The sequence below is a fragment of the Sorex araneus genome, chromosome 6 (genome assembly GCF_027595985.1).
Source record: "Sorex araneus isolate mSorAra2 chromosome 6, mSorAra2.pri, whole genome shotgun sequence".
NCBI classification, from domain to species: domain Eukaryota; kingdom Metazoa; phylum Chordata; class Mammalia; order Eulipotyphla; family Soricidae; genus Sorex; species Sorex araneus.
Window position 1 is genome coordinate 24,766,315 of NC_073307.1, and position 288,358 is coordinate 25,054,672.

Here is a 288,358-nt window from a genome sequence, read left to right on the forward strand (position 1 = left end):
TGAGAGAGCAGTTTCAGCTCTGTTAGTTCTCTAATTTGAGGAACTGAAAAGAATATGGGAAAGAGTTTGCAACATGATGTATTCTTTGGGAGAGATGACACCCATCCACCCTCCTTCCCTACTCAGTCCTAACACTGGCAGAATCAGTAATCCAAAAGGCTTACTGTTGTCTCACATCTCCTAGCTGAGCAAACTCCTTTTTCTTTTTATTGAATTACCATTGGTTTAAACTATTATAAAATTTCAGAACCTTGGCTCCATATCTCAATGTCTACATTGTACCATTGTCAGTACTTTTACCAGAGAAGCTTTGTTGCTATCCCATGACCAAAAAGACCCCTCTGCTGAATCCTCAGACCACCAGCCTCTCCCTTGAGCCCCCCATAACCACCACAGTTTCATCAAGTCTGATTTAGTCTCACTATTTCTTTTTTTATAATTTATTGAATCACCATGAGAATAATTACAAAGCTTTCATGTTTGTTTCAGTCATACAATGATCAAACACCCATCCCTTCACCAGTGCACATTATCCACCACCAAATACCCCAGTATACCCTCCACCCCACCCCTATCCCTGTCTGTGTGGCAGATAATTTCCACATTAATCTCTCTCTACTTTGATTACATTCAATATTTCGACACCAATCCCACTATTATTATTTGGAATTTCCCCTCAACACTCAAACCTGCTGAAAAGGCAATGTTAGGCAATTTGCTTTGTATTGCTTGTTATGAGTAGCATATGATGTTGCATGGCTACGGGAGCAGAAGCATGGTTTTGAAATTCTAAAATTTTAATAATTAGGGTTTGGAGGAAATGGAGCGATATCACAACAGGTAAGGTGTTTGCCTTGCATGTCGATTCCTCCACCCCTCTTAGAGAGCCTGGCAAGCTACTGAGAGTATCTCGCCCACACAGCAGAGCCTGGCAAGCTACCTGTGGCGTATTCGATATGCAAAAAACAGTAACAACAAGTCTCACAATAGAGATGTTACTGGTGTCCGCTCGAGCAAATCGATGAGCAGCAGGATGACAGTGATACAGTGACAGGGTCTGGAGAGATTTCTACCAAGAGCTGCTCAGTTTTGAGATTCATTTGTGTGTATCTGGGATCATGGCCATTAAGGAGCTTAATAAGTAGCGGGCAGCCATTCGTGAGCATGATCTCAGGGTTCCTTTGGGGCAGAGGAGGAGAAAGATCGACTGACTCCTCCCCTCTCCTGTGAGACATGGTATGTGCCGTCACTGCTGGCTCGTACCTCATTTTTCAATGAGGTCTGGAAGATGATGGCCACCAGGATTCCCAGGGAACAGGTGGAGAAACAGCACCTGCTCCTGTCTGGAGTAGCCCAGAGAGGGTGGCCTAATGCAAAGTCCAGAGGCATTTCTGCCAAGTAGTCTATTTCTTGCAAATTTCCTTGTTCCACTAATACATATTCCAAAGAAGAGTAAAACCAGCAAATATTTGTCTTTCACTTATTTATTTCACTTGCAGTCCAAGCACCCCAAGTTCTATTTTTTCTTAAAAAATTGCAACTGCATTTTTAAAAATAACACCCCAAAAGTAGAGAGATAGTATGGGAATATTGTCTGCTATGGAGGCAGGGGGAGGGTGGTAAATGGAGGGTATACCGGGCATATCAGTGGTGGGGAATGTGCACTGGTGGAGGGTTGGATGTCTGATCATTGTGAGATTGTAACCCAAACATGAAAGCTTGTAACTTTCCGACAGTGATTCAATAAAATAAAAAAATTAAAAATTAAAAAAATTAAATTTTTTTCTAAAAATCAAAAAAATAATAACAACACAATGGTATTCCATAGAGTACATACACTGCAGCTTCTTTATCCAGTCACCTGTTGGTGGGTGTTTAGGTTGTTTCCAAGCTCTGGTCATTGTGAATGTTGGTACTATGAACAAAGAGGTGAAATTATCCTTTCAGATGGATGTTTTAATATCCATTGGCTAAATGAACTAACTCTTTGGAAATCCTAGTGTGCCAAACCTCCCTTTCTTAAGGAGAGTACAATATTTCCCAGGGAGAGTAAGGTCTGCAAAGTCCCATCTGAGGATTGTTGGTACTATAAGTCATCCAGAGTTCTCTCAAGCATAAGCTGCTATGAAATATGGTCAGGTATATTTCAAATCATTTAACACAATAAGCGGCTTAAGTAAGAGTCAATATAGTAGATGAAAATTCATCATTGAGAATAAGCATGTTCTGGAATTAGGCTGACTTTTATTCCAGGTTTCCAATGATCTGTTGCATGACTTCAGGAAAGCTTAAGCTCTTTGAGCTTCACTTTCCACATTTTAAAAAATATGTTGATTAAAAGCTGTCTCTTGGGCAAAAGAGACTGTACATCAGGTAAGTTGCTTACCTTGCCTACGCTAAACCTAGGTTTGATCCCTAGTACCCCACATGATCTCCTGAGCCCGGCCAGAAGTGATAGCTGAAACCAGAGCCTGAAATAAGCACTGAGCACATCCAGGTGCTCATCCAAAAATAAATAGCTGCATTTTGGACAGAGAATGGACCACTATGAAATGATAGTTGCAAATGACCACTCTGGACAAGAAATGAGTGCAGAAAGGAGGTAAAGTGATATACATGATAACCTTTCGGTGCCTGTATTGCAAACCATAAATGCCTAAAAGGAGAGAGTGACAGAGAGATAGACACGTGGATAGACAGAGACAGAGAGAGGAGAGAGAGATGGAAAGTGTCTGCCAATGAGGAGGACCAGTGTGAAGCAGGAGGAGAGAAACTGAGGACACTGGTGGTGGGAAATGTACACTGGTGAAGGAATGGCTGTTTGAACATTATATGACCAAAACCCAATTATGAACAACTTTGTAACTGTATATCTCATGGTGATTCAATTTTTAAAATGATAAAAACTAAATAAATAAGAATAAATAAAATCTGCCTCTTAAGGGATTTTGAGGGTTAAAAGGGCAATGTATATAAAATGCTCACAAATAATCTGGCACTCAATAAACATCAGCTATTATTTTTAAGTACGTTTATATATGATGATTTGTTTTTTATGAAGTTCAATTACTAAAGCCTCACTCTCACTAACCCACATTTTAACATTTAAAAATTAAATCACCATTGAATAACAGGGGACAGTTAAGAGTGTAGTTATGCTAATTGTGAGCAAGGGAAATTGCTGACAACTCAGGAATTTTGAATAGAATGCTGTGTATACACACACATCATTTGTCATGTGTCGGGGAGGAAGGCAGGTTCAGGCATGATCCCTAAGTAAGAGACAGAGGTAGTTTTTCATGAGTGGAATTACCAAGGCTGATAATTCTTTCTTTCTGTATAAGGATTCAGATCCTATCTAGAGCCTAAAGCACTTCAAGATGCTCAGCGCTAAAAAGACAGCATTGGAAACAGAGAAATATGAGTATACAAATGAGCTTAACCCCAAATTATGCTCTCAGAGTCAAGTGACTTAAATTCTACCACCTCACTTTTTTATTCTGTAAATGGGGACACTAATACACACTTCTTTGGATCTTTATAATAACTGATTCAACATTATAAAGCACTTAAGTTGGAAGCACTATGCAAGCTAACAAAGAACGAAAATTTCCTCATGAATAAAGCATGGATTCAATTAATCTCTCAGGAAGACTCACAAATAAACCTTGAAAGAGGAAGAGAGCAACACACCGCTGAGATACCACCAGACCCTGCACCAGGCTATTTCAGCTGGGGCAACCCATAGCGGGGCAGGTGAGTCCCTCCACCCACCCCAAAAGAGCCCTGGCAGCTGAAAACCTCAGAACTCAATCACTGCCATGCCCATGGCTGACCTCCGCTGGCTCAGACGAGCTTCATCCATGAGAAAATCTGCTGAAAACCTAGATATGCAACCAGATATGTGACCGAAATCTCCAGGTTCTCATGGAGTCAAAAATGGATGATCTCCCTCCATCTCCATCTCCCTGTGCTTCTAGTAGCCTTATAGTCACGCCCACGAATTGTCTCTGGCGCCTAATAAACTCATGAACAGCCATGACCCAAAGACTCAGAAATAACCCGCGAAAGAGGAAGACAGCAGCAGAGATGCCACCAGACCCCAAAGTTGCCATCCAGTTAAAAATTTAACTCCAGCTGTATCATCCTATTTAAAATTTTAGAATTCTTGAAGCATACAGCCGCATTGGTGGCTGCACAACATCTCATCCTATACAAGTTAGAAGAGTTTAATGGCTCCAGGGTGATACAACAACCTTCACACACTTTCCTCTAAGGAAACTCTTTTTGGATCACCTGGATTATTTATAACAAGCCATATAAAATAAACAATTTAGTTTCTGCTTTGGGGCAGGATTTGGGGATCAGGGTGGAATAATTTGAACTATGACGGTGGGAAGACATAATGGTGGTGTAATTGATGTTGGAATATTGAAGGTGATCAATTATTATGAAAAACTTTATAAAAATTAAATTGAATTTTAAAAATAAATAATTTCTTGGGTTTTTAATTGTCATCATTAATTTACAATTTACAATATCTAACTTCTAAAGAACAAATTTTCTGAAATGTTTGTAACATTTTTCCTTCCTATCAATGTGAGAGTTCCAGTTCCTCCATCCTCACCAACATTTAAGATGCTCAGTCATGGAATTAACAATAACTATAATCAGTATAGAAGCTGCTCACGGTCATCATTATTTGTATTTCCCCAGTGATCAATCATTTTGATCAGCTTTTCAGGTTTTTATTCCCTTTTGCCTCCATAAAGATTCTTCATCAAACATATGGTCAAATACTTTGCCCACTTTTTATTAAGGACACTTGTTTTCTTATTTTTAGATTTTAAGTATTCTTTATATTCTGGATAGAATTTATTAGATATGAGTTCTGCAGATAATTTCCTCAGATTTGGGTTTATCACATGCCATTCTCTAGAATTTTTCAAACAACAGCAATATTAACTTTAATGAAGCCGATTTTGCTATATTTTGTCTTTAATGAATTATATTTTGTGTCATTTCCAAGCCAGGTTTGTTTAACCCAATATTACAAAGACTTTCTTCTATATTTTATCCTACAGTATTCACAGACTTAGGTTTTACATTTAGGTCTATGATGGATTTTGAAATAATTTTTGTATATGGTTTGAAGTAGGGTCTAAGTTCTTTTGTTTCATATATAGATCCAAGTTTCACGACTATTTAAAAAGACTATTTGGGCAGGTAAGGTGTGTGCTCAGCACAGAGTCAGCCTGGGTTCAATTCCTGGCACTTCATATGGTCCTCTGACCACCCTCTGCCCCACTCCCAGGACTTATCCCTGAGCGCAAAGCCAGGAGTAAATATTAGTGATCACTATACTTGATCTTGTGAATTTGCAACATTAATCTCACTTTGTTCTAGTAATTTTTGTATATTCCCTGTATTTTCTATAAATACAATAATATAATTTGTAGATATAACTGTCTTATTTCTTTTTTTTCTAATATGAGTGCTTTAGTTTCTCTTTTCTTGTCTGCTTGCTCTGTTGAGCACATACAGTACAATTTTGTCAAGGCATTGTAAGAGTGGGCATCCTTGTCTTGTTCCTAGTGTTAATGAAAGACTTTCAGTCTCCTGCCACCAAGTAGCTTTTGTACATATTCTATGTAATTAATTTTGGTTTAAATAGTTGTACTCTACTCTGATGAAAATATTTCTATCAAAGATAAATTTTAGAAAATGTGTTTTGCTTTATTATTGAATGAATTACATGACTTCAACTTTTATTTGTTGATACAATATCATTGATTTATTTTTAAATGCTGAACCAATTTTGAATTTCTGAAATAAACCAATTTAGTCTTTTTGTTTACTTGTTTGTTTGTTTTGAGTTTTGAGATCAGACCCAGAAGTGCTCCTGGCTCTGTTCAGGGATTTCTCTTGGTAGGGCTGGGGGTACCCAGTCTGGTGCTAAGAACCAAACCTGGGTCTTTGAAACACTTTGGAGTTCTTTGTGGGTGAGCGCGTAGCTGGGGACACCTTGAATGGTGATGAGCCATGAATTGGGTAAGAAATCCTGCCGTGGCTCATACAGCCTACGTGTGACCCTGTGTAATATGAAAAGTCCCTTTCAACCAGTGACTTGGTAAGCACAACTGGCAAACAAATTGAACTTAAAATGCTATTTCCATACACTGGCTCATATAATTTGCTTCTCTTCTCCCTCTCTGGCCCTCAGGGGCTATTCCACTGCGTGGGTGCCTTTGTACTCCATTTTAGATCACCAAAATGGAAAAAAAGAGAAAAAGAAAAGGCACTATATTGAAGTTCAGAAAGTTGTGATAAGTACTGTATAAAAAAATAATGGAAGTCAAAGATAAAGGATTTGAGGGACTTGAAAGTGCACAGAGATCATTGAATGTGCCATGGGACTTTTGAGACTACTCTGATAATAATGCCAAAGAAATGTGGGTGGTAATGGGTATAAAAGTTCCAAAACAGATGCCACATAATAAAATAGTATAATAGCACAAGATATCCATTTACATCCTTGTAAGCTATGATGCATAGATAAAAATAAATTTTAAAACAGGGTCTTGGTGAAGAAGTCTAACCCTCTTGTAGGTGGGCGGCCACGCGGTCTTTTGACATCCCGTGGAATCCAGTCGGTAATAGCTCTAGTCCAGTGGTCGTCTCTGAATCTCATTATGTGTCTGGCCCATCTGATTTTTGATTGCTTGGCAAATGAGACAGCATTGCTGATTCTTGATTGTTGCTTGACGTCGGAACTCCGGATTCCTTCTCTTACTTGGGTGGAACGTGATACCCCAAGCATAGCTCTTCCGATTCCTCTTTGGGATACCTGAATAGTGTACTCATCCTGTTTTCATATGGCCAAGGTCTCTGAGCCATATGTTAGTGCAGGAAGAACGGTAGAGTTCAAAAGATGTGCCCACATGGATCATTTTCCAAAATAGATCACGTTCTGGGTCACAAATTATACCTTAATAGAATCGAGAAGATAGAAATTGTATCAACTATCTTCTCAGGCCATGATGCACTGAAGATGGAAGTTAATGATGCACAGACGCGAATAACCAAATCAAACAATTGGAAATTAAACAACTCACTATTGAACAATGAGTGGGTCACGCAGGAAATCAAGGAAGAAATCAAGAGATACCTCAAAACAAATGAAAATGAAGACACAAGCTACCAGAACCTATGGGACGCAGCTAAAGCTGTGTTAAGGGGAAAATTTATAGCTCTGCAAGCTTTCCTCAGAAAGGAAGAAAGGGCCTATATAGATAGCTTGACTTCACAGCTCAAGATCTTAGAAGAGGACCAGCAAAAGGAACCGAAACCAGATCGAAGGAAAGAAATAATAAAACTTACAGCAGAAATTAACGATATGGAAACCCAAAAAACAATCCGAAAGATCAATGAAACAAAGAGCTGGTTCTTCAAGAAAATAAATAAGATTGATAAACTGCTAGCAAGACTCACAAAGAAAGAAAGAGAAAAAACCCTAATAAACCGAATCAGAAATGAAAAGGGGGACATCACAACAGAAACCAAGGAGATTCAAAAGATCATCAGAGACTACTTTGAAAGTCTGTATGCCACGAAACAAGAGAACCTAAAAGAAATGAACGAATTCCTTGATTCCTACAATCTCCCAAGACTGAACCAAGAAGACTTGAAATACATGAATAGGCCCATAAATATCAAGGAAATCGAAACTGTAATCAAAAGTCTCCCCCAAAACAAAAGCCCAGGTCCAGACGGATTCACTGGCGAATTCTTCCAAACATTTAAAGGAGACTTGTTGCCAGTTCTCCTCAAGCTTTTCCAGGAAATTGAAAAGACAGGAACCCTTCCGAACAGTTTCTACGAGGCACATATCTCCCTAATACCAAAAGCAAACAAAGACACCACTAACAAAGAAAACTATAGACCAATACCCTTGATGAACACTGATTCGAAGATCCTCAACAAAATACTAGCAAATAGAATCCAACAACTCATCAAAAAGATCATACACCACGACCAAGTGGGATTCATCTCGGGGATGCAAGGATAGTTTAACATTCGGAAATCAATCAACATAATCCATCATATCAACAAAAGTAAAGATAAAAACCAAATGATCATATCAATAGATGCAGAGAAAGCATTTGACTAGATCCAACACCCATTCATGATAAAAGCTCTCACCAAAATGTGTTTTGGAGGAACTTTCCTCAAGATAGTCAAAGCCATTTACCATGAACCTATGGCAAGCATTATCATCAATGGATAAAAACTAAGGGCCTTACCTCTAAAATCGGGGACAAGACAAGGATGCCCACTCTCACCACTTCTCTTTAATATAGTACTGGGCCGAGGGGCGAGTGCACTCGCGGGCTCTCCGGGCAGCTCTGTCTCACCACCCGCGTTTGGTGCTCTGGAACCGCAGTGTGTGGACTGGATCGGGACAGCCGGTGGCCAAGGACAGGCGAAGGAAGAACGAGGACCAAGCTGGTTGCTGATTAGTTACAGTTTATTCAATCTTCAAACTTTCTCATCTCCCGCACTCCCAGCTCCGGCCTCTCTCTGGATCTACTGCTCAACTCTGCTTCTCTCTGGCTTCTCTCTCTCCTCCTCCTTGTCTCCCGATCTCTCTCTCAGTCGGTCTGGCCCTCTGAAACAAGATACAAAACCAAAACCGAAGCCTTCTTTGGGCTGAAAGCACTCAGATTTACATCCCAAAGACCAGGCTGGGCTGCAGCAAGAAATCTACATGTTAATTACAAAATAGAAGGCACCTGAAATTTACATCCCAAAGACTAGGCTAGCACCTTAGATCTGCAGGTCAAAGATCAGCTAGGTTTCTGTGACAAAACTCCAGAAGGCAGCTGGAAAAGGGGAAATATTCCAACACTGGAAGTATTAGCAATAGCCATTAGGCAAGAAAAAGATATTAAGGGGATTCAGATCTCGGAAAGGAAGAAATCAAGCTCTCACTATTTGCAGATGATATGATAGTATACCTAGAGAAGCCTAAAAGCTCTAGTAAGAAACTCTTAGAAACAATTGACCTGTACAGTAAAGTTGCAGGCTATAAAATCAATACCCAAAAATCCATGACCTTCCTATATGTAAACAATGAGACAGAGGAAAGGGACATGAAAAAAGCAATCCCATTCACAATCGTGCCCCAGAAAAATCAAATACCTTGGAATCAGCTTAACTAAAGAAGTAAAGGACCTCTACAAAGAAAACTATAAAACACTACTCCATGAAATAAAAGAGGACATGAGGAAATGGAAACATATCCCCTGCTCATGGATAGGGAAAATAAACATTGTCAAAATGGCAATACTCCCCAAAGCATTATACAGATTTAACGCGATCCCTATAAGGATACCCATGTCATTCTTCAAAGAAACGGATCAAGCAATCCTGAAATTCATATGGAACAACAAACGCCTACGGATAGCTAAAACAATTCTTGGGAAAAAGATGATGGGAGGCATCACCCTCCCCAACCTTAAACTCTACTACAAAGCGGTACAATTAAAACAGCATGGTACTGGAACAAAGGCAGAGCCGAAGACCAATGGAACAGGGTGGAATATCCCTACCCACAACCTCAAATGTATGATCATCTAATCTTTGAAAAGAGAGCAAGAGATGTGAAGTGGAGCAAGGAAAGCCTCTTTAACAAATGGTGCTGGCACAACTGGACAACCACATGCAAAAGAATGGGCTTAGACCTCGACCTGACACCATGCACAAAAGTCAGATCAAAATGGATTAAAGACCTCAACATCAGACCACAAACCATAAGGTACATTGAAGACAAGGTCGGCAAAACCCTCCACGATATTGAAGATAATGGTATCTTCAAAGATGACACGCAACTGGCAAACCAAGTGGAAACAGATCAACAAATGGGACTACATTAAACTAAAAAGCTTCTGCACCGCAAAAGATACAGTGACCAGAATACAAAGACTATCTACAGAATGGGAAAGGGTATTTACACAATACCCATCAGATAAGGGGTTGATAACAATGGTATATAAAGCACTGGTTGAACTCTACAAGAAGAAAACATCCAACCTCATCAGAAAATGGGGCGAAGAAATGAACAGAAACTTTCCCAAGGAAGAGATACGAATGGCCAAAGGGCACATGAAAAAGTGCTCTACATCACTAATCATCAGAGAGATGCAGATCAAAACAAACATGAGATACCACCTCACACCACAGAGACTAGCACACATCCAAAAGAACAAAAGCAACCACTGTTGGAGAGGATGTGGGGAGAAAGGGACCCTTCTACACTGCTGGTGGGAATGCCGACTAGCTCAGCCCTTTTGGAAAACAATATGGACGATTCTCAAAAAACTAGAGTTTGAGCTCCCATTTGACCCAGCAATACCACTGCTGGGAATATATCCCAGAGGAGCAAAAAAGTATAGTCGAAATGACATCTACACTTATATGTTCATCGCAGCACTGTTTACAATAGCCAGAATCTGGAAAAAACCCCAGTGCCCTAGAACAGATGACTGGTTGAAGAAACTTTGGTACATCCATACAATGGAATACTATGCAGCTGTTAGAAAAAAAATGAGGTCATGAAGTTTGCATATAAGTGGATCAGCCTGGAAAGTATCATGCTAAGTGAAATGAGTCAGAAAGAGAGAGACAGACATAGAAAGATTGCACTCATCTGTGGAATATAGAATAATAGACTAGGAGACTAACACCCAAGAATAGTAGAAATAAGTACTAGGAGGTTGACTCCATGGCTTAGAGGCTGGTCTCTCATTCTGGGCAACTCAGAGAAGGGAACACCAAGTAAAATGTAGTCAGAGGTCATGTGGGGGAAGGGTGATGCGTGCCGAATGTAGACTAGAGACTGAACACAATGCCACTCAATACCTTTATTGCAAACCACAACACCTAATCAGAGAGAGAGAACAAAAGGGAATACCCTGCCATATTGGCAGTGTAGGGTGGGGGGAGACGGGACTGGGGGTGGTGGGAGGGATGCTGGGTTTACTGGTGGTAGATAATGGGCACTGGTGAAGGGGTGGGTTCTCGAACTTTGTATGGGGGAAACATGAGCACAAAAATGTATAAATCTGTAACTGTACCCTCACGGTGATTCACTAATTAAAAATAAATAAATTATATAAAAAAAAGATGTGCCCAGAGCCGGAGGTTCTTCTTCCTCTTAACCACTTCTTTGATGCTCTTGAAACTGTTCCATGCTGCTCTCTTCCTCCTGTGCTGTTCTGGTGCCAAGTCGTTCCTCATGTTGAGTTCTCGACCCAGGTACACATAGCTGCTTGCATTCGGAGATGTTCATTCCATTGAGAGTAAATGGAACGTCAGGGACTAGTTCATTTTTTATGAACATTGTCTTGGTGAGATTCAGCTGCAGTCCAACCCTTCCATACACGCGGTCGAATTCAGTCTAATGTTTGGTGTTATGAGAACGATGTCAGCAGCAAAGCGGAGGTGGTGTAGTTGCCAACCATCTATCTTCACTCCAATTCCTTCCCATTCCAGTCATCACATGACATTCTCGAGGGTGGAACTGAAGAGTTTTGGTAAAATGGTGTCGCCCTGTTGAACCCCTCTCTTTATGTCGATGAACACTTCTTTGTAGAATGGTGAGATCCTGGTGGTGAATCCGTAATACAGCTTGCAGAGGATCTTGATGTACTGAGTTTGAATGCCCTTTTTGGCTAGGGCTTCGATGACCGCTTCAGTCTCAACAGAATCTAAGGCCTTCTTTAAATCAATGAACATTAGAGAGAGTGGTATCTTTTTTTTTATATTCTAATCCATAGGTTTTATTAAGATTTTAAAACAGAGTAGGATACTAATAGGTTCAAACAATAACATCAATGGACACTTGATTTGTACATAATGCAAGTATTTTCCAATATTTCACTGAGACAAACTAACATTAAAATTAATTGATAGAACAATTAATCAACACGTTCTCATCTTTAAAATTTTAAACACAAAAATAAATTCTGATAAGGCTGTAGAGTGACAGCAACTTCTTTATTCTTAGTACTAATAAGTAGATAGAGAACAAAAAAACAAATTAGTGTGAAACTGTCCTCTTTGATACAACAAAGGAGGATATATATAAATATGAATTTATTAAAATTATAAATTTATATAATGCACATTGTGATTATATAATTTAAATTATAAGCATACCTAGATCTGATGAAGAACCATAGTAAGCTATCACACTTATGTTAATTTTTAAAAAAATTTTTAACTTTTATTGAATCACCGTGAGAGAGTTACAAGCTTTCATGTTTGAGTTACAATCTCACAATGATCAAACACCCATCCCTCCACCAGTGCACATTCCCCACCACCAATATCCCGAGTATACCCCCCCTTTCCCACCCTCCACCTGCCTCCATGGCAGACAATATTCCCCATACTCTCTCTCTACTTTTGGGCATTATATCTTGCAACACAAACAGTGAGAGGTCATCATGTTTGGTCCATTTATCTACTTTCAGCATGCATCTCCCATCCCAAATGGTTCCTCCAGCCATCATTTTCTTAGTGATCCCTCTCTATTCCATCTGCCTTCCCCCTCCACTCATGAAGCAGTCTTCCAGCTATGGGGCAATCCCCCTGGCCCTCATATCTACCGCCCTTGTGTGTCAGCCTCATGTGATGCTACCCTAAACTCCACAAAGGAGCAAGAAATGCAAAGTGGAACAAGGAAAGCCTCTTCAACAAGTGGTGCTGGAAAAACTGGATAGCTACCTGTAAAAAAATGAACTCTGACCTCTGTCTAATACCAGGCATAAAAGTCAGATCAAAGTGGATTAAAGATTTCAATATCAGACATGAATATATAAGGTTCACAGAAGAAAATGTAGGCAGAACTCTCCATGACATTGAAGCTAAAAGCATCTTTAAGGACGAAATAGCACTGAGCATGCAAGTGGAAGCAAACAAAGAAAGGGGACTATATCGAACTAAGAAGCTTCTGCACTTCAAAAAAAACAGTGACCAAAATACAGAAAGAGCCCACAGAATGGGAAAGAATATTTACCCAATACCCATCTGATAATGAATTAATATCTAGGATATACAAGATACTTGTGAAATTGTATAAGAAAAAAGCCTCCAACCCCATCAAAAATGGGGAGAAGAAATGATCAGAAGTTTCCTCAAAAAAGAAATACAAATGGCTAAAAGGCACATGAAAAAATGCCCCACATCCCTAGTCATCAGGGAGATGCAAATCAAAACAACAATGAGATATCATCTCACAGAGACCACAGAGACTGGCACACATTCAAAAGAACAAAAGCAACCAGTGCTGGTGTGGATGTGGGGGACAAGGGATGCTCCTTCACTGTTGGTGGGAATGCCTACTGGTCTACTGTAAAATACTATTATTTTCTGGAAAACAATACGGGCAGTCCTTCAAAAACTAGAAATTAAGCTTCCATATGACTTTGCAATACCACTTCTGGGAATATATCTCGAGGATGCAAAAGAGCACAGTGGAAATGACATATGTACCTACATATTCACTGCAGCACTGTTCACAATAGCCAAAATATGGAAACAACCCAAGTGCCCTAAAACAGATGACTGGTAAAAGAAACTTTGGTACATCTACACAATGGAATACTATGCAGCTGTTAGGAGAGATGAAGTCATGAAATTTGCTTATAAATGGATAGACATGGAGAGTATCATGCTAAGTGAAATGAGTCAGAAAGAGAGGGACAGACATAGAAGGACTGCACTCATTTGTGCAGTGCAGAGTGGTATCTTGAACTCTTGTGAGATCTCAGTGAGCTTGATCACCATGTGGATATGGTCAATTGTGCTGAATCCTTTTCAGAACCCAGCTTGCTCGTATGGTTGTCCTTCATCTAGTGTTCTGTCAATCCTATTCAGGATGAGTCGAGTGAATAACTTGTAGACAATGGACAAGAGGCAGATTGGGCGATAGTTGCCTTCTTGTGTAACAGGATGGTCCTGCTGTTTTTCCATTGGGACAGAACTTTGCATTCAGACAGGTGGCATATGAAGAGCTGAGCTAATGTGTTGATGAGTACTGGTGGCGAATTCTTCAGATGTTCAGGTCTGATCTTGTCTGGACTGGGTGCTGTACGTGTCTTTACCAACGAAAAGGCATGTCAAATTTCGGAAGGGAGAATGCTGAGAATGACATATCCATCCTGCAGAATTTGGAATATGGGCAGGTGGACATGGCTATCAAAGAGATCCGAGTAGAAGTCACGATAACCTTTTCCACTGCCCTTCTGGAAGATGTAATAGACCCATCAGGACATCAGAGGGCAGTGATCTTGGTCTTATAGTTGGTGAAGGACAGCCGGGTGTTGTGAATACTTTTTCCAACTTCTGCCTCATTGGTCAACACTGCTGCTCTTCTCTCTTTGAGGTCTTCCTTTATTGCTTCTCTGCAGAGCTCTGTGGGCTCAGACATTAATTAGCTTATGATTCCTGAGACTCACGCCAGACCATCGTTGGCGAATAAGCTCGAGAGTTTCTGAAGACAGGTGACTTTTTGTGGCTTTCTCTCTCTTTACATTCCTCGCAAAATCATGGAGGTGTTGAATCAGCCAATCATATTCCTCGTCGATGTTGTCAACAATAGCATCTTCCCATATTGCTGCAGTAATGCTAAGGAGCTCCCAGTTGGTGGTCATTATGGGAGTTCTCTTCTTAAACTTTGCAGTCCTTCCTCTTTGCTCTGTGAAGTAGAATTTTACATGAAATTTTGTGCAAAATATATGTATACATCCACTTAATCACCAGTACAACTGAGATAATCAGCATTTCAAGTATCCCTAGAGGTCTTCATCTCGCACTCCTTTGACAGGTTTTGAGATGAAGTTCTGTACATAGGTTCGTCTACATGCTCTGGAGAACAATTCCACAGCAGTCCCTGCCCAACTCCTGACCTCTCCTCCAACCCTACCTCACATATACACACACCTGGAGTCCCTCCAAACAGTCTCACACTAAGAGAAGAGCCTTCTTTTGTAGCCACACTCAGCGGGTACTGGATCTGACCTCCCCAGAAATCCCAGAAGTCCCTGGTGGAAGGACTGAGCTGTGAGCTTCAGCAGGCAATACTCATAGCAGTTACGGGACAAAGAACTGCATCCTGGAGGATCCAGGTGGCTCCCCACAACAAATACCTCCAATGGGTCAAAGGAAAGGAACTCTCTGGGAGACATGATACATCATTTCTATTCTATAAGGCAAATCTAGTTCAATCAAACCAAATATTTTGCCTGCATTGTGCCATGTACTACTTTAAACACTCTATATCTATATCTCATTACCACAATCTGGTAGAGTCAATGTGGTACCTTGGAGCACGGAGGAAACACGCAATTCTGCAACAGTGCATTATCAAGGAGCTCCAGGCTGGAGATCAGAAATCTGGGCAGCAGTGGGCGTTCCTAGTCTCCATTTCTAACTACTACAATCTGCTGCGTCTTTGCGCCTACAAACCCACTTGGGTTTTTATTGTATTTTATAGTGCATATCTTATCTTTTTAAAGGTACTATTTCTGCATGTTTTGTACCAACGTGAAAATTGGCAGTTTGGCACACACTAATTCTATAAATCATTCAATGCCTGTATTAGAAATTACCAAAGTAACATTTCAAAGTTATGTGATATTTTGTCACCACATTAGAAAAGGCTATTATTAGAGCTTATAATAGTTGATAGAATGAAAATACCACCCTAGAATTATTCTGATTCAAAGGAGCAAAAGCTGGAAAACACACGCGCGCGCGCGCGCACACACACACACACTCACACACACACACACACACACACACTACAAAGAGAAATCTAAGAGCCCAAGCTCACAGCCTCATTTCTTGCTCCCCGAAAAATGCTGATCTTTCACTGAAATATCCTAGCGGGTGAGAGGACAGGTGCGATCCATGAGGCTACTCTGAGGAAACAAATGATGCAGTTTAATGAGAAAAAAGAAAACCACTGCAACAGATGAGAGGCAGAAGGAGAACAAATCCTTTGAGGAGGAAACCTGGAACACTGGTCAGGAAATGGCACCAGCCAAGAAAGAAACATCGATCTCCAGCCAGTAATGGTCCACAAAGTCACTCCCACTGGCTCCCTCTGACACCTGTTAGGGGCTTTCCTGGGAGCCTTCTGCTCCACATGACCTCCCTGGGTTTGGAGCCGCCCTCCCTTGCACTCTGCTTCACTGCACTCATAAAATCTTTACCTCTTCCATTTTCTGAATATGCAGGGAATGAAGAAACAGGACAGCTGGCCACACACATATGGAGATAACTGCCTCAACTGGCATTAACATCACCCCTGCCAGACTTCTTTCAGCCACTGAAAGACTCAGTGATAATCTCCTTGGAGAATCAGTGTGGGTCCTAAGCCCCGTGCTGCCTCCCCTTTGCACCATAAAAGTCATAAAAGTCCCTTTCAATATATTCTTCATTCCTACACTGCATTGGCTCTGTGATTTCTGGTGTCAGCAAATGTTAAGGACCAGAGAGAGAGAGAGAGAGAGAGAGAGAGAGAGAGAGAGAGAGAGAGAGAGAGAGAGAGAGAGAGAGAGAGAGAGAGAGAGAGAGAGAGAGAGAGAGAGAGAGAGAGAGAGAGAGAGAGAGAGAGAGAGAATAAGGACTATTACTTCAGCTGCAAAGCCTGCCCACTTCACTGCGCTTACTAACTCCAAAGGAAGCAGAAGCATAGCTCTGAGAAGAGAAGAGGGAGCATCAGGAAAGAGGAAACAGACTCAACCAGTTTGTGCCAAGATAAACCCCTAGGCTAGGCCTTTCCTTCGCTCAATTCAATACTAAAAGTAATAATCTGAGAATTAACATGCTAATGAGTCATGGGTCCCATCAAGGGGTTGGCTCTGTCCATTGTATCTGCCTGCCAATACCTTCCACCCCCACACACTTAGATACTGTCTTTTCCTGCTCTGCCCTGTTGAAATTTGCTCCTGCCTCTGCTGAGGGAGTCAACCAAGAAACTCTGTGCTGCCCTGTTTACATTGGGCTCAGAAGGAAACTACAATAAATACAGCTTGAATCTCTCCTTGGCCTCATGTCAATTTCTATTTAAGCTGAAGAAAGCCAGGGAACCTTGGTGTCTATAGCATTTCCTGTCAATCTTTGCTAGCCTTCACCTGTCTTCTATACATTTATGTGTTGCAGCAAATTCCCAATAGAATGAGATAAGGCTTGACTTTGGCAGACTTCCAGAGTGAGGTGGACCTAACAGAGACCATGTCCAGCCTGCCCAGTAGAAAAGTTTATGGACACAGGAGGACCAAATCTGCTCACCCTAGAGACTAGAAGGAAGTACCTTCTCTCTTGTTTTGACTTTGAATCAACATCAAACTGGATACCCCTTTTTTGTCATCTCTTCTGTACTCATTGTTTCTCCACTTTGTGCCCACATCTGAATATATGGTTCTCCACATGGCACACCAGACCTGTAAGGGCAATGGATTGCTATTCTTTGTTCTGTTGCCTCTTTAACTGAAGTCTTCACCTTGAAGAGTTCCATCATTGTCTTTGGTAAAGCTAGAATGTTATCACATGCTACCAGTCCTAACAAAGAATACCCCAAAAATGGGAAATGCTGATCTAAAAATACATTTTAGCACTCTGTGGAAACTCTGAAATCTGGTTAAAGTCCAGATGGAGACATTGTTGTGTTCAGGTCATCTGATTTAACTCATGAATGGAATGGCCGGAGCAAAGCTACAGCTCTGACAGTAAGGAATTGGAAAGCTAATGAGAATTTCATAGCTGGAAATCTTCCCCCCACCATATTCAACAGGAAGGACCTAGGAAGATTCCCATTACTTCAAAAAGTGGGAGAGAGAGAAAATTAATACAACTATAATCTTAAAAAAGAAAGTAAGAGATCTATTTTTGTATGTATGTCCATTTTTGTGTCACCTCCCATATGTTTTATTTTGCTTCAAAATGGCATCATTAGAATCACTGTCATCCCATTGCTCATCAATTTGCTCGAGCAAGCACTAGTAACGTCTCCATTGTGAGACTTGTTGTTACTGTTTTTGGCATATCAAACACATCACGGGTAGCTTTCCAGGCTCTGCCGTGTGGGCAAGATACTCTTGGTAGCTTGCTGGGTTCTCCAAGAGGGACAGAGGAATCAAATCCAGGTTGACCACATGCAAGGCAAATGCCCTTGTATATTTATTTATATATACATGTATACAGACACAGATATATAAATTTAATCACACAGGCTCAACTTTTAACAACATGTTAGTAATCTCTTATAGAAGAGCTTAATGGTTCCTGGGTGAAATACAACAATCTTCACACATGTGAAGATCATTAGAATAACTGAACAAATATATTTTCAAGAAACATTGAAGATAAAAATCTTGTAAGTAAACAACTGAAAATTTTAAGAATTCAATTAGAGGCATAAATCTTTAGAACTGTGACCTATGTTAATGCTTGTCTGACCTGTGTGTATTGGCTAGGAAGTTCTCTAACCTAGGTAACTATTTTAACAAAGCATAGTCATAAAAATTCATTAATTGAGTAATTGTGCTAAAATGTTACTGCACTTAAATTTTCTTTTGAAGCTTGGAATTTAGGTCTATGAGTAAAATGTGTCTATGCCACCTAGAAAATTACAATAAGGAAGCACAGTTCTAAAGACTATTCATAGATTTTGATAAGCTTTTTCTTTCTTTTTTTTAAATTGAATCACCATGAGATACAGCTACAAGTTTTCTTTATTTTAATTAAAATATTTTTTTATTTTTACATGAATTTCTGTGAGGTCCAGCTACATACTTACAAACTTTTGTACTTACATTTCAGCCATACACTGATTGAGTACCCATCCCTCCACCAGTACCCATTCTCTACCACCAATGATCTCAGTATCCTTCCCACCACCCCCACCCCTTCCCCCCAACCCCAACCCACCTCTGTGGCAGGGCATTCCCTTTTGCTCTGTCTCTCTTGGGTTGTTGTGGTTTGCAATATAGGTATTGAGTGGCCATCATGTTTGGTCTATAGTCTACTTTCAGCTCGCATCTCCCATCCCATGTGGGCCCTCAAGCACCCTTTACTTGGTGGTCCCTTGTCTATCTGAGCTGCCTTTTCCCCCAGCATGTAAGGCCAGTTTCCAAGCTGTGTAACAATTTTCTTGGTACACATCTCTACTATTCTTGGGTGTAAGTCTCACATTCTATTACTTTATATTCCACAAATGAGTGAAATCTTTCTATATCAGTCCCTCTCTTTCTGACTCATTTCGCTTAACATGATACTCTCCATGCTGATCCACTTATATGCAAATTTCATGACTTCATTCTTTCTAACAGCTGCATAGCATTCCATTGTGTAGGTGTACCAATGTTTCTTTAACAAGTCATCTGTCCTCAGGCATTTGGGTCTTTTTCAGATTCTGGCTATTGTAAACAGTGCTGCATACAAGTGCAGATGTCATTTCTACTATACTTTTTGCTTCTCCGGGATATATTCCCAGAAGTGTTATTGCTGGGTCAAATGGGAGCTCAATTTCTAATTTTTCACAAAGCGGTAATAATTAAAACAGCATGGAACTGGAACAAAGGCAGAGTCGCAGACCAATAGAACAGGGTGGAATATCCATACACACACCCTCAAATATGTGATCATCTAATCTTTGATAAGGGAGCAAGAAATGTAAAGTGGAGTAAGGAAAGCCTCTTTGATAATTTTTAAGATTAGAAAAACATGCAAGATCATTAGTTATCAAGAAAAAAACTTATCTGAAGTGATATATGTATTAAATAAATTATCATATATGATATTTTTGATGAGTTGTTGGATCCTATTTGCTAGTATTTTGTTGAGGATCTTCGCATCAGTGTTCATCAGGGATATTGGTCTGTAATTTTCTTTCTTAGTGGTGTCTTTGTTTGCTTTTGGTATTAGGGAGATATGTGCTTCATAGAAACTGTTTGGGAGAGTTCCTGTTTTTTCAATTTCCTGGAAAAGTTTGAGGAAAACAGGCAACAGGTCTTCTTTAAATGTTTGGAAGAATTCGCCAGTGAAACCATCTGGGCCTGGGCTTTTGGTTTTGGGGAGGTTTTTGATTACAGTTTCAATTTCCTTAACATTGATGGGTCTATTCAGGTATTCCAGGTCTTCTTTCTTCAGTCTTGGGAGATTGTAGGAATCAAGGAATCCATCCATTTCTTTTAGGTTCTCCTTTTTTGTGGCGTAAAGACCTTCAAAGTAGTCTCTAGTGATCTTTTGAATCTCACTGGTTTCTGTTATGATGTCCCCCTTTTCATTTCTGATTCGATTTATTAGAGTTTTCTCTCTTTCTTTCTTTGTGAGTCTTGCTAGTGGTTTATCAATCTTATTTATTTTCTCAAAGAACCAGCTCTTTGTTTCATTGATCTTTCAGATTGTTTTTTTGGTTTCGATGTCATTAATTTCTGCTCTAATTTTTATTATTTCTTTCCTTCGGTCTGGTTTGAGTTCCTTTTTCTGGTCCTTTTCTAAGGTCTTGAGTCGTGAAGTCAAGCTATCTATGTGGGCCCTTTCTTCCTTTCTGAGGAATGCTTGGAGAGCTATACATTTTCCCTTTAACATGGCTTTAGCTGCGTCCCATAGGTTTTGGTAGCTCGTGTCTTCATTCTCATTTGTTTCTAAGTATTTTTTGATTTCTTCCTTGATTTCCTTCCTGACCCACTCATTGTTCAACATTGAATTGTTTAATTTCCAGGTGTTTGATTTGATTTTCCGTATTTGTGAGTGGTTCGCTTCTATCTTCAGCGCATCGTGGTCTGAAAAGATGGTTGATACAATTTCTATTTTTCCGATTCTATTGAGGTATGTTATATCAAATTGTACACTTTAATGTTTACAATTCCTAAGAAAAAGCCTTTAAAAAATAAGTTTTTTAAGTAAATGCAAAAAATAAAAGTAACTTTAAGGAAAAAAATCTCTCTGCAGCCCCCTGATCTACACGATACTAAAATAATACTCTTTTTACCATTGCTTCTAACTTTACAACTATAAATATAAAATATTCATGCACTTATATATGCACTAAATAATTCTAAAAGTTCTATAAATTAAAGTCAGTAGGTATAAGGTGGGGCTGGAACGATAGCACAGCAGTTGGGCATTCGCCTTTCACGCGGCTGACCCGTGTTTGATTCCTCAGCCCCTCTCGGAGAGCCCGGCAAGCTACCAAGAGTATCTAGCCCTCGAGGCACCTGGCAAGCTACCTGTGAATATTGGATATGCCAAAAACAGTAACAATAAGTCTCTCAATGAGAGACGTTACTGGTGCACGCTTGAACAAATCGATGAGCAATGGGATGACAGTGACAGTGACAGGAATAAGGTGGGTGAACAACTCTAAGCACACACACATACAAAAACCAAAATGTGTATTTTAGTAAAGAAAGGCATAAAAACTGAAATATTCTGTTGAGAAAATACTTTCTCACAGTAAAACATTTTTTCTAATAGGATATTTGAAAATAATATTAAAAAGAGTTAAACTCTAAAATCCACTTCCCTGGGGCTGGAGAAATAGTACAGAGGAGAAGGCACTTGCCTTGCATGCAACCAACCTGGGTTTGATTCCCAGCACCGCATACGGTAGCAGAAGTGAACCCTGAGTGCAGAGACAAGAGTAAGCCTGAGCAACACCAGGTGAGGTCCCAAAACCAAAATAAAATAAATAATTAAAAAAAACACTTCCCCAAGAGACTGAATAGAAGAAAGTTATTTCAAAAAACATTTTGAGGGGCTGGAGCAATAGCACGGCGGGTAGGGCATTTGCCTTGCATGCAGCCAACCCGGGTTCTATTCCCAGAATCCCATATGGTCCCCGAGCACTGCCAGGAGTGATTCCTGAGTGTAAGAGCCAGGAGTGACCCCTGTGCATTGCCGGGTGTGACCCAAAAAGCAAAAAAAGAAAACAAAACAAAAAACATTTTGAAACAAACTGCCAGAAAAACTTTCTGTGACTTTGAATGTTCATTAGGAAATAAATATTTTAAAGGCCAAATGAAAATACATTAAATATAGAAGATACCATTTATAGGTAAAAAGAAACTAAAAGTATCTATTTTCTCAATAAGGGAAATGAGCTAAACTTCTGAAAGGTTATTTCAAAGCTAAATGACCAGCTCTCTGTCCTGCATAGGCTTGAAAGTCTGGGAGCAGGTCCAGGAGTGCTGACTCAGAGGTTGAGACCATTCTACTTCTCTCCAGACAGAGGCACCCGATGCTGAGGATTGGTCCGGTGATTTGATAAGAATGACTACCCCCATCCTCACCGGAGAAGAGACTTCCAAGCTGACTGAGGTCACCATATGGAGGTCATGTGGCCTCCAACCTACACAAACAACAGGCCCTGGCCATGCTGGAACCACAGTCGAGGATTCCCTCCCTGGTCTTTTCTGGCTCTTTGCCCTCCTGGGATCCTTATTTGTCATTCTGTTGCTACTACTATGTTTTAGTCCTTGTCTTCTAACTTCTCGGTAAAATCTCTTTCCTCAAGGCTACAACCATACCAATAAAATGAACTCAGCCCTTAGCGGTCAGCATCTGACCCACTCTCCCAGGACCTAATTCCACTGTCCTGCAATCCTTCATCACAGGTGTGCACATCCCTGAAGGATGTGGATTCTCTGTAGTAGCCCATCAGACTCACAGAACCCTGAACCACCAGCCTGTCAATAACCCTGCATAATGTGTGCTTCCAGGGGGAATATACACATCTCACCAAACAGGTCTCAGTGCCCAAAGACCAGGACAAGTCTCTGTTCCTCAGCAGCATTCCTGCACCGAAATGTTCTGGCCCCTTCTTTCAGCAAAGTAGAGTAAAGACTGACTCCAGGCCTTCTCTCTTATTGCAGTGAGAGCAATATTGCTATTTTTTCCAGTACAATATTTTGCAGTACAATTTCCCAATGTGGAAAATTGGAAAATTTTTTTTCAAATTCAAATCTCTTCACATGCTACCTGTCCGAATGCAAGGTTCTGTCCCAATGGAAAAACAGCAGGACTGTTCTGTTGAACAAGAAGGGAGACATCCACGACATCAGCAACTATCGCCCAATCTGCTTGTTGTCCATCGTCTACAAGTTGTTCACTCGAGTCATCCTGAATAGAATAGGCAGAACACTAGACATAGAATAGGCAGAACACTAGGCAAAGGACAACCATATGAGCAAGCCAGGTTCCAAAAAGGATTCAGCACCATCAACCAAATCTACACAGTGACCAAGCTCATTGAAGTTTCCTGAGAGTTCAGGATGCCTCTCTGTCTAACGTTTATCAACTTAAAGAAGGCCTTTGATTCTGTTGAGACTGAAGTGGTCATCGAAGCCCTAGCCAAACAGGGCATTCAAACTCAGTATATCAAGATTCTCCACAAGCTGTATTACGGATTCACCACCAGGATCTCACCATTCTACAAGAAAGTGATCATTGACGTAAAGAGAGGGGTTCAGCAGGGTGATACCATTTCATCGAAATTCTTCAGTGCCACACTCAAGAACATCATGCGATGACTGGAATGGGAAGGAATGGGAGTGAAGATAGACAGTCAGCAAGTATACCACCTCCGCTTCGCTGATGACATCGTTCTCATAACACCAAACATTAGCCAAACGGTACAAATGCTGGCAGACTTTGACCAGAAGTGTGGAAAGGTTTGGACTGCAGCTGAATCTCACCAAAACAATGTTCATGAAAAACGAACCAGTCCCTGATGTTCCATTTGCTCTCAACGGAACGAACATCTCCAAATGCAGCAGCTATGTGTACCTAGGTCAAGAACTCAACATGAGGAACGACTTGGCACCAGAACGGCGCAGGAGGAAGATGGCAGCATGGAACAGTTTCAAGAGTGTCAAAGAAGTGGTTAAGAGGACGAAGAACCTCCAGCTCTGGGCACATCTTTTCGACTCCACCATTCTTCCTGCACTAACATATGCCTCAGAGACCTGGGCCCTATGAAAACAGGATGAGGACGCTATTCAGGTATCCCAAAGAGGAATCGAAAGCTATGTTTGGTGGAGTATTACATTTCACTCAAATGACAGAAGGAATCGGGAGTTCCAACCTTCGTTGATGGTCAAGAATCAGGGATGCGGTCTCGTTTGCCAAGGCATCAAAAATCAGATGGGCCGGACACGTAATGCGATTCAGAGATGACCAGTGGATTAGAGCTGTTACCGACTGGATTCCATGGGATGTAAAAAGACTGTGTGGCCGCCTACCTATGAGATGGTCAGACTTCTTTGTCAAAACCCTGAATGAATGGTTTGAGGGTCTTCGTGTTCCTGGAGTGAGCAGGTACTATTGGGCTACATTAGCATGCGACAGGGACAGACGAATGGAGATGTTACTGGCACCTGCTCAAGCAAATCGAAGATCAATGAGATGACAAGTGATACAAGAAGTGATACAGTTTTCCAATACAATTTTTTCCAGTACAATTTTTGCCTTGATAGTCACAAGCCCAATTTTAAACCAGAAATTTAAACTTTTGGGAACAACACAGATTACAGCAACAACCAAAACTGAGGAAGGCAAGCACTAGGGACCAAACTGAAAAGACAGCAGAAAAACTTACAGCACAATTCCAGAACTTACCAAATGCAAGTGTAAATCCATAATTCACCTCTTATCACTCACCTGGGACTCGAGACATTACTCAACCCCGTGTCTCTCGATGGCACAGCAAACCAGTTATAAAAGTAATGTGTAGACTGTGGTGAAGATTAAGGTGACTGGGAATGGTCTGAATTATTTATACAGAGGAAATTTTTCCTTTCAACTAATTTTGAGATATTTTAGAACTTAGGAAATGTTCAAGAATAGTAAAATAAATAACCACATACACCAGTTGTTTCTGCTTTGCCTGCCTCTGCATCTGTCTCTCTGCTCTTCTCCACCCACTTATTCAACTGGCTAACTGGCAGACATTGTGGCTCGAGACTTCACCTCTAAATACATCTACATTCTCCAGAAAATAATGACACTTTTTTTACATAACTTAAACTTTAACTGCATTAATACACCTAAAAAGATTAAGCAGCAGCATCTGTTCTTCAGTCCCAAATCAAATTTCTTCAACTGTTCCCTCAATGACTTTTTACTTTCTGATGTAAGAGATCAGAAAGCAAGAATGGATATTGATAAGAACAGGGCCATGACTGCTTGGTTTAATCTAATATGCAACTGTCTCCCTAGTTCTATCCACATGCTGTAGACAGGCTCCAGGTTTTCTCGAAACCAGAGTGAAATAAAAACAGCCACGTAACCAGTGGAAACCATGTGGTACCTCTAGTCTTCTTAAATCTGGACAAGAACTGTATGTATGTATGTTATGGCCAGACAGATAGATAGTATAGCAGGAAGAGCACTTGACCTGCACAGGACTGACCCAGATTCTATTTTCTAATACCCCATAAGGTCCTCGAGCACCACCAGGTGTGATTCTGAGCATAGTCAGGTGTGGCCCCTCCCACCTCACACATACACACACACACACTCAAATACATCAAGCATTTGCACACAAGTCTGTTTCATCAATATTCACTTTTGCAAAGATATTAGGTCTGTTATCCCGCAGAATAACCAGTCCATGTATGACTGTATTTGGCATCCTTATTTGATTCAGATTTCCTAGCAGCTGCACAATATGCATTTTGTTAAGTATACAGGAAACATCTATAAAATAATGTGACAATTATGGGCACATATGATAATTATGGCCATAAAAAAGTCTCAACAATGACAAAGGACTCAACGCTTATACAATGTGTCCTTTGACCACATTAACATAGGATTAGTAGAGCAATACTTCTAAATAATTCATGAGACAAAAATAAAAAACATAATGAAAAAATAGAAAACCTGCAGGGTTAGAGTAATTAAGTCACTCCTTGCACATGGCTGACCCAGATTTAGTCCACATAACTGAGTATGGTTCCCCAATCACTGACAGGAGTGATCACTGAGCACAAAACCAGAAATAGTAAGACCTTAGAACTGCTAGGTGTAGCTCCCCACACACACACAAAAAAAAACTAGAAAAACTGAAATTGTAGGTGTTGAATAAGAATTGCTTAGAGGGAAATGTGTGGTCTTGAGAAAGTGAGAAAGATCTCAAATAAATAACCTTCAGTATAAGCTAAGCCCAAAAATAAATATAAACGAGGCAGTAATAAATACATTAAAATAAATAGATACAAATTCGTTACACTGTACCTCTATAAATAAGAGAAAATTAAGTTTAAACTTCTTTTAAAATTATAAATAAGCCCTGATAACAACTGTATCACTGTATCACTGTCATCCTGTTGCTCATTGATTTGCTTGAGTGGGCACCAATAACGTCTTCGTTATGAGATTTGTTGTTGCTGCTTTTAGCATATTGAATATGCCAAGGGTAGCTTGCCAGGCACTGCTGTGCGGGCAGAATACTCTCAGTAGCTTGCCGAGTTCTGCGAGAGAGACAGAGGAATCGAAGCAAAGCAAACACCCTACCCACTGTGCTATCGCTCCAGCCCTGATCACAGCCCTGATCACAAATAAACAATCAATATTATGAAGAGGAACTATTCCTAAAAACTCTACTGATATTAAAAGGACAATAAAGATTAGGAATAGTGTTATTACCAATAAATTTGACCACTTAAATGAAATGAGTAAATACTAAAGAATATAATTTATCAAAATTACCTGATTTAATTCAAATTTTTTTACAGTTAAAAAACTTTCATGTTTGAGTCTCAGTCGTACAATCGAGCACCCATCCCTCCACTAGTGTACATTTTCTACCATCAATGTCCCCAGTACCTCTTCCCCTATCCTGTTTTACCCCTCCCCCTGCCTCTATGGCAGAAAATTTCCCTCTTACCCTCTCTCTACTTATATGCATTATGGTTTGCAATAAAGATAATGAGAGGAAATCATGTTTAGTGCTTTATCTACTTTAAGCACACACCTTCCATCCTGAGTGATCCCTCCAAACATCATTGATTTAGTGATTCCTTCTCTATCCCAACTGTCTTTTTTTAACAAATAACCACCAAGATAATATTTTGTGCTTCTTATCCCATTACTTCAAGAGAGCATAGTGTTAGATTGCCACACTTTTAGGTGTGTCAGTTTTGGCTACTTGGTTAAGGAATGAAACATCAGCTCTGTCCATTGTTTAAGAACATTTTCCTTTTACACCAAATAACATATTTCTGAAGTAATACTTTGAGATCATATGAATATGCTGTTCTCTAAGAATCTTCCATCCAGTGATTTCAGTGTTCAGTAATAATCTTAATTTGAGTCAACTGTTACAAATGGGCAAGAAAATGCTGATTTTATAATTGAATTATTCCATTTACACTGCATTCATTCATTTCAAAAGATTTTCTTCTCTCCTTTCCCCTCATTACTATACTCATGATTTCACTGCTACTTTTTTAATTTTTGTATTTTTTAATGAAACTCTGGATGTTGGCTGTTGGTGGGATTACATGGCGCCAGGGACAGTCCCTGGGTATGACTTTTCAGATGTTCACACATTCACACGTTCAGACAAGCCTCATGAATGAAGGAACCGTCAGTGGAGCCCAGGTGTGTGGGACCTGGGGCTGAGACCTCCAAGCCTGCTCGGATAGGGACTAGGCCTCTTCTGCCCAGATTTCCCATTTTCCAGTAGCTAGGCAGTCACACCCAGGGACTGCCCCCGGCACCGTGTAATCCCACCAATGGCCAACATCCAGAGACTTAAAACCAAGCTCCCAGAAGCGACATCTTATAGCCCACTTCTCCCTCTGGGAGAACCTGGCAAGCTACTGAGAGTTTCCTGCCCACATGGGAGAGCCTCACAAACTCCCCATTGTGTATTCATATACCAAAACCAGTAACAATGCTGGGTCTCATTCCCCTGACCCTGAAAGAGCCTCCGATGCAGCATTGTTGGGAAGACGAGTAGAGAGAGGCTTCTAAAATCTCAGGGCTAGAACAAATGGAGATGTTACTTAGACCACTCGAGAAATTTGATGATCAATGGGATGATGATGATGATGATGATGATGATGATGATGATGATGATGATGATTAATGAAACACCAGAGACACAATTACAGACTTACACACTTTCATGATTATGTTTCAGTCATACAATGGTTGAGTACCCATCCCTTCTCCAGTGCCCATTCTCCACTACCAACATTCCCAGTATTCCTCCCACCACCCTTACCCCATTCCCCCACCCCCATCCCGCCTCTGTGGCAGGAACATTCCCTTTTACTCCCTCTCTCCTTTTGGGTGTTATTATTTGCGATATAGGTATTATCACTGCTAATATTTTAGTCAAAATGTTGCTATCATTACTATCATTCTCTCTGCCATGTAACTTGTCCAAGCCAAAGTTTGTACTTTTTCTATTTACTAACCATTTAACATTTGTGTACTTACTCGGTTTTTTTTGACATGAGATTTTTTTGGCTTATTTTGTAAATGCCTAGTTCTGGGCCTACGGTGGTGATTGATACTTAGTATGAGGGGCTTCACTCCTTGCAAAAGTTGATCTACTTAAAGACCTTTGAGTAAATGAAGCTAGGAAGTGTGCTATGTGACCACATTATCTATCAATTTATATGTGATGTGCTCAGACTCAAGTCTCATTAAAAATCCAAAACTATATCATTTGTGCCCACCTATAACTAGCTTTATTTAATCTTGTTTTATCCAAAATATCTACATGCAATATTTGTTCTATTAAACAAAAAAAAGGGTTCTGAATTACACCACCAATACACTTAACAGAAGAAGGAGACCCAAACAGCTAAATAAGTCAGCTCAAGCAAAAACATACTGGTGCTGAGAAGAATGAACTAAACAATAGTATTCAGGACATCATTAGTCATCATGGTTTTCTGCACACTGCATCTCCAATAAAAACCTTAGGCAAACACCCTTGACTATTTGTTTCCTGTGACTAATGCAAATCCACTGATCCAGAAACTAAGGAGTATGAGTGATAAACAATAAACCTGCTTAGGATAATGTGATTGATTATAATTCCATTTGAAATAAATGTGACAAATAGCAGTGTGCCATCTAGTTAACCAAGGAGCACAATTATAATTGTTAAGATTGTTCATTTTATTACACAGTGTCCTTTCTCAGAATTTTTTATTGATCACAAAAGGAAAAATTATTGTCACTTCACCTGAGGCACATGGTTTCCACTGGTTACTTGACATTTTTTTTAATTTCACTCTGGGTTCAAGAAAACCTGAATCCTGTCTAGAGCATGTCAATAGGACTAGGGAGAGAGTTGTATATTAGATTAAGCCAAGCAGTCATGGCCCCGTTCTTATAAATGTCCATTCTTACCCACCATCAATGTCCCCACAATTGCATGTTATATTTATAATTCCCTATACACTATATGCTGCAGGTTGCTTTCCCCAACAAGGATGTGAACTCAAATCAGATAGGGTTCTAGAATTAAGGCAGATGCTGAAGGAGCTGAAGTGTAGACTTTCTGCTGCTTGTAGCACTCAGCTGGGTGGAAGTCTTTACTGGATGGAGCTGCAAAGCTCATTCTGGGTATTTTTCAGTGCACATCTTGATCTGCTTAGAGTCCTTCCTCCATACAGGATGAAAAAGAAGCTCCTCTTAGTGTTACCCACTCATAAACTTACCACTTCCATTTTACAAGGAATAACTCCTGGGTCTAACTGACCTTATTACTGATGGATATGATCAAATTCAGCCCATAATGGGCAGCTCTGGACATATAAGTCACTAATTTTATCCTAATGTAATGATTCATCTCTGCAGAATCCCATAGAATACCAGAGTTGTTTTACAAAAGGTCTAATTCCCCACTGCAGACAATAATATTCTTCAGAATCCAGAGACTTCGATTTTGAGTCTCATGACAAAGTACACATGACATCTTTTCCCACAAAAAAACTACTAATGCTTTTTGATCTGTTGACAGTTTCAAGGACCTTCCACTTGGGATTCCCTACAGTGACAGTTCTTATGTCATATCAAAACCATGTAGTATGAGAAACTCATTTAACATCCTATCAGCAAAATGGCCGTCAAGCAGATTCATGAGCCCAAATGACTCCTTGTAAGCCTTCTTACCCAAGTCTCCATATTTACTTGCTCACTATATAGCACCACTGCAACCAGAAGTTTGTGAACAGGTTTTGGGTTTTTTGCATGTTAATAACAATTTAGACCCTGTGTCCAACAATCTCAAAATGCCTGGGGTTCCCTTCTTCTTTTTCAAGTTAAACAATAACCCACTTTTAAAAAATCAGAGTAAACTGGGAACAGACTAGAGGAATCATCACTATGTAAATAATCTAGGTGTTTTTTCACTTCAGAACAGGCCCACCTCTTGAATTAATGAGTTTTGAATTCAAGAGGCTTACCTCTTGAACCAATCAGGTCTGACAACAGGCTCAGGTTTAGAAACTTGGCACAAACTCATGACCTTTTACTTTTTAATTTTTTATTAGTGAATCATTATGAGGTACAGTTACAGGCTTACAGACTTTCATGCTTGCATTTCAGTCATACAATGATCGAGTACTCATCCCTCCACCAGTGCCCATTTTCCACCATCAATGGTCCCAGCATCCCTCCCACCTATCCCCATTCCTTCCACCTCACCCCACCTCTGTGACGAGGCATTCTCTTTTGCTCCCTCTCTCCTTTTGGGTGTTGTGGTTTGCGATAAAGGTATTGAGCGGCCATCATGTTTGGTCTATAGTCTACTTTTGGCATGCATCTTTCAACACAAATGGATCCTCCCAATAACCTTTACTTGGTATTCCCTTGTCTATCTGAGCTGCCTTTATCTCTAGCATGTGAGGCTGGTTTCCAAGCCATGGAGCAGACCTCCTGGTCCTTATCTCTACTACTCTTGGGTGTTAGTCTCCCATTCTGCTACTTTTTAGTCCACAGATGAGTGCAATCTTTCTATGCCTGTCCCCTTCTTTCTGACTCATTTCACCTAACATGTTGAGTGAACTTTCCATGTTGATCCACCTACATGCAAATTTCATGACTTCATCATTTCTAACAGCTGCATAGTATTTCATAATGTAGATGTACCAAAGTTTCTTCAACAAGTCATCTATTTTCGGGAACTTGGGTTTTTTCCATATTCTGGCTATTGTAAACAATGCTGCAATGAACATACAAGTGCAGATGTCATTCCGACTATACTTTTTTGACTTTCTGGGATATATTCCCAGGAGTGGTACTGCTGTGTCAAGTGGGAGCTCAATTTCTAATTTTTTGAGAATCGTCCATACTCTTTTCCAAAAGGGCTAAACCAGTTGGCATTCCCACCAGCAGTGAAGGAGAGTCTCTTTCTTTCCACATCAGCGCCAACACAGTTGCTTTTGTTCTTTTGGATATGGGCCATTCTCTGTGGTGTGAGATATCCCCTGCTCATGGATTGGGAGAATTAATATTGTCAAAATGGCAATACTCTCCAAAGCATTGTACAAATTCAATGTGATCCCTATAGGAATACCCATGACATTCTTCAAAGAAATGGAGCAAACACTCCTGAAATTCATATGGAACAATAAGTTCCACAAATAGCTAAAGCAATTCTTGGGAAAAAATAAAATGGGAGAAACAAACCTCCCCAACCTCAAACTCTACTACAAAGTGGTAGTAATTAAAACAGCATGGTACTGGAATAAAGGCAGAGCCACAGACCAATGGAACAGGGTTGAATATACTGACACCTTCCCCCAAATATATGATCATCTAATCTTTGATAAGGGAGCAAGAAATGTGAAGTGGAGCAAGGAAAGCCTCTTTAACAAATTGTGCTGGCAAAACTGGACAACTACATGCAAAAAAATGTACCTAACACCATGTATGAAAGTCAGATAAAAATGGATTAAAGACCTCAACATCAGACCAGAATCCATAAGGTACACTGAAGACAAGGTTGGCAAAACCCTCCACAACAATGAAGCTAAAGGTATCTTCAAAGATGACATGCCACTGGCCAAGCACAAGAAAACATAGATAAACAAATGGGACTATCTTAAACTAAGAAGCTTCTGCACCTCAAAAGAAACTGACCAAAATACAAAGACAGCCTACAGAATGAGAAAGGATATTTGCCCAATACCCATCCGATATGTGTGTGTGTAATCCCATCAATGGCCAATATCCAGAGACTATAAAACCAAGCTCCCGGAAGTGTGTGACCACGGTGTAGCCATGCAACATCTTATAGCCTAGTTCTCCCTCTCAGAGAACCTGGCAATTTACCAAGAGTTTCCTGTCCACTTGGGAGAGTCTGGCAAGCACCCCGTGGCATATTCATATGACAAAACCAGTAACAAAGATGGGTCTCTGTTCCCCTGACCCTTAAAGAGCCTCCAATGCGGCACTGTTGGGAAGGACAAGTAAAGAAAGGCTTCTGAAATTTCAGGGCTAGGACGAATAGAGACGTTACTGAGACCACTCAAGAAAATCAACAATCAACGGGATGATGATGATGATGAACCATCCGATAAGGGGTTGATCACTGTATCACTGTCACTGTCATCCCGTTGCTCATCGATTTGCTCATGCAGGCACCAGTAATGTCTCCATTGTGAGACTTGTTGTTACTGTTTTTGGCGTATCGAATAATATACCACCGGTAGCTTGCCAAGCTCTGCCGTGCAGGCGTGATACTCTCAGTAGCTTGCCGGGCTCTCCAAAAGGGGCGGAGGAATCAAACGTGGGTCTTCCGCATGCAAGGCAAACGCTTGTGGAGAGCCTCCATGGAACCGTGCTTCGTGAACACCTGTTTCTTGTTGGTTGCACCGTGCTTCGTGAACAACACCTGATGGGGAATCAGGATGTCTTGTCACGCTCACAAGTTATGGCTGGTTTATCAGCTGCAGACACTTGAGGGCAAACAGGCAGGGAGAAGTATATAAGGGGGGAAGTCACCTGGCTGGTCGGTTCTCCCTCATGCGTCCCCTTTTCCTCCTTACTCCACGTCCCCGTTCCTGATTTCTTCTCTAACGCATGAGTAAGTTCCTGAATAAATCGCAGCCAAAAGGATCTCCGAGTTGCGTGTTTCTTCGCTGGACGAAGCGGCGCGCGACAGCTGGTGGCCCGTACGGGGAACCCGACCTCCAGTACCCCCCCGGTGGATTCAGAACTTGCTGCGATTTATTCAGGACTAAGGTTCACAAGAAATCGTGACGATCCGGTTCCTGTGGTAAGTCAGGACGAGAAGTCGCGACGATGAAGGTTCCTGTGGTAAGTCAGGACTAAGGTTCACGAGAAGTCATGACAATCAAGTTCCTGTGGTGAGTCAGGACAATGGTATCCATGGATGTGTATGTTTCGTTTGTTGGTTGGATGTTTGTTTGTCTTTCCCTTTGTCTTTTCATTTTTGCTTTCTATGATTACTTTAAGGATCAGAAGTGCGATAAGGCCGTACGATCAGGACAAGTAGTGTTAGAAGACACAAAGGACAGAGGCAGCCGTCATGGCATTGTAGCCTCTGAGCCAGAGGAGGGTTCGGACGTGGAAAGCGAGGCCTCTAGGGGAACCCCGCTGATGGAGGGACGCGCCCCAAAAAAGAAAGGAAGGCCCCAAGAACCATCCATGACCCGTCCGGCTCTTTATCCCTCGCTACGTCAATTTCAGCAGGGACGGGCTAACGGGGATTCTGACCTCCCTATTAAAGAGGAAGCTGCGATACATGATAGTGACCGATACTTACCTCTAAAGGGCTCTGAGGATGATCCGCCCCCTTATCTTAACAAAGCGGGAGGCGGACTTTCTTTTGCAAAACCCGGGCTCTGGGCAGAAGTTAGGCGAGAGCTACAGTTAACTTATCCTGTTTTTGAAGATAATAATCAACAGCGATATCATGAGCCCCTAGATTTTAAAATAATTAAGACCTTGGCAGAATCAGTAAAGACTTATGGAGCCAACGCCGCATTTACTATAACTCAAATAGAAGGCTTATTCAGATACTGTATGACCCCAAATGATTGGCAACAGGTGGCTAGAGCGGTGTTGACTCCTGGACAATACTTGGACTTGCGCACCTTCTTAATGGAATTCGCAAATGAGCAAGCAGCAACCAATCTAGCCCAAGGAGGGGCACGAGCAGTCTGGGATAGGGACATGTTATTAGGACTTGGCAGATTCGCCAATCAGCAGACCGGGTACCCCCCAGAAGTTTATACGCAGGTGAACCAAATAGGATTGAAAGCGTGGAAAGCTCTACCCAACAGAGGGGAAGTCCGAGGCAACCTTACTAAAATAGTTCAAGGGCCCCTGGAACCGTTTTCCGAATTTGTTGCCCGTGTAGTCGAGGCTGCCGGAAAAATCTTTGGAGATTCGGACACTGCGATGCCTCTCATAAAGCAGTTGGTATTTGAACAATGCACTGCTGAGTGTCGCAAGGCTATCGCCCCCTATAAGAGTCTGGGACTGGAGTATTGGATGAAAATATGCCGAGAAATAGGGGGTCCCCTAACCGCCACAGGCTTAGCTGCGGCTGTCATGGATATTACCAAGAAAGTTACGGGACTCGCTGTAACCTGCTATACGTGTGGAAGGACAGGGCACCTGAGGAGACAGTGTCCTGTCAATAACCAAGTTGTAGGATCTAGACCCAGACTTTGCCCTAAGTGTAAAAAGGGAAGACATTGGGCAAGTGAGTGTAGGTCAGTGAGAGATGTCCACGGCCATAGGATATCTCAAAGCAATATAAGAAGGGATTCAAAAGAGGGCAAATCATTTATGGATTTGATTCAGTCTCTCTCCTGCAGAATAGGAGACCCGGAATTCTACATTTCCAGAGGCCAACTCCGGTCCTGCCTTAAGGTAGTTTATGAGGTTAACCCATGGTTCCCAGACGAAGGAACTCTAGATAGCAAGATATGGAAACAAGTTAGAAAAAATGTCTATAAGACATCTAAGAAAAGGACTAAGATCCCTGTGGAATTCTGGAATACATGGGAGATTGTTAATTCTATTCTCCTGTTTTTGAATAGTGCAATTGATATGGAGAACATTAGGAATAATACGGCCTCAGCTCCTCCCACAACTAAGTCTCGAAAGGGTTTTAATAGTAAAAATATTTCTGAAGCTGGTGAATATAGCTCTTCCAGTGCATTAGATGGAAGTGATGCAGGTTATGAGTCTGTTGCCACTTACTCAGATTCTGAGTCCAAGAGTGACTCAGCCAAACGGCCTCCAGACCGCTTGGGACATGCTCTCAATCGCCCAGTCCAGGCAGAGAAGAAGCAGCATCCATCTTATCGCAGGTTAAGGATGGATTCTCTCAGTCGTTTCAAACAGGCCTATGTCTCGTATGCCTTAGAGAGACAAGCTCAGAAAAGATGTTTTAGTTGTGGAAAACCAGGCCACTTTCGTAGAGATTGCAAAGCACCCCCAAGCAGTGCTATGAGAGCACGTCCTGGGCCCTGTCCCAGGTGTAAGAAGGGAAACCACTGGGCCAGAGACTGCAGAGCCAGACTTGCACCTCCCGGGCCCTGTCCCCGGTGTAAGAGGGGAAATCATTGGGCCAGAGATTGTCGCTTTAATTTTGATGCAGTGGGTAACCCCAATTCGGGAAACCTGCAAGGGGGACAGCCTCGGGCCTCGCCAAATCAGGGAATGTTCTCAGTTGCAGCCCCTTTTCCCAGTGTGGAGTTTCAGAGCTCCAATCAGTATAATCTCTGCAGCCAGGGACGGCAGGAAGCAGCCTATTTCCTGCCCCCTCCATGGGCATAAACCCTCGTGGTCTTGTGCCTTTGCGCATTTGGCAAATGGATGTTACACATTTCTCGGAATTTGGCAGGCTCAAATATCTCCATGTATCTGTGGACACGTGCTCTGGTATCATTCATGCCACTCCCCTTTCTGGAGAGCGGTCCACAAATGTTATCTCTCATTGCCTTGAAGCATGGGCAGCCTGGGGCATTCCAGCCCAACTGAAAACAGATAATGGTCCGGCATACACCTCTGGTAAATTCACCGCATTTTGTGCCCAGATGGGAGTCTCTTTATCTCATGGCCTCCCATATAACCCACAAGGACAGGGCATCGTTGAGCGTGCTCATTCCACCCTTAAAGCATGCCTAATAAAACAAAAAGGGGGAGTTGGCCTGGGACGGCCCCCTCGAGAAAGAATCTCTATTGCACTTTTTACTCTAAATTTTTTGATCATTGATGATAAGGGCACCTCCTCTGCAGACAGGCATTCTTCAAAGATTCCTGTGTGCCAAGGATATGTTAAATGGAAGGATATCCTTTCTGGTGAATGGCACGGCCCGGACCCCGTGTTAACCTGGGCCAGGGGTTCTGTTTGTGTTTTTCCACAGGACAGGGCAGAACCAGTGTGGATTCCTGAACGCCTGACACGAAAGACCGCACCTCCAGTAGACCAAGAGGTGGAAACTGGTGCTCCTGCTCAGCCTGGTTCCTGTGATGATACGAGCTGAAGAAGCAGCTTTTTGGGCCATTGCTACAACTTGGCCTGCTCTAATCCCTTCCGTTCCCACCTTATTAAGACCTGAGTAGAAGTCCCCTCTATTTTATCAAAGAGTGGGTGGAGGTGGGAGTAGTACTATCCTTATTGCTTCTCACTGCTTTGGTTTTTGCCTGGTGTCTATATAATATGCAGCAAGTACAACTATTTACAAGGGCGTGATATTTGCAGGTATCCCGGCCCTGGAGGCACAGCAATCCCCCAAGCTTTGGCTTGCAACTTTGAATCAATAATCTCGCTGAGAACAATCAAGTCTAGCTGGATGTAGCAAAGGTATTGTGCAGCTGAGAACCCTTAACTGCAGGGGACCTCCTGTAGTTGAGGAGTTTGAAAGGGTGCATTATACCCACCTGACCCTTGGACCAACCTAAGACAGGGACCTACAAGCGAGAGGGCTCCCAATGACGGGTAAGGCCAAGGGGGCCGAGGTCGCTACACAGACTTGTTGTTCTAAAACAAAAAGGGGGAACTGTGGAGAGCCTCCATGGAACCGTGCTTCGTGAACACCTGTTTCTTGTTGGTTGCACCGTGCTTCGTGAACAACACCTGATGGGGAATCAGGATGTCTTGTCACGCTCACAAGTTATGGCTGGTTTATCAGCTGCAGACACTTGAGGGCAAACAGGCAGGGAGAAGTATATAAGGGGGGAAGTCACCTGGCTGGTCGGTTCTCCCTCATGCGTCCCCTTTTCCTCCTTACTCCACGTCCCCGTTCCTGATTTCTTCTCTAACGCATGAGTAAGTTCCTGAATAAATCGCAGCCAAAAGGATCTCCGAGTTGCGTGTTTCTTCGCTGGACGAAGCGGCGCGCGACAAACGCTCTTCCCACTGGGCTATCGCTCCAGCCCTAATAGGCGGAGGGTTGATATCAAGTATATACAAGGCATTGGTTGAACTCCACAAGAAGAAAACATCCAACCCCATCAAAAAATGGGGTGATGAAATGAACAGAAACTTTCTAAAAGAAGAAATCTGAATGACTAACAAGCATATGAGAAAATGCTCTACATCCCTACATCCCATCAGGGAGATGCAGATCAAAACATCATGACTTTTTAAAAAATAGACTATAGTTTTAAGGAAATTTTAGGTTCACAGCAAAACTGAACAGAGTAGAAAGTTCCTGTGATTCACCTAGACCCACACATGCAAGTCTTTAACACTGGGTGTATACCTACAAGAGTGATACATTCATTATTCCTAATGAACCTAAACTAATATTTCATTACCACCCAAAAATCACAGTTTACCTCAGGAATCACTTAATTGTTTGTTCTATGGTTTTTGGCAACTGTTTAATGGCATGCATCTATCATTACAATATTCTGTATTACAATAAATAACTTCATTGTACTAAAAAGCTTTTACTTTTCCTATTCATGCTTCCCTCCCAGCTAACTCCTGGCAACTACTAATGCTTTTATTTCTTTTCAAGAATGTGATACAGTTGCAATTATGCAGAGCCTTTTCAGACTGGCTCCTTTTACTAAGTTATACACATTGAGGATGAAGACTATCTGTTCTTTATTTCACTACATGCACAAACTGAACAGTACCTTGTTAGCTATCCTTTTATTTTGCCCTTTGAGATGCCATTTTCTATTGAACAATTCCTGCTCTCTGGGTCATACCCTCTTGATTGCCTCTCCAGTCTTGCTTTTCATTATAATATTGCAACAGCCTGGTTTCAGAAATGTTAGTGCCACTAGGTGACCTCTGTAATTCAGGGTCATATCATGTCCACTGCTATCAGTGAGTCACATTTTATAACAGACTGTCATCTCATCAGCAGTGGTCTAAAGAGAACCACCACTGAAAAGTTTAGTGATTCTGAATCTTGCTAGCCAGGACATTTCGTATGCCTTTTGTAAAATACGTACTTTTTCTCTGGATCCAAGAACATACTCACCCCACACTTACCTCTTTTTGAAAAAAATAAATATAGTGATGCCAATACTACCACATGTCTAAGGTATGGGTACTCTCCCTCCATTTTCTATCACGGAAAGGCTATCATTTCAATTGTGTGGGAGAAAGGACTTTGCTTTTCAAATGTTCCTAGGAGCCATCCTAAGAGTAGGTTCACACCATCTATTGGAATCTTTGCCCAGACACTAAATATTAATACTCAAATGGGTTTCCAAGTCAATCTACAATCATTATTTCAGGCCTCCAAGTCATGAATATCCAGAGCTTTACCTCACACATCTTCCTCTGGTTCTTCCCAATCCAACTGGCTACCTCTTACAGTTCCTTTGGAACAATGCTCCTTGCCCATCATATTCTCTGTTGAATGATGGGTGTCTGGATTCTAATATTTCATATCCTGTACACAATTTAATCCTAACTATAATCCTTGTGGACAGGAGATCTATGATGCCTATTTAATGTCTTCCAGTGATGGTACTTAACAGGGTTTAGAGGACCCTATCTATAAGATAAAAAAAATAGAGATGTATGAGAAGTCAAAATCTTTAGAGACATTAATGCAGACATCCTCATACCTTCGGGCATGTATTTTCATAAGTAAGGTTTCATCTTAGCCCATCAGACCTATTCTCATCGGTTTGTTACCAGTGAAATTTAGTCCTTAGAATACTGGTTTCTAGACTTAGATGAATGAATTTACCTAGAGCAGAGACAGGTTAACCTAATTGGTTTATTGCCCTATATTTCAGAAAATAAATCTGTCAATACCCTTCCTGGAAACCTACTTTCTTTAAAGAAACAAACAAATCACCCCAAAACTATATCTAAGGCTATTACCACCCTCCCCCACTGTTCCAACACCCACTATGTGGGCTGGAGCACCCATTTTAGAAAAAAAAATCTAAAGCTTCTTTGTATGTAAACAAACGGTCTTGGATTTCAATTTCATGTTACAGACTCTCAGTAACTCATTATATTTCTGCTGAGGACCTATAACAATTTATAATCATCCAACACCATTGTGTGTCATTATTTCACTATAAATCTCAAGTGCATGATACATTATACCTGCTAATACATTTTCCTCCACCTACACAATGTTTAAGCTCAGCATAAGTGCAAGTTTGAACCCAGACCATGACCTCATTCCCTGGGCTGTGAGAAATCCACCTCTGACCAGTGATAAAGTTCTCATAGCCAGATGGATGAATGGTGATGTTGCTTTGCCTCCACTTCATCGGCCACTGTATCCAAGCACACCAGGTATTATCAATACTGTTGGAATGTCTAAAGAAAGATGCTGAGAAACAGTTTCAGGAGAGATAGTTCTTAGGGATTAACATTTATAAATGGAGAAAGAAAGTAATTGCAGCCAGAGAGAAAGAGAGAGAGAGAGAGAGAGAGAGAGAGAGAGAGAGATGAGAGTTTTCCTAAAATTGACTATACACTCCCACTATTCCCAGTTGCCACATATAAGATGTCCAAGAAAGATTGTGATCAAGTAAGGGGTTCTCTGTAGCTCTGGTAGACCCTACAGGTTATTTTTCCAGGAGACTCATAGATAATTACCACCCCTGCACAAGTCCTTGCTCAGAGGTTTCTATTTATACATAATTATTTCATAATACTTTGATTATAACAGATATATATCATGTAGAAGTACAACTATGAAATTCACAAATTCACAGCCAATACTGGAATACAGCAATTTTCCATAAAACTGAATGAGATTAAACCATTATTGTTTCATCACTTTGCTAGAGTCAGTTAGGTCACTCTCCACTTATTTGAGAACAGAGTAACATTTTTTTCATGACCTGATAACAGTCTAGAGCACCAGATTTTTACCAGCCTTGTGTTCCTTCTGGAGAACTTTAATGTGGTGTTGTGTTACCAAGATTAAGAGTCCTTTCACGTTTTTAAAAAATGAGCTCAACATAGGTACTTAAACAATTTTAACACGAATTATTTTTCTATGCAAACTGAATCGCATCACTTTCTGAAATCCAAAGTATAGGAAGTCTCCTCAGTACATCAGTGCTTTTTATCTAGGTAAAACATCCAGTAACCAAAGTACCAAGGACTATTAGGAACACTCTGAGAGGGGAGAGAAAGTGAGAAAAAGTGCCCCGAGGGACGTTTGAAAATGATTTTCAGATTCATACTCTCCATTTCTAAAATAACTTTTTAATTTTTCAGTAGATCCAAGCACTTTTCCCAAATGTGATTTATAAAAGACCTATGTCAGACTCACCAAAGACTCTTGGGGAAAGAAGTTTATATTTATATTTTATTGTTTGTTTTGTTGTATTTGTATTTTTAACAAGCTGACTAGGTGGCCGAGGCCACCAGCGTTACTTCTGGAGATGCTGGGTTAAGGAAGGTGTGAAGATTTGGGGATCTTCCTTCATATTCTAGGCATGTGTTCTTGAGTGATATTCTTGATTAAGCATTCTTTATATAAGGAAGATCACCAAATGTAGCCCAAATTCAGGTGAAAGACATTTGACTTCATTTCTCTATTTGAAGAGTAACAGAATTTTTGCAGTTATCTTTAACTTAATATATGGTAAGTATAATATATCACACAATACAGGATACATTTACATATAATTGATATACATATATTATAAATCATAGAGGGAAATATATATGTATGTATACATATTTTCAGGTATATATACCAAAGCTCACATCACCCAAACTTTAACAACATATTAGTGATATCCTATAGAATGTATTAACGCCTGCCAAAATAGAACAATCTTCACACTGTTTCCTATATGAACACTTTTTTGTAAGCATGTTAAGAAGTTCTTCATAACAGACAACACGAAATCTATTATTTTGGTTGTGTTTTGGGACAGAGCTTGGGGCTTGTGGTGGAATTTGTTTCCTACTGTCAGAAACCCATCAAATATGGTGTGGTACCTGAAAGTACCACAGGTTGAGTTTCCACCCCACCCCCCTGCCCCAAGCAGAGCTCTGGCAGCCAAAGATTTCCAGGAACCCAGCCACAGCCATGCTCAAGGCCCCTCTCCACATGTTTGGATGAGCCTCACATGTGAAGGAACCAGCAGAGGAACCCAGGTGTGCGGGACCTGGGGCTGGAATCTCCAAGCCTGCTCAGATCAGGACTGGGCCTCCTCCACCCAGACCCCCCCATTTTCCAGTACCTTGGCAGCCACACCCACAAACTGCCCCTGGTGCCGAGTAATCCCATCAATGGCCAAGATCCAGAGACTATAAAACAACACTCCCAGAAGCACTCAAACCCATTCGAGGCCGCACAACCTCTTATAACCTAGTTCTCCCTCTCAGAGAACCTGGCAAGGTACCAAGAGCATCCCGCCTGCATGCAGAGGTTGGCAAGCTCTCGTGGCATATTTGATATGCCAAATACAGTAACAATAATGGGTCTCATTCCCCTTACCCTGAAAGAGCCTTCAACACGGCACTGCTGGGTAGAACGAGTAAAGAGAGGCTGCTAAAATCTCAGGGCTAGGATGAATGGAGACATTACTGGTGCTCGCTCGAGAAAATCGTTGATCAACGAGATGACAGTGATACAGAGACTAGGTGGTCACAGAGAATTCAAAGTCTGAGACACACAAGCCAACACCATGGTCAGAGATGAGTCACGAGTGAGTTGGAAGCAAGTCTCTGCTTCTCAGCTGGTCTCTACTGAACCCCAACCATCAGCCCTGCACCCCATGAGCCCTTGTAGTGGGCTGACTCCTTCTATCCTTACTATCACTCTACCAGCAAGACACTGATATAACTTGCCCTTGATGAAGGATCAAATTGAGGAACACACTTGAGAAATGGAAAATAGGGAATTAGATCAGAAGAAATGAGGCTAGAGTAGGAGGCCAGAAGCTCTGCCTGTGTTTGGCAAGCATGCAAGCCCAATTCACCACAGGGACCTTACACATCTTCCAGCTGACAGCGAGGTGTCTCTGGAACTTCCACTATTGACAACAAGGTCCTAATTACTTCTGCAGTTTACACCTGCCAATATTTTATACACATGCAACCGTTTCAGAATATAACTCTTTACAGGTTGAATCATGTAATTTATGAGATCCTTAAGAACTGATGAGGCTCTCTAATAATGAAATGCTGAAGGTCAAAGTCACCACCACAGAACATATTGTCCTACCACTTTTGAAAAACTGTCAAAACTGATTCTGACCTGTTTTCAGTCAACATATCTATTAAATAATTATCTCATTTTCTTTAAAAAAAACTGTTGTCAGCTTGACATGCTTTTTTAAAGAAATGGTTTGGTTTGTTTGTTTTAATGAGCTCATCATTAGGGAAAATTTTTTAAATTTCATGTCAGAATTTCATGAAAATATTCTCTTAATTACTGGTAAACTATGAAATAGAACAAAACTTCTGCATCACTATCAATTAAAAGTCCCAACTCAATTAATTTTAAAATATTTTATAATTTGGGGTATCTCATTCTATACTCCTTTACTAATCATTACAATGAGGATCTTGATCAAAATGATATTACATGATCAGGAGCAATAGCACAGCATGTAGGGTATTTGCCTTGAACATGGCTGATCCAGGTTTGATCCCTGGCATCCTGTATCTCATATGGTCCCCCAAGCCCGCCAAGAGTTATCCCTGAGCACAGAGCCAGGAGTAATCCCTGAGAACCACCAGCTGTGGCCCCAAAACATTTATTTACACAAACACATATATATATATGTATATGTATATATGACTTTCTGGTTTTGTAATACATTATTGTTGGCTTCACAAAAATATTCTACATTTCAATTTAGTACTAAAGAGATCTTTCCCACTCCATAGATTATATTTTGGTCACTGTATCTTTTGCGGTGCAGAAGCTTCTTAGTTTAATATAGTCCCATTTGTTTATCTCTGTTTCCACATGTTTTCAGTGGCATGTCATCTTTGAATATACCGTTAGCTTCAATGTCGTGGAGAGTTTTGCCAACCTTGTCTTCAGTGTACCTTATGGATTCTGGTCTGATGTTGAGGTCTTTAATCCATTTTGGTCTGAATTTTGTGCATGGTGATAGGTCGAGATCTAAACACTTTTTTTGCAAGTAGTTGTTCAATTATGCCAGCACCATTTGTTGAAGAGGCTTTCTTTGCTCCACTTCACATTTCTTGATCCCTTATCAAAGATCAGATAAGAGGTTGATATCAAGGATATGCAAGGCACTGGTTGGAATCTACAAGAAGAAAACATCTAACCCCATCAAAAAATGGGGCAATGCAATTCCATTACTCCTGAATTGTGTTTTATGGCAAAGATTATCCTACAGGTATCCTGTAATAGAAAGAAAACTGGGAAAGTCAACTTGTTTACCCTGATCCCATCCCACCTAGGACCCCCAGGACCCCTGGTTTTGTTCCTGACCACGGACCCCTTGCAACTAGAACAAGCTAGTAGCATTTGTTAGGGATCTCATTAATGCAGTCCAACTGCTGGTTCTGAGACAGCAATACCAGCCGCTAACCCCCGCAGTGCCCAGGGAAGGGTATCCTTCAGTCTAGAGGCTGGGCATAGACAAAGATTCCTCAATATGTAGCAGGGAAAGGGAGGAATGTGAAGAACTGGCCCAGACCAGACCACAGGAATCAATTTAGCTTTCTCAAGACTCTTTTTTACAGGAGCCCGCATGGCAGAATAACTTGATTTTCTGCCCCTGAGCAAGGTCGCAAGAGGGGTGTTGGTCAGACCAGATAACCAGACCCATATCACAAGACCCATATCACAAGACCCATATCACAAGACTCAGGACTGCCCCCAGAACCGGGACATTCCTGAATATTGGCGCGAATACTGATCTTTAAAACCATATGCTAAGGAGTGATGTCCTTTTAAATGGATTGGTTAAGAAAGTTTGCAATATTACAAATCTATTGGCTATGAAATGCACGGGCTCTGCTGTAATGGCCGGGGAAGGCCTATATAAGATCTCCTTTGGGGAAGCTCGGGGTCTTTTGCCCAACCTGCTGGACCTGTGTGTCCGCGTAGGCGGCTGGACCCTGGCTAGCCAGTCTTACAATAAACCCTGCTTGCTGTTTGCAAAAAAAAAAAAAAAAAATGGGGCAATGAAATGAACAGAAATTTTCTCAAGGAAGAAATACAAATGGCAAAAAGGCACATGAAAAAATGCTCTTCATCACTAATCATCAGAGAGATGCAGATCAAAATAACCATGAGATACCACCTCACACCACAGAAACTGGCCCATATCCAAAAGAACAAAAGCAACTGCTGTTGGCGTGGATGTCGGGGAGAAAAGGACCCTCTTACACTGCTGGAGGTAATGCCGACTGGTTCGGCCCTTTTGGAAAACAGTATGGATGCTTCTCAAAAAATTAGAAATTGAGCTCCCATTTGACCCAGCAATACAACGCCTGAAAATATATCCCGGAGAGGCAAAAAAATACAGTCGAAATGACATCTGCAGTCGAATGTTCATTGCAGCACTGTTTACAATAGCCAGAATCTGAAAAAACCCCGACTGCCCTAGAACAGATGACTGGTTAAAGAAACTTTGGTACATCTACACAATGAAATACTAGGCAGCTGTTAGGAGATATGAAGTCATGAATTTTGCTTATAAATGGATAGACATGGAGAGTATCATGCTAAGTGAAATGAGTCAGAAAGAGAGAGACAGACATAGAAAGATTGCACTTATCTGTGGAATATAAAATAATAGAATAGGAGACTAACACCCAAGAATAGTAGAGATAAGTACCAGGAGGTTGGCTCCAAATCTTGGAAGCTGGCCTCACACGCTGGAGGAAGGGGCAGCTCACATAAAGAAGGGATCACCAGGTAAAGTGTGGTTTGAGGATCCACACGGGATGCTCACTGAAAATAGAACATAGACCAAACATGATGGCCACACAGTGCCTCTTTTGCAAACCACAGCACCCAAAAGGAGAGATATACCAAAAAAAGAAACAAAAATAAATAAAGAGATATTACTTCATTAACATTTTAGACCAATGAATTAAATGTATTTATTCCTTAATCTTTCTGATTAAAAACAAAATTCTCTACTCAATATCAGAGAAACAAACCTTCACATGGCAATAATGTATTATATCACACCAGGGAAGAAGAAGAAAGAAGAAAGAAGAAGGAGGAGGAAGAGGCAGAGGAGGAGGAAGAGGAAGAAGAAAAAGGAGGAGAAGGAGAAGAAGGAGGAGAAGAAGGAGGAGGAAAAGGAGGAAGAGGAGAAGGAGAAGAAGGAGGAGAAGAAGAAGGAGGAGGAGAGGAGGAGGATTAGGAGGAAGAGGAAGAAGAAGAAGAATAACAAGAACAAGAAGAAGAACAAGAAGAAGGAGGAGGAGGAGGAGGAGAAGGAGAAGGAGAAGAAGGAGAAGGAGAAGAAGAAGGAGGAAGGGAAGCAGGAGGAGTGGAAGCAGGAGGAGGGGAAGAGGAGGAAGAAGAAGAAGAAGAGGAGGAGGATGAGGAGGAGGAGGAGGAAGAAGAAGAAGAAGAAGAAGAAGAAGAAGAAGAAGAAGAAGAAGAAGAAGAAGAAGAAGAAGAAGAAGAAGAAGAAGGAAAAGAAGGAAAAGAAGAAGAAGAAGATGGAGAGAGAGAAGGAGAAGGAGGAGGAGAATGACCAGTATTGGTGAGAATAGGGTGGGAAAGAAAGCTCATTCACTATTGGTGGGAATGCTGCCTGGTCTAGCTGCCTCTTCTTCCTCCTCCTCCTCCTCTTCCTGCTCCTCCTCCTCCACCACCTTCCTGCTCCTCCTCCTCCACTACCTCCTCCTCCTTTTCTTCCTCCTCCTCCTCCTACCTCTGCCTTCTATTGAATCACAGTCAGATGCATAGTTACAAGGCTGTTCATGACTGGGTTTCCCTGATCTAGTTTCTATGAAAAACAATATGGCAATTTCCAAAATGGAGCTCTCATTTGACCCTGCTATCCCATCTACATATTGACACCCAAACACAAAATTATTAATTATAAAAGACATATGCATGCCTACGTTTGAGGCAATTCTAGTACAACAGCAAGGATATGAAAGCAAGTAAGATGCCTAAAAAAGGACAAATGGAAAAAGATGTTGCAGTATATACAAACAGTGAATGATATGCAGCCACACAGTAAATAAATAAATAAATATATAACTAAAGTCATGCAGTTCATAACTACTTGGGTAGAATTGGTGAGTACCATGTGGAGCAAAGTAAGTTAGAGGTAGAGCAAAGTAGGAGGAAGAGGAAGAAGAAAAAGTAAGTCAAGAGAACAAATACAAGATGTTTTCACTAATCTGCTGTAAATAAAGAAACAAACTGCGGGTATGGACAGTATTAAAAGTTAGTAAACCTTGAATACTATAAGACAGACCTAAGAGAGCCAGATTTGTGATGGAGGACAAAGAGGTTGACTGGAAGTAACATGGAAACATATGTGGAAGGTTTGGAACACATGGGTAGTGGCTAAGGGAGCTAACAGTATGTGCCAAACTGTAACTTTCAATCAATCACCAAAAAATTGGGAAATGTGTGGAAGGCAAAGCAGGTCAGACCAGAGGTGACATGGGGACTGGGTGGGGAGGCAGGGTGAAGGGTCATGAGCACTGCAGTCATGCACAGTAGACCAATACCATTAACTTGAACACTATTGTAACCCTGATACCTAAATTGAAGTTTAAAATTATATAAGTGAAATTAAATTCCTTTACTTTCAAGACCTGAAACATATAATGTTATCATGCAATGTTACCTCACTTTTAAAAACTCACATACAAAATTCTTAGATAGAAAATTGTAAATGTGGGGTCCAGTGAGATGTCTCAAAGGGCTAAGTAAGTACTCTGCAACATTCAGAGCCCCACCTGGCCCCCGGAACTCCACAGACTATGGCTACCCCAAAATAAATGGTTATGGTGCAAGGAGGTATATGATTTTCAAAACTATTGGAAGCTAGATGAGGGGAACTGAGTGAAAAACACAAGAACACTGACTTAAGCCAGGGAATCTGTCATCGAGCCTCTTCTACAGGATAGGGACAGAGAGAAGAAACTTCCTAGAATGAAGAGAGAGGTGTGGTAGCTCCTCAGGTAACCAGAGTCAGTGCACCTACTCTCCAATGCAGTCCCTGGCGAGGTCACGACTGCCTGTTGCCCAACTGACAGTTCATTTATCTCTGACAAGTGGGTAGGCTCAGGCTGGGGGCCTACCAGTGAAACAGGGAAACCTAGGTAAGGTCAAGGTTCCTAACATTTTATTTTCCAGGAATCTAAGAGCATAAGATCTTAGTATAATAAGTATAGATCTTAGTATATGATCTTAATATGATAATCCAAATTGGCACCATTCTCTCTGTTTTACCCACCTGCCATCACCTGCTACGTAAGGTGCATTGTTATGTTACCCAAAACTATGTATCTAAAAGCATTGTTTCTTTGGGGTGTCAGTTTTGCTGCCAAGTCTGTGCCAGAACTGTCTAATATGGTAGTTACTAGTCACCTGTAGTTACTTGCATTTGTTTTAAAATAAATATTTTATTAACATGAATTGCATATAAATGACCCACTTTCTTCTCTTTCACACTGCTCACGTTTCACATGCTCAGCAATTCCATGAGGTAGGCGACAACTGGCAAAGTCATCAGGCATTTTCCTTGTTGCAAATGCTCTAGATCAGTGTTTTGCAACTATCAGCACCCAGGGTATCCCAAGGAGGGCAGAAGTGAAAACTACATTAACAGGGGGTCACCAGAAGGAAACAAAGCCAGAAGGTGACCCCAGTCAAAGAACCATCGAGAAACACTAGTCTAGACTTCCACTGTGACAAACACCATCCTCATTTCTGGTGACTTTCCTTCCAGAAAACCTGTTTCTCATCCTTCAGATTCCAGTGTTCTCATCCTTAACCCCAGACTACCCAGCCTCCATTATGTTTTATAGATGACACAGGACGTCTGAATTTCACCTGATCCCAGGGTTCAAACTCCCTCCTGTGGGAACCCTAGGCACCACACAAATCAGGGGATGCAGCTAAACACAATTTAAAATAACTGAAATTTTTTATGTCAGTTTAGAGGTTTGTTTTTGTTTGTTTGTTTGTTTGTTTGTTTCTGAGCAAGGGCAGATTTTTAGGTAGCAAAGTCCAGCTCCATCTGCCTGCAAATCCCAATTTCAGATTATGATTCAGCAGGATGACCTGGGACACATTTAAGAGTTAATTTAGCAACAAAGATTGGGTGAGTGGAGGTTGTGACCGCCCTCAGTGTTGCTCAAGGCTATTCCTGGTTCTGTGCTCCAGGAATTATATGCGGTGCGATGGCTTGAACCAGAGTTTTCTGTATTCAAGGCAAATGCCTTCCCTCCTCTACTATTTCTCCTGTCTCAGGAACTATGAAATTAAAATGGAAAAAAGGCACCATCATAGTACACAAGATCACAGTGGACTAGAAACAATTATTTCATAACTGCAAAGTAATTTCAGGTGGTAAAGAGTTTGTGAGCCCAAAACAAACCTACCCCAATATGCATGCATCACTGAGAAATAAGCATGTGTAAGTGATCTATTATTTTCACCAGGTCCAACTCAGTCCTTCATAATCATTCATTCGTCCTCTTTCCCCTAATTTGTCTATCACCCTTCCTTTATCACTTCTAATAACCACTTTGTCTTGTAAAATTTTATAATAGGAACCTGGAGTTGCAATGTATGTTTATTTTTGTATATGGAAGGTAGAATCTGATCTAGTAGCAAGTTGATTACCATTATCTGTGTCTATTCCCCACGAAAATATCCCCTCAAGTGTTATCTTTTAAATTTATTGTTGTTATTATTATTATTATTATTATTATTATTAGTTGATCCCTGTTGACAAAGGGAATTCCTTCCTGCCAATGCTACTATGTGTGGAACCCAGAGCTTAAGGCAAAGAGAAAGATCAGTGCAGGATCACAAAAGGGGACTAGTGTAGCAAGTAACAGGTGCCCCAGCAGGCAATCATCACAGCGTACCAGAATGCATTTCCCAGATCACTGCAGAATTACTCCTGGCAAGGCTCAGGGGACCATCTAGGATGCTGGGAATTGAACCCAGGTTGGCCGCATACAAGACAAATGCCTTCCCTGCTGTGCTATTGCTCTGGCTCTGGGTTCTGCCTTTCTAACATGATTCTGCTTCATAAGATGAAACCACGGAACTCTGCACCAGGCTGTTTTCACTAGGGGCACCCCAGAGTGGGGCGGGAGAGGGACCTGGCCTGGCAGCCGATCTCCACTACCCAACCCTGCCATGCTCCAGGCCACTTTCTGGACACATTATAAGACACTTTCTACCCATTTTCCATAATTACCACATCATATTTGATGGAGTTCATACAGTAGGCAACAAATCATAGAAAGTAATATATATGTATACCTCTTGGAGAGCCCAGAAAGCTACCAAGAGTATCCCACCTGCACGGGCAGAGCCTGGCAAGCTACCCATGGTGTATTTGATATGCCAGTAATAGTAACGATAGGTCTCATTCTCCTGACCCTGAAAGAGCCTCCAATCGTTGGGAAAGACAAGTAAGGAGAGGCTGCTAAAATCTTAGGGCTGGGAGCAATAGAGACATTACTGGTGCCTGCTCGAGTAAATCAACAAACAACGGGATGACAATGACAGTGACAGTGACATTATTATTATTATTATTATTATTATTATGTGACTAACTCCGTGCCAGGCTGTTTTCACTTGTGGCTCCCCAGACAGGGGCAGGTGAGAACCCTCCCCACCCCAAGGGATCCAGCCCCAGCAGCCGACCTCCACTACACACACACACACACACATATACCTCTCAGAGAGCCGGGCAAGCTACTGAGAGTATCCCGCCCGCACTGGCAGAGCCTGGCAAGCTATCCATGATGTATTCAATATGCCAGAAACAGTAATGACAGGTCCCATTCCCCTAACCCTGAAAGAGCCTCCAATTATTGGGAAAGACAAGCTGCTAAAATTTCAGGGCTGGGAGGAATAGAGATGTTACTAGTGCCCACTCGAGTAAATCGACAAGCAACAGGATGACAGTGATACTTTTAATACCAAAAGACATTAAGAAGATTTTAATTTTAAGATTTCTTTTTTAAGAAGATGCTTCTTATCCAATAAAGCACAACTATTATCATTTTGATCACTTATATGGAGACTGAAAGAAGTAATGATTTTTTGTCAATCTTTGTGGAGTTTTAACCAAAGAATTACTTTAACTTCTCTCCAGCATGGAGGAGGAAAAAATATCCAAGCTTAACATGCACCTCTTAAATGCAAACTCTTTTTGATGTTTCATATACTATTTCAATTAACTATCACCACATAATTTAATAAGGATTATTATCCCCATTATTACCCACCCTTTACATAGATGGAGGCTTAAACTTCATAAGGTAAAGTACTGTCTAAGGTAGACATAGTAAGTAAATTAAAATTCTAGTGTTTTTCCCCAGACACCATAATAATGTTTCCAGAGAAAAATATTAGTAGTAAACTAATAAACCAAATGTAATCTGATTTTTATATAAACCAAGAACTCCTAGGATAGCAAAATGCATTTAAGACTACACATCATAAGTATTGCATTTTTACATGCAAATAGTCTTCACAGAATCAATGTTGTCAAAATGGCAATACTCCCTAAAGCATTATACAGATTCAATGCGATCCCTATAAGTATACCCATGACATTCTTCAAAGAAATGGATCAAGCAATCCTAAAATTCATATGGAATAACAAACGTCCAAGGATTGCTAAAACAATTCTTGGGAAAAAGATGATGGGAGGCATCACCATCCCCAACCTCAAACTTTACTACAAAGCAGTAACAATTAAAACAGCATGGTACTGGAACAAAGGCAGAGCCGTAGACCAATGGAACAGGGTGGAATATCCCTACACACAACCCCAAATGTATGACCATCTAATCTTTGATAAGGGAGCAAGAGATGTGAAGTGGAGCAAGGAAAGCCTCTTTAACAAATGGTGCTGGCACAACTGGACAACCACATGCAAAAAAATGGGTTTAGACCTTGACCTGACACCATGCACAAAAGTCAGATCAAAATGGATTAAAGACCTCAACATTAGACCACAAACCATAAGGTACATTGAAGACAAGGTCGGCGAAACCCTCCACGATATTGAAGATAAAGGTATCTTCAACGGTGACACGGAACTAAGCAATCTAGTAAAAACAGAAATCAACAAATGGGACTACATTAAACTAAAAAGCTTCTGCACCGCAAGAGATACAGTGACCAGAATCCAAAGACCATCCACAGAATGGGAAAGGATATTTACACAATACCCATCAGATAAGGGGTTGATATCAATGGTATATAAAGCACTGGTTGAACTCTACAAGAAGAAAACATCCAACCCCATCAAAAAATGGGGCGAAGAAATGAACAGAAACTTTACCAAGGAAGAAATACGAATGGCCAAAAGGCACATGAAAAAGTGCTCTGCATCACTAATCATCAGAGAGATGCAGATCAAAACAACCATGAGATACCACCTCACACCACAGAGACTAGCACACATCCAAAAGAACAAAAGCAACCGCTGTTAGAGAGGATGTGGGGAGAAAGGGACCCTTCTTCACTGCTGGTGGGAATGCCGACTGGTTCAGCCCTTCTGGAAAACAATTTGGACGACTCTCAAAAAATTAGATATTGAATTCCCATTTGACCCAGCAATACCACTGCTGTGAATATATCCCAGAGAGGCAAAAAAGTACAATCGAAACAACATCTGCACATGTATGTTCATCGCAGCACTGTTTACAATAGCCAGAATCTGGAAAAAACCCGAATGCCCCAGAACGGATGACTGGTTGAGGAAACTTTGGTACATCTATACAATGGAATACTATGCAGCTGTTAGAAAAAAGGAGGTCAAGAATTTTGTAGTTAAGTGGATGGGCATGAAAAGTTTCATGCTGAGTGAAATGAGTCAGAAAGAGAGAGACAGACATAGAAAGATTGCACTCATCTATGGTATATAGAATAACAGAGTGGGAGACTAACACCCAAGAACTGTAGAAATAAGTACCAGGAGGTTGACTCCATGGCTTCGAGGCTGGCCTCACGTTCCGGGGAAAGGGCAACTCAGAGAAGCGATCACCAACTACATTGTAGTCGAAGGCCATGTGGGGGAAGGGAGTTGCGGGCTGAATGAGGGCTAGAGACTGAGCACAGCGGCCACTCAACACCTTTATTGCAAACCACAACAGCTAATTAGAGAGAGAAAACAGAAGGGAATGCCTTGCCACAGTGGCAGGGTGGGGTGGGGGGGAGATGGGATTGGGGAGGGTGGGAGGGACACTGGGTTTACGGGTGGTGGAGAATGGGCACTGGTGAAGGGATGGGTTCCCAAACTTTGTATGAGGGAAGTATAAGCACAAAAGTGTATAAATCTGTAACTGTACCCTCACGGTGATTCTCTAATTAAAAATAAATAAATTTAAAAAAAATAGTCTTCACAGATCACAGTTATAAATCCATGAGTTGGCTTCAAAAAAAAGCACCAAGATTTACTGTTCAGTGACCCAGGTAGATCCAGGATATAATCCTGAACAGAATTTTTTCACACAGGCACTATTTCAATTATGGAGGTTTCTCTCCAATGAAGCCATCATTTATATAAGCCATTTGCCTTAGTATTTAAGCTTCATAGTCCATTTGTTAACACAGTAATTAGTGACAGTGGGGATTGTGAAGGAAATAGGTTCTTCATTAACAATCTCCTTTCAAAGTGGACAGCTACAAATAGAAATAAATCCTAAAATCTTCAATCTTTTTTGTTTTGTTTTGGGGGCACACCAAAACAAAGGGCTTACTACTCAGGGTTTACTGCTGACTCTGCACTCAAGGTGCACTTGGGGGACCATATGGCATGCTAGAAATTGAACCCAGATCAACCACGTGCAGACAAGAACCTAACCCTGCTGTACCATCTCTACTATCTCTCCAGACCCTTTACAATCTTTTAAAAAATCTTTTATACCTCTCCAATATCTTCCTAATCACAGACAATGTTAAGAGATCACAAAAAAGTAGAGTTAAAAGATATATCACTCACAGAAAACAAAGTTATCTATAACCTTTAAGGTTTATTTTTAAAAAAATACTTCAGTTACTTGTCTTCTCCCTCTCATTTTAGTTACCTCAAGTTCCTTCTCTAAATATGCAGAGATACAACAGGTTAAAAATAATTAGCTTGTGCCTCTTTCTTTTCATTTAACAGATGAATATTGTTTCCCCAAAGTTAGAAACTGCTAACTCTATATAAAAGAGAAAAGAGTAGGGTGTGTGTGTGTGTGTGTGTGTGTGTGTGTGTGTGTGTGTGTGTGTGAGAGAGAGAGAGAGAGAGAGAGAGAGAGAGAGAGAGAGAGAGATGCTGTTCAGGGGCAAGAAGAGGGCAGGTAGAAATCCTAAAGCGCTGTGGTAGGAAGGCAGAGTTGCCACCTCCCTTTCAAAGCTACTGTCTGAGAGAGGGGGTGGGGACTGTGTCAAACCAGCACCACGCTGCATGCCAGTCTCACACACGGCTTCTCCGTCATGTTCCCTGGGAAATTTCCCCAAGATTAGAAAAAGAACGGCAACGTGGGTCTTCCTGGGAAGGCGAGTTTCTACCATTGCAGCACAAAGGACGGAGCAGCGCGCTTTCACATCCTCGCAACTCCACGCACTCTCCCAGCTCTTTACTTCAGCACCACGGAGAGAGGCACCTCCTCGGCTACCACCCATGGGGAGCCAGATTCCAGAGGCTCAACACCGGATTCCAGTCATCTAGAGCCTGCGTATTTCGCCCTCAATGTAAGCAGCTACAATGATTCTTTCCTGATGATTTCTCCAGTCGGGGTTGTTTTCCCATTGAAATATGGAATTAAACTTTTATTTGTCCTCTCCCTCTAATGCATATTTGGATTTTTAGATTTAAATCTGGGTTTGGAATAGTTCTTATTTGTTGGGTCTGTAGGGATTTTTTCTTTTTGTTCCTTTCCACTAAAGTATAAGTTGACAGAGCCATTTAGAAAAAGGCAACTCAACCTGATAGTCCTATATTTCTTTTCCAGAGTGTAGTTTTATTCCTAGAAGAGAATGTGTGTTGTTTCTTTCCCTATGCCTCGGCTGTCTAATTTGATGTTTTTGTGGTTGTATTTATCTCAATATTCAGATGGGAAAGAGGGAGGGAAAGGGTTATATTCTGATAAGTAGTCACTATTAAAGAACTACAGGTGGAAAGAGATTTTTTTCCCTTTCTATTTGTTAAAAGTATGTCCTTTAGACATCCATTTCATACAATGAATATGCTTTTAATAACAGATGTAATCTGAACAGGATTCTGACACAACCTTTGAAACTCTGGATCACAGAATATCTCTCCTCTAAGTCTGAAGCTGTAAAATCACTTAAGTATGATTGAACAGACATAACCAGGATGCTATTGGCATTAATTGTAATTTAAAAGCTTAATGGATTCAGGGTAGATTTAAGAGGCAATAATGATTGACCCTATCTGGGAGAACTCAGTGAATTTTTGCCTCAGAATGCCACCTGCTGGTCGATCCTATTTCTGAAGCAAAGAACATTCTTCTCAGATTTATGAATGAGTTCATATTAAATTCAGGATATTTATTATGGATATGATTCAAACTCATGCTCTAAAGTCTTCTAAATGATGGTACTAGTTCAGTTACTTACCAACTTAGCAAAGTTCAATGTTACAATCATAATTTCACAGGCATTTATTTCCCAAATACTGTTTCCAATCTAGGGGCCTGTAGACTAGCTAACTCCTTTAAACAGTAATTAACCCAGAAAAGAAACCCCTAAACTGTGATGCCTCACCGAGGTTAATCACGGAGGCCTGTGGCATCCTAGGTGAGAACCGCCAGACCTCTCTCTGGAAAAAGCAAGCGAGCAGCATTTCTCCACCCAGATATTCAGCATGTTACTTTTTTTTTCAGGATTGTCATTTCACTAAGGGCCTCTCTTACTTTCTTCCTAGTACCTGTTAATTTCAGACATTTTTTGTCACAAAGGTTAATGAAACACTCAAGACATTACGTGTACTTATTTTCTACTTAATTCCAGGACAAATGTGTGGGAAATGGGGAAACTATATAACTGTCACAACAAATTGTTTTAGTTCTACCTGAATCTATGCATAGTAATACATTCAGCTATGTAATTCCCCCTTTGCAAATAGACAAAATAAATAGTTAAACAAGTAAGGTAAGATTAAAAGAAAAGATGCACACCAAAATTCCAGTTATATTTGGATGGCTAATGCATAGGATGGCTAATACTGACAATATCCTTTCGTCTAAATGATATTAACTGATGGCTTTGGTGAAAAAATGTTGATATTGTTTATGAACATTCAGGACCAATAAAAAATTATATTTTTAACTTAAGATATAATTTTAAAATTCCACATTGCAATTGTTTGAAAAAGTGTATCTCAATATAATGGAATATAAGGAGTAGCATAAGTTTTGCTTCCTAAGTAAGCTGATAAACTCATATGTTTGATGGGGTAGTTATGCTTTCTGTTTTATTCAAAATACATGTGTAGTACAAGTAAATTACTAACACTATCTTAGGTGGGAGTATGAATGATTTAGAGCAAAAATTATTACAGCTGCAAGAAACTGAAACATTTTATAAAATCCAATGTTATTAGTGAAGTTATAACTAATCTTAAAGTCAATAGAATTAGAGCTATTAGATATAAGCAGGATGTCTTTGGAAATATATGAAAATTTTCAGGACTATTTTTAAGAAATGGAATTCTCTCAATATTCTAACAGTCTCCCAAAGGACTTATTATAAGCTCCGATATTATCTATTCACTATTTCATCTAGCAATTTGTAGGCTACTCTTTCTGGTAAATTTTACTGGAAACTAACTTTGCTTTGAAATCCATGCCTTATTCTCAAACTTATTAGTGAAAGAAAAGAAAAAAAGGAAATAAGAGTTCCAGAACTATATGCTTCCTATATTTGTAAGGAGGACACTGAACAAATCATGTAACTGAGCAACAAAATGCCAGGAGTGCTGGGTTCTGCTACAAAAACCTGTACATAAGTAATTTGCTTGCCCTCAACGATCCTCTACTCTAATGGACCATTTTACAGATTACAGAGACTTTGCAAATGCAAAAAAGATGGTTGTTAGTGACATGCCAACAAAACATACAGGCTTTGAAATCAGACAAATTAGACTTCTACCATTCACAGTCTGTGACTCCTTGGCCTAAGTGGATGATTTATCTAAGCCTCATTTCATCACCTGTTTAATGGGAATGGCATAGCACGTGCACTGTGCAGCAGTTTATGGGAATTAAAAATGATAATACATGTAAAGTAGTCAGCATGGTGCCTGGCATGTGGTTAATGTGAAATAAATGCTAACTACTGAGATTAGTCATTGAGGAAAATACCGAAGTTTATCATATGAGACATAAGTGGGTTTTAAATGATTCATATATAGACGTAGCACAATATCTGGTGCAGGGCAAATGTGTAGTAACTATCATTTTTCACATAGTGAGGTGGATATATCAGTGCAGAGTACAATGTAAGAAAACTTAGGTAATCATTTAACATACTTTTAGATTTTGATCATTATTTTTATGGACATCATTTTCATGGACACTTGTGGACCAAGGCTTTACATATCCAGGGAGTTTGGTATACATTGCTGTATGTTCCTGTAGTCTGAATGGATGGAGGCTAAAATTTTTAATTCCTTTTCTATTGTGGAGAGATGTGAGGTTCAGTAAAAGATTCCAAATCACTGATGACTTTATCGCTGTTACTCAGGACAGAAACTTGAACCATATACATTAAGAGAGGATGCCCAGAGCAGAAATGGATTTTCCTGGGTGACAGTCCCAGCTCCTGAATTTTGTCTGGCAGCTGTGTGTTGAGTTGAGGCATGTTACAGGCTGAATCTTGTAGACAGAACAGGATAAATTTCCAGAGAACCCTGTGATGCTTGTGCAGTTTTATAAAAATAAGACCAAAAAAAATCTGTAAGTAACCATTTTGATTAAATGGTCTCTTCTTCATTGGTGATTAGCCCTAACCCTTGCCTCCAAAAGGCTTTGTGGTCATGTTCACTTGCAACTGGAGAGGAAAGAATTCATACTTCTTGTGGATCTCTGACATCTGGTTTCCTTTAGACTGGCTGCTGCATCTGTAAGAGCAGCCTGATAAAAATAGCAACTGAAGGGATCAAGAGGAATCTAATAATCAGTCCTCCTTTCCAACACAGTTTTTGCTCCACCGGAACCCTTCTCAATGACATCAAATGTCAATGTATGCACTGCTGAGAAATTAAAAGCACTATCTCAATTGAGATGTTTGATGAGTCTGATCACTCATTATCTTAATAATACATGCAAATAAAAATGCATTTGCATTCAAAGTTCATTTTTAAAGAAAAAGTAGAAAAGCAAGGGCCAACCAGATGTGAACTGTCTTTAGGAAGAATCAATTTTCTCATTCTTAGGTCTAAACTTAAGAAAAGATCCCAAGAGTCCAACAGGGAAACACAAACGAATCATGAGTTAAGCTCTGGCCAACAGTTATTATGGATGAAACAGATGGGAGGGAAAATAGGGACACTGGCGCTGGGAAATGTACACTGGTAGAGGGATGAGTGTTGGAACACTGTATGACTGAAACCTAATCATGAGCAGATTAGTAAGTGTCTATCTCACAATAATTTGATAAAAAATTAATAAAATAAATTTCTTTATTTTCTTATATATCATTATTGGTAAATTATTTTCAATTCATCTGAAAAGTGTAGCAGGAGCCAGATTATTTTGTCAAGATTAAATGGCAAGAACCAGGGGTCAAAACATATTCACAAATGTATAAATGTTTAAACTGGGGTACGGAAATAGAGGAGTCTGGAAGGGATTATGGACTTTCAGGTATAAGAAAAATCAGTTCTGAGGATCTAACAATTAACATATTAACTATCTGATAACATTATATTATAATAAAATTCACTGAGAGTAGAATTTCTTCTATGTTCTCACTGAAAAAGAAATAAATAGGGAAGGGAATGGAAATTAATTAATTAGATGATGGTAATCCTGTCAGTGTATTTACTTAAATCAATAAGATGAACAACTTTAAATAATAATTTTATTTCTCAGCTATACCTCAATTAATTGCAAAAAAGTAAAATAAGTATTTTAAAAGCTTCATTACAGAAAGATGATGGCAAAAGGGAATCAGAGCCAGTAAGAAGTCCCCAGTGAGGATAAAAAGCCTTCAACAGTATCTGAATCTATGCTAGAACACCACTTAGGTTGAAAGAAATCTTCCTGAGTAGTCTGTCTCACTAATATGTGGGTATGCACACGTGACTTGAAGCCTCATCAATGCCAAATCCTGCTTGGAAAGAAACAAAATTGACAATTTTGTGAGCATCTAAATTCATCTCAAAGCTGAGGTTTCAAAGGCAGGGAAAGAGATTTGTTTATTTCTCACTACATCTGGGTGTCTGCTTTCAAGGTCATTCAGAAAACTGCATGATAAATGGTGAAGAATTTTTACCTACTGACAAATACTAGCTATCCACAAACTGTAATAAAACATTACTATAAAAACATCAAAAATTACATAACTTGGCTTATTGTACAGGAACTATTTGCTCTAAGGTTAGTCTTTGTTTCACTTACTTTAGTTTCTCTACCTTAAAAATAAAATTACTACCCCGTTTTGCATGTCCATTTATGTTATTGTTTAATGAGGGAATTAAAAATGCATTAACATTCCTTATATTTGTAGCTGCAGCATCTACATGTTCATATAAAATCTGAATTTAGACTATTCCTTGTGAAGCATTTCTCTACTCTGACTTAGTGCAGCAGTTGTTATATTTCCTTTGAATTAATCTCTCCAGAGCTTGTTGCTGTGTAATAGTTCTTCTGTACCCTTGACCTTGGAGTCTGACCTCCTCTCTCTCTTCTTCCCTTTCCCTCTAATGGAAAAATAACATGGAATCAAGCTCAAGTGCTGACTCCTTCCATGACAGCTACTGCTACATCTCTAACACACTGCTCAGATGCTCTTGAGTGGAAACTTCCTTTTCTCTGGTTGAATTGTAAAGGCTAAAACCAGAAAAGAACTCCCAAGATGAGTAAAAGCTTCATCAGTGAGGCGGCCAAGAAATTCCATGAGCAAGATTATTAGTGTTTTGAGAGCACAACATCCACCCAGATGAGTCTTTGAAAATGAGTTCACAGCATCCACTGAAGCAAGGCTTAGTGTTCAACTCAGTCACCTCCGCTCCCTCCAAAATAGCCTATCTTAAAAAAAAATTGCCTGCATTGTACTTGCAATATAGCAGCGGTTCTCCTATAGCAGGGTCTGTAGGACTCTCAATCTGCATTAGGCCTTTGGCATCAGCAAGTTCTCTCTCTCTCTTTCTCTCTTTCTCTGTCTCTCTCCCCCTCCCTCCATATCTCTCCCTCTCTCCCTCACTCCCTCCTTCTCTCTCTTTCTCTTTCTCTCTCTGTGTTAATAGCACTGTTGGGTGAAATAGGCTCAGGAGGAGTCCAGGAACTTGAATCCCAAGAATCCTTTCCAGAGCAATCTTTTATCAAAGCACTTCTATAAAATACTGCAGAGCTATTAGGATTTATCACCCACAATTGCATTTTGAAGGAGTTGCCCATAATTACTCCTTCAACTTTTTGCAGATGAAGAAGCTGCTCCTGTGAACAGTTTAGCAGCTTTACCTAAGTGTGACTCAGACCATGATAGGATTACAATATCAAGCTCTGAATTCCCATCTTTGCTTTATACCAGGAGAGGCCCCCTAAAGAAGCCAAAACTAACAGGGCTTGAGAAAGTCAGAAGGTAAAAGAGGAAAAATAAATAGAGTTCAAAATTGAAAAAATTCTCACAGGATTGAGTAGTAATGCTGCCTTTGTAAAAAAAAATTATCATCCTATATTTAAGTCTTCTTCTGTGATTTTTTTTAACAAATGGCTGACATGTAACACTGAGTAGTCAGAATACATCAATCTCTAACTAACAATAAATGGTGCATTCATAAAAAAGTAGTTACAAGTATTTTCTACTGAAATTTGTGGCCTATTATTATATCTGATGGCAACCATCAAATAACAGGAGGTCAACTAGCAAAAAACATGTAACTGGGTAAGGCCACATGGAAAATCAGGAAAGTTTTAGATGCTGAATTTTTAGAGCATTAAGAAATAGTTGATCCCACCTCTCTATTTGCAGTTAAACTGTCTAAGGCCTACGAGGTCAGGAAGATGCTCAAGGTCATAAAGCTACTAGAGATGCAGTATCCAGGCTCAAGCTCAAACTGTACTACAGCTTCCATTCTCTCTAGTTTGTCCTTTTCCATCACAGCAAACTAAAGTCTATGTAAGTTTCCCATCACAAGGCTGGCAAATGTGGAGCCAAGTTCCTACTCTAGCCCTTTCTCTCAGCCCCACTGGAATCAGTATCTTCATCTTCTATAAGGATAAAAAGCATCTACACATAAGCAGATGCCAGAATAATACCAGTAACAAATGTGAAATATACTAGTTTCTTAGTACAGGTCCTGGCACATAATAGGTACTTAATGGTTGCTAACAGCCCTTACAGTAGTACCCATACTAAACTCCACTCGATGCCATGATGGAAAGTGACATCAGGAAGTGAGAAGTGAGTACAGCATGTAAGCTGATCTGATTGTGCATGTAAATCTCCAGGTTTGGTCTTACAAAACTGTGACTGCAGGGATGCTGCTTCCTGACCTATATCCAATCTTCTCCCAGGCCCACCATGTGGACCTCAAACTACATGGGACTCTGATGGGAGACACAGCCAACCAGCAGGCAGAGCACTCAATGTAGAAACAGAAATGCATAACCACGCATGTGTGGTGCTGCAGTGTTGTCAACAAAGAGTGTGGGTGCTCACTAGAGATGACACACACAACCAAAGACAGCAATATCTGTGATGGTCACTCATGGGGTCATTCCTTCCTCATTGGAAAATGGGAAATAACAATAGGGTAGGGACAGGGGGCAAAATGAAGCCAACTCTAGCAGTACATTCTACATGTGTGTTGCACTTGTTACTACATTTAGGCTTTGCTGGCATGCTACACAGTTGTGCATGCACATGCGCAAACACACACACACACAAATCCATGTTGTACAGGCAAAAGTGCAGAGAGGCACAGGGCTAAAGCACGGAAAAGCTCAGGAGCTTGCCCTGCTTTGCACAAACAGACATAAAACTGACAGCCCTCGCCAGCACTGACCAACACCAGGATCCCACACTCTCCAGTAGAGCCTGTGTTTCCACTTGCACTCCACCCGCACCTCACACCTCTGGGGGTTGTAGATGCTGGACCACAAAGTCAATATTCTTCCACTAAAACAAGATCAGTTTCAACGATCTAATTTATCAGAATCTCAGTGTCAGATAATGGTGTCTAATAAGATTTAACCTTTTTTTTTTTTTAACCTTCACGCTGCCCCCTGGGAGCCCACACACAGGGAAAGTAACCGAGCCTCTTTGCCTCGTACCCACAGGCTGGGGAACAGCACCTTCAAAAACATGCAGCGCAGACACACGACACTGCGGGAGAAGGGCCGCCGCCAGGCCATTCGGGGGCCTGCCTACATGTTCAATGAGAAGGGCACAAGCCTGACACCTGAGGAAGAGAGATTCCTGGACTCCGCGGAGTATGGCAACATCCCAGTGGTCAGGAAAATGCTGGAAGAGTCCAAGACCCTCAACTTCAACTGCGTGGACTACATGGGGCAGAACGCGCTGCAGCTGGCTGTGGGCAACGAGCACCTGGAGGTCACCGAGCTGCTGCTGAAGAAGGAGAACCTGGCGCGGGTGGGGGACGCGCTGCTGCTGGCCATCAGCAAGGGCTACGTGCGCATCGTGGAGGCCATCCTCAATCACCCGGCCTTTGCCCAGGGCCAGCGCCTGACGCTTAGTCCGCTGGAGCAGGAGCTGCGTGACGACGACTTCTATGCCTACGATGAGGACGGCACCCGCTTCTCCCATGACATCACACCCATCATCCTGGCGGCGCACTGCCAGGAGTACGAGATCGTGCACATCCTCCTGCTCAAGGGCGCCCGCATCGAGCGTCCCCACGATTACTTCTGCAAGTGCAATGAGTGCACGGAGAAGCAGCGGAAGGACTCTTTCAGCCACTCCCGCTCCCGCATGAACGCCTACAAGGGACTGGCAAGCGCCGCCTACCTATCCCTGTCCAGCGAAGACCCCGTCCTCACGGCACTGGAACTAAGCAACGAGCTAGCCAGACTCGCCAACATTGAAACTGAATTCAAGGTAATTTCCCCACTCACCACCTCAAGGGCCAGTTGTCTCTCAGGTGTGTCCCGTAGCCAAATGAGGTGTCTTCAGGTCCAGAAAGGCATGTGGGCCTCTGGGTCTAACTGGGAGGAAGGGAACTCCTCAACCAGAGTCAGATGTAGGCTGCAAGAAAAAATACCTCATTAGGTGAAATACTGGAAGCCACATAAATGTGGCGCAGAGGAAACATAAGCACAAATCTATAGAGTAAAGGACAAACAAAACTGTCTAACAAATAGGCAACACTATCCTGGGGTTCTAGTGTCACTGTTTCCGCCCAGCTCCAGGAAGCTCAGCAGTACCTTGGATATCTGAGATGGTTTCCAAGTCCAAGTGTTGTGATTTTTTAAATTTTCTCACCTGCATGATTTTGATTTGTCTGGTTCACATCTTAAGTCTATCTCCCTAGATTTGGTCTGATAACTATTGCTAGAAAGATCTGGTTACAATTGTCTCTGATTTAAGGTATTACTGTTGTTGTTATTGGACAGAAAAGGAACTACACTTAAATGAAATGTAAGACTCGGCAAAGTTGAGCTGATTATCCCAGCAGATGGAGTAAGAGAAGTTGAGGGCATAATTGTTTGACACAGTGTTTAATAATAAAGTGTGCAATTTATGGGCACTGACATGTCCTAAGAACTAGCTATCTTAGAGTTATAATGCTGTTTTAACCCCCTAAATTGTCATTGAAATGGGTATCATTTCTACCTTTGTTTTATATGAGGACACAAAGATGATATCGTAGTGCTAGTAAGTTGTAAAACCATTGACCTGATCTAGGCACCCAATCTTTGGCTACTTGTCACTCATTCTAAGAAACTGAGTCAGGAGCTGGAGCAAAAGCACAGTGGGTAGGACATTCATCTTGTATGCAGCAGACCCATGTTTGATCCCTGAATCCCATAAGATTCCCTGAGCACCTCCAGGGGTAATTTCTGAGTTCAGAACCAGGATTAACACCAACAGTTTGGGTGTTTCCCAAAAAACAAACAAACAAAAATATAACTGAGTCTGTAGGCTTGTTCTTATACTGGAGTTCTTCAGATTCCCATGGTCACCTCTCAGTCATTCTAGGAAATAGAGTTAGTGGTGTTGTTCATACATTGAAGTTCTCAGAGCCTGTTTTGTCTTTATCTGAAAGATGAAGGAATTATTCACAGTGGATGGTATGGATGCCAGAGTAAAAACTACAGCTGGGCTCCTAATTTCTCGTCGTACTGTTCAATCAAAACTTATGCCACCATGAGTGACAGAAAGAGGTGCTACATGCAAGACATAAAACATAGCTGGAAAAAAAGATGTCACCTCCTTCGTTTTCTAAAGTATCAGTACAATAACTGCCCTTGGATGGGACACAATTAAAAGTCCAAGGATGAGAGCCTACTCAAAGCAAGGAAGGCCCCAGAAACCACATTGTTCCAGGGAATCTCCAAGGGAGTATTGGAGCTGGGATGGGTGTTACTAGCAGGATTTATTGGGAAGAGAGAAGAGGTATTTATTTATATATTTTATTTTATTGAATCACCGTGAGATAGTTACAAGCTTTCATGTTTGGGTTACAGTCACACAATGATCAAACACCTATCCCTCCACCAGTGCACATTACCCACCACCAATATCCCTGGTATATCCCCCCTTTCCCACCCTCCCCCTGCCTCCATGACAAACAATATTCCCCATACTCTCTCTACTTTTGGGCACCATGGCCAAGGATGCAAAAAAGCACAGTAGAAATGACATCTGTACCTATATATTCATTGCAGCACTGTTCACAATAGCCAAAACCTGGAAACAACCCGGGTGCCCTAAAACAGATGACTGGTTAAAGAAACTTTGGTACATCTACACAGTGGAATACTATGCAGCTGTTAGGAGAGATGAAGTCATGAAATTTGCTTATAAATGGTTAGACATGGAGAGTATCATGCTAAATTAAATGAGTCAGAAAGAGAGGGACAGACATAGAAGGACTGCACTCATTTGTGGAGTATAGAATAATATCACATGAGGCTGACACCCAAGGACAGTAGATACAAGGTCCGGGAGGATTGCCCCATAGCTGGAAGAGAAGAGGTATTTAGATAAAGCAGGTTGATACACAGGCCCCTACCTACAGCCAAGGGAAGGCATGGGCCTGATGAAAAGCTCCATGTGTCATCTTGTTATAGAAGCAGACAGGAGAAATGCTGAAGAGATAAGTTGGGGACAGACCTCAGAGAGCACTGCATGCCAGGCTGAGAGCACTGATGGTGTTATCCTGTAGGAAATGGAAAGTCATTGAAGGTTTGTGATTAGGGAAATACAATGAGGAAGGGTAACATTTTGGAAATTTTCTTAACTCGTAGGTGAGATGAACTAGAGAACTTGCAGTATAAGGCCCTGTTAGTAAAGAGGATGACAATAAATTTGTGCATGCTTTGAGTCATACAGGCTTCTCTATAGGGATGGGATGTCCCCCGGGCAGAAATCAAAGGGCCAGATATACTGAATTAGACCCAGTCTCCCAAAGCCTACATTGTTCATAAGCTCACTCGAGAAACTGGTGGATGTAGACATCCAGATTACCCTAATGAGCTCCCCAAAATATCAATATCACTTTTTCTCTTCTTAATATTTAGTTCTGTAAATAAATCCCATCTACCTCAATTACAGATGCCCCAAGAATGTTGGGTGGAACTTTGACTAGTCTTTAAGTTTCATACTGAATTTTCACAGCTTTAAAAAATAAATAATAAAGCTAACTCAATTAAATGATAGATTTCTGGCTAAGAAAAATACAAATTAAAAATTAATTTTAGATTATATGAATAACTGCGGCTGGAATGATAGTACAGCGGTAGGGTTTGCCTTGCATGTGGCTGACCTGGGTTCAATTTCTCTACCCCTCTCGGAGAGCCCGGCAAGCTACTGAGAGTATCTTGCCCCCCCACAGCAGAGTCTGGCAAGCTACCCGTGCTGTATTCAATATGCCAAAAACAGTAACAACAAGTAGAGACATTACTGGTGCCCATTCGAGCAAATCGATGAGCAATGGGATGACAGTGTTACAGTATGAATAACTGCACAATTTTCTAGAACTTGGGGGCAGAAGAGCTATAATAATAAATAAAAATATGTTAACTTCCACTTGAAATTTTATCTGAGCCATTTGTCTCCTTTAATAAAACCTAAAGTCTGGCATGTTTAGTATAAATAATATCTAAAAGTACAGGTTCATTGAAAGTATCTACTACAATACTGTGATTTTAAAAGTAAATTATGAAAATTGTGGACAATTAGGCACCCTACTAATATGATGATGCATCCTTTCTACAATGCAATGATTTATTTACTTAGAATAGGAGTCAGTACAAATATATTCACTGGCTATTAACATCCCCTTACTTACCTGTGTTTGAAATAATGTCTTTCAGACTGTCAACAAATGGCATACTATAAATTACTACAAACGTTTCTTTAGAGCATTATTATTCAACTGTCCTTATACGTGCATTCCTGACATTATAAATCTTCTCAGATAAGAGCAGCTTAATAAGAGCAAATTTGAACTGTAATAAAAGAAGAAACCACAAATGTGTTAAAAAGGACACACACTTCTGCCTGAGAAAGACTCCAGTTGCTGTGTGTAGCCCCGTCTTTGGAGATGATCCTATCTGAGGAACTCTGCAGAAAAAAATACAGGATCTCATTGGAGATGTCACATGCCCTCTCCCAGATCCACTAAAACACCCATTCTGGACGTGACTCTTACTGACTAAGAAGCATCATTCACGAAGATCTGGATTCAGTTGCCCAGGGACTATTTGGGGGGAGTCATTTTAATTTATCACCAAGCAGAGTCTAGTCATTAGCAAGAAGTACAGTCAATGTCAAGGTCTCAGACAAATTGTGGTTGGAGTCCAATGCCAGCCAGTAAGCCATCATTCTTAGTGATGAAATTGTGGAGCTGTTCATAGATTTTTTGTTGTTGTTGTGTTTGGTTTTTATTTTGGAGTCACAACCAGCTGTGTTCAGAGATCACTCACTGTACTCTCCAGCCCCTGTTCATGGATTTTCTTATGTCGCTCTAATCTTCCTGGGTGTAGAAAAAAATATTAAAACTTGATGTGGGGGCCAAAGAGATAGTACAATGGGTAGGGTCCTTGCCTTGCTGACTTTGGGTTTGATCCCCAGCACCCCATATGGTCCCAAATTAGGAAGGATCCCTGAGAGCAGAGGCAGTAGTAAACCCTAAGAACTGCCAGGTGTCATCATCTTCCCCTATCCTCATAAAAAAAAACACTATATGACCACTGAAGCTCTCCCAACTGGTGCTACTGGTGCTTAGTAATCTAGTAAGCAGTGCATAGATAACTTGATGAAGAGAGTGAATAAATTTTTTAAAGAATCAGCTTTTCAACTGATGAAGCCAGGGATTAATTTTTATCTACAGTTAAAACTCTTCCTACCCCATATAGATTTAATGAATCCTTTGATACATATGGAGGAATGCGGAAACTCTAAGGAAGGCAGCAAGTTGGTTGAGAGGATAAAACCAACAGAAGTTAAAGAGCTGAAGATCAATCAGACACTGCAATGCCTGGGGCCAGTAATCATTAAACTACTAGAGTCTAGAGTGTGTCTTCTTGGTTAGTCCTGCCCACAGTAACTAATATGTGGAGTCTGGGAACACTGCCCACAGTGATATTTAATTGGTGGATCTATGCAGAAAAGTACAAAGACAGGTGTGAACTGGACTGCTGTAGGGTGTTTCCTACTGACAGAACAGCTCTCTCCATGTAGAGACACCTGAAGCAGCAGGGAATTTCAGGTAGGCTATGGGACCAAGAATACAATAAGCTGTCAGCAACTTAGGCCACCAAGAATACAAGAAGGTGTCTACATTTCTCTCAAATGTGTCCCCTCAATCAATTTCCCAAGCATTCTATATGCGCTACATAATCTGTGGAGCTTTGCTACCAGAAGGTTTGATCTTCCTTTTAACTTGGAGTTAGGGTATCGCAATTTCTGGTGGGGGTGGAGAGAAATGGGTACAAGTGTAGAAAAAAAACAAAAGCGAGGTTTGGGCTTCAGAAGGAAATAGAGAGCAGGCTAGAAATCAAGATACCCTCCCTTCTTCCTCTTTTATTTAAATTTAAATACCTCTGACATTCCCAAGTTGGGCAACTGTGGAAGCCCAACAAATACTTCGTCTTAGTTATTTAGTATTCCATTGTTCTGAATGATAACAGAACTACAACTAGAAAAGGTTTCCTACTGATGAAATTATCTGTGCTGAAGACTGATGACTGTGCTTCATCCCCAAGCTATTTATTCTATAAGACCGCAAAGGGGAAGGACCAGGGAGACAGGGAAAAAAAAGCCAAAAACTGTAACTTCAACCTATTTCAAGTGTTGATGATTTTCCTGTTTGTCAATGAGTTAACCATAAGTATTGGGAAAAATAGATAATGAATTATGTATCAATGTTTGTGCTGTCATTTTGAGACCCACTATAAAAAAAACCTCTCTGGGCCTAAAATATCTCAAATTAAAAATGCAAATAATGATAAATCAGATCAATTTGCCACCTGCTATGATCTCTGGTGAGAGCCCATTGTGAAAAGTAAAGATGTTGAGATGACAGTTTGTAATATGCTTGCAAACTTATCACAAGGAAAAGGAAAGAGGAGGAGAGGCTGAGATGGGACTTTCAATTCTCCTGAAAGAGCTCAGAAGACATTCAAACTCAGACCTTTGGGCATCTGGGGGACCTGAAGCTTGGTCACCCTGCACTGGGACAGCAGCCAAGGGTGAGGAAAAGCCCTTCAGGGCATCTGCATGCCTGTACATCACAGGCTTTTAATAGTTTCAGGATTTTTAAATTTTATAGACTAATGCCCTGAGAAAATACATTTCCCTGAAGTTTGAATGCTTAGCTGCTATTACAAACAACTGCCTGCTTAATGTGCAGGAAATGACCTGAAAACTGTTCCCCTGTCTTTGAAAAAAAATTTCTTAAACTGTGAAGGCTATCTTACAAACAAGTTTTGTGGCTAGGTTTGGTTGTTGTTGTTCTTCCTCTTTTGGTTTTTCAGTACCACACCTGGTGGTTTTCAGGGATTACTCCTACCTATGTGCTCAAGGATCAGTTCATGTAGGGGTGGGAGATCATACTTGGTGCAAGGGATTGAACCTAGGTCAGCTGCATGCAAGAAAAGTACCTAACCTTCTCTACTGTATCTCTGGCCCCACAGATTTTTATTTTTTAAACACAATCTGGGAAGGCAGTTCTAAAATATCCCTGGTCGGGGCTGGAGCAATAGCACAGTGGGTAGGGCATTTGCCTTGCACATGGCTGACCCAGGTTCGATTCCCAGCATCCCACCCCGAGCACCACTAGGAGTAATTCCTGAGTGCAGAGCCAGGAGTAACCCCTGAGCATTGCTGGGTATGACCCCCAAAAGAAGCAAAAAAAGAATTAAAATAACAAAAATTAAAATAAAATGTCCCTATTCACCCTAGGAATCTACATGTGTCACTAAGTCCTCTGCTTGACCATCTGATGCTGCAGAATGTAAGCCAAGAAGAGCCAGCAACAGATTCTAATGTTCCTTGTGAAATCATCTCCTAGGTCTCTGATTCACCTTAGAGCTATTTTTGAGGTCTTTTCAAATTGTTTGTTGTTGCCTGTAAAATTTCTGTTTGATTGATTGATTGATTCTGTTTTCAGCTGTAGCCATTCTACTGTTGAGGACACTAACTGAGTATTTTATTTCATCTACCAAAATTTTTTTTATTATTGTTATTTTTATTTAGTGAGTCACAATGAGGGTACAGTTACAGATTCATACATTTCGTGCTTGTTTTTCCCTCATGCAGTGTTCGGGAGCCCATCTCTCCACCAGTGTCCATTCTCCACCACCAATGAACCCAGTATCTCTCCCACCCCCCAGTCCCATCCCCCCAACCCCACCCCACCTCTGTGGCAGGGAATTCCAATTTGTTCTCTCTCTCCTTTTGGATGTTGTGGTCTGCAATAGGGGTATTGAGTGGCCATCATGTTCGACTACCGAAATTTTTATTAGTGACACTTCTGATTGTAGCTTTCTTAAACCTGAGTGCCAAGAACAGATGACTGGTTAAAAAAAACTTCGGTACATCTACACAATGGAATATTATGCAGCCATTAGAAAAGATAAAGTCATTAACTTTGCATATAAGTGGATCAACATGGAAAGTATCATGCTAAGTGAAAGAAAGAGAGAGAGAGAGGCAGCAAGAGAGAGAGACAGACAGACATAGAAAGATTGCACTCATCTGTGAAATATAAAGAACAGAATGGGAGACTAATGCCCAAGAATAATAGAGATAAGTACCAGGAGGTTTGCTCCATGACTTGGAAGGCATCCTCACATGCTGGGGGAAAAGGCAGCTCAGATAGAGAAGGGAAGACCAAGTAAAGGGTGTTTGGAGGGCCCACTCAGGATGGAAGATGCGTGCTGAAAGTAGATTATAGATCAAACACAGTGGCCACTCAATAGTTCTATTGGAAACCACAACATCCAAAAGGAGAGAGAGAACAAAATGGAATGCCCTGCCACAGAGGCAGGGTGGCAGAGGATGGGATGGGGGTGGTGGGAGGAATACTGGATTCTTTGGTGGTAAAGAATGGGCACTGGTGGAGGGATGAGTACTTGAGTATTGTATGACTAAAACACAAGCATGAACATTGGTAAGTCTGTAACTGTATCTCATGGTGATTCACTAATAAAAAAAAGAGCCAGCAACAGTGACAAGTTCCCGAAGGGTGCACGCCCAGAAGCATGCCCCCCTCACACCCCACCCACCCAGCTCCAGGGACTACTTTGCCTCTGAGCAGGTACATTGTGTCTGCTGCCGCCCCTCCCCACACCATCACCCCCTCCCTCATGTGTGTTTTGTCTGTTCCCATTTTTCAACCCTAGTCTCAAGGAACACTTTCACCCAAACCTTCATCAATAGGTCACCCCTGGAAAATGAGCTAATCCATGTGTCCTTCACGAGGTCACAGTGCCTAAAGTTAGATGATGAGTATGTCAGCCTCTTACGTGCAAGGAGCAGGTGATGAAGATTCCAGTTGGGTAATGGAGACCACTTTCTGGAGCTGGAGAGATAGTAACACAGGGTAAGGAGCTTGCCTTGCACACACTCAACTGGGATCGGATCACTAGTTTCCCATGTGGTCCTTTGAGCACTGCAAGGGGTGGTTGCTGAGTGCAGAGTCAGAAGTAACCCATGAGCATTGCAGGTGTGATCTAGAGAACCCCTTTTTCCAGAAGAAGATAGGGTGGGGCCAAACAAGCGATTATCCCACACAGTGGGTTTTGTTTTCTCAAGGCTGTGGTGTGGAGAGCATATAATCTGCCTCTACCTGGGTTCCAGCCCACAGACACTGCCAGGTATTACACTTCAGTAGATATTCGCCCAGTAAGAAAGTCAGGAGTGAATTAGTTGGCCCTGGAGGATACTGGTGAGGATTAAATGAGATGACAAGTATCAGATCCATTGCAGAGAACCTGATCCAAATAAACATTATCCACTTTCTCCCAAAAGCTTAGAGAGAACTTGTTCTTCTTTACAAATCCCACTGTAATTCTCACTATCCTCACTTTTCTTTCCAACAAAAACAGCCTAAGTTTTAGCACCTCTCTTATGCAGAGGGTTTCTTTCATTTCTTCTAAGCATTCTCCAAAAATCTTTCCAGAGCAGGAAACAGTCTCAGCTATCCATGTAAACACCACAGTGAAAATATAAGCCAAGGGAAGATCTTCAAATTGGGGAAATTCATATGACCAGAACTGAGTGATTTCATAGTGTTGCTAGAATATTGTCAAAGAAGAGAACTAACTGGGCAGAAAAGAGCAAAGGGCAGGAGGTGGACAGGCAGGACTCCTGCTAAATGCAGATATTTATTGAAAAAGAGATCTGTGGGAAAGATCCATCACTACACACAAAAAGAAACTGGGAAAAATCATTTTCTATTTAACACTAACTACCAGTCTGAAATATCAAGAGATATATAGAAAAGGGAAAACAGTTCTTAGAGAACACTAGTAAATGAGTGGTAGCACAAATTAAATCAAATCAAAATAATGAAAAGTCAGAATTTTTCCTTGGGGGAAATGAAGTTACAAGGTTATTTCAATCAAATTAACAGGGTGATATTCGTCAGGTATGCCGCACACACCACCAGCAGAATAGCATGCATGATATTAGCAGCAAACGCACACTCAAATGTGGAAAGCAGTGGGGAAACCCAGACTGTTGAACCTGGATGTACAGATTCCAGAGTTATCTGGTTTGGCTTGGTTTGGGGCCCACCTCTTATCAGTGCTCAGGGATCACTCCTGGCACATTTGGGTCACCAGTTGGGTCACACGCAAGACAAGAGTACCTGCAGTACTATTTCTCCAGCTCCTATAGAGCTATCTGAACATTCAGCATATATACAACAAAACCTCTATAATTTATACAATTAAACCTCTCTAATGAATTAGGATATGTGTTAGATGGCTGTGAAGAAATAATGAACAACAAAGCCCCTGCCTTCAGAGAGCTGAGTATCTTGTAAAAGAGACAGAAGCCGACCATATAACTATGCACATAAATACAGCATAGAAAACACAGAAAATGGTGCTGAGAAGTAATGGACAGGTTGAGAGAACTGCTCAAGTAAGACAGGAGAGAGAGAGAGAGAGAGAGACAGAGAGAGAGACAGAGAGAGACAGAGACAGAGAGACAGAGACAGAGAGAGCTCTCAAAGGAGACTATATTTAAAAACGTCTGAGGGTAAGGGTGAGAGAAACAGCAAGGAATGGTAAAGACAGCTTTTGACCACTGGTGGTCAGGGTTAAGATGTGTGATTTCATTTTAAGGCAGAAGGGAGCCAGTGGGAGGTTGGTCAACCTATAACTTTATAACTTTAGACTTTGCAGTGGGGGTATAAATGAGACACACAAATAAGACACACAAAAAACTAAATAAGACAATCTAGTTCCCTGAGATAGCTCCCTGGCTGCATTTGGTGCAAACGGAGTTCAGTACTCTCTGTGGGTGAGCTGCAACAAAATTTTGCTTTTTTTCCCTTTGATGAGTTCATTTCCCAGCATCACCAATTAAATTATCTTTTACCCTCTCTGAACTGTGATGCTAGCTCTGTTAACACCAGTTCCCAAAGACTCCTGTTTCCGCTTCTAGGCTTTATACCATACCAAGCTGATGATTCTTCAGCCCACTCCTCCTCAACCCACTCATTCTTAACACTCTGTTTATGACCAATTGCCAGGTAGGGAGGTTCAGTTTTTTCCATGCATAGATCTGTTTGGTTTTGTCTTTGCACAACTGGATCATTTTGGGCTTCGGTTTTCAGGCTGTATAAAGGTAAAATGTCAATAGTTCTGCTTTTCTTCTGTTAGTTCACAGAAGAGAAAAGTATTTTCTTTCCCTCTATCTTTCTGTGTTTCTCTAAATCTAGAACCCTATTATACTGACAAAAGACATGATAAGAAGAAAAATAGAAGTTCACTAACATTTCCGCTGCACAAGTCCATGGGGGAACTCAGGGATAACCAAGTCAAAGCAGTGGTTAGAGATTAGGCTTACAACTCCTTGATAGAAGAGAGCATAGAACTGAAGCACAGCACATTACAGGGACATTTTTAGGGACTTTTAAAGAAGTGACAAGGAATAGGAGTATGAGTTTGTAGAGGAAGAAAACTATAGCAAGATAAATCTAGAGGAAAGCTAACAATAGAGCCAGTTTGCCGAAGACTGCCCTACAAATTCCTATAGTGCTGTTTCTTGGCTGAAAAAGTTTAGAGTTGTCACAGGTCATGAACTTCAGTACACCTTGGCAGAGATGGGTTTCAGGGGGTACCCTTTACAATGATGTGTCCTGCATTTAGAGGGAGGACAGAGACCTCTTACATCTGCTTCCTTGCAATTGCCTTTAGCTGTGAATCATGCTGAAGTGACATATTTTGGTGTGGTACAGTCTGCTACTCTTCAAGTTCATAAATTAGAAGAAGCTGACAAATGCACTTGCAAGTCCAGGATGCAGGCTAGAGTTCCATTTAGTACCAATCAAGAAAATTGAGAGAACTGCCTGTGATTGCAAAGTGGGGGGCAGGGGAGAAGAGAGAAGAGACACCATTATTCAGAAATCTCACTTGGCATTAATGAACTAAATGCCCCGTGTATTTCTATTCCTTTTATTAACTATATAATGGAACCTACCATGAGTCTTATATACTCACATACTGTAGGGATAGACAATGTCCAACGAGGGGCTGGAGACCTAGTACAGCAGGCAGGGTGCTTGCCTTGCACACAGCTGACCCGGATTCAATCCCTGGCATCCACATAGTTCCCCTTGCACTGCCAGGAGTGATTCCTGAGAACAGAGTCAGGAGTAACTCCCAAACATTACTGAGTTTAGCCCCAAAACAACAATAATCCAAGGAGTTATGTTCATGACAGAGGCATGAACACTGTTCATGACAGAACAGTGTTATAAGACTCAAACAATGTAAGAAATTTAAAAGCTAACTGGTCTACAGAGCTGAATTAACTATGGTAGAGGACAGCCTGGGGGTGTGGGGGGGGGAGTACTCTGGTGGATGTGGTGTTGGAACACTAGGCATAAAAATGTATCATTAGCGGGGCTGGAGTGACAGCACAGCAGGTAGGGCGTTTGCCTTGCATGCAGCCAACCCGAGTTTGATTCCCAGCATCCTATATGGTCGCCCGAGCATCGCCAGGAGTAATTCCCAAGTTCAGAGCCAGGAATAACCCTTGAGCATCCCTGGGTGTGACCCAAAAAGCAAAAAAAAATGTATAATTAGTAATATTATAAATCATGGTGCCTAAAATTTAAAAATAATTTTTAAGTAAAATAAAAACATAAAAAAATTCAAAAGAAATCCAAAACTATATACTATTCCTAATGTTAAAATGGTGTAAGAACAATTACGTGTAAGTAGGTCCTTTGGAAATGATGTGCTATAACTTTGTATACTATATTATAAACTCAAATACTATTGTAAACATATTATCAAACTATTAATTTAAAAAAAATCAAGTCTAAAATTTTCTAAATACCAGAAATTCTAAGAGAGATAAGGCTCCCCAAGTATGCTACCACGCTTGTAGCATAACTGCCTTTCATGTTATGACTTTTTTACACCTACAGTGTGAAATTGGAAATTATGAGATGCTTATCTGGATTCCGTGGCAGACTTGTTTACTATGAATTGATAAATTCTCTCAAGATGCAGAAGAATCATCCTAAAAATCTAAGCAGCATTTTTCCCTCCCTTGCTTTCCCCCAACTGTCCCTCTCCCCCCACACAAATATATTTTAGAAATATTACACCTTTCATATTGACTGAAAACACAGTTCCTTGGCTCAGGGATCTGCTAAGAGGAGCAACAGTACACAGCTGCCAGCCCACTGCAGGAAGATGACCAGAGCTGGGCCTGTTGCATTAACAGCTTTACTACCTCCTCAAGCAATATTTTTTAAACAGTGGTTCAAGATCTTTATAATGATAATTTCTCTTCCACAGAGACCTTGAATTTTTAATTTTTTTTAAATTTTAATTGTTTTAATTTTTAAAATTTTTTGTTGAGGTAATGTGATTTACAATGCTGTTAATGGTGGTTTCATGTGTATCCCATTCCAGTACCACACCCATCACCAGACTGACAACTTCCCTCCACCAAAGTCACAAAAGTCTCTCCCTTTCAAACCCCATGTCCCTGCAAACTCAGTTCTACGAACCAACTCTCCAGTTCCGTTACCTCGGGTCCTTTGCTGCCACCTCACTGTGTGTCATTCAATCTCAAATATGAGAAAGATCATTCTGTATACATCCCTCTACTTCTGACTGGTTTCACATACTTTCAGTTCCATCTATGTTGCAGCAAATTCATGACTTTTGTCCTTTCTTACAATGACAGTGTCGTATTGTGAATATACACAACTCCTTGACCCATCAGGGGTAGATCAGCATTTGAGTTGTTTCTACATCTTCGTTATTATACTGAGCGCTGTGATAAATACAGGTGTGCATATATCCTTTACAATGAATGTTTTTGTGTTGAGGGGACAGATGTCATGAAGTGGTATCCCTGGGACATGTGGGAGATCTGTTTCTACTTTTTCAGAGATGTTCAAATTACTAACCATAGGGGTTGAACCAGACCACATTTTCACCAACAGTGAATGAGGGTTCCTTTTTCACCACAACCTGTCAACATTGAAAGTCTATTTCCAGACTTTTTTTATATATGCCATTCTCAATGGTCTGAGATAATATCTCATTGTTTTGATCTGCATTTTCCTAATCACAGTGATGATGAGCATTTTTTCATGTTTCTATTGGTGATTTTGTATGTCTTCTTTGGGGAAGTGTCTGTTCATTTCCTCCCCTCATTTTTGTATGGGATTGTAGGGTTTTTGTTGTTGTTGCTGTTGTTGCTTTGCTAGTGCTTTATATGCTTTGTACACCATGGATATTGGTCCTTTATCCAATGAACTGTGTGCAAATATTTCCTACCATTTGGTAGGGTGCCTATATTTTAGCTTGAGTTTATTTTATTGTGCAGAAGCTTTTTGATTTGATGCAGTACCATTTCCCTCCCCCCCGCAATGTTTATACTCTGTGTGTTCAAAAATAATTGCAGTGCTCTCACTGAGTGCATTGGATGGTCGGGAGGCACTTCCCTCACCCTGGAGGGCCAATGTCAATGGGCGGACAAAGGAGGAAATGAGGGCCAGGCTGGTTGGTGATCAGTTGCAGTTTATTCCAACTTAGTCTCTACCTCCTTCCAGTCTTATTCGCTGCCCAGATTTCTTCTCCCCCAGCCGACTCTCACAGCCTTAGCTATAGAGAACAAACACCAAGGGTTGAGGGTAGCAATTACACAAAGGTAAGATAGCACAATCAACACATGTAAATCCCTTCCTTCAGAGAAGCTCTTCTAAGACAAAGATATCCTCCTGCTCAGAGATCCACTCAAGGGTGGAATTTCACTTAAGGGCATACTTCTCCTTTCTTTAGTCCATAAAAGAAATCACCTTAGAAGTACTTTTTAATAATCTTTCTAGTCATTTTGTATGGACAAGTAAGAGACATATTAAGCTTAAAGGATGGCTCCCCTGGGGACATCTCACTACAGATCCCAGACTACAGTCCAAAAGTCAGATTAATCCTTCCTAATCCCTGCAGGGTCCTTGTCCAGTCACTTCTCTTTGGGTCATAACAGAATTTGTCCACGATTGTGCTCTTAATTTATTATAAGTTTTATGGCGCTTGACCTATTCCATTTCGATGCCAGGGTAGCTTATAGCTTGCCCTGGGTCCATTCAGTCCCTCTGTTGGGCCCCTGCTTTTGGGGTGCTAGGCACTAAGGCAACTGAGGCTTAAGCCAAGTAAATATGACAGATGCCCAGGAGTGAATATTATTTAGGATCAATTAACTTAAAAGTTACAAAAGCATAGCATTAACTGTCTTCCTGTGTCTATACAAAAAACGACATGACTCTAAAGTAAACTATACAAAGGACATAAGGGAGAAAGAGAAACATTATTTCACTTACAAATACAAAATCCAGAGATCTTAGCAGGAGCTGACCTTACAGGTCACAGGATCTGATTTAGGGATATAGGTGATTAACAAATTGGGGAAGCAGAGTAGAGGAGAGGTTAAAGATAAACACAGAGGAATGGGAGTGCCTTGGGAGCACTGTAATGGGTGTAACCCAATAAACCTAAGCTACCTGCAGCAAGTGAGAAAGCACAAATCAATATTATCCTACAACACTCTACATAATTTTCCCAATATCTTCCAAAAGCACACTGGAAACTCTTTACTAAATGATGAGCTCCAGGAGACATGCAAGAAAATGAAAAAATATTTCAATTATGCAAAAAAATTTAGGAGTAAGAATTTATTTCCTGGAGTGGTGTAACCTCTAAGGTTGCAATTTTTTAAATTATATTTTTAACACAAGAATAGGGTCTTTCCTTCACCTGAAGCAAATGTTCAAGGAGTGCTTTCATTATAGTTAAATTATGAATATTAGTTGAAAGAAACAAATAATTTGGATCTTGTAGTTATGACCTGCCAAGGTCACAGCAGGTCACTGATTATCAGAAAAGTATCAGAAAAGAAGAACATTTGGGGAAGTGTTAGGCTTATTCATTGGTAGGTTAGTCTTCAAAAGCAGAGGAGGAAGAAAGAGGTCTCAAGTAAAGAGACACAGCCTCCACCATGAATTACACGTAACATTAGCTCAGTTATTTCACCACTCTGAGCTCAAATTCTCTAGTCATAAAGCCAGGTTTTGAACTAATAATCTGTACATCCCCTATATACACACACACTCACCACATACATAAACACACACACACACTTCTTTAGTCCTGGCTGCTTCTCATTTCTATGAGCATTTTCATAAATAATACCCATATTGAGATTTCAGAAGTTCATTATTCTCATTTTATAAATGAGGAAACCGACTGGGGGAGATTTATCAGAAAAGAGTAGTCTGTGCACAGGTACTGTGCTAGCTATTAAGACTCCAAACGTGAATGAGACCTGGATCCCAAGAGTTAAGATCAGCGCAGTAAGGGATAATTGACAGTGCAGCAGAGTAGAAGTGAAATGCTGTAAGAAGAAAGAGAAGAGAGCAAAGAATTACATAGAAATGTGAGAGAACAGCTTCCTGGAAGACCTGGTATTTCTGAAGTGGTTCCTGAAGGAGTTTAGCAAAGAAATAAAGGCACGAGTGTGAGGAGTAAGCATATGAAGCTCTATTGGGAGCTGGGTTTGTGAGAAAGAAGATAATATTAGTAAGGTATACTAAGATATGTTATAAGGATGTTTGGATTTTTATTCTAAAGCTTTTAAAACAAGGAGATGATGGTTCAGAATTTGGGTAAAATAAGGAACTCTTGTTGATAAACAGACCAATTAAGAGGCTAATTCAAAAGTCTAGACACTGAATCAGAAGGATATTAATTAAGACCATAAGGGGTCAGGCTAAGAAATACTTTAGTAGGGAAAGCAGAAAGATAGTGCAACGTGTAAGGCACTTGATCCTCCAAGAACCACCAGGAATGATCCCCGAGCATCTTATTAAACTGCAGGCCATTTTAATTTCCCCAAAGAAGAAATTGTTTGGGGGAACCAGAGAGACAATATAGGAGTTAAGGTGCTTGCCTTGCTCATGGTTGACCTAGGGTTTAATCCCACAGCACCATATAGAGTCCCCTGAGCACCAGCAAGAATGATCCCTAAGCATAGAGCCACAGTATGCCCTGAACACCACTGGGTGTGGTCCAAAAACAGTAAATAAATAAAATAAATAAGAGAGACAAGAAGAGAGAGAGGGAGGCAGGGAAGGAGAGACAGAAAGAGAAAGAGAGAAAGAGAGAGAAAGAGGGAAAGAGAGGGAGAGAGAGAGAGGAGAGTGAGAGAAACACTGGCTCAGAATCCACTGACCCTGGTAACTACTGGGAAAGACAAAGATTAGCACAGGGAATGTAGCTCAGCTGGCTGAGAGCTTGGGGACTTATTTCCTCAACAGAAGATCAGGTCTGAATGTTAGACGGGAGACTCATATGATCAATTTGGGGCATGAAGCATTTAAAGCATCTGTGGGATTCATCAATGTGCATGACTGCTTGGCAGTTGAATATTTAAATCAGCTCCTTAAAATACAGGCAGGGGCAAGTTCTAAAGACCTGAGCTTCATCAGCATATCAGTGGCAGTGGAAGTCCTCCTTCCAAGTGTTATTCATCCATTCACTGGGTAAATCAGTATAAAGCAAAAAACTGGAATCTCATTCTCTGATTAAATTTGAACTTATTTAAATGCAATTACCTACTCATCTTTTACCCGAGTCTTCCGGGACTTTTCGAAAGTCACTGCAGTTTCCTGTGCAAAAGATAATGAGCCTTTAACAGTCAGCTTGGCTCCAAGACTATCTCTTAGCTGAATATGCCCTTCAATGGTCTGAGATCAATTCCCTGGTAGCCACTCACTGGCACTTACTCAACTTCCTAGAAATAAGATTCATGAATCAGAAGTAGAGGTAGTAAAGTCACGTTATTCAACTTTTATTGAGTCCTGAAATGTGGCATGCTCTGGGATAAAATACATGTGTGAATAAAGTTCACTGGTTAAAGATGAAAATATCTAAAACACTGAGCTCACCTGACAGAGTCTTAGGAACATAAGAATACAATACAGTAGATGACCACACATGAAACATTGGGATTTCCTGGGACTTATCTTAGAGCTGATCTGGAGGAAGAGGAGGAGCAGGGTTCTTAGAGGAAGTGAAGAGGAGCATCTGGCCAGGCTGAGAACACAACAGACACAGCCACTGAAGAGAAAAGAACAGATTTCTCTTGATCTGAGAAATCACAAGTACTGATTGGATTAAACTGGCTTTGAGATTTAGGGTGATTTTTGTTCTGCTTTGTTTTTTGCAATTACCAGGGGCTCGACATCTTAAAAACTGGCTACTTTATCAACTATTTATTAGTTCCTCTTAATAGAATTTTCAGCAATCACAAGCAAATGTTAAAGAATTACTTCTATACACATGCTGATTTAATTAATCTTCAAACCAAGCCTTGCGTATATTTACTATTCTGAATCTATAATCAGATGAGTCATAACACAATCTTCTGGAAGGGTATGTGTATGAAGACTGATGATGTCAAGACTAAATGAAGAGTTTCTCTGAAATGTTTTCACAATATAGTTAGTACAAACAAGATACATGTATCACATTTGCTCTGAATCTGGTTTGGGATCTTCTTTTAATATGATATTTTAGAAAACAAAAGATTGTCAAACATAAAGCAGAGATTACAGCCCTGGCCAATCCAGCATAAAGCGTGAGGTTCCTCTTTCCAAAATTCAGATTGAAGGGAAGACAAACTTGGGTCAAAAGAAGGAAGGCAGGTTTACACACTATTAGAGCACATTCCCAATACTTTTCTGAACATCCCAGCCAGAATGATCAGATTGGGGACTTTATTTCCTCAGCAGAAGATCAGGTCTGGATGTTAGATGGGAAACTCATGTGATCAATTTGGGGCATGAAGCATTTAAAGCATCTGTGGGATTTATCAATGTGCATGACTGCTTGGCAGTTGAATATTTAAATCAGCTTCTTAAAATACAGGCAGGGGCAAGTTCTAAAGACCTGAGCTTCCTCAACATATCAGTGGCAGTGGAAGTAATTAATTAATGTAGAAACTAAATTTGTATAGAAGAAGAGAGACTATCAATAACTCTATCAGTTAATAATATATCAGGGATTTTTCCCTTAAGTTTGATGTCTCAAGCATGCCTCAGACTGAGCTCTTCTTTTTTCTGGTCTTAAGTCCTGGTATTTATTTGTTTTTCAAGCAAACTTAAATGTTATTTTGTTTTTTTATTCTTTAATTAGTGAATCACCATGAGGGTACAGAAACAGATTTACACATTTTTGAGCTTGTTTTTCCCTAATACAATGTTCGCAGACACATCCCTCCACCAGTGCCCATTCTCCACCACCAATAAACCCAGTATCCCTCCCACCCCTCAATTCCATCTCCCCCCCCACCCCACCCTGCCTCTGTGGCAGGGTATTCCCTTTTGATCTCTCTACCTCCAATTGGGTGTTGTGGCTTGCAATAGGGTATCCTGGTATTTAAACTTAAACATTTCCCCAATTCTTTTCCATCTCTATACTTTTACCACCACTGCCCTTGACCAGATGATTACAATAGCTTCCTACTCAACACTACCCCTAGACCACAGTGTCACTCATTGCTGTCCTCCAAAGAGATCCAGGAGTCCAACAAGGTGCCATGTCAATCTAACAATGTTATTCTCCTTCTCTCATTTAAAAATCTTGTTTTATTGGGGGAATTAGGTTATTTGGAGGGATCGGGTCACACCCACTGATGATCAGTGATCAGGGATCATTCCTTCCTGGTGATGCTCAGGGGACCATATGGGATGCTGGAGACTGAACCCGAATCAGCTATGTGCAAGGCAAGCATATGGCCTACTGTGCTATTGCTCTGGCGCATAGAAACCTTTTTTTTTGAATAAGCTAAGTTTGGGTTACAAAAGTGTAAATGTTTATATGTTTCAGGGTACAATGTTCATAGTTGACATACCACAGCCACCAACATCCCTCCACCACAGTCCACAGTATTGTTGGGGACAGGGCTATGGTTCAAATGTATGTCCAGCATATGCAAAGTCCTGAGCTCCATCTCCAGCACTGTGTGAACTCCCTAAATACTTCTGGCTGTGTCCCTGGTGAGCACTGCATACCAGGCCCAAGCACTGAATCATCAGGCCTAGACAAGCAGCCCGAGCATTGTTGGAAGTGGTGATCCTCAAATCCTCAAATCACTGTTGAGTGTGGTCCCCATGAAAATAATAACAAGAAACTTTTGATGGCTTCCCAGGCTTCCCAACACCTATGAAGAAAGTCTTCCTTGTCAGAGAATAAAAACCCTTCATGATGCACTCCCACTCCTTATAGGTTCACATAACATGGTTCTTGTGCCTCTATGCCTTTGCTTATGCCGTTTCCTCAGCTTGAAATGTTCTTACTCCATCTGCTAAATATCTACCCCCTCATTATTCAGCTGTGGATTCTGGGTAGATTAATACAACAGGCAAGTTGCTTGTTTCACAAGAGGCCAATCCGAGTTTAATCTCCAACACCGCATTTGATTTCCCTGAGCCCAATCAGGAATGATCCCTGAGCACAGAGCCAGGAGTGAGGCCTGAGCACTTTCTGAGTGTGGCCCCAAAACAAACTAAAAATCAGTTGAGACTTATTTTTAACTTTTCTGAGAACTCAGGAAAAGCTAAGAACCAGTCTTTGATGTTGACGTCTCAAAGTACTGAGTCCAATTTGGCACTTTTATCAGTCAGCTACTTTGACCAAGATGTTGGCTCATAAGCACCCAAACTTAAACGTCTAACACATTCTCATGTCTGTGGGACAGGAGAGAGGCTGCCCTTCACAGCTTACTCTGGGACATGGTGGACAGGTAGAGGTAATCTAGAGGACATTTCTCTCAAAAGTCAGAACTCACAGGGAATAAAGGGAGAATGCATCTCCTCACAGAAATTTCAAGCACCGACGCTGTTGTTTCATGAGCTAATGTAAGCCCCGGGCCTAAGGCTTACTTCAAAATGCACTTAGCTCAAGGAGGACCAAGACAAAGTGCTGGGATGAGCTGACAGTACTCATCTTCATTTCTGAGTCATTCAAAACTGGCATCCTTACCTCCTTTGTTTTCTTTTTCAAAAAATCAATTTAGCAATAAACCCTCTTGACTCTATCTTTCAAAGACATCTAGAATTCTAAGCTTCTCACCCTCATCGCTCCCCTGGGAAACTACAACAGCCTCTTAATTGGTCTTAGTGCCTTTGTTCTTGCCCCTTAAAACATAACCCTCCTCAGCAGCCAGCATGACCCCCTTGAGCGTAAATCAGACGCTGTCAGCACCACTACTTGAAACTCGCCACTAACTCCCCATCTCCCCAGAGTAAAACCAACAGTCCCACAAGTGCCCCCGAAAGCCCTGGCCATCTCTCGATCTCTCTTTTGGACTATCTTCACCCACCTTGGTCTAGTCCCTGGTCTCCTCATGATTCCTTGTGCACCCACAAGCCCCACCTCTTCTGGCTTTGCACTTTTCTCATTGCACTGGGGAGTCTTTGTCTAGACCATTCTTTACCCACAGTCTATAGCTCTCCTCCTCATCAACTCCAGCACTCTCCTGAAAATCATCTCCTCGGGGGTCCCTGCCAACTCAGCTCTAGGAAACAGCCTCTTGCCTCTGGAGCCCCACATCCTCTGCAAGGCACAGGCTCTACCAGGCCAGGGCTTCAGTGACTGTGCTTGTGGGTGCATCTCAGAGCACCGTAGGAAGAGCGCCTGACAAAGACTGGTACTCAGTGAATGCCAGAGGTGGTGGGGAGGGGGGAATGGCTGGGACTGCTGTGGGATATCTTAGGTATGCAGGGCCCTGTTGTCTCCCGGGCTGGCGGGAGGAGACTGCAGCTCTTCCTTGCGTCTCCAGCTGCAGACACAGCTGCTCTAACAAAGCTAGCACATGCTGCACTGCTGGAACATCTCTGCAGGGCAAGATTATCGGAAACACTCAAGTCTACCAAGCGAACACTCATCCTGTTTCTATTGCTCACCAAATGAGCTTACTTGGAAGGAAACATTTTCCCAGGAATTACTATGTTACAAGAAAGAAACTCAGGCTGAACTGGCACAGAAAGGAGGACGCCTCGTCTCACTTCACCGCAGACCATCCCTGTCCCTGTTCCCGTGACTGGCCAACTCTGCCTCCCATGCTCATCATTATCTCTAGGTGCCTGGGCCCTGGCACAGTGCCCAGCACCGGCAGAGCTCAACACCTTCTTGGTGACTAACTGAATAATTGAATGAATGCAGGAGCCAATCCAAGGCCCCAACTGGCGTAGGTGTAATTATAGAGGAAAGGTTTGGAAGGATGGTTAACATAACCACAACTCTTCAGCTATACTGAAAGCTTCCACCCCACTACTTTCAGGACAAATTGACCCCAGAATGTCCCTGCTAAAAGTCAGTGCTCTATGAAGAGAGCCATCAAGCTGAACAGGCGCAGCACTGCTTTCTCGTACCCAGTGTTCTATTTCTCCTCTGACCTGAGGAGAGAGAGCAAGCTGTCTGTCACCACACAGAGATCTGCAAGTCTTCTACTTCTAGCCAATACCCATATTTCTCACCTTGAAGACAGAGATCCTGGACCCATCCCTGGTTGGAGTCATAGACTCGAAAGGCCATTGACAAGTAGGCAGACTGGTACTCTGGCCAGAGGAGTGGGATCCTGGAAGCAAGATAAACACCCTGATGCCATAGGAAAGATGTTTACCCTCACTTCCAGAAACACCACAGCTAGTGTCTGAAGAGCATGGGACACTCAACTCCCCGAGCTCAGCCAGCCTCGGCTTCCTCACCTTCCCTCAATGTGGCTATGCTGGGTACTGTCTTACTCTGTTGCACTATCTTTGCCTATAGGAACTTGTTTTACTCTCTCTTCACTCTATCTTTGCCTATAGGAACTTGTTTTACTCTCTCTTCACTCTATCTTTGCCTATAGGAACTTGTTTTACTCTCTCTTCACTCTCTCTTTGCCTATAGGAACTTGTTTTACTTCTCTCTTCTTCCGCTAGATTCTTCTGCTAGATTTAGGAAGAATCTGGAATGCACCCACAGGGCAGGGTCCTCGAGCACAGAGGAGGGCAGGCCTGGTTTTATCCTGAAATACTTCCTCATGTCAGCATTACAGAGTCAGAGGCTAGGCATACCCAAATACGAGATGCCTCTCAAGTTTTCTGAGCTCTGCAGCCCATAAAAGAGGAATTTCTGCATCTTATATTTGTCAGAGTCCAGTGATCTAAGTAAGGAAAGTGCTTGGTCCGGGAACCTAGTAAGAATTCAGTAAATAACAACCTAAGCCATAGCTAAGACTGTCAAACCCTTGAATGTGATCTCCCAATAGTGGATGGAGGGATCAGGCGCTCCCTGAGCACACACAAGCGGGGCAGGGAAGGACCACAGGAGCAAAGTGGGACTACCTCTCAGTCAGCGACACTCTCAGTCTTCATGCATCTCCCTCTTTCTCTCACCACTCAGCTTGGACAGTCCCCTGACCTCTGAGTGCCCAAGGGATGAGTGTGAGACAGGCAGACACAGAGAAGACAGAACATGAGAGAGGGGAGAGCATCTAAGACCCAAGCAGGGAGGTGATATATCCCTGAGGGACAAGTGTGGGGTCTGGGAGGAGCCGACACTGGCACACCTGCCTTCCTGGCTTGACCGGGCCACCCACTAGGCACTGCCACCTCCAGCAGGGCCTTTGCATCAGCCAGACCCCTCTTACAGGACCCTCCACTCCCCATCTCCCTCCTCCCACCCACACCACCCTATGAGCTCCTTCCCCTCCTCAGGTCTCTGCCTTCTCCTGGAAGTTCTCCAGGTCTGTAGACTGGGTGAACTGTCCAGCTGTCCCCAAGGTACTGTGACACACTGTGGTCTTACCTGGTTCCTTATCATTCTACTAGCAAGAGCTTAAGTTCCTCCATGCCAGGGCTGTACGATTGAAGTCCACAGGGTGCCCCCAGTGCATGGCATATGCAATATACTTGCTGAATACTTTAGGTGCTGAAAGACAGTTGTCATTGCCCTCAGGGGAGTCTCTGATTCCACCAGGGATAAGCTGTTAAATCAACAAGCTGTCACTTCACAAAAGTACAGGGGGCTGGAGAGCCCAGGACCGTGTCAGTAGCTAACAATAAAGTAAAGCAAAAGCCAGGTCAGAAACCAAAGTACCAACAAAGGCATAGCCAACTGAAGGATAGGGCAGCCCCTGTCGTTCCAGCCACAGCACCCAGAGGACTGCTCCCAAGCTGGAATGAAGGCTCTGCCCTGGGCTTTCTGTGGCCTTCCACCACTGCGGGGTGAAGTTTGGGCACTAAATTCAACAGTGTGCAGCTTTGTTACAAGGGGCACTTCAACATCAGAACCTCACATACACACACACACAAAAACCCAGCCCTTTGTTCTCTCTGCTCAGAACCTGCAGGTCATGAGTCATCAGAACTGGCTATCACTCATCACACATCACAGCAATGCATGTGGATGACATGTACCAACCTATGAAGTAGAAAGCATTGTCATCCCCACTCTACAGGTTAAATCAGAGCACACAGGGACACTCAGAATCTCTCGGCAAAACTGGGGTCTGCATCCAGAAACTCTGATTGTAGTTCCTAGGTGTTCTACTCCTGCAGACTGATCAGGCCAGAGCCAAAGGCCCAGCAGCTTGCACACAATCAGCATCTTCAAATCCTGCAACACTTAGGACACAGCCATCTCTTTGTGAACTGCAGGGTGCAAGCTTGAGAGGAGAAGAGGAAGGACTCTGACAGAGAGCAAATGACCTGAAGGAAGCAGCGGGGGCTGGGAGAGTTAGAGTCAGGACAGAGTCAGGGTCCTGGGGAAGTCCACCCTTAATCCAGAGGACCCAGGGGCTGTTTAAAGCCCCCTCAGAAAGCTGAAGCAAGAGGTTGCAGCCCTCAGACCTTCGTGCAGAGCTTAAAGCACCTTCCCAGAATCCCTGCTTCTGCACGCAGGCTAAATGCTGATGGAGACTTGCCTTCTCTGACGTTTCAGTGCCTGGGCTTACTGATCGGTGAAGGTTAATGAAACAATTAAGCATATGCATGAGAGCTAAACATGGAGTGAAGCTTTTCAATTTTCATCTGCAGTAATGAGCACCAGGTTCAGACTCTTACCAAGCATTGCATATCCATTAATTATTTCAACAATTCTGGTTACAATTAATAAGGTTTCAGCCATGTGTGTTAAATCTTAACATTCACAATCTTCTCGTTCATCACCCAAGGGGGTTATGTGCAGGAGGAGGAGCAGCTCTCAAATCCCCGCATTGCCTGATAACCCTGAGTTATGTGCCCAGTACTTGCTTCTGGTCTGAGCCCACACTCAAGGCACTATTAACTGGAAAATAACAGAGTTCCCAAGATACTATTTCTGGAACAATATGTCAACAACTTTTTGTTGACTTTCAACGTAAGAAAATGAGAGTAGGTGATGAATGAGAATAGACAACTCTATTGAGTAGAATTGCTTTCTGCTACAAAGTGGAACCAAAAAATTGAGTAGTAATTTGACAAGGAAGTAAATTTAAAAAAAAAAACTGAGACTGTCAGCATGTTTACATATATATATGCATGTGTATGTGTAGATATATATATGGAAGATGAAACTGGCAAGATCTGCTAAGTTGTATATGAAGTATGAGAGGAAGAGAGAAATAAAGAAAAAAATCAGTATTTCATTTTCTCCTAAGCAACTAAGAAAATGAAAGTGACAAAAGTGAAAAAGCTAAAAATGAACAGAAACTTTCTCAAGGAAGAAATCCAAATGGCTAAAAGACACATGAAAAAATGCTCCTCATCACTAATCATCAGGGATATGCAGATCAAAACAACAATGAGATACCATCTCACACCACAAAGACTGGCCCACATCCAAAAGAACAAAAGTGACCGGTGTTGGCGCGGATGTGGGGAGAAAGGGACTCTTCTTCACTGCTGGTGGGAATACCGACTGATTCAGCCCTTTTGGAAAACAGTATGGATGCTTCTCAAAAAATAAGAAATTGAGCTCCCATTTGACCCAGCAATACCACTACTGGGAATATATCCCAGAGAGGCAAAAAAGTATAGTAAAAGTGACATCTGCACCTATATGTTCATTGCAGCACTGTTCACAATAGCCAGAATCTGGAAAAAACCCGAGTGCCTGAGAACAGCTAAAGAAACTTTGGTACATCTACACAATGGAATACTATGCAGCTGTTAGAAAAGATAAAGTCATGAAATTTGCATATAGGTGGATCAACATGGAAAGTATGTTAAGTGGAATGAGTCAGAAAGAGAGGGAATTTCTTTCTGAATCATTCCAGATATAGAAAGATTGTGGAATATAAAGTAACAGAATGGGAGACTAACACCCAAGAATAGTAGAGATAAGTATCAAGAGGAGTACTCCACAGCTTGGAAGCTGACATCACATGCTAGGTGAAGAAGCAGCTCTGATAGAGAAGGGATCACCAAGCAAAGGGTGCTAGGCGGGTCCATTAGGGATGGGAGATACAGGCTTAAAATAGACTATAGACCAAACAAGATGCCTACTTAATACCTCTATAACAAACTACAACACCCCAAAAAGAGAGAGTGAGCAAATGGGAATGCCCTGCCACAGAAGCAGGGTGGGGTAAAGGAGACAGGGTGGGGGTGGTGGGAGGGATGCTGGGACCATTGGTGGTGGAAAATGGGCACTGGTGGAGGGATGGGCACTTGATCATTGTATGACTGACACGTAAGCATGAAAACCTGTAAGTCCGTAACTTTGTCTCACGGTGATTCACTAATAAAATAAAATTTAAAAGAATAAAATAAAATAAAACAATTTAGTCTTTGGGCCACACCCAAAATATGCTCAGCACTTCCTCTTGGCTCTGGACTTAGGAATCATTCCTGATGGGTTCAAGGAACTGTCTGGGGTGCTGAGGATCAAACCTGGGTAAGTCACTTGCAGAGCAAGTGCCCTACCTACTATACTATTTCTCTGGCCCTCAGAATTAATTAATTAAATCTCAAGTGTCTTTCAACCATCCAAGTGGATAGAGAAAATTGGCAATTCAATATGAGATAAGTTCAAGAGAGAAGACTAGGCTACAGGTATAGATTTTGTAGTTATCAGCCTATGCATGATAACTAATGATCTTATACAAAAACTCTAAAACTCTAAAAACATAAGATCTTTATGCTGGAAACAGACAAAATGAGAATTCAAATAACATTCAGAAAATTTTCTGAAAGGGCACTCTAAAGTTAACATATCAAGGAGAATCACAAAGAATATAAAAAAAAAACAGTCATAGAGAGAAAAACATGGAGGATTATGTTAATCCTGGAATCCAAATAAAGAATATGTGTCAAGAAGGAAAAAGTGAGCAGTTATGTCAACACATTTCTTAGTAGACCACATAAGACAAGGGACCAAGACTCAACTATTAGGTTTTGAAACATGAAAGTCATGTGTGACTTTGACAAGAAGAGTTGAGGTAAAGGTATTGCATACAAACCCCTTAGTAACTGAGATAATAAATGAAACAAAGGTGGCAACTGGAAATGATGAGAGTACACAACTCTATTGAGTAGAATCGCTTTCTGCTACAAAAAGGAACCAAAAATTTGAGTACTAATTTGACAAGGAAGTAAATTTTAAAAAAAATAATAAGCTGAGAATATCAGCATTTTTACATAAAATAACAGGAGTGAAATAAATTGACAATTCAGATTCAGAATGGAAGACTACAGGATCTGTGTCCTTGAGCAGGAGAACAGGATGGGAAGACTACACCAGTGGAAGAATTGGTCTTAGCAATTCAAGGGCAGTTCATCCACAGTAAGAAGGGAGGAGACAGTATTCACGAGCACAGATGCCCAATAGTAGAATGTGAGATCGTGTGCACATGTGGAACTTCTCTCCTGATGACGTTTTCCCAGTAAAATAGGAAACAAAATGAGAATGGGATGAGGGTGTGTGTGTGTGTGTGTGTGTGTGTGTGTGTGTGTGTGTGTATGTGTTTTAAAAAAAGAAGAAGAAGAGTGGAGAAAGCATGAAATTCTTATTTAGCAGAGTGAGAGAGTGAATTCCCCAGCAGCATTAAGGAGAATTTGGGGTCAGTTGGTGAGTAGCCAGCATGCCACATCTAGATAATTCTGTGTTCTCCAGCCTCGTTTACTGTGCACAAGCAAGAGCATGGTATGAAATGTTAGACTCTAACTGAGGTCAGATTTTTTGCCCACTGAGCACGATGAAAAGGAGGACTTCAGGAGAACTGAAGGTGTGAGCAGGGATCGATATGGCTTACCATGAAATAGAGCTCTACAAGAAGAGAGGCAGAGGCCAGGGGGCACAAAAGCCTGTGAAAAGATGGTACATTCAATGACATATAGATATAATAAAATCAAAGGACTATGGGATTTGGTCTCCAAGGGAAGTGAGTTAGACATAGAGAAGGTCAGAGAAAATCTGAAGCTGAGGTCATGGAGGAGCTGCAGTTATTGGCAAAATCTAAGAGAAAAAGAGGCTGAGGATAAGGCCACTGGACAACATGTCAAAGAAATGAGAGGGCTGGGATATGGAGGTTAATTTTCTTAAACACTGAAACCACCAGAATAACAACAGAAATAATGTGAGCATGACAGTGAAAGAAGAAACAAAATATTCAAGGAAAGTGAGAGACTGACCCAGAGATGGGTAAATTACTAATATAAGGGAAATTGGACTCAACCTATTAGTTTCTCTCTAGGAACCTGTTTCATTGGGTGTCAATTATAATATTGATGATCATGAAGTTAATAAAATTGAGTGTGATGATGCAGGATGAATATCTGATACCTACTGAGATTAGCAGACCTTGGTGTGCAAGAATATTACATTTTTCTAAACATGTTTTTTTAAGTCTTGGGTATGTCTCATGTAATTATAACTCAAATTGAGAAGTATGACTTTAAAGTTTCACTGGGTCCAGCTTGATCCATAGGACATAATTGTCAGATTTCCACAGAGATGTTCATGTAGGGCTTGGAGTAAGCTTGTACCTAGTCATGATCCCCCATATACATCTACCCTTGTCCAGGCCAGCTCTCCTCCTTCCCAGCTAACCCAAATATTATTGCCTTCTTGTCTGTGTGCCTAACACAGCAGACAAAATACAAATTACCTGATTTGACTTCTCTAATGTGTCTCCCCCTTAAATGGTCAGGCTAGCTAAAAGAGCCCAGGGATGTAAATCTTTTTTTTTTTTTGGCTTTTTGGGTTACACCTGGCGGTACACAAGGGTTACTCCTGGATCTGCACTCAGGAATCACCCCTGTCGGTGCTCAGGGGACCATATGGGATGCTGGGAATCGAACCCAGGTCGGCCGCGTGCAAGGCAAACGCCCTACCCGCTGTGCTGTCGCTTTGGCCCTAGAAGTAAGTCTTAATGAGACAGTATCCTGTCTTTTGAACTCTACTGAATCTAGAAATGTATAGTGGCTCTGTGGAAATACAATTTGACTTGATTCTAGCATGGAGACCACAGACCCAGAGCTGGCTGGATAGAGTCCTTTCAAATTCCTTTCTCCATCCATTCCTGCATTCTTCTAGGCAAGAGATTCCACGAAGAGAGGAGGTCTTATTCAGCCAATGATGCAGTAACTGTTTTACCAGAACTAGGCTTTAAACCTCAATATTCTTTTCCTGAAAAAAGAAACAATGAAGTTGATTCAGTAGCAAGACTACCAATATTAAATGGCTCTGGGTGAGGTGAACTTAAGACCAGCATGCACTGAGCCTCCCACCTCTGTCTTGAGGGGGAGGGATGCTCTGGAGGACATCTTAGCTGTAAGTTAACATTGTTCTTAAAGAGACAAGAGTGGGTCCCCAGCCTCATCCATTATCCCTTATTCAGATATCACATTTGCTTTGTCCGCTGTTAATTTTTCATTCTTTGTACACAGTCCTCAATAAGAAATAGATAAATGAATTTTGATAGGTAGGATATGGGATAGGAGAGTCACAGAGCACATCTATGCATGTCATCAACTCCATTCAGCACAAAGCACTGAAACCAACAACACTCCAAGTATCTTACTAGAATTTTCTTCCATGACAATCTGCCTAGCTGAGCCAGCACTGGTCTAACTAGGATTTCCAAAACTCCTTTTCTACCCAAATTACATATAGAAGAGAAAGGCAGCCATGCTAATCTAAAAATGTTTTCTTCACCTTTTCCTACCAAACAATTGTTTCCTTCTGCAGCACAATGGATATATTGATGAAGCAGCCAGAAAGGATCACTGTATCACTGTCATCTCATTGCTCATCGATTTGCTCGAGTGGGCACCAGTAACATCTCCATTGTGAGACTTGTTGTTACTGTTTTTGGCATATTGAGTATGCCACAGGTAGCTTGCCAGGCTTTGCCGTGCATGTGGGATACTCTCGGTAGCTTGCCAGGCTCTCCAAGAGGGGCAGAGGAATTGAACCTGGGTTGGCAAGGTAAACGCCCTACCTGCTGTGCTATCTCTCCAGGAAGGATACAAGAATCAATGCAGGAAAAGAGCTGCAGTTTGGTGGGCTTCCATATGTTTGCTGAGGGAATCCAGGTTCTGAAAAAGCAAAATTGCCCTCCTATCTCCCAACTATTAAATAATAAACCAGTCTAAGGCTCTTGGCATTGATTAACACTGAAAGTGATACTTGGTTCTTAGGTCACTCTAGAATAGATTTGTTTCAAACGGGAAACCAATAAAGAAGCCTCTGAGGGAACTACATATGGGGAGTAGCAATGTGAGGGTTCCATGAACATTATTTTGTCTGACATTTTGGATCATTATCAGGTTAAGCAGTCTATTTGGAGGAAAGAGGCATTGGCATGTCAGTAGGAAATAAAGGCAGATTCCTAGGGATCATTTAGAAAGGTATACCTAGGGAAGAAAAGCAATAACTACAGAGGAAACACATTAGAAACAAAACCAAATAAGGTCAAGGCCCAAAAATATTTTTTCAAGGGATAAGAAGGAAAGAGAGTGATGGGGAAGGGGAGGAGAGACAGATGAGAAGCAATGGGGGCAGGTGTCAATGGGAATTCAGGTACATTGGTGGTGTTGAGGAATAATAGAGCTAAATATCCAAACCATAAAGTCTACAGCACTGAAACTGCAAGACCCAAACTTTTACAGTCAAATTTAAAAGGTGCTTGTCCAGATGGTGGGCTGGAGCTAAAGTGGGGGTGTAAGAGCAGGAACCTTGAAAGCCCTCGGAGGGAAGTTGACACTGGTGGTGGGATTGGTGATGAAACATTAGATGCCAAAAAACCCAACTACGAATAACTTTACAATTCATGGAGCTTTAATAAACTAAAATTTGAGGGGTTGATAATCATTTTCCCTGGGTCCTGCAAAAAGGTTTGAGGTGCATCTCTCTGTGGAGCACAGTGTCCAACAGGATAGCAGTCTGCAAGGTTAATGCTAAGGAGAAGAGTCACACTTCTTCCAGAAACAGCTTCATTCCTTCTCTAATGAAGGGAATCCTTTTTTGGGTGTAAAGGCAGTGCTTGAGTAAAAACAGAAGGTTTCTATGAGGAGACATTTAGAAAGTAAAAAGAACATATTTTGGGCCAGGGAGACAGTACAATGGTTAAGGGGCTCAACTAACATGCAATGACCCCATGTTTGATTTCCATCATCCCAGATGATCCGCCAAATACTACACAGAGCGATTTCTGAGCAGAGAGCCAGGAATAAGCCCTGAGCTTTGCTGGGTGTACCCCCCACCAAAAAAAAATCTTAATCAAAAAAATTAAGCCCTCTGTTAATCTCTAAAGCAATACTAACAGAAAAATTAAAATGCTTACTCCAAAAGCAAGCAATTTAAGGAGTCGCGATTTGCCATATGAAAAGACCTGTGGTAAGAAAGAACTGTGTTCAATTTAGATTATATTAGATTTTTTAATTTATCACTTAAAAAGCAGATTTTCCAACACATAACAAGGAAGACACCAATGTTGATTTTTTTCCTGATTTTTATCTTATCAGTCAGAGGTTTCTAGTAAGTTTCCTGTGTAGAGTAGTCACCATTATAAACTGATTTTATAATGGCAGCATAACTGGTAGCAAAGGAGGGAAGTGTAATTTCCACCAGCCTTAAAAGTTCATTTCCTAACTACTCCTCCCTCATAACAGGACAAGAAGATGCTCTGCTTTGAAATAGTCCAGGGGGCTGGAGAAATAGAACAGCCAGTAAGATGCTTGCCTTGCATGCAGCCAACCTGGATCTGAATCCCTAGCACCACATATGGTCCTCCGAGCATCATCAGGGGTTATCCCTGAGCACAGAGCCAGGAGTAAGTCCTGGGCACAGCTGGGTGTGGGAAAGAAAAGAAAAGAAAAGAAAGGAAGAAAGAAAGAAAGAAGGAAGGAAGGAAGGAAGGAAGGAAGGAAGGAAGGAAGGAAGGAAGGAAGGAAGGAAGGAAGGAAGGAAGGAAGGAAGGAAGGAGAAAGAAAGAGTGAGGAGGGAAGGGGGGATGGAAAAAGGAAGGGAGGAAGAGAGAGAGAGAAAGAAAGAGAACAAGCCCTAAAAGAACTTAGCAGGCAACACTTAAAAGAACAAGATTGAAAGATTCCTGCGCCTCATCCCCAATCATTCTGACTCAGAAAGTCTGCAACTGGGCCCCAATCTATAGTCAGCAATTATCCCAGGAGGCGCCGCCATATGTTGTGGGAAGCACACCCTGATAAGTCCTGGCTTAGGTCGCTGTGGTCCCAGCACGTCCTCCTGTCCCAATGCACCCCGTAAACTCACACCTAGGGAAGAGCTGTGGAACCACACTGCTGTGCTAGATGGGCCAGTCTGGGGGAGGAGGGGGAGCTACGGCTGGGGGTCAAAGGTCAAATTGACACGCCACCGATTTCTCTCTATTCTGTTAGAATGATTACAGGAAGTTGTCTATGCAATGCAAGGACTTCGTGGTGGGCGTGCTGGACCTGTGCCGAGACACAGAAGAGGTCGAAGCGATTTTAAATGGGGACGTGAACTTCCAAGTCTGGTCGGACCACCATCGTCCAAGCCTGAGCCGAATCAAACTCGCCATTAAGTATGAAGTCAAAAAGGTAAGTGTCCCCCTTTTCCTGACCTTCTGCCGGGCTCGGCTGCAGGAAGAGCTGAGCTCCTGCATATTTTATGTCAGTGCTTAGGACAGGCTAATGGTAACAACGCCATCACTAGGTTCCTCGGTAGACAGGAAACTGCCAGCCTTTCAGGGCTCCCCAAGACTCACATGCACCCCCTCCTACCCGAGCCCACTAGGAGACAGACAAAGATGTTGGGGGAGAGGGCTAGGGAAGGGAGACAGACTCCTACGAGTAGGCCTCGAGTCTAGAGAAAAGATTTTCAACTTCCAAGCCACTGACAAGAGCAATGTCACAGTGAATGCTCCCAGAAGTTATCAGGCCAATCCACAGGTCTTCATAAGAATTAAATGACTTGTAGCTTTCGAGACTGTTTATTGAATGCAAGGGGCTGACTGTGTAGAAAATGCTTTACTATTTCTATGACACCTATGGCTCAGGAACACTTACAGAACTGCATCCCTCGGGCTTACATCCTTGGTAGCATGTGCAAGGAGACTTTCACAAAAGCAAGCTCGTCCCTCCTCCTCGGTGACCACAGCTGTCTTTAATGGCCACTGGGCACCAGCAGCCTTTAGATGCACAGCAGCCAGCAAACTGGAAGTCTAAGGAATCAAAACTCAATCATGTTCCTATTCTGAAAATGCTTTGAATTCTTTAGAATCCGTCCTTAAAGTAGATGATGTTATTCATCCTGATAAAAACTGTAGCACTCCCAAACTCCATATGTTTAAATATCAATGTGCTTTCCACACAGGCAGGGTTTCTGATTAGTCTTTGAGGGGTTTTGTTTGTTTGTTTCTAGCAATTTCATAGGGTCAAAACTGAATCATATTTTCAATGCTCCCAAATTGACCTCTGTATATTTCTTCTCTTATCTGATTACTTTAATGTGTGTGGGGTGAACCATTCTTTAACAAACCACATGGAACTGGAATTCATCTAGAGAGGTCTTCCGATTTATTTTCTTTTAAATCTTCCCCACCTTTTGGTTTTGACAATACTCAAAGCTTGTAAGAAAATAGCTTATTTTTCCCCCAAGATTCTGAAGTCCAAATATCAAACTGCTAAGACATGGGAAAGGTGGCCTTATTTCAATGTTAGCAAGCTGAGTTGTTGAGCGTGGAAAAGTCAGGCTAAGTTTCAAGTCTGGCAGTATTTTCTTAGTGCAGGGAAATGCATTTTGTTAGCCTATCCCAAGAGCTCATCACAGCACATCACAGCCCTTCCTGAAGCTGCTGAGATCTCCATTATTGTGGGGTTCAAACTATCTCCGCTGAGCTTGGGTTTACCGAATGACAAGCATTTCCTTCCTTCCCCAAGCCAGAGCAGCCCCATCTCCCAGCACAGGGGACAAAGACATATTCAAAAGCCCAGAAAGGAGATAGTTGGCCCATTGACAGTCACAGTTTTAGCTATTGATTTCCATGGCCCCATGAAATGCAAGCACTTACCACTTTTCTGTCACATAATTTCAAATTTCTTAGCAAAATCATTCTTGGGAGTAGATCATTCAGCTAGTCCAGAAGTCTGACCATAACTCAGGCCTACATATTCCCTCTTTTTTTCAATATTTCTGACTACCAAGTACTAAAGGAGACTTGCATCATAGATACAGTCATAAATGAGAAGAAAAAGTGTCATAAACATGGTAGATAAGGTCAGAATAAAAAGGCCTTGAGGTGGACCTAGGAGCATGCAGAGGACGAGAATGCACATACTGCATGCTCTCCCCCAGCACTGCATGGTCTCTCAAAGGACCCCCAACCACCAAGCAAGGGATAGTCCAAAGCACAACTGAGTGTGCCCCCTAAAATATTTTAATAAAAACATTTAACAAAATTTTTTGAGGAAACTATTTATTCAAGTGGGATTTGCTAATTCCAATCATGGCAATCAAAAAGGTCTCAGGAAATATCCATCAAGAATGCCAAGTGCTGGGCACAATCCACAGGTAGAAAGATCATCAAGGGCCTGCATCAAATGTCAGCCTTGCTCATTTCAAAGACCTGCGGTGGATAAATTTTCTCAGACCACACATGCCATCACACAACTGCAGACAGACTCAGCATTTTCCCTGACATTTATTCTATCATAAATTATCAGTGAAGATACCTACTATTTTAAAAGGTTTATTAATATTATAAGGCGATTTCATTTTTAATTCATGAACTTTATCATGCTTGCAAGGGCACACTGAACACTGCGTCTTTGAGTTATAAAATGACTGGCACTAAAGCCTATTTAAAATTACAGTGCCTTTAAGTCCAGATAGATATAGCTATAGATAGATATGGAAATGATAGGAGTCTTTAGACTGGAATATAAAAACCACAAAATTTTCTAATCAAGGGGCAAGAGATGTATCTCACTGTCAGAATATTTGCCTTACATATTTGAGACCCTGGTGAGGTCCTGGGTTTTTTTTCCCTAGCACTGGAAAAAAATTCCTAATCGTCTTCCCATCTGACAGCAAATTTAACCTAATGCCACTATTAACCAATTTGTTCTTGACAGCTTATGGGATGCTAATAGGGGTTCCTTTAAAGATGTTTCACGGGGGCTGAAGACATAGTACAAGAGGTAAGGCCCTGCATGCAGCTACAGTGGTGGGGACTCTGGCTGGAATCCCCAGCACCACATATAGACTCCTGAACATTGCTCACTCCTAAGCACAGAGCTGAGGATAGCCTCTGAGAATTATACACATATATACACATATATGTGTGTAGTTTTCAAATACATTTGAATGCCTTGGACTAAGCAGTCAAGAAGACTTCTTTTCTGAAAGATAGCTGAGTCATTAGTATGCAGTTACTCTAAAAGAAAAAAGTATCGTGTGTATTATCCAACTCAGAACTCTATTTCCCATGGAACATCTGATGAAACTGGAGTTCAGTCTAACACTCTTGAGAGTTCTCACAGAGAAGCTTCTATGTACCCATTCAGTGGATGTGTCTATGGGGGGTACTGCACCCTAGTTCAGGTCCTTCATCAACTTCTCTGCCTCCCTTCCATCTTCCATCAACTTCCACCACCCTAATTTCAGCCTTTCTACAACCATGGCCCCCTCCTGACCTTGCTTCCTTCCTGGGATCTCTCGTCCTACCAGTTGGCTCCCTTCTCTCATGGCATGGTCCCCCACTTATGCTATTTTTACTGATGGCCCTCGTGGAATATCCTGGGCATCCACAGGAGTCATGTGGCTCTGGTTGAAAACTGATGCTTTAGATTCTGAATCCTAATATCAGGCCCCACTGGCTGGAGACAATCATGCCCCTATGGTCTAAGACCATCAGGAAAAGGGTAAAGAATCAATAATGAGTGTCACGAGACTGTCTTTCTAGTCTGAGTCTTATATTTACTAGCCATTTGGTCTTAGTCAAGTCATTGAAGCCTCCTGAGCCTTATTCCCCATCTTCATAATGTGCATATTACCCTTTGCATATTACCCTTCAGCTTTCAAATGAACTGATGTGAGAGGAAATGCTCTGGAATTTTCAAGTTCTTGGCAACTGTACAAAGGGCTGCCTCACTGCTGTCACTCAGTGGCATCACCTGCCTTGGGACTCTCGGGGTCCATCGATCCTCACCAATACTCCTGAGCTTCTACCTAGACAGTTCTTCCCCCAGAGAATTCTAGAATTCTCCCTAGGTAAAGACATCATTCTTAGAGCCTAAATTTCTTCCTGGAAAGAATAAAGGTCTTGTGAAGATAAGGTTGTTCACCATGACTCCGACCTGAAAAGGGTAAATAAGTCTCCCCAATTGATTTGGATGATGTGTCATCCAAAATGTTAAATAGGGTGGGGAGAGAGCTCAAAGGAGCAGACCTCAAGAGGCCCTGAGCCCAAACCCCAGCACTGCCTGGCCTCAGTCCCTACCCTTTACCAGTATAAAAACCCATGAGTGCTGCCTGGTGTGACTCTGGTGGAAACTGAGTACCAGCTGGATACCCCTGATGGCTCCTAACACCAGTGTGCCCAAGCCGACCACAACACCAGGCCAGCACTGAATGGTTAGTTAGCTGGCCAGCTATCACCAAGAGTGATTCCTAAGCCCCCTGATCACTGCTGAAGAGGTCTCTTCCCCCATAAATTTCAAACATCATGCTGGAAAGGCTATGTTGAATATGTAGAGAAGAGAATATGTTAGTTAATACAAATAATCGTGGCACTAGTTGCCTTCTCGTTCAACTGATGAGACTCCCCACTCTCCCAAGCAGCCTGCAGACCCTGGGACTCTAAAGACACCCTTGCCTGGTGCTGCCTGGTTCCCGGGTGACTTTGGGTTCAGAAATCCAGCTTCGCATGAGCATAGACCTGGGACTGTGGCAGTGGGAGAGGGTCACACTGTTGTAGTTAGGGAGTAATACTATTGTGACTGTCATTTATTCACTCACTTATCATTTAATAAAACATTCACCTATGTCTATCGTACTGCCAGCTCAGTGCTGAGCCATAGGGAGGCCAACACCAACTCCACCCCCAGTCTTGTCCTGGAGGGGTTCAGAGTAGATGTGTGAACAAAACCTGCAACCAGCAGACTGCACAGGGGCACAAAGGGAGCAGCAGGGGAGGATAGAAAAGCACCGACCAGCTCCATCACATCAGGAAAAGGTTCCCAGAGGTAACTCATGTAGGAGGGCTTCAGAGTGAGAGGTACTGGACCAAATTTAAGCAGAGAGGTAGGAGAAAGTTTGACTTAGACAGGGAGAGGTGATAGTTGAAGGTCATTGGCACCAGAGAGATGGGCAAGTCATGGACACTATTTAGAGGGTGTGAAAGCTCCCCTGCAATGCGTCACTGTGGGAAAACACAGCCAGAAAGCAAGCTTGTCAAGAAGATTCCCATAGACATTCCAGGTCATGCACGGAGCCTGGACTGCACTGCCTGCCCTACCCAATCCAATTTTCTACCATGCTTGAACTCTTCTATTTTCTTCTGTCCACCCACTCTCCTCAATGGCTAATTAGCAAGTGAAATGTGGCAAATCTAATATTATTTTTAAAAAAGATTGCTGTGTATTTTAAATAATTGATTTAAAGTTCAGTAAGTGACTTATGGTCAATGATTACCAACTTGGGCAGCGTGGCTGTTCAGCTTCTTTCCTGCCTTCAGAAGATTTCAAGTGGCTTCAAAGTGGCTGTGCTCATCACTGAGTGTGCGGTGGAGGATAATAATGGCATAACGTCAGCACCTTGAAGAAGACAGGTAGCAACTAATACATCACACTAATGAACCGTTATGCCATGATCAAAGTAAGAGTTCTAAGACAGAAGAACATGGGGCTAGAGAGGTTGTACAGAGATCGAGGGAACTCCCTTGCATGAGGCCGACCTGGTTTGATCCCTGGCATTGCCTATGGTCCCCTGAGCACCACCAGGAGCGATCCCTAAGGGCTACCATGTGTGATCCAAATATCAAAAATAAAAATGGGGAAGGGAGAGGAAGAGAGAACATAAACCAAAAACATGGCTGTTTTATTGAGCAAAATAGATAAGATTTTGCCTAGGATAAGCCAAGTAAGGTTGTACTGACCATCAGAACAGAAACTGTGGTGGACTTTAACAAAAAGAGATTTCTTGAGTGCTCATCCTGTTTCCACCCTGGAACAACATTCACTCTGGAATCCAGGTCCACTTTTCCAGAGGGCAATGAGAGTCCCATGCCATCCATAAATGTTTTTATCTGGAAGTGACATGTCTTCCTTATGGCCACTCTCTGTCAACAGTAAGTCACACCACCTACTCCTACCAACCAAAAGCGACTCAGAGGAATAAGCCCACTGTGCCCTTGAAAGAAGAGAGGTGGCACCCTCTGGCAGAGAATGGCCACCACAGGAGAGAGTTCCTAGTAACTCAGTGATTGGCAAACAGAAGCCCAAGTGCCCCCTGAGGCAGAAGCAGACAGGAAAGTTAAACCTGCTCGCGGAACTCTCTGCTGGGAGACAGACCACAAGTCAGGATGTAACGTGGCAACAAACAGCCTTCTCAGGAAAATGAAAAATCTCCACAACAATCAGTAGTAGCAGGCCAACTTCCCCCACAAACCTCTGCTCTCTGCTGTCAATTCCACGTCTGGAATTTCTTAGAGACATGGGGTTCAGAATGTAGCTGGTGGGCGGTCCCCAACCCAGGGCATGGTCCGCCAGAACTCCCCTCAGAGAAAAATGCCCAGGATGACAGCGCAGACAGATCCAGGTGTGGATGGGGGCCCATGGCACCCACAGAGTCACTCTGGAGTGTGTGGAAGCCTCTCTCTCTCACCCTAGTACTGACTGACCCTGTCTGCTCTCTCCCCCACGGTCTCCATTCTCTGCACACACTTTACAGTTTGGCTTTAAAGCATGAGGCCATTGTCCCACCTGGAAAAACTCCCAGAAAAATCAGAACCTGCTGGGCAGCAAGAAAGAGGGTTCTGTGGCTGGGAGGCTGCCTGCACCCTCACATGTTAACTCCTGCTAGCCTGCAGGAGCCCCAGACCAGGGGACACCCCTGCACCTCTCACAGGCCTCCTGGATCAGTCTGTGCTGAGTGACAGGGTCGCCCAGCAGAAAATGCTCCACGGCCGACAAAACCCCTCGTCCCAGAGCAGCAATGCTGGGGTATCCCTCTACACAGGCAGGCAGGTCCAACTACAGGGATCAAGGAGCCAGCGAGCAAAGGGGATCTGGGGACAGCGGGGCTTTCTAGAGGACGGCTGAGAGGCCCGCAGACGCTCAGGTGCAGACAGGAGCAGACATCCCCCCACTGCGCTTTCCCACTGAGGCATCTCTTTTAGCAGATGCTCAGGGTTAAGGGCAGCAGAGTTGTCACAGACACGGTCTGGCTAGCCAGGCACTGCCCCAAACCGTGCCCCAGGGGTCGGCTGGAAAGGAGAGGAAATCAGCCATCAGTCTCCTCTCTGGGGGTGCTTCTCGCACCTGGGGGTGGGGGGCAGCTGAATCACAGAGCATGGAAATTATCAACAGCCACCAGTCTCCCAGCTTGGATAGGAAAGCTGGGGGCTTGTTTTCTGTTTGGGGAGGGTACTGGTTTGGGGTCACACCTGGTGGTGCTCAGGGACTAGTCGTGGCTCTCCCTGGGTCATCCTGGGCAGTGTTCAGGAGACCATATGTGAACCAGGGTCAGCCACATGCAAGGCAAATGCTTTATCTCCTTCACTGACTCTCCTGTCCAGGGAAGGTTTTTGTCAGGTAGCAAATAAGCAAAGGACAGATCCAGGTGTGGGTGTATCCCTTTTCTGCCTGGAAAAATTCTCAGGAGAATAGAATCTGCAGAGTCACAAATTTAGTGTTCTGACTGGAATGTTCAAGTCCCCAAGTCCACATTAACTCCTTATGTGGCTCTGGACAACTTATTTAATTCCTGAGTAACAGGAGTAAATAACGGCACCCAATAAACAATGATTAATGCTAAGAACACAGTGAGTATATAATAAATATTAACTAATAAACACCGTCTGCCATATTGGCTAAATAAGTTAGAACTACTCCTGAGACTAAACCAGGGCTTCTTAACCTCATGATTAATGATATTTTAGGTCACATAATTCTTTGCTGGGAGTAAGATCTTGGAATGATAGGAAGATTTAGTACCATCCCTCCTCAGAGATGCTAGCAACCCTGCCCCCACAAACTGTCGGCTAAAAATGCCTGCAGAGATGGTGTCTTCCCTGGAGGAAGACATGACATGAGGACAGAGTTCTCCCTGGGGATACTCTCAGGACTGTAACCTGGAACTGGGAACTCCTGAGGGCAGCACCAACCCAGAATCCAGGTTAGATCAAACTCAAGCTCACTGTGTCATTGCAACAAAGTTGGCAGCATGAAAGAATCATTGGAAGATTTGTAAAAGTAATTCAATTAAATCTCTCAGTACCTATGCCCTCCCCCATTTCCTTTGATACTTTTATGGGGGAGACTAGGGACTCTGCTTGGAATTTTGGTTTCTAGTTTTAGTTTGGGGCTGGAGCAAGAGCACAGCAGTTGGGTGTTCACCTTTCACGCAGCCAACCCAAGTTCGATTCCTCCGCCACTCTCGGAGAGCCCGGCAAGCTACGAGAGTATCAAGCCCACACGGTAGAGCCTGGCAAGCTACCCGTGCATATTGGATATGCCAAAAACAGTAACAATAAGTCTCTCAATGAGAGATGTTACTGGTGCCTGCTCGAACAAATCGATGAGCAACGGGATGACAGTGACAGTGATTTTAGTTTGGGGGCCACTCCCAGCAGTCCTGGTGTTGGGGGGAGGAAGGGGGTGCCATGAGGACAGTAGTGTCCCAGCTCCATTCTTGGGGATTGCTACTGGTAGTGCTTGGATGACCATAAAGAACCAGAGGCCTCACCAGGGTCAGCTGCATACAGCACATGTGCCTTGCCCCCATCCTCTCACTCTGTTCCTGGATTCTGCTTCTTAAAAGCAGATGATTTTTAAATTTTGTAAATACTGAGCTCCTGGCACCAGAGATAGTTCAATGGGCTGAACATGCTTTGCATGCACAGACCTGGGGCTTGATCCCTCGTACCACAGGTCCCCTAAGCACCATCAGGAGCAAGCTCCAAGCACAGAACCAGGAGGAAGTCCAGAGTAGAACCAGGTGTGATCCAAAATCACTTGTATCATTTGTCATCCCACTGCTCGTCAATTTGCTCAAGCAGGCACCAGTAACATCTCCATTCGACCCTGTCACATGCTAGTGTAGCCCAATGGCATCTGCTTGCTCCAGGAACATGAAGAGCATCAAACTATTCATTCAGGATCTTGACAAAGTCATATGACCATCTCTTAGGTGGGCAGCCAGGCATTCTTTTGACATGCTGTGGAATGCAGTCAGTAATGGCTCTAGTCCAGTGGTCATCTCCAAATCGCATTATGTGTCCAGCCCATCTGATTTTCGACGCCTTGGCAAACAAGACAGTGTCCCTGATCTTCGATCATCGACAGAGGTTGGAACTCCAGATTCTTTCTCTCACTTGAGTGAAACATGATATTCCAAGCATGGCTCTTTTGATTCCTCTTTGGGAGACCCAAATTGTGTTCTTATCCTGTGTTTGTAGGGCCCAGGTCTCTGAGGCATATGTTAGTACAGGAAGAACAGTGGAGTCGAAAAATGTGCCCAGAGCCAGAGGTTCTTCATCCTCTTAACAACTTATTTGATGCTCTTGAAGGCGTTCCATGCCACTGTCTTCCTCCTACACAGCTCAGGTGCCAGGTCATTTGTCATGTAGAGTTCTCGACCTAGGTACACATAACTGCTGCATTCACAGATGTTCATTCCATTGAGAGCAAATGGAACATGATACTCCAAGCATAACTCTTTCGATTCCTCTTTGGGAGACCTTAATAGCATTCTTATCCTGTTTTCATAGGGCCCAGGTCTCTGAGGCATATGTTAGTGCAGGAAGAATGGTGGAGTTGAAAAGATGTACCCAGATCCAAAATAAATAAATAAGCAAACAAACAAATAAGCAAAAAGAAAAAGAAATAGTGAGTTTCTGGACTATGCACTCTTCCTTCATTTATCTTGGTCTCTGAAGACAAGAGAACAATACTACCCTGCACAGAATGGACAAGTTTTGTGGTGAATCAATGAATGAATGGGTGGAGAGTACCAATCATAGGCTTCAAGGCCTTTCCAAATACCCATAACTCCCCTCTGGTGATTATAAACCCAGGTAACAACACTCAAATGATGTTCCAAGTTGGCTAAGGGACCGGGCCCTCCACTTCACTCCCTCTGTAGCTCACAGGTCCCTTTTGGGTCTCTCCTCCCTACAGAAGAACTCTTATTGCCCAGAGAACCTCGTCACTGATTGGCGAGGATGAAGCAGAGAAGCGGGTGGCCTCCAGGTGACCCACCAGACCCACCAGCTATCCAGGGCGAGGCAATGGGGCTCTGTCTGTAGAAGGGAGTCCAAAACACTAGGCGTCGGCAGTACGGCAGTAGGTCTCTGCAGGCTCCCTCTTCTCACTGGCATGCCTTGCTGGGCAATGCCCACACTGTGCCTGGCTCAGTTTGAAGGGGGGAAAGTAGAGCATCTGACACTCCTCTCTGCCCTTCCTCATGCCTGCTGTGAATCAGCTGACACACTTGCTCTAAAAAGCAGATACTGTTGCATGTTTACAGACTTTTCAACTCCTTAAAGTCTGAGTTATCACAGCAACACAGAACACTGTTGCCTTTCTGGCTCTTTTGCTGTCTTTTGTTCAGCTCTGTCAATCTGTAAATATTTGCCTGGAAGAATGAACCTTTAGAGAATTTTTCATCTTCTTGGTTAACATGTTTTCTAAACCACATAATCTTATCTTGTTTAACTATCATTATATTCTTCATGAGCTGCATTTGTTAAAATAATCTGATTATTATTACATCCTGATTTTAGGGGGTGGAGAGGTTAACAAGAAGAGAGGAATTTGAGGAGCATCCAGGGGAGAAACATAGATCCCCAGTGCCCACAAAATAGATGCAAAGCAGATGCATTTACAAGTAGAAAGAACAAGAGCAATTTCAAAATTGTCACTTTAATACCAGAGTCAAACAGATTTTAGAAATTACAGTTTCCCCCAAGGACCCAAGACTAGCATCAGTAATTAAACTAAAGACCAACAACACATTTCTTTTTCATTATTTTTGTACTAAAAGCTCATATATGGATCCAATATTAATGAGCATTTGCTCTTTTATATATTTCTCCTGTTGTATTCCCACAACACATTATTCTTTCATTAACATTCATCTGCCTAAGGTCACTTGCGAATTTCTAGGTAGAAGAGGAATTTTGTAAGTATAATTATGGATTATACTTTGTGGAAAATCTTCGCTTAATGAACTTTAATTTAGGCAGTCCAATCCCAACTCTAGAGTTTACTGACCTATGCCCTCTCCCTACACACACACATACACACACACACATACACACACATGCACACATGCGTACACACATGCACATGTATGCGAACATATATGCATGCCCCAGAAATGTTTTATCAGAATGTGTCCTGTCCCCACTAACATCCATCTAAAAGTGAACACAGCAGGGAAATTCCATGCTCTCAGTATAATCAAGGGAGAGAGGCAGAAAGGGGTAGAAGAAACAGCTAAGATTTGAAGTCTTAAATTCAGCCTGATCAGGAGCAGCGGGGAGCAAGCACTACAGAAGTGCCCCATAATGGGGTACGGGGACCTAGGCTTCCATGCACGTGGCTCACTGGTCACAGCTGCCTCCAAAGGGCTTTCTGGGCAGCACAGCTATGGGGAGGAAAGTCACCTTCCCAGGTGATCCCAGGTTACCTGTGTGTCCTCAGCACACCACCCCCCTCTGGGTTATGTGCACAGCGAACAAGCAGAAGGATCTCGCCAGGTCACCACCAGCATCTTTGTATCCCGACAGCACTTAAAATTCAAACACCTAACCAGAGCCTGTGCAGGACAGCCTAGCCTAGCCTCTGCCACCCTCACCACACTTCACCTCCTCCTGCTCCCTGGCTTCGGACACACCATCTATCTCTCTGTCCCTTAAAATCCCCTACTTCCTACTCCAGAAAGATCACTGAGCTCTTGCTGTCAGGATCCCTTTCATCAATCAAAGTTCAGATCTAACCTCCTCGGGAAACCCTTCTGACCATTATTGGAACATGGATCCCATGTGGTTCCCTCCCTCATCAGACCCCTCAATCCCAGAGTCCTCTTCTGCAGGAAACATCATGAATTTGTTTGCTGCCTGTTTCCCACAATAGTAAACTCGATGGCAGCTCACCACTGATTCCTAGGCTAGGGCAGACCCAGGCAAGCAGAAAATTCTCAAGTGTGCTTCCAAAAGTGGCTGGATGCACTGTACCCAAGTTTTTGCCAGTTTTAATTTTCCTGGGATATAACAAAAATCCCACACTCAAGATGAGATGCAATCCTAAACACTATGAGGGGAAGACTCTCTGGGGAGAAGTTAAAGATCAAATAAGAGGAGCAGGAAGGCAGCCCAGGGTAAACAACTAGGTACTGGGTTTGACCGTCTCCCTCTCAACCCCTGATGACACTGACTTCACAGAAACACAAACCATCATTTATTCTATGTCATTCAGCCCTCCAGAGTAGCTCGTGTTCTTCAAACATGGAACTCTCTCCTCCCCCTGACCCCTTATATCTCTCTAAGTAAATTTCTCTAAATGAAGCTATTTTATTTCATTTAAAAACATATATGTAAATGCAAAATGCCATTGTTTGATTAATAAAACTAAGGATGATTTGATCATCAAATTGCATCCTGAAGAAATCACAACTCATCTTTCTGTGATTATAATTCCCTAATAATCCCCTCTACTATCTCGTCGTGAGAATGCACTTCCTACTCCCCTTCTGATTTATAGGTGACAGCTTCTGAACAAGAAGCTGGAAGGAGGAGGAAACAATCATAGTATAGCTGTAGCTAAATCGATGGATATTAGAGAGAGAACAGAAGACAGCCCTGTCTTCAGAAGTTTTCATCCTGAGGGGCTGCACAGATGTGAATCATGCCCTTTTTGCAACAAAAGAAAGATTAATTTTGGCAAGAATGATGCGGGAAACCTTCACAGAGAAAACGGAGAGACCAAGTCAGACTCTGAAAGGTGGCCAGAGCTCCAAAAGAAGGGGAACTGAAGGCATTTCGGGTGAAGAGTCAGCAGGCGGAAGCCCAAGGTTGGCTCATCTTCCTGTGCTAAATGCTCAGTGTGGACTCAGAGTTAGAGATGTAGATGCTCAGCGTGCAGGCAGATGAGAGAAGCAACATGGGGCTGGAGGAGATACTGGCAGCTGAGGAAGCAGGGTATGTGGGGGGCTCTGGGGGACTGAGAGGACAGCTGAAGCCTGTGACCTTCTTTCCCTAATGGGAAGGGACTGTCTTGAAGACAGCCTCGTGGCTGTCTGCACAGCGTGCCTTCATAACTGAGCTTATTTTATCTGTGGCTCAAAGTGTATCCTAAGGATGATCTTGATAAGGAGAGGAATCTGCAGTCATGTACTCCACATGTCAACTCATTTCACTTGTTTACAGTCTTCCAATTCTTCTCTGTATGTGTCATGTATTTACATACTCAGAGCTACAGGATGAGTAATGTAGCCATCTGATACACCTAGTACTAAGAGGTGAATATTTTTCTCTTTTATTCTGTATCATTATTTTTATGCCAACACAAGACTAGCGTGCCATTTGCTTCTACACCACTGAATATCACTTCTATGTATTTTTCATATTATCTTTATAGCTCTTTTCTGTTATTTCCTAAAATTGAATTTCTGAGTCAGGCTACAGGCTCAAAGGATACAGGTATTTGCAAATCATGTGCAAAGCTGTTTTCCTCTAGAGCTATCCTAATTTTTTAAATGTCAACCACGTTACCCAACCAAGTCAATTTCTTTAGCACTTTTGCAAGTATCATAAGGGTTTTGTCCTTCAATTATAAAATGCGGGTCAGTGCGTACTTTTAACACTTGTCTCTGGTGACTCAATCAGGTGAATTCTTTCTCTGTGGGCCCTCACCCACAACTCAGCATGTCCACACTGGGAAGGCCATGTCAAGCCATATGGCTCTTGTGCAGACAACACTTTGTAAATACATAGGTCATCCTAAGTTAGTGTGATGTTGTGACCGTAGGTGACCTAGTTTCCACAAACCAGTTCTAGGAGCAAGGTTTCAGGGTGTATAAGAAAATGGCCATTAGCTGAGATACAATGGGTGGGATTCTCTGGGAGATGATGAGCACCTAAAGCAAGGCCATAGTGTATTAGAAGGAATCCGTGCATTATTTTGTGGGGAAAACAGGATTTCACCACTGGGGGCACAAGCTCAATCCAGAAGCCTCTGTTAAGAGTCTGCCCTCCCAACCAGAGGATTATCTGCTCTGTGAGTGTCCGAGTTGCCCAAAGAGATCTCATTTAGATGAAGGAAAGCTTCTGGCTCCATCTAGAAGCTTTGGAGGACTCTGTGGCAGAATGTGGCAGCACGGATTCCAGGCATGCAATGTGTGTGGGTATGTTTGTGCTAGGTGGCAGGATTGGGTAGTGGGCAAGGAGGGACACACACACAAAAAATCAGCAGGCACTCTATCCCCCCCACACACACACACCATGCTCACTCCTCATGTTCACGCCACTGTTGTGAACAGCTCCCTTCCTATTTACTCCATGCTACGGATGATGGAGCCAAGGACAAAAGAGGGAAAACGAGTCACCAGCACAGAGGCAGATGGCAAGAAGTGGATGCAAACACGTTGGTGGTGCACAAAGCCTCTGCTTCACTGCCACACTGTGCTGGTGCTGCCCATAGGATTCCACCAACGAAGCAGGGGCGGGCACGAGTCTTTCTAGGCCTGTGAGGGAAGACTGAAGTCACAGAAGGGTCCCTCAGAGATACACAACCTCTCAGATTATTTTTAGTCGACACAAAATACTGATTCTCTAAGGACCCTCATTCTATGGCAAATTTTCCCATAATGGGCAGGGGGCACTACAAAAATCCAGGAAGCAGTGGGAGTAGTCAAGGGTTTAACTGGGAAAGGGAAGCATTCTGTCTGTTCCCTTAAAGATGGCAGATATCCAAGGGGGGATGCTGAGTGACTTCTAAAAAGGGAACTGTAGGGCAAATATGTCTGGGGAGCTCTGCTCTTCTCGTTCAAAAGAGATAAGAAAATCACACTGCTTTCAGCAAGTTTTATCAAGCCAAAACTCAGTGAAATTAAGAGATAGAACAGAGGCTAAGGCACTTGACAAGGATGCGGCTGACCCTGGGTCAATCCCCGGCACCACAGGACCCCACATCCAGGGCCACACACTGAACTGCTGACCCAGATGGCTAAGTATATTATAGGAAGGGATCCCCAGGGTCTCTGGAGCACTGATTTGGAGCATTTCCACCCAGCCCCCCTCCCAGAAAAAGGTCCACTAGATAGACTTACAAAGTTCCATGGATTCTTTTTTTTCTTCAATATAATATTCTTTAATATTCAGATTCTTCCCCCCACCCTAGTATTCAGATTCTTGACATAATCACATGAAAGCTAACTAAATATTACTAGCAAAAAATAAGTTTATATTATGACATCTACTGCTATATGAGTGTTAAACTGAAATGACAGAATAATTTATAAACTACCAAAATTCTGACTACTCATTTATTCAGTAATTATGTGCTTTATAGTTTCTACAAAACACTTGGTTAGGTACTTGATATACAAAATAAACCAGACCTAAAAACTACTCTGTAAGCTTACAGTTTTTTCTGAATACATTATACTTGTATAAATCCATGTTTTTAAATATACAGCTATGTATTTTAATGAATGAATATGTGTAAAATGTGGATATATGAAGTATAAACATTTGCATGATGTTATATATATACATTATATGTTACCATTATTTTGATACACAAAACCTGTTTCCTATGCTTAATGTATGTAGTAAATATCACTAAAACTAAATTTTCCTCCTGTAACAATTCATTAAGTTAATTTCTAAAAAGACAATTGATAGATGGAGTCATTTTTATGTTTTAGCTTATTAGTAAACTTCAAAGTATAGAGGCTAGAATGACATTACAATGGGTAAGGTCCTTACACAAGTTTCATGGATTCTTAACTGATGAATGAGCCTTGCTCAGAAACAGCTGATGGGACATTAAGTGGATGAGCGCCTGCATTGCCAGATAATGCCCTATCCTGACCTTCTGTTATTACATTAACAACCAGCGCACACATCCCACATCCTGCAGGCTACTCACAGGGCTGCTGAGACTCCCTCACAAATAGTCAAAGAATGCATGTTTCTGCTCAAAATCAGACTTTGCAACAAGAGGTGAGAAAAGGCTTCCTGCAGAGGTGCTAGAACCTGGCACCTAGAGCATCTGAGGGCCACACCTCACCTGGCTTCTCCTCTTGACCCTGCTCTAGGGAGGAGACTGACACACCTGCTTTCACATCCCAGACACAGTACTGCTAGCACTTTACCAATGCCTCCTGCCAGCAGCTACTCTGACCCACACCCGCCACCTGGACCAGTCTGGCATGTGCCAGCACAGTCCTTGCTGTGTTGGGATACTCCAGCCCTAAACCGCTATTTCTAATCTGAATCTGGTATGGAAATAATGATCTTAATATATATATAAATGTATATTATAGATTAATATATATTATATATGTTAATATATAATATATATAAGTTATGAGTGTCGGGTTTTATATATATAAATATATAAATTATATATATAAATATATATATAAAACCTGACACTCATAATTTAAAATATACATTTAGTGGAAAAACGTGGTTTCCATGTATGAATGTGCTCTGTGGCTCTCAGGGATAAGAAATCTCATAAGTAAACTACTTAGTACAGGTTAAACACTGAAGTGAGAGTCTGGGTGATTCATGTTCTTGCTCTATGACGCTAGACAAGTTCTCTGTGCCAAGGTATCCTCGTTGGTTGTTTTTAAATTAAAGGTTGGAGCCCTGGTTCGAATACCCAACACATAGATGGTCCCCCTAGCAATATCGAGGGTCACTCCTGCACACAGAGCCTATAATAGTCCCGATCACCACTGCCTGTGGCCCCAAGCAAGCCCACCCACAATAATATTGTTTGTATGTCATTAAGTTATTTTGATTAAATTAAAACATCACTGGAGGGTGGGGGGACTGGAGCGATAGCACAGTGGGTAGGGCGCTTGCCTTGCATGTGGCCGACCCAGGTTCAATTCCCAGCATCCCATATGGTCCCTTGAGCACTGCCAGGAGTAATTTTTGCGGCTGCTCACTAGCACTCTGGTCCAAGCTGGGGCTCTCCCCTAGTGATGTGACATTCTGGGGCTGGTTCTGTCTGTCTGTCTCGAGCAGTCACTGTGTCCTACATACAACAAAGTTCTGGGAGTTTGATAATAGCAAAACAGAAGATGGGCACAGGGACCCTGCACTGTACTTCCCCAAATGAAACAGTGGCACCGGTCAATGCCCCGCACTCCTAAATTACCCCAGAACTTGGGGGCAGAGAGTTCACGTGGACTTTGATGTCTAGAAGCCACAGGAGACCCCCAAATACCATATCCCTCTCACAACCCTGGGGAGCATCTCCACCACACCTCCCCGTCACTGGGACTTGAACCCCCATAATGCTAGCAGGTCCCAAAGACTCCCAGAAACTTCCTCCTGAGCCCAAACTCTCTGTCCCCTCAGAGCCGTCCTGGTCACCTCCCCCTCCGAGGAGGAGCCTCTGGACAGCAGCACAGGCTCCTTCCCCAGCGGGGAGTCACTCACACTGCAGAAGCCGAGCAGGTGGTGGAGGCGGCATCTGTGCTCAGCAGGCAGCAGGCTGGGCTGAGAGCTGTTGGGAGGAAAGGAGGCACCGAGCTGACTCGGGCCCAACACGGGGAGGAAATGAGCAGCCTCGTGAGAGCAATTTGAGTTCAGGGACCGGATTTCAGAAGGCAGTTGCTGTCGGGAAGAGCAGGAGGCACAGGTGACGGCAGATGCGAGTGGACAGATGCTGCGGCTTCTGCAAAGGGGGGCTGCTGGGGAGGAGCGTCACAGGGGGAAGGAGCAGGGAGAGATGAGGACTAAGAGGGAGCACTGGCCGACAACTCCACCAAGGATGAGTCAAGACAGAGGCAAGGGGGATGGAGAGCCGGCGGGGGGGGGGGGGGGTGGCGCTGTGAACCTCTCTGGTGCTGCATAAACCTTAATGACTTCTAAAGCAAAACAATAATTTTTGTTTATAATTTTTATGTCAGGAAATTAGGCAGGGTTCAAGTGGAAAGTTTGATGTGTTCATCATCTGGCGGCACTTTCTGAGCTGTATTTAACTAGGACAGAGAATTTCTCTCCTACCTCCTGGCTGTGTCAGGCTTCTGAGGAGTCTGGTGGCCTCGGGGAGATGGTCCTTACATTAGCATTTCTCAACTGGGGGCCACAGAGTGAAAACTGTGAAAAGGTGGAGGTGGGGGGCATGGCCCGAGACTAGGGAACCAATGGGTAAAACAGGGAGGTTGCAGGAAGAACACAAGATCAGAAGGGGGCCACAGTCAGAAAAGAGGCTGAGCAACTACTGGGTGTGTGCCAGCTGCTTTCTGTGAGAAAGGCTTCCCAGGAGCGGAGGGAGATGCTGAAGGCCTCTCGGGACCAATCTTGAATGCTCTGCAGCCTCACTTCTGCCACGATCTAGTCCTCCAGCAGAGCATGAAAGCCAGCTCAGCTTCAAGGCAAGAGGAAACAGACTCCCACCCTTGATAGGGGGAAAGTCGCAGGGAAATGGCATAGCATATGAATTAGGAGGAGGGGTGCAGGCGGGGGGGGGGGAGGAAAGGAAGATGTATTAGTCCCACTATCCTTGGAAATAACCACCATTTATCATAGGAAGAAAACTCAGAGTTGCTATTTTTGATGCACATTGTAAAGTTAAGGAGATGAACTGGAAGTTTCACTCAACAATACTTACTGAGAATCAGCTATAGATAAGTAGTATGGATATAATGTAATTTTTTTAATTAAAAAGTCCAATTCCCATACAGGGCTTACTCAGTCAAGTAGTGATGGGTCATATATACCATAATGTCTGGTGATTCCAAAGGGTGTTTGTTTTTTTGGGGGGAGGGGTCACACCAGGCAATGCTCAGGGGTTACTCCTGGCTCTGCACTCAGGAATTGCTCCTGGTGGTGCTCAGGGAACCATATGGGACACAGGGAATTGACTCCGGTTGGCTGCATGCAAGGTAGATGCCCTACCCCCTGTGCTACTGCTCCACCCCCATGATCGCCAAGTGATGTAAAAGGAAGAGGACAGGATAAAACTGAGTGACGAACACAAGGAAGCCTGCCTCCTGGGTGGAGAGGTCCAGGAGAGCCTGAGGCACACTAAGAAGTCCAGAGCACGAGATACAGAGTAGACAAGAGCCAGATAGTCCAGCCTTCCAGACTTGGAAATAACGCCCGTTTTCTAAACATTGTTGGCAGCCTTCGGTCTGGCATCCTGTGTGGCCGAAGGAGACCCAGTTCTTAGCAGTGATCCACCCTCATGTGCCAGACGGGGCCTCCTGCCTGCTCTCGTGGAGGCGAGGGAGGGCCGGTGGCAGGCGCTGCTACCAGCCTTGTGCCCTCCGACATTCCCAACTCACTGGGATTCCCGTCTGAATCCTCGGAGCTCGGGCACTGTCTCTGCTGTATTGTTGATATAACAGTGGCCAGAAGCAATCCAAATCCAGTTTGGAAAAATATGTAAGAAAGGACTCTGCGTAGTGCCAGATGGCTCTGTTAATTAAATTAAACCCGCAACTGGCCCAGGAACTTACCCCAACATAATGACATTATTGATCATTAACTTTTCAAGAGGTTGCAAACAGAAACCGAGACACTATAATAAATGATGGTTGTCTACTGTATAGGGCCCCTGGGGCAGGTGCCCCTGGAGCCATGTGAGATTGCCAGGCGGCGAGATTTCAGTCAGGCTGTTTTCTTTGGTAAATGAGAGGCTGGCACGGGTGGGAGTGGGGGCAAGTGTGTGCACACAGCCCACAGCACAAGTGTCTGACGCACACACTGGAAAGCAGAGCTCTACTTCAGAATCCTCTAGCTTCCAAGGCTCGCTGCACAAGGCCTCCCAGTGTGCCGGCTCCCAGCACCCCCCCGCCCACCAGGCCTGGCCCCCTGGAGCTGCCCGCACCTCTCCTGACACACCAAGCTCCAAGGCGCTCTGCGTGCACTCACTCAGTGTGCCAGCAACACTGCTGTCACTCTGTGACAGCTGGAGCCTTGGGCTCAGAGGCAGAGTCAGGATGCAGGTCCTGACCTGACTCTCAGGCCCCAGCGTCTCTTCAGCATGCCTTTCTCGACTTCCCGTGGTGCCATAATGGCCGACACAGCTCAACTCAAGAGCCCACTCCTGGGGCTCTTGGAAACGCTCCGTGGCAGAGTGCATGCCACGTACGTGCCAGGCCCGAGTTTGAGCCCCAGCATGGATCCCTAAGCACCACCGGCTATGGCTCCTATTTAAATATTTTAGTATCTTCCTCACCATTCCTCAAACTCCTTCTTAGTTTGGATGTCTCTGTTCTACTGTTTCACATCATTTTGGGCTAACCCCGACTATGGCACTGGTTGAGTTACAGTGAATTTTCCTGTCTGTCTTTATAACTGGATTCTGAGAGCCATGAAAGTCAGAAATCTTTTTCTTTTTTCCTATGGTTTGGAGGCCACATCTGATGGTGCTCAGGGTTTTCTCCTGACTGGGTGATGCTAGAAATCAAACCAAGGTTGGCCATGTGAAGGCAAGGGCCCTCACCACTGTACTCTCTCTCTCTGGCCTCAAAACAGCATTAGGAAGGGAGGGAGGGAGAAAAAGAGAGAGGGGGAAGGAAGGAAGGAGGGAAGGAAGGAGGGAGGGAAGGAAGGAGGGAAGGAAGGAAGGAAGGAAGGAAGGAAGGAAGGAAGGAAGGAAGGAAGGAAGGAAGGAAGGAGGGAGGGAGGGAGGGAGGGAGGGAGGGAGGGAGGGAGGGAGGGAGGGAGGGAGGGAGGAAAGAAAGGAAAGAAGGAAGGAAGGAAGGAAGGAAGGAAAGAAGGAAGGAAGGAAGGAAGGAAGGAAAGAAGGAAGGAAGGAAGGAAGGAAGGAAGGAAGGAAGGAAGGAAGGAAGGAAGGAAGGAAGGAAGGAAGGAAAGAAGGAAGGAAGGAAGGAAGGAAGGAAGGAAGGAAGGAAGGAAGGAGAGAGGGAGGGAGGGAAAGAAAAAGATACAACCTTAAATAACTTAGAGGACTCAAGTTTTCATTTCCAAAGAGTATGAACCTGCTGAGAGATTTTATTTGCCACAAACTGTAGCACTGTCATCCCATTGTTCATCGATTTGCTTGAGTAGGCACCAGTAAAGTCTCCACTGTGAGACTTGTTACTGTTTTTGGCATAACAAATACGCCACAGGTAGCTTGCCAGGCTCTGCCATGCAGTCTGGATATTCTTGGTCACTTGTTGGGTTTTCTGAGAGAGATAGAGGAATCGAACCTGGGTTGGCCATGTGCAAGGCAAACGCCCTACTACTGTGCTATTGCTCCAGTCCTAGCCACAGACGAATAAAACAAAACAGCAAAGTATGACCAAAATTGACTTCACCATCAAGAAATTTTCTATGCGTACCATGAATTGGAAATTGTCCCCTGAATGACTATTTCCTCTTCAAATACTAGGGAGACCTTAGCATTAGCTGCTGAATGCCCACTGCCTTCATCTGACAAATAAGAACAGGGAGCCACCAGTCAGTGTTCAGGGTGGGATGAATTTCACAGGGAAGGAAAGGACTTTAAATGCCCAGGTCTGAATGCTTGGAAGACAAAACAGGAGGAATAACAAAACAGGAATCATTCAAAAGGGAAAATATTTTTACTAAGTTTGTAGCTAAATAAGGTGCTGTGTTCTTGTTTTGATTTTTCGTTGGTTGGTTTTTGGTTTTAGGGGCACAGCAAGTAGTGCTCAGGGCTTACTCCTGGCTCTGTGCTCAAGGATCATTCCTAAAGTGTGATGATAAGGGGCTCCAAGAACTAGCGGGAGCTACGTGCAAGGCAAGGCCCTCCCCACTGTCCTATTTCTCCAGCCTAGTGCCATGCTCTTTGTCTGAGCAACAACATCCCTAAAAGTATCGGAGGGTGAAAATGAGCAGTGCAACATTTGGAAATAAAATTCTCCCTATGTTCTGGAAGTGAGGAATTGTGGCAATTGTTGTGTGCGATTGCATACACACACTGTAAGGTTGGTATAGAACCCAGACCCACATGGACAAGGACCTGAACACTATCTACATGGCGTATAATAACTTGGCGAGTCATAGAGGTGTTAGGAGATAAAGAGTAGGAAGAGTGATATTTAAGGGAATACTGAGAGAAAAATTCCCAGAAGTGGGGGGGAAAGGAGGCCAAGATAAGAGTCAAGGGGATGAGTAGAGCTCTGAGCACAGCATACAGGAGCCCTCGGAAACTTCCTGACTTCCCCACAATCATGGAGAACTGTGCGTAGACAGCCAAGATCACTGGCTCTGGACTCCGGCTTTTGAAAGGCTAACTCATGTCATCAAAGAGAGGTAAACTGAGGGGCTGGAGAGATAGCACAGCGGGTAGGGCGTTTGCCTTGCACGCGGCCGACCCGGGTTCAAATCCCAGCATCCCATATGGTCCCCTGAGCATGGCCAGGGGTAATTCCTGAGTGCAGAGCCAGGAGTAACCCCTGTGCATCGCCGGGTGTGACCCAAAAAGCAAAAAAAAAAAAAAGGCAAAAGAGAGGTAAACTGAGAGCCAGGACACATGGACACATTCAAAGCAGAGACATGAACCAAGGGATGAGAAACCTCTGTGTGTGTGTGTGGGGGGGGGGGTAAAGAGACAGGGTGCAGGCAGGGTCCAGGAGACATTCTAGAAGAATCTACATGGGTGCCTAACAGCCTGCTGCAGAACTGCAGGAGACAGTCCTGAGAGAAGAACATGAGACACCCGATGGAGACAAAGGCATGAACCCGCACAGGAGGCGTCCATGCATGAGGACCAGACCAGGCAGCTGGAGGAGGCACAGCCAGAGCGGGACACAGAGAAACAGCATTGGCTGAACCTGAGCCCCGGACCAGCCTGCCTGCACACAGTTCACAGCCCCTTTAGTGACCTGTCTGGGTGTTGAAACCAAGTAGAAACGCAGAGGAGGATGGAGACCATCACCTGAAAGATCCCAGCATCCAGCCGGCTAGAATGCAAACCATCAGCCTTGGGGAATTAGCAAGTTTCCCCAAGGTGAAGGCCCTGACCTTTTGTTCACAGTTGGAGCCTCCACACCTAAAGGTGCTTAATGCACAGCCTCAATAGACCCAATACTTACCTGGTGGAGGGTGATGGGATGAGTCTGCCTGGAACTGGAACTTTGTTTTGGCCAAGCACCATGACTGGAGCATTTAATCACACACATGGTATTTCTAAATCATGAACCACAATATTTGCTTACCCAAATAATAAAAATAGTTAAGTTTAATAAAAGTTGAGGACTCAAAGAATTTTAATTTTAATGTGACTGAATCTCAGTATTTTTCAAAGTAAAACTGCTTACATAAAATCACAAGTGAAAATAAAATATAGACAAATCTTTTGTTGTTTGGTTTTGGGGTCACACCCAGAAATGCTCAAGGCTTACTCCTGGCTCTGTAATTCAGGGATCACTCCTGGTGGTGCCAGAAATAGAACCTGGATCAGTCACACTCAAGGCAAGCACCCTCCCACTACACTATCTCCGCCCCTAGACAAAACATTTTATATATAAGTATAATAAAAATTAGTAAAAAATAAAATTAATTTTAGGGTGCTACTTTAAAATAATTTCATAAAAGTAAACTACAGGTTGGACTGGAGCGATAGCACAGCAGGTAAGGTGTTTGCCTTGCATGCAGCCAACCTGGGTTCTATTCCTCCGTCCCTCTAGGAGAGCCCGGCAAATACCAAGAGTATACTGCCTGCATGGCAGAGCCTGGCAAGCTACCCATGGTGTTTTGATATGTCAAAAACAGTAACAACAAGTCTCACAATGGAGGCATTACTGGTGCTGGCTCAAGCAAATCGATGAGCAACAGGATGACAGTGCTACGGTGCAAACTACAGGATGTGATTTTTTTAATAAAGTATATTAACATATCACTGCTAAGTTCCAAGTATAATTCTCCATAAAAGAAAACTTGGAAAATCTGATATCATAAAGAGATACTTATAAGCTCATTCCAGATTCCTCATGATTCCTTCATCTATCCTGATCTAAGTATTTCACTTGATAATTTGAAAAAATATATGACCATGCCACCCTACCACATCAAAGCTCAGACTACAAATTTTATACTACTGCTAACTTTGTCTCACATTTTTTTTTTTGCTTTTTGGGTCACACCCGGTGATGCACAGGGTTACTCCTGGCTTTACACTCAGGAATCACCCTTGGCGGTGCTCAGGAGGCCATATGGGATGCTGGGAATCGAACCCGGGTCGGCCGCGTGCAAGGCAAACGCCCCACACGCTGTGCTATCACTCCAGCCCCTGTCTCACATTTTAAGAAAAAGTACCTTTATTCTTTTATCTAATTAAAATATATGAAGGAGCCAGGGAGAAAGCTCAAGGATTTCTGCATGTCATGAATGTGGGAGGGCTGGGTTCAATGCAGTAATGACCACACAGTTGGCCTCCTGAAAGCTGCCAGGAGTGACCACCCAGCACCAAGCCAGGAGCAGTCCTAAGTTTTTCCAGATGTAAACCAAAAGCCAAATATATGTGTGTATGTATGTATATATATATATGTATACATGTGCGTATATATTCATATACACACACATAAAGATTCCACACATCAAAATCTTTGGATTCATGTTTTCCTTTTAAAGTCTCTGAACAAAAGCTAAGATTTACTCTTGGAAGATATACTTTGTAGCTGTGTGACAATTAAACTTCTTTCTCTATGTTAGAACTACAGAAAGTACAGACAGATACTCTGTTACTGACCATATTATTCCTTAAAATGTTTAAAGATACAATGAAACTCTTTGGAGAAACTGTCTGAAGCCACTGAGGCGGGTGGGAGAGTTGGAGCGAGTGCCCTGCATGCATGAAATGGGAGTTCAACGCCCAGCAAACAGCCCCCCAGGCACCAATGGGTATGCTGGAAATGGGTATGCTTGGCACTGCTGGGAGCATCACCAGTCAGGGGCACTGAACTGTCCTGCCATATAGGCTATCACTGAGAGAGAACTGCAGACCCCAAGTATTGTTTGGGAGGACCCTCAAAAAAAAGACACAACTTTTTTTCATTTTGGAGGCCATACCAGCAACGCTAGGGCTCACTCCTGGCTCTGCGCTCAGGGATCACTGAGAATGATGGTTTTCAGAATGCTTGGAAACTTCTTTCAGTCTGTTGTCACTGGTTATTTTATAGGCAGAGAAACTGAGGCCTGAGAATCAAGCTAGCAGGTCCCTCACTACAGTGGCAGGGCCAGGACTGGCACCAAGAACTGACCCCAGAGCCTGTACATACTCTGCAACCCCACGATACTCAGCACTCACCTGACAGCACAGCCATCAGAAGGCTGCGGGTCCGGCTCTAATTTGGGAATGTAATCCAGCATCCAGATACAGGAGAACTGTCTGGGATTGCAGACCTTCCTAGGGAGATGTCACTAGCAGGCAAGATTTGACAAAGGGCCCAAACTCCTAATGAGGCTGCTTTGTTGCTAAGGTTCAAGGCAAGAAATCTGGTTTTAGGTAGTGTCTACACTGACCCAGCCTCTGACACCCTGGTGACGAGGCATTGAGCCAACTGCCCGGCCAGTTGCTGCTCCTCTTGTCTGCATACAGAAGAGAGGGCCCAGGACTTCATCCTGCGTATGGTGACTCACTTCTTTGAGAAAGATGAAGTTGTCGAGGAAATTGGCTTTGAGCCCTTCCCCTTGTACATCCCTGATGTTTATCTGCCTTGGGATTTGGCTGGTCAGCTGACAGCAGGATGGAGAGATGAGAGTCCTCACAGAATCTTGACTCATGAGGGCTCCTGACCTTCAAGAGCTAAGAGAAACCACCAGGAGCCCTCAAGCATGGGCCTGTCTACCTTATCTTAAATCTACCTTTTGGAAATATAGGACAGCACGTCAAAAGACTGTCTCTGAAGTCATACAGCCCAGGGTCCAAATCGAGACCCTGTTCTATTCATCTTCATGATTCTAAATAAATTACTTCAACTCTCTGTGCCTCACACCCCCACATTTAAAATAGAAATGCACAAGCAATCAATGTGAGGGTTAAAATAATGACTGTCAAATAGAGAGCCTGACCCAGACTAGATATTTGATATTTTCTTAATAATTATGATGATGATGTAAGTGCTTTCTGGATTGATGTCAGTGTGCAAAGGTCCATGGCATACACAGAAACTGAACAATCCTCAGTCAATCCAAAAATTAATCTCCAAAATGTAATTTAGCTGCACATTTCAATTTTCCCTTGACAAGAAGTTGAGAGTCTGGATTGGTTTTCATCCTCTCTCTCTCTCTCTCTCTCTCTCTCTCTCTCTCTCTCTCTCTCTCTCTCTCTCTCTCTCTCTCTCTCTCTCTCTGTCTGCCCTCTAGTAAAGATGTGAAGACAGTTAACTGTTCATCAGACACTGAGTATAGAGGATTTGTTTTATTTAGAAATTACTCTGGGGTGATGAGTCACAGAAAATCGTGGAACAAACCTGGGAGGCTTCAGGAGACTATGCAATTTATCAAATCAATCAGGAGCTGTTTATTCAAGCACCTAGTACATGCGAGACATAAGTCTGCACACTGGGGGCACCAAAGCTGTTGGTTTCCTCGAAGAGTTCAAAAAAAGAACAGATGAGATTTAAACATGGGAGTAAAGCTATTGAAGAATAAAGGAGCTGAGACTGCCAAGGAAGTGGACCACAAAATGAGATCCAGCAGAGTCAAGACATCTCAGGGGACTGAGGGCCTCTGGAGAACTGGGAAAGGGATAGAAGGCTGCGTCTCAAAGGCTGACTTGGGAGGGAAGCAGAGTGGAGCAGAAGGATTTTCCCTGATACACACAGGTGGAAGACAGAGACCCATGCTCGGGAATGGGACAAGGAGAGTCACTTGGCACCAGCAGAGAAAGGACAGTATCTGAAGATAACCCAAGGAACTGTGTGAGCGGGTACTTGCATTTCTCCTCGGATTTCAGGCTAGGGCTTGGCCCTACGTGGGGCAGAGAGACTCGCAACCCAGCTAAGGCAAGTGGCCTCTCTGACACTGGGGAGCGAAGCCAGTCATCAGGAGCCACCTGGAAGAACTGAGCCTGTGTTAGGACTGAGGCAACATAGCAAAACAGCATCCTGTGGCTCGCTGCTAGGACTGGTGGGCAGGGAGGATCCCAGCCCTCAGCATCTTCCTCTAGGGGAGCCAGACAAGAACCCTGCCATGGCACCCACACTCAGGAATGGCTTGCCCAGGGGTCGGGAAGCAGTTCAGAACCATGTGTTTGGGTCCCTCCATCCCAAATTGTGAAGCATGGGCTGGGTTCGTGCAAACTGGCAACAGAGACCATTGCCCTCTTCTGCAAAAGAGAAGCTGCAGGGTCACTGGAACAGTTCACAAAGCCAGCCACCAATCTGGGCCATGTGTGTTAAGGAATCCTGGAATGCTGGTCTGGAAGGGTAGAGATTCGTGTGACTAAAGTGAGACAGAGTTTTTCCTGTCCCCTTGTCCTGTGGGAACAGGACAGAAATCGGTCTCTGAGAATATAGTAGTAAGCTCTCAACTGAATAGATAATATCAAACTCCAAGGGAGTAGAGAGCCTCCGGAAGTGTCTATCTCTTCTTGCCGTCCTGGTCAACTTTCACTGCCAGACTGGGCTCTCACTCAGCTCTGCAAACAGCCAAGATGATTGCCAAAGAGTGGTCGGGGCTGGCTGCAGGGGAGGAGAATTGAGAAAGACACATATAGAGAGGCACTCTAAAACTGAAATCTGGCAATGAAGGTGGCATCTGGAAAATGTTCCAGTAATCAGCAAAAAAAAAAAAGAGAGAATTTTTGATGATGGTGCTATAGAGTTGAGAGCAGTGTGCCAGGGAAGTGCTCACAGAAACACCCAGACCCCCTGCATCACCCAAACCCAAGCTCCAATTCCATGCCTCACTTCCTGGCCACCCACTCTAGGAGTTGGCATTTTCTTGTTAAGCTCCTCAAACTCCTGGCTCAATTGCCAGAGAATGAAGCTGATGTTGCTATAGCCGAGGTTTCCCAATTCCTTGTCCCATCTAGAGTGAAAATAAATTGAGTCAGTTGGCAGATGCAGGAATTCAGTTATAGTTATACCTCATTTTAGGGCAATTCTTGACTGAGCTTTCCAGATACTGAAAAGGTTTATAGCAACTCTGCATTCAGCAAATCTACTGTTGCTATTTTTCCGAAATGTGCTGCTGTTTCGTGAACACAAGCATGGACTCATTTTATGTCTGTGTGCCACACTTATGAAGTGTACACTGTTCTGGGCAATGCTACGGCACACTTAAAATAGATCACAGCAGAAAAAAAATCACAGCACAATGTAGACATCACTTTCCTTTGCAGTGGGAAACCGGAAACTCCAGTGCTATGTTGTGATTGTCCACCTCACTAGGGTAACCTAGAATTGAACTCACCTTCCCCCTGAGGCATAGCTGTGTGTGCTCATCCTGTCTACTGGAGAACAAACGGGGGTCAGCCTCCTGGGGCTCTTTCAGAGCGCTGGGACTCTGCCACACCATGGAGGCAATAGTTTGGGAAGGCCACCACAGTTGGGGAAATAGCACCAGGTTTGCAGTCTGGGCACAGAGAACCTCTAGCTGGTCTGGGAAGGGTGTCACTCACTCAAGCAGCTTGCCTGAATAGCACCCACTCTTTAAGCGTCACCCAAGGCCTAGAGGAGGATGCTAAGGGAATTTTCTCTCCAGCAGAGGCTCTATGGATATATAACAGCCATATAAGGGAGAGACAAAACCACATGAGAAATATTCTCCCCTGGGTGGGTAGGGCAAGCTTGCAGACTGGAAAGAGTTACTGAGCTGGACAAAACTGGAAAGTGTGAGAGGGAAAGCACTGCAGGTATCACAGATGCTCTGAGCAGAGGCTCAGAAATCGCACACCTCTTTCCCTCCTCCCCCCAAGCTTTGGGCCATATCCAGCAATTCTCAGGGCTTACTCTGGCTCTGCACTCAGGAATTGTTTCCGATGGTGTTCACGGCACCATACGTGGTCCTGGGAATCAAAGCAGGGTCAGTCACATGCAAGGTCAACACCCTACCCACCGTACTATCTCTCTGGCCCCAAAGGTCACCCATCTTGAGGCAGCCTCTGAGCACAGCATTGCTGGAGTTTGTCTAGAGACTAGAGATGGAGAGCAAAAGGGCAGGTGTCAAATTGGAACTTTAGCTTTCTCCCCTACTGCCCCTTCCCTAGTTTTGTTCTTAACCTTCTTTCTCCATCCTTCCGCTCTTTTTCCCTTGCTTCCTTTCTCCCCAGTCAAACTCCCTACTATGTCCCCAGCCTTCAGTCTATCCTAAGTGTGCAAAAGGAGTAAATGTGAGATTAGCACAGAATGTCTACTTTTCTCCAGAAGGGAACCGAAGACCATTTATCCTCAGGAGGACAGGTGAAACCTAGAACTCTGATTCTCACTGGAGACTGGAACAATTGCCAGGTTCTGGTGTCCTGACTGCACCAACTCAGAGTTGTGGGTCTGTGGACCATCTGAGTTGATGCAGTCTCCACTTTCTTACTTTAAGAGATAATGATGTCCTTCATTTTTATATGAAGAGATCTACATATGATAACTATCTTCTGAAAAGTTAGTATGAAAGTTATAGATAGAATTCTGTCTCATAAGAGCAATGCTTAATTCAAACTACACCATGGCCATTCAAAACTCTACTGGTTGCACAAATTCCGTGCAAAGGAGGAGCTAAGATGACTATTTATAGGGTCCTCCAGGGGGAGAAGTGTTAGGAACAGCAGCAGGGCCAATGCCCACCTGCTGTACTATGCCACCGGGCCCAGGCTTTGCACAGAGCACTTTTGCCTCACTTCTGATTCATAAAACTAGAGACCTGGCTCAGAAAGGGCAGATCTGGGATCTGGATCCGAACTCCAGCCTCTGAGGCTGGGTAGTGAAGCACTCTGCAAACTGCTAGCAAGAGAAGCACAGTTTACAGGCTAGGATTCCAACAGAGGCAAAGGAATTACACGTGCCAAGGAGTCAGGCTCCCTGTGGTTGGTCTCACAAGGAAGAGGGGCCCTGGACAAAGGGCTCCAAGTGCACTTGTTAATTAGAAATTTGGTGCTCACTCACTTGCCCATCATGGGGAGGGGGGGGCCTGTCCTGAGATCTGGCAGGGTGTTACTGCAATGCCCAACTTCACTGCCAAGTATTAGGGTTGAGACTTCCAGGTGGGCAAGAACTGAAACTTTTCCCTGCATTTCTAATGCTGAGCACAATGCTTGATAAGCGGAACACTGAGGAATAGAAGGCATTCAGGGATGGAAGGAAGGAAGGGAGAAAGGGAGGGAGGGAGGGAGAGAGGGAGGGAGGGAGGAAAGGAGAGATGAAGGAAGGGAGGGAGAGAGAGGGAGAGAAAGGGAGAGAGAGGGAGGAGGAAGGGAAGGAAGGGAGGGAGGGAGGAAGGGAGAGTGGGAGGAAGGGAGGAAGGAAGTTAGGGAGGGAGGGAGGAAGGAAGGAAGGAAGGAAGGAAGGAAGGAAGGAAGGAAGGAAGGAAGGAAGGAAGGAAGGAAGGAAGGAAGGAAGGAAGGAAGGAAGGAAGGAAGGAAGGAACCTAGAAAGCAACAAACATTCCTATTTCTCTTCTTCGTCAACTCCCATAACATGCCAAGACAAAACAGGAAGGAAAAATGCTGGTATCATTCAACACAATTCTATGAGATGCTCCAACAGATTGACTGTGATTTGAACTGACTGTAACCACTCATGGAATGGTGTACTTGACCTATGAAGCCAGTTTTTAGCAATTCCATAGGAAAATCCTAATGAGTTAAAGAGCTAAATATAACATCTCAACCACAGTCACACAGGACATCAGTGGGACCTTTGAAATTGTATGTATCTGTTAAAAAGTAACCATTTTGTCATAAGCAGTGCTTTCATACATCTTTCTCCAGCTAACTTATTCTTCTGTTAATCAAATCATGCCTTGCCACATCTCATTATTCTGTAAATGAGGCCTAGAGAGAAAATTTTGTGCTGAGGGGACATGAAAATCACAGGGCTTCAAACCCTCTGGGTTCACATGTTTTCCTTCTTCTTACAGAGAAGGGCAAACTCAGGACTCTCAGCTTTTCAGGTGGAGAAAAACAGAGCAGGGGGCTGGGGAGAGAGGGTTGGGGGAGTGGAGAGTGGGGAGGGCTTCATCACCTGCACTGTCCTCCTCAGCCAGCGAAAGGTGTCTGTGTGTGTGAACAGACCTGTTGGTGGCTTCACCAGCCCTTCCAGAAACTGGCCTTTTTGGAGCTAACCACCTGCAAAAATAAGGCTCTGGTGCGTCCTCCGTGGTGGATGGAGGAAGTGGAGAGGGAGGGATTGTTCTAACCCACCAGGTTAGGCTAATGGAGTGTTCCATTAGGCTAATGGAACTGACTGTACCCATTAGCACCAACACTTCAAGAAAAAACCTGCTGGCAGGACAAGGAGGTGAATAAAGACAGGAGGGTGGGGCAGGGCAGTAGGGAATGGGAGAGACAGGAGAAAGAGCGTGAGGGGTAAAACAAAATAGAAAAGGAAAGGAGAGTCCCAGTTTGTCCTTCGTTTACCAAATGCTAATCCAGTGCTTATCATTCATGAGGTATTGCCCTAATTGCTTCACAAACACTAACTCACTTCATTCTTCTTATTATGTTAGCTGTATTTTATAGAAAAGAAACGCTAAGAAAGGAATGAAAGATGTAAGCGCGCGTGGCCAGCATGCAGCGGGGCCAGCTCCTGAACCATCAGGAGTTGCCATCAGGAGGACTGGCTTGGGATGAATACAAGGACCTAGAGCCAGAAAACTCTCCCCCTTCTGTCTCTTGGCTCCTTCCCAGCCGACTGACTCATCCGCTGCTTTTTGCCTTTTTCTTTCTTGGGCAGTCTGTCTCCATGCTCTCTCCAATCTTTGTTTGCAACTTTTCCTCTCGTTCCCATCCCCATCCCCATCACACCCAGTTCCCCAGAAAGCCTATCCCAATAGTGGCTATTGTTTGACTTACTTTTCTCTTAAGAATCTGCTCAATTCCATGTAAGTTCACCATCATGGACTCAGCTGCAGGCCATGACAAACTTCCTGCTATAAAGGGTGTGAATCATATTGGGAAAGCAGAGGCGGTCACGGAAGCTCTTCACTTGAAGAACCCCCTTCAAAGTACTCCATGCTCCCAGGCCAAAATAACTGAGGGGCAGGACTGGCCTGAACAAAGCATTAGTGACATCCACCTTTTGATCATGGCATCCCTTTGTGAGCTATATCCCAAAAGAAAGCAGAAGCAAGCTTCTTTGTAGTCTCGTTCTATTCTCACCCTGGGACTTTCTTTTATGGATTCCCTTCTACCCCTGATTTTGCAAAGCTTTCCCCCACCCCACCCGCCCCAGCCTACCCTGAGTTCTCTTTTCTTAGTTCCCTGGCTGAATGCCCTTTAGGTTGGGTTTTCTGTGTGCCTTGTTGATGGACCTCGTGCAACTCTCATCTTCCCTGGGGCACGGATGGTATTTCTCTGTGCTATTAAAGGGCACTGAGGGGAAAAAAAAAAAGCACTTGGTTAACACTGAGCTGCAGGTCATGCAATTGTCTTCCAAGGCCTGCCACCAGAACAGCAAACTGCCCCTATAAACAAAAATTCTGGTCTCGGCTCTGTCACATTGCTGGGAGTATCACGTTGTAAAGCTTTAGTAAGAAGAAACACGCGTTTGGAGCAGGGCTGCTTTATGATGGAGCAGAAAAGAAAGCAGTGGGAGCCATCAAAGGTCTCAGCAGAGGAGCAGAGAGCCTGGGGAGTGCGTCTTCCATCTTCCTGTGAGCGTCTCTTGTCTCGGTGCTCTCTCCCAGGGCAGGAAGGGCAGAGGCATTGGGCGGGGACCAGAATTCAACCTGCCAGAGCAGCCACGGTGCAGGGAACCCCAGAGCAGGCTAAAGGGTTCTCTGCTGTTGCATGAGGTGCCACCTTCTAATTCTCTGACTTTCTCCAGAATAGGCCATTTTAGCACCCCCAGAGAGCTGACTGCTGAGAACCAAGCCTAGAGGCGCCCCACCAGCACCCATTGTCCCTCTCTGGGACCTGTGCTGAGACCACACAGTTCTGAGACAGGTTGCAGCAGCTGCAAGATGTTCTGTGGACGGCTCCACTCCGTGGGCCTGGAGTCCCTTTCTGGGCGGGGCCAAGACAGAGCTCTGCTTCTCACGGGGAAAGACCACCAGAGCTAACCCCAGCAAGGGCCGCTATGAATTCAAAACAGGGCTATTCACTACTAACATCTGATTAACTCTGGTATTAGGGGCTGCTGCAGGGCAAAATCAACCCCGCAACCACCATGCCCTCATTGGTCACTTAATGGCTACCTTGAGCTCTGCACTAGTTCAGAAGCCCCATGGATGGCCCATGGCTGTCCTGAGTGGGGACAAAGGACAGAGCAGAACTGCTAGAAGTAATAACAGCTTCCTCCTGCCTCAGGGGGGGAATAAGTTAATGAGTATCATTTTCTCAAGTGTGCTGCTTTCCAAAAACTTTTGTTTTTTTTTATTTGGGGGGGAGGGTTGTTTTTTGTTTTTAGTTTTAGTTTTTTTTAGTTTTTGTTTTTGTTTTGATAGGAGGTAGGGGCACACCCAGCAGTGCTCAAAGTTTACTCCCGGCTCTGCATTCAGGGATCATTCCTGGTAGGGCTTGGGGTGCTACATGGGGTGTTGGGAATCAAACCAGCCAGATGCTCTCTGTGCATCTCCCTACAGGGCCTCATTCTTGTGTCTTGGGTTTTCCTTGGCTTGTTTTGGTTACTGAGTCTACCTGGTGAAAGATGGTTGCCCAGATCTCCCCAAATTACATGCGAACTCCCCAGTGACAAAAGAGACCTCCCTCTTTCCATCAAAGCTCAGCTACCCAGAAGAGAAAAATGGATGGGCTGAGTCGAGGTCAGGGTTCCATCACTAGTATCATGAGCTATAGCTGAGAAGTCAGCAACATACATTACCGCGGCAGGTCAGCCTGGTAATGACAGGGCAGTGCCGGGAGGAAGCTACTCTATAGCCGACACTGTGGTCCAGAGCTCCATCTGCCACAAAGCCCCAAGGGCCCAAGCCAACACCACCGACACCTATGGAGAAATACTAAGGGCCTTTCATGGGGAAATTTCTGGGAGCACTATTTTTTAGACCATACGAGACAAGGGAACCTCTCATTAATTCTACAAGAGGAGAGGCTGAGAGGTTAAGTAGTTGATCCAAGTCAACTTGACTAGTAAATGGTAAAGCAAACTCCAGACTCATGTGGGACTCCAAAGCCTCATTCATCTATTCCTCCTTGCTACCTCCCATGTGAACTCTGCCCAGAGACGGGTCTGCCTGGGTAGGGTCAAGCATGTGCCCCAAAGCTGGTGGTCATCTCCTGTGCCTACAGTGTCTCCAGGCCCTCAGCCCTCAGCGTGCCGAGTAAGAAAGCAGCCTGGCCCCAGAGGACTCGGGCAACAGCACACAGATATGTCCCACCCCTTGGCCCTGTCCCTCCCACCCTGCCTCCCCTGCCCCCCTACCCCCGCCAGCACCCTCACCTCAGAAGGTCCAGCATGTCCTTGATCAGCCACTTTGGCTTCAACCATCCAGGTGACACCCCAGTCCTAGATACTCAGAGGTTGTATATTGTTCAACTGCTACCAATGCCATTTTCCTGTTTGCGTTTTGTTTTTGTTTTTGTTTTGTTTTTACAGTTCGTTGCTCATCCTAACTGTCAGCAGCAATTGCTTACCATGTGGTATGAAAATCTCTCAGGCTTACGTCAACAGTCTATCGCTGTGAAATTCCTGGCTGTCTTTGGAGTCTCCCTAGGCCTCCCTTTTCTCGCCATAGCCTATTGGATTGCTCCGTGCAGCAAGGTACAGACTGCTTAAGGTGCATGTCGTTTGCGGTTATTTCTCTCTTCCTAGCATGACCTCAATCCGTTTTGTTCAAATCAGCACCTGATTGTTTCCTGCTTTTAGAGAGGTTTAAAAAAAAAATCCCCAAGACACGAACAAAAAGCACAATACTAGAGAAAAGGGGAAATGTAGACCTGCTGTTTTTAAATCTTTTTTTATGACAAAATGGGAAATTTCAAACACAAGAGCCATAAGCTCACCAAAAACAGAACAGAGAGGGAATAAGGCGTTTAATTCTTTTACTAAAGCAATATGCATGCAACCAAACTCACACAATCATTCTGATGATGGCAAGAGAACTAGCTAACGTTGATCGAGTACTTTCTTTTGTCAGGCACTTTTTAGAAAATGTCTCCTATTTTACTCCCCAAATTACATTATGACACATTCACTTTATCAAGTCAGTTCAGAAAAGAGAAGTAACTGGAAGGCTGAGAGTCAAACGGGGCTCACGCTGGAGCACTGCAAACCCTCTCAATGTTTTCCAAGTTTATCCAGTTTCCTTTACTGAGTTTGGCCCACATGGGCCATGGGCAGCTAATTAGGTCACCAGGAACAAAGACAAAGGGAAGACAAGCTCAAAGCTGCAGCGTGGCACTCCCTTCTCTCAGGAAAGGGGAAACGGAACCTACAGGGGCCAGTGGCCATGCTCCTCACTCCATTATCAGTGTCACCCACCAGTGATCTGAAGTCATATAAAGCACCAGTTGTCACTCCAATCTGGGGCAAGCACTGGTCCCTATAAGCTCAGACAGAACAAAACTGTTTCATGGTTTCAAATGGTGACTAAAAGTCCCTAACCCTGCATGTACCTAGTGATATAGACCAACATTGAGCAGAAGAAATACAACTATGGGGATATTAGCTGCACAGGGGATGTGGCCAGCTAAAGACAGCAATGGAGAGAACCACTGGACATTGATCTATTGATCCAGAAATCCATTGATTTGCTGGACAACTTCAATAAGAGGGAACTCAGGCCAGGATGAAGGTCCAAGACCTTGGGCCAGTGGCGAAAGCAGCGAGCCAGGAAGGCATAAAATTGCCTGAGAATGAGAGGGTGCACAGGGAGATGCGACCCTACTCCCCATTCACTCGTCACCAGAAAAATTGTATTAAAATTAAAATTGCATTAAAATTCAAAAATCAATTTAAAATCCTGGGCCACAGCAGCAGTTTCATTGACCCAATACATGCTTTACATGAAAGAGGTCCTGGTAACCCTGAGAACAGAGGCAGGAACAGCTCCTGAGCACTGCTGAGGTGCCCCCACTGCCAAAATATTTTGTCTTCACAATGGAAATTTGTAGTGAACTAGTTCCTACCTACTGAGGGTTCTTCTTGCAGTCTACCACACCATATATTGTAAATCAGACTTCCCCATCTAAAACATATGTGAGTGAAAGCAAATTTTCCTATTCTTCATAATGAGTTTACCAAGGACGGGGGAGAAGCACTAAATAGATTTGAACCTGTGTCGGAACTGTCTTTAAGCTCACACTTCCTTATGGGCATGGTCCAGTGTGCAAGTAAAATTACTGCATTGATCTAGAGCGCTAATGAATAAGGATGCCAGCCTAAACTCTCCCAAAGTCCCAGGCTAATTTCAGGCCACTCAGTAAAATAAATTGGTAGAGAAAACACTGATAATTCTCATTTTTGTCAGGAACCCAGAGCTAGGTAACCAGAACAAATTGGTTTGCCTTGACTGCTTAGTGGCCTTGAGAAATACTCAAAAAGAGATGGTGTGACAGTTGATGGCTATATTTTCTTAATTTTTAATAATTCTGAGACAATGGCCAACATCATACTGATATGATGCGATCTTTATAAGTCGAGGAAGAAGAGACTCTAGACTTTTCTGGGCTAACAGTAATTTTCTAGAACAGTCTAGAACAAATGAGTGCAATGAAGTCACACACACACACACACACACACACACACACACGGTTGAGGCTTCCCCTTCTTTGTTCAGATGCATGCTTGACTGACATCAATGCTCCTACAGCTTCCAAAAGACTGACAAAATAGAGTATGTGAGATAAACATCAACTGATCGAGTCACAAACCACCTGTCACAAAACCTCTGCACTTTCTGGGCCCCAGGTCTGAGATCAACGCAGTACAGGGGTGTCCACAGTCGAACGCCAAGTGTGAGTCTCTGACCTAAGATGATTCTTGGGGCATCACTTAAGAGAGAAGAATCCCTTAGGAAAGAGCCAGTCAAACTTGCTCTGAGGCAGCCAAAAGACAGATAAAATAGTCGAGATATTTTTAGTCTTTCACTATTTAGGAAAAAATCCTTTCAAGCTTGGCAGAGATAATATAATGCTGAGGATTTCAGAGGAGTCACATCTTCCATGTGAAGAAATAAGCTTCTCCAAGCCCTCCTCAGTCCCAAAATACAACGTCCCAATGTCCTCTCAAGATGAATAGAACCAGGAGAAATCCGACTCTACTAGCACCGCTCCTGTGGAGGGTCACCCTTTTAGATCTCTCTAGTAATTCTACAGAAAAGCCAGTGTCACTCCACCAATCCCATGTTTTAATGACATGACTATTCTCCCCTCAAGGAATCAGTCCTTGATAGTCCTCCATAAGCATATTCATAAAATGACCACTAACCAGTCAACAGCCCACCAGTGTCCAGCAAATGCTGGTTCCTAACTGCCGGTTCATTTTTTTCCTAATAGTAGTTCTCCTAATTTAGGGACTATTAGGGAAACCAAAGTGATTTAATTAGAGTCACAAAACCTCACCATTTCCTTCCTATTGAATTCCCAAGGTGATCAATTCTATTTTCATGTAAGTTTCTGGATGTCTTTAAGAGAGAGAGTTAAAGAAGACAGGAAGGGGAATAGGGAGCTAGTACCAGGGTCAGGATGCACCAGCACCACAGTAATCCTTGGGCCCTCACACTGAAGTGTCATGGAAGTGACCCCAGGGCCCCCTATACAACTTGAGTACCTCCCCCTGCAAAAAATGAGGACAATAAGTCTAAAGTTATAGGTGTCAGTTGCTCACAGTATGCTGGTAAAGAAAGTAACCAAGTCCCTGCTGTGTCCCAGAGGTGTAACTGCACAGGAGAGGTCTATCAGGAAGAGAGTCAGCTCTGAGTCACATCTCAGCTCCCTCAGAATCCCCCACACAGGGGGGACTGGGGAAGGCAGCCTTTGGAGAGGTCGCAGACTCCTGACCCACACAGAGGCTCTCGAGTGGCTGAGTTCCAGAAACAGCTCCGATCCTTCAACAAGCCTTTATAACTAAGCTGCTCTCAGTCCCGTGCTCTCCATTCTGGTCACAATCAGGGCTCTGTATTAACATCTGCACTCAGCATCCCCAAGGATTTGAGCAGCCTTACGTCAGGAATGTCAGCACTGTGAGAAACTACCCAGCTTCTCCTGGCTTGTCCGAGTGGCCTTTACTGCTTAGCAGACTCTATAAAGCAGTCTCAGGACACGGCAGGGAGAACTGTAAACTGCTTCATCTGATTCGATGACAACTCTTCCCGTGCAGTCTGTTAGTCCTCGAGCCTCCTAATTCTGGCTTGGACAAATGCTCCAGGGTCAGTCAACACCCCCAAAGCCTCCATCCCTGTCCCAAACAAAATCAACTCAAAAGGAAAGGCCCCATGACTCTGAAACTTTTGAGGATCCCCGCTTTACCTTGCCAGCACTGACATGGTACAAAACTAGGGTCCAAAGTCCACTATAAAATCAGAGTGCCATCTCCAAAGACCTGTGGGTACCCTCCTCTGCCTCTACCAGAACAGTGCACTCAGTCCTAACCCAAAAAGACAACTAGTGAGGCACTGCAATGGAGGCCGAGCCAGGATCAAGCCAGGTGGGGCCAGGATCAAGAGCATGCATTTGGGGCCGGAGTGATAGTACAGCGGGGAGGGCGTTTGCCTTGCACGCAGCCAACCTGGGGTTCGATCCCCAGAATCCTTAAGGTCACCTGAGCACTGCCAGGAGTCACTCCTGAGTGCAGATCCAGGAGTAATCCTTGATTTCCGGGTGTGGCCCAAAAAGAAAAGGAAAAAGAAAATAAAAAAGAGCACTCATTGCTCTTGCATTAGAGAAGCTTCCGCCTGCAAATCCCAAAAGGGACTCCATCTCCTGTCCCCCTGCTGGGATGGGCTTGAAAGTGCCACAAACTACATCATTCTCCTTCTTAGCTTGCCCAGCTCTGCAACACCCTCTCCCTAGTTATTTCCAATGACAGATTTTAGCCCATTTCTCCCCCACTAGAATACTAGCAACTTAGAATGGAAGAACCAACTGACCCACTTCTTTGATCTCCATGCCTGCAGTGTTAAAACACATAAACATGATCCCAAAAGAGCTTGTGGCATAGATACATAAAGACTGTATAGGTCCCTCTAGGTGAATCTTTGAATATAAGCTTTCCATTTCCTTTAAGGTGCTCCAGCACCACATGAGACCTATGCAATAGTTACTATTCTATCTGCATTTTACAGATGAAAAACGGAGATGCAAAGGAATTAAGTCTCATAGCAAAAACTATGAGACTGTGAGCACAGCGGGTGAGGCAGCTGCCTTGCTCATGGCTGACCCAGGTTCGAGCCTGGGCATCCTATGTGGTCCCCTAAGCACTGCCTGGAGTGATTCCTGAGTGTGGAGTGAAGAGTAACTCCTGAGCATTGTCGGGTTTGACCCCAAAATCAAAAGAATCCCAAATAAACCCAAAAAAAGAAAAAAGAAAAAAGAACTATGAGACTGTGATTTAACCCTAGAATCTCCCTTTCTTAGCCACCACACATATACACACACAGTCCTCCAAAGGCAGTTGGGGGCCCACGCTGACACCTCACCACAGTTACATAAACCATGTTACACTTTCACTGCAGAAAGCAAACATCCTGGCTGGTGAGTTTCACTAGAAGGGAACTGAGATCTTTGGAAGTGGACAGGACTTTTCTAGAAGGGAGGAGTCAGAACAACTGTGTGACATACTACTTTTTTTCCTTAGAAGCCCTGCCTTTAAAATCTCACTATGACTTGGATCTCTTTAGTCTCCAAAGAGTGAATCCACAATATGATGTGGAAAACACCCTGATTAGAGCCACTTTAGTGAACATTCTCCCCGGACAAAGGAAAATCCCAGCACCCTGTGTGTTTTAATTAAGACCTGGGGGGAGGGGTCCCGGATATGGTTCAAGACAGAACTCAACCAGGATGATGATGCCCTGGGCTCTGCACTAGAGAAAAATGGGGATGGAATGTGGAGAAAGTGGAGGCAGGCAAGTGGCAACATAGGCATACTCATCAGGCAACTTGGAACTCCAGTGGGAGATGGGTGAAGTCACTAGAAACATCAAAACTGTAGGAGCCAATACTACTATAAACATGTATCCAAACTATAACAATTTAAGTGAAAAGTGAGTTTGTTAAGGAAGGGTGTAGGGGGCAGCACAGAACCTTCCTTGGCTCACTGATGGAGGGATGCTGACCCTGGTGGAGGATTCCACATTGGAACACTGCATGCCAGGGAAACTGTGATTAACAGCACTGTAACTCTGTCACACTGTTACTCTGTGATTAACAAACAGCTCATAACAAACAGTTATGGTTACACTGTAGCAGTGCCTACATAGAAAACCTGGGTTTTTCTTTCCTGGAGGGAGTAAATTTAAGAATGTCTGACATTAATTTAACAAGGAGCAAAATCACTCTTGCCTTGAACACGGCATGCTTCTTCTTCAAGAATGCTTGATCCACAGTTTGCCTTGACTGGAAAGAGGGCTCAAAGGGCTGGAGCACATGATTTGCATGCAGGAGCCCCAGGTTTGGTCTGTTTGGTCTGCTTTGCAGAGATACAACCCCCCAACACACACACACACACAAACACACACACACCAGTCACCACCAAGGTTGACCTCTGAGCACAGAGCCAGCAGTAGAAAGGAAAATTATTTTGCTTCCAGTCCGTTTTCCAAATCAAGGTACCCTGCTTGAGCCAGCTGATACCTGAGAGCAAGGGAAGGAGGTGAGGGGCCCTGGCAGCACGCACAGGCCCGAGACACAGCAACACCTGTCTGCCTGCAGGAGGATGCGGCCATCACCACCCAGTTAAGTGCCTGTGCTTGCAGGTAGAGCTCAACCACAAAGGCATGGACCAAGAAGGTGTGCTGGCCAGAAAGAGCAGGGCTGCGGCCCCTGGGATCACAGCAGGCCCTTAGGAACAAATTCAAACAATGCTCAATTACTCTCGCCTTTCTATAATTCCCATGGCATACAAACAGAACCTGGGAGTCTGGGATGAGCCCTAGACTCAAACATCAAGCTTGGATTTCCAGGTCTGTCATGAGCTCATTAGGCGCGAGAACAACAAAGCAGCTTCAGCCCATCTCAGACACACCAAAGCTGCACCCCACATGGCAATGGGCCCAGTCCTGCCGCCTGACCACCATGTATGCTCAATGCCGTTAATGGCACCAGCTTTAAAGATCTGCCAGCCAAGAGCAACTAGTGTATATCAGTTGCCTTTTCTTCCTCCTTTTGGCTCACCTTATAACCTTATTAAAGGTGGACGTTTTCCCCAAGTACAATTTGCTTCAAAAAGTATCTCTGAGACACAAATATAGAATGTCAAAAAGAGAGAGAGAGAGAAAGAAAACCACTGAAATGACTTCATCACATCTGACCTTTATCAAAGTTTCACTCGTTAATAAGATGAACTCAAGTCCGAGAGAAAATAGAAAAGGAGCACCAATTCCTGACCTTGCTCTCCTCCCTGTGGCTTAGATCACATATAAATGAGGCCCAGGATACCTTCCGAATCACCCGAGAGCCTCCTCCTCAGAGGTTTTGCATATAGCTTGCAGTAGATGCCATTTTTAGAGACTCAACTTTGGCCATCTAATATGCTAACAACTTGAAATAGACAACAAAGTGAACCCTGAATTCCCCAAAAGGGGTCTTTTTGGTACTCTCCAGTCCTGCCTGGATGTGGTTACATGCAGATGCTTGTTACATACAGGCTCTCACACTGTCCTGTAACCTCATCCAGGTGGTTGCAGATGATGCCATCTCATGTTTCCCACTACAGACCTAGGGAGAGCTGACTATTAATCCCTAAGACCAGGGTGCTCTTAGTGTCCCCTGGATAATTCTGGCATTTCCAGAATAATTCTGAGACATACGCAAGATCTAGTATCCCTTCCTTTCTCAGTCTTCCCTTTTCTCTCTCCCTGCTGATTACTCTAAAGACATACATTTACCCTTGCCTCTCACCACCACTCCTGCAGAGACACAGTGACAAAAACCTAAGTGTCATGGAAGCACTAAACTGTTCCAGCCTCAGGATTGGGAGATGGGGCTCCAAGATTCCACCACCTTTCAGAAAAACACTGAAAAATCAAAATGAGCTCTCTGATAGCATGTAAGTCAAAATGAAACACATTTTAGTTGTGGTTTTCTTAACCAAATTTGTGAGATATCTTACTTTTCCTTTAATATTAAACATTTGCACTCTAAATTTAGCACATCCACTGATGATAATCCATGGTCCTTATTGTGTAAGCAATAAAATTAAACAAAACAACAATGTGACATTTTAAAGATGTTTATGGGCCCTGTAATTTTCAAGTAAACCTGTTTGTCCATTTCTAAAATCAATTATAATACAGCTATCTGACAATCTGAACACGTAGGAAAATACAAATATTTTCCAGCACAAATAGGGATTCCCAATGCCCAAGTGTGTGGTGCCGTTAAAAACAAAAAATAAAGACAAGAGCCATCCTTTTGAAATTTCAATATGATATTAGAATAATAAATAATCTTACTCTAATAACTATAATAATTAAAGTGGATTGTTACGATGCTGAAGCACATTAAAGAAACATTATCAAGCTCTCAGATTTATCAATGTTATGTTGAAGAGTCATAACTGGGAAAACCTTTCTTGACCAACCCCTGTAACTGATCTTCTACTGAACCAATACTCTATCTCCGGGGTAACATTTCACTCCAGGACTCCTGAATGAAGACGGAATGTGAACATTAATTAACAAGACTCCAGTTATAATTGAACATCTGACCTAGAGAAGGAACAGTCTCAGGAATGGTTTCTATTTCTGCTCTCATATCTTACTGGTTTGCCTGAGTGAGGATTTGGTGCACCCTGGTGGTTCCCAGAACCACAAGGCCTGAACAAGGTCCTTCATCCTTGGACCCCAGTGGCCCACTGAACTGCCTGGTTGGTTAAGAACTGCTGGGAGTGGTGCCCTGAGCATCACCTAAAATCCACCCCTCCACCCCCCCCCAAAAAAAGCCATACATTAAAATTAAAACGACTTGGTGCTTAGGGGAAGATATGGCAGTGACCTGGAAGAGAACCAAGTAAGTTCACAGCCTCCAGCTGAGTCTTTAAAAAATATCTAAGTGGCCTCTGACTGGCATGCCTTGAGGAGAAGATGCAACCAAACCTGCCCCCTAACTGGGCATCTTCTGGATTGTCCCAGGCTCATGTGGACAACAGGCCCCCAAGTTCATCATGCACTCAGCCACAAAAAGAATCTGAGAAGTTTCAGGGTCATGTCACAGAGGCTATTGTTTATACACACGAGCTTTGATAAAAAATGACAGTTTCTAAAATCAGGACATGAAAGTCCTCTACATCTGAAAACTAAGGAATATCTAAGTTAAACCTGTTACCAAAAAGCAATGTCTAAAACATGTAGAGCCACATCAATGAAAGTTGAGCTATATTTCCAAATGAATGGGAAAACAGCAAGAGTAGTACCTAGGGGCAAGTGTATAGCTTTAAAGAAATTTACCAAGACATAAGAAACACTAAGAAAAGACCACTCAGAATGAAACTCAAGAGAGAGCAAAACAGGGGCTGGAGCAATAGCACAGTGGGTAGGACGTTTGCCTTGCATGCAGCCAACCCAGGTTCGATTCCCAGCATCCCGTATGGTCCCCTGAGCACCACCAGGAGTGATTCCTGAGTGCAGAGCCAGGAGTAACCCCTGTACATTGCCAGGTGTGACCCAAAAAGCAAAAAAAAAAAAAGAGCAAAACAGGTCACTAGAGTATGGAATTGTTTTTCTAATTCTTGTCTCTACTGAGACAAGATTTGGCCCCATATTCAATAGGCACGAAGTTCCTTCCAGTTGGTTGGGGAAGCCGGGATGCCCAGCCTGGCCACAGCATATGGCACCTCACCAGCCCCACACCTGTCTTAGCTCATCACACCTGCCAGACCTCCTAACAGTCAAGATCCCCCTCCGGAAAATACAAATTTGGTCACACATCACCTCACGTCTAAGTGCTGTTGAAAATGTAGTTAGGGTTCACGGAGCAGTCCGTGTCCACACTGGTACCACTTCCTGTGAAACTGAGCAAAAGTGCCGTTGGTTTGGAAGAAAGGGCTGTATCCATGTAGAGCTGCCACTCTGATGAATCTTGCCTGTACTTCCAGCTAGGACGAACCCTGAGGAGCCCTTTCATGAAGTTTGTAGCCCATGCGGTTTCTTTCACCATCTTCCTGGGACTGCTAGTCGTGAATGCATCAGACCGCTTCGAAGGTGTGAAAACACTGCCCAATGAGACCTTCACAGACTACCCCAAACAGATCTTCAGAGTGAAAACCACACAGTTCTCCTGGACAGAGATGCTCATCATGAAGTGGGTTTTAGGTAAGCAAATCACTTTATCTTTCTCTCTCTCTCTGCCCCAAATTATATTAGGATATTTGCTCATCTCTGACTTCTGAATCCCCCACCAGAGTGCACGTTGGCATTAAAACAACAACAACAACAACAACACAAAACAGTGAGTACTGGGGCTGGAGAGACAGTACAGTGGGTCGGGCACTTGAACACCACCAGGAGGAATTCCTGAGTGCAGAACCAGGAATAATCCCTGAGCATCGCCAGGTGTGGCCCAAAAACCAAAAAGGAAAAAAAAAAGAAAGAAAAAACAGTGAGTACTAACCAGGAAAGCCATTTTCTGTATGTGCCAGTGCAGATGAGGCAGAGACCTATAATATATAAGTACTAACTCTTAAGAGGATATCATTCTTGGAAGAAGACAATTCACTATATTTTTTCCATCATGCACACATTGGACATGATTGTATATTAGGTTTGCATCAGAAAACATATACTCAGACCATTTAAGTATAGTGTACTGGAAATCTTAGAAAATCTAGTTCTGCTTCTGAAAAAAAGAAGTATAAAATAAGAGGACTTACAAAACAATTTTGTTGTTATTGACAGTGGCTATACAGTAGAATAGTGATGACAAATATGCACCTTAAAAATTTGAAAATGATTACTCTGGACAAAATCTGCAGGCTGAAAGGAGGTTAAGTGATATACCTGATACTCTTTCAGTAACAGTGCTGGAAACCACAGTAAAAGGAAAATGAAAGAGAGAGAGAGAGAGAGAGAGAGAGAGAGAGAGAGAGAGAGAGAGAGAAGAAAAGTATCTGCCATAGAAGCAGGCTGTAGGGGCAGAGCAAGGGGAGTCAAGTGGGAGGAAACCTGGGGACTCTGGTGGCAGGAAATGTGCACTGGTGCTGGAATACTGTATGACTAAGACTCAGTCATAAACAACTTTGTAACTGTGTATCTCACAGTTATTCAAGCTTAAAAAAAGTTTTGTATTTTTTTTTTAAATTTAGAGGACTTGGGCTGGAGCAATTGTACACTTGTCATGGAACATGTCTTGCCTGCAGCTGACCTGGGTTCAATCCCAGTCATCCTATATGATCCTCCCAGCTAACCAGGAGTGATCCCAGAGTACAGAGCCAGTAGTAAGCCCTGAGCACCATTGGGGTGTGGCCAAAACAACAAAACAAAAAAAAAATAAAGGACTAACATTTCTCATATTTGTGTTAATGAAGATGATAGTACTGTGAAATTCCTCATTGTGATGCTATTTTGTATTGCCAAAATCTTCTACTGGAATTTCCAAGTAAATTGTTCTATATTTCCTCACTTACAGCCAAGAAGACTACCTTATATAAAAGTTTATACTAAAAAAAATCTTTAATGTGGGGTCAGAGAAATAGTACAGCAGGATGGATGGTGCTTACCTGACACGTGGCTAACCCACATTTGATACTCAGCATATGGTTCCCCGAGCCATGCCAGGAGAAATAAATGAGCACAGAGGCAGGAGTAAGTCCTGAGCACCAATGGATGTGCCCCCAATGCCACACACACAAATATAGATAGATAGATAGATAGATAGATAGATAGATAGATAGATAGATAGATAGATAGATGATAGGCACAATGGAAATGTTTTGAGTAATACAAAACTGAAGGTAGAAAAAACTGCTGGGGACTGTTAGCATTAAATATGTGTCAAGATCTCATCAATTAGTTAAACTCCTTCAATGGTGCTCACCTCCAATTTCCTTTCTCAACAAAAATTCGATATTAGTATTGTCACTGTGTTATATTCACAAACATTGAGTTGCCTGTATTCAGGATCAGGTCAACAGAAAACACACACAAAAAAAATAAAAATTAAAAAAAAATACTTGAAAAGAGAGGTTAGTGTCTGGGCTAATTAAAGGAGAGGAGCTAAGGGAGCCACAGCTGAAGAGCTTCCCACAGATGCCCACGCTGAGAACTGGGCACAGGGTCTGGAGGCTGGAAATCCAGATAAGCAAAAAGAGACCAGGAGAAAGTTCTCGGGCACAGAGAGAGATGGACTGGCACACCAAGCTGCCAGTGGCTTCCAGTTCAACTACCAAATCTTTGACCGCCTCCTTCCCCCCGCCACTAGCCACCTGTTAAATCCCTAACCTCAGTGTGATGGGATCACGAGTTGGGGCCTGTAGGTAATGGTTAGGTCAGGAGTGTGGCACCTTCAGGAATGGCACCTGGGCCCCCCCGCCCCCCGTCTCCCCTGCCAGGTGAGACTACCACGAGCAGTCTGCATCCCGAAAGAGGATGCTCCCCAGAACCTCACATGCCCATCACACCCCAGCTCCAGGGGCCCTGCCTCAGGCACTATGAGAAATGATAGTTCTCTGGTGTCTGAGGTGCAGAGCCTGTGGTCCTTGGTGCTGCAAGCCAAAGTGAAGAAACTATTTTCCAAACTGTTGGAACCATTTTCCAAAATGGTTTCCAAACCATTTTCACATGTTGGGTTCTGAATTATGGTAACAGAAGAGAGGACACTAATCACCCACCATGCTATTCCCCTACCTGGCACCCAGGGAGAAGAGGAGCAGGCATGCTAGTGTCCTCCCCCTGGGTGGGCGTGTCCCCACCGTGACCAGAGACTGCCCTGAGTCAACCTCTTGAGGGCATCAGAGCTTAAAACTTACACATCCGCACTGATTCCAATGTCTGAAAAGCATCTCTTCTCTCTGTTTTGAACTCTAACATTATTGGTCATAAAAATTAGGTTGTTTATCTAAAACAGAACCACAACATATATAGGAAAAATAGATAGGAGAAATTCAATAATTTTTCATGCCTTCGAATAGTCTTAGTATTAAATGTCTTTGGAGAGAAAATTGAATAAATACTCGAGCGCTGTCTCTTGTAAACTTTATGCTCTCAGAGCAGATGAGCAAACAGGAAACACACAAATTCATCCCCCTGACAAGGTGAAATTTCGGTAAGGCACTGAAGGAAGAGATTGGGCAAGGATTGCAAATGCCTGGGTGAAAAGCTTCACACAGAGAGAGTTTGGATTCTGGGACAAGCTGGATTCAGAGGAGCAGCAAAGAGATTAAGGTGACTAGAGCAGAACTAATAAATTGGAGGAGAACAGAAGTGAGAGCAGAGAATTTGGCAGAATTTGAGAACACAGGGCTTACAGATCAAGGAAAACATTTAAATTTTACTCTTAAGTGTGACAGGCAACCATGGGAGAAGGCTGAGGACAGAAGTGATATCATCTGACGTAGATTCCAGCGAAATATTGGCTGTTGAGTAAAGAACAAATAACTCTGGGACAAGAACAGAGCAAGGAGCCTAGTTAGGAAGCAGGAATCAGACAGAAAATTGCTCGTTTTCAGGAGCTAGTAGATGACTATTATATTTTGAAGGTAAAATGTATGATACTTGCTTCTGGATTGTCGTGAGATGTCAAAACCAGAAAATCCCTAGTGCTTTTAGGGAGCCAGGAACATAGCTCAGTGGTAGAGCATGCACCTTGCTTATGTGGAAGCTCAGAGTTTGATTTCCAGAACAAAAAAGAGCAAAGATAAAACGGAAGAAGAAAATTCTGAATGGTGTCAACCAATAAGTAGTCACTGTCACTGTCATCCCATTGCTCATCAATTTGCTCGAGTGGGCACCAGTAACGTCTCCATTTTGAGACTCGTTACTGTTTTTGGCATATCAAATACGCCACGGGTAGCTTGTCAGGCTCTGCTGTGGGGACGAGATACTCTCGGTAGCTTGCCAGGCTCTCTGAGAGGGGCAGAGGAATCGAACATGGGTCAGCCGAGTGCAAGGCAAATGCCTTACTGCTGTGCTATCGCTCCAGCCCCCAACGAGTAGTAAGACAGAGAATTCCTGACATAAGATGGGAAAGATCAGGGAAGAAGCATTCGGAGAGATGAAAACTAAGAACTTAGTTTGAGATTCTTAGGGAAGTATAAATGTCAAATAGAAACTGAAATTGCATATGTTAAGTTCAGAACAGTGGTTGGTCTGGAGACACAAACCAGGCATGTCATTTATGTGAGGTAAACTTGGTCAAGTGCACAAGTCATCACCTGTGAGTATGGACAGAGAACTCGGATAGACAGAAGAGGAGCATGCAGAAAGGGGGTGCCCTAGAGTTGACAAGAACTCCAAGACAGGTCCGATCTGCAAAGACAGCTGAGATGGAGAGGCTGACCACACAGGAATGAAAGGCCGTACCAATGTGTCCCCATTTCTGTTCTTCCCACCCCATACCTCAGCTAATAAGTAACACAGGAGCAGAAGTGATCACAAAATTGTCTCCCTTTTTGCTTCAAAACTCAAGTGACAGGGCTGGAGCGATAGCACAGCAGGTAGGGCATTTGCCTTGCACGCGGCCAACCCGGGTTTGAATCCCAGCATCCCATACGGTCCCCTAACACCACCAGGAGTAATTCCTGAGTGCAGAGCCAGGAGTAACCCCTGTGCATTGCTGGGTGTGACCCAAAAAAAAATACCTCAAGTGACAGCCAATGTCATTATAAGGGCCTGCAAAGCCCTCCATGCTCCACCCTGGCCCTCGAGCCTCTAACCCCACCTGCCTCTCCTTCACCCACACTGTCTTTTTTTATTTCACACTGTGTCTGCCAGGAGCCTTTGTTTGTGCTGCACCCTCTTTCTGGAGGGCTCTCCCCACAAGAAGCTGCAGTCACTTCCTCATCTCCTCCAGTCTAGGATCAGTAACTCCTCCTACAGACACAGAATGGTCTCTGTCATGACTGCGATAGAAAGAAAGAAAGAAAGAAAGTAGGGGCATAATAAATTACTAAAGGCAACAGAAACCAACAACTGATCTTTAGCAGGAAGCTTAGCACAGACAGGGAAGGAGCAAGGGATGGTGGGGAGAAGGGGGAGACACTAGGACAATGGTGGAGGGTGTGGTGCTGGAATGTGTTGTGCATGAAATCCCTCCATTAATACTATGGAAACTATGGTGCTAACATAAAACTAGAAAGAAATTTTAAAAAAAAGACCCCCTGTCAAAAATGAGGCCTCTAAACCACTCTCTTAAAAACTGACTGTCTCTTACTTTGTATCAGTTAACACTGCTGAAAATACAAAAAGCTTTCCTTTGCTGTTTTTCAAACATTCCTGTTACAATACATATGTGAAAGGGACGTCCTACCTTCTGTTACCTGCTTACCACGTGAGCATCCTTTTTAACAGTGACCCCTTACCAGGGCCACAAAGCACAGTAACACTCCCAGCCTGTCTCCTTTGAATTATTCCTCCTCTAATGTACAGTTCTGAGGAAGGGTCAAGTTCAACCAAAAACCTTTCTTCGTTCCAGGTGTTTGTACTTGGTTGCCAGCAGAAATGAGAAATTCTAGGTGCTGATCCAGATTTAAGGCCTGGGCATAGGTGGCCATCCTGGAGGCCTTCCCAGAGGTAGAAGAGAAAAACAGAATACATCGAGGCAGCCCTGAGACCAGGCTGACGAGAAAGGAAGGAGGAGTTTGCTTGTAGACAGCTATCAGATCAGCAACTTTGGGTTGGATTAAACAAATCAGATAGCCATTCCTTTCAGCCTCCAACTGTACCATAGGAACCTATTTCTATAGCCTATTTTGTGAGCAGAGACCCTGAGTCAATTGTAAAAAGAAAAAAAAACACCTTGTACTGAAGCCTTCAATTAAATCTGGTGACTCTTCAGAGTACACTGGTACTTCCCAGAAGCCACCAACCTCTACGGGTGTGACACCTCACGATGCTGGCCTCTGTCTGGGCAGAGAGCCACATCAGGAAGTTGTAGTTTCTCCCCCACTCTCCCAGAAAACTGGCAGTCCTTTACAAATCAAGCAGCCCGGGATGGAAAGGTGAATTTATGGAGTGAGAGTAAGTGTCCGAGAGAGCAGGAGAACTGACTAACAGGTTGCAGACAAGGAAAGAGCATAGGCTGAGTGCTGGACCCTTTCTGCTGGGTAGGCCGTCTCTCCAGATTTTTGTTTTCATGGGTGTGTACCATGAGCTGCTCCCTCACCCTACTCCATGCAGGGTTGGACATGCTTCAAAGGCCATGCTAAGTCTGAGCTCCAGAATCTAGGCTTGACCAAGAATCAAAGGGTAAAATCGTATGGGCCAGGTACTTCCCCTTATCCTTGAGGTCAATGGTTTCTTTATCTGTTTAGATGAAGATTTCCAGCAGACAAAAGCCCAAACAACTGCCCAAGTCTCCCCCAGCACATCAGACCATGTTACTGCTCCATTTATCAGCTTGAGATACTGGCTAGTTGCCCAGTCTCCTCTGGGAAGAGAGCACTCTATCGTGGCCTTCCCTGAACTTCTCTGCTGCCAATCTCTAGCTTTGTAGGATCAGCTCCTGATCCTACAAACTATCCTGAACCTCTTGTGGGCCTTTAAAAAAAGGGCCCATTCTCCCTCACTCTCCTGCTCACTACCCAGCATTCCTTGTGAGTCACCTCCCCCATAAGTAGCTCCTTCTCTCAGTCAGTGGCTCCTGACGCTCAGCATCACACCACTGCCTGCTCTTACTACTGCACCTCCACTAAAGGGGTCACAGCATTTTTTTCTGACAGTCTCTGTTATCGTACATGGCACTATCTGTGGACAAGGTAGACTGAGCTCCCTGGGGCAAGGATGGTGTCTTGTCACCTGCTATGCCTCCAGATTGATGCCCAACACAGAGGCATTGCTCAACCAGGTCTGCGAAGTGGGTGCCAGGGCCCTGAGCCCAGGGGAGCAAGCTCGTACCTGGCAGGGGGCAGGGCATCATGGGGAGCTGCACTCCTGGGTGGTTGGTGGCGTCAGGGCCACTCTCTTGCCACCTCGGTACAGGAATTGTGTTGTCTGTTACATAGTGGTAATTGCAATAGGTACTTGTCGAGCTATTAGGAAGATTTAGAACTGGCAGAGTGCTTAGCACACGGTCTGGCCCCTAGCAGGTGCTCAATAATTGCTAGCTGCTAAAATTAGAGGAGGGGAGGGACTCTGGTAGGAAATTTTTGAATCTATTAATACCATCTTCCTCCCTGGCAAACAAAAGAATTGTGACTGTCTCTGAGGCCCAGATCTGTTGCATGCACTGAGGCCGAGTGTGGAGGTTAGTGAGGCTTGAGCACTGAGGGCTTCTGGGCGAATCCTCCTCCTGGAATTTCGCTATCGGGGCCAAGACTGAGAAGTCAACCTAGAAAGCAGACGGACCTCCCAGGAAGTGGTTTGGGGAAAAGTTTGTTTCACCGGGAGGCCCTGTGACAACACAGCCAAGGTGAGGGGACAGGGGCAGGACCATTGAAGGAATAAGCACATTGACGTTTCAAAGGACGGGGGCGGGGGGGGGGCCCACCTGAAGAGCACCTGAGGCAGGGGTGTAGGAAAGTCCCTGTTTCTGAATAGAGGTCACACCATGGGTGGGCTGGGGGCTTGGGGGCACATTCCTAGTGCCTCTTCCCTGAGATGCAGGCCTGGTTTGGTGCTTTGGGGCCACCCCAGCAGTGCTCAGGGGTCAAACTCAGGGCCCACACATGCTTCGGCATATGCTCTACCACGAGAGCCACCTTTGCAGGGCCCGAGCTCACCTCAGTCTGCTGGCCACTGCTGGCCCGACAAAGGCAGCTGCCCCTACCCCTGCTCCCCAGCACGCCCCAGCCCCTGCTCTGCCAGCCACCCCCGTTCAGCATCTGTGGCCCCGTTTGGTGGGTTCCAGAGAGAGGTCAAAGCCCTGCATCCCCGAGCCCTTGAGCGAACACCCCTGACTGATGGAGAGGCTGGCGCGGGAGACGGGGACGCAGCCTGGGTATAAACTGCTGAGCCAGCCCAGCACCTGGGAAGCAGGGGGCCTAATTTCACTCACTAAAGTACTTAATTTCACACATTTCTTTTTTCATTAAGCAACCCTGCTGCTCAAACCCTTGGGCCCACGCTACTTTTCCTCTTGGCCTCAGAATAATTTAAATTAGTCAGGGTGAGCTGATATTGAAATCGAAGAAGGCTGACAAGGGCAAATCACCGTGGAGGAAGTGATTTGCAACAAGGGCCGAGGAAACACCATATTAACAAAGAAAGTGCATTTTCTGGTCTTTATTTTAGTATTTCCCTTAGTTATTGGTTTGGAGGCCACACCTGGCAGTGCTCAGGGGTTACTCCTGGCTGTACACCAGGAATCACTCCTTGCAATGTCAGGAGATCATATGGGATGCCAGGGATCGAACATGGGTTAGCCATGTGCAAAGCAAGCACTTTACCTGCTGTACTATTTCTCCAACCCCCAGAAAAGTCAAATTTTCTGTAAAGAATTTGCACTCTGAATTCAAAGAGCTTTACGTGCTTTAAATTATGACCAAAGTAGTACTGTAGCACTGTTGTCCTGTTGTTCATCGATTTGCTCCAGCGGGAACCAGTAATGTCTCCATTGTGAGACTTGTTACTGCTTTTGGCATATCGAATATGCCACAGGTAGCTTGCCAGGTTCTGCCATGCAGGTGGGATACTCTCAGTAGCTTGCTGGGCTCTCTGAGAAAGATGGAGGAATCGAACCCAGGTAGGCTGCATGCAAGGCAAATGCCCTACCTGCTGTGCTATCGCTCCAGTCCATGACCAAAGTTAAAAAAAAAAAAAATCAAGGTACTAATCTAAAGCTGTGCCTACCCAGTAAGTAAACTGTAAACTGAAGCAAAGCTTCCTGAACTAAGGTCAGCAAAAACTAAAGCTCTAAGTAATAGCTTATGAGTCTCCTAGTGCCCAATAAAATCAGTGTCTTTATGATACGAGTGATTTTAACTGGAGAGATGAGGAAAGCAACAAATATTATTTTTCCGGTCAATAGAGGCTTTTACTGATAACATATTCTGTTTGGGGATCACACCCAACAGAGAAAACTGGGGATCAAACCCAGGATTGGCAATGCAATCGTTTCACGCAACTAATAACATTTCTAAAGTATCTATTTAAGGGCCTGAAGAAATAGTACAACAGGTAAGGTGCCTGCCTTGAATGCAGTTGGCATGAGCTCAACCCTCAGAACCACATAAGACCTGAGCATGGCCAGACTTATTCCTGAGCACAGCCAGGTATAGCCCAAGAGTCTCTGCATGTGTGTCACCATGTGACCATTTTCTCCCAGCATCATCCTTGACTCCAGGCACTCTAGGTAGCTGGGGCCCCAAAGGTCACTACATTATGAAGTGGGCCTCAGCCAGTGTGCTGGGGTTGAGGTCTGAGAAGACAAGTAAACAGTGGGAACAGTGGAACTGTGGGCACAGCTGGCTAGACCCACTTTTCTGCAAAGGAGGATGTAAAACCTCTGGGAAAGGTGCCACCTGGCTTTGGAGAGCACCTTATCTCTGGTTCCGAGGAATACTCAGCTGGGGGACATGACTGGCCTAATCTGTACTTGAACAGGTCAGCGGGGGGTATGTCAGGACCTTCCCATAGGGCACTTTCCCTACCTGAGAGGATTTGTGTTTCAAAGCACTTAAGAAGACCTGGCTGATAATTCACCTTCGTTTATTTGGAAGAAATTGAAGGACAGCACTTCAGGTGTGGATGTATATACTCAAGGACAGAGGGAGAAGGAAAAGGGTTAAAGTCTGGAATGGGCAGAGGGATGGGTGGAGGATGAAGAACTGCAACGGGGAATGGAGGAGCAAGGGGAGAGGCAGGAGGCTGGTAGGCAGGTGGGCCACCGAGGAGAGTGTCAAGAGGGGCAGAGAGGTCAGGCTTCTTGGAGCAAGTGGTCAGGGAGCTGTAATGGTTTCACTAATTGGCCAGTAATTGCTTTGCCACACTAACCCCTGAGTATGCAGTCTACATACAGCATATTCAGTACTCATGAAAGGGCTGCTCTGCATGAAATCACTCCCACGTTGTAAGAATCTTCAATGTCATTAACAAAATGTTCAGATCTTTTCTATGCATTGTCCACTCCGAAGCCACTTTTATTCCCGAGAGAGACACAGGCAAGCAGAGTGGCCCAATATCATAAACTCTGGTGGACAACCTTCTGGATTCTAACTGCAAAGCTTTTGCCTGGTAACATGCCCAAGTGCTGCACTGAGTGAGATCGTTAGCTATGAAATATGATGTTCTCCATAAGTTGCAGGGTTAAGGGAGAAGAGAGAAGGATGGAGGGGGAGGGAAGCGAAGGAGCCACAAGAGTTTAGGTCATTGGTTTTTAGCCTTTGGCCCCATGGAAGCAGCCCCAGTTCGTAGACCAGAGGTTGAAAACCACAGACCCGTGTCACAGCAGGTGCTCAAAACGTTGCTTCAATGATCTAAACTGATGAATTTTAATATTTTGGGGGAGAGTTAGAGTCTATCACCGTCACATACGCAGGACCTACAATGCGGCAGTGTTACAGCTACTTCACACCAGACTCCTTGCACAGAACTGTAAAAAGTGTACTTTTGTCTCTGAAATATAGTGCAAGCCACAACAATAAACTTATAAAATTTTCTGGCAAATCTATCTAAGATCTTAGTAGTTCAATGTGTGACCCATGTGAAAAACAACTGCGTTCTGTGTTATCCTGGAATTAAGCCTTTGAAACCTGGGCTCTCTTGCATGCTGACATGCCTCTCCATGCAATGGGCCACATTTCTGGTGCTCCGGTGAGCAGTGCTTACCGCTTCGAAGTACAGGGAGAGACATGCACACCCCAAACTGTCAGGCTAGGTGACTTCACAAGGCTGTTTGGAGAGGCGAGGAAGGGAAGCTAGTGACATTTTGCTTATTCATCTTTACTTTATTTAATAGGCTTTAATGAAGAACTGTCTGAAAATCCAAAACATGAGCGTACAAACTAAATAGCCCAAACCAAGGCTCACTCAGGCTCGCTCCCATAAAAATAGAGAGGAAGGCACGGGAGTGCACAGGTTAGAGGACAGGGGTCCGAATACCCTTCTCCTGAATTTATATTGCATTTATCAGTGCTTAGTGCCATAGCACACAGTTGCCGCTTCCTTATAGTCTTTGAATGCCAGCTGCTATTCTTCACCTATACCGCCTGCAAGAAGCTACCGTGTTTCAGCACACCTACTCCCACAGGCCGCTGGTGTGTAAACAGACAGGGGACTTAACTTTGCATCTGTCTGAAGACTGACAGGCACAGTTCCTTTGCTGCCAGTGGTCTCAGTCCCCGAAGTGGGCTCAATTTTTTTTTTCAAGTTCATCATCAGAATGTCAAGAGCAAGGATGCAGAACAAATGAACTAAATGAACCAAGAATTGCTCCTCGGGTACTTCCCTGGTGACCAGAGCACTGGTAACCCCGGGATGAAAAGCGGCAGTCACCACTGGCCAGGCTTAGAAATTAGCACCAAATTCTCATTGCTTAACTCCCTTTTCCTGAACAGAGGCGGCAACAGCTGTCCATCAGGCTGATTCATCAAGGTGATCAATTCTTTCTTCAACAGCATTCTCTTTTGGTTTCTATCCATTTTAGACAAAGTCATACAATTTGTTCATATGTGGATGGACGTGGAAAAAGTAAATGCTAAGTAAAATGAGTCAGAAAGAGAGGGATAAACACGAATAACTGCACTCATTTGTGGAATAGAAAACATTGTAATATGAGACTAACACTCTAGGAGTGCCAGGAGGACTGACCCATGGTTTGGAAGCCTGACTCAGGTGCTGGGGGAGAAGGCCGTTGGATTGAGAAGGGACTACTAAGTCAGTGATGGTTGGAGGGATTGCTCAGGGTGGGAGATGTGTGCTGAAAGTAGACAAGGGACCAAATATGATGGCCTCTCAGTATCTGTATTGCAAACCATGATGCCCCTTAGTAGAGAGTTAAAAGGAAAGTGTCTGCCATAGAGGCAGGAAGTGGGATGGATACTGGGGACGTTGATATTGGAAAATGCACACTGATGGAGGAATGGGCATTCGATCACTGTATGACTGAAACTCAACCATGAAAGCTTTATAACTATATCTCACGGTGATTCGATAAAATATATAATTTTTTAAAAATTCATTTTAATTCTCTGAGCCTACACCCATGAACAGGGTAACCTGGGCTCCACCCCCAGAGAGGGGGTGGTGGTGGGGAGGCTCCAGGGGTCCTACCAGGCACAGAACGCTGACTGGGGCCTTCTTGCTATCCGCAGGCATGATCTGGTCCGAGTGCAAGGAAATCTGGGAGGAGGGGCCACGTGAGTACGTGCTGCACCTGTGGAACCTGCTGGACTTCGGGATGCTCTCCATCTTCGTGGCCTCCTTCACCGCCAGGTTCATGGCCTTCCTCAAAGCCAGCGAGGCCCAGCTGTACGTGGACCAGCACGTGCAGGATGCCACGCTGCTCAACGTCTCACTTCCGCCGGAAGTGGCGTACTTCACCTACGGTGAGTCCGGGCCTTAGCACCTGCCAGGCGTGGCCCTGAACCCTGGGGCTGCTGGTTCCGAGGCTGGGCGGTTTTTCTTCCCCCTGCAGGCACTCTCCCAAGCACCCACCACTCCCCCAAAAAGCCCTAGACTCTGAACTACAATCACCTGGCCTACATGGAATTAGTGGCGATGAGATCTGCATCTTTTTGTGCGGAGTCAGGGGTGCAATTTCCTTTTCGTTTTTCAAGATCTCGTTTCTCAGGCTCCGGAGTGCAAGGGAACCTACGGTAGATGTTTGCTTAAACTATATTGAGTCCCCCAGGTGTTTCTTATGGTTACAGGTAAATGTGATCAATCCTGCCCTTTCTGCTTCTAAAGTCTTTTCTTCTGGCAAGATAGCTTCTTAGGTGATGCCGTGATTCTTTCAAATACCAAAGCCATACAGTGTGCGGTAGCAGATTGGAATCTTAGGAATAATAGGGAGTTAATAGCACTCATTTATCAAGGACATATTAGGTGCCAGGACTATATAGACATTTTACACCTGAGATTTCCATTCTTGCAACAGCCCTGCAAAAACGGATTTTCATTTGGTTCCTGCTTTACAGATGAAGTAAGCTGTTTTCATGGAAAGGCTTAAAGTGTTCCCAGAAATACAGAATTACCTTGGCAAGCAAAGCATCCTGGCGCAAAGTGATTAGAAAACCATGGAAGTGCCACTGTGGTTATGTTCCCCAGGCGTTAAAGTCAGAGGGACCCAGATTCAAATTACACTGTTGTAGCTTCCTATGTAAAACATTGCTAACTCTTTTTTTATTTTTTTGGAGGGGGTTATCCCACACTTGGCAATACTCAGGGGTTACTCCTGGCTCTGTGCTCGGGAATCACTCCTAGGAGTGCTCCAGGGGACCATATGAGATGCCTGGGATTGAATCTGGATGGGACAAGCAACTTATCCACTATACTATCTCTCTGGTCACATAACTTAGCTTTTATGGATCTTTATTTTTTATTATGTGTAAAACTGGATGATATCTTTGTCAAAAGTGTGCCCTGAGATTAAGATAATGCATATGAAAATTTTGCTCTGCACTCTGAAAATATTAAACGCTCACTAAGTGGTAGCAGTTATTATTGCTCGGTCTTTTCTTGCCCCTCCCCAACTTTACTTTCTACCTTAATGAGAATGACAAAACGGAGGAAGAAAGAGTAGAGAGGAATTGCTACAAGTAAAATCTGGGCTCTTACTATGCTTCTTGTGGAGCCAGTTGCTACAGGGATGAAGGGTTTGAGTGCCAAGTGTTCCTGTTAAACAAAACACCCACGCGGTTTGTGTGCACAGGGATGGCCACTTAACACAAAAGTTGAGTTGACGCCATGTCAATGTAGCCTGTGTTATGTTTATTCAATTACATATAAATATGGTAGAGAAACTTCTGTTGAGAAGTGGACAGTTTTTTTTAATTAATTTATTTTTAATTAGTGAATCACCGTGAGGGCACATTTACAGATTTATACACTTTTGTGCTTATGTTTCCCTCATACAAAGTTCGGGAACCCATCCCTTCACCAGTGCCCATTCTCCACCACCAGTAAACCCAGCATCCCTCCCACCCTCCCCAATCCCATCTCCCCCCACCCCACCCTGCCACTGCGGCAGGGCATTCCCTTCTGGAGAAGTGGACAGTTTTGTAATATTAATGGAAACGCTTAAAGTGTTTCCAGAAATACAGAATTACCTTGGCAAGCAAAGCATCCTTTTTTTTTTTTAATTTGGAGGTTTTGTTGTTTTTTTTTAAATTGGAGGTTTTTTTGGGTTTTTTGTTTGGTTGGTTGATTTTGTTTTCCATTTGTGGACCACACCCATCGGTGCTCAGAGCTTACTCCTGGCTCTGCACTCAGGGATCACTCCTGGTGGGCTTAGGGGTCCATATGGGGGTGCCCAGGATCAAACCCACTCAGTCACATGCAAGGCAAATGCCCTACCCACTGTACTGTCACTCTGGTCCCAGATCATTTCTTTCTACCTTTAGGGAGACAGGGGCTTGGGTCACATCTGACAGTGCTCAGGGCTTACTCCGACTTCAGGGATCTCTCCTGGCAGAGCTCGGGAGACCATAGGGAATACCTTGGATCAAACTCCAGTTGGCCGCAAACAAGGCAAGAGCCCTTCTCCTGCACTATTGCTCTGGCACCCTGGTCATTTGCTTGTTGTTGTTTGGGGTTTGGGGAGGAGGGTGGTTGATGCCACACCAGACTGTGCTTAGACTTACTCCTTTATCAGTGCTCAGGGATAACTCCTGGCAGAGCACTGGGGACAACATGTGGTTTTGGAGCTTCAAACCAGGGTGAGTCACATAAAAAGGAAACTCCTGTACTCTTTCTGGCCCTCTGATGGTTCCTTAATGTCATGATTCAGAATGCAATATTGTCTTCCCAGGACTACCATTATTTCTATGCGTTATACTAAGGTTTCTGCCAAAGCTTATACAGAGCATCATACACTATTGCCTTTGCTTTTGTAGTTCATTGTATGTGGTTGGAAAGCTGATACACATTCTATGTGTTTGAAAGCTGGCGCTAGTGCTTCAGTTATGGGGGACGAGCGCCCTCTGGTGGTCAGTAGATGGTGGCTCCTTTTCACCTGTTATTGAAACCACAGACAGATGCCCATTCCGATTCACCTTTCTCATGAAAGAATTCCGAAGAAAATGCCTGTGTCTGAATCATCACTGTGCTGTTGGCTTTCTTCACCACTACTCTTACCAACCTGTCCAAATATTTTCTACTAAAATTTCTGACTTGAGGACTGGAGGAAGAGTACAGCAGGTATGGGATTTTCCTTGTAAGTAGAAAACCCAGGACGGATCCCCAGAGCCGTGTATGGTCCCCAGAGCACAGAGCCAGGAGTAATCCCTGAACACAGAGCCAGGAGCCAGATCTGAGCACCTCCAGGTGTGGCCCCAAAGGCAAAAATAAAGTAAAAGTTATGTCCTGGTCACCAAGATCTGTTAAGTGGATCTATTTTAACCATGGCATATAAGTGTGCCTATAACTATTACAACCACTTAATACAGTAATTTTTATGGAGAGAAAGAAAAAATAAATTTCTAGTGTCTGAAGAATCACTCATGTCAAGTTATCCAAATGTGTTACTTAATTCATATAGGCAACGGATGCATTAGAAAAACATAATTTTCTCTCCTTGTTTTTCATAGATCTCTGAGTTATGACCTTGAAGAGAACATAGAACCTTTAATTTTATTACATTTCTAAATATAATTTACAAGACACTACATGAAACTCTGGCCACGAGGGCCTGGATTCCCTTACTGAAGGTCTCTTACTGCTCTTTATTATTGCAATTGTTTAACTGAGTCTAGCTTTGAAAATAAAGAACAAATTTTTTCCTCTTCTAGCTCCCTCGGGGTGCCAAGAATTGCTATGTAATATCCTTGCTATCTGCATTTATCTGGCTCTGAAAAGGACCCCATACCCCAAATCCAATCTTTAAAAATGGCAATAATAATATCTGCTCTACGGGGCTGTTGTGAAAATTATAGCTAATGTAAGTATAAGGGCTAATTTAGGTTTCTCAGTGTTTCTCAATTTAAGTTTCACTTAGCATTTCTCAACAGGGACCCTATTGGCTTTTTCAGCAGGACCATTTGCATGGCTGGGTCTGGAGCATCGCAGGATATTAGCGTCTCAGCAATACTCTTCCCTGTCGTAACCACCACTCACACCCACACACACCAACTTCCCCTGGAAGGAAGGCGTACCCTCATGAGGGGCCCCTGCTCTGTGCGGACCCAGAGGAAGCAGCTTATCTATGATAAATACCACTCCCTGGATCTTGCAACCTTCCAGAGGATACTTTGCATGGTTGCACAGTTGAGACACACCCCAGGGTAGTCCAGACCCTCACCAATCACCGCATGCAAGTCTGCCTGCCCAACACAGGTCCCCGACTCCTGCCCACTGTAACAGGACAGTCGTGGAAAATCTGGATGAGGATTCAAGACTTTGGGGGCGTGTGATCAATTAGTGAACAACACCCCCAGACACTCACTGCCCGAGAGACCACGCCTGAAGGCACTCACTCAGCCCAGCCTGCAGAAGCTTGGCTTTGCCGTGAGCAGGCTAAATGTGTAATGATTTCGTTCAGTCATTTCACAACCATTTTCCAGAATACTCCGTGTGCCAGGTACTGAGCTTTTGTTCATCTGCACCACAGTTCTGTGCGGTGGGTAATACAGGCGGGGGAAATGAGGCTCCCAAAAGGCTGACTGACTCCCAGAGGTGCCACAGTGAGCCAGTGAGTAGAAAGGAGGCATGTGGACCCGCTCTGTTCAAGTCCCAGCCTGTGCCTAGTCCCACCTCCTCTGCATGGGCTGCCCTGCTTCTAGAGCTCCGACAGCCTCAGGGAGACAGCAGAAAGCAGGGTAGCAAGTTTCACGATAGAGGGTTGCAGAGCATATGAAACCCCCCAAGCCTCCACCCCCTGCAGCCCAAGGGGGTCATAGAGGGTTCCTGAAAGAGATAATACTGGGGCAGAGCCCTCAAGGTCGAACAAGAATGAGGAGCCCTCAGGACGACTGGTCCACAGTTGGAAGCTTGTCACACGTGGCAGGAGGGCAGTCAGGACAGAGAAGGGGCCACTATGACAATGGTAGCTAGAAATGATCACTCTGGACAAGATCTGAGTGCTGATAGGAGCTAAAGAGATATACGTGATAATCTTTCAGTATCTGTACTGCACACTACAGAGCCCAGAAGGAGGGGCTGGAGCGATAGCACAGCAGGTAGGGCATTTGCCTTGCACACGGCTGACCTGGGTTCGAGTCCCAGTATGCCATATGGTCCCCACAGCACTTCCAGGGGTATTCCTGAGTGCCAGGATTAGCATCGCTGGGTGTGACCCAAAAAGCACACACACACACACACACACACACACACATACACACACACACACACACACACACACACACACACAAAAGAACCAGAATGAAAGGGGGGTGGCTAGGGCAATAGTACACGAGTAGTGAACCATACAGGTTTGTCTTGCACACAGCCAACCTGGGCTCGATTCCTGGCATCCCCTATGGTCCCTGGAACACTGCTAGGGGTAATTTCTGGGTGCAGAGCTAGAAGTAACCCCTGAACATCACCAGGTGTGCCCCCAAAACAAAAAAATATATACTATTGTAAGAAAACAAAAGAAGAGCAAGTGAGAAAGAAGAAAATTGTCTGCCATAGAGACAAGCTAGGTGTGTGTGTGGGGGGGGGGGGTCATGTGCAGGGGGCTGGGGTGAAATTGGGGATATTGGTGGCAGGAAACATACACTAGTAAAGGGATGGGTGTTGGAACATTGTATGATTAAAACTCAATCATGAACAACTTTGTATCTGTATGTCTTAAATTTAAAAAAAAATAAAGGAGGAGGAGGAGGAGGAGGAGGGTCCAGCGGCAGAGCACAAGCCTGGCAAGTGGCGGGTAGCCCCTGAGTCCCGTCCCCAGTGCCTCGCAGCTGCCAAGGCAGGCCCAAACACCAGGGGCTGTGCAGGGCTCGGCTCTGCCACATGTGGCCCCAGGACAAAGAAGAACAGAAAGCAATCGAAGCCTGAAGCTGACCTGGAAGGAAGAGGCGGGTGTCCGGGGCCCACGGGCTGCCGTGTTCGGAGAGCCCAGAGGTACCTCGGGTACGCTGGCATAGAGTGGGAGCAGGAAGTGCAGGCGCCGGTGCCAGAGTGCTTGCAAGGTGCCCAGTGGTTTCTCTTCCGACAGTTCCGCCCCCTGGTGAGTGACTCCACTCATTTTCTTTCAGCCAGGGACAAGTGGTGGCCTTCAGACCCCCAGATCATCTCGGAAGGGCTGTACGCCATCGCCGTCGTGCTGAGCTTCTCTCGGATCGCCTACATCCTGCCGGCCAACGAGAGCTTCGGGCCGCTGCAGATCTCCCTCGGGCGAACCGTGAAAGACATCTTCAAGTTCATGGTCATCTTCATCATGGTTTTTGTGGCCTTCATGATTGGGATGTTCAACCTATACTCCTACTACCGAGGTGCAAAGTACAACCCCGCGTTTACAACGTGAGTGCTCCCCGCCTTCCCGCGACCCCTTGTGCGTCTCCTGCGGGTGGTATAAGCAGAGTCCTCCGTTTATTAGGGAAACTCGATTTCCGGGGGGCTCATGTGGAAATTCAGGGGCATTTGGCTAGACCCCCACCTAGCCTCTGACATGCTGTGTGACTGCAAATATGTTCCTTAACTTCTTTGGGCCTTTTGCCTCAGATCCTTAAAGGGTGTGGGGCTGGAGAGAGAGTACAGCAGGTAAGATTTGACCCCCGGCACCCCATGTGGTCCCCCAAGCCCCTCAGTAGTGACCCCTGAGCACAAAACCAGGAGCAAGTCCTGAGCACTGTTGGATGTGACCCAAAATATAATAAGTAGGCAAAGGAGGGTGAAACAGAGCCTGCAGCCTAGGGATTGTGTGAGGATGCAGTGAGTGGATATGACTGTCCCCAGCCTACTCTCGATGGAGAGAAGGAATCAGTAGCTAAGGCAATTGTCATCTTGAACTCTGTTACCTAGAAAACAAAGCCCGGCCTACCTCATGTGCCCACACGTGGTTGGAGCAAGTGAATCCCAGCACAGCTGGGTCCAGGATGCAGGCTAGAAGGGTGTTGGGGGGAGAGAGGATGCAGGGAGCTGGCCCAGTCGCCATCATTATGGGGAGGATGTGTGGAAACACCTATCTTGGGAGGGCTTAGAAGGAGAAACAGACTTGGTTCGCCTGAGTCTTCCCAGATGTTGCCTTTCACTCACCAAAGTCAACACACAGGATGCTGGGACACCCTTCTTCTGGGTGACCCTGGGGTCCTACCTGCACCGCAGAGCAGGAAGCTCCTGCCAGGGGTAACCCCGATTCCCTCCTGTAGCCTCAGAGGCCATAGGGAAGGCCCAGGTGAGGAAGCCCAGAGGCTGCAGCCCCGACCGTCACAGCCAAGCAGGCAACTCGCAGGCTGGGCAGAAGGAGACAGAGCAGAGGTACCGCTGTCCCAGGGAGCGCGGTGTCACCAAGCCTGTGAATCCAGGAAGACACACGGTCTGAGGATCCTTCAGGCGGGCAAATGTGGCAGGCCTGAGTTGTCCTGGCTGAAGATCTTCAGCCAAGTCACCTGATTCCTCGAACCTCTGGGTCCTCCCCTGTCAATGGAGGTGATGTCCGGTCTGGTTCAGAAACACTCGCACAGCTAGTAGGCAGTGAGGCCCAAAATGATCTCAGCCCAGGGCCTGCCAGCCCAGTCAGTTCCAGAGCTCCAGCCGCCCACAAGACAGTGGGGACTCAGGGGCACCTTGTCTCAGGGACCCACAGGAGCTGGGAACCAGGGAGCCCAGACCAAGGATCATGAGCTAAGTGCCCCTCCGCTCAGCCCTGGACTCTGGTCTGCCCCGAGCAGAACTCCTTGGAAGGTCAGGCAACAGCCCCGCCCCCCAAAGCTGTCACTCCCGGGGGCTCAGGAGTGGTCTGTGCGTCCAGAGCACAGGTGCCCTCTTTATCCCACTCCAGACTGAGCCCTCACTGTCCCTGCCCCGGGCCTGGGGTGCCCCACCCGTGTCATTCAATTCGAGGGTTCAGCCTGAGCTCTCCCCGGGGAGCCCCCTTGGGTCTCAGGGCCCCCAGCTCCTGCGTGAGGAGACTAAGACAGCCAATAACAGGACCCAATAGCAAGAACCAGACCAGAGTGTGTGCCTGGCATCAACAGAGTCCTTAAGGAACGATGAAGAGGAAGTGGGTGAATTGGTGGCTGGGGAGGTGAGTGGCCGGAGGAACTGGCCCCTTGCTGACAAATCATCCCCCAGATTCATAGTTGGGGTGACTTTCTAGCACATACTTCCTATACTCAGTGATTAATGGCTGCAGCAATGAATTAGGCTTGAATCACACACACGCGCGCGCACACACACACACACACACACACACACACACACCCTCAAAAGGCCAATTTGCTGGAGATGCACCAGAGGCAAAACTAATAAATGTGCCCACACCGCGTGGGGTGCAAGTGGTGGATGAGGTGTTTCCCCTCAGCGGCCAGCCCCCTCCTGTTCCCAGCTCCACACAGCTAGTAGGCAGTGAGGACCAAAATGATCTCAGCCCACTCACTGCCCCCCAAATGAGAGAGAGAGGAAGCGAGTTCAGAGCCGCCGTGGAGGTCGGAGCTGGACCTCTGGCCCATGAACACCTGGCCCCTATCCACCCCTCTGGGTATTCTCGAAGTCGCACCCTTCCCTGCAGGAGACCAGTCCTCTGGCCACTGCCACCTGCTGCCGTGGGAAAGCCACGTGGGTCGTGACACTAGAGCAGGCCACGAGCCTCAGTGGGAGACAGCCCAGAGGATGTGGAGTCGGGGCTGAGGCAAACCCACGGGGGCGGGCGACCGCCAGGGACAAGACACACAGAGGACCCCATGAAGGTTCTCTAGATTCAAAAGGGCCAACCCCAAAGGGGGCCCCTGGCCCCAGGATGGGGACCCAAAGAAGCCACTTCCTCCTCCCAGTGACCCCAGCGTTCCTGAAGACGCTCCCCCCAGGACCCCACTGTAGCCGAGGACTGTGCCCACGTGACCTGCTCTCATTTCACACACTCCGGAATCTCAGGAATAGGGCAGTGAGGAACTGAGAGTCGGAGACGTGGGGGGCCAGGCAGAGCACAGAGCTGAGGGGACCCCCAGCTGCCCTCCACCACGGGGCCTCTGTGAGAGTGGGGTCCTTTTCCCCAAGCACCCAGGCTGCAGCACGGCAGGTACCCCATTCACACTCCTTCCACTCCCAGCATCCGCTCACGTGGGGAGCCTGAGGGGGCAGAAACTCCTGCAAGCAAGCTCTGGGTTTGGATTGGGGGGGGGGCGCGTCAAAATAAACAAGTCCGCCACACTCCCATGCCCAGGGACTTGGAAGCAGGTAGGGTTGCAAACAGGAAGGGCTGCAGCTCCGAATTTACCCCAGCTGATGAGATCGATCAAAAGGCAGGTGGCACCAGGAGGAGGAAGAAATGAACCTTCTGGGTGAGGGCCAGGAAGGCTTCATGGAGGAAGCAGACCAATGCAGAGGGACTCCTGCATACAACACATGTGCTCCAGCCCTTCAAGCTACCACCTGGGGTCCCACCAGTAGCTTCCCTAGAGGACAGAGAGAGTGGAAGTAAGGCCCTGGAGAAAAGTGAAACCAAGCTAAAGAAACTTGAGAAGCCAGGAAAGAAACTCACCCCTCCCTACCCCGCAGCCCGCAGTATAAACTTTGCTAGAGTGATTCTTAATTCCATTCCTGTGACAACATCTGGACGCCCTGCCACACACAGCCTTGCCATTTATAGCTAGAACCGTGTTGTGTTCTAGCCTGCAGACATTGGAGAAAAAAGTTCTGTTAGAAAAAAAAATTGCAGCTAGTGTTTGGGAAATTGCTGGATTAGATGAGGCAATCTGGGGGTAGACTCTGAGAGCTATATAGCCTGAGGGTGCCAAGAGTGCCTTAGAAGAAGAGGTGGGATCAGTATGCTGGGGGGTCCGGAGCCATAGAATGGTGGGTAGGATGCTTGCCTTGCACGCGTCTAACCCAGGTTCGATCTCCAGATCCCATATGTTCCCCAAGCCTCTCATCAGGAGTGATTCCTGAGTGCAGAGGCAGGAGTAAGCCCTCAGCACCTCCATGTACAGCCCAAAATAAAAGGAAGGAAGGAAGGAAGGAAGGAAGGGAGGGAGGGAGGGAGGGAGGGAGGGAGGGAGGGAGGGAGGGAGGGAAGAAGGAAGGAAGGAAGAAGGGAGGAAGGGAGGGAGGGAGGGAGGGAGGGAGGGAGGAAGGAAGGAAGGGAGGGAGGAAGGAAGGAAGGAAGGAAGGAAGGAAGGAAGGAAGGAAGGAAGGAAGGAAGGAAGGAAGGAAGGAAGGAAGGAAGGAAGGAAGGAAGAAGGGAGGAAGGGAGGGAGGGAGGGAGGAAGGGAGGGAGGGAGGGAGGGAGGGAGGGATGAAGGAAGGAAGGAAGGAAGGAAGGAAGGAAGGAAGGAAGGAAGGAAGGAAGGAAGGAAGGAAGGAAGAAGAAGGAAGGGAGGGAGGGAGGGAAGGAGGGAGGAAGGAAGGAGAAAGGGAGGGAGAGAGGAAGGAAGGAAGTTAGGAAGGAAGGAAAGAAGTTAGGAAGGAAGGAAGGAAGGAAGGAAGGAAGGAAGGAAGGAAGGAAGGAAGGAAGGAAGGAAGGAAGGAAGGAAGAAGGAAGGGAGGGAGGGAGGGAAGGAGGGAGGAAGGAAGGAGAAAGGGAGGGAGAGAGGAAGGAAGGTAGTTAGGAAGGAAGGAAAGAAGTTAGGAAGGAAGGAAGGAAGGAAGGAAGGAAGGAAGGAAGGAAGGAAGGAAGGAAGGAAGGAAAAAGGAAGGGAGGAAGGAAAAAGGAAGGGAGGAAGGAAGGAAGGAAAAAGGAAGGGAGGAAGGGAGGAAGGAAAAAGGAAGGGAGGAAGGGAGGAAGGACAGGAGGGAGAAAGGATGGGAAGAAGGAGGGAGGAAGGACAGGAGGGAGAAAGGATGGGAAGAAGGAAGGAAGGAAGGAAGGAAGGAAGGAAGGAAGGAAGGAAGGAAGGAAGGAAGGAAGGAAGGAAGGAAGGAAGGAAGGAAGGAAGGAAAGAAGGAAGGAAGGAAGGAAAAAGGAAGGGAGGGAGGGAGGAAGGGAGGAAGGACGGGAGGGAGGAAGGATGGGAAGAAGGAGGGAGGAGGGAAGGAGGGAGGAAGGAAGTTAGGAAGGAAGGAAGGAAGGAAGGAAGGAAGGAAGGAAGGAAGGAAGGAAGGAAGGAAGGAAGGAAGGAAGGAAGGAAGGAAGGAAGGAAGGAGGGAGGGAGGGAGGGAGGCCCTTGGTCCTGTACCTTCCCCAAGGCCTGTCTGTCTGTCTTTGGGCACAGTGAGCAGTGCTCAGGGGCTACTCCCAGTGCAGTGCTCAAGGCATGAGGGCTTGCTCCTGGCGGTGCTCTGGGGATCATGCAGTGTCGGGGACCCAGCCCACGTCTCCTGCCTGTACGGAATGAGCTCGGCCCTCTGAGCCCTGGCCCCAGCTCCCCGGCTCCTCTCTCAACCCTGCATGGACAAACACGCCCTCGGTCCCGTGCCTTCCCCAAGGCCAGCCCACATGTCCAGGTGTCCAGGTCCAGGTGCTGGAGAAACGGCCCCTCAGGGGCTCTTGCCTTGCTCAGGGCACCAGCGACCGTCTCTAGAGCCTGCTCAGCACGACCTGCACCCCACCCCCGTCATCACTTCCGCCCGTGTTCTGCGCAGCCTCTGGTGGGCAAAGCAGACTGAACCGCTGGGGGCAGGGGGCGGGTAGGCTTCCCTGACATGGCGGGAGGGCGGCCTGGCATTCTCCCGCAGCAGCAATTTTCATAACAATCGTCCCAAACCCTCGCCCTGTTGATCAGTTTGTTCTCTGAGCCCATCCACAGCCACCTCTGCAGGCAGCCTGTTATTAAAGTCCTATTATCCGGGCGAGACAGACCTGGTAGAGAACTGATTACCTCTTCCCAGCTTGCTGCACCACAAATCAGCCCCAGCCTTCCCCCACCCACAGCCCCGCCGCGCCGTGCAGTGCCGCTCCACGGGAGGAGGGTGAATCACAGCTATTCATCCCCCCCGGCAGGGGGGGGCATTGTCCCCCTTCTTCCTTCTTTGGGAGGGAGCATCACTTACAGACAGACAACATGCCTGTCCCTTCCTGCGCAAACCAGGAGTCAAAGACAGCCTGGTTTGTCTTTTTCGAGAAAGAGGATGTGCATGCAACCCAGAGTTGGTAATGATCTTTTTCACAGAGTAGAGGGGAAAGCGGCTCGTTCCAAGAGGCTGTAAGTCGCTGAATTATTCACTCCCTCCAGTGCCCGTGGGAGGAGCACCTGGGCGGGGGGCAGGACCGGGTGGCACTCCCAGATAAGGAGGGCAAGCAGGATTCTCCCCTCGTATCAGGCTTTGCTTTCGGAACAGAAGTCCACGCTGGGCAGCTCTGTCCCGCCGCACCTGCTGGAGCGCCTGGCAGTGCACAGCAGTGAATGCTTGGCAGGAGAACAACTGAATCAGAGTAGTAGCGGCCAAGGCGGGGTGACAGCTTAAACACTCCAGCCCGTGCCAGAGCTGGGGCAAGGCCTGCAGGTGTACCCCAGCTCCTCAAGGCCCCCTGAGCACCCACAGGGGTGACCTCCGTGAAAATCACAGTGGCTGCTGTTGACTGGGCTCTTGCTAGACGTGGCTGGCTCATTCCACCTTCACAGCGTCACGCCCCCCGCATGGACAAGCCCCAGAGCCTCAGACAGGCTTGATATGGCCAAGCTCATGCAGCTGACACATGGGGCTGCTAGGATTAGAACCCGGGCAGGGAGCCCTGCACTGTCTCACCCTCCAGCTAGGTCTGGGAAGCTTCCCGGAGTGGGACAGGATTAAAGGGCTCTGACCTAGAACCGACAACTCTGCTAGCCTGCAGACCCGGCTAGTTGACTGGAAGGCCAGTCACTGTGTCTGCATGTTGAACACTGGCTAAGTCAACTGCAACATACTTCCTTATTATTTTTTTTGTATTTAAAAGCATATTTATTCTTTTTTTCTGATTTTTTTTATTTTAATGAATCACCATGAGATACAGTTACAGACTTACAGAGTTTCGTGATTACGTTCAGTCATAAAATGACCAAGCACCCATCCCTCCACCAGTGCCCATTATCTACCACCAATGTTTCCAATGTCGGACAAATTCCCTCTTACTCTCTGTCTCCTTTGGGGTATTATGGTTTGCAGTATAGGTACTAAGCGGCCATCATGTTTAGTCCACAGTCTGCTTTCAGCACGCATCTACCATCCCGAGTGATCCCTCCAACCAACACCTAAGGACAGTAGAGATAAGGGCCAGGAGGATCACTCCACAGCTTGGAAGCCGACATGTGCTGGGGGAAAAGCAGCTGGGATGGAGAAGATACTTGCTTCTTACAATACAGCCCCGGACCTGAGGCAACTGACCTCCCACCCCAGGCCTCAGGCCCTGGAGCTCCTGAAAAGCCATGGGTGATGACTCTGACATGCCTCAGAAAGCATACTGACCTCCCAGATACAGGCTCCAAGGCCCATGTTCTTGGGAGCAATAATGCACTGTTGACCCCTGGGCAACTTCTCTCGGAGAGGGTCAGCCTGTGGATTTCTACAGCAGAGGCAACACAAGCCTTTCTCAAGGCTGTGAGAACAAGTTTCATCCATTTCCTGCCATGCATTAACACAGCTGTCACAAGCCAGGCCTCTCAGTTCATTATGAAGCTCTTAGTATCACACAAAGCATCAAGTTTTCTTTAAAGTTTTATTTTTATTTATTTATTTATGCTTTTTGGGTCACACCCAGCGATGCTCAGGAGTTACTCCTGGCTCTGCACTCAGGAATCATTCCTGGTGGTGCTTAGGGGACCATATGGGATGCCGGGGATTGAACCCCAGTTAGCCACGTGCAAGGGCCACATACAGCCCTACCTGCTGTCCGATCACTCCGACCCCAAGTTTTCTTTAAAGTTTTAGTGCTGGGGATTGAGCCAGGTCCATACACATGCCATCTGGCACCATAAAGCTGAGCCACATCCCTGGCCCAATATTACATTTAAATCAAAGTGGGTTTTGGTTTGTAAGTGGCCATGATGATTGAAACCAATGAACCAGTTTCTCTTACAGGAAACCTAGAGAGAGTACAGTGAGAAGGCTTCTTACCCTGCATGAGAATGACCCAGCTCCTAGCCCTGGCACCCCATATGGTCCCCTGAGTCCTGCCAGGAGTGGTCTCTGAGCACAGAGTCAGGAGTAAGCCCTAAGCACTGCTGGGTGTGGTGCAAGTCCTACACACACACACACACACACACACACACACACACACGCGTGCGCGCGCGCGCGTGCACACACATGCACGCATGATCACAGATGGTCCCTGAAAAACTAAGAGACAGTGCTGAGGTCCCTTCCTGCCCAGCCAGGGGCTGAGAGATGCCGTCAGTGTTGGGGCCAGTGTCACTCCGGCAAGCCCAGCGAGTCCAGTCTCCTGGAGGTCATGGCCAAACTCAAGCACAAAGATTAACACCACCCCACCCTCTGCCATGCTACAGGATAGAGATGAAACAGGAGTGAGGAAGGAAAATGTCTGGAAGGCAGACAGCAAACCAGCATTCCTGGGGCTGGAACAGGGGGTGGAGACTGGGGATTAGGGGTCAGCAAATAACCTGGGACCTGAACACGCACATCACTTAATGGGCTGGCTCTGCCGCTTTCAAATATTGACACAGTGAAGCTACCAAGGATACACCAAGACTGAGTGGCAACACTTAGAGCAATAAGCAAACAAGAAGAGGGAAAAAAAATCACATGCTGAATCTAGGTCATTCTCCCTAATCAAAATTCGAAAGGTTTTCCCTGGATGCATTGTATAATTGTTTGCTTTATTGGTGTCAGGCAGAGGTTTGCAGGGTTTTCCAGAAGAAGGGAAGATGAATTTCTGCCTAAAGTCTCTCAGTCACACATGCTATCCATCCCTTAGGTGGTCCATGGTGAATGCAGAATCCTGGCCAGGTACCTGGCTGCCCAGACTGTGTGCCTTGGGCGTCAGAGAGACTGACCATGCCCTCTGCCAGACTGGAGACTCAAAAGTGGTTTCAGGTTCTGTCTGCCACTGGCCCCTTTCACTGGTCTGATCGAGCCAAGACTGTCTTCACAGCAGGCAATACTTGCAGTGAATCATGACCACACTTTGACATTTTGGTTTATTTTGGTTTATGGACCACACTTGGCAATATTCAGGGCTTACTCCTGGCTCTATGCTCAGTGATCACTCCTGGCAGTGCTCAAGGCACCGTGGGCAGTGCCGAGGACAAAACTGGAGTCAGCTGCTGTATACCAGGCAGGTGTCTTACCCCCTAACTCCAACCCCGTGCCCACATGAATGGCATCTCTGACACACGCTGTGGGTACTGCATTTCACTCGAGAAAAGAGCTCTCCCCTTTACAGAAACAGCATCAGGATCTACAGCTATGAAATACTGACCTGACAACCAGGCAAGGCTTCCAAACCCCCAGCCAAATGCCTTCCCATGAAAATTAACTACATGTCTCAAATTCACACTTCTAAAAAGAAACCAGAACCAAACACTGACAACAACAAAAAAAATCCACTCCAATATCAGTTTTCAGACCCTGGGATGAGTTGGGGATGAGCCAAACAGCTGGGTCGACACAGACCCATGAGCACTTGTATGCACGTGTGCATACACATGCGCGCGCGCGCACGCACACACACACATATTCAGGAAAGCTGAAAATTCATGCGAGTCAGAGTTAGGTTTTTAGCTTAACTGACGTCTGTGCTAGTATTTTTGGGCATCTTGTCAAATAAATACTAACCCTTAAGAAGCGTTGACTTTTTTTGTTTTTCAATTTAACTAATCCTGGCCATTTGTGGGTGAGTGCCGAAAAGTTGAAATGTTACAGAGAAAAAAGAAAGTTCTTTCTCTGACTGCTACCAAAATTCCCGATGCAAACTAAGAGAGCTTTACTTAACCATTCAGGTGTGATTGGACAGATTTGCATATTCTCACCACCCAGCCAACTTTTCCACTGGGCTTCTACTTTGCCGAGTGATATGCAACACTGTTGTCAAAATGTAAAGATTAAAACAGTGATAAGATAACATTCGGAAAACCAGATATTGGTTACTATTTTTTTTTTTTGAGGGAGAGAGTATGGGAGTGTAGTTTGGGGCCTCACACAGCTGTGCTCAGATCTTCCTCCTGGCTCTGCGCTCAGGCCCTAGCAGACCCTGAGCACAGAGTCAGGAGTAATCCCTGAGCTCAGAGCCAGAAGTACGCCCAGCGCCAGAAGTACAGCACTGCCAGGACTGCCCCAAAAGCAAACAAATTTAGAATATGCTCCATGTAGTTCAGTAAGATAAAAATGCACCACAGTCAGCCTTCCCAAGAAACAGCCAAAGAAAGAGCCGTTTTTTTCTAGTAGTCTGTCAAGGCCCGATTCAGTCCTGAATGTCTCCTTACTTAGAACACAGGCTCTGCCACCAGCTCGACCCTCCGGGGCAGCCTCTATGAGCCCAGACGGGAGGGGACAGACGGTCACTTGAGATGTGACACCGTCAGGGCTGCCAACGACCTGACGACCTGAGAGAACTCTGTTTCCTTGTAGGGTGGAAGAAAGTTTCAAAACCTTGTTCTGGTCCATCTTTGGCTTGTCTGAAGTGATCTCGGTGGTGCTGAAATACGACCACAAGTTCATCGAGAACATTGGCTATGTGCTCTACGGCGTTTATAACGTCACCATGGTGGTCGTGCTGCTCAACATGCTGATAGCCATGATCAACAACTCCTACCAGGAGATCGAGGTGAGCCGCCGCCACAGGCATGGAGGGGCCCCCGGCCTGTGACCCTATTATTGTGCCCCAATTTCAGATCCCCAGTTGCGGAGAGACCAAGTCCACACACGATAATGCAAAAGCGAAGGCACTTTATTGCTAACTCGAGCTAGGGTCCAAGTCTCCTCCAACACAGTGGAGTCTTGACAAAGACCCTGACTCCAAATCACAAGCGGTTTATATATATCAAAGTGTCAAGGTTAAGCAAAGCCCTATGGTAACAGTGGTCAGGCAACAGTGGTCAGGCAACAGTTACACAATAGTTTCCAGTAACAGTAGCTGTCTATGGTTGCATAAGGGTTGCATTCTTCACCCTTAACAGAAGACAATATCTGGGGCATTCTGATTGATGGAGCCCACTTGCTGGATCCAGGAACTTTCCAGGTGGGGTCAGGCTGGCTAGTTTCACATTGTTTCATTGCTGGGAAGCCAAAACTGTTTCAGTTCCAGGAACTGAACCTGAGGCCCACCTGATTTTTCTCATTTCTGCCACCTGTCATGGTGTCAGTTTCGCCCTTACACTGTGTCACCCACGGTGTTGATGGCAAACCACAGACACCGCTGGGTGTCCATCCTCTTGGACCACTCAGGGAGCCTGTTCATCAGCCCGCACACAGCCCCACAGACACCCTGCCCAAAACCGTCCTGGGGAGGGCAGAGAATCGGGGGCCACCAATCTCACCCCTTTCCCCTGTGCCCCACGACAGTGTGCAGGGAACCCATGGCCAATGAGAATGGCTCCCCCACTCCCTCTGCACCACACGTGTTCTTTATAAAGGGCCTTCCTTGCTGCCTGTTGGCCCATCTGCGCTGGGCTTAGCAATGCAGAAGGGGGGAGGGCAGAGAAGGGATCCTCGATGGATTCGGTCCATAAACACCACGGGCTGTGAGTCAACACACCACAGCGCCCTGAGAACCCTTTCCCTATGCAGGCAGAGCCGAGAGGGAGGAGGACGAGAGAGAAAGTGAGTGTGAGTGTGAGTGTGTGTGTGTGCGTGTGCATGTGCATGTGTGTTCGAGTGTGTGTGTGTGTGTGTCTGTATGTGTCTGTGTGTCTGTGTATCTGTGAGGGGAGGTGGCTGGCAGCTGAGGCCTGAAGGCCATTTTAAGGCCAGGCAGTTTGGCTGGATCAGGAAGTCAGGCGAGTATTTCAGGCGGCAACTGATGAAAATCTACAATGCAGCCTTGTTGGGAACGGCAGAAATTGAAAACCAGCTCCATGAGAATGAGCAGGAATCTCGTCTCACTGATGAGGCCTTCTGGGAGCCCTGGGGCAGCTTCAGGCGAGGGCCCAAGGCGGGACTTGGCAGTGCCAGAGAGACGGGGTGGGGGAGAGGGAGGGGGGGAAGTAAAATGGGTGATGTGATGCAGGGCCTGTTCTGTCTCGTGCTGAGGGATGGAGGGAGGGAGGAAGGGATGAGGGATGCATATTCATGACGGATTGTATAAGTCGCTGAGAAAGCAGGCCGGGCACCCAGGAAGAGGCTGAGTTGGGAGATGGGGCCACAGCGGGCGAATGCTTTTCTCTTGATCCCATCTCTGCCTCAAGTCCTGGCACTGTGTCACCGATTACACAGTCTAGGCACGGGACTCCAACAAAAGAAAATGCAGGGACCCTGAGGCTCTCCATAAGGCCATTTCTAGGATCAGGTCCAGGTAGGAAGAGAATTTAATATAAAGGTTCACGGAAGGAAAAGTCAAAAGAAGGAGCAGCCCATTGACATTGTGACATGGTGTAAACAACCTGTTGTGGGGGAGGCGGGTTGGGGGGGGTGTTGTGGAACTGGGGGGATGCAGCTGTGACCCCATGTAGCGCATGCGCAACCATGTTCTGGCACTCACAACTGGAAAATAACCAGTGATATCAAATAGTCTGGCAATAGTGTATATACAATGAGGACATTGTTGTATATACACTATTAACACAGCAAAACTCCTGTGGCACACTGGGGCCAGGCGGCGGGAGGACGAGGGAGCAGACGTCCAAATTGTAGAAAAATACATACCAGGAAAATCTTATTTACCTACTGCTGGAAATGTGTACTTTCAGAGAGAGATCGTAGGGAAAGGGAGAAGGGGGAAGGTAACATTCACCTTTGACCTCAGTACCCTTCCCTTTGACCCCCAGTATTATCTCTGTCCTCTCTGGGGAAGGGAAACCTTTTTCTTTTCCTTTCTTTTCTTTTCTTTTCTTTTCTTTTCTTTTCTTTTCTTTTCTTTTCTTTTCTTTTCTTTTCCTTTCTTTTCTTTTCTTCTTTTCTTTTCTTCTCTTCTTTTTTATTCTCCTCTTTTTTCTTTTTCTTTTCTTTTCTGTTTTGTTCTTTATTTTCTGAGGGGGCGGCTGTTGCCAAGATTGATCCCAGGTCTCCTGAAAGCGAGCCGTGCCTGCACTTTGTCACTGAGCTACCTCCTGGCCTGGTACCAAGACACAGATGTGTGAGGACACGGTCACTTTGGCTTGGTCCAGCCCTGCCCTTAAATCTATGAAGAAAGGATTCTTGGCTTGCCCCTCACACCCCTCTGAAGACAGCCCCCTGTGTGCGTTTGCTAGAGCTGCTCTGCCGAAGGTTCCCCAGGAGCTTTCAACCTCAGAGCCTCCTGGGTCTCCTCACAGCTGCCCCACCCCCCACCCCCACCCACCCCCACCCAGCTTTCCCCCCACGCCTCTCTGCTGGGAGACAGAGTTAGGCCAACCCATTTTTAAGACTATTTGAGCAACAAATCCCTCTGACGTGAGCGGCTCCCTGCCTAGCAGCCGGAAAGGAGCTCTGGGAAGCGCCTGAGGGAAAGGAAAGGGCAAGGAGGTGGGGGGTGGGGGGGTATTTCTTGGTCAGGAATGGGGGCAGGGGGCACACGCCTCACTCATCAGACGGCATTGCCTGACTGGGGTTCTGGTTCCGTTTGCGGCAGTAGGGCAGAGTCTGGGGTTCAGCCTGAGGTACCCCGCTTGGATCTGCCCTCCGTTGTCTGCAGACCCTCCATGCTGTGTCTTCATGCGGCCTCTCCCTTATTAGGATGTGCTCCTGGTGGAGGGGGCACTCTCCGAAACTCAGGTCCCCTAAACACCTTTTCGGAGGCTCCCCGTGCAAGTAGTCAGAGGCTACCTCCCTGGGGAGGTGAGGGGGCCCAAGGCAGGGTCTGAGGGCACACTGGAGACAGTATGAAAGAAAATCCTGAAGAGCTGGAGCAACACAGAGCAAGGCAGGGAGGGGTGAAGTGCTGTGCCACGTGGTTGGGAGGGATGCCCAGGGCGGGAGACACAGGACAGAGGGGCAGAGGGGTGGGTGCTGGCCTGGTACCTGGCTGACTTATGTTTGATCCCAACACCTCATATGGTCCCTGGAGCCCAGAGTAAGCCATGAGCACTGCTGCATGTGCCCAACACCCCCCCCAAAAGCAAAGAGCATGAACAATAGGAGACCATAAGGGAGGCACCCTCAGCCCCACCCACTGCCCGCAGCACTGCTTAGATGAGCAGGTGGAGACATCACCTTTTGATACATGTAGTCACCTCTGCAGTTGAGCCTCTGCTTACTCGTCCCCCAGTCTTCCATACTCTGGACCTCATAGCTGCCACCAGTGTAAGAGCAACCAGCTGGTGTTGGGACAATGTGTGGGTCTATGTTCCATGCACCCCACAGGGCCAATGCCCCACCCCAAAGAAGTCCATCAGGCTTGGCCCAAGTGAATGGCAGCATGAGCTGCCGCGTGAGCTGGAAGAATGTCCAGCAGCTGCGGCAGGTCCAGCCAACCCAGCCCTGCATAAGCCCCGGAGGGGGCCTCGACCTTGCTTCCCCCCTGCAGGGGACACGCACCTGCTCTGGTCCCACCAGCAACGCCTATGTGTGCAAGGCCACCAGAGGAGGAACAAGGTCTGGAATGTTCCCACATTCAGGGCATCAGACTCAAATGGACTCGAGGTACCCTGGGGTGGCTCAGACTACCGGGTGCTCTCAGGCCCAGTTTCTTACAAGCACCTGATGTCCGCTTCTGGCTATATGTGGATTTTCTCTGCCGCTGGTTTCCTAACGACCTCCACTCCTCTGGCCTGCCTCTGCCACGGACATTCATCTAGGACACAGACTCCGCCTTCACTGGCTCTTCAGGGTCTCTTCGAGGCTCTCAGTGAAGGTTAGAGGAGTCACAGGTCATAGAGATTTCTGTCTGGGAGGGGTGGGGCAGGTACTCCTAACCAGAGTTGTTCCGAGTCGCCCGTACCCCTACATAACTCCTTCCCTGAGAGCCCTCTGGATCCATCTGCAAATCCTGATCCTCTGCTAACTACACCCTCCTCCTCTGCCCTTGCACTGTCCCCACACTGGTGGCCCGAAATGCCTCCCCCATCAGAGCAGCCTGCAGCCCAAGGTGCCTCCTCCATCAGAGCAGTCTGCAGATGCCTCCTCCATCAGAGCAGTTCATAGCCCAAGACGCCTCCCCCGTCAGAGCAGCCTGTAGCCCAAGATGCCTCCCCCGTCAGAGCAGCCTGCAGCCCAAGATGCCTCCTCCACCAGAGCAGCCCATAGCCCGAGATGCCTCCCCCGTCAGAGCAGTCTGCAGCCCAAGGTGCCTCCTCCATCAGAGCAGTCCATAGTCCGAGACACCTCCTCCACCAGAGCAGCCCATAGCCCGAGATGCCTCCCCCGTCAGAGCAGTCTGCAGCCTGAGATGCCTCCCCCGTCAGAGCAGTCCATAGTCCGAGACGCCTCCCCCACCAGAGCAGTCTGCAGATGCCTCCTCCATCAGAGCAGCCCACAACCTGAGATGCCTCCCCCATCAGAGCAGTCCGCCACACTCCGGCTCCATGCCCTCCTGTCTTCTCAGGAATCACAAGGAGCATTGTCCTCCTCTGCCTCCAGCACCCCTTCCCTCACGAGTCCCCATCGCCCCCCTCCCAAGAGCCCCAGCATTTAAACAAGGCTCTGAATCTTTAAAAAAAGGAAAAGGAAAAAAATAACCACCCCCAAAATTCCTCCCTCATCACACTTGGCAGCTCTTGTCCTCTTTCTCTCTGGCTCCCTTCTGCCAACTTCCTCAAAAGAGCCGTTTCCGCTTCTTGCTGCCTCTCTGGCTCATTAGCTCCCAAGGCACCCCCTTGCTCTCCCCACCACTGCTGGGACATCCTCCCTCACCCCAGAGCCTCCAGGCACCCCAGTACCCACAGCCCCACCCACCACTGAGCAGGAGTCCAGCCTGGGGGTGGGGGGTGGGGATCATTTTCGGGCCAGATTCAATGTGCTCACAAGGATCCCAACTGGCCTCCCCGCTGTCCCCGATGCCCCCGCTGCCCCGTGCTGGGCACATGGTGGGTGCTGACAGCTGAAGGCCGAGGTTCCGACTGTGTTCGGCTGCAGGAATGCAGTGACCCATCTGCAGAGACCCACTGAGGGGTGGATGCAGGTTCCCCACAGTCTCTGGGGCAGTTACCAGTACCCATGTGTTACAGATGAGAAAGCTGAGGCCTGGAGTGGGGAGAGCACCCCTCCTGGTTGCAAAGATGCATCCCAGCAGGCACTGGAGCCCACACTGACCACTGCACTACTCAGTCCCTGTAACAACCTCCTGTGGACCCAGGAGGGTCCCTGTCCTCACCACCTTCCCAGTCTGAAGCCCCTGTAGGATGGGGGAGACAGTACAGAAGTTAGGGGGGGTGCCTCACTTGCAGCTGACCCAGGTTCAATTCCCAGCACTACATACAGCATTCCCAGCACTACCAGGCGCAGCCCTGGGAGCCCCCCATACTGCGGGGATGTTGAGGTACCCCCCCACAGGCATCCTTGTGCCTGTGCTCAGCCAGGAATCACCAGTAGGGTTCTTGGATCTCCTGAGCAACTCTTGGGAGTGCCAACCATGCCCCCCGCCCCCCACACACACACAAATAAAATCTTTTTTTATAGCTATAATTGTTTTTTTTTAATTTTTTTTATTGAGTCACCATGTGGAAAGTTATAGTTTTCAGGTTTAAGTCTCAGTTATACAATGCTCGAACACCCATCCCTTCACCAGTGCACATATTCCACCACCAAGAATCACAGTATAGCTCCACCCCGTCCCCCCACACCCCTAGCCACCCCACACCCCTAGTCCCCCCACCTTGCCTGTGTAACTGATAAATTTCACTTTACTTTCACTTTGATTGCATTCAATATTTCAACAAAACTCACTATTATAGTTTGGAGAGTCTCCCCCCTAAAGTCAGACCTGCTGAAAAGGAAGCATTTGACAATTTGTTTTCTATACACATATAAAATCTTTAGGACATCCCTGTGGTCCAGCAGGTGCTGATGGGGCCTTGACAACAGCAAACAAAAGGCCACTGGTAAGGACCGAGCACTCAAGCTGGAGATGTCCCAGCAGTGTCTGGTGGCCCCTGGCTGCTCGCAGCCCTTGGAATAGAGTCAGTGACTGCAAGGAGGCGGCCTACTGTCCATGCACGTCTCCCTGAGCCAGGCCAGGGGGGCTATGAGCTCTCCCCTCACTCTCCAAGCCCCGGGCACCAGCTGAAAGCCCCAGAGCTGGTCGGGTCTATCTGAGCCCAAATCCCAAGCCCCTCCCCAGACCTCCAACGCCCTCATGAGGCAGAGACCCACAGTCTGACAGCAGACAAAACTCATGGGCCAACCCTCAGGGAGACACTCACCTGAGTCACAGGTAACACATTGGGATATCAGCTCTCACACATTGAGGGGCCGGAAGGGGCTGGTCCCTGGCCCGCCAATCTCTGCTGGGTGCCAGCAGCTCTCAGAGCCCTTGGAGCACAACAGGAAATGAGCCCTGATAGCTCCCACCTGTCGAGTCCTGGCCGAGCTGACCTCTGAGTGTCAGATACACACCGATTCCCAAGACGTGGTTTGGGAACAAAAACATAGTGGTCTCAAAGCTGTCGACAGTGTTTGCATGTTGAAATGGTGACCCCCTTGGTTGGTGCAACAATAGACACCCACGTACATTACGGGTCACAAATCACGAGTCACGAAATCCCATTCTGCTCGATTTCTCGAGCAGGCTCAGTGACCTCTCCATTCATCCTATCCCTGAGATTTTAGAAGCCTCTCTCCACTCGGCCTTCCCAACGATGTCGCATTGGAGGCTCTTTCAGAGTCAGGGGAATGAGACCCAGCTTGTTACTGGCTTTGGCATATGAATACACCATGGGAAGCTTGCGAGGCTGTCCCATGTGGGCAGGAAACTCTCAGTAGCTTGCTAGTTTCTCCAAGGGGGAGAAGTAGGTTATAAGATATCTGGGAGCTTGCTTTTAAGTCTCTGGATGTTGGCCATTGATGGGATTACACACACCTGGGTTCCTTACATTACATACGGTGAGACAAATAAAACACATCCCACTTTTCCCTCACTGTTGTACCTTGCCAAGATGGCAGTGAGAACTATGCAATGACCCAGGCAGTCCATGGCCTATTTCTGTGGGCAAGCATGGCTCTGAAGATGAGCACCTTGGTGCCAGGGCCACTGGGCATGCACTAGCCAAGTGTCAGATGACAAGGTTGAGTGGTAGCGGCTGGCCAGAGGAGAAGGCTGGCGGGAACACCCAGCCCAGGGGGGCAGTGGCTGAGGCTTACAGCAATAAGGCCCCCAAGGAGAGGTAAAAACTGTTTTTGGTATCCAGGGACCAGCCAGGGCCATGGACATACAAGCAGGACTCTACCCCTGAACCCTTGTCTCAAGTGGGAGGGAGAACAACCCCTGCCCCCACACCCACACACACCAGAGTCTGTAAAATCCACTCTCCGGAGAGGAAGACCGTGGCCTCCCCTCCCCGGGGCCCCATGGCATCTGCCAGCCTTTGCTTTCTTGCCCCGCAGGAGGACGCAGATGTGGAGTGGAAGTTTGCCCGTGCCAAGCTCTGGCTGTCTTATTTCGATGAAGGAAGAACTCTCCCTGCTCCTTTCAACCTAGTGCCAAGCCCCAAATCCTTTTATTATCTCATAATGAGAATCAAGATGTGCCTCATAAAACTCTGCAAATCTAAGGCCAAAAGCTGTGAAAACGACCTTGAAATGGGCATGCTGAACTCCAAATTCCGGGTAGGTATTGGGGTGTGTGTGGAGGGGGACCGGGGAGTCAGGGGCTGGGGAGCTGTGTGCTTTCCCGTGTCCAACGGCAGCGGGAGCCCGGAGCTGGGGTGGGCCCCCCTTTTTGCTCCTTAGAGAGGGGGATGCTGAGGACTCTGCGAGCCTCCCCTGAGCTGCGAGTCTGGGAAGCAGGATGAGCCTCTGGAGAATCTTCTCCCCTCCTGGAGATGGTCCATGTTTGTTAGCACCTCAGCAGATCTGATGGGTCCTGGAGGAAGACCCTGGCCCTGCCCCTGGGGCCCTTTCCCTCAGTGCTCCCCAGGGAGCCTGGCCCAGCTGCTGCTCCCAGACCCGCTGACGTCCAGGCACAGATGTATGAGTAAAGCAGCACTGGGCGCCCCCCAGCCCCCCGTATCAGACAAGGCCCGGGGTAGAACTATCGAGTCCCGCCAGGAGCCTCGGACACAGGCTTGGCTGCCCTGCCACATGGTTTTCTTTGTTTCCAGAAGACGCGCTACCAGGCTGGCCTGAGGAATTCAGAAAACCTGACAGCGAATAACACCTTCAGCAAGCCCACCCGATACCAGGTACCAGAGCCCCCCACCCCCATTCCCGAGCATCACCCCAAACCCACAGAGCGGATGCAGAGAACACCCGGTGGGCAAGGAAGCAGGTGGCGAGGGGCACGTCTGACCACACAGACACGCGCCCGAGCTTCAGGCAGGGGATCGGGGCTAGCCTTCAGCGGGGAAGGGGACACACAGCCTCTTGGGAGTGAGGCATCTTCTGGGGACAAGTCTGCACATTCAGAGCGATGAGCACAAGCCTCTGCATTTGGCGGGAAACACGGGCACAGAAATGGCAGAGAACCAAAGCCAGGGGTTGTCCTGGTGGGGATGGGCGGGAAGGCGGCTGTGGTGGGCATGGTCTCCAGCCATCCCCACTGACCACCCCCATGGAGCCAGGGGTCTTCATCAGCACATGTGCGTGTAGGGTTCTGTCCTGCCCAATCACAGCCCTGAGATGCCAAGGGCACGCTGCTCCCAGGAGTGGAGTGATCACCCAATCACCCAGACCACACCACACCCCCCAGTGTGTTCTGCTCCCTGACCCTGGAAGTCCCTCCCTGTGCTGAGGAGGGGAGAAGCAGGACACAGAGCGCAGATGACTCCATCACACAGACATGGGCAGAGCCGCCCCCCTCAAGCAGACATGGGCTGGGAAGCACTCCCTGTGGCAAAGCAGATGCCAGGCATGTGCCCGGCTCTGAATTCCAGCCCCTGCACCCCCCGGTATGGCCCTCTGGCCCTGGACACTGCTGGCTGCAGGGGCCGCACTCTTCCAGGACAGGGCCCTACCACATGCACGTGCGGAAAACAAAGCACCGATTTAGCAATGCAGCTGGGATCCCCCACAAAACCCAACTTTGTGCCAGGCTTCAACAGGATTTACTGAATTTCTTCTGTAAGCCAACCCCAGGCCTTGGACAGAGGGAAAGTCATGGCTGGGTGGAAAGGCAGTGAGGGGGACAGCACTGGTTGCTTAGAACAGGGCCCTGGAGGGGCCTCATCCAGGAGCAGGGGCAGGTGAATGGGCACACAGGCTGGGGTCAGCGCAGAGAAGCACGAGAGCAGCCGCAGGGCGGAATCAGAGAGGCAGCACCAGCGAAGACACTTCTCAGCGGCGGCCACTTCAGCCAGCTGGACCTGTGAGCCACGGACGAAGGGACGTCCAGCCTGCCAGCTGACCTTCTAGGCAGAGGATCCACGAGAGTGAAGTGGGGGGGTGCCTGCTGCAGGAGAGGGGGACGGGCGATGGAGTGAGGGGGCACCAAGGTCAAGACTCTCGCTCCAGCCTGAGCTCTCCAGGAAGACAGGGGAGGGGGTCACTGGGGAGAGAGAAGCGCCTAGGTACTTATGCTCAGGAAGACCCCAACTGCTGAGAGGGGCTTGGGTGGGGGAGGTGGCTGGAACTGAGGTAGGAGGGCCTGGGAAGAGGTTCCCGCCCTCATCCAGGTGCAAGGGAGGGGCCTGACCCGGGGTGGGCAAACTGCTGGCAAGTGCTGGATCCAGGCCCACAGAGCCCCTGTGTGCTCCTGACATTTCTGGACCCGGGGCCCACAGAGCTTCGGAGCAGGGAGCGGGAACAGGTGCAGCCCTCCAGGGCCCTGTTCTAAGCAACCAGTGGCTATTGGCATCCCCAGGGAGCACTGTCACCAGCCAAGAGGCCAAGTCGGTCGATCTTAGCATTAGTAGGCACCTTCGACGCCTCTCTGCAGTTCCGAATCACTTTCCAATGGGAAGGAGAAACCTTTGCAAGTGAATCGGTCCTTGGGGGCAGCTAGAGGTCAATGAGGATAAACACACAGGCTGCTCCTTCTGGCCTCCGCTTCCAAACGATTTTCCATTTTCATGTGATTTTATCAAATGCAGATCTGAAGTTGTCTGGGGGTAGTTCCCTTGGGTCAGGGGCCCTCTGCCTCCTGCCACCGTCCAAGGCATCCCCCAGAGCCCTTCACAGCAGGCCGGAAGCCGGTGCGGCTTCGGGAAGACGCAGAAGCACAGGATCTAGAAGTGCTCGTCCTTCAACCCTTCTTCAGAGATTGATGGGAGGAAACAGCTCAGAATTGGCCTTGGGCAAATCTTGTGTTAATTGTGGGTGAAATTGGAACCACCCATCCTGGCGTGCTCCGAAGTCCTTTTCCCGGACGAAGACTTCAGTCACGGGAAGGGTTTTTATTTCTTGGCTCATTCACGAGGGGTGTAACGTCCTCGATGGCACAGGGAAACGAGGAAACCCCCGTGGGTGGGAGCCAGGTCCCTTGTGGGTGTAGAGAGGAACTGCTGACCAGGATAGGGCTGAGTGCCGTGTGGTACCCAGAATGAACTTGTGAGAAGAAAGCTCTTTTTTTTTTTTTTTAATTTATTTATTTTTAATTAGAGAATCACCGTGAGGGTACAGTTACAGATTTATACACTTTTGTGCTTATACTTCCCTCATACAAAGTTTGGAACCCATCCCTTCACCAGTGCCCATTCTCCACCACCCGTAAACCCAGTGTCCCTCCCACCCTCCCCAATCCCATCTCCCCCCCACCCCACCCTGCCACTGTGGCAAGGCATTCCCTTCTGTTAAGAAGAAAGCTCTTGAATGGCGTCTCTGGCAATTGCTTTCCTGTCTCCCATCACCCTTGGCTGAGCCTGCAGCCTCCTAATATCCTGGACAGGGACTGTTCAGCTCCAGGCTACTGGGGGACCTTGGAAAACCTGCCAGCAGCCTTTTTCCCTGAATCCACCCAGTAACTTATTCAAATTATTGTCACAGAGAAGAAAGAGAAAGAGAGTAGCGGGTGCCCAGGGCACCCTGGGTGCAGCAGGCAGCAGCAGAGGGGCCCCTTGCTGGTGTCCTTGGACTTAGCTTGGCCAAGTGCAGAGCCATCACTGGGTCAGGCAGCCCTGACTCGCACCCTTTGGGGCAGGGATGCAGCTCAGGGGAGGAGCTCCTGCTTTGCCCGTGCCAAGCCCTTAGTTTGGCCCCAAACAACTGTATTGAAATAAACAGCAGACCTGCCCGCCCAGGGCTGACACACCCTTAAGCAGATCGGGGCGAGGCCCAGGGGAAGGGGCACACAGGAGGCTGAGCTGAGAGGAAAGCGGGAGGGGCATCCCCACCTTTCCCACCTCACAAGTGGCGCACACCCAGCTGTTGGCCAGCCGGTTCCTGGGTCTCCTCAGACTGTGCGCTGAGTGTCCCGCGTCCAGCCTTGTGCACTAGGGCCTTCCTCCAGTTCTTGGCTCTACCCCAACGAGGGGCTCTCTATTCTCAGGAATGAGGGGGAGGGCCGTGGGGGCTTCCATCAGGCCATAGGAGCTGCTACTATGCTTCTACTTTTTTTTTTTTTCTTTTTTGGTCATAGCCAGCGATGCTCAGGGGTTGCTCCTGACTCTGCACTCATGAATCACTCCTGGCGGTGCTTGGGAGCCCATCTGGGATGCCGGGGATTGAACCCAGCTTGGCTGCGTGCAAGGCAAATGCCCTGCCGGCTGGACTAGGGCTCAGCTCCTCCTGCTTTGCTTTCCTCAGGCGTCTGGTGGATGAAATTCTTTCTCACCAAATCAGTTCCTCGCCTCATGCTGATTCTTCCATTCCGGGTTCTGTGGACCCAAGCACACGATGGGGTGAGATGTGTGTCTCCCTTTGCAAACCACCAGGTCCTCCACGCACGGGTCAGGTATGACCCGGGTCCATAGACTCTGCGAGCCTATTTTCCACCTGGGCACAGCAAAGCAGCCGCCTCCCCATGTGCAGCTCACACCCCAGCACTGTCCCTTACTGCAGTCCCCTTCCCCTTCTCGAGCACCTGGTCCCCCTCAGATGGCCTGTGGGGCTCGGCAGATGCCTCTGTGGAGACCAAGGCCGGCAGGCTGCAAGCCTTCTGATAAACCCACACATACCCCAGGGCCTGTCCTGGGACCCGGCGCCCCTATTCTCCATCCAGAGCGCCCACGTTCCCTCTGGTGGGGCGACGCCACGGCTAGGTCCTGCCCTGCTGTGCCCCTCACACCCTCCAGTCTCGCCTGTGCCCATCCCCCTTGAGGCAGCCACACACCCATGTTGTAAGGCCACCACCTCCCTCGAGACTCCTGGGCCTGAATCAGCTCCCCCAGACGTGCTCCTCTCCCGCACTTGCTAACTGCGTGAGTGGGGCAACCCCCAGCAGGGACTACTAACATAGATGGGGGAGCTTAAAAGCAAACGCTCCCCTCTGCCCTGGGAGCCACAGGCCTACAGGAAGCCTGGCTCGGCCTAGCTCGGCAGAGGCCAGGAGCAGGGGTGCAGACCTGAGACCATGACACACCCTCCAGCCTCTTCCCCAGAGATCCGGAGAGCAGAGAGATGGTACACACCCCTGAGAGCAGCCGAGCTCTCTCCTTGGTGCTCTTACGAACCTTGATATCCAGAACTCCAGCCCCCTTGGACCACGAGAGTCAGCTTCCTGCGTTTTCTCCCCTGAGATATCCATCTTGCACTTAGCCTTTTGCCAGGAGGCTTGGGGTGCAGCCGCGGGGTTGTGTTTCCCATGTTTTTGTCCAGGCTCGCCCCTCCCCTGCTGTGTGGGCCAGAGGAGTCGCCTTCCTTGGAGACAAATAAAGACCCCCAGCTTTCAGGGAGGCCCTTGGGGGTGGGGGTGCACCCGCCAAAGCCGCTGTGGGGAACACCCAGCACCTCTGGTGCTCGGCAGCTCTCCCTGGGTCTCCCTGAGAACTGCGCTGGAGACGGGGCTAAGGCGCCCAAGGGGCTTTCCATGCCCCAAACACATCACGCGCATTTCAGTAATGAACATGTACCACAGTGGGGAGCGTCGCGTTGCAGAGAAGGGAAAGGGGAGATCTCGCCAGTGCCTCTCCAGGAAGGGCGTCTCTGGGCACCTGCCGAGGTGGAGAAAGGGTTGTACTTACTGACCACAGGCTGACAGGGTGGAAGAAGGCAGGCTCGTGTCCTCAGAGCCGCCATCCTGCCTGCAGGGCTGCAGGAAGGGGCTTGCGAGGGAAAGGGAGCGAGGGGAGCACGTTTTTCCAGAGCTCTGGGGTCCCAAGCAATGAACGCTTGCGAAAGCAACAAGATCCCCTCAGGAGGCAATCCCGAGTCTCGGGCAGAACTGCAAACCTGAAAGAATAAACGGCTAGTTTGGGGGGTACGGAAAGAGAAACTGAGGGCGGATGCTTCTTGTCATTAGGGCTTTGGGGCAACCCGGCATCCTGGTCTAATGCTGACCTTTGACCCCACTTCATCTTCACTGGGGAAAGTTTCCCATCTCAAATAGAATGGGTCTGTCACCACCGAACCCTTCACTCTTGACCCAGCACTACTGGATCCCCTTGGCTCCCGTCAGCCTAAAAGCCTGCAAAGGACATTTCTCGATCCCTTTTTCAGGAAGCCTGTGAGATGCGGGGCCATCTGGGCTGTTTGTTATTTTTCTCTCCTTCCCCTACTCCCAGCCATGGGTCTCAGCCCGGGCCACGGGCCTGCTCCATGGGCTGTGCCTCCTGCATTTCCAAAGTGAAAAGCGCCCTGTGGAGTCTCGTGGAATGGCAGGTCCGGACGCACAAGGGCTGATGGGATGCCCTCGCCACCCCACGCTCGGAGATGGTCCAGGTGGAATGTGGGAGTGCTAGTCTCTGTCCCGGTCAGAGCTGTGTGACAGGACACTGGCCAGTGATGCCAACAGTGGGCCACAGCTGGGTGACCCAGAGAAGGACACCCATACTCCAGACACAGGCTTTTCCCACTTCTTCTACCCGCCACCCCCTTTTCACCCAAGAAATGCCACACCAGGGGCTGCCAGAGCAATAGTCCAGTGGGGAGGGCACTTGCCTTGCATGTGGTCAACCCAGGTTCAATCCTTGGCACCCCATATGGTCCCCTGAGTCCCACTAGGAGTGATCCCTGAGCACAGAGCTAGTAGCAACCCCTGAGCACTGCCAAGGTGTGGCTCAAAAGGAAGCAAACATAAGAAATGCCACACCAGCCCATGGCGAGAGACAGCTGGGATTCAGGCCACATGGTTGATTTTGACTTCATTTTTGGTCACTGCATGTTCAGAAGACTCCCTGCTGCCAAACTTTCCGCAACCCCTGCATTAATTGTACGACTCCATAAGGGGTCACATCCCTCTTCCCCGCTCCATTTAGGCAGGTAGGGGCAGACTGTTTCTCACTTCCCATCAGCACTCAGGACACTCAGGACAGGAGGAATCAGCACTTTAGTATCAGAAGGACATGGCGGGCATTGGTACATCAGGGGCTAAGTACATCTCAACTGGACAGTACTTTCCTTGCTAAGTCAGCGTGGGGTGGGGGGAAATCTATACCCCAGGAACCCAGGAACTGCCTCATTGGTTCACGGCACCTGCACTGCCCCTTGGAGCCATGCCCTGCCTCTCCGAGAGGGCAGCATCAGGACCACTGGCCAATCCCTGTTCAGTCTGGACTCAGCAGAATTCACAGCACAGCGCTGGGAGGGTGTCAGGTCCATGGGCTAATGGGGGTTTGGGGGGGGCAGCAGGGGCAGAGAGTGGCCAGAACTCACAGCTCACACTTCCACCACATGTAGTTCAAGTCCTGGAATGGGGGAACCAGAGACGCCTCCACCAGGCCCTCAGCCTGGAGAGAGCCGCTGGTGGGGACCAGAGAGAGGGCTGAGTTCTTTGGGTGCCTGTGGCTTGCAAGAAGCCCCTCCTGAGCCCTGCCCTCGTGGGGAACTCAGCAGCCCACTGGACCTCCCACCGCGCAGCTGCTGAGGGAACGGGGGGGCTCCCATCCCTCTAGAAAGCGCAGGAGAGCAGGTGTGAGGAGGGCCCGGGGCAGGACCTCCCCAGGTGTGCCCACCCCACCCAGCTGCTCGGTGCCGAGGCATTCAGAAGCCTCCACCGCCAGCATATTTTTAAATCCTGTGATTTCGCAGGAACCCTGGAACGACTAGCTGGCAACACTCAAAGTTCACCTCCTGCAGTATTCCTTACACTCGGCTCTATTCTTGGTGTCTCTTCGGCGTTTATTCATGCCTCATTTGCTTAAAGCATCCAGTCTGGCGGAGCCAGCAGAGCCCGCGGGCCCAGCCTTCCCCGGAGCAGCGTGTCAGGGACTTCCAGGGACCTCGGCTGCTTCTCGGCCAAACCGCCCACGTGCTTCTGCCTCTCGTGGAGCCGCTCCAGGGGGAAGGGGCTTGTCCACACAGATACCAAGTGGGTGCCCTCGGGCACACAGCCGAGTGGGGATGCCCTATTCCCTCCAGGATCTATCTCCCTCAATAGGGTGGAAAGAAATGTTGGGAGGTGAGACCCCAGAAGAGGGCAGGGCCGGCTGGGGTCAGACCCTGGGGGAGGCAGAAGGCAAGCCTAGGACCCCGGGGCGGCTCCTGGGGGTCTCTGGAGATTCCGCTCCCTCTCAGCTCTGACTCCCACCACTGAGCATCCAGGTTCTCCATCCTGGAGTTGGGGCATCAAATCCCTGGGTGGGGGGTGGTTACACCAAGATACTGGGCTGGGTCCCCGCAGGTGGTCTCTGCTCAGCCAGGCTGCTCTGCCTCCCCCCACACCCCTGCCTTTCAGAAAATCATGAAGCGCCTCATAAAAAGATACGTGCTGAAGGCCCAGGTGGACCGAGAGAACGACGAAGTGAACGAAGGTGAGTGACCGGACTCTCTCCCAAGGCCATGGCTGCGACCAGTCCCCGCAAGGCAGTGGCCCCCAGCCAGGTGCCTTCCTTCCTGTCTGGGGGTCGTGAGCTGGGTGTGGTGAGCCCAGTACCCCCAGACGCAGACAGCCACGTCTGAGGGGCTTGTTCCATGTGGCAGCTGTCCTTCCCGGTTCCCAGGATGGGGCTCAGGGTCCCGCCTTCACAAGCCGCCCCCAGACCCCGCCCCTGCCCCATGCCGGCTCTCACCACTCTCCGGTCTCCCCCTTACTCCTGCATTCCCTCCATCCGCACCCCAGGCCCCATCCCCCCACCCCGCGCCAGTCTCAGGGCCCCCTCACAGCCCCCGTCCCTGTGCTTGCAGGGGAGCTGAAGGAGATCAAGCAGGACATCTCCAGTCTGCGCTACGAGCTTCTGGAGGAGAAGTCGCAGGCCACGGGCGAGCTGGCCGACCTGATCCAGCAGCTGAGCGAGAAATTCGGGAAGAGCCTCAACAAAGAGCACCTGCGGGTGAATCAGGGCAAGGACATCTAGCTGCCCGCGGGCACCGCCACCTCTACCAGCACGCGGGCCGCTGCCGGCCTGGGCCAGGTCCTGGTGGGGAGAGGCTGCGATCCCAGGGGCCCAGGGAGGAGCCCAGAGCAGCCCTGCTGACCGTGCCCCCACGCCCCCTGGCCTCTCTGGCCAGAACTATTAGGAAATCTGGGTTCTGGGTAAGAAACACACCCCAAGAAGAGGGGTGGAAGTTCCCCCCACACACATGTTTCTGGCCAGTCCTCTGGTTCCAGCCGCAGTGACCCCTGTCCCTGGGGTCACTTCAGGAAAAGGCCATCCTCGATGTCACACGTGCCCTCCTCAGCACGGGGCCCGGGGTGTCCGTCCTGGGCAGACAGACCACCTCAGCCCACACGCCCCCACGCCCTGCCCGCACCCCGCCCGTGCCCGCTCGTCCAAACAGAACCAGGAGGGACCCTGGGATCTATTCTTAAGTGCCAGCTGAGAACACAGATAGCCTGATAGAAAAATAGTTCTATTTGTTTATTTAAAAAAAAAGAGAAGAGTTTAAAATTCCTAAATCAAAAAAAAAAAATTGTACTGTAGGTAGCACTGTTTAGAGAACAACAAAAATCCAAATGATGTATTTTTACCTTTATTAAGATTATCTTGTATTTACTATTTTTACCTGAAATGGAAAGAAATAAAAATTACCTCATAGTAGCCCAGGAACCTCTGTGGGCCGACGGCGCTGGTGGAAAATCATGCAGCTGAGCAGCTTACCTGCCCTCCCCCGCCCCAGCTCCTGCTCCTGGGTCCACACCTAGCGACCTAAGATTGCTAGAGGTCGATAAGGAGGCAAAGGTCACAGTGAGAGAGGGGACCCTCTTCCAACCCACCTCTTCGTGCAGTGAGTCTGGGGTCCCTGGTACCCAAGAGCCCAAAATCTCCCAGGGGGCCTGAGTGCGGGTGTAGAGAGTGGCCACCAGGGGGCGCGCGATCCCCGAGCAAGGCCTCTTCAGAGCAAGGGAGATGCTGCGGGCTGCAGAAAAGCCCAAGGATCAGAGACCACCGGACACTGGCCACAGCGCGGAGGAACCCGACCCAGGGTCTGAGCGAGGCAGTGTGACGCCCTGTGAGAGGAGGACAAGAGTCAATCTTCACTCCAGACGCTTTGTAGAAACCCTATAAAGGGGTGGGGGGCAGCTCAGCCGGGGGCTGGTGGGGAGAGAGGAGAGGAGGAGAGGGTGGGGAGAGGAGAGGAAAGGCGACACACTTGGTGGGAGGGAGAGCATGGCATCCAGGGGACACACGTCAGGCTCTGGTCAACCCAGTCAGCCCCCGCCGCCTCCCCGCCAGCACCGCGATCTGGCCCAGCATGCGAATGAGCAGGACCCATGTCCCACCTGCCTGCAGCTGGAGGCAGTGGCGACCCTGATTTCAAGTCACAGGGGCCCCTTGCACTGCCAAGCCAAGTCTGGATTTTTACCCCAAAGGGAGGAGGGAAGGAAAGCTGGTGCCAGAGTCACAGGACAGGAAAGCGGACCCCGCAGCCCCGTTAGGTGAGGCACTTGGCTAGACGGGGGCGGGGACCCCTCTTTGGTGCAATGCTGCGGAGAGACCTGTGAGAGCTGGGGGCTCGGCACAGTGGGGCTTGGTGATTTTTCAGGCCCAATCACCCCCTCCTACCTCAGCTCCTCAGCTCTACTCAGGGCGAGGGAGACAGCGGGAGGCAGCTCTTGGACCACAAAACAGAGCAGTGGGGAGCAGAGGGGCCCAATGGGGGAGGGTCTCCCATGGCCCCCGATGCGCTGCTGCCTCGGGAGCTCTGGGAAAGGCCTGGGGCCCGCTGTGCAAGGAGCCACATCTCCTGTGGCATCCGCCTGGAAGGACACACACGTCAGATACACACACTCTCACACCCAAGCACACACACTCTAACATACACATGTACATACTATCACACACTACACACACTCATACACATGTACACACATACACATGCACACATTTTCACTCCTACAAGTACACACCCACCCACACATGCACAAACTCTCACACGCACACACCTTCACATCCACACTCATACATTTACACAAACACATGCACACACACTCACGGGTGCACACACTCTCCCAGTCACACAAATACACCACATATACACACACCACACACAGTCACATACCACACACATGCATACACTCATATGTGCATACACAATCTCATACTCATATACAGGTGTATATACTCTCCCACTCACACACATACACCACACATACACACACCACATCCACATACATTCATGCACGCACGCACACACACATGCACACACATGTGCGCGCACACACATGTGCACATGTGTGAACACACGTGCTGGGGGGGGCAGACATTATGCAGCAAGCTCCCCGATAACTTGTCACATCTTGAAAGCTCCTTCTGGGACTCAACACATCCCAGTGACACATCCTGGGTAAAAACCCCCAATTAGTCCCGAGCTGTCCCCGCACCACTTGCTGCTCACGGCTCTCACGGTCCAGGAGACACAGCGGCCCTCCCCCCAACACACACACAGAGCCCCACAGACCCGCACCAGCCCTGGCCAAGAGGGAGTGCCCAGCTGGCAGGAACGGGCAGGTCGCCCCCACCGGGTCTGTCCTGCCTCCTCTCCTCTCTGAGGGGACACAGGAGACCACACCGAGGACCTTTCCACACCTGGCCTCATCCCATCCTCAGCCCCACAGACATGGGTTGTCCTCGAGGGTCCCCACCACCTCTGGCTCCCATCCCACTTCCTCCCTCAGACCTGTGCTTTAGGAGAGGGGCAGCGCAGGGAGAGGGGGCGGGGAGAGAAAGCCTGGGAGCCTCTGAGACCGGAAATGCTCTGCAGTAAGGGATAAGGATCAAGGGGCCCGAGGGGCCTGCACAGGGGGAGGACTGGGGAAGGGGGTGCTCAGCATCACCCAAAGCCCCGCCCCTCCCCCAATCCTGAAACATGGGAGCAAGGACTGGGTCCCCGAAACTAGCAATGACACGCTCAGCAGAGTGAGTTTAAAAATTCCACGTGCCCAAGAAGGACGGGGCGACTTTCTAGACCATGGTGATGGCAGGAGCTGGCCGCTCGAAACCAACCTAGAGGTCAGCAAGCAGGGTCACCCCCACCCAGGGAGCGGCTCCTCTCTTTGGGCTACAGAAGGATCCGGAACTGGAGCACCTCTCCAGTGGGCAGTGAGGAGACCAGGAGACCTCTCCCCTGGCAACTGTGGGCAGAAAGCAGTGGAGGACCCAACTGGGGGGGCAGGGGCAGTTCAGAGGCAGTGGGACCCCAGAAGCAGCAGTGTGCCCCAGCCGGGGAGGGGCCTCTGACAGTGACAGGTCATCTCCCGCCAGCTGGGGTGCACCTGGAGAGATGAGGGGCGCCTGCACCCGGCAGCTCCAAGGCTGACCCACAGGGCTGGGGAGGCACTGCCGGGATCACTCAGGAGGAAGCAGAGCCGTGGGGGTTCCTGGACTCCGCTGCCTCCATCCATCGCAAGAAGGACACTTGGTAAACGCCAGCCCTGGGGGCCCTCTGCTCCAGAAGGAAATTGCCAGCCACAGCTGGCGCCCTGTAGAAGGTGAATTTCCTTCCCAGACCATGCCCATGAGACACAGGCACCAGGATGCCCCCTTGCCTGCCACCAGGCTGTGGATGGCAGGTGCATGGGCACCAAGAGTAGCTCCCCAAATGGGGAAATATTCATTTCTGGGGGGCGTGGGGATGGACAGGGGCGGGGGTTGGTAAGAGGAGAGGGAAGCAAAGGAAGCCAAGAGTTTAAGGGCACGAGGAAGCTGCACCCAGGCACTGAGAGATCACCTTGGGCACAGCCACTCCTCCTCACCCCGTGGGACCCCACCACACACACTCAGAGAGGTGCCAGGGGTTGTGGACGCAGGGATGAGCCAAGAGCCCACCCCACCCCACCCGAGGCCATCCCAGCAGGGGAGAGCATCACTCAAGCCCGCAGACTTGGGCTCCCGGAGCACAGAGCATCTGTGGAGGGGGACCCACCCCAGAGAGGTCAGATGCCAAGCTCTGCAGGGTCACAGAAAATCCGCCTGGTAGCATTTCCCCATGGGCTGTGGCCTCCTGTGGCAGAAACCTGCGGAGGCCAGATGCAGGCTGGGTCGGTCGCCCCCAACCACCACCCACCCACGGAGCCAGCCCAGATGCAAGCTGGGTAAGTTGCACACACACACACACACACGGAATGGGCGCCAAGAGGCAGGCCCAGCTCCAGCCTCTGAGAAGGCTTAGCAGACTCCAGGGATGGAAGCCCCAGCAAGTGTGGCCTTGGAAGTGGGGTTACATCTCAGGACACTGGCCGCCGGGAGTGGGGCTCTCAGAGGGGTAGCCCACACTGGGCCTCCCTTTCTGAAGGAGGTGAGGACCCTGCACGTGTAAGCTGGGCACTCCAGGATCCCTCCATCCATCCTGGGGCTCGCCCGTGGCCACTGATCTTCCAGGGCATCACCCCCTCCTGGCCCCCGGCCCCTGGTGGACACGCAGGGGGGCAGCTCCATCAGGCCCCACAGAGCAGTGGGGAGTGGGGTCCTCTCCTCCTCTCTCTCTCCCATGCCCTCGGGGCTGAGGGGGCCCCAGCGCATCAGCAGGTAACTGGCTCTGTAGTTAGCAGCCTGTTGGCATCTGAGGGGGCCTTTCCTGCCAGTGATTCAGAGCTGACTCGCAGAGCCCAGAAGGCACCAGCTCTGCACCGGCCCAGGGGCAGGTGGGGCTCCCCAATGTCACCCACTCCTCACAGGAAGCCCAGATGACAGGTCCACCCCCACTGTCCACCCCCATCCTCACTGGACACACAGAGCACGGAAGTGCCCTTGGGGATGTTCATGCCTGTGTCCTCAAACCGAGACCTGGGTCCGGGCACCCCGCTCCTCCTCAGATGCCCGGCAGGAAGGGGAGGCTGGAGAAAGTGAGACAGTCGGGGTGCTTAAAGAATGGAGACCCCGAGAGAGCAGGGGAGAAAGGGAGAAGCTTGCTGCTGCTCCCAGGCTCGGGCTGGATTTAGAACATTATCGTCCTCCGGACCGGAGGAAACCAGGGTCGCGGGAGACATTTCCCAGTCTCTGCACTGAGAAAGCAGCGGCTGGAAATTGCCCGAATCTCACCCACGGAGACCATTACAGACAGGATATTTACTCCTGATCTCCCTGGAACAGTTCTATCACTCTTAATCTAACCCCGGAGTCACAGGTGGGGAAGAAAGGCCAGGAGAAGTTTCCACTCACAGGTCCTGCCCACCCCCTGAATGGGTAGAAATCGCAGCTTGGCACTGCTGTGCACATGAGTGCGTGTGTGCGTGCATGCATGCGTTATCCCCGTAGGAAGAACCAGACCCATCTTCTGCCAGCAGGCCAGGGACTGTTAAGGAGTCTTGGACCCACCACAGCAAACCCTACAGGGCTAAGGGGGGGCAGCACCAACTCTGAGCTTCTGTTATTCTCATGCTTGACCCACACCAGGAGGTATTGATTATCTCCCAACATCCTGACCCCCTAAACTACTGTGTTTCTTTCATCCCTCCCAATACTGAGCATGCAACACTACTCCCCCGCCCCAGGACACCCCCGTGTCTGCAGTCTCATCTCCCTGCTAACTCTCCTCTCCTTACCCCCTACCCCAAGATGACAGGCTGTCTTCCAATTTGCCAGGGATGGAAAACGTGCCCTGACCCAGTCCTGCCACATTCGGTTGAGCAACGTGTGCACTGCACAATCATGCTGAGGAGGGGGGATGCAAAGGGCTAAAGACCTCCTGGATCCCTCCTAGGAAACCGCCCTTTGAACTTCTTTTGTCCTCTCTCCCACAGGTGCTGACCACAGCCCTGGCCTTACCTTTCATCCCTCCTTCCAGCCCTGACCAGACTGGGCAAAGTGGAACGCCCAGTAATCTGACCCCTTTATGCTTTACACTCATTGTTCCTTCCCCAAGGCAGTGGGTGCTGGGCAGTCTGGCCACCACCCGTGCAGGACTGCAGGTGCTGGGAAATACATGTGTCCACACACATGCCCTGCTCACACAGACATGCTTGTTTTTGTATGCACATATGCACACATGTACACATGTGTGTCGTTAGCTTCTGATGCTGAATTAAAATCTTGGGGGTTAGAAACTGAATTTTAAAACATTTCCCCCAGACAACTATTGGAGAGCCAAGGGGAAATGGAGTTGCAGGGAGAAAGTTAGCTCCTGAAGAAGCCTGCCCACGCCTTTCTGTCTGACCCCAGAGGGTAAGTCAGGGGCAGATGGTAGGCACTGGAGAGGGAAATGGGAAATGTCCCTAACGCCCTCAGCTTCTTCTGGTGCTCCCTGTTTGACTTCCTGCTTCTCCTTCCGCAGAGATGTGGGAAATTCCACTTCCCACCATCTCTCAGCCTCTGGCACCTCGAAGGCTCCCGGCACCGAGAAAGCACTCACCCGGTCACCGCCCAGCTCCGAGTCCAGGAGGGAGCAATGGGAGCACGGAGTCAGGTGCGGGACCGAATGTGCCCCTAGAGGAATCTTCTGGATGAAGACAAGCTAACTTCCGATCGGGCCGCCCAGCCCAGGAGGGAGCAGCACGAATTTCTGTTCCCTCCGTATAAAATGGCAACACTAACCACAGTTTCCAATTTGGGTTTGAAAATGTCACTTAAAGGCCAACTTCAGCTCTCTGACTTTAAACTTTTGTAAAAGAATCACTGTTCCTTGTGATTCAGTCAAGGGCATATTTGTCACTCCTCCCCGTCCAGGGCTGACAGCTGAAAGGAGATTCTCGAGGGATTTTTCCAGAGCAATGTGCTGCATCTCTGCTCAAAGGGCTTTTCTCATTCCCTACCGGCCCCACGGCCATGTCTAAGATCCCTTCTGCCCAGGGCCCCCGAACAACTTGTACATATGCACCCCTGCTCTCCCTCCACACACACACACACACACACACACACACACACACACACACACACACACACCTGTGGCACCTGTGGAAGGGAGATCAGGACAAAAATGAATGGAGGTAGGTGGAGGCCTGGGGCAGCTCAGTGGTGAGGCTCAGAGTTTGATCCCCGCACCACCCTCCTTGTAGGGCATGATTCAGGGCAATGATGTCCCTGGACCCCTGCACACAGTCTAAGACTGTGACCACCAAGACTAAGCATGCGTGACCCTCTGTCTTCACAGCAGCAATAACAACAAAGGGAAGGGGGAACAAATGCAAAAGAAAGGAACAAGAATGGAGCTGGCCATCTGAATGTTCTAGAACATTCATGATATCATGTTCATGATATCACAGTCAGGATGCAGCGCTGAAGATGCTGGCATGGTGGTCTGTGGGGTCTGAGCATCACTGATCAGCGTGGGGTAGTTTCCAGGGGCTTCGGATGAAGGCGCCACCAGCAGCTCCGTGGTGGCTCCCAGGATTGCTCCTCTCCCTGCCCTCCCCTTCCACCTTCTCTGTTCAGGGGCATCGGGATAGGAAGGTGCAGGGTCCAGGGGACCCAACAGGGAGGAGCCACCAAAGGTCCGGTATCCGAGGGCATGACTACAGAAGGGGTGGCATCAATGTAACATCCAATCCTGGATGGTTGGTCTGTATTTTGGATTTTTCTAATTTTCTGGTTTATTGCGATTGTTTCTCAATCCAGATAAAGTTTTCTAATCTAATTTGGGGATGCTATGGGTCTGTCTGGGGTGGGTGCAAGGGGGCTCTGACCCTGGGCGGCAGCAGCCCCCAGGGATAGCCAGTGGCACAGAATAGTCTAGCTACAACACACAGCGCAAGACAGACACACGGCTCTGCCACTGCCCCAGAAGCCCCCCAAAACCCAGCCCCAGCACTGGTCATGTAAGGACTTCCTAGCTGAGCCCCTGGGCCCTGCCCGCTGCCCAATTCCAGGCCACACTGGAAAGCAGTGAGACCCTCCACTGCAGGAGCCTTCGTCTGAGGCCCACCAGCAAACTAGCGGCCACTGGCTGCAGATGGCTGGGACTCAGCTGCCCAGGAGAGACTCCCGCCAGTCATCCCCAGGAAACCTGCCTCTCCCAGCAGCTGCCCACTGGCCACTGGCTGCCACAAACTTCAAGGAAGGCCCTTCCAGCCCCGCTCTGCCCTCAGGGCAGCCCCAAAGCCTCTTCCCCAAGACAGCTTTCGGGCTTTCGGAGGACCAAGAGAAGCAGAGGGACCTAAGAGGATTGAGCATCTCATTGGCAAGCAGTGAGAGAGGAGAAAGCAGCCGCTTCCATACTGTGTGAATGGAGGATGATGAGCCTTCTGGAATAATCCTCCCTCCCTTCTTCTGGTAGAATTCTGCACACAAATCTCAGGGGAAGCAAGCAGGGACATGCCAGGCTGCTCTGAGAGTGTTCTCTGGCCCTGATCTTCCCAGAAAGCCCCAGGCCCTTCCCGGCAGGGGACTGAAGGCACGCGACTCCGACTCCTCCCTGGGGGACTGACGGGCTCCATTTCTTGAGTCCAAGGCTCCCCTCCTGGCTCCCCAGCCAGCGCCACTGTATAACCTCCTGGCCCTGCACTTACAGAGTCTTCCTGACAGCCCTGAACCTGCGGTTGGTCCCAAAGAGTAGTTTGAAGCCCCCACCCACACTTCCTGCTCGTCCGAGACAGGCTAGTCACATCCTAGCTGCAGCCCCATTCCCATGCGTGTCCCAGACAGGGACCCCACTTCTGACTCCCCACCCACAAGCCCCACCCTGGCCCATCTCAGGCAGCCGCAGGAGTGACACATCACAGAGCCTGGGGTGGGGAGTGGGAGGCAGGGAGCGTGTCTGTGGTAGGTCCCTGCAGCCTGAAAGGGGTGTTCCCAGTAAGCAGCCCACTTGGCTAGTGGCCACACAGCTAAAGGGACCAGTGAGAAAAGCGAGGGAATGCTCTTGGGACCCATGATGCAGGCCCGTACTTCCACTGGAGAACCAGCTGATGGGGGACGGGGGGCGGAGGAGGACGGTGAGGCTCTGTCTTCCCAGAACTTCAACCACAGCAGAGCCTGCAGATTCGGGCCTGGCCCCTCCTCCCCAGCTTCCCTCCATCCCTCGGACCCCCAGGAGGAAAGAATACAGTCTTCCCGTCTCTCCTCCATCTCACAAATCCAGGGGCAGCATGGAGTGGGCAGGAGCCCCCTTTCTCCGGCCACCCCCTCCAGGGTCTGGCCTGCTGGCTGCCTCTTCCTGCTGGCAAAGTCTCTTCATTTCAGAGCCTGCATCTGGCCTCCTTCAAACTGCTAACAGTTTTGGAGGTCTGCACTGCTCCACTCTGCAAACGGTCCTTCTCCAGTGCAACCTCCAGTCCCCCACTGATGGTGACCAAAGTGACCCATCAAAATGGAACCCACCCGTGGCCCAGCCAAAGAGTGAGAAGAACAGCCTGTGAGCTCAGGGGCAGGATGACGTCCAGGGAAGAGTAAGCAGAGCACCTCCCCGTGGCATGTCTGTGACACGCAGGCACAGCCTTGCCCTACCCTCCGCAGACACCACTTCACCCTTGCTCTTCGCCCCGGCCCCTTGACGCCACTGAGCAGTTTAATAATAACCCTGGAGCCTGCCAACAACCAGAAATAGCTTCACCCAGCAGCCTGGCATGGCGCCGTTTATGAAATCCCAAGCTCGAGCGCTCCCAGTCCCCATTAAAGCCCTGCCAGCTGGCCCTGCAGAGCGGGGCGGCCACCAGGAGAGGCCCCCGGGCTGCAGCACATTCTCTCTGCAGATAGGACACTGGCTCAGGAGGCACAGGGGCCACTCAGCCACCACGTAATGAGGAGAGGTGGCTCTGGGGTCCCCAGCCTGTGGCCTGTGCCTGTCACAGCCAACCTCAGAGCACCAGACTTAAATGCACCAGTTGGTCGGTTCACAGAGCTCCCCTAATGGAAGGGCTCTCTGGCTTGTGTAAAAAGCTGTGTAAACTGCATCTCGACATTGACTCAGTGTGGCCCTGTTTAATTTCCTGCCAGGGGATGCTCAGGGAACGTGACTGCTCTTGGGGATCTGAACATCATTTGGAGGAGAAAGTGCCCTTCTCCTCTGTGGGTCCAAAGAACTAACCCTCTCTCCCCCCGCCCCCAGTCCAAGAAAAACCAGGATACAATACCAGCTTTTCCAAAGGTCTTTTGCCCACAGGCGCTGTGTTGGGCTCCCTGGTAGAAGCATGGCTTTGGACATGCACAGGCTGCAGACTGTCTGCTGACACCCTGACCCCTTGTGTGAGCCCGGTGAGTGATGTCACTTCCTGGGGGAAGTGGGGCGCTAGCAAAAGAGAGACCTCACAGGTTATTGTGAGGACAGGGAGGGTGCTGAAAGCCAAATCTGTGCTCATGAATGAAATGTTCTACAACTACTCTGTCCACTGCTGGAGATGTTCATGACCATGATCAAGTTCATGGACTTGGGGTCCACCCCCTCAGGTTCCAGCCCTAGCTGGATGAGCCTGTGCACGGAATTTGCGTGGGCAGCAATGCGACTCCAGGACACAGCAGCAGAGGGGAAGGACAGGCAGCACCCCAAGCCAGACACTCCGAAAAGAGCCCCCCGCCCCAAACCCTCCAAGAGCTCCTGCTCCAGGCCCTCTTCCTGCATTCGGAGAGCACGTGTGTGCACATACTCACTTTATAGCCCAAAGGTCCCAGATCCTGTTTGGTCCCTTTCTGATGCCACCCCCCTCCCTGCCCCAACTATGCTACTGTGTCACCCCTGACGTCCTGTGAGGGGCTGAGAGTGTGGAAAGTGGGGACCAAGCTGCTACTCTTTCAGGACCCAAGGGAGAAATGGCAGAGCACACCTCGGTTCCCCTGTTATTCCACCCTGACCCCCAAGCCTCCCTCCCTGGGAAACCAAGCAGGGCTGCCCCTGGACACAGCCCCTCTGCTGGCCACATGCAGGCCCTCACTATGGCCATGAGCATGAGGGAGGAAGTCCTTTCCAGGCTTCATACGATGTCCTCTGGAACCCTGCTGGCCGAGAAAAACAATGTCCGAAATAGGTCAGGCCTCCAGAGAAGGGGACTGCCATCCCTCTCTGAGCAGTCCCTGTCACACGTGACTCTGCCACACCACCCCCCTGTGGCCGGAGCCAGCTGCCTCTTCCAGAAAGTGGGGAGTGGGATACGGAGCCAGCCCAAAGGCTCAGGTCTGATGCCCTTAGACACACTGGGAAGCATCCCCTCTCCCTGCCCAGTGGTGGTGGTGGTGGTGGTGTGTGTGTATGGGGGGGGGGGGGGTTGACAGGATCACTGCTGAGTCCTGCCCAGCCTACAGTCCCCTGGCCCAGGAAGGCTACCTCACCCTCTGTCCATTGTAACCTGAGGGAATGCAAAGATCCTCAGAGCAGTGAAGAGCTTGGAGTCTTGGCTAGGGGAGGGTCCCCCCAGTCCTGCTCAAGGCTCCCCTTTGTCACAAGATCACCACCGGGAACGCTCCTCTTGCCTTCTGCACCCCAAGAACGGGCAGGGGCTTTTGAGCAAGTGGGTTCAGGCTAGAGAGGGAAGCCCAGGATCAACCTAGGTACGGGATAGGAACTTAGCCTTGACACCAGCACCCTTTGGCCGGAAGCACCTCTGCCTTGTCTGGGTCCCTCAGCAACCAGGGGGCCCAGCTCAGCCCTCCAACCCCCACCCCACGCCTAACCCTCGGCCTGGGCGCCTGGGCGAGTCGGTTGCAGCCACCCCGGGCTCGCTTTGCGCGGTTCCTCTAGTTCGTGCCCGCTTCGCTGCGGGTCTGTGCGCCTGCGGGCTTTGCCTCTAAGTCCCTCGTCCCCCCTGTCCGTGCGCGCGCGGGGCCGGCCGGGGCGGGCGCAGCTGCATCCTCCCGCGTCCTCATTGGCTCGCCGCCGCTCCAGGGGGCCGCCGCCAGCCCCGCCCCGGCTCCCCGCGGGGGCCCCCCAGCTGTCTGGGGCTCAGACGGGAGCGCCGCGGCCACCGCGAGAGGGGACGGGGCGCGCTGCGGGCGACTCCGAGCGGCACGGTTGCTCCAAGACCAGGCGGCGCGGGAGGACGCGTCCACCGGGGCCGCCCGCACCGGTCACCTCCGGCCGCCACTGCAGCCTCTGGGGCGCCGGGTGTCTGAGCAGAAGCGAGCCGGGTCGGTGACAGTGAGCGGCGGGGGCGTCCCGTCCAGCTCCGTGAAGGGGAGGGCAGCGGCAGGCGGAGACGCCGGGGACCCCGGCCGGCCCGAAGGCGGCGAGTCGGGGGTGCCATGGAGGCTCGGCGCGGCGCGGGGCGGCGCGGGGCCCAGTGAGGCGCCCGGGCCATGTACGGCGACGTGTTCAACGCCACGGGCGGCCCCGAGGCGGCGGGCGGCGGCGGCGCTCTGGCCCTGGCGGCCACGGTCAAGGCGGAGGGCGCGCTGCCGCTGGAACTGGCCACGGCGCGCGGCATGCGGGACGGCGCGGCCACCAAGCCCGACCTGCCCACCTACCTGCTGCTCTTCTTCCTGCTGTTGCTCTCCGTGGCGCTCGTCGTCCTCTTCATCGGATGCCAGCTGCGCCACTCGGCCTTCGCCGCGCTGCCCCACGATCGCTCGCTGCGCGACGCCCGCGCGCCCTGGAAGATGCGACCCGTGTAGCGGCCCGGGGAGGGAGGGGGGGTACCCGGGCGGCCAGAGCTGCGCCCCGGAATCGCCGCCGGCGCCCTGAGCCCGGCTGACCCCCCTTTCCCCACTCCCAGCTGCAGCCTGGGCGTAGAGGGCGTGGGGGGGGGGGGGGCGCGCGGAGGCGCATCTGGGGGTCTCCGTTCTAGTGACCGCGCGTGGAGGACCAAGGTTCTGCGCCCCTCGCGAGCCTTCCTCCCCAGGGACAGCGGGGTGCCTCGCTGAGAGAAGGCGCGAGCCCCGACGCAGCAGTCTTTCCCGCCGCCCGACTTCTTTGCTTCGCCCGGGGAAGGCGCCGGCGGGACGAGCCACGGAACCGGCCGCGAGCGGGCGGTCGCCACCGTCCGGCCCTGCGCCGCCTTCCCGGGCTTCTGCCGCCTGCCCCATACGTGGCGCCAAGCACATCCCCTCGGACCCGAGCCTGAACTCAGTAAGACTTTGGAATGATGGGCCTCGGGGAGCGCGCACCCCCGGAGAAGTGAGGGGACGCAGTTATTTGCAGGAGGACCCCGGGTACTCTGCGATACGCAGGAGCGGGAGGCGGGGGGTGGGGTGGGTTGAGGGGAGCAGGCCTCCTTCACCCGCAGCACCTGTGGTCGGGGATCCGCGTCCAGCAATTCTGCAATAAACCCAATTAAGCTGATTAGCCCCGGCGCTGAGAACGCTCTGGTCTTTGGTTGCGCCGCTCTCGGTGGAAAAGGGGGGAAACGGGGCCGCGCTGACAGAGCCGGCGGAGGCCCCGGCCATCCTCTCCCGCCGCCGCGGGGTCCCAGGTTAGTGTGAAGGACAGTGTTTCCGTCCCCCAGCGTGCCTCCCTCCCACCACCCGGGGTTGGACAGTTATCGCTCCGGGAGGAACTGCTTCATCTGCAGAATACATTCCCAGCGCCAGGGCTCCTGGGAGCCCATCCTTCCCTGCCATGGTTGCTTCCACCTGGCGCTCTCCCTTTGCGCTCCCAGCAGCCCTGAACCCCCAGAGATCCACCAGGTGAAAGAAAGGACGCTGCCGAGGGCCAGGTGAGGGGAGCGGTTGCTCAGCCTTCTTTCCAAAGCGGGCAGGGTGCCAGCTCCAGAAATCCGGTGGGAAAAGAAATGGACAGATGGATCAAGTCAGTCCGCAGAGAGGGAAGAGAGAGCTGTGACAGCCTTAACCATTTTCAAAGTTAGGGAGTTTCCTCTGTGTGGCTATTAATAGCTCCAGTCTTCTGACTCTGCAAACTAAGGTGAAGGGGGGAGGGTGATGGCTGGAGAGATCAGCTAATCCAGTAGTTCATAGTTGAAAGGATCTGACACCCACAGAAGTTTTGAGAATCTGAAAAATGCTAAAGGCTCTTGCCCTTAGAAAAATGCATAGACGCAGTTTCATAGGGGCTTTCAAACTCTGAAAACTGGTCTGTGTGTTTGGGGGGAGGGGAGGAGGAAGGACTTGCTAGAGTCCAGTTTCCCTTTAGAGCTCCTCGGCCAGTGCCCAAGATTCCCAAATGGCCTCCATCCCACAAAGCAGCAGCAGACAGGCTCACCTGGGTCAGGAGAGCTAAGAAAAACCAAGCCTTAATGGGGCCCGTGCTTAGATAACCTCCTGGAACACTCAGCTGGGACTTAGGGAACGGAGCTGTGGGTAAGCCAGGCAGTCTGTGCAAACCGTGACTGCTGAGACGACTGGGAGGAAATGTGGGGCCCCGGGCTGGCTGAATGAGATCCCACATTGCTGATGGTGGCAGTGGTCAGGGTGGGGCGTGGGGGGGCACCTTCTCAGCTCTGATCTGGGGGTTGTTTTAGAGGATGAATGTAGAGGCAGAGTTTCCCTCCTCCCGGACAGAGCTGAAGGCTCAGAAGCAGGAGAGCTGCCTCCTGCCGGGCTTTAGTCCCTGCTCTGCAGCTCACGTGCTCCGCACTCCACCAGGGTGGGCCTGTGCAATGGGCATCAGCACCGCCTCACCTGGCTCTCAGCGCAGCAGGCCAGTATGCAGGTATCAGCTGTCTTCTACCCCAGCCTCAGTCCAGAATCAGTGGCGCCCAGCAGCAGACCCGCAGGGCCACCAACAGGAGCTGCTCTCACTAGGCCTGTCTTCTGTGTCCACCGGGCAATGCAAGGGCAGGTCCTAGCAGAGGAGAAATGGGTGTATGAATAGCCTAGAGGTCCCCAGAAGTTCTGAGACTGCAAACAGCGAATGCCAGATAAAATGCTGATCCAAGGCATCAAGGGGTTAAAGTAAAACATGCTAATAGGGACAATCCGGAAAGGATCTGATAGCTTGACAGGGTTGCAATGGCCTTAGCAGTCAAAGACTCCCCCCCCCCGTTTTTTTTTTTGCTTTTTGGGTCACACCCAGAATGCACAGGGTTACTCCTAGCTCTGCACTCAGGAATTACTCCTGGCGGTGCTTGGGGGACCATATGGGACGCCAGGGATCGAACCCAAGTCATCCGCGTGCAAGGCAAACGCCCTACCCGCTGTACTATTGGTCTGGCCCCCAAAGACCCCTTTTATGGAACAAATAGTCCTGGAAGAATTGCCAGGAAACTCGGCCTGTACAATCGAGTTGGTATTTAGGAGCCACACAGTTTCCTCACTAGGGAAAACGAAGACGAGAGTTTACTGCTGCCAGCACTGTCTGTTCCCTCCTCTAGGCTAGTGTGGACCAGCACTGCAGTAATGAATGGGTCCAATTTTACACTGGACTTCACTGGAAAGGTCCAAGGTCATGACTGAGTTGCAGCCTCTAGTGATATAATGCCAGAGGGTTAGGTAGACATCTAGCTGGATGTAGGAGCAAGGCAGATGTCTGTGCATACATCCTTCTGCACTTTGCTGTCCCATCAGTCCCATGATGCTTTGGAGCTACCCCTTGGCATGGCAGGATAAAAATCAGAATAGAACCCGTGACATAGTTGTTTGAGCACCTCTGCCATAATCAGCCACCAGCCTTAGGTAAGAGGGTTGAAAAGACCTTATGATGAGTGGGTGGGGTGGAAGCTAGGGAATGGGCTGCAGATGTCAGGAAACAGGGAGAAGCAGCAGAGCATGATGAAGAACCTGAATCCGGAAGCGGGTAGCCTGGTCTTGACACTGCATACCCTACCTCCGTCAGGTGTCTGCATTTCTGAGAGCTCGTCTCTTCCACTAGCCTATGGACACAATAACGGTACGTGCCGCATAGGATTCCACACTGCATGAGACACTGTAGGTGAACTGTTCGGCTCAGGGGAGCAAAGCAGCAAGTGCTCTGAATGTGAGCTCGCGTCAGGAACCAGGGGTTATTCTAGATGTGGTGGCGGCAGCACCATCCAAGATTGCTCTCCCTGGGAGGGCCCACCACACCCCAGCAGCTCTGCCTAGGTCTTTCTACCCCCTGGGCTCCAGCTGTTTTCCACGTGACTCCCCAGATCTCCAGTGCATTCAACACCTCCCTTTGAGGATTTCAAAGAGCATCTTAGACTCATTATCAGGGCCAGAGACGTGGCTCAGCCAGACAAGCACATACCTCACAGGCTTCGACCCCTTTCTCTGCAAAATAAATAGTAAAACAAAGCATAATCTTTTTATATAAGTTAACCCTTTCTCCTTTCAAGAGACTTAAAAGCAAGCTCCCAGAAGCGATATCTTGTAGCCTACTACTTCTCCCTCTGGGAGAAACTGGCAATCTTCTGAGAGTTTCCTGCCTACATGGGACAGCCTTGCAAGCTTCCCATGGTGTATTCATATGCTAAATCCAGTAACAAGCTGGATCTCATTCCCCTGACCCTGACTGAAAGAGCCCCCAGTGCTACATCTTTAGGAGGGCCCAGTCCAGATAGACTTCTAAGATCTCAGGGAAAGGACGAAATGAGAGGTTACTGAGCCCACCCAAGAAATCGGTGATTAACAGGATTTCGTGATTCGTGAACCCTTCCTCCAGCCTTCTCCATCTTGGTAACGTGCACCAGCATGTAAAACACACAATGATCATCCCCCACCCCGAACTTCCCCATCCTCTTAGAGAGACTCCATCTTGTCCCCTCCATGCCCACCATCATCACCCCAACACCCATATATTGTCTCTAACCTCTCTGACACTCCAAGACCTGAGGGGGCTAGAGATAGTACACCGGGTAAGGTGCTTGCCTTGCATGCTGCCAACCCAGGCTCAAATCCCCAGCATCCTGTACAGTCCCCTGAGCACTGCCAGGAGTGATTCCTGAGTACAGTGTCAGGAGTAACCCCTGAGCATCTCTGGGTGTGGCCCCAAAGCAAAATCACTATCACTGTCATCCCATTGCTCATTGATTTGCTCGAGCAGGCACCAGAAACGTCTCCATTGTGAGACTTGTTACTGTTTTTGGCATATCGAATACACCACGGGTAGCTTGCCAGGCTCTGCCGTGCGGGCAGGATACTCCCAGTAGCCTGCCAGGCTCTCCAAAATAAATAAATAAAAAGCCCTTGGGACTGCAGAGATAGTACAGAGGGTAAGGCGCTTGCCCAGCAAGCAGTTCACCCCAGTTCAATCCTCAGCACTGCATTTGGGCCTCCGAGCACCACCAAGAATGATTCCTGAATACAAAGCCGCCAGCACTGATAAGTGTGGCCCACCCCTCCCCCGCGAATAGCAGATTCAGAGATTATCTTTCCAGTAAAAAAACACAGAAATACTAAAAATAATAACTACCACAAAAAACCAAGACCTTGACGTTGACCTCTAAGACTTAGCACCACCCAACCCTACCCATCTCTGACGTCAAGCTGTAGTCCCTGAGTGTCCTAAATTCTTTCCCTCAGCTGCAGCCTCTGCTGCAGATACATGGCACCTTATGCCATCCCAGACTCAGCATTCGGACCTCTCTTCCCCACATATGACCTGCATGAATTTTCAGAGATCATTCAGCCTCTCTCATATCCCAAATCGGCTCCCTTATCACTCTTAAGTAACAAGAAACAAATGGATTCATGAAGGCTGGGATGTCTCTTCCCCTGGTGATAAGAAAGTTACATGAGGGCAGGGCCAGCTGCTTCACTCCCTGCCTTGAATTCTGACAAGCACGAATAGATGAGTATTTGTGGAATGAAAAAGCAGAAAAGTCAGAGCTGGCCTATGAATACATCGTCAGGGCTTTTTACCTTTGATTTTCTGCCTTAAAATTAACTTGTGTTATTTCAGACTGCAATATTGAGTTGAACTCTGCTGATTGATTTGTCCTTAAAATGGCCAGTCGCCTGCAGGTGATAATCCACAGTGGTTAGCAACTGACACTTCCTATCTTTATCTGTGTCACAGCTCAGATATCAATGTATCTCCAGCAGGGATTAAAGAACTTGCAATGTAAAACTTTGGACTTTAAACTGTTTGTGCTGGAATTAACTCTTCCCACCCCCCTCCCCCTCCTGCCCCAGGCAGGGAAAATGAGCATCTTAGAATATCACGCCTATGCCTTCTGAGTTATATTAACTAAGAGACAGCTAAGTCACCACACTCCAGCTTCCTCACCTCTTTGGGACTTTGATCAAAGCCTTCCTTCTCCGTAGTTTCAGAATAGAAAATGCCAACTGCCTTCCCCCCTATTCCAGTGCTCCCACTCCTGCTGTACCTTTTCTCCTTAGAACTAATTCCTGGCTGTCTGCAAATTCCACTTGCTTTGCCTCTCCCTGAAACCCAAATGAAGATCCGGAGGGCAAGAGATTTTTTTCCCCAGTTTATCCTCAGTCTGTCATCCCATTGAGACCCTCAGATAGTAGTTGAGTAAATAATCCAACTTCAGGACCAGGACAAAATATTCTGGAGCGGGGCTGGAGTGATAGCACAGCAGGTAGGGCGTTTGCCTTGCACGCGGCTGACCCGGGTTCGAATCCCAGCATCCCATATGGTCCCCTAAGCACCGCAAGGAGTAATTCCTGAGTACAGAGCCAGGAGTAACCCCTGTGCATCTCCAGGTGTGACCCAAAAAGAAAAATATATATATATATATATATGTGTGTATATATATATATATATGTATATATATATATATATATATATTCTGGAGATTATGTTTTGTTGGAGGTGGGGGGGAGGCGGAAGTGAGGGGACACACACCAGAGGTGCCAGGTTTACTCCCAGGCAAGCTGTACTATCTCTCCAGTGCACCCAGAGCAATTTTAAAAATGTCCTTCACTACAGTCCTGCTCCTTTTCCAACAAAAAGGAACCACAACTGGAGTTAGTGACCAGAAACACCCAGCTGTCTTTATTCACTCCCCATGAGGGTAGAAGGAGGCGCTCCCACTGTGTGCTATCACTCCAGCCCCACTCCAGCTCCCACTGACAGCTCTGCTCTGCAGTTTGCGGGAAACCGAGTTGGCAATCAGCTTGCAGGAAAGCTTTGAGGAAACTGAGCAAAAGCATAGGGAAGTATGAAGCAGGCAAGACTGGACAGTTATTACAAAGAACCCTCGCCGCCAAGTTCCTCCCTCACGTAACCTTCTAGGGTGGCAGAAGCTTGTCATCCTCAGACCCTGGCTTCCATGGCCACTTCGACGAAGTTCCTGCCATCATATCTGCATTCTAACCATTGGAAAAAGGAAGGACTTAAAATGGTGCAAGGCCTCTGCTCTATCCTATTGGCCAGATAGACTCAGTCTGGAAAATGCAGTATGCAGCAGGACACTGATATCTCCCACGTGGGGAGAACAGGGGCTGTTTTCATAGGAAGATCAGCTCTGCAGTCTTTTTATCGACGCCTGGTCTGTGGCTTACAGCTAGCCTTTTACCTTCCAGGGCTCACAACTGGGCCTAAGTTACTCTGTAAACTTAACAAAAGTTTATGTAAAGAAAAGGCAATCATGGAATATTTACTATTTATTAATCTTACCTAATGGTGACATAACCCTTCAATCCTCTGTTTTCTCTCCCTCCAATTATACACTCCTCAGGAAAATTAATCTTTTTCCAGAAGTAGAAATATGGGTCACTATGTTCCCTCTCTCCAGGGTATTATTTGCAGTGTCCCCGTAACTGTGTTCAGAGGCACATCTCTTATTCACAACAGTTGGGAATGACTTTCTAGGAGCTAAATCAGGGCACCAGAATCCAAATGCAGGTTATTGTCCACCCCTGGAAGCTACGGAATAAAAAGCATACCTTTTGAGGTTATTTTTGCCTGTCAAATGCATCAAGGAAACTGTGCCCTTTCCACTTTCTCAGAGAAAATATAACAATGTCAAGTTGCTGGGTTAAGACCCCAATATGACTTGTTAATTGTGTGGGTTCTCTAGCCACCATTCCAGAATCTTGATAACTGTGAGGCACAGAGCCAGCAATGGAAATTTAAAGACTATTAAGTGTTCTGCTGGACTCGTTGAGTTTCTCTCTTTCTTTTCCTCAAAGGCATGTTATACAAAGATGCAATAGTCTTGAATTAGCATCCATCCAAGAATTTTATTGTTCCCTAAGAGTTGAAGAGGTAAATTCCAGCATTAAGCAAAATCGCCCCTGACACAGTTATTTCATTCAGTGAACTTGAGTGTGATGCTCCATCAGGAACTGAGGGGGTCCTAGTGCCCCTACAGAACATTCCTGGCCACAAACTGCCACCGTCTGAGCAGAGTGAAGAAAATAACATAGTTGGACGGTGCTGACGACTCTGAGGAATGAGCATGCCTTTTTCCTTATGTGCCAGGTCTTCCCTTCCTTCTTTCTGAAAGCATTCCCAAATTAATCCCAGTAGATTTTACTTGTCACTTCGACTCCCTCATTAAAATCATACATTGCTGGTATGATGTCTTACATTTTGGAAAGGCCTGCCTTTCAACAAAATAAGAGCAAGTTAAGACAGGGCACTCCCTCGGGTATACAGAATTCAAGAAACATTTTAGAACCAATTTCTTCAAGAGCATTTAGAGAAAGAGAAGCCATGCTATCAGCCAAATTTTTGTCAAAGAAAGGATGTACAGCAACTACCAGAATAGGTTAGATGGGTACAAGCCTAAATGTTTAGTGGTTCATTGATGGTTTGGGATTTTGTGTATGTATTTTTCAGTATCATTAAAATTTTCAGAACTGGTCTTATACAAAAGTAGTATTTAAGCCAGGGGTGGAAAAAGGCTGAAAAGCTCTGATTCAAAAAGAAATAACAGGTGAGGTTTTCACTGGGTGGAAATAAGGATAAGTGGTCTTTGAGGACAAAGTATGAGAGGATCAAACATCAAACTCTGGAAAACATCCATAGCTGTTTTCCAGAGGAAACATCTCACGGAAATTACATGCACACCCACCTGCTGAAGCCAGACTCCACTGTCGCCTGGATACTCCTCAGACCCGCCATCCAACACGCTGCACGGTGGAGACAGGTAAGCAGGTTGCCAACAACTCCTAAAGTGATTTGCATCAACCGAACAGATTGACTTTTGACAAAAGCCAATGAAAGATAGGTTTACAAATTACACCGCCCGCCCCAAAATCTGCAATACTGAAAATGTTCAATGGAAGAAACTTTAAAAAATTCTTCCTCCTCTGTGAACAGTTTGTACTACAGTGCTAAATAAGTACTTTCTCATAAACTTGTCCCAGCCTGCTGACAGCCTCCTTGTATTTATAAAATACGAAGTGCATCAAACGCCACTGTGCTGTTGAAAGTGTTAGCATCGCTTTTTGGGTGAGAACTAAAGAGGATGTCACAATTGATCCCTTCAGCACCTGCTGTTTTTGGCCATAGCAATTTGGAAACTAATTATCTTAAATCTAAGAGAAGACAACACCTCTAAATGTTCACTAAAATCTTTTGCTAGAACAAACATGTTTTGTAAGATGTACTTCTATAATAGCCAATGAAGTCATTAAATACTTCACTGCCTTTTATTTGAACTTAAAGGGCCCAAGAAGGTACAGGTTTGCTGAAATGGATTCTTTTGATGAAGGCTTTCCTCCAAAGAGAATAATAAGGGTTTTTACATTTATTATTTTGAGCTAAAATCTTTAGTTTTTCTACTTCTCTGTGGGAGGGGTGGCCCATGGATACACACCATCCTCTCCTAATTAGCTTACATTTGTTGTTTCTATCATACAGTGATAAGCACACACCTGGGGAAGATATAAAAATAAAACAATGTTGTGTCTTTATAACAAGTTACTTTGAAGTAAAAATGAAGCTAATTCACAAAATGGACAATCCAAGAGTTGACCTACAAAGGATAAACAGCGTCAGAAAAAAGTCCTCCATGTCAAACTAGAAGAAATGTGATCATAATTACAAGAGGATTTGGGACCATACCTGATGATTATGAGGGGCGGGGTTGGGGAGGGATCCAGGCATACTCCTTGCAATGATGCCACACCCAGGGTGCTCGAGTGCCACTCGGTGCCAGGGAGCAAACCCTGGTCTCTCACATGACAGACTTGTGCTCTAATACTTGAGCCACAGCCCCCACTTCTAAAAAGATCATTTTCCACCACTTGTCTGGATATATATCAAATACTAAGACATATATCAAATATATTATATATATATATAAAACACATATTTAAAGGAGCTTACCATTATGTTTAAATGTTTATCATTAAGTAACTCTTTTTAAAAACATTACAAGCCAATTTTGGAGTGAAAATGGAAGGTGTGATAGTTATGCAGAAGCAACAATGGTGTAGTGGAATCCAGTAGCTCTTTTGTATCAGGTGGTCCTGAGTACTTTAGGTACAATCCTTCATTTAATTTTCCCCTAAATATGTAGACATTTACTTTCCAGACCAGGAAAACCTAAGGGACCAGCACTAAGGACACCGAGTTCCAGGGCTGATGTAGGCTGACTGCCTCCATGGCATTCTGTCCACCTCCCATCACCCAGTCACAGCCGCAGTGAGGCCAGGGCCAAGAGATGGGAAAGGAGAGGTCAGACTCTAGCCCTGCCCCAACACCCCAAGTCCAGGTCCAAACACTTTCTCTAAGCAAAACTAGACAGAAAAAAACATATCAACTCTCCTATCTGAATGGGACATGATTGCTCATTCTAAACCAATCTCATCCCGAGTCCCAAGACATAGAATCATGGACTATTTATTTTCTTCCACTGGTACACAAACACCTTCGACCCTACAGGTTCACAGCGGCTGATGCTCTCCTCCCTTCATAATGCAATGAGACTTATCAAGTCACAACAGTACAAAAACAAATGACACATTAAGTAGGTTTCAAGGTTTATTAAAATAAAGTATTAGCAAACATATGCAAAAACAAAAATTCTCAAGAGTTATTATGGCTTTGACAAGCATAATAGTAAAACCTAATACATCTTATAGGTAAAAAAAAGTAACAGAATCGAGGCATGTGGCTAGAAATTTATTTTCTACAACATAAACAGAAGCAGAACTACTACAAACAAGCAGGCCTACCGTGCAGCCACTGGTTTGGTTGGGATCATCTTGAATTTGAAACACCCTTTTAAGAGAACACGGGTAGGTAAATACAAACATCCAGTTTTCATGATTGTACTGCTATCAAATTTTAAATTGAGTCATTTTCAAAATGAGACTAACCAAGTAGGTTACGAAGAAAATCAGTTGCCAGATTATAATCTTTAAGAGTCCCTAAGGTTTAAATTATTCCCTGAAAAACTCAAAGCAACATCATCTCCAGCAGTATTAGAAAAGAAAAATCAAATCCTAAAAAAATTTTCTTCTTTTACAAAAGGACTTGTTTGGCCTCACTGGAGTTTTGTTATAACTAATATCAGCTAGGATTAAGGCACTACCTAATACTAATGAGGAAACAGTATCTACCTGTACATAAAATTCTGAACTTTAAACACAAACACACACACACACACACACAAACACACACACACACACCCCAACATGTTCATATTAAGTCGTTAAAAGATAACCGTTTCTGATTATTTCAGGAATTTTAAGAGCTGGATTATCTGGACAAGAACCACACAATTCCATTCTGCTATGAGTAGCAGAATAAACCTGCTCCTGAGCTGGAACTTTTCAAAAGCAATCTGCCACTTGTCTGATAGCAACTGTTGCCAACAAATACTATAGCATAAGCTCTTTAGTAATAATAAAAAAAAAAAAACGAATACACGCCTTCTCACTGGTTTTTGTAAAGCAGCCCCATTTTAGGGTAACATGTCAGTTATAATATAGTTGTACTTTAGAAAGTTAAAGTTTATATTATGAATAATCTAACACAGACTTGATAAATACTGTTAATTGGGAGACACTAAACAGCAATCCAGTGAATTTCAAACAACTGTCCAACTTTCTGCCCAGCAGGTAGAATTGGTTCTACAAAAGAAGTCCTTTGAATTCTCACTTTCTATACTTGCATGTCTGCGAGAAAACCTCCCCAGACTCCCACACGTATAAATGCTCATGCCGTGGGAAGAGCCAGCATCAAACCCGTGACTCATCCCAACCCCCCAATAAAAAAGCTGCCCTAGTGAACATCCGAGGGGACCACCCATAAACCAATACTTAGGAAAATTCCCCTCCAAACACTGCTAAAACCACCAAGCTTGAAAGACCCTTGATTACCTACCTGATATGTAAAGTAAGGACAAGTGAGAGGGATTAGACGAGTTTACTAGTAAGACAAAGTTAACCCAAAATGTAAAGTCATCATTGGAAGCTGCATTCAACAGTTATCAAAAGATCCTTCCTTCTCCAGGAAGTAGAGAGGAATATATCAAAGATGGAAAAATGATAGTGATACAAAGTAATATTAAGCAAATAACTAGGAAAAGTAAGGAGAAAATGGCTCTACAAATTAGACTTCTCTCTAGTAGAGGTTTAGCACTTTAACAGGTACTTTGTATCACAGAGTTTCTCTTTTACTGTCAGGGTTTCAGTTTTTGGCATAAACTTTCTCTTCAACATAACAACACTGTTACAAAGGAGTTTCTCAGAGGTGCCCTTGGGTTAATATCAAATATTTTGTAATATGACCCCAGTTTTCTTGAAAATGCATCTGAATATGCAAAGATCATTTTACATTCTAAGAGATTATCTTGCTCTCAAATGTTATAGCAAGTATAAAACAGCTACATCTTCTCTGTATTACATGCAGCTTATTGAACTATCTAGAAATCTCACTGTGAAGTTCATTTTAGAAACCCATTCAATTACAATTTATTCAGATATCAACAATAAATGTAAAAAACAATTTATATCATCATGAATAGTATCGGGCCTCTTGAATTGATGCCTTCCTTGAAATTTCTCTGAAGAAAAATGTTAGGGTAGGTACATCAGTAGCATGCCTACTAATTTACATTCCTTAGCCAAACAATATCAACCATAGCATAATACTCTATTACATAAATCCCATTTATGTAAATTCCATTTTTCTACAGTTGAGATCTTTTTATAGCTTTAATTCATTACTGAGAAAGATTCCTCTTCCTGCACTTACCAAACTGGTTGCAATTTCATTATTCCCAAACTCTGTCTTTTTAGGTGGTACACATTAATATATATTATTAAATGTGATTATGTCAGTAGTGTTTTCATAAATTTGATTTATGAACTATAGACCATGCTAAATATTAGATAAAAACACAAAACTAATTTTCTGGAATGATTTTTCAGAAGTACTTTCTTTATGTTGATGAGGGTTTTAATATTTTTGAAAAAAGCCTGTTAGCAATTTTTATTTCCCCTCCATGAATACTGGGCATCCTTAGAAATTATGAAAAAATTTGACTGATTAAAGTTTTCAATTGAAGCTCAAGAGGTTGGAGTTAGTAACATCTAAGAAATATAACATGTTCATACTTCTCCATGAAACTCTTATGAGCTAACAGTTTTACTATTGTCATTCAGTGAGATCAAACTTTTAAGAGAAAACACAAAGAAGGCCCTGCAAGTGAAACCCTGCTCAACTCCAAAGGTCTTGACAGAATCTTGGCCCAAATGGAAATAATTTTTAATGAAGTCAGTTGAAAGCATCAATGAAACAATAGTTTCCACCAGTGCAAGCCCATTGAAGTCATGAGCCTGTTAGGCAAAAAGAATGATAAAAACAGATCAAGTCTATCACTAAGCAAATAATCTTTCTGTGGCTGATAATTCTGGAAGTATGAAAATGCATTCACATAAATCCTAAGGCTTAGATGCCTATCAGAATATGTCCTTTTACCCAGTTATTAACTGTGAGCTGAAACATATATGGCACTTCATCTGAAAGGACTAAAACCATCCACTGGCTGCACTTTGTAAAAGCAATAAATAACATCACAGGAAATAAAAGGGCAGTATTCTTCTTTCCTCAAAAAAATAAAATGCATGTTATTCCTCATAAAGTCAGAAGGGCAAAATAGAAAGTCAAATCAAACAACACTTAAATAGAACACATTATGTACTTTCAGGAGGCACAAGAAAATAAGCTTCTTCTGATAGTCAAATCAGGTTGTTGTTTTTTTTTTCCTGAAGTCATTTCTTTGTTTTCATGTCCAAAGTATCTGACTGCTCCCAGAAAAAGGGGTTAAAGTTTTTAAATAAAACCTTTAACCACCAGTGATTAAATGGGTATTTTAGAATTTTCATGGTTTTTTCTGTAAGGATTTTCTGAGAGGAAAGCATCCACACAGGTGCTACAGAAAAAATGAGAACATGCCAGGTAACCAAGAGAGTGGTCTGCCCTCTTAGATATGTGAACTTATTTTAAAATCATCTGTTCCAAACACCACTGCTGGTAGTTACCAAGGATCACATCACGCGCCTCAGTCCCATGACCAGACCAGACTGGAGAGTCTCCTATGGTTTACAACCAATACGAGGTATGAGCAGTGGGTTTAATTAAGTACATGACTTCCCAACATTAATAACATTCGTAAAATGGTAGGGAATTTAAAAGGCACCTTAAATTGGAGCAGTAGAATAACAGTCTTATAAACTAGGTTGAAATAAAAGTTAGAAAAAGAGTAACTTCCTACAAATTAGCTATAGATTACAGTGTTTCTTAATAAAAAAGGTACCCAAGAAAATAAAGATGAGCATCTAAGTCCAAGTCGTTTGAGTGTTTCACAAAAGATTATACTAAAAAACTGTCATCTATCAAAGTGCAAAATGAAAGAGTAATGCATGTCAAAATTAGAGTTCTTGCAATGTTAGCCATAAGCAGCAAACATAGCCAAAAAAAAAAGGGGGGGGGGCTGTGCATGCACTGTCACTAGCTATAAAGTAGTAGTACATCTGAGAGTTTCTGAATAAATGTCATCTACTGGAGATTTGTTTGCAATCATTACTTTTTTTAAGGACAAAGGAAATGTTTTACAAAAGATATGTTGAGTGAAGTCACAATACACTGACAAACATTTAACTGTATTAAATGTACATTTTATGATTTTGCATTTCTGAACACTACTTGTTAGAGCAGTGCATAGTGTTCCTTCAAATAAAGTTTTAGAGTTTCTCTTAAGCCCCTACTGTATACTTTCACAAAATAATGAATTATACTTTTTTTAAGTTGGTGGGACAAAGAAACTGGCTTAAGTACAGATTCTAAAAGGTCAAGAGTAGAGGTAATTACTTTCAATTGAATATCCTCTTACATGATTAGAATTTTTCATCATATGATGCTTATTTTAAAAAAAATCAGCAACAACAAAGAACTGCTGGGGACAACAGGGCAAAAGTATGTTCCAGTTTAAAACTGATGTCAAACTTCGGAACTGGGGCACAATACCTACTCTGTATTCTCACAACACTTTTGAGAGTTAATCACATGAACACAAATACAAATAAATGTAGATTCATCACAAAATACAAATGTATTGGTCACAATTATGTAGAAAAAAAAATAAGCTGTAATATCTGTTTTCCAAATATGCTCACAGTATCTGTACTGAAAGTTTCCCTAAAATTAAAACAAGTCCACTAATAACGTAATTGAAAAGAACACTTCTGCACTATGACACAGAAGATATGGGGTTCAGAGGGGAGCCCATCTGAGTGAGGACTTTATCCAGCCACTGAAGAGGGCCATGAAGATGAATCTCAATCCAACACGGGGTGCTAGTAACATCCTGACGGTGGTATTCCGCTCCCCAGCCCTAAGAAGATGAACAGAAATCAAAACACAGCCCTCTTTAGACTGTCAGTCTACACCAATTCTAACACAACAAAAAAAATAATGAAAAAGCATTTAAATCATCAAACCAAACTTAGCATTCACCACAGAGCTGAAAGTAATAACAGCTGCATTATTAAACTATATATTAATTTTTAAATTATGTATAATTCCCTAAGTAAAAATCCTTGGCGCTATGTCACATTCTTTTTCAATCAGACAAAGTCAACATAGTACAGTATCTCATAATCAAAAGATTAACATTCCCACAGTAAGATTTATTCTCACTTAATGGAGTAAGTCAAAAGCAAACAGTAGCCTCATATAAATTTATATAAGATTTTTTCAGGAAAAAGTTTTGAGTATTCATGCATTGGGGTTGTTGGCCTTTTAAATATTAGATAAGGAACAATAAATGTAATTAATACATACAAGTGTAATTAAAATGGTAATCAGTTATCCTTGAGATGAAAAATTAACAGGATACATATAACTTGGGCTGGAGCGATAGCACAGCAGTAGGGTGTTCGCCTTTCACGCGGCCGACCTGTGTTCGATTCCTCCACCCCTCTCAGAGAGCCCGGCAAGCTACCAAGAGTATGGAGCCCGAGCGGCAGAGCCTGGCAAGCTACCCGTACGTATTGGATATGCCAAAAACAGTAACAGTAAGTCTCTCAATGAGAGACATTACTGGTGCCCGCTTGAACAAATCAATGAGCAATGGGATGACAGTGACAGTGACATATAACTTGAAATGAACTCTTCATCCTAACAGACAAAAAAAAACCCCCAAAACAGCACTGCTTATAGCAGTTGTGCCCTGGAAAATTAAGCTGTGCAATGTAGCATGTGCTTCTATTTGTGTGTTAACTAGGCAAAAGCCATATTTCTTTAGAAGGGAAATACCTTTGGGCTACAGATTAATCTATGCTTACAAGAGAATTGCAGGGAAACACAAAATGGTAAGACTGAATGCCTAAAATACAAACAAAAAGCCTCCTCACATAGCATATAAAAGTTGCCTTTCTTTGGCTAAGTTCTTAAGGATCAGAGAGAGTAAAAGTTGCTTCACTATATCACGAGAACTCTTTGCAAATTTTGCCATGAGTCACCTCCGGAATGCTGATAAAAGTTCTCTGAACTTTGCAAATCCTTAATAACAGAGCTTAGATACAATTAAAATAGTAAGTTTAGTATTCTAGAGAGCTCTTGCCACCACTATACCAGGATCTAATAATAATTAAACTTAAAGAGCTACATTCTGCTAAAGAACTTAAAGTTTTGCCATTTTTAATATCCCCCAAGTGGTGCTTGAGGGCGGGAGGCCAGGGGCCTTTCCTGGCAATAGTCCTGAGGACTGTCAGCATGCAGGCCTGACAATTCAGTATTTGGACAGTTCAGTGCTAAAGGGAAGGCTCAAATGTGGGGGCCAGGACACACAATACTTGTGTTCTAGCCCACTGAACTTCCTAGGCCCTTAAAAGCAGTTCCAAAACCAAAAGTTTTCTAGATCAGGGATGTTGCTCGGTGGCAGAGCACCTGGTACATCCACCATGTACCAGGCCCCGGGTTCAATGCCCAATACGGAAAACTACATATTAAAACCCCATTAAATCAGGCCACAGTCACTACCATCTTGCATTTAACTAACAGGATTTAAAATTTTATAACACATGCAGTTATTATACATACCCGTGGTCACTCAAATTAAGCTAGTTCCAGCCCACTCACCTTGACAAAGCTCATTCGAATGGTACACATTTTGGTGAGCTCATACACTGCCTCAAACCCATGGTTGACAGACTGCGCCAGAAGCTGAGCAAACTCTTGATTGTTGAAAATTTTGAGGCTGCAGCTGCTTGGAATCTTGCAGACAGTGGTGGGGTGAAAGCCGTGATGGAAGTTGCAGTTCCTGCTCTGTACAAATATGCTGCTGTCGCTGAGGCACTCGGCATAGACCTCTCCACCGACATAGTACAGGTGAACACCTAGAGGTGGGCATCACAGCGGCCATGTTACCAAGGCTACTTACAGAGACCAAACAGGGTTGAAAAACAGGACCCACTTGTCTAAAGCCAACTTTCAAGTCTTCCAGCTGAAGCTACCACTAGGTGGCCTCATGTCTGCCAAATCTAAACCAGTCACCAACTACCTAAAACTTGAGCCTCAGGTTGACGGCACATTTGATTTTCAGTGTGCAGACTTTTCCCCTTTCCAACAACCACGTATCATCTCTGTGAGAAAGAGCAGTGGTGAAACAACAATCAATGACCGCTTTCAAAGGAATACTGTTTAGCTTTTTTGGCCAATGGGAAGAAAAGCAAGATTTTTTACAACCTTAATTCACATGCAATTTCAGGGTATAGAAAGAATCTTTCAATGGAAGATTTATTTTACTTTCCATTATGTGTTTGGAAATTTTAAACATACGTAATGACTATAGTTTTAATATGAAATATTCAAATTATATAGCTGAAGATAAAAGTCGTACTCAACCAACTTTTCACTGCTGCTGTATCACTGTATCACTGTCATCTCATTGCTCATCGATTTGCTTGAGCGGGCACATATAACGTCTCCATTGTGAGACTTGTTACTGTTTTCGGCACATCGAATACACCATGGGTAGCTTGCCAGGCTCTCGAGAGGGGTGGAGGAATCAACCCGGGTCAGCCACGTACAAGGCAAACGCCCTACCCGCTGTGCTATCGCTCCAGCCCTCACTGCTAGCAATGCAAAAAAGGCGAATACTGTTCATATATAACTCATGAATTTTCACAATCTTGGGTCTGTCACATGTTCTATATATTGACAAATAAAAATGACCCATGGGAAAAATGGTCTCGGAATGTATACTGAGAGAAAGTGAAAACTTGTTCTAAAATTGAAAAAATTTACTGATGTCTCCTAAATTATTCTATAGTAGTACAAAAATAAACGCATAAAAATGACACATTTTACCTGAAAAAAAAAAAAATCAGAGCTAATGGGCCAAAAAAGAGAAACTTGCAACCTATTTTTAACTTTCTGATCTCTTCAACAGGAAATCACATCACAATTATAATGATTTACCATTTGTTCCTAGTTTGGATTAAGACTTCATTAAGTCAAAGAACAAAAAGCAGCAAGGGATAAAAAAAAAAAGTTTTTAAGATTCAGACAATATACTCTATCTGGGATAGGTTTCCTTTCAGACCACTTGTTTTATGAAATTCTGACATTTCATTGTAGTGTCAAAGTTCCTAGCTTGTTGTGGAAACTGGCTTTAAGGGTGAGTTATAAATACAACTGTTCCCTGAATTTGAAAGCTAGGAGGGGTGATGGTGAAGTCAGCAAAAACCTATCATTAAACTGGATTTCCTACCTGTAATCCTGCTACTCCAAGATAATGAAAAATTTTTAAAAATTTTATTACAGTTTAGGTAATATGCTTATAATAGTGTTAAAATTTATAGTATTGATGTACAAAGTTGTATTTCACCACCATGAAAGTGTGCATGACTCCCCTTCATTGTCCCCAGGTCACCTCTAGTCTGATCTTAGGATAATGGAAATTTTTACCAGCCACCTCAACCCAAAACATTACACAAATACAATTATAATGAAAGTTTAATCCTTCATCGTCATTCATATATGCCAGAACTATTCATTATGAGTCAGGTATTATTCTAACCACTGAGGACATTGTGACCAAGCGAAGTACTGCTAAAGTATATACTCCTGTTTGAGAGACTAAGAAAGTAACAAAAATATAAAGTGATTTCAGATCCTAAGCAGTAGGAAGTAAAACTATGCAGAGTAAGAGGAACGTGTCTTAGGTAATGCATCTTTAACACCTGCGACTCAAGCAGAGACCACGTCTTCAGTTTCTTTGTGTGTTCAGCATCGCACACACGCATGGCTGTAGGGAAATGACAAGATTACCTTTTCCAATGTGTCGCCTAGTATTTTCAATTGTTGAATTCCGGTTAACATTCGACAACAAGCCCAAGCAGAATCTACTTTTGTTATTTGAGGGATCTGTGAATCCATCTACTAACACGCTTGTAGAAGAGGCATGAAAAGCTTCCCCAACGCGATTGTTTAATTCATAGTAGACAATTGAACACCAATGTTTGGGCTCCTCATAAGCAACCGGCTGAACGTCTGTGAACAAACCAGACAGAAAGCAGGTTTAATGAAGGATGCTCAGAAAGTCCTGATTCTTGAGCTTCTAAACTTAATTAAACCCAAGCACAGAAAGAAGATTTTTTTAAGTAGTCAGTCATATGTGTAAAAATTAACCCAGACCACCATCTCACATTATACACAAAAAAGTCAATTCAAAATGGATGTAAGACCTGGTATCAGACCTAAACCTACAAATTATATTGAAGAAAATAGACAAAAATCCTTCAGGACACTGAACCTAAAGGCACCTTCAATAATTCAATGCCATTGGCCAAACATATAGAAGCAAGAATAAACAAATAGAATTACATCAAATTAAGAAGCTTCTGCACTACAAAAAAAACAATGATGAGAATAAAAAAAGACTCCCCAAGACCTGGAAGAAAATATTTGCCCTTCGCTAAACTAACAAAAAGTCAAAGAGTCAATATTCAAGATATATTAAATATTCTCATAAAATTAGTTTATCTTGACAAAGGATCCAGGAAAATATGGAGACAAGATAGTCTTTTCAATAAATGGTACAAGAACAACTGGTATTCAGATGCAAAATATCAATCTACACATGTATTTTATAGCCTTCACACACAAAAAAATATCAGAATCGATCATAAATATGAATCTAAAACTATTAAAACTTCTAGAAGTACAATATCCATGAAAGAGGGACTAGAGATAACAGCGAGTAGGGTGACTGGCTTGCACACAGCAGATCCAGGTTCGATTCCTGGCACTGTATATGGTCCCCAAGCCGACCAGAGGTAATCCCTGAGCATCGAGCCACAAGGAAGTCCTGAACATAGATATGTATGACCCCAATACCCCCCCGCCCAAAAAAATCCATGAAAGAAATCACTGACAAACTGGATTTTATGAAACAACACTGTTAAGTGATTTTTTTTAAAAAAAGGCACTGACTTGATAAATTTTTTTTACATCAATAAAAAGCTAAATCAATTGACATGAACAAAGACCTCGCGAAAGAAAACATATTAACAAGTACATAAAAAGATGCTCTGTACCATGTCATCAGGGAAAACATAAATCAAAATAACAATAAAACACTACTATACACTGTCACTGTCATCCCATGGCTCATCGATTTGTTCAAGCGGGCACCAGTAACGTCTCTCATTGTGACACTTATTGTTACTGTTTTTTTGCATATCCAATATGCCACGGGTAGCATGCCAGGCTCTGCCGTGCAGGCAAGATACTCTCGGTAGCTTGCTGGGCTCTCTGAGAGGGGTGGAGGAATCAAACACAGGTCGGCTGCTTGAAAGGCGAATGCCCTACCACTGTGCTATCGCTCCAGCCCACTACTATATACATATACATAAAATCACAAAAATGGGCAAAATCTAAACACTGATAACACCAAATGTTTCTGAGTATGTGGAACAAACTGGAACTCTCATTACTAGTGGGAACTGCAAAACGGTAGTTGGGTGATTTCTTACAAAACTAAAATTGCTCCTATCAAAAAACCAAGAAAATGTGTCACTGTATCACTGTCATCCCGCTGCTCATTTATTTGCCCGAGCAGGCAGCAGTAATGTACACTGTGAGACTTGTTACTGTTTTTGGCATATCAAATATGCCATAGGTAGCTTGCCAGGCTCTACCTATAGTCTCGGTAGCTTGCCGGGTTCTCCGAGAGGGACAGAAAGGAACTCAATCCAGGTCGGCCACGTGCAAAGCAAGTGCCCTACCTGCTGTATATTCTTTGGTATATACAAAGGAACTGAAAACTTAAATTCAAGAAAAAATGTGCACACAGATGTTTATAGGATCTTTATTCGTAATTGCCAAATCATGTAATCAACTAAGATGTCCTTCACTAGGTGAACACATTTCAATTGAAATGAGATAGTAATACAGGATATACTGATATGGAGGCCATGTAAGCGAGAAATGAGGGCATGTGGGAACTCTGCACTTTCTGCCCAAACTAATCTGATCGATCTGTAAGGCTAAAACTGGTTTGAAAACTAACGCAATAAAAAAGAGTGCAAAGTATCAACTATGTTAGCACTGTCTATGAGTAAAAGATGATATATACTCACTCCTTTAATGTTTAATGCCAGAATTGCTATGAAAAAAACAATATATACCTACTATAAGATACTGATCAAATTCCCTTTTGTGAAAGAATCAAAAAGGCAGAGACATGCTTCATTCAATACCAGCAGAAATGTCTTTCTTGAAACTGAAACTGAGCACAAAAATCAGCAACTTCTCAATTTTCCTCAAGAATGTCAGGTTAGATAAAAAAAAAATGTAAGTAGGCAGATAGTTATTAACTATCAGTTAAGCTAAATAGTACAGAAATAATGGGTTAACTTTTGGGGGGGAGGGCAGGAGGGGCGGGTGGCAGCAGTGTTTGGGCTACACCCAGAGATGCTCAGCGCATAGAGCGCATAGACCTGGCTCAGCACTCTGGGATCACTCCTGGACGGCTTGAGCAACATATGGGGTGACTATATGGGGATCAAACCCAGGTCACCCGCATGCAAGGCAAGCACCCTACCTACTGTACGGTTAATTCTGGCCCCTGAACTGGTTATCTTTTGAAACTCAATGTTTATTATTCAACTGCATGGAATTTAGATGATGCAGAACAAAGGAAAAAAAAAATCAGCACTGACCCATAAAGAGAAGTCCCATAGGGCCCATAATCAAGCACACATACAAATGCAGAGCAGGAAGTTAAAAGAATAGTGTCAGGAAAACTTAAGAAAATAAGGAGCAGAAACTTACAGGGGAATGAAAGGCTAATAAGCAAAACTAAAATAACAATTTTGGTTAAGATAAAAAGAAAATGAAAAAGTTTTACTGAGCTGCAAGCATAGGACAATATTAACAGCTGACTGGAGGCACTACAGCTTAACTTTAATTTTCCTTTTGCCACCTTCATCAAACAAACAGAAAAAGACAAAACACAAAACACAAGTGAAATAAGAATTTTGGTGGAAAAAGACATGTATCTAGGAGGCAAAAAAAAATGTGATTGCCAAGTCTTTTAATGGAACCCACTCAGCTGTTTGCCTCAGACAAATTACATTCTAAGGTACACAAAACTAATCAAATGATGTGCTCTCTAGAAATGTTGTCACAAAATAAATGAGATGTGAGAATTCAAACATAAAACTTCATATTGAATCATTTTGTTCTAAATGAAGATAAATTCTGTGACTTACAGGATTAATATGACAAAATTTCTGTATAAATTCTAAACCTTGAAAAAGTAAAGATGTTATTCAACACTTAGACATTAAAAAACTATCAGGAAGCCTGGAATTTAACTGTTTTTAGAAATGTAAGGCTCTTGGGAAAATACAGTTCATTCAGTATCATCAAACACAGAGAACACTATTCTTTCAAGAAATGCAGCAAATGAAGCACCTTTTTCTTAACATCTAACAAACGAAGGGATTTATGGTCTAAAAACAATGTGGATTTTGAGGGTCTCTGAAACTGAGGATGTAAGTGGGGAAAAACCGCAAGTAGGTACAAAGGAGATTTTGTTAAGAGTTACAGAAATGCTCTAATGAATTGTGGTGATACTGAAAAATAATCACTAAATCATACAACTGACATGAATAAGTTTTATGCTATGAAGTATACCACAATAAAGCAGTTTATAAAAAGTGGTCAATAAGTTAAAACAATAAAGTAAACAGGGTATTTCTTTACCTCTGCTGGAGATACTGGGCATAATCTGAGGAATCATATTATTGCTGGTATCCATGGGCTGGGAATTATCTTGACCCATCTGATCATCTGGTGGCATATAGGCAGGAGGAGGAGTATCAGCTGAATGGGAGAAAATGGGAAGTCAAAATCCCAAAGGAAGGGTTTAAATTTGCAGCTTTCTCAAAGTTATTATCCTGAAAGCATTTCAAAGTTCTTAAGCTTACCTGCAGGAATCATTACTAAAGATTCACAAATATGTAGGACTCTATCTTGGGAGAAGGGAACAGGAAAGAAAACAGCACACTCAATACTTATTGAAAACCTACTATTGCCGCAAGCAATACAGAACAGTAAGATCAGGAGTGAAATTCACTAAAACAGAATTCAAGGTCAAGAATTCTGCCTTTAGCATATATCAAAAAGCCTCACTGTTGGCAGGAGTGTTGCCGGGTTCAACTTCTTTGGAAAGCAGTATGGAGATCCCTCAATAAAAACAGGAATAGAACTCCCACATTAATGGATCCTACAACTACTTGGCATCTACCCCCAAACAGAAAAACATTAATTCAAAAAGTTAATCACAGTGCTTGGTACAACAGATAAGATATGGAAACAGCCCATATGCCCAACTATGAATGAATGGATCGAGCTGTGGTACAGATTTGTCACTGTCACTGTCATCCCATTGCTCATGGATTTGTTCAAGTGGGCACCAGTAACATCTCTCATTGAGAGACTTATTGTTACTGTTTTTTGGGCATATTTAATACGCACAGGTAGCTTGCCAGGCTCTGCCGTACAGGCTCGATACTCTCAGTAGCTTGCCGGGCTCTCCGAGAGGGGCGGAGGAACAGAACTCGGGTCGGCTGCGTGAAAGACGAACGCCCAACCGCTGTGCTATCGCTCCAGCACATCATGGTATATCATGGTATAGATATACAATGAAATATTATACAGCTCTAAGAAAACAAAATCATATAATTTACCAAGATATGAATGGAACCAGAGGCTATCACACTAAGTGAAGTCAGCCAAAAGGTAAGGGATAGATATGGTATCTCAGAGATGGGACTTAAAAGATATACAGCAAGGTAGAACACAGGGCAAAAGGCAATACAGTTGGAGAACTAATCCAAAGAACTGAGTTTGGCAGGGAGGGAAGAAAGTGGGCGGGGGGCGAGGGGGATCTTGGGGACCTTGGAAGGAGGAGGTTGGGTACACTGGGGATAGGTCTGGTGTTAAATTTTTTCTTTTAAAGAAAAAGTATTTTGTCTTTAGGGCCAGAAAGAAAATACACTGGGTATGGCACTTGCCTTGCAAGCAGCCAACCAGTTTCCATCTGTGGTTAATACCTATGGTCTCCTGAGCACTGCCAGGAGAAGCCCTGAATACAGATAGGTGTGGTCCACATCAATTCCCAAAACCAAAATAAGAAAATTTTGTGTTTGTTTAGAATCAAATACGTGAGGAAGGGCAACTAATGCAAATCAATTTGAAAAACCAGGTTATGCTAGTTTGAATATTTAAGGGGCTACAGATGGCCTTTAAATTATCAAGACCATCGTGAATTGTATACTGTTATTTAAAACTGGAAAGCAAAACTTACCCCTTTTAAAAATTTACCATCAACACCAAAAGCAGGTATCTAATTCATTCAGAACTTGCTAATGTGGCTTATTAAATGACTGGACAATTCTCTTAGAAACTAAATGATAACAAGAAATCTTCTGAGGTGGTGGAATATGTGGACTGGTGAAGGGATGGGTGTTCGAGCATTGTATAACAGTCTCAAGCCTGAAAGCTTTGTAACTTTCCACATGGTGATTCAATAAAATTAAAAAAAAAAAGAAAAAGAAAAGAAAGAAAAGAAATCTTCTGAATTCCAACAACGGAGGCTGAAAACCCTAGCAAAAGCTACAGTTATAATTTGTTTTTGTTTCAGTAACTATAAATACAAACTATAATTTGTCTTTCACCCCAGGGTATGTACAAGATAAATTTTGAAACAGAGCTATAACCAACACAAAATTTAGCATAAACCATAGAAATTAGTTTTGGAATACATATCCAATTGCGAATTGAACAGCAAATTGAGATATTTAATTCCCATAAATCTTCACCCTTGTCCCCCAAACTGCATGACAATAACAGGTTAGCTAATTTAATCAGAATGATAAAATGATGTGTCCATTTATAACATACCATTAACAAAATTTAAAAACATTATAAATACTATCATTTTCCCAGGCAACTTGGATAACCTGTTTCCTAACTAAAGATAACTGGGGTTGATTTTAAACTTCCAAAATCTAAAATGATTTAACAAGCAATGTAGTACAGTTAGAAGAGCACAGACTTTAGTCAGAAACCCTGTTTGAAACCCCACATGTTTGCTGTGCAACCTTACACAGATACTTAATATCTTGAGAATAATATCAGTTCCTTTTTCCATCTGCACAACTGAAATATTATCTAAAAATATTTGTTGTTTGAAAGATTAAATTTCATGCAATAGCTTTCAAAGCAGTATCAGTTACAGGTAAGTCATTCCAACAGTACCTAGTCTCATGAATTATATAAAAACATTGAAAGTACTTCCAATTTTAAAAACACTCGGTACTTGGCAAAACAAATTCAAAACTGTTTGGAAATCAATTAACAAAGAATATAACACATAGCTAGTGCAAACATAGAGAAAAAAACATTCATTCACTAGGACTATTAGTGTAATAAAATTACTAATTCTCAGGGACTGTTGTTCCTATCCATAAAACAATTTCTCACCTGGGAGCTGAAATGGACTTCCGGGTCCAGAACTTGCCGGGGAGTTGGGGTAGGTGCTGCTTGCAGGGGAAGGCGGATAGGGGCTGTTTGGAGACAAGGGGAATGGAGTGTTGTTGGGCTGGTGAAAAGAATCTGGAAACGTGGCATTCTGTGGCATATGCGGTTCATTGTGGCTCAGGTTTCTAAACTGAACCAGAAGGCTGTGTTGTGGGTTGAATTCATTATGACGAGGCACTAACACTGGAGGTAAAACTGAAAGACAAAAATAATAATAATAATAATAACAATAATCAAGTCATTTGTGACCAATGACAGACACAAATATCCTATACATTTTAAAGAGCTAATAGAAATGATTCTGGGTACTAATAACTAACAAAAAACTACTTTTTTTTTTTTTTGGCTTTTTGGGTAACACCCAGCGATGTGCAGAGGTTACTACTGGCTTTGAGATCAGGAATTACTCCTGGCAGTGCTCAGGGGACCATATGGGATGCTGGGAATTGAACCTGAGTCCACCGCGTGAAAGGCATATGACCTACCCGCTGTACTGTCACTCCAGCCCCAAAACTATTTACTCCTAGGAAAGAATGTTTTGTAGAATCTTGAGTCTTCTACTTGCATAATAATTAAAGACCTTTCACCTCTATAATGTATTCCAGGAGACAGAAAATTCCAAAAGATACCGTTCTTCCACTCCAGTTCTATGATATGTCATATAAAATAAGCATGAAAGACAGGCCTTAATGAAATGAGACTTCAACAGAGAAGAGCACTTGCAGCTAGCCAGGAATGAAACCAAAAATTGCAAAATGAAGACATTTGCCTGGACCTTAACACCTGGCATTTTACAGAGAACTGCTAAGGGTGGGGAGAGTTGAGATTTTGTGAGCACGAATCTTACTCAAAATGAGATTTCTAACCATAAACATAATGAAAAACTGCAATACCTAAAAACCCTGAGATATATTTCTAAAAAGGTACATGTTAGTCTTATTTCACATGCTCACTTTCTCTCATAAATATACATTCCAATGTCTGGTCACTTTTTCTCATGGGAAATTAAAACAAACCTAATTTAAGCTCTTCCTGCATTGATTTACCTTTTCAACTTTCCTATACTGTCAATGTCACCACACCCCCAAAAAACTCACTTTAACACCATTCAGAAGCAACAAAATCAATCTTTTTTTAAAAATTTACCAGGCAGGTCCTACTTCCCCTCATCTACCTTAGAAACCAGAGTCTCTCGAAGTCAACATCTGTACTATGTTTTGTTTCCTTTCATTTCAGTGAACTGGTGCTGTAATTATTGACATCAGATTACAATTATCCTGTTAAAAATGTGCATTACCAGTTGCTGTACCTCTCTCAGATGATGGGGCAGCTGCCTGAAGGAGCGGGGAATTACAGAGCAAGGCTTTTCTATGTTTAGGTGGCAAGCAATCGGAAAGACTACGTCAAATAATTACTTCGGAATTCTAACCCATAACAAATTTGTTACCTTTCCCCCCTTTCTGTTAATACGACTGGCTTCTCTTATTATTATATTATCTGTGCATATAATTTGGGGGAGTTATTTTATTTTCATCCAGAATAATATATGGGGAGTTTCAAAGTATATATGCTGTAAGGTTATTTAAAAAAAACCCAGCAATTTCTAAGCCTCCTACCATTCTGCCTTCAGAAACAATAAATTTAAAATCAGTCATTTTTCAAACATTTTCTCCATAGATATAGTTATTAATTTTTGAGACATTATTTGTAGACTGTCACTGTCATCCGGTTGCTCATCGATTTTGCTCGAGTGGGCACTACTAACGTCTCCATCTTGAGATTTGTTGTTACAGTTTTTGGCATATCGAATACGTCACAAGTAGCTTGCCAGGCTCTGCCATGTGGGCGAGATACTCTCAGTAGCTTGCCAGGCTCTCCAAAGGGCAGAGGAATTGAACCCGAGTCAGCCACGTGCAAGGCAAATGCCCTACCACTGTGCTATCACTCCAGCCCATTTGTAGACTATTATGGTAAATGAAGAACTGTTCTTGTGTCATTCTGTCCAACTCCAACCCACCGACCATAAAATTACACTAAATTTTTTTATTAAATAATCTTAATATATGGCATTAATACTTCCAAAGATGCAACAGATTTGGTGGGGTTATTTTTTGGGGGGTCTTGGGGAGCACACTAGTGATGCTCAGGGGTTACTCCTGGCTCTACACTCAGAAACTACTCATAGCAGTACATGGAGGACCATATGGGATGTCAGATATGGAACCCAGGTCAGTCACATGCAAGGCAAGCACCCTACCCACTGTACATCTCTCCAGCCCCAGACCCAACAGCTCTGCCAGATTCTTATCAGCTTAATTTTCAGATGCTGTAAGTCTACTGACCGCATCCTGCAAATCTGAGTCGTCAGTCTTCTATTCCCTTCTCTCTAGCTAGACTCCACTTCTTTCTTTTTTTTTTCTTTTCTTTTTGGGTCACACCTGGAGATGCACAGGGGTTACTCCTGGCTCTGCACTCAGGAATTACTCCTGGCGATGCTCAGGGGACCATATGGGATGCTGAGAATAAAACCCGGGTCAGACACGTGCAAGGCAAACGCCCTACATGCAGTGCTATTGCTCCAGCCCCTAGACTCCACTTCTTGGGCCTCATCCTGTATTAGTCCTCTATTTACTTCCTTAGGGGAAAAAGGTATAAGGAAGATGCATTTTGAGTCCCTGCACATATAAAAAATGTTCCTTGCTTTTCTACAAATCCAGAATGCCTAACTTTCCCTCTCTCTAGAGGTTGAGAATACTGCTCTATTTTGTTTCATTCTTGTCAGTTTTGTTTAGTTTTGGGGTCACATACAGTGATGCTCAGGGGTTACTCCTGGCTCTGCACTCAAGAATTACTTCTGTGATGGTAACTGCTCTATTTCTAGAATCCAGAACTATCTTAAGAAATAACTCTCATGTTCACTGTTTTTGCTAAGTGCCTGGTCTTTTATCTCTGAGATCTTTCAGAATCTTTTCCTTCCTTCTTCCTTCCTTCCTTCCTTCCTTCCTTCCTTCCTTCCTTCCTTCCTTCCTTCCTTCCTCTTTCTTTCTTTCTTTCTTTCTTTCTTTCTTTCTTCCTTTCTTTCTTCTTTCCTTCCTCCCTTCCTCCCTTCCTTCCTTCCTTCCCCTTTCTTTCTTTCTTTCCCTTTCTTTCTTTCTTTCTTTCTTTCTTTCTTTCTTTCTTTCTTTCTTTCTTTCTTTCTTTCTTTCTTTCTTTCTTTCTTTTTCTTTCTCTCTTTCTCTTTTAAAAATTTTTTATTAGTTAATCACCATGAGATACAGTTACAAACTCATAAACTTTTGTGCTTACATTTCAGTCACACAGTGGTCGAGTGCCCATCCCTCCACCAGTGCCCATTTTCCACCACCAATGGTTCCAGCATCCCTCTCACCACTCCCACCCCATCCTCCCCTACTCCACCTCGCCTCTTGAGGGGGGGAGGTTGGGGGTAGGGAGAGGGTGGCCACTGGGTCACAATCAACTGTACTCAGGACTTACTTCTGGTTCTATGCTACGGAGCACTCCTGGCGGTACTCAGGATAAGGCAAAGTACCTTACCCTCTGTGTTATTTCTCGTCACCCCCTTTCAATTTTGTTTTGTTTTGGGACTATATCAGATGCCGGGAATCAAACTGAGGCAGCTGCTTTTACAAAGCAAATCCCCTACCTGTTGTATTCTCTCCATTCCCCAATCCTTTCAATTTTTCAATTCTGGGAATTGTTCCAGCAGTATTTTAGGGTGTTACTTTCTCTTTTTGTCTTTTCCCCCATGCTCTATTTCCAGAATGTATTACTTTATTAGATTACTAATTTGAAACTTACCCTGAATCAGTTGCTGTTGTATTTATTTTGGTTTAGCAGCTACACCTGGCTGTGCTCAGGGGTTATTCCTAGCTCTGCTCTAAGGAGTTACTCCTGGCAGGCTCAAGGGACCCTATGGGATGCTGGAGATCGAACCCGGTAGGTCAGGTAAAAGGCAAACGCCCTCCCCGCTGTATTCTCACTCTGGCTCCCAGTCAGTTACTGTTCTAATCTAAGCACTTTTCATGCATTAAGAGATCAAATCCTCTTAAAATATAAGCATTGTTTTCATCCTAAAATGAGGAAACCACGTCATAGAAAGGTTAAGGAATTTGCCTGTAGTCACTCTGGTAAGATTTAAATCCAGAAAGTCTGATTCTACAGCCCGGTTTAAACTCCTAGATAATATTATAGGTTAAATAATGACTACCCAAATTAGCTTTCTGGGTTGGTTTTTTTTTTGTGTGTGTGTGTGTGTGTTTTCATTTTACCTACTTTTCAACTATCGTCCTCTTTTACCTTCATCTTTCTGGGATACGTCTGGCTCTCCCATATGATCTCACATATCTTAATAGCTATGTGATCCTGAAGAGATTAGATTGCTTCCCTTTCCAGTGCTGACTTCCCATGCTACAAACTTATTAGTAAAGTCAGAGGGTTATAAAATGTTATATTCTTTTCTAACCCTATAAAGGAATAACTTCAGAGTCTGTAAACTGCCTAGTCTGTAATGCTCAATGAATATTGTACTATTGCTACAACTACTACTTTACTAGTGCTGGTATGATCAAGAGTCCATCCTGTATCAGGGATGCTTGATTAGTTTTCTTAAGCAAATCTGAACTATGTCCTTGACATTTTTTCTTTTTAAAAAAATTTTTGGGCCACACTGGCAGCAGGGCTTACTCCTGGCAGCGTTCAGAGGACCTCAGGGGATCAGACCCCGGTCAGTCAACATGCAAAGCAAGCATTTTATCTGCTATATTATCTCTTCAGCCACTGTCATTGACTTTTCTATAGAACAAATCATAGCTGAAGAAAATGGATTATAAAAATAAGATTTCTACTACCTAAAAGTTTTAATGATGCCCTGACAATGAGAAATACAATAAATTCCTAGCCTATAATCCTAGAAATTCTTAGTAAATACCAGTTGGGAGTTTTTCAGACTATGTCTCTATTAAACCATCACATCTTTTCTTCAGAAGTTCCTTCATGCTATAGCTCCAAGGAGCAAACCTAAAGCCCTGAATCTAACTTTTCCGGACAGCACCATCACTTCTCGGCCTGCTAGTTTCCATATCCAGTATTATTTTCAGCCTTTTTTTTTTTTTAACCATACTGGGCTTTCACGACTCTGTGGGAAATGCACTGTAGCAGACATTAAGGTAGTCTGCAACAATTCCCACCCTGTGTAATTGCCTTCCTGTGAGTATGTCTCCTGTGAGCTATACTGCTGCTAACCAATACAGCAAAGATGAGAGACAAGCCACACAGGATGAGAATGAAAATGGCCTTCTAGTAAGACACCGTCACTCCCTTTCTGATTGAAGAAGGTTATGACAGGTTCTCCTAGAAGGCCAGTGATAAGGCATGGAAGCAATCTCCAGACACCAACCAGCAAGAGCCAAATAACTTCCAAGAAACTGAATCCTGTCAAGTCACATGAGCTGAGAAGCAGATCCTGCCCAAGTTGAGTTTCAGGTGAGACCAAATCCTGATCAACACCTTGATTACAGAATTCCAGAGAACCCAGTGAAGAAACCAGGTCTGGACTCCTGAACCACAAAAACTGTGAGATAATAAATGTTTGTATTACCTGATGACGATCCATTATGTAGCAACAAATAACTACTACAACTAGCTACCATCTCATCTATAATTTACTCATTAAAAAAAAAAATCTAGTCTATGCAACAAGGACACAGGAGAAAATGAAGACAGAGAAAGAAAGATCATCTTTTGTCATACAATAATAAATACTTAACAGAATCAAGCAATTGAGGGGAGTACCTGAGCAAGGACTGGATGGAATGAGAAAATATGTTATGAAAGATTCTAGGGGAAGAGTATTTAGTAGAAACTGAGTTTAAAATATGAGCATCAGGGCCAGAGTGGTACAGCAGGCACAGTGCTTGCCTTGCATGCAGCTGACCCAGGTTTAATCCCCAGCATCCCATATGGTCCCGAGTCGGCCAGGAGTGATCCCCGAGCACAGAGCCAGGAATAAGCCCTGAGCACAACTAGGTGTGCCCAAAAACCAAAACAAAATAAGATGAGAGCATCAGCTTATACAGTAGGTTTAAGGCACATGACAGCGAGAACACATAGAGGAAAAATAAAGACAAAAAAAGTCAGGGACTAAGTCTATGGAAACAGGAGAACAGATTATGGATTTGTCCATTTTTTGGATTAAATAGGATAAAAAACTGAGCAAAATCAGCCAGGTAGTGAGACAACAGAACCAAGAGAGTACAATATTTTGGATGCCACTAAGGAAAGGTTTCTAGCAGGAAGGAAGGAGAGCCAATGTGTCAGATGATACACTGAACTTTATGAAGTAATCAGAGGACTGGAAAAGACCCCTCTACTGGTAATAAGGTCATCACCACAGATTGTAAGAAGTCAAATACTAGGGAAGAGAAAGTAACTGGATGGGAAGAAAATCAATCAGCTAGTATAGATTCCTACAAAAGGACTAGAGGAAACAGTGGAACGGATATGGGTGGAAGGCAAGAAAACTAATTTTTTTTAACTTTATAGGGCGGCGTATTCAATATGCCAAAAACAGTAACAAGTCTCACAATGGAGACGTTACTGGTGCCCACTCGAGCAAATTGATGAGCAACAGGATGAAAGTGACAGTAACAGGGTGAGCACTATTTGTATGTTGTCAGAAATAGTCTTGTAACATATATCTAACACTATAGAAGAATAATAGCTGTAAGAAGAAAACTCCTGATCAGACAAAAGGAGGGCTCTATCGTACAGAGTTTAGATGTAGGAGGCAAGTCATTCACGGCAGTTGTTTTGAACCACTGACACATGGACTGGAGCTGGGCCACATGTGAGAAAGATTGAAAATCACTGGTCCAAAGAGTACTGATGACTGCCTACAGTGAACAGCGAACTGGGACAAGCCACTTGAGACCTGTATATAAGAGGCTAAATTCACAATCCAGTATTCCTTCCAAAATTAAAATCTTCTAGAAGGAAACACCAGGCTTACCTAAGCTTTTAATTGCTAAATCCAGTAAACTGTAGCACTGTAGCTCTGTAGTCTTGTTGTTCATAGATTTGCTCGAGCGGGCACCAGTAACATCTCCATTGTGAGACTTGTTACTGTTTTTGGCATATCAATACGCCAAGGGTAGCTTGCCAGGCTCCCATGCAGGCAGGATACTCTCAGTAGCTTGCCAGGCTCTCTAAGAGGATGGAGGAATTGAGCCTGGGTCGGCCGAGTGCAAGGCAAATGCCCTACCTGCTGTACTATCATTCCATTCCAGTAAACGGGGGGTGGTTGGAAATCAAGAAAAGTCGTTTTGTTTTTAATTCTCAAAAAATTTACACCTACCTGGACTCTCCACTCTCTTATAGTGGTACGGGTTGATACAAACTTCTTTCTGCTTGGATCCAAAAGGAAATTCACATATATCCAATGGCTTTAGCTCGTGGTGGCTCTGCAGATCGGGCCAGCGCCAGACCCGGCAGTAGATGACGTGGGGCAGGCCTTTCCTGTGAGAGACCTGCAGGCGTCCGTCCAGAGACCTGGGGATAGTGACGCACTTGCTCGGCTGTCCCGGGCTACTTAAGGCCTTCTCCAGTTCCTCCATGGCGCCCTTTTTCTTTTTCAGTTTTTTCACCAGAGCATCAACTGCCTTTTCTGCCCATTTCTCCTCCTCATCACCTTGCTTCCAGCCCAACAACCGCTTCACTGCTGGACTAGTAAACGAAAACAAGCTGGCCATTGACGTCATTTGATATGGATCTTCAGAGACCTTCCTGCAACTCAAAGTCAGTGGCTATTGGAAGAACAGGTCACAGACGAAAAGTCACATGCGGTCCTAAGCAGAAGTTCCAATTAAAAGGAGAGGGGCGACCTCTATCTTCAAATGTGCCATAGGCGTCTTTCATTGGTTCAAGTCCTGAAAGATAAAATAAGATCCCGAATGAAAATGAACACAATTTACATACACTTAAATCAGCATGAAAGAAAGGTTGGGCTTCTGGTAATAAGAGCAGAAAAGGCCAGAGAGAGAGTACAGATGTCTGGTTCTGTGACACCTGCCTTGCAGATGCCTAATCCTGGTTCGATCCCTGGCATCACTGAATTCCCCCTGCCCCCACCCCCAGCATCACTAGAGGTAGTTTTTAGGCTCCCCCCGCCCCCAGCACCCCAGGTGTGGCCCTGATCCCAAAGACAGCACTAGCATTTAATTGCTGCGCTGACTGGCTGAGTATCTCCAGAAATGGCCCTGGGCCTGCCAAGCAGTGCCGAGCCTCCTGAGCACTGTTTGGAAGGCCCTACACAAGTAAGTGCAAGCAGAAACGCATTACGAACCAACAAAAAAATCTTAGGTCAAGGAAGAGAAATTTTAAAGCCCCGTGACCACTAACTTCCTTCCTCATAATATAAACAAATAATTCACTGGAAGTGCCAAAAGACAACCGAAAACAAGCTGCTCTACCCTCTATGCGCTCTCCAAAACAAATCTCAAGACTTATTTCCTTTGGGCAGACTACTAAGACCCAAATGACCTTCTGAGGTTTGATTCTAAAGTACTTGTTTTTGTAACCCACTGTAACATACTATTATGTTATATACAAATTATGAATATAACGTGTCCTGACCAGAACAAAAGTTTTAAAGAGATCTAGTCCTTCTCTAAGGTTATTATTCTTTTTTTTAAAGTGTGTCACAGACTTACAGGGTACGCAATAGTTGGGGCCAGAGAGACAGTGCGTAAAGCACTTGTCTTGCATGCAGCTGACTCAGGTTGGATCCCCAGCATCCCATACTCAAGCACCGCCAGGAGTAATTACTGAGTAATTAAAGAAATAGCAGAGTCAGGAGTAACCCCTGAGCACCAGTGGGTATGGTCCAAAAACCAAAATCGAACCAACAAACAAAAAAACCACTCCAAAGGTATAATCATATTCAAGTCACATTATAAAATGCACATTTTATTCAATGTTCTCACAATACAAGATGTACAAAATCCTCAAATAAATAATAACATATCACTACCAGAATTTTATATCTGGGAATGCTGAACAGAGTTAAAGAAAGAATTTCAAAGTTTAATCAAAACAAAGGACAGCTTATGGTTTTATAATTCCTACTGCTTTCTCTGATATTTTAAGCATGTTAAATTAATGAACCTGTTCCAGGCAGACCACCATCTGCACCATTAGGGTGTTCTTGACAAAGATAATGAAAGGAAGTGATGCGCATGGCACTCCACTGATAAGAGTGGGTAAAATCCCCTGTGGACACGACACAGCCAACTGCAGACAATGAGCGAGTGAAATAGCAGGAGTAATGTTTGGAAAAAAGGATGTCAGTAACAAAAGATGCTTCCTTTCTTGTGCTCAAAATGGTCTAATAATGTTACAGCCCTACCTTTGACAACATTTAACAAATCCTGGTGTCAAGATATTCTGGCTATCAAGTTGTATCTTCCCCAAGATACAGAGCTCAGTTAAATTCCAGGTAAACACACACAAAAACACTGAGTTAAATAATAACTGACATTTTAACAATTCATACTTTTTAGGGACAGAGAAACATTATAGAAGGTAAGAGTCAGCCTTGTGTGTGGTCCAACCCAGGTTTAATCCTCAACACCACATGTGGTTCCCCAAGCCTCCTTAAGAGTGATGTTTGAGCACAGAGCCAGGAGTATGCCGTGAGCACAGCAGGGTGTGGCCCCCAAACAAAAAGTAATGCTTGTCATGTCTATGTACTATAAATAATGACCTTTAAAAAACAAAAAACAAAACCAAAAAAGAATCGTATCAGGATGAGAGAAACAATACAGGGTTTAAGATGCATGTTTTGAACATACTTGACCCAGATTCAATCCCTAGCACATGGTCCCAGAGCATCACTGGGGACATGGTCCCAGCATATGGTCCCTAGCACATGGTCCCAGAGCCCCTCTAAGGCCTCCCCTAAAAACCCTCTACATATGGCTTTGGAGGCCCTGAATATCACCAGGTGGCCTGGGGAATCCCTGTCCCACAGGACCTGAGCAGCATCAGTTCCAGTCGCCACAATGACCCTCAGACCCAGAGAACCATCAGGAGGGACCCCAGCTCTCCTGAGTATTACGTGGGTGAACACCTCTTCTCACAAAAAATAAGAATATCGCAACTAGTAGATTTGGCTTAAAAGCCAATTGATTTATTCACTAGGTATATACTTATAAGAGTCAGTGCCGAAAAATGAGCTGGATGCAAACCAACTAGCAGTGGTGATCCAGCTGCTCAGCGGGAGCTATGGAATGGGGGAAGGATGGAGAAACAGATCTACTGCTTAACACATGGCTGAGGGAAAGCCTTCTGCCTGTCTAACCCTGTTCTGGGCAGGGTGGCTTTTGCCATTTAAACAAAATGACATGAAAGGAATATAACAAGTAACAGTGACATGTTTTTTTAGTAACAGGTCACAGGTACAGTGCTGTATGCTAAACAAACCATCACAAGGGGGGATCCCAATTGTAGCTCCATCATTAACACAGGATAAAAGCCCCCTGGGAACTACCTCGTACAGTAGTTAAGGTGCACGCTTTGCATACACCAACCCAAGTTTGATCCCTGAGCACCAGTGAAGTATCCTCTGAGCAGAGTCAGGAGTAAGCTCTAAGCAAAGCCAGATGTGGCCCCCACCCCACAAACAAACAAATAAAGACATTGGGCCATAATGAGTAAAGGCATGCTTTAATTTTCTGAGAGGGGAAGGGAAATTTCAAAAGGTAAAGGGACACAATCAAAAAATTATAGAGGGGCCCGGAGCACAGAGGCTTGCTTGCCGTGCATGCAGCCAACTCAGGCTCATCCCCCGGCATCCCAGATGGTCTCCTGAGCACTGCCAGGAGTAATTTCTGAGTGCAAAGGCAGGAGTAACCCCTGAGTACTGCTGGGTGTGGCTCTAAACTGCAAAACTAATATATTAGTTTTGCCAGCATTTCCTGGCAAAAAGGATATAAGCCCGGCTGAGCTTTTACTTATTCAATAATACTGGAGCATAAAGGAGACGAGACATGGTAGGGCATGTGTGAGGAACATGTGTGATCACTGGAGAGATACTGTTGAGGAAGGTGGAGAGAAAAGGAGAGGAGCTTGATATCAGAGTATAACACCAGATACTATATGATAGTTAACTGCTAACAAGTCCTTAACAAATGCCAACTACTAATCTAGTGTGCAGTGGCTATGGTCTTCGTGGTCACCTCTTTAATACTGTACTAATGAGGAGAGTTACTTGGGAAACTAAATACAGAACAAGGAGTAGAAGGCTACCTACATATATATTATTCATTATGATTACCTCTGGAGAGAGGTATGGGATGGGGAAGAGAAAACAGGCAGGGATTTTGCTTTAATTTTTTTTTTCTATATAGATCTGTGTTATTTTTACCCTTCCAACAAAGGAAACCTATTAAGGTATTAGATGCATAAGACTAAAAATAGCATAAAATCTAAATTAGGTTACGGTGAAAAGAATGTGATTTAAATGTTGGTATAAAGAGCAAGCTTATGCATCTAGTAAAAATCATGATACTGGCTACTTTTGGAAGGGAAGGATGGCAGGTAGTCATGTGAAAGGAATCTGAGCGTTTCAACCATCCTAGGAAAGCACTCAAGCTAGGAGATTGTACTACATGAGTTGAATTTGTGAAAATTCAGGTAGATGGACATTTATGAGGTAGACACTTCTCTAGATGGTTTTGAAATATACTTTCTTGACATACATTATGCATTCACTTTCCACAGTCTCATAATTTATTTTGATTTTAATGGTTTTTTGGTCACACCAGCATTGCTTTGAGGTTAGTCCTGGCTCTGTGCTCAGGAGTAAGTCCTAGAGGTGCTCAGGGATGACACACACTCCAGAAATAAAAAAGGAGCACAGCCACACGCAAGGCAAGTGCCTTCCCACCAGGACTCTCTCCAGCCTTCATGAAAAATTTTATATTTGTCTTTTAATTTGTTTCAGAGAAATTTTACATAAATATGAGCAAATAAAAAAAAGCATATATAAATATGTACATACACACATTTATCCTTTTACCTAGACAGTAGTCTGAAAAGAAGGTGCAGAACAACAGGTAAAGTAAAATCATTTCACACCTATGTAAGAAAAAGCGTCTACGTTTTTTTCCTACTACAAAGAATTTCAGAATTCTAGTGTAAAAAGAATTTTAAAAGGATAACAAACCTTGTCACTCCCCTGTTCAAATATCACCTACTGTCTTCCCATTACATGATTTTGCTTTGGGGTACTCCTCCAAACTCACTTCTGATCATTCTCACGTACTCCACATTCTTACTCTCACACTTTAGCTGCTCAAACATCACCTGGCAAGAAAGGACTTTGCTAACCAATTTCATCAAAATAGCAGATAACATTCTCTATCTCTTGATCCTGCTCAATTTTCTTTCATGGCACTTTACTTTATGAATTTACTTACTATTAATGTCTTCCCCCCTGAAATATTAGTAGTTAAGTAGCTTCATCTTCCTCTACCTATCACCATATTCCCTAGACCTACAAGTGTTTATTAAATGAAAAAATAAGTAGTATATTCTTTAATTTTTTTTTAAAGGAGGCTAGAGAGTTAGTACAGTGACTAAGGTAGCTGCCTTGCTCACAGCAAACCCAGGTTTGATCCCATATAGGTTTAAGCACCCCATCTGGTTCCTCAAGTGCTGTCAGAAGTGATCCCCGGGGGCCAGAGCTATAGCACAGCAGGTAGGGCATTTGCCTTGCACAAGGCCGACCCAGGTTGATTCCCAGCATCCCATAGGGTCCCCTGAGCACCGCCAGGAGTAATTCCTGAGTGCAGAGCCAGGAGTAATCCCTCTGCATCGCAGGGTGTGACCCCAAAAAGCAAAAAAAAAAAGGGGGAAAGGAATGATCCCCAATTACAGAACCATGTAGAACTAGGTGAAAGTTCCTAAGTCTAAATGCTAAAGTTCCTTTAGCATTTAGAAATGCTAAAGTAAAAATTTGTTCAAATAAGAAAAAAAAATGGATTTTCAGCTGAATAAAGAGAACAGCAAGTATACACCTGTGTATAAGAGAGCATTCACAGGCCGCCAAGAAGAGCAATACTGATCAAGAGATGGTAAAAAGACGAGTTTATTAACAGGTACAACAGCACAGTAGGAACACAAGGGAGAGACTAAGGAGAATGGGAATAAAGAAAGGGTCAGATGTTTGCCAATAGTGACTGTTTAGCAACTTTTTTTTCACCATCTGCCTCAGATGTTTTGGCAGGACATTGCTGTAGCAAGGCCTTCAAAAACTGTACTGAATAACGGTGGAGAGTAGACATCCTTGTCTCATGTTTGAGCTCTCAGGGCAGACATTCAGTTTTTTTTATCGCTTAGTATGAAGTTGGCTATGGATTTGCTGCACCATCTGTTGTACCAGGAGGTACGTTCCTTCTATTCTTCATTTGTTGAAAATGTTTATCATGAATGAATGTTAAATTCTGTCAAAAGCTTTCTTTGCATCTATTGATACGGTCATATTATTTTTATCCTTATCTTTGGGTTGATACGGTGTGACACTGATTTGTCTATACTGACTCATCTTTGCATACTTAGTATCAGTTCCATTTGATTAGGTGCATGATAACAGAACAAACATAATCTTGAAGGTCCTTCGAAAAGATTCTTTGAAACAATGAACTAATCAGCAAAGCAGCAGCCTACAAAATCAACACATAAAAATTTGCTGCATTACATAGGCAAATAATGAACTAGATGAAAGACAAACATAAACGATATCCCCACTTAAAGTCCATGGGCTGAAACAGTATTACAGCAGGTATGGCGCTTGTCTTGCACACAAACAACCCAGGTACAATCCTGAATACCCATATGGCCCCTTGAGCCCCGTGAGGAGAGATCCCTGAGCACTGAGCACCCAGAGGTGTAACCCAGAAATTTAAAAAAATAAATAGAAGTGTCAAAAAACATCAAATACCTAGGAATCAACAAAAGATGTTCAAGACTTCAACAATGAAAACTGTAAGTCACTGCTGAAAGAAATATGTGAGGACAACAGGAAAGAGAAAAGCAGTCCATGTTCATGCAGTGGAAAATTTAACATTGTCAGAACATCCATACTACCTGAAGTGTTACACAGACTGAATGTAGTTCCCATCAAAACTCTGGTGGCATTCTTCAAATTCTACTAAAATGTGTTTGGAATCATTAAACTCCTTCAACAGCCAACACAATTTTAGGTGATAGGTGGTGTTGCATATTATAAAGTGATAGTGACCAACTGTGTAGTACTGGAATATAGACGATCAATGGAACTGAACTGCAAGCCGAGATAACCCCGCAGATTTGTGAACAGTTAATTGACACAAAGGAGTCGGGTGCATGAAGCAGAGTAAGGAGAGCCTCTCCAATGCACAATGCTGGGAAAGTTGAACAATCATATTAAAAAAAAATAAAATCAGATCCATCTTTCACACCACCCACAAAAGTTGATGCAAAAATGGATTAAAGACCTCAAAATTAGACCAGAGTCCATAAAACAGGCAAAATTATCTAGGATATGGACCTCAGGTGCCTTCAATGATCTGACTCCACTAGCAAAAATAAGAAAACAAAAAGTAAGCATGTGGGACCACATCAAATTAAAAAGGTTTTGCAGGAGCCAAAGAGATAGTAGCAGGTAGGGTGCTTGCCTTTCATGCAGCCAGTCCAGGTTTGATCCCAGTAAGGGTTCAAACACCTCCAAATAGTCCCCCACGCATTGTCAGGAGTGATCCCTGAGTTCAGAGCCAGGAGTAAGAACTGAGCACTGCTGGGTATGGCCCCAAAACAAAATATAAATAAATAAAAAGATGTTGCAGGGCCAAAGAGATACAATGATCTGCCAGCATCTCATAAGGTCCCCTGGGTCCTCATGACAAGTAATCCCTGAATACAGAGCCAGTACTCTAAGTCTAGTCCCCAAAACAAAAATAAATAAAAAATAAAGAGTTTTTTCATGACATGGGAGACTCAAGATGAGAGACCCTACTGAATGGGAGAAAATATTTGCACATAATACAGATAAAGGGTTAATATCCAAGATACATAATATGAAGCACTCACAAAGCTCAACAACTATAATCCCATAAAAAAGTGAAGAAAGATGAGCAGATACTCCCCCTAACAATGTACATATGGAAAGTGAGCAGGCATCATTAAACCTGAAAGATTAGCTTCATGAAGAGTCATAAGTTCCAAAAACTAGAGAATCTATAATAGTAGTGTTTTCTCAAAGGTAGCCATGGGAAGACAAGAGATTGAAACAAAACACACAAATCTTTAAATATGGAATGATTAAAAATATAAGCACATCAGATGGAATTCTAAAAATGTTTTTTTAATGTACTTTTAAAAAATGCACTTTCTAAAAATGACGGTTTTTCCCTAAACTTCTTAAGTGGTATGTACAAGGAATTCCAACCAATTCTAATTATCTAAACCAACTTGCTTTTTAAAAATGAATCATAGGACAGATAGTACAGAGGTTAGGGCACTTGCCCTGAATATGGATGACCCCCATTCAATTCCTGGATTGTATATGCTCCCCTAGCACCATAACGGGTATGACAAAAAAAAAAAAATCGTAAGAAAAAAAGTTTAAAACAGGATCGAATTTCTTCAGAAAAATTCACTAAGTCAGAGATACTGATCAGGCATTTACCAAAAAATGATAAAAAAAAATAATCAGTACATAGTAAAATGGGCTTAAGATCATTAGTTATGAAAGAAAAAAGTGAAACATTGAAATATTACCTTATACTAGACTTAGAATTAGATCAGAATTAGATCAGAATATTAAATGTTCAGTGATACAGAACTAGAATATTTTATGTTGCTACTAGGAATATAAATTAGCCCAATATTCGGGTCCCTCAATGATAGACAAGGACCCCCACGATCCAGAATACCAATCCTAGGCATACAGCCAACAGAAATGAGTTGCATATCCACCAAAAACAAAAACACATGTTCATAGAATGCAGGTAAACTGAAACTTTATCTGTAATGGTCCCAAGTTAGAAGCAACTCAAATCAATCAATAGTAGACAAAGAAATCATAGGAATAAGTTTCAGACAACAGAATACTTCATAACCATGAAAAGAACACGCAAAACATGGATAAATCTCAAAGATGTAATAAGTCAGATACAAAAGATCACAGGTTAATTCATTCCAAACAAATGGCATTCAGAAAGAGGAATGGTTAACCTATGATTTTAGAAGTAAGCTTTCTAGGATAGATTATCACTATCTCGAGTTCTATAATCTGAGTGATGGTGACAGGTATAAATATTTGTAAAAGTTCACTGAACTATATATATATATATGTGTACATATATATATATCTATGTATGATGTGTGTATTTTCATAGGATGTACTTCAATATAAGGGGTATCTTTTTTAAAGTTACCAGTGGATTTCTGACTTAATACATTAGTTTCCAATCACTAGCATCTCACTTGAGTGATACTGTAACTTTACAAATACTACAATATTTTACAGGTTCTTTCAAAATGATAGTAAACAACGTAGGAATTCAATTTTACTCTACTACCCTGGGAGCAGATGAGTTAGTCTGTGACTGCTCCAGAATGCTGACAAAGCACTGTCCGCATAGCAGACAGCATGAGTACAGGAGAGTCGTGGTTCCTTTTACCTCTAAGACCCAGGGGAGTGAAGCCATATGACACAAACGGATGGAGTTACTGCATGGGAACTGCACTGATGAGGAGCAGTGAGTTTGGGGGAATTCACTACTTATGTAATCAATAAATCAAGTTTACTTGGGCATAAATAAAGAGTCTTTGGGGAGAAATATGTATCAAACACCTTCACAAAAACATACAAATTCTTGGACTGGAGATAGTACAAGGGTTAAGGTAGTTGCCCTGCACGTGGCTGACCCTGGTTCTATCCCCAGTACCACACAGGGGACCCCTGAGAACATCCAGGAGGGATCCCTGAACACAGAGCCAGGAGAGATCCCTGAGCAACTGGGTATGGCCCAAAAACCAAAACCAAACAGCATCAACAACAAAAAATGTAAATCCTCTCAATGTTAATTTCACAAATGTCAAACATAGGAGATAGGATATCACACCAAGCTACTAAGTTATTTTCAGAAGAAAGTATAACCATCCCAGTAGATTCATTTTCTCTTTTTTTTAATAAGAACTAATGCATACTTGCAATTTTAACCAAATGCTTTTCCAAAGTTTCAATTCTTCAAGATCAAAGTCTCAATCAGATCTTATGCAGTAAAATATACATTTTATGTAGTTTCATTTTTATACAGAATTTTTTCCAAAGCAAATATCATTACTCCCTGAAAACTTAAAGTAGTGTGAGCTTTTTTTTTAATTATAACTTTTTAATTTTAATTTTATTGAATCACAGTGAGATACAGTTACAAGGTTGTCCATGATTGGGTTTCAGTTATAAAATGTTCCAACCCCCATCCCTTCACCAGTGTACATTTCCCACCACCAATGCCCCCAGTTTCCCTCCAGGCCCACCACCCTGCCTTAAGTTATCATTATGAACCTCTGTGGCTGTGCTATGCTGGAAATCCTCTGTAGGAAGGATAGAACATACTGTTATCTAACTGAAAAGGCTCAAATGCAAGAATGATCTTGAAAATTACTTAAAGAGGTATATTTCCCAGTATTTACTGTCTTAAGAGAATACAGCTATTTCAAAAAGCTCAACACCTTCCCTTCTATAAAATCAACTGCTAAAGCAAAGCAAGTATTTCTTTGATGATGATGATAATTATACCACCAACCTTTATTAAACACTCATTATGCCAAGCACTCTCAATGACCTTACATTTAGAGACTGAAAATCATTAAAATCTAATAACTGCCATGAGAAAAATTCCACTATTCTCATTTTATCCATGAGGAAACAGTAAAGATATGTTAAAATGTAACATATTCACACAGACAGGAAGAAAACAGAGCAAGGGAAATAATCTTGGTAAACCAGTCTGAGAATCCACATTCTGAATCAGTATGCATACTAGTAGCTTCTACAAAGTCTCAGCCAATGAATCTTCCTCCTTTAAACATCTTCCCCAAAAACATTCCAACTACTTGTTTTGACTTAATGCTTTCTACACACACACACATGCGCGCGCGAGCTTTTAATGGGGGCAGGTCCCCAAACATGTCCATCCAAGCCAGTGACTCAAGGCACAAGGACAACGGTGCCACAGACTACACCCAGCAGTGCTGGGGGCGTGGGGGGCAGCGAGGCATGCAGTGCCAGGGACTAAACCCAGTAGCAGCTTGGTTCACCTCGCATGCACCCTAACTACAGTATTATCTCCCCAGCCCTTAATATTTTGAATGATTCAGTCATGCCTCACTCACTCATTCCATAACGTTTCATGCCTAGGTTTCTAAATGAGAGATATATTGGGATCCAACTTTTTTATGGTTTTATTTTCATTCAGACACCTTGATAAACAAGACTGTAATGAGAGCTTCAGGCATACGGTGTTCCAGCAGCACACCCACCACCCTCAGTGTCAGTGTCCTCCACTGATGACCCACGCCACGTCCACCCGCTAACTCCCAACCCCATCACCTTGGCAGACTCAGTTCTGTAGACCTGCTCTCAGTGTCTATTACGATTGGCCATTTATTATTCCCTTACTATGTCTCTTTATACTCCACACGAAAGAATTCATTCTGTAGTTAGCCCTCTCCTTATATCACTCAGCAAGATACTCCTCCCGTTCCATCCACAAGCTGCAGTGAATGGTATGATTTCATCTTTTTTTTTGGTTTGTTGTTGTAGCTGATGTTCCATTATGCATATATACCACAGTTACTTGGGCACTTGCAGTGTTTCCTTATCTTGGCTATTCTGAGCAATACTGCGATGAACAGAGAATGCCAGTATCTTTGGAGGGGGTGGGGGTGGGGTGGGCTCTTGGTATAGAAGCCAAAAAGTTGAATTGCTGGCTCATATGGATGCTCAATTATCATTTTATTGTTATAACTGGGTCCACATCGAACAGTGCTCAGGGGCTATTCCTGACTCTGTGCCCAGGAGTGATACATAGTGATTCAAACCTGAGTCAGTGGGATGCAAGGCAACATCATCTTGAGACCTATATCATCTCTCGGGCCCCTGGATTCTGAACTTTTTGAGATGTCTATATATGATTTCCACAGAGGCTGAACCAAATGACATTCCCACGAACAGTCAGGATCAAACTTTTATAGTACGAACTGGTGGGTGAATTTTCACCTCTAAACTTTACTACGAAACAGTGGTTTTCAACCTTCTTACACCTGTAAACCAGCACCAGTCCATGGACTAGAGGTTAAAAACCACTGCTATGGAATATATCATGTTCAAAATAACATTTGATGTGTGACTCTGGGTTTGACCCCCTGCACTGAAACCCGACCTCCTAACACTGCCAAAGTATATGCTTGGTGACCCCTGAGCACCATTGGGAATGACCAAAAACTAGTAAAAATAAAAATGGGGCCAGTGAGATGGTTCAAGAGGCTGAGTGTAAGCTTCGCATGGGAGGCACATGGTGCCCGGCATCAGCAGGCGGGAACCCTGAAGGCTCAAGACAAAAACCAAACCTACACTTTCTAAATTGACAAGTTGAAATATAAGTACTGGAGTGGGTCGGGGATGTGACTCAGTGGCAACATGCAAGCTTTGCAGGTGTAAGGCACTGGGTTCGAGCCTCAGCTCTGAAAAAAAAAAAAAACCTAAGTCCTTGGAATATAGCAAGATTTATTTCACTCTCCTCGCAATAATCCTTGCTTATGGAAATATTTCTCTTCACGAATACAAAACTAAGACACTATAGTTTTTACGTGCATATACTAGTACCGTGCTATGTGAGTCACAAGGAAAGTTATAATACCTTTGTGAATAAAAGTGAAGGAAGGAAGATGGTTCAAAGAGTTGGTGAGCATGCCCAGCATGGACAGGGCCCTGGGTCCAATCCACACACTGGAAGGCCACCTACTAAGAAGTTTCCTTGCCCCCCAAGAATAAAAAAAAAAAAAAACACCTCAAACTTTCATTTTTCCACTCACCAAAAGGTTTAATTTTAGTCTCTCATTTAGAATTAGAGTTGGTTCTATTTTATGTGCTCCTTCTGCTTCACACTGAAATCACTGTGTGATTTTCACAGAGCTCTACACCGAGGGACTCCAGCCCTGTGCCCTGTGCCCTGTGCCCAGCACCTGTCCCAGTTCACGTCACTCTAACCTCTAGAAATACTGAGAAGATGCATCTTCAATTCAACCAGCTAAGTATGATATTACACTATGATGTTATATTATTATACTTCTTTTAATATTATCTCTAAATGTATCCCTGTGCTACAGGGGAAAATAATCACAAAGATAAAACTCGGTAACTTCAGTTCAGCAGTAAAAGTAGGTCTGTCGCACTCTTTCTACAATGTTTTCTGGGTCAAATAAGGCACAAATATATACAACCAGTGCTTAACCTACTCCTTACTTAGTCTTGTTTATACAATACACGTTATGTACCTAAAAGGATGAAAATGTGTTATGTCCCTAAAAGGACCAAGGAGAAAAACCAAGCCCACACCTCGATTTTAGAGATCTACAGCTAATGAGACAGCAAAGATGTGCCCTTCCCAATCTACAATACCCAGTGGAGAAAGACAGCGGTCCAAACTCAGGGTCTGGTGCAGAAGGAACAGGGAACCACAGCTACTGCATCAGGAAAAACTGTGAAACTGGGCTGAGGACTATAAGCACAGAGGCAGACTACTCAAACATACAGAGACCTTGAGTCAAGTGTTACCATTAGTTTGTTTATGAACCCTAAAGAAAGGACAAGATGTAAATGTAATTAGCAAATAATGCTTTTTTTGTCACTTAAAGTTTTTCTTCGTACTATTAATCTGACATCAAAACTGTAGGTCTAAAGGTGCTCCAATGTTATTCCGTCATTCAAGCCACTGGCACCCAGCCTACAAATTTTGACACTGTGCTTGAATCATTCCAGGGGAGTCTAAAATGGACAAAATGACAGCAAGATTAACCACAAAGGCAGAGTTCCAGATGAAGAGATAACTATACCAACAACGATAAAGATGGAAAACTTACTTGGCCAAAATCAATATAAAACACAAATTTGAAGACATTCTTATCAAATCAAATTGAGACACTCCAATTAAACATGATGTGAAAAATTTCAAATTATAAGAGGAAAAGGCAGCTCTTTCTATTCTCTCAAAATCCCTACCAAGGATTCCCCATTGTTTGAGAAGTGCCCACAGCTGTCCCTTCAGTCCTCATTCCTTTGACACTCCTCTTTTCCTATTCTCTAGCTCCACTTCTCAAGGCTTCTCCCACATCCCTCAGTGTTTACTTTGGAGAGGAGAGGCTGGGCTACTACCTAATGTGACATTAACTACCCAATGACAAGGAGCTTCTCTTCTATCTCCAAACAGACCCAATTAGCAGGAGTCTGTAATTTGTATCCTGATATTTTCATGTGCTCCGGGGCTTGCTTACTTCTGAGGTCTCTTCTAAGAAGGGGGAAATGCATCTGAGAGTCTAGATGTGTGAAATAATACCTGAGAGAAAAACCTGGCTTTCAAGCAAATTTCTTTGTACCTGTGCCATCCTCATCTTGAGCCAGTTAACAAATTAAAGTTTGGGGAATAATGTGTATTTGTTGCTATTTTTTTAAAAGGTGGAAGATTTAGTTCCTAAGAAAACTGAAAATGCAATAGACTTCAAAGAACTTAACCCACAGATGTCTTTTAAAAATAAATCTCCATAAAAAGGCACTTCATGGACGAGAGAGAATAGTGGGTAGGGGACTTGCCTACCATACGGCCAACCAGGGTTTAGTCCCCAGCACCCCATTCGGTCCCCCAAGCCCTTCCAGGAGTGATCCCTGAGCACAGCCAGGAGCAAGCCCTGAGCACACCCAGGTGTGGTACCCTCCACCCCCAACCCCCAAAAAACCATGAAACTAAAAATAAAATGTTAAAGCCTTTGTTTTAATAGCAAGATTAGGCACAGGAGACAGACTGTTTTCTCCCTTTTATTTGGCTCATTCCGAAACCATAGTAAGCCTTTTAAAACACTACTGAATGCGTTCATTAAAAGCTGAATCTTGTAATAATGTACAACAAGCTAGCCAAAAGTTACTAAAACAAGAAACACAAACTGAACTGAATAGTGTCCAAGATATCATTCAGACAAGTTGAATGTGTGGCCCAAACTTAATCCCCTGAAAAAAAGAAGTAACTGTGCTTCGAGTATCTAGTGAGGCAGATAAACAGTGGCAGGTTTAGCAAGTGTACAATAGCCTCGCAGACCTCCCCGGTGAGCTGTGTCCAGTACTGGCCTCCCTTCACCCACAAATATGCACACAGCACCTAGATAAATCAAAGTCTAAGGGATATACAGGGGCCAGAGGGGGGGTTCAAAGGCCTTGGGTTCAATTCCCTGCACCTCATGTTTTCCCTGAGCACTGCCAAGAGCGGTCACTGAACACTACTAGAAATGGCACAACCCCCTCCCCCCAAAAGGATAAGGTGTGACTTACATCACATTAGCACCAATTTTAAGAGAGACTACCTGAAGTGCCACCGAAGAATATGACAATCTCTGGGGTTTGTTTTTGTTCTTGTCTTGGTTTGGGGGCCATACCTGGTAGTGTTCAGGGCTTACACCAGGCTCTGGGCTCAGGGATCACTCCTGACGGCTCAGGAGACTCTAGGGTACTGGGGATCAGACCTGGCTGAACTGTGCAAGGCAGACACACAGACACACTACCTGCTATTCTCCTACCCCCTCCCCCACCCCGCAGCCCCTGAAATATGACAATCTTGGGGACTGGAGAGATGGTCAGGGGTTAAGGCATTGTACTCTCTGCCACCACATATGATCCCCCGAGCACTACAAGGTGTGATCCCTGAGCAGAGTCAGAAGGAAGCCAGGTCTGGCTCAAAAACAAACAAAATACTATAACAACCTATAATCACAGGCCAGTTGGGACAAAGGATAGACAGGAAAGAAGAAAAGCCAATATCATTAAGTCAGTGTAAGCAAGAGAGGCTGAAGTGAAACTGTGAAGCAAAAGGAAAAGATTTGATGATCTGATGACAGAAAAATTAAAAAAAAAAAAAAAAAAGCTGAGGAAGGGTGCTGCAGGAATGCAACTCAGTGGTAGAGCACTGCCTTGCATCTGTGAGGGCCTGGATTTAATCTTGAGTCAGAGGACTTAAAGGGGGAGGGGGCATATAGGCACCACCATAAAATAAACACCAAAGAGGGGAGACTGAAGACAAAGTGAAGGATTGAACCACTGTTATCTGCCACGTGCAATGCAGAGTTCAAAGTGATCCCTGATATTTGAGCCAGATATGTCCAAAGAGGCATTTCAAGAAAAATAAAGTTTAAAAGGCAGCACATAATCAAGAAAGACAGGGCAGAATGAAAAGCTGGTGATAACTCAACTGTAGTGGGAAGTCACACACCAGGGCAGCAGGACACAAACCAAGGTGATGGCCCATAGTAGAAAGAAAAGAAAAAGCTAAAGCCACAAAACACTACAAATAATCAACAGGACGTGAACAGAGATAGAGGTATGCAAGAAAGGTTAAAAAAAAAATTAAAGTCAATAAGAACAGAGAAATCTTATGTGAAAAGGGGTCCTAGCAGTAATAGGCAAGAAAGTAGTAGCAGGTATTAAAGTTAAAACTCATGAGAGGATGAATAAATATGGAGACTAGGAGGGTCGCAGGAACAAAAGAGGTGAATATATGAGTTGGTGAATCTATTCAAAATTCACAGAACCTTTGAAGCCAGGAAGATGTTGCACTCAAGACTCAGAAAACACTATCTGAATCTCAAAGATCTTAAAGACAAATTGCAGGGATGGGGAAGGGCCAGCAGAATGGCTCAGCGGCCAAAAAAGAAAAGAAAAACAGTGCCAGGAGACCAAGCCCAAGTTTAGTCCCAAGCACTCTGCCGTCGGGGACCCCAAGAGTGTGGTACCTCCGACACACAGCCAGGTGTGTGCAGGCGCCACACCTCAAACGTGTGACCCTCCACAAGCGTATGTCTACACATACATGAGCACCAACAGCAGGCATGCAAGCCCCAGTGAGCACCAGTGACTGCAGCCAGGCTGTGCAGGAGCACCAGAATCAAAGGAATATGAGGCACCTGCCCCTCCCCCCCAAGTTCCGCAACAAAGCATCAGCACAACCACCTGACCCTTCCACTACTTTCATTTCTTTCTTCCCTTTTTTTCCTCTTTTCTTTTTGGGCCACCCCCAGGATGCTCAGGGGCTACTTCTGGCTCTGTACGTAGGAAGTACTCCCGGCAGTATGGCAGTTCTCAGGGGACCTTATGAGATGCTGGAATGAAACCCGAGGCAGTCACGTGCCAGGGAAGCGCCCTACTGGCTGTACTATCTATCTCTCCAACCCCAAATGTTTTCATTACTTCGAGAACTTTCCTCAGCATTAGGAAGAAAGCAGAGGTTAGAGTAAGAATTAGAAACCTCTCAGTGTGTTAGCGTCTTTGAAATTTGTCTCCCCCAAACCTGCAACCATTTGTTGAAGACTGTACAGAATGGTGACTTGGAAACCCAAAGAAAGTAACTGCACATTTCACTTGATAGCTCTTAATTTAAGAGCTATCAAGTTTAATACAAAAGAATCTAATAAATACAAAAAACATACACACCACACTTTTCAGCTCTAACAACTCCACCCGAGGGATGCCTTCCCAGCTGGTACTGCCTGGTGAAAACGCCCTATTCATCTACACTTAGCACAATACACAGGTGACATCATAGACCTAAAAGCTCATCTTCATCTGCCCAACCCTGCAAAGATATCAAGTCCATGAGAGGTACCTGTCTGTTTTCTCCGATGATACATGTGCTCAATAAGTATTTATTAAATGAATTAGGGAGAATGTATAAAGAGCTTCTAAAATTATATTAGCTGTGTGGGTGGGGTGGCATTAGGGGTAATTTTCTCTTTCCACTTCATACAATTCCGTTTCCCAAAATAAAATTATTTCTTATACAGTCAGAGAGGGAAGAAAAGATTTTGAAACTTAAATGGAGCTGTACTTCAGTCATACTAAAATTCTTACTTAAAGGGTTTCCCTCCATTATACTTTTAGGATTATACAAATTTGGACACTGAAATTTAAGGAAAATCAGAAAACAGAAACAGAACAAACACTTTCTGTTTCAAATAAATACAGATAAGAACTTATTCTTCAAAAGTACTTACCTCTGATACTGGAATGTCATTTGCATGTTAGAGATTTTATAAATGGCATTTTCTGCCTGGACCACTTCCTCCAAGTTCCAGGCCCTGGTCTGTAGTCATCTCATCATTTAGGCTATCATCCCAAAAAATCTTCCTTGATTACCCCATATCCTATTCATAGAAAGTTGGCTTTCCCCAATCTCTAATCTATGCTCACCACCTTCACTATATTAATTTGGAATTATTTGTTGGTTTACTTGATTTTTTTAACTCTTCCACTAAAATACAATTTTTAAGATAATAGTGCTAGTATATTTAAAGCCTGCTGAATTCATTCAAACATGTATTGAGGTAGCATTTTAAGAGCTGAGAAAATAGCAGTGATTAAAAGACACCAAAATCTCTACTCTCATGTAGTTTACATACCAGAGGCAGGAGGTAGAGGAGATACAATAAAGGACATAATGCCATTTTTTAAGTGAAAGGTGTTATGAACAAAACAAACCAGAGAATGGTGAATGTACGCGCGGTGGGAGGGGGCAGAATCATTTTAAATAGGGTGGTTAGGCTGGGCCTCAGTGAGAAGGGGCCAACTGAGTCAAAACGTGAAGGAAGTAAGAGAGAGCCAGGCAGATATAATGGAAGGAAATCATTGTAAGAAAAAGCAACAAGCAATGCAAAAGCCCTGAGACGAGAGCATGCCTGGCACACGCTAGGAGCTGCAAGATCTGTGTAAACTGGGAATAAAGTAAATAAGGGGGAAATAAGACACGGAGTCAAGCAGCGAAGCATGCCAGACTGGCTGCTGCAGAGACACGGGTCCTGGCTTTTCCTCTCACATGCAACACGGACCCATCTGAGAGCTCTGGGTGGAGAACTCTGAGTTACTGAAGAAGGACTTTTAAATGATGCAGAGAATCAAGGGTGAGAGCACCAAGAGTAGAGGCAGGGAGGCCAGAGGCACGGTCATCCAGGTGGGAGAAGATGACGGCTTAGATGAGGGAGACAGCAACGGGGTGGTGAGAAGGAGACACTCGCGCGGATTTCGGAAGACAGGTTTCCTGGACAAAGATATTGGGGCAAGTAAGCCAAGATTTGGGGAGTGTGAGAACAGAGATGCCAGCAAGAAAGCCATAGTGCCAGTGTGGGTGGTGGGAAGAATGTCCTTGTCAGGATGTGATGCGGAGAGGGGAAGTCCAAGGAAGATAACGTGTATATTTTACATACATTAGATATATAATGAAGTATTACTGAGTTTCACAGGCTTTCATTTCAAAGGAAATTCATGTTATGATCAAGAGCTCCAAGGTCCTATTCCTCTCAAGCTGCCTGAGTGCGACACCCTTAGCATCTTTCATGAACACACACAAACACCCTTTCTCTCTCCTCTCTCTCCCACCCCACCTCCATACACAAGTTCACAGGCAAATTCAGAGACACGAAGCTCCTCCACTTTCTGCTCTTTCAGATTCCATCCAAAACACAAGGTAAATAAATCAACCCCCAGATTTCACCCCATACTGTTAACCAAAAGAAAATGTGAGCCATCAATTTATGCAACGAATGCCCATATGGGCTACAACACACTTCAGCCAAACATATACTGATGAATTACAGCCAGTGACAGACAACATGCTTACTAGCACATGTAAGATCCTAGGTTCAATTCCCAGTAGAAAAAGAAAAAAAAATTACAGATGACAGTTTTAAAGAAACAAATTCCTCAACCACACCCACAAAATTCGGATTCACTAAGTTTGAGAGTTAAGGCCCTGCTCCCATTTTTATTCAGTATGAGAGTAGGGCCCTGCCTCCCATTTTTATTCAGTTTGAGAGTAAAGCCCTGCCTCCCATTTTTAACAAGCCCCAGATTACATAGCAAGTTTGATAAGCAAGGCTCCTAGGATCAATCACCTTCATGGGGAGAGTCATTTAACTATACACACCCAAAGGTAACATTTTTGGATTTGGTGGGGATAAGACTTTCAAATTATCCTAAACTGGTGTTTCTAATAGTAATCACAAAGCAGAGAAAGACACCACTGTGCAACCAATCCTAGATCCTGTTATATAATTACCAAACATGTAGAAGAGAAGGAAACCAGGATGCCAGTTTGTCTGCAAGTTCTTGTGCCAGAAATCCCATTTTTTTAATGAAACATCTATAAGGAAGAAGGGCTACAACCATGTGGGTACCAATATAATTTTCCTTAAAAGCAAAATTTAAAAAATTTAATTGTCATTTTACCCCATTATGACTTCCAATTTCCAGGGACTAAAGTTCTCGTGGTGGATTTCCAAGTGCTTTCAGGAGCTGACTTCATGGTCCTTAACACTTCCCACAGCATGATCTTCCTGCTGAGCTATCTTCCTGAGTCTCTATTTTATCTCCCACAGCCAGACTTCGGGTTCCCTGTTTTTAATCACTCTTTAAACTTCACCTGCTGCTCTAAGTCCTCTAATTAAGCAGAGCCTGATCTAGATGTATCACTCACCCCCAGAGCCTGCACCATGGACGTCACGACCAGATGCGTCTGCATAGACCTGTACAGGCTTGCAGGCACAGGAATAGACACAGCGCTGGTCAATCTCGACAGGGCTTTCCTTCCCATTATAATAAAGCCATCAAGACTGATACCAAGTCATTACATGACATGTGTCTGTGGCGCACACACTGCTACCCTGAGTCCACAGCACACTTGCCAAGGCTTCCGGAGGACATTCTCCAGGCCCCCCGTGTGCATCCCCGGGGTCAGTCCTTTGCTCAATGTGCAAGGGAGCACCCGGGGATCAGGGAACCTTTTCAGGCCAGTTGTTCTTCATTTAGTTTTACACTTTCAACCCAGAAGACTGGAAATGGCGGGTGACTGATGCAGTCACTCGTTTAAGGAGGGGGGGGGGCGCAGAAAGATACGAATAAAGGGAAAGAAAACAAAAGACTAGTTCTGAAACATTTCTGCAGTACCCCTTCTCCTGGGCACACGCAAACCAGAATAACTAGATCTCAAGTTATAGTCCACTGGATAGGCAGATCCCAACACATCATGAAAACAAAACTGAACAAAACGAAACTTGCCTTTAAAGCACCAGTGATATTCTGAGAGCACAGTTAAATAAAAGTTTAAAACTTCCTAGGATTATAGCTGCTATGGCCAAAGAAAAGTGGTAAAGGAAGACTAGTTTTCTTTTCTTACTATTTTCAGTAGTCACAAAACCACATAAGGAAATCAAAAGGAAAAGTCCAGCTACAATTTCAGATTAAACTATTTTCAAATTTCAAAAGCCTTCAGCAATCTTTCATTATATTTGTAACATGGGCAGGCAGTGGTGCACCAATGAAGAGTAAGACCTGTTTATAAACTGTACTTTAATGAGTTTCCAAAAATGAATTACAATTTTAGTATTACATACACAGAACTAATAAAGAATTTTTTTCTCCTAAAAAATTTCTATCCTATTCCAGATAATGTAAAAGTAGGAGGAAACATCACCATTACCACCTCCTTATAGAATACAGCCAGAGCTGCTGGAGGGAAGAAAAAAAAAAAAAATCAACACAGAGAGATCAGGACTCACTAAATTGTCCTGAAAAACCTAATGGCACCACAATCTCCATCTTTTCAAACTAATAAAACAATAAAAACTGTCAGAATCGGAAAAATAGCTGGTCTGATCAACAATCTAGCTTTAAACACTTCTTTTTGAAAGAATTCATGTTATCCTTCCATTCTGTAAACACATCCATCAAATTCGGAATCAACAATGAACTATCTGGATAATTCCAGCACTAAGAATTTCACACACTAATACTGTATTAACTTTAAAGGCCTGGGGGGGGAGGCGGCGGGTAATAAAAAGATCAGGGTAGACTCCTTAGGGCAACTCACCATTTGTTTTGGTGTGAGACCTCACCTTGGTGCTTTTTTTTGGCGAGAGACCTCACATTGGTGCAGCCAGGTAGAATCCAAGCCTCCCACATACTTTCCCCACAATACCCAGCTGGCAGACAAAACCACTCAAGCTGCTACTACTATCCGTTATAAAGGGAAAGTCCCAATGCCTCCGATTTTATGAACAGACTGGCAAATCCACAGGATATACTCTTATAATATATGAGGAAATACAACTACTTTGGCTTCTTCTTTGTGTCGGTATAAAGCACAAAAATGAAAAACAAGGGACACAGACCCTCCAGAACTAGAGAAGACTGATAAATGAGGGAAATAAAGACAACTATGCCCTAAAATGTACTCAAGTCAGCTTTAAAATTCACCCACATGTATGGCTTACTGCCTAAACTAACATATACATCTGGTAATAATAAACACTAATAGTCATAAATGAAAAAGACTTTAATTCAAAGACTACAAACTACTGGTAACATTGAAATTTACATAAAACATAAACAATATGTGTAAAAAGTAATCTTAATATTTAAATTTGTTACTAAGAAATGAAAAACTACGTAACAGTCTATTGCCTACTCTTTGGAAACACTAGGAAGCCATTATCTTTGATTTGACCAAGTTACAAATCTGTGGTAGAAAGGGGGGAGGGGGAGGAAGAGATGTCACTTTTTTAATGCAAAAGACCAAAATAAAAATCATCACTGCAAATCATAATGTTTGGGTTCATGATGAAAACAGGAAACAGGCTGCCCAGGTATAATTACGAGTATAATCTATGTGTCTTCAGGCTCAGCCAAGAATTAAAACCCAGTGAAGAAAGTAAGCAGAATTTACTTGCCTCTCCACCTTGCTTTACAGAAGGCATCTTTTAATAATACTCTGAGCAACATGTTACATAACCAACAGTAAACAACAATCTGGTCAAACCTCATTAGTAACATTCTACTATTCTGCTACAGTCTCCAAGTGAAATTAATAGCTAACTTTGGGGGGTGGGGGTGGGGAGAAATGTAACATAGATCAACTGATCCATTTCTGTGGCCCTCCCACAGTGAACCAGGCACCTAGATAATAATACCGCTCAATCTGCATAGAACCTACAAACTACTGCATTCCACATTTTTTTTCTCCAGTTCACTGCCCTCATCTCATATGGATGCATTTAAAATTTAAGAGAGAGTCAGCTGGGAAGGCTTCCCTAACTTTCACTGCAAATTTCAGCTAAGATCTGAAAGACACGGAAGCATAAACAAACGGATTTTTGTAAGGAAGACACATAGGTGTTATCATAGTTATGCTACAGCAGCAACTATGTGGAGGGAAAGCATACTGAGGGAGCAGCGATGCTGGGAGGAAGAGAGAGGATGCTTCTGAGACAATCTTACACACAATCAAAAGTTAAGAGGAAGTCTAGAGACAGTATAACAGGCAGGTATTTGACTTGCAGGCAGCTCACCTCCTAATGTCCCTGAGCTGGCCAGGAGTGATCCTTGAGTAACCTGTGAGCACTGCTGGGTGTGACCCAAAAACCAAAATAAGTAAACAATGGATTTCTAAACCTAAACACACTATGTCCAACCACTAGGCAGGTGAAGCTCTGATAAATGGTCTCCTATGGGCCAGGGAGATGGCTTAAATGACTAGAGGGCACACCTGGGCACACACAAGACCCACTATTCGACCACCGCCCCTCCTGACCACTGCATATAGTCCACATAGCCCACACTGCACCTAACCCAGTACCCTGAGAGGCTCCAGAGAAGGATCCCTACAAGTGATATGAGTCGCTGGATTGGTGATCTTCATCCATGACCTCTGCAGGGGGTGGACCTGGCATTGAGCATAAAACCACCACAGAGCGTGGAGCAGAGCTTAGAGTTCTGGGTTTGGAAGCACCTTGTCCCTAGGACAGGAGACAGAAACAGTTTTCAAAGGCCAGCAGCCAGGCTTTCTTTTCACTAGACTCTGCCGCCATCCTATTAGGGTTTTGCCAGTGTCCCGGCCTCATTAGCATCCCAATTCCTCCTTAGAAATTCCTAATTCCCCCTACTCAACCAAGGGGAATCAAAAGGAAAACAGTGTTGTCCAAAGGCCCGGGGAGTGAAATTTCCCATACCTTCAACTTCATATCTACAGTTTCCCCACACATTTTCCAGGAGTGAACTGCCTCCCTTCTCTTGCAGATGTCTTTGCTGTTACTCCTGGCTGGTTTGCCAATTGTGTTGCTGGTGGCTTCTGTTAGGTGGGAGGAAGAGAGATGGCAGCCTCAAGAAGGGCATCCACTGCTTCCCTCTACCCAATGAAGCCACCTAGGGAAGGGCCTAGGAAAGCAACTGCACAACACAGCCCTTACATCTCCCCCTACATCTTGCCAGCTCCATATGGCAGCCGTCAAACTGCACCCAGGTCACACCTGTTCTGCCCAGCATAGTAATTACGCCAGCTAACCCAATTTTTCAGAGAGCACTGGAACTCACGCTGGAGTGAGGAACTGCTCTTCGCAGAAAAATCAGTCATCACTTTCCCTCTCAGCTTAAGTATTTTAGGAGACGAGGAGTGAAGCAAAATACATTTATTTAAAGAAACTTCGAGAAAGGGAAAGGGAGAGAGAGATACATGTTCAAGACAGAACACAGGACTCTGTAGAGGGTGAAAAGCAAAGAACATGTGCCAAGCAGATCTGAAGCGAACTCCCTAGTACAGAGAATACATACTATAAAGCAAATCCACATCTCACATGCAGGGAGATGCCCCAAAAGTCAGTCAGTCCACATCCCAGCAGAGATGCAGGCAGATGGCCCCTAAAGAAAGTCCACAACGCAGGCAGAGATGCAGGCAAATCCTTGCCTTCCCCTCTGTCGGGATTCTATATTATTTTCCAAATTGCCCCCCAACCCCAGGTGTTGCTAGAGTGGTGGCTGCCAATGGAGAGAGCCAGGATTCTGTGGAAGGTCTTTTGTGGATGGTCTTTTGATATTCTTAACATAGCCTTTGTTCCCGGGAGAAGCCTCTCCTCCCAGGGGGTCCAGTTATGCTCTGAGCCTGGAATTCTGCATCTCAAAGGTGGGCTCCTCAGATGCAATCCCCAGTGTCTCAGCCCTTAGGCTGGCTTAGGTTCCAGGCAGTATTTTTCCCAATATACATTCCCAAGATCCCCTAGCTCTCTGCCTGCATCAATACTGCACAATACCACAGCAATCTTCACACACATGGTTAAGTATTTAAAAAAAAAAAAAAACAACTTTGTTCAGATCTGTCATCCCTTACTAATTTTGGGACAGACTAAATTTATATACCTGGATCAATAAAATTGTCCCGTTGTTTCTACGTACTGGCATCCTGCACAACTTTCAACTACTGAACTGTCACTCCATGTGTTAGAAGCAAAGTTTTAAAATTTTCAAATTAAAATTCAAAACGGGTTCATTCTGGGCAATTCAGGTACTCAAAAGGAAACTCGAGTACTCCGGTGTTAAGAAGTTTAAAAACATAACCAAACAGCAACTCAAGAAGCACCTTTTGCTCTCCAATTCTGCGAGACCAGGCCCGAACCTTCACCTACCGAAGTCTTTTTGGCGAGATAAGAACACTTTGGGTAGTGCTAGGCAACGGGCTTGATGTGACAAACCCAAGGAGACTTCAAAACTTTTTCCACCGAAAGATAAGGTAAACAAGATATACTTAGCACCACACCCATCTAAAGGCACAAGCGGCCAGGAATGCGCTTCCCCCCACTCCGCCCCCCCCACACCAACACCCCCCCCCCGCCGCCCCCGCCCCCCGACCTCCAGCTGGTCAGGAAACAATGTCTCTATAATCAAGATAGAGATCTGGCCGAGGGTGTTCGGGCATTCCTCACCTCCAGGCGGGCCTTACAGCTCCCGTCTCCAATACCACCAAAAACCCAGAATTGGAACATTTAGTTAGGGCGTGGGCAAACGTCCCAAACTGCCGACTCTCCTCGCCCCAGTTCTTTTTTTTTTTGCAAACCCAAATCTGTTTGGGCAACTGAGCATGCTCCGACTTAAGACTGGCGCCACATGGGAGTTTTCAAAGCTTCGGCTCCAAACTCCACGTAATAACAGCAGCTGAAGAAAGGGGAAGAGCGGGGGAGCGGGAGGGGGGTGGAGTGGGGTGGGTGCATGAAGGAGAGGCCGGAATCTGAAGCTTTGGAGTTGAGACTGAGGGCAGGGACCGCGCCGGGGCAGGAAGATGGGGCGGGCGGACCCCGCTTGCAGAAATCTCCCAGGGGGGAAGGAATCCTCGGAGGGGGGGAAAAACTGGCGTGGCAAGTGGCGCAGCAAACCAACTCCCGGCCCAGCGCCGGAGCAGGTCCCGACGGCCGGGCGTGTAATTCCCACCGATAAGCATCCTTATCTTTCTGGAAACGCCAGCGCCCGGCGGCCGGGATTCACCCCGGCCACTGCGCAGCCGGGCGGCGGCGCGGAGCAGGGCAGCCCGGCGCTGCTCGCAGGGTGTGTGCGGAGGGTGGTGCTCGCGCGCGGGAGCCCCGGCGGCTCCTCCAGCCTGGAAGCGGGGGGCCGGGGCGCCCCTCCGGGAGTTCCCCGGGCCCGGGTGCGCACAGCGGCGCCGCACCTCGGGGACCCCACCCCCCCCGCACCCCACGCCCAGCTCCGGCGCGCAAGCCCCCGCCCGGGACCCCGGCAGGCCCGGATTCGGCCTAGCGCCCGCCCCGCCAGGCCCGGCTGGGTTTCCGCTCCGCCCGCGGCCTGAGTCCGGCCTGCGGGGCCCAGGGCGAGCGGCGCCCTGCCCGCCCGCCCGCCCCGCGGGGCCCCACACTCACGCCAGGGCCGGCCGGGCGCGCTCTCCCGGCGCCGTCGCTGCGCTTCCCTTCGGCGCAACTTTATTAGCAGCGCGGCGGCGGGACACGCGCACGGCGCCCGCTCGCCCAGGACCCGGATGAGGGAGGGAAGGAGCCGGGGAGGACGCCCGGCCGGCCGGCGCATGCGCACCGACGCCCGCTGGCCGCCGCGGCCAGGCGCGGGGCAGGGCCACCACCCTCGGAGCCGCCCCGGGCAAGACCCGGAGCAGGCGCTCGCGGGGTCCCCGCCACCCCCTCGGAGCTTTTTCTCCACCCCCCCCCCCAGCCCGCATCAGATCAGCCCGCGGTAGATTGAAATGTACTCCAACAGTTGGGGATTTTTCCCAGCCATCAATAAAAAGTGTCGAGAAAGACACCTTCGGGAACAACCGGGCTCCTTGTGGTCATTGCTCCTATAAAGCTGAGCGCAGGGTAGGGGTGGGAGGGGGTGCGAGGAGGGAAGCTTCGAACCAGCGTTTACAAGCGGCAGCCCCCACCCCCTGCCCCCCCTTCCGAAACGCTAGCGCCTGGTGAGATCTGGGCGGTTCTGCCGGGAATTCTTGCAGGTCTTGGACATGCACACAGAACTGGACCTCGGATTCCCCTAACTAGCACTGTCTTTACATAGGGAGAGTAACCTGGGTCAACACACAGGGCTCCCCTCTTGGGGGTGGGGACTCAGCCCCTGGGGACACTGCAGATGGAGCAGAGTGGTCACAGGCTCATGGGGGAGCAGGGGGACAATCTCCTTATTAACTGCGGTTCTCAAAAGTTTTGCCCCTCCAACTACCCCGAAGTGGCCGCATCACCCAAGGTGGAGGGTTCAAGTGAAGAATCGTGAACTAATAAAAAAGTTCATTAAATTCACACTGCCAACTCTACAGATATATTTTAATGTATTGTTTTAACTTAGTGTTTTAAATGTATGAAATTGTTTTAAATTGATTTTTTAATTTTTTTTTTTTGCATTTCCAATATGCTAGCACTGGCTTCCTTTTGCACTGTAACACTGTAGCACTGTCCTCCCGTTGTTCATCGATTTGCTTGAGCAGGCACCAGTAACGTCTCCGATGTGAGACGTGTTACTGTTTTTGGCATATCTAATACACCCGGGATAGCTTGCCAGGCTCTGCTGTGCGGGCAGGATACGCTCCCTAGCTTGCTAGGCTCTCAGAGAGGGATGAAGGAATCGAACCGGGGTCAGCCGCGGCCGCTTGCAAGGCAACATGCTATCCACTGTGCTATTGCACTAAGTAAAAAATTTTATTGGGAGTCATTTTTGAATCTCTCCTTTCAGAGTTCAGTTCATCAGAAAATCCTATTGTTGATTTAACACTACACCATCCAGAGGGATCCCGAATACAACCAAGTCTCAGCACCACTTTGTGTCCATTTCTGTAGCTGAAGCCCGGGTCATGACATACCACCATGGCTACTGCTAATGGGCTCCAGGCTCCCTTGGTTGTTTCTGCACGAAGACACTAAGGAACTGGGCAGAGAAGTCTGCACTGGGGTGACCATCGTAAATGCCAACAGTCACATGAGGAAGGAGGATCTAGGGTGGGGAACTAGAAAATGCTTACCCTGGTCAACTCTGGTCAAAAAGGGGCAACTCTGAGTGGTGACAGTAGAGCGGGTAGGATGTTTGCCTTGCACACATACCACCCATATAGATCCCAGGCATTCCATGTGGTCCCCTGGGGACCACCAGGAGTAATTCCTCTGACCATTGCAGGGTGTGACTTAAAAAAAGCCAACAAAGTATGTGTATATGTGTGTGTGTGGTGTGGGCGGGGGAGGGCAGGAGCCATAGTGGAGGAGAGATTTGATTTAAGGGGGGATATATATACATATATATATGGCAATGTGAATTTTAATGTGAAAAACTTCTCTCTCTCTCCCTCTCTCTCTCCCTCCCTCCCCCTCTCTCTCTGTCTCTCTCTGTCTCTCTCTCTGTCTCTCTGTGTCTCTCTGTCTCTCTCTGTCTCTGTCTCTCTGTCTGTCTCTGTCTCTGTCTCTGTCTCTGTCTCTCTCTCTCTCTCTCTCTCTCTCTCTCTCACTCCCTACCCCCTCCTTCTCCGTTTGCCTGTACAAGCCAAACAAAACAAACCCATAGTCCCAATTTAGCATGCTGGCCACCACTGTGCAATCTTAGGGCTACATCTTAAACTTCTTTACTACATCATAAACTGTGAAGGTAAAGTCTGTGTACTTTAACTCTTTTGTCACACTCACTGATTATCTGTAGCTCATTCAGAAATTTCCAGGCCTTGGAAGACACATATTCCTGGAGCCTGCCTGGTTTACAACTCCCAGAAGTGCCTGTAACTCAGCCCTGGAAGATGCCTTTTCTTTTCTCAGGCGAGTGTTTGCTGAGTGTTCTGTGGTGCATTCTAAGACCTAACAACTGGGCTCCAATAGTTTGTACTTGAATATTTCACCACTCCTTACTTCAAATAGCCAGGGAAACCTGGCCCCAGCCACACTGCTGCTCTACAGTGGTCCCGGCACAGAGATGAGGAACAGTCTGTGGGAACAGGATACCCTGGAACAATTATCTTACAACAGTTTTGCTATGTGCCCGCATGGTGATCACATCGCCCAGGGACTCTGTTCTCCCTGAGTTGCCTTTGTGGGTTCACCTTGGGCCCTATGTTAAAAGAGATGAAGCAGGAATGCTAGACAGTCACAGGGGTGAGAGATAATTCAGAATCCAAAGGCGATAAAAATGGGACAGGTCACTAAATAACTACAGCCTATGTCCGAGATAATCAGATTGCAGATGAATCAAGCCACCAGAGCTATAGGAATCAAATAAGAAAGTCCCTATTGGGGATGGCCTTTGTGGGATCTAATAATGAATGTGGAATAGTGAGCCTGAACCATCAGCAGAGCATCAAATTAAACAAGCTGGGGCTAAAGAGATAGTACAGCAGGGAGAGTGCTTGCCTTGCCTACCGCCAACCCAGGTTCAATCCCCAGCATCATATATGATGCCATGAGCTCTGTCAGGCAGTGAACCCTGAGCACAGAGCCAGGAATCAGCGCTGAGAATAGCCAGGTCTGGCCCAAATAATAGAAAGGGAGGAAAAAAAAAATAGACAAGTTGCCTTTGCAGCTTTGACCTTGTCAAGGTCAGGCAAAAAGCAACTTCAACACTCAATTTGACGTCCGGTAAGGAAAGCTTTTTTTAAAATTTTTTTCAGTGCTCGGTCACCGCATGTAAGGCTGCTCTTTACCTCTAAGTACATCCCCAGCCAGGAAAACTATTTGTAGGTAATTTGATCAGGGCTTTTAACCAGGGGTGTCAGCGCCCTCTCAATACATTTGACAATGTTTGAAGAGAGTTTGGTTGCCGCATCTTGAAAGGCCAGGGCCAGTGGCATCTGCCAGCCAAGCTGCCCAACGTTCCACAGCACACAGGGCTGCACCATCCACAGACTCAAAGCACAAAGTGTTGGGGACTAGGGGACCCTGCTGGAGGATCAGTTTCTTTATTTGGGGAGAAAATGAGCAATATTTCTGCTCTTTAGGGAGATAATAGCACTTTTAATTTTTCCAGTAATTGTTTTGGGGATTGGTTTTATTTTCCACACCCAGGAGTGCTGAGAACTGCTCCTGGCTGGGCTCTTGGGGTCCTGGCAGTGCCGGTGGGGGTGAAGGGGAACCATGCAGAGCCCGGGATTGCACCTGGGGCTCCCACATGCTAAACATTCACTTTGGCTCTTTGAATGATCTAGCAGGCCCCAAGTAATTGTTTTGCCATCCATTTCATGTAAAGAACCAGCCCAAATGTCTAACCGTTAACTGTCTAATTTGCACCATTAATGTTTCAGATTCAAAAAAGGAGATAGGGGCTGGAGCAATAGCACAGCGGGTAGGGCATTTGCCTTGTGCACGGTCGACCCGGGTTCGATTCCCAGCATCCCGTATGGTCCCCTGAGCACCGCCAGGAGTGATTCCTGAGTGGAGAGCCAGGAGTAACCCCTGTGCATCGCCAGGTGTGACCCAAAAAGAAAAAAAAAAGGAGATAGCAGCTGAGCCATAGTACAGCGGGTAGGGCATTTGCCTTGCATGCGACTGACCCGGGTTCAATTCCCAGCATCCCATATGGTCCCCCAAGCACCTCCAGGAGTAATTCCTGAGTGCAAATCCAGGAGTAACCCCTGAGCATTGCCGGGTGTGACCCCCCCCAAAAGAAAATAAGAAAAGAAAAAGAAAAAGGAGATAACTGTGCTATTGCTCCAGCCCCAAGGCCTTACTTTCTAAACTATCTCTCTGGCCCTATATTTTTCCATCTTTATTTCAAAATTAAGACAATTTGGACAAATTGTTTTTCATTTTAATATCCTTTAAAAAAAAAATTCTTGATCTTACGCTTAACTATAGCTCGAAAGATTCTCTCCGGGTCGGGGACATGGCTTAAGGAGTAAAGCACATGTTCACATGCACATGCTCATATAAAGTCCTGGGTTCACCTCGTGGCCCCCAGCACTGCCAGGAGGGATACTAGGAGTCCCTGAGTGGCTAGGAATGGCCCCACAACTCACAACAATGACAACAGCTCTCCTGAAATAATTGGTGGACACCCAGCAGAATTGGAAGGATACTGTGAAGCTTCCAGGACTCACCCTGAGCATGAATTATCAGTGACTAACATCCGGGGAGGCTGAAAGATCCCTTCTGAGACAGCTCACTTCCTCGACAGTCATGGCAAGTGGACATCAGGGGAAGAGATGCCTATGTTTGTGTGACTGATCCTGAGAGTGTTCTAGAAGCAGCAAAGCTGCCATTCCCAGGTTCTGAACATTCTGTGTTTATTCTTCAAGCCTCACTCCCCTCCTTTACCTCCAGAAACAGGACAGGATCCCACAGTCAACTGAACAAAATTCGCGAAGAGGCCACAAAGAAATGATGTGCAAAGGCTTCCAGAGGAAGAAAATTCACCAGCTTACAACTTTCCAGAGAAGCTTGGAATGAGCCAAGTTCTGTGCCAAGATGAAAAGACCCAGTGATTTCATCCAATGCTTGAAAGGATTTTATTTTCCCCCTGTAAAGTGTAGATGTTCTGCTGTGAAACACTTCCCTGCTATTCCACAGACCCTTTCTTTTCACCACTCAAGAGTTGAGAATCTTAATGGATCAAAAAAAAAAAAAAAAAGCGGGGGTGGGGGGGTGGGGGGTGGGGGAAGGAAGGACTAAAGTGAAAGAAAGACAGCTGCTTACCCTGGAAGAATGGAGAATCTCATGGCCACAGAAACCTTAAAACTTCTGTAATGGTTTTCTGGGACTCTATAGAGCCTGAAATGGAAATGCCTAATTTTGCTATATATACTTAGGTTCAAATTTTCTGCAGGAAAGATCCCTGACTTTCATCAGACTCACCCAAAGATTTCCTGACCTCCAAATGTTTGCAGATGCTTCAAGGAGTATGCTTTAAGCTGGATGTTAAGTTTCACGTGTCTGATTTAAGGTTTTTTTTTTTTTTCACTAAGTTTCATCCTTGGGAGATTCCTCTCTGGGGAAGTTGCTGGATCTGGTGTGGTAGAACCCGGCTTGCTTGTCTCCTGCCATCTGCTACATTAAAGAAGGCCTCCTATGGCTGCAATCCAAGACACAAAATTAAAAGGGCTGCTTGCACCCAGAGTCGTAAAACAAAGAGGCTTTCTAAGCAGGGCTTGAAGGGAACACTCATTTCTTCCTGACTTAAACAGCATCTGTTCCTCCTGCCGGCAAACGCTCTCCAAGTTAACTCAACTGACCTCCGCAGCTCTGCATTCTCAGTTTTCATCCTCAGAGACACAGTCTCAGATGAGCCAAACCACATGTGTGCCCTGCCACAAATCCTGAGCAGCAGGTGAAAAGCTGGGAGTGCTACGGCATTGGGGAGAGGGGATGGGGAGACATTTGCCAGACTCCAGAGGCCCTCAGAACAGCAACTGCGTGACTTTGCCTGTGTTTCTTATTTGTTTTGTTTTAGGCCATGCCTGGCAATGCTTCCTCCTGGCTCTACGTGCAGGGATCACTCCTGGCAGTGCTTGGGAATTATATGGGGTGCTGGGGGGCCCTGTGTCTGACCAGCGCCCTACCTCTCTGGTCCTTGCCTGTGTGTGTTTCTTCCTTCTTTTTTCTTTCATTTTTGTTTGTGGGCCATACCAGGCAATGCTCAGTGCTTAGTCTTGGATCTGTACTCAAGGAAAATGCCCAGCAAATGCTTGGGGGACCATATGGGGTGCCAGGGATTGGACCCTGGTGAGCCGTGTGCAAGGCAGGTGCTTACTCGCTGTACTATCTCTCCCACAACTCTTACCTGTTATTTCTAACTACCAGTCCAGGCCTCGGACTCCTCATCAGTCACTCAAGGTTCACAGTATGAGCTACTTTATAAAATTATTAAGATGATTGAATGCAAAGAACCTGCTAAGTGCTTAGAACACTGTCTGGCACATAGGTGCACTATATAAGCATGTGTTTTACAGGCCTGTGTTTGCTCCTCACCTGCCAGCCGCTTTACAAATATTCTGAGAAAACGCATTTGTAACATAAATTTTGTCTTCACCTCACTTCTCAGTAATCTCACTCATTCTCAGACCTCTGCTACCGTATGTTGCAGACTATCTGCAAATTCGTTTCCATCTCAGACTTGACAAATGAACTCCAGGTCCTTACCCCACCCTTTCCCCATCACTACAGGACAGCAGTAATTGTGTATCTTGTCTGCCAGCCATAGTTCAATTCCCTTGATCCTGATCCCCATGCTAGTCTCCCTCCTCTGTGAGGTAGAGTACCAGACACCACATCCAATAGCAGGCAGGTGATCACAGCATCCCAAGAGCCAGGTCTCTGTGACTGGCTCGCTGGTGAACACAGAACCCAAGCAAAGAGACAGGCATCATTTCTCAGCCTGATCAATAGATAGGGAGAGAAGTACCGTCCCTCTCAGTCTTACTAAGCTAGAAGTGACTCCAAGGCTATGAGTCCTAGGTAAGGAGGTTGAAATAAACCCAAAAAGAGTGAAGCTGAGCTGGATGCAGAGAAAACAAAGCCCTGACAATATTCTTCCATCTAGCTGTGTCTGTGGTTATAATGCTCCCTCTTTGGCTTCCCAGTTATAGTGCCTGTATATCCTGCTTTGAGTTTCTGCCACATGGACCATCTGCCCTTGGCTGTCTCGATGCACTTACTAGGTGTGTATTGGAACTCCTGGTATTTGCCATTCTCTCTCTCCCCAGCCTGGCTGTGCTCCCCTCTTTCCCATATCAACAAAAAAGCAACTCCTTTCACACAGCCGCTCAAGCCACATATGGCAGCCAAGGATGATGGGTTGCACTATTCTTCTAAATCCTCACTCCCTCCTCCCCATTCTAGAATTTTACCTCTATACCCTTTACCAAGTGATTTTGTGGTACCTTTTCCATGATAAGAATAACACCTATTACATATCAAGCATATTTGGGGAAAGAACTGCACACAAATTAAAATCCAAGCTCTCATGGAACAAACAGGGATTTTTGTTGTGGTTTTTTTTGGGGGGGGAGAAAGAAGTGGCAGTCTACACCTAACTGTGCTAGGGTCTTGCTCCTGTCTGTGCTCAGGGACTATTCCTACCAGGATTTAAGAGGCCATGGATTGAACCAGGGTCAGCTGTGCGGAAGGCAAGTGCAATACCTATTATATTATCTCTTAGGACACCTAAAAGGCATTTTGTTGTTGTTTTGTTTTTAATATGAGAGAAAATAAGATTTAGTGTTGCACATGATACTAAATGTCAGGTAGAAAAATGGAACCAAGAGTTGGGGTTAGGATTTGGGGTGGGAAGACAGTACTGAGTCAGGAATAGCCATGGCTTCTGTTTGGAGAAAGTAGCAGGGTTCAGCAGAAAGGGTTAGCTTCTATTTCCAGTCCAGCATCAATCTTATTAGTTCTAGCTTTGAACAATACCTGGAATCTGTCCACTTCCCTCCACATCCGCCCTCTGCAGAGGCTCAGACCCAGACCAGGTCATAAAGCTGATCACTCACTCACCTGCTCTTTCTGCTGTACTTTTACCCAGCCTTCCTTCAATCTCTTGTTCACCCTACCTCCATTACAAATCGAACATGCAAGTAACATTCTAAGCACTCTAGAATGAAAGCTCTTTTTATTTATTCTTAATAGTTGTTTACATTTCATTAAATTTTTTATTGAAAATAATAAAACCCACCCTTTTAAAAACACACTACCTTTCCTTAAGCCCCCTCCACCCTTTTTGTTTAATCCCAACCTCTTCAATGGACTCTGGTCAGTTGTTCAGATTTTAGTAGAGTGATTTCCTGTCAGGAGTAGATTGTAACCCAGCAATTGGAATAGGGTGTGGGGGTTGTTGCTCGTGATCTTTCTATCCTTAGAGTGTGCAGCCTATTGCAATACCCAATACCCAGAAAGTCAGAAATGGACCAAGAATGTAATAATAATAATAAGCACTGTCCTCCCGTTGTCCATTGATTTGCTTGAGTGGGCACTAGTAATGTCTCCATTGTGAGACTTGTTATTGTGTTTTAGCATATCGAATATACCACAGGGAGCTTGCCAGGCTCTGCCATGCGGGCGGGAAACTCTCCGTAGCTTGACGGGCTCTCCAAGAGGGATAGAGGAATCGAACCCGGGTCGGCCACATGCAAGGCGGACATTATAATAATAATAATAATAATAATAATAATAATAATAATAATAATAATAAATGAGAAATAGAGGGAAAAAGAGAAGAAATGTTATTGCTAGTATGAAAGTTCTTCCCACACATGGGTGGACCCCCAAGCTGTCCCCCAACTCCTCCCCAGATGGGACTGTCGTCCCTGCGTTGCCAGCGCTCCCAGATGTGGAGGCCACACATTGCTCTTCCTTCTGTCCCGCACACAAGCTTTCCCCCAGAGTATGGCTTTGTGCATGTGGGTCCCGCTGCTTGTTCTTGCTTATTCTTGCTGCCTGTCCACGTCACTCCTGAACTGCTTTGCCTTCCACTCCAGCTGAGGGCTTCATTTCTTCTCTCTTACAAAAGCCTCCCTGGCTACCTCTGCTCCCCCTCCTACTCCCCTCCACCCCATCTAGATTAGGCCCCCATTAGACACTTGCAAAGCCTGTTGGGACTCTCTTCTTGCATGTCAGGACTTGATGAAAGTCTCATTTCCCTCTGGAATTAAGCTCTTCTTCACAAGCAAATCCTCAATCCTGAGGTCAGGATAGGAGCACTGAAGGTCCTCCTGCCGACCTCTCTGAATTTTCTACTTTTCTTTCTCTTTTTCTTTCTTTTTCATTCTTTCTCTTTCTTACCTCCCTTCCCTTCTCTTTTTTTCCGTCTTTCCTTCCTTCCTTCCTTCCTTCCTTCCTTCCTTCCTTCCTTCCTTCCTTCCTTCCTTCCTTCCTTCCTTCCTTCCTTTATTTCTTCTCTTTTGTTTCTCTCTTTTCTTTCTACTTTCTTTCTTTCTTTCTTTCTTTCTTTCTTTCTTTCTTTCTTTCTTTCTTTCTTTCTTTCTTTCTTTCTTTCTTTCTTTCTTTCTTTCTTTCTTTCTTTCTCTCTTCCTTTCCCTTTCTTCACTTTGTTCCCACTTCATTTCAAAACATTTCCTAGTTGGGACAGAGAAATCGTACAGGGGTTAAGGCACTTGGGCTCTAAGTGGCAGACCCTGGGTTCAATCCCCAGCATTGCATATAGTCCTCTGGGTAGTGCAAGGAGTGAGCCCTAAACACAGAGGCAGGAATAAGCCCTGAGCACCACTGTGAGTGACAAAAGACAAAAGCCCCAAATTTTCCTAGTCAAATTTTAATATATATCATGAAATCTCTCCCTCTACCTCCTAAACAGAAATTCAGACTTCAGATTTACCATTTGTTCATGCACTTATTCATTTCGCTTCAATCCCTATGTGACTGGCACTGTGCCCCATGGCATGCAAAGGTAGGAAGTGATTTCTCTCTGTGAAATCAAGGTCTCCGGGAGGAATGTTCCCTGTCTTCTGTCCTTGAGATCCTTGAAACCTGCTAGAAGATCCAGAAGCTGGAAAATCAGGAGCTACCTTTTCAGAAGTATAATCCTTTGAGGAACCCCTTGTTTTGTAGAAAGTTCCCCTTTATAGCAACTGTAAAGAAAGACCCTTTTATGAAATAGAGGTGTGAAGTACTGAATGGCTCCATTATTCCGTGTGATCATTGGTTCTGTTTGTTTTGCTTTGGGGCCACATCCAAGGGTGCTCAGGGCTTGCTCCTGGCTCTGCACTCAGGGATCACTCCTGGGGGTGGCTCAGAGAACATATGGGACATTAGGGATAGGGTCCTCTGTGTGCAAGGCAAATGCTTTACCTGCTATACTATCTTGCCAGCCACTAAAATATGGATTTTTAAAAATCTATTTATGTATTTTAAATTGCATGTTTATTGGGGAAAGACGAATTATAAAGAAAAGGGTGAAGGGAGAGTAAAACAATTCATGAAGGGATGGGTAGTAGAGTAGGAAAACAGAGTGTGTGCCTGGCATAGTTGATTCCACATGGTTCCCTGAGCACCACTGGGGGCAGCCTTGAGGGGGCCCCCAAGTACCACTGGGTATGGCTCTGTAGGCCTCGGGGAGTTTCTGAAAGTGATCTCGGGATGGATCTCCAGCACCATAGGGCCCAAGTATCACCACACCCTCAAACCCTAGCATTGCACCATTGGCTTTGTTGACAGAGAATAGCTAACAGGACAGGGTCCCTGGGCCACCTGAACACTGCTTGGGAGGCCCCCCAAAATAAATATAAACAAAATGGAAAAATAATGGAATCTCATGAATAAAAAATAAGCTTGATTAATATACTGATATAACATCTTGCCAACTATCTCTTTATACATGCAACAATAATAGCTACTATCAATCAAGCACAGACTTTATGCTCAGTATAGGGCTATGTGCTTTACTCTAGTAACCTCCATAGCAAGGTTACAATAGAGTTACAGAGATTAGCTGACAGTATCATTCTCCTTCCTATATGTGAAGAAACTGAGGCACAGTCATTCTTGAGCTAGCTATTGCTCACGCGAGCACACGAGAGCGCCCGCGTGCACACACACACACACACACACACACACATTGTTAAAGTGAGTTAACAGACCCCAGAAATGTCCTGAATCCTGTCTCCTAAAGGCTGTCTTTATTTTAGAGCTAGAGTTTGTAAAATGCTTTGCTGGTGGTTGAAGGACATACCAGGAACTAGTTGAAATACTTGGGGCATAAGATCCAGTCCTGAGTCGCTCCGTAAAGTCTCACCTACCCTACTCTCCACTACCCCACCCCATCCCCCTTCTCCCATCAACTTCCTACGTCCCCGCCCTCACCCACTCACGAATGAATCTGGTCTCTGCTATCCCCACTACTCCAGCAACAAACTCCCCGTCACCTTTCCACCCACACACCTCTGCCTTCACAGTCCCCTCTGTGGGAAACGGCCCCTCCACAGCCTGTGCTCTTTCTTCTCCAACACCTGCCTGAACCCCCACCCCCCGCCCCCAGCAGTGTCTTTGGGCGACAACATGAGGTGGGTGAGGAAGAAAAAAGAGAGATGCTATGGAGAGATAGTGAGTGAGATGGAAAGATTTCCTAGCCGATTTCCCAGCCAAGCAAGCGGGAAGCTCAAAGATGGGAAGTGAATTCCTGCGTTCAACCAGAACTCAAACCAGGAGAACCTGACTCCCCACTCCCACTCCAATTTTGGCACAACTCACCCTCTGTCTGCAGTCACCCACTGAGGCCCAAAAACACAGTGAACTTTCATTACGCACCCCCTCAACACACACACACACACACACACACACACACACACACACACACACACACACATACACGAGTTACTGTGGATTTTGTAGTAACAGAGGACCACAATACTCCATTAATTGACCTGGAAAAACGACAGTAACTCAGTAAGAGAATGAACGAATGAACAATAGAGTACGTGTCAACGCGCACACAGTGCCATTTCTGACCCGTGTCTGTCACCTGGTGATGGTGAAGTCACTCAGAGCAAGTAGGCCGTAAAACTGGGTATTTATTCTAACAGTCAGGTAAGGACCCTGAGCAAACTCAAAAGGCCCCGAGTGAATGGAGTCACTGTTCCAGCATGTTTATCTTGAAGTGTAGTGAAACCTATTAATTCTATTTGTGTAATGACTAATGCCTCTGTGGCTGTATCATTTACAATATGGTGGCATTACTAATGTGCCACATTAAAGGTGATTTGAACTGATGAATCAAATCAGTTAAGCTCCTCTAAGTCAACTCTGGCTCCCCAAGTCATGGGGTGTAATGTTTCCATTAGAGAGGGGAGCCATGGGGAGCCGCACAGACCCGGCTGGCAGGACTGATGTCATCGGTGTGGCTGCCGCAGACCTATTTTTGCAGTAGTCCTATCATACTGGGCACTAAAACCCCAAGTTCAAACGTTTCAGGGTGAGGTAAGAAGTGCACAGACTCGCCTGCCCCCGACCTGAGGGTCCCAGATGCAGCAGTGGGAGCCCCCTGCCTGGTCATTCTGCCAAAAAAATGAAGAGTTTGTTAAAAAGCAACAACATCTGAGCTCTAATGTGGTCCCTGCTGGGATGTCTCTGAAGACTTAACAGAAACCATCTGGGGACAGTTTCTGCTTCCAGGACCACAGGAAAGACATTTATTCTTCACAGAGATTGCGATATTTATCTTGGGGCCAGGGAGCTAGCCCAGAGGGCTAAGTGCACATGCTTTGTATGTGGGAGGCCTTGACTCAATCCCCAGCACTGCATGGACTCCTGAACACTGAGTGAGAAATAGGCCCCAGCACCACCAGGTGTGGCCCCAAACCAAGTGAAAAATATTGATCTTACCTGCTTATGAGTTCTGGAGGGGATTCTCTTTATGACGAGTGCAATAGTGGCAAAATAGTTCCCTCATGGTTCCTCTATTCAAGACACGTCAAGTTATCCAGATGAAAGCTCTCGGTGGACAAGGATTCCTTCCTCCCTCTTTCTCTAGCCAGCTCTCTGTTCTAAAGTCCAGCTTCACCGGTGTTGTTTCTGATTTGCGTATTTACTCAGCCTACGCCTACTGAATGCTCACCTTGACCTGGGCTTTTGGTGAGTGCCTTGGAGGTGCTTTAGAGAATAAAACAGACAGTTGCTCACAGAAAAAGCAACTCAGACAGGAAAACAGACACAAGCCCCTCTACCTTGTGTTAGCCTAACCAAGCTGATCTCCAAAGAACCCCTTTATTCTTGGGTCAGAATTGACTAAGCAGGGGCCGGAGTGATAGCACAGTGGGTAGGGCGTTTGCCTTGCACGCGGCCAACCTGGGTTCGATCCCCAGCATCCCATATGGTCCCCCAAGCACTGCCAGGAGCAATTCCTGAGTGCAGAGCCAGGAGTAACCCCTGAGCATCGCTAGGTGTGACCCAAAAAGCAAAAAAAAAAAAGAACTGACTAAGCAAAATTATTTACCAGGGTGAGGACTACCAGACTTTCTGCCTTATCCTCAGGCATGGTAACTCCTCAGGGCCTCTCAGTGCTCTCCGTGGCCAGGTCTGACAGAACTGGGCCTGGGGAGGAAGTAGCAGGGTGCAGGGTTGATGGAGCACCTCAGAAAGGTCTTCCTGCATGCCTGCTCCTATGAGTGCCCATACTCAGGGACTGCTTGGAGTGGCCTCCCAGTCTGAGAGGAGACAAGGAAAATAAAATGGTGACAGAAGCGTCAGCCCAAAAAGGGCCTAGTGTGAGGTCAGTAGAAGCTGGGGATTCGGGAGCAGGAGCAGAAGGTGGAGCACCAGGCCCTTTGGATCTCACCATGGAACAGGTAGCTAATCAGAAAGGATACTGATCGTGGGAGATGGAAGGTGTGTGTGTGTGTGTGTGTGTGTGTGTGTGTGTGTGTGTGTGTGTGTGTGTGTGTGTGATATGACAGTAGATAAAAGGAAGCCCCCAGTGTGCTCTCCCCTCTCCCCTCTCTTCCCACTGTCAGGTAGGGCTATGCACGCAGACACACAGTCTAGTACAGGCAGGAGCAAATCCAGGCAGGACTCAGATGCCCAGGGAAGCCTGGATTCAGGCAGGGCTCGGACACCCAGGTAGTGAAAAGGTGCTGAATACAGGAATGTTACCCATGCACACGTGGCCATGGACAGAGACTAGGAAAGTTGGTACAGGATGGCAGGAACTGCTGGGGTGCAGCTAAGGGGCCTGGGGTAGGTACAGAACACATGACCGTGGCCGGACACTGAGGAAAGTGTCCACGGGATGGAGAGCAATGCAGGGACAGAAGCTGGCCATTGCTCACGAGAGGTGAATAGACTGCATGGGGCAAGACAGGGAGGTCATTCACGGGATGGGGCAGCCTCAGGGACACGACAGGGGATGTTGTTCACGGGTAAAGGGGAAGCTGGACAACTGGGGAGTCACCGGGACCCATCTACTTTATCTGTACAATAAACTCTTTTAATGTGCCGAGTCTTGTATGTAACTCTTTCATACAATTCTCAAGAATGCACCAGTGCAGGAAAATCCGCTTTGGCGCTAGCAAGGGTGAGGAGGAGGGCTGTGTGTGACCGAGGTGCCTGGGAGGCCGGGGTGGGGTGGCCTCAGGAAGAGGGTGTTTTGTGTGGGCCTGGGGGAAGGGAGCTGGGGTCAGCACGGGTGAAAGGAAGGCAGGTCGCCGGCAGAGAGGGAGGTCTCCAGCCCTGCCTGAGGCGGGAGCCCTTTGGGTTCCAGAGGGGGGAGCCTGAGCTGCGGAGCACAGCCTGGGTTCCTGAGGAAGGAAGAAGGCCCAGGAGTGCGGACAAAGGGCGCGCCATGTGGGATTGGCCATCTGGCATGTTAGGGGCCTTGTCCGTAAGGAGGAAAGAGATGGAATCCGGACAGGCAGGCGTGCATTTTCATCTGGTTCATTTAAGAGCCTTTTCCTCTGCATTTCTCATTGTTTCTTAATGAGCAGGCACTTGAGTCCATCCAACTCTGAGTTCCCCTCTCAGGGAAGGGGGCGCGTCGTTAAGAAAGAAAAGGCGTCCTGCCCGGTGAGGAACCTTTCGGATAAAGTTCACCCTCCATCTGTTTCCAGGGAAGCTGTTCAGAGCCATGTGAGTGTGTGTGTGTGTGTGTGTGTGTGTGTGTGTGTGTGTGCGCGCGCGCGCACACGCACGTGCGTGCACGTGAATGCATAACATGCATGCAAGTGTGTGTGCATGAATAAGTAGGAACATGTGTGTTCATGCGTGTGGAGGGGATAGACTATGCATTCACATGTGTGCAAGTGTGTTCACACATGTGATTGTGTATATTTACACATGTGAACTGTGTGAGTGGGTGCAGGCATGTGTGTCACACAGGGCGCTGGTGGTTCTCTATGGGAATCATTCCTTTTCTCTGCCTCACTGTGCCTTCTCCTGTTCCCTTGCCCCCATCTTCCCTACTCTCCATCCTCCAAGGCCCCCAACCCCAAGGTCTATAGTGGTGCCCACAGGACCAATTTCACTTTTCAGCACACATATTCCTTGGCATGTCTTGGGGGTGGTGATGATTAAACTGAGCACTGCTCCCCCTTGTCTGTACGCTTCATATTGGTGCTCACCAAGACACCCCAGGGCTAGGTTCGCCCCCCTCACCTTATACCTCACACATATAGACTGGGAAGAAAACATTCTAGAAAGCTGCGAAAGAAAGTAGGCATAAGGTCCGCTTTCCTGGATGACTTTTCTTTCTTTTTTTTTTTTTTTTTATAAATTTATTTATTGACTCACCATGAGAGCAGTTACAAAGCTTTCGGGTTTAAGTCTCGGTCATATGATGATGAAACACCGTCATCAGTGAACATTTTCCACCACCAAAACCCCCGGTATACACCCCCCATCCCCATTCCACACCCTCCCTCTACCAGTGTGGCAGCTGATTTCCACATTACTTTCTCTCTACTTTGATTACATTCAATATTTCGAAACCAGACCCACCATTATTATTTGGGATTTTACCCCAACACTTAGATCTGCCAAAAAGGCAACATTAGACAATTTGTTTTCTATTGCTGATTATACATAGTATATGATATCGCGTTTTGGAATCTAGCAATTTTGGAATTTTGAAATTTTAATAATTAAATCTGGAGGGATTTCTGCCAAAAGTGGCTGGGTCCCGAGATTTGTTTCTGAGTCTCTGGGATCATGGCCATTATGTAGCTTGATCAGTAGCCAGAGGGGCTGTTTGTGGGTGGCAACTCGGGGTCTCACTGGGCAGGGGAGGAAAGGGCCGGCTCCACCCCCATCCCATGAGTTCCTGTGTGTCTCGTCACTGCTGGCCCATACCTGCCTGTCCATTGGCCTCTGAAATATGGTGGTCACTGAGCCGCCAGGGGGAATAGGCAGAGGAACAGTGCCTTTTCCTCCTTGGGGTGGCCCAGCACCGGTAACCTAATGCCCTGGGTGACCTTTTTAAGTTGTCTAGGTTGTTCACATATTCTCCCACCTCTCTCCCATACCCCAAATCTCAATGTCAGAAAGTTGTTGTCTTCCCTCAGACATGGCAAGGAGGAGGCAGGATGAAGGGAAGCAAAGGTCTTCCAGAACAGTGGGATCTTGTCCCTGTCCTCCAGGTCTGGAGGTTGTGGTTCTAGAGGGTGCTGGGGTAGGGGGAACCATGTTTGACAGAAGCTATGAGGGCTGGAAAGAGAGCACAGCACATAGAACAGTTGCCTTGCACACAGAAGACCCCGAGTTTGATCTCCAAGCACTGCCAGGAGTGATTCCCCAAGCACAGAGCCAGGAGTAAGCCCTGAGCCAGATGTGACCCCATTTTTATTTTCTTTTTGGGTCCCACCCAGCGATGCTCAGGGGTTACTTCTGGCTCTGCACTCAGGAATTACCCTGGCGATGCTCAGGGGACCATATGGGATGCTGGGAATCGAACCCGGGTCGGCCATGTGCACGGCAAATACCCTATCCACCATGCTATCGCTCTAGCCCCAAAAAGTACTGGATTTTTTTTTCTTTTTGGGTCATACCCGGCGAAGCACAGGGATTACTCCTGGCTCATGCACTCAGGAATTACCCCTGGCGGTGCACAGGGGACCATATGGGATGCTGGGAATCGAACCCAGGTTGGCCATGTGCAAGGCAAATGCCCCACCTGCTATGCTATCTCTCCAGCCTAATTTTTTTAAAAGAGAAAGAGAAAGACAGAGAAGCTATGAGCAGAGCCCGCACTGTCCCTGCTTCCCAAACGAACTCTGGACTCTAGTGAGAGCTCCGCTACTTCTTATCCAAATCTCAGGACCCAGAGGAGGAGTGGGCCCTTAGGGGAGCTTGAATGTTTTTTTCTGGGCTTCTGGGGGGTTGGAGGTGGGAAGAAAGGAAGACCCCGTTGCGGGGGGTCCCCAGACTACAAGGTGACACCCGCACTTCCATGCCCTGTAGGAATTCTTCCTCCCTGCTGATTTAGAGCCAGGTTTGGGGAGCACTGTCACTCTGCAGAGGGTGTGTGTGTGTGGGGGGGGTGTGCTCTGACTTCCGGAAGCTGAATTAGCGGCTCTTCTGCTCTGAAGTTCCTGGAGAGTACCTCAGGACCCACTGCCTAGACAGACACTGGGCGGCTGTGCTTGAGGCTCCTAGCAACCCGCACAGCCTTCAGAACTGTCAGAGTCCTCACTTCCACCCAGCTCTAATCATCATCATCATCATCATCATCATCATCATCATCATCATCATCATCATCATCATCATCCTGTTGATCGTCGAATTTATGAGCGGTCTCAGTAACGTCTCCATTCATCCTAGCCCTGAGATTTTAGAAGCTTCTCTCTACTTGTCCTTCCCAATAATACTGCATTGGAGGCACTTTCAGGGTCAGGGGAATGAGACCCAGACTGTTACTGGTTTTGGCATATTAATACACCATGGGGACCTTGCGAGGCTCTCCCACGTGGGCAGGAAATTCTTGGTAGCTTGCCAGTTTCTCCCAGAGGGAAAGTAGGCTATAAGCTGGAGTCCCAGCTCTCAGTGCCATGAAATTGGACTTCAGCCTACCGGGATACCCCAAAACTAAGCCTGCAGCCCGCACTCCTGAGTGATTCCCCACAGGTCTGCTCACATGCAGTTTCTTAATCATTTGAACTGCAGTTTCAGAATTCGGAACGAATTGTATGTTGGGCACGAAGAAATCCCACACAGATCTCCTGGACTCACCTGCACCTTCCAGCCTGGGACCAAGTGCTCAGACTCTGGGTCTGCTGCTCAGGGTCTGGGTCTACCTGTGTCCTAACGAAGGGGCTGCACTGCACCAAGTTCTTGCAGTTCCCCTTTTCTCTGCAAGCTGACGGTGAGGGACCTTCCCCTGCACCATAGTTGATATACTAAGCTGTCTCCCTAGCAACAGACTCTGCATAACTTCTTTTCTCGTTCTTCTCTTCCCCATTCCCTCCTTCACTCTCTGTGCACAAACCTGGTTCAGAGATCACCCATGGAGCTTGGTGCACGAGGACTTGGCTTGTTCCGGGGCGTTTCTGCCTCTGGCGTGCAGGGGCGAGCAGGCAGCTGTTTCCCCATTTCTCCAGTCAGAGCTGGGCTCTGGGGTAGGTGCCACTTTAGTTTGGAGAGAGGGACCCTTCTCTAGGAGGGAAGTGTCCTGGCGGGGCTTTCCTGCTGTCCCCCACTTTGCAGAAGGGCACGTCGGGACACAGCCACATAGATGATCTCTGCACTTGCTGGGAAAGTACAGTCCATTTGGGACATCACTCAGCACCTTGAGGCTGCACCGAGTGACAAGCTGGTCCCTCGCACTAGTGAGAGGAGATAAGCAGGCGGGATGGAGCGGGCAGGCAGACTGACTGGGAGAGCCCACATGTCCTTTCTCTTATGCAGGGAAGATAGTGTTTCCTCTTAGTGGATGCTTTGCCTCCCTTCTCACACACACACACACACACACACACACACACACACATTCACATACTTACACTCAGACTCACACACAGTCATACACACAGTTACAGACCCTCACACTCACACATGCCACACACACACACACACACACACACACACACACACACACACACATTTCCAGTGACCTGGACTCCGTCAGGAATCCCCAGGAAGGGTTCCTAGCTCACTGGTTTGGTTTTTGTTGTTTGTTTGGGTTTTTTGTTTTATTTTGTTTTTGGTTTTGGGGTCACACATGGTGATGCTCAGGGCCCACTCTTGGCTCTGCACTCAGGAGTTACTGCTGGTGGTGCTTGGGAGGGCCATAAGGGATGCTGGGGATCAAACCTGGGTTGGTTGCGTGCAGGGCAAATGCACTACCTGTTAGTACTATCGCTCTGGGCCTCCCCAGCTCACCTGTACCTGCATCATCTCCCTGCCTGGCTTTGCAGGCGGGTGAGGGTGTTGAGGATCCTCAGAGCTGCATAACTGTCTGGTTCAGGAAAAAAAAATGACATCTCAACTGACAAACTCTTCTCTGCACCATGAGCTCTTTGTCTTCCAAAGCCTTCCCATCTGCCCATCCCACCCTTCTTTGCACCGGGGGACAGTTGCGGGAAGCACACGGAACTGGGTCCAGATGACCAGCGATGGCGAGAAAGGAAGCCGAGTGCACAGACCCAACTCATGTTAATCACAAGACCAGGCAGACAAACTCATCACAGAAAAAACAGGGGCCATCTCTTCATTGCTAATTGCCAGACAGCTGCTGTTCCAAACACATCCCACGGACCTGGGACCCTCTGAAGTGTCATCTGTCACTTCAGCCTGGGGAGCTGAGGATGAGCAGTCACCTTCACCCATGCTGCTCTCCTAGCACCCCGCAGAACTCACCACACCTGGTCTCTGTAGAAAGCTGAGTGCCTGGAAAAGCAGGTGGCTGAACTCACCTGCCCAGGGGGAGAATTGGGAGCTGGAGGTGCACGAGAGTAGCACGACTGGAACTTGGAAAAGTTTGGACTTTGGGGTTCTTCACACACCCCCTATTGAGTGTCCCCAGTGTCCGTCCTTTTGTCTCACGTGTTTCTTCAAAGCATAGGATCCCCATACCACTTGGAGACTGCAGACCAGGTGACAAGAAATGTACTGGCTGGCCCTTGCCTATAGGGGGCGCTCACTTCCAGACGCCATCCTGGCAGGCTGCCCAGGGACTCAACTGCTTGGGTTGATGAGGGCTGGCTGCTTTTTCTCATTACCACGTTCAATTAACTCATTGTTCTGAGCCCAGAGCTAATGGGCCTCCTGGGGGGCTCCTCGACATTCACCGGGAGGCCCTGGCTGCTTTCTTTTTAAAGAACTAATATGCAGGTTCTGTGACGTGAACAATGAGAACCGTAGGGCCTGGAAACCCTGGGTGTGGGCTGAGAGAGAAGGGCACCCCGTTCCCACAGTCACCCTGCCAGGATGAGGTGCCCAGGCCACCTGCCTCCAGGCAACACCGCCTCAAGGCCCAGCACAAGCTTTCCTTCCTGGCAGAATGGGGACAGAGATATGGATGGTGGAGAGGGGAAGCAAGGTGCCTGCGGGGCGGGTGGCTGAGGAAGGCTTCCTTGCCCCGTGGGGACCATTGCCTACAGAACATGCTTACCAGCTTCTGTGACAGAAGGAACAGGACACGAGGGAATGGAAATTGATTGGACACTGACACCGACTCTCAGAGGCTCCTACCCTGTAAACTGAGGCAGAGAGCAGGCATCAACCTGACCCAGGTCCTACATCTAGGGAGCTAGAAAGGAGTGTCCCAGTCAGCGCACACCAACCAACATGTGCAGAGACAGTGGAGTGGAGGGGGCAGGGAACAGGAGAGGTTTAATTCCTTAAAATCCCATCACAGGGCCAGAGAGATTGTATAGTGATTTAGGAACTTGTCCGCATGTGGCTGACCCAGGTTCCATCCCCAGCCCTCGATATGCTCCCCACAGCACTGCCAGGAGTGATCCCTGAGCACAAAGCCTGGAGAAAGCGCTGCCAGGTGTGACCCTCCGCCCTCAAAAACATCCCATTGTAAAGCCTTCCCATTTTCACTCCATTTCTCACCCAGTTGTTGCCTGCAGAGTGGGAACAGGTTGCCTTGAAAGGCAGCAGAAGCTTCTCTGGACCTGTTTCCTCTTAGTTTTTAAAAAAACCAAACAAACCTCTCAGCTCTCCTCCCCTCCCAGTGTTTGCTGAATGGCTGGGACGCAGGTGAATAAAGTCCCTTCCCAGCCACGCTTCTGCTTGGCCAGGGTCAGGTGGCCCTTGAGCAGGAACACGCCAGCCCAGCCTGGCCGAGCAGAAGGAAGGGGCCAAGTACAGGCAGGCTGAGCCCAGACCTGTGTCTGCTACCTGTCCTTTCTAGAAACATCAGGGCAGACAGAAATGGGGGAAAAGAGGGGGACTTTGGGCTGGGGTGCTGCTCTGAACGGTCCCTGAGGTCCCCACGGCAAGCCTTTCCCCCTGCTTCAGGCTAACCTGGCTTCCTCACCCCAGAGAATCAAGGACTTCAAGGAGCTGTCCTCCAGGTTGCTCCTGGTCCCCCACTTTGTAGGGAAGATTTGGGTTCCTCATCACTTGGGGAGCTGAGAAAACTATTTTCTTGCCCATCAATTTTTTTCACAGCCAGATACTTTGAGGGCCCCAGCATTTGGGTCTGGCCCTCAATGTATTATTTTCATCAATGAACACGAGTCATTTCTGTCTTGGATCAAGGTCACCGATGTGTCCCTGGCTCTGGGTTTAGTGACAGGCGCAAGGTTGCCTTTCAAGGCAACCCGTTCCCATTCTACAGGCAAAAACTGGAGGAGAGCAAAACGGTTGCCCTCGCCCACCCAACACCCTCCCACATGCCAACAGAGACTGGCTGGACTCAGCGCCTGGGCAGTGCCGGGCAGCCTACCTTATGTCTCTCCTTATTGCTGTTTGTGTAGCTGAGCTATTTGTGTAGCTGAGCGTGCAGAAGCTGAAAGATCTATCAGAGAGGGAAGGCCGGAAGTTTACAGGGAAAAGGGCTAGTCTTTGCCAATGGGGTGAAAAAGTCAGACATCTGGTTGCTGGTTGCGTTTCCTGCTAATACTCAGGGCCAAAGGTCCCTTCCAAGTTTGGGTCTGGATGGGAAGAGACGAAAGGGAGTAGGAGGGTGGATGTGAGACAGAAATCCTGCAGCCAGGGGAGGAAAGGCACAGACAACCCTTCTTCTATTCCTTGGGCTCAAATCTTCTTCCAAGAGTGGGAAGGAGATTTGGCAATGGATTCAAAGCAACCCCTGCTTCCGGGGAGTGAGCAGCATCTAGGAGGCCCTGCGAGGTCTGTCCTTGGCTCAGTTTCATGTTTCCAGGAGGAGCCCATGGCTGGGATCCAAGGTCCTGCCAGATAACAGGGCTTCACCTGGAATCCTTCATGACCGGTGCAAATTAGAGAAAAGGAAAATCAACAGTTAGCCAGATGCTCCGTGTGCCTCTGGCTGCCACGATCCCTCCCATTTAAACAGTGCTTTGTGCTCTGACAAAGGACAGTGCTCCATCCGATTGCCATCATTCCATGTGGGGCGGTTTGAGGAGGTCAGGATTGGGACATTCATCCCCCTATCACAGATGATGAAACAGGCTCAGACAAGAGAAGTAAGTCAGCCCACAGCCTAACTGAAGCCTCTATGAGCAGACTTGTCCCCCTAACAGCTCTGTAGTCAGAAACTGAAGAAGATGGACATCGCAGTGTGCCCACCTGGATTTTATGTCCAATTTGTGGCTCCTGGGCTACATAGGGCAGAGCCAACACCTGGTAACTAGAGACTCCCAAAGTCCTTGATACGGATTACTACCAATATCTATTTATATCACTCCCTACCATGCTGTTTGATGGCCATCATCATGTTTCAACATCAGTAGAAACTGTGTAAATGAATGAATCTCAGTTTCTACATGGGGCAATCATAGGACCTTTTCAAGTTCATGCAGGTATTAAATGGTTAGGTCTGGACTAGAAATCAAATCTGCAGAGCAATCAAAACAGGATGGTATTGAAACCAAATGAACACACAGACCAATGGAATAGAAATAAGATCTCAAGAAAAAAATCCATAGATAATACAGGCACTTACTCTATGACCAAGGTACCAGCACTTACCACAGGTAAAGAAAAGTGTCAACACAAATGGTGCTGGGAAAACTGGACAGTCACGTGCAAATGACAGAGCTAGATAAACCATCCTATACCATACACACAAATCACATTAATGATGTGGTATAAGTCCTGAAACTAGAAAATACATAGAGGAAAACATAAGCAAAACACTCCACAGTATTGGCCTTAGGAAATCTTACTATTTGAAAAACAAGAATGGAGTCTGGAGAAAGAGAAAGAGAGAGACAAATTCTGCCTGACCTCACTCATCTGTGGATTTCAAGAAACCAATCAAGGGCACAGACAAGGGGCTGGAGTGATAGCACAGCGGGTAGGGCATTTGCCTTGCATGCGGCCGACCCGGGTTCGATTCCCAGCATCCCATATGGTCCCCTGAGCACCGCCAGGGGTAATTCCTGAGTGTAGAGCCAGGAGTGACCCCTTGTGCATCACCGGGTGTGACCCAAAAAGCAAAAAAAAAAAAAAAAAAACAAGGGCACAGACAAAACAACCCAGAACTAAAGTTGACCTAAGGGGAGAGTAGAAGGCAGAAAAGGTGGAGGGAAGCCCAGTTGGCAATGGAGGGGATTTAATCCTGGGCGTAGTGTGACAGTTTTTGAAGAATTGGGGTAAAGCATCCCTGAAACATAATATAAACTGATGTTACCTCATAAATAGATAAGTAAATCAGTCAGATCGTCAGCTTTCTTCCCTTTACTCTCTGTCTTTGTTGGGGCATTTCCTAGATGATCAGAACTATATGAGGTTCAGAACTATATGAAGAACTATCTGACCACGTATCTAAAATATGTGAGCTCACTATCCTAACCTCCCAGTCTTAAATATCAACTTTCTTTTTATTTCCGGAAAGAAGATTAGCAACCATAAGTAACATAAAAAGGAGAGGAAGGAGCAAAATGGGAATTAATTTCAAGGATCAGGAGATGAGGTTGAGCCTTGATCCCATATGGTTCATGAGCACTGCTGGGTATGGCTCTGGTGACCCTGAACACTAGTGGGGAGAACCTATCCCCAAACAACAACAACAACAAAATAATAATAATAATAAAACAATGACCAGGCAGAGAATGAAAGCAGTTCTAAAGCTCAGAGGGGCTGCCCGGCAGTGCTACACTTAGAGGAAGGGCCAACTGTGCCACAGTTATCCATAGCTGCAGCCAAGCATGACGCTCATCAGAGCACTGGAGGGAAATTGCAGGAGAATTTCAAGTTAGGAAAGGCACGCTCCAGTCTGTAAGCGCAGATAACTGGAAAAATGGGGCGGGAGGCCTGCGTCCACTTCATAGATGCCTATCTGCCTTGCATTTGTGTAGTGAACGTATAGTAAGCCTGACAAATCCCCAACAAAAGGAAATGCCTTCGCTATAACTAGTATGCTCTGTTTAACATGCCTGAGAAATATGCACTTACTCAGCTTAGAATGTCCCCATAAAATAGAATCAAGGGGCCCAGAGAGATAGTGCATTGGAAACGGGCAAGTGTCTGGAACAAGGTCGACTTTCATTCCATCCCTGGCCACATCTGATTCCCCAATCCCATTCAGAAATGATTCTTCAGCACAGAACAAGGAGTAAGCCCTGAGTACCACTGGGTGTGCCACTTCCCCAATATAAACAACAACAAAACTAGAATTAAGGCATAAGGAAAAGTAGCCGAGCTAAGAGAGGTTGAGTTGCACATTGCATTAATAGCGCTATGATGCAAGCCGGACGTGCAGGCCCTGTACTAGGTAGGGCATGCTCACTCCCTGGGGCTCTCAGGACAGCTCTATTAAGTCCCTTTCAGCATCCTGCTTTTACATGGTGAAGAAAGCTCAGAAAAAGCACAGAGTGGGGCCAGAGTGATAGTACAGGATAGGGTGTTTGCCTCGCACGCAGCCCACCTGGGTTCAATCCCTGGCATCCCATATGGTACCCTGAGTACTGCCAGGAATAATTCCCAAGTGCAGAGCCAGGAGTAATTCCTGAGCATCACTGGGTGTGACCCCTCCAAAAAATAAAACAAAAGCAGACCAAACCACAGACTCAGAGCCAGACCTAACAGCAAAGCTCAGATTTTTGACAAGTCCCTTCACATATTTCATTTTGTTCGTGAATCCTGAATTAACATGTTGATGCTGGTGCTGCAATTGTGTTCATTAAGCCACATTCAACAGGGAAGCCAGTGGTGGTACTTGTCAGCAGTCACGTGTAAAGGGGGTGACAACCCATTAGCTATTCATACCAGCATCTCCATTGAACAAAGCAGGGCAGTAACCATTCCCTGTTCTCTGCTAGAGAGGCCCCTCCCTCCCCCAAGCTTAAAGCCCCTAATGCTAGCTCACTCTTTCTGGAAACTCACCTTTCTCTCCTGGTGAATGAAGGGTGATAATTCTATTTTAATTCACTTTTAATTCCACAGCCTTAACAACAACAACAACAACAACGAAACACTTAAGGGCCAGGGCTGCATGGCCAGGTACAGCCCCACTGAGTGTTAAAGTGCATCCCTAATGCCCCCTCCCCGGGGGTGGATTCCCAGCGTTGCATGGTTCTCCAGGCACTGCCTGGAGGCCCCCCAGGATAGACCCCCTAGCATTGAATGGCTGTAACTGCCACAATTTCAGGCATTCTGTATTGACTCACTGGCTGGTGGGATGAGAATTCCTGGTTAGATCCCCTGGGCCTCCTGAGCACCATTTAGGAGGAGCAAACAAACAAACAAACAGCATTTGTGTAGAGCTCTTAGGCATTTACCAAGAAGGGCATGCAAGTGGCAAGTGGCAAGGCAGTCAAGTGCCTTTACCTGTAAGGAAGCCTCTGATCAAGTCCTGTACTTGTTCATAGTCCTGGTTTTGGTTTTGGTTGTGGGTTTTGGGGGCTGTATCTGGCTATTCTCAGGTATTATTCCTGGCTCCACACTCAGGAATGATTCCTGGTGGTTCTCAGGGCAAGGTGAGCACCCTCTCCCTGCTGAGCTATCACTGCAGTCCTGTCCTGGGCTGCGTGTTGTTTTGGTAGCATGTAACAACTTGGTTTCATTTCTGGGTCATTCCTGGTGGTGCTCCAGAGCTTTTCTGGCTCTGTGCCCAGGGATCACTCCTCTTAGCAGTGCATTGGTGGGCATCATACATGGCACTGGGGCTAGAACAGCACGTGCCTCGGCCTCTGGCCCCACCTGTGACACTTGGACTGTGGAGATGAAGGCTATGGTGAAAGCTTTGACATACTCAAACAGGCACATGAAGGTGAAGTTTTCCGTTTGAGCCACACCCAGCAGTGCTCAGGGGTTACTCCTAGCTCTGTACTCAGAGGTACAGGTCAAGCGTGGGGGACTACATGGGGTATAAGGGATTGAGCCTGGGTTGGCTGTGTGCAAGGCAAATGCTCTACACACTGTACTATCACTCTGGCCCCATGAAAGTGAATCTTGAGGAGGTTCTAACCAAGCAGTTGTTTTTACCTTTGAGGTGGAACTTTGATGTGCTGGGAGAGCCCAGGAGGTATTACGGTGGTGCCTGGGGCACAAATGAAATAAAAGATCCAGTTCCTTCCTGATAGGAGGGTCTTGGCTTCCGCCTGTGCAATGTGGATGGTTCAGAGGAGGCAGCGCTCACAGCAGGAATAGCATGTAGCCAGCAGAGACAGATACCCACCCCATAACTGACGCTAAAGCTCTTAAGTCTCATGCCTGTCCTCTATGAAACGCGGTGTCCATTTTAAAGGTTTAAATACTTAGAGGGTGTTGGGAGCATTCGATGAGATAAAACATATCAAAGCTCTGAAGTGTTGTCTGGCAATGTAAATGTTAATATAAACAGTTGTTTTTAATCATCTGGCTAAGGCAAATAGTGACTAAATCACACAAATGGTAACAATATGCTTGAGATAAGTGCCACAGAGTATAGGGTGCAATGGAAAATGATAGTAAGAGGACATAACCCTGCCTGGGTGGTTGAAGACCCCTTGGAGAAAGGGACTGTACAACTGGACCAAAAGAAAAAAGAACAGTACAGATGGGAGAAGCCTGGTACCAAAAACCAAAACCAACACCACCAGACCCACCTCCAGTGTTGAAGGATTGTAGCCGTTTTTTTTTTTGTTTTTTGTTTTTTTTTTGCTGTACCAGGGACCTTACACATGCAAGGCAAGTGCTCTACCACTGAGTTACGTTCCCCAGGCTCAAAGATTATAACTCTTTAATTTACAATCTAATTTAATTTAATTTTTAATTTTTGTGTCACACCTGGTGATGCTTAGGGGTTACTCCTGGCTCTGCACTCAGAAATAACTCCTGGTGGTGCTCAAGGGATCACATGGGAACTATATGGGATGCTGGAGATAAAACCAAGATTGGCCACATGCAAGGCAAAATGCTCTGCCTGCTGTACTATTGCTCCAGCCACTAGAACTTCTTTTTATCATTTTTTTCAGGTTTTATTTTTGATACATACATCAAAGATGGGTCTGTATAGCATAGAGATGTTAATTGTAATTCACCATACTTGGAAACATAATATTTTGGTTTTTTTTTCTTTTTGGGTCATACCTGGCCATGCTCAGGGGTTACTCCTGGCTTTGCATTCAGGAATTACTCCTGGCAGTGCTTGGGGGACCGTATGGGATGCTGGGAATCGAACCCAGGTCGGCCGCATGCAAGGCACATGCCCTACCCGCTGTGCTATCGCTCCAGCCCCTAGAACTCCTTTTAAAATCTGCAGATGAAGGGGCCAGAGGGACAGCTCAAAAGTCGAGCACTTGTTTAGCACACGTGAGGCTGTGAGTTTGATCCCTGGCATGATGTCCCCCTTCCTCTCCCAAACACTGTAAGGTATGATCCTGGTGGTCCTTGAGCATCCTTTAGCCCTGCTGGGAATAGCTCCTAGGGGAAAAAAAATCAATTTCCCAATGTGGAAGTAAACACTTATGTCAATACCACAGCATTTGCATGTCTGATTAACAAAGTTAATCATCAATGAGGTTCAAATATTTATCAGACATTTGGGTCTGTGTTCTCCACCTGTTATATTTCTTTTCTTTTTTGTTTTTGCCATCCCTGGTTGTGCTCATAACTTACTCTTGGTTCTGTGCTCAGGGATCACTCCTGGCACTGTTCAGAGATTATATGTGGTGTCAGGGACCAAACCCAGGTTGGGTGTATGCAAGACAAGTGCCTAACCCACTGTATCTCTCTGTCACCCATCCAAGTTTCTTAATGGGGTGTATACCTGAATTCTTAACTATTTTAAAAGGTCTTTATATATTAAATATGTTTATCTTAATATTTAACATAGAAATGTTTCCATTTTGTAATTTATCCAAGTTTTCTGATGCTTTTAAAAATTATAACCAAGTCTGCTAGTAATTTTACAAATCTATTTATTAGGGTTATCTTTGTTTTGGGGTATTTGTTGTTGCTGTTTTTGGTGTTCTCTTTAGTTTTGTTGTTGTTGTTGTTGTTGTTTTGGGGGCAACACCTGGCAATTCTCAGGATTTATTCCTAGCTCTGCACTTAGGAATTACTCCTGATGTGACTCAGGGGACCATATGAGATACCATGGACTGAACCCCGTTTGGCCACATGCAAGACAAATGCCTGCCTGCTGTACTATTGTTCTGGTCCATAATGTTTTCTTTTTTTCTTTTTCTTTTTTTTTTTTTGCTTTTTGGGTCACACCCGGCAATGCACAGGGGTCACTCCTGGCTCATGCACTCAGGAATCACCCCTGGTGGTGCTCAGGGGACCATATGGGATGCTGGGAATCGAACCCGGGTTGGCCACATGCAAGGCAAACGCCCTACCCGCTGTGCTATCACTCCAGCCCCTGGTCCATAATGTTTTCTTTAGAGAGGTCCTGCCATTTTTAACATAAGCACCTATGTTCTCTTCCTTTTTCATGATATTGATTTGTAACCTCATAAATTAAAAAAAACTCTGTGAAGTTTCAATTATGTTTTATTGATTCTACGTTCACTTATTTGATTCCTAGGGTAGCCCATAGTTCCAAGAATTAGTTTCTGTATTTATCTTCCAAGTAGATAATTTCCTTTCTCATAATCTTCATTGCCTTTCCTACTTCCTCTGTCTTTTAAAGGAACTAGTAAAGTTTATCCTCCAGGTCACAGGTTTAATTTTCTGGGTATTAATTTAGTTTATTTTTAACTGCCTCTGATTCAGATGACTTGAATCTTACCTAGTGGTAAGATTAAATGTACACATTTTCTTGCTTGCCTTATACCTTGCTCCATCCAATTTCCTTTTCATGATTTTCTGCTGCTATTTCTTAGGAGCTTTGTTTACTGAAGGTGCCAAATAGTTTCCTACCAGGAATTTTCAGATTCTGCCCTAGACATCGCCATAATTACAGTCTTCCTCTGAACCTGCAAGATTTTTCTGTTCCTATCTTTGTCCCTCAGGGGGACAGATTATGACGGGAATCACCTGGACCCACTTTTCCTTCGTTAAGCACTAGGGCACATCACCCAGTTCCTAGCTTCCAGTTGTAATCACCTTCGTGGATTTCAGCGGCACTTTTGTTTCAACAGAATCTTTCTTAAAACACAATACGAAAGTTACGAAGTCACAAAAGCATAATTGAAGTAAGAGAGATGTCCAGACCTTTGCCCCAGTCATTCACTAATCTTGTCCTAAGCGGGATTTTCTTCTTCCAGTTTGTGGGTCCCTGGTGCCTGAAGTTGGTGAAATAAGCGAGCAGGCAAACCCCTCTGAGCAGCTGCTTTGCTGCTTTGTTCTCCTTTCTCTACCTTTGCTCGTTCAAAGCATTGACTTTGGGACCTCGGTCCTGTAAAATTCTCCATACCACCTCCTCCTCCCTTCTTGCTCGCAGACAGCCTGCTCTGTCTTTCTGTTATCTATGCTCTTTGGACAGATACAAAACATGTGGCGTTGGGGAGAGCAGACAATGCCAGACTGCAGAGCCCCTCCGAGGGCCCGCCGGTCTGGACTGTCTACCTGATCTTCCACAGCCACAGAACGCCCGCGGCAGTGGAAAGGGAGATTGGTTTCCTGTTCTAGAAAGCTGGACTAGTCTGTGTCACGAGCAGAGCAAGAACATTAGCACCACTCTGTTTCCTCTGCCCTACTTCACTCACTCCTGGATTTTGGGGAAAACTATTTTGAGTCTCGAGCTCTATTCGTCTTCACAAACATTCTGTTGTTCTGTTGGGAAATCAGGGGTAAGGGTGGGAAGGAGGCCACGTGCTTGTCTTTAAGGCTGTAATTCCCACACAATCCAACAATGCGAAAGCAAAGAACTCAGTTAAAAAATGGGGCTGAAGACAGGCACAGACTCTTCTCCAAAGAGGAATACAGATGGTTAACAGGCCCAGGGAAAGAGTCTTAGCCTCTTGACTACTGAGGGGAAATGCAAGTCAAAACCTTGGTGAAAGGCGTCTCACCTCCCACCCGGGAGGGGGTTTTCATCAAGATGAACAATACATGTTGGCAAGGGTGTTGGGGTGGGGGGAGGGAGGGAGAGGAAGCCTGGAGCACTGTTGGTGGGGCTGGAAATTGGTGTGGCCGCGTTGGGAAACAGTGTGGCACTTGTTCAAATAGCTAAAAACAACAACAATAAAAAACCCAGCTCCTATATGACCCAGCAATCCCACTTCTGGGAATCTGTCCAAAGAACGCAAAAACATTAA

The 288,358-nt window shown here is 45.5% G+C and overlaps 3 protein-coding genes across 5 annotated transcripts; 2 read left to right on the forward strand and 1 right to left on the reverse strand.

Moving 5' to 3' along the window:
• The first annotated feature begins 54,003 nt into the window (after positions 1–54,003).
• On the forward strand, positions 54,004–185,908 carry TRPC7 (transient receptor potential cation channel subfamily C member 7). 3 transcript variants are annotated; one of them, XM_004609884.2, is made up of 12 exons: positions 54,004–54,389; positions 62,165–62,942; positions 95,155–95,337; positions 129,839–130,003; positions 139,496–139,712; positions 151,802–152,035; positions 157,847–158,111; positions 168,246–168,441; positions 176,289–176,510; positions 177,005–177,085; positions 184,609–184,684; positions 185,058–185,908. In XM_004609884.2, coding segments are annotated over exons 1-12 (2,589 nt in total). In that variant the 5' UTR covers positions 54,004–54,387; the 3' UTR covers positions 185,228–185,908. The 3 variants fall into 3 exon arrangements, with proteins under 3 accessions (XP_004609941.2, XP_012788504.2, XP_054999540.1); XM_012933050.2 differs by having other exon boundaries at positions 177,008–177,085; XM_055143565.1 differs by lacking the exon at positions 129,839–130,003.
• An 11,154-nt stretch (positions 185,909–197,062) lies between these two features.
• Positions 197,063–198,363, forward strand: SMIM32 (small integral membrane protein 32). Its single transcript, XM_055142426.1, has one exon. It carries the CDS (start codon positions 197,468–197,470, stop codon positions 197,780–197,782), a length of 315 nt encoding a protein of 104 aa, XP_054998401.1. The 5' UTR covers positions 197,063–197,467; the 3' UTR covers positions 197,783–198,363.
• A 9,570-nt stretch (positions 198,364–207,933) lies between these two features.
• On the reverse strand, positions 207,934–257,709 carry SMAD5 (SMAD family member 5). Its single transcript, XM_055142697.1, has 7 exons — positions 257,595–257,709; positions 230,905–231,475; positions 223,476–223,727; positions 220,692–220,811; positions 216,750–216,971; positions 214,557–214,813; positions 207,934–212,808 (listed from the first exon to the last, which is right to left on the reverse strand). Exons 2-7 carry the CDS (start codon positions 231,305–231,307, stop codon positions 212,665–212,667), a joined length of 1,398 nt encoding a protein of 465 aa, XP_054998672.1. The 5' UTR covers positions 231,308–231,475; positions 257,595–257,709; the 3' UTR covers positions 207,934–212,664.
• Between the last annotated feature and the right edge of the window lie 30,649 nt (positions 257,710–288,358).

What these genes read in the sequence shown, in the direction of transcription:
- TRPC7 (XM_004609884.2), top strand. An exon ending in GGATTGCTCCGTGCAGCAAG is followed by an intron (nt 130,004 to 139,495) that starts GTACAGACTGCT and finishes CTGTACTTCCAG; the next exon opens with CTAGGACGAACCCTGAGGAG. An exon ending in CATCATGAAGTGGGTTTTAG is followed by an intron (nt 139,713 to 151,801) that starts GTAAGCAAATCA and finishes TGCTATCCGCAG; the next exon opens with GCATGATCTGGTCCGAGTGC.
- SMIM32 (XM_055142426.1), top strand. Translation starts at nt 197,468, where the DNA reads ATGTACGGCGACGTGTTCAACGCCACGGGCGGCCCCGAGGCGGCGGGC.
- SMAD5 (XM_055142697.1), bottom strand. Translation starts at nt 231,307, where the DNA reads ATGACGTCAATGGCCAGCTTGTTTTCGTTTACTAGTCCAGCAGTGAAG. An exon ending in GCCCAGTATCTCCAGCAGAG is followed by an intron (nt 216,972 to 220,691) that starts GTAAAGAAATAC and finishes GTTTGTTCACAG; the next exon opens with ACGTTCAGCCGGTTGCTTAT. An exon ending in TTCGAATGAGCTTTGTCAAG is followed by an intron (nt 212,809 to 214,556) that starts GTGAGTGGGCTG and finishes TCATCTTCTTAG; the next exon opens with GGCTGGGGAGCGGAATACCA.